General features: G+C 42.8%; 2 protein-coding genes and 1 non-coding gene across 5 annotated transcripts; 2 read left to right on the top strand and 1 right to left on the bottom strand.

The window, feature by feature from the left end:
- Nucleotides 1–23,588: 23,588 nt before the first annotated feature.
- On the bottom strand, nucleotides 23,589–219,915 carry PHTF2 (putative homeodomain transcription factor 2). 3 transcript variants are annotated; one of them, XM_077472015.1, is made up of 19 exons: nucleotides 219,757–219,915; nucleotides 207,583–207,688; nucleotides 167,907–167,977; nucleotides 147,167–147,223; nucleotides 121,227–121,296; nucleotides 119,065–119,223; nucleotides 97,698–97,863; nucleotides 91,583–91,747; nucleotides 85,987–86,197; nucleotides 77,449–77,607; nucleotides 65,376–65,594; nucleotides 58,780–58,908; nucleotides 58,257–58,529; nucleotides 56,412–56,543; nucleotides 48,918–49,004; nucleotides 45,013–45,168; nucleotides 41,202–41,297; nucleotides 35,038–35,163; nucleotides 23,589–31,059 (listed from the first exon to the last, which is right to left on the bottom strand). In XM_077472015.1, exons 3-19 carry the CDS (start codon nucleotides 167,949–167,951, stop codon nucleotides 31,039–31,041), a joined length of 2,271 nt encoding a protein of 756 aa, XP_077328141.1. In that variant the 5' UTR covers nucleotides 167,952–167,977; nucleotides 207,583–207,688; nucleotides 219,757–219,915; the 3' UTR covers nucleotides 23,589–31,038. The 3 variants fall into 3 exon arrangements, with proteins under 3 accessions (XP_077328141.1, XP_077328140.1, XP_077328142.1); XM_077472014.1 differs by lacking the exon at nucleotides 207,583–207,688; XM_077472016.1 differs by lacking the exons at nucleotides 91,583–91,747; nucleotides 207,583–207,688.
- Nucleotides 219,916–220,292: 377 nt separating this feature from the next.
- Nucleotides 220,293–234,190, top strand: TMEM60 (transmembrane protein 60). Its single transcript, XM_077473518.1, has 2 exons — nucleotides 220,293–220,445; nucleotides 233,488–234,190. Exon 2 carries the CDS (start codon nucleotides 233,536–233,538, stop codon nucleotides 233,941–233,943), a length of 408 nt encoding a protein of 135 aa, XP_077329644.1. The 5' UTR covers nucleotides 220,293–220,445; nucleotides 233,488–233,535; the 3' UTR covers nucleotides 233,944–234,190.
- A 25,021-nt stretch (nucleotides 234,191–259,211) lies between these two features.
- On the top strand, nucleotides 259,212–259,426 carry LOC143964700 (small nucleolar RNA U3). The gene has a single exon (XR_013271179.1). It is a non-coding gene; the product is annotated as a small nucleolar RNA U3 (small nucleolar RNA).
- Nucleotides 259,427–281,185: the final 21,759 nt, after the last annotated feature.

Here is a 281,185-nt window from a genome sequence, read left to right on the forward strand (position 1 = left end):
TCTACTGCCTCAACAGCCTTAATGCCACTAGAATTAGGAATAGAAATGTACAATGATTGAATGTCCACATTGGTCATTAGTCCCACATAAAACCTGTAAAAAAATAAAAATAAATTGTCACTGACAAAAGCAGGGGGATTTACAAACAAATGGCTGAAGATATGAATCTAGCAAGTTGGCCAATGGCTTACTAACAGAGTCTGTATGAGCCACAATGAGCTAATATTTAAGGTTTTTTTTTCCTTTTAAATTTTTTTGGCAATGTGTAATACATTGGATATTTCTGGATGTTTCTCAGTTTCTCTACATGGAATTTCCCAGAGATCCTTCCAGTGGCAAATCTGATATTAATATAAGTTTGAATATTCAAGGTCTTTCTTGTTGGATCAAAGTTCACTTCTTTGGAACATGGTTTATCTGATAACATGTCTAATGATGCATACACGGTCGGAATTTCCATCAAAAAAAGTATGAGGGAAGCTTTTGGTCGGATATTCCGACCGTGTGTATGCTCCATCCAACTTTTTCTGTCTGAATTTCCGCCAGCAAAAGATTGAGTGCTGGTTCTCTATTTTTCCAATGGAAAAAGTTCTTGATGGAAATTCCATTTGTCTGTATGCAATTCCGATGCACAAAAAAACATGCATGCTCGGAAACAATTTGACACACGCTCAGAAGCATTGAACCTCATTTTCTCGGCTCTTTGTAGTATTGTACTTCACCGCGTTCTTGGCGGTTGAAAGTTCCGAGAACTTTTGTGTGACCGTGTGTATGTAAGCCAAGCTTGAGCGGAATTCCGTCTAAAAAAACAATCCAAGATTTTTCCAGTGGAAATTCCGCTCATTTGTACAGGGCATAATATTCCTACTTCATGTTCAGCATAGTTCCACACCACTCCCACCTGATTTTATTGTCAGATTTTATAATGATATGTTTATCATCACAAAGAAAGTGCAGCACTCTAATTTCTCCCTACTTGAAGTTGGATCAATATTTCCTGCAATGTCCTGGTGAAAACCTTCTAACCAAGGACACAACCAAGTAAATGATTTACTCCCTTGTTATCTTTTGCCAAACTATTGCAACTCCCTCCTTGTTGGCCTACCCCAACACAGTCTATCATAAATGCTGCTGGCAGACTCATCCACCTTACCAACCACAGTGTCTGCCAGTCTTCTCTGCCAATCAGGCTGTCCTCAGCTTATCCAATGAATACAATTCTAAATGCTAACAACAACATACAAAGTCACCCTAAATTATGCCCCTAGCTACAGTTGTACATCACCAACTATGTCTCAAAATCATCACCCAAACTGTTGTTTTTGACCCTCCCAATACCTCCTGCTCTCTAGCAAACTCATAACCTTCTCCCATGTTTGCCTCTAGGACTTCAAACAGAGCCACTCCATTCCTCTAAACCCCCTACCACAGTCTAAAGGGCTACCCCCTACTCTGTCTGCCTTTAGGCAATCCCTGAAAACCCATCTCTTCAGTGAAATCTATCATGTCTCCTCCTAACAGCTGAACTTTTTACTCCCCACACAGTTAAGTAGCCAGATGCTGGGCTACAGCAATATGGAGGAGACGACTTTGCCTTTATATTCTTCTCTCCCTCAACTGAGATACTGATGTTATGCTGCACCATTTTCTTCCAGCCAGTAGGGGGAACTTCTAAAGCCAAGCAAGCCCATAGACCTCTAAGCAGAGCTCTGGAAATCCTGGGAGTTGTAGTTGTTGGAGTTGTACAAGATATATAACGGGGCCAATTATAATACAGATCCCAATAGGCATTGTGCAGTGGGAGAAGTGAGATGATTTTTATTAAACTGCCTGAGAAAGTTCTTCCTCTTGGTGTTGAGGGAGTTAATAAGAGAGCACCTCTGTCTGAATATTCACCTGTCAATGGGAGACCATATCAGCTGAGATCCCACCCTGAACCTGGTCATGAGGACACCCGGGGGGAGAGCACTGCTGCCACAGGGAGACCGGAGCATCCCATCACCCTCTGCTTCCCACTGCTAATCACCGGAGTCCTTCGGCAAGAGACCAAGGGGGCCCCCATTCTACTGGGGCTAGTGAGATGGCTATTCGCCCAATGCTGATACTACTAGCAAGGACTGACTTACTGAGAGGACACCAAACGTACCCAATCCATGCTGCATGCCATATAACACGTATTTTAAATCTAGACTGCACCTATACCAACTCTATATCGCATTATACCAAACCTTTACTGCATCTACTTTGCACCAAGGCTATACTGTACCTATATGATGTGCAGGTTAACTGAAACTGTCGCACTAATGCTCTTAATGGGCCCCAATGATAGCTGACAGAGGTCTGCCCCTCTCATAATAATAATTTCCCTTTGTTCCCATCTCCCCCCAACCACCCTCCTTTAATTTTGGACAGTGCATACCCAGTTGGACTAGGACTTATCGCTGCCATAAATGCACTCTGGCAGTATAGTTCCAGCATTTGATGGAGTAAATTTTCCTACTGCTCACTGCTGCACTTGAGGTGGCCTTGCTAATGTTTATGCTGATCTGGATACCAAATGTCATCTTATGCTTATTGTTAATCACTTTGTATACTAAATTGTGTTATGATCATTGTTAATCCATTTTATGCTTGCTAGTTACCAACAATATTGGAAGACAATATATTAAGTTTGCCTTTGCTCCCTGGTTTGCTGCTTGTTTTCTTTGATTTACCACTACTACTGAGTACTAAGCAGTGGTGACCCGTCCATAGGGGGTGCTCGGGCGCCACACCCCCAAAAAAGGCACTTTAAGAGTGACCAGGCGCTGGACATGCGGCGGTCTATGGGAAGCCTGGAGGATGGTGGGTGGTGCTTTTTGCGGCACCACTTCCAGTTTCCCAGCTCACTGCTGTGTACTCTGGGTAACGGAGGTCGGTGTCTGTACCGGGGAAGGGAAGGATGGTCAAGCTGAGGCTCGGTGCGGTGCTGTTCTGTCAGCGCTCTGCCCCCTTGCTGTACCCCGAGGGGTCAGGGCTCTGGGGGTAACATCGGGGGGATGGGCTGGCGGCGGATCAGGCAGAGAAGATACTGAGACCCCACAGCCGGAGCTCCATGTGACCAGGGAAGTGGCTGGCTGGCCGGGGAGGGAGCGATGCGGCCTCTCCTGCTCGGATGGTGTGAGCGGAGGATCTGCTGTGAGGCTGCAATGAGGAGGATCAGCAGGGATGGCCGAGATCCTGAAGGTAAGAGAAATCCATAAATACATTTGATGGGCACAGTGACAGCATTTGATAGAAACAGTGGCAGCACCTGATGGCACAGTGGCAGCATTTAATGAGCACAGTGGCTGCAATTGATGGACACAGTGAGGCTGCAATTGATGGGTTTTTTTTCAGTATTTTTCAGTTTATTTGCGCCCCCCAAACAAATTGAGCACCAGCCGCCACTGGTACTAAGCATTACTTTCAGTGACTTCTTGTGATATTGTGTCAGTGTGTACACTCATCCATAGATCCATCCTAATCAGTGGCCCCTACAGGGGTAGCGCTACAATTGTTTTATATCACTTGCCTTTCACTTTTGGATTGTAAGCAGGGTCCTTCTAACCCTCGTTTTGTACCATTTCCCTTTATAGTGTAAAGTGCTGTGCAAACTGTTGGCACTTTATAAATCTTGTAAAATATTATGTTAAAAGCAAAACTGTGGGCAAGCAGCTAAACTGAGAGAGTTGAAATACACATGTGAATTTGTTTACCTGCCAAAATATTTTTAAAAACGTTCAGCCACTGTTGAAATGTACTCAACCCTTCTAGACAGAAAAACAGGTTTCTGACCTCACTTTATTTTACTACAAAATGTAAAGTAATATAATATAGTCAAGGACCCACCACCACCAGTGACTGAATAACGAAGAAGCTGCAGCACAGTAGACACTGTTCTATATAAAGCAATAGAGGAGGTTCATATAAAGACAGATTGAGTATTATTCATACTACATTTTTTATGAATACATAACTAGATTAAATACAAGTCTTTTATACATGCCTATAGTTCTGCTTTAATTACGGTTATATAATTATGCTGATGAAACAGGTTTTATTGTTACTTACTGGCACAAGTTGTATGGATATGTTTTACATGTTAATGTGTTTTTGTTGCAAGTAAAGGAAATAAGCTACTTTTTCCCTGACAAAATAATTCACATTTTGGGTATGGTGTTTGCAGATAGAGGAATAATCTGAAAGTTAATACTGGCAAGCTGTGTGGCATTTCAAGCAAATGAATTGCTTTTTTAACAACTTGTGGCTGACCCTGTCAGAAAGGGCTGCTTGTTATCAGGTTGCTATGGGACACATCAATAACAATTATAGACTTTGTCTAGTCCTTGTTCTTTAGCTCACAGTTTCTGGGTAAGTACTATTCAAAAATGAGATAACGTGAAATAAAGGAGCCGCAAGCATTAATCGGGATTAATTAGTTCATCAGTAAAGTCATTACATTAACCAAATGACATTTAGCATACACAAGACATATGGGAAGTGATAGAGAAGCCCACTGCTATTAAGGAATGGCATGAAGCTTTAATGCACTGTGAATGGAAAACTGCAATTTTGTTCTATAATTAGAGTTTATTTTTTTTATTTTTTTACTGGCTTGTGGAAGTGTCTGTGAAATGATTAAACCTAGAGGTAATATGTACACTAGGCATTGCATAAACTCCAGGTTGCTTGCTGCCTGGAGCCCTGATTGGCAAAGTCTCAGCATGAGCAAAAGAACACAACATTACTTTCCTGTCCTGAAGGTGAAACATAATTCATCCTACAGGAAAGTGGACCCCTTATTTATTTGTTAAGCTTTAAACACAGCCATAGTCATTCTAGGCCATATTGTTATTTGTTGCAAGTTTTTAACTGTGCCGATTTCATTAGCAAAAGCTTTATAATATATTCTGTATGTTAAAACAAACAATTCAGGTAAAATTGTTTACATTTTTTAATATGATAAATGTTGTTTATATGGTCAGTTTTTTTTTTTTTTGTAATTATGGCATATTTAACCTCTTCTGCATCCTGTATACATTTGCAACAGCCAGGACAGGTGCTCTACTTGATAAAGTCCATAGTTGCTTACCTCCCTGACCCTATATTAGGGTAAACTCTGCACAGTTAAAAACCTCATATTGCAGACCTATCCAGTGATAACTGAATCTGCCCAAGTTCACATTACAATGTTTTGGCAAATCCGAATTTAAATTTGGAAAACGCAAACTTAAAGTGATACTAAAGTCTAGTTTTTCTAATTGGTTTTATTAAATTCCTTCAATTAAAGCCCTGTATACACGATATGAAAATGAGATGGGAAAATTGGTATGACGAGTGGTCTGTCGATTTTTGGATCATTAGTACGGTGTCTCCAACAGACAATTTCACTTTTTCATCAGACAAAAGCTAAATTTTTGATGAAGGACAGCTCAACGTTTGATTTTCAGATGGTCAGTACAGAAATTGTCACACAAAAGTCGAAAGTACAAACACGCATGATCAGAATCAAGGAACGACCCGGAAGACTTTGGTCTTGTAAACTACAGTTCATAATCTAGAATTAACATTCCTGATGCGGCAATTGAGGAGATGTCGAAAATGCAGCGCACATTCTCATCTTTAATGGGAAAATAATGAAGCTGCTTTGCTGGGGATACTGATGTAGTTATGTCAAACGTATTTTAAAAGGCATTTGTTTTGTAGTGATATAAATAATATTAATATTATGATTGTTGTTTGATTTTTTTGGGGAAGTTACCACAACACCATTATTCCTGAGTTTTTAAGATCAAAGATACAACTATGTTGGTGTCCCTTGTTAATTTTCCATTGTGTCATTTTTATTGCAACTGCCTACTCCCAAACTGTCATTAGAATGCTCTACATGCCCAATTTTCTTCTGCTAGGACATTCTTCCCCCATCTCTGTGTTTGATAAGATAGTACAAGAAAGGACAAGAAAGGGTCTCACCTCTGCTACATATAGGGTATTGTTATTGTTCTTAATGAACTTTCCCATTCATTCTTGAGCCGGATGGGAAAAAGACATTGGTCCTATCCCTGTGGAGGTCTGGGATGGTATTCTCAGGTCCTTGCCCCGGGTGTCTCTTTCTCTATCACACAGACTGGCCCAGATTTTTATCCTCCACGGTCTATAGCAGTGATGGCGAACCTTGGCACCCCAGATGTTTTGGAACTACATTTCCCATGATGCTCCACTACAATGCAAGGTACCAGAGCATCATGGGAAATGTAGTTCCAAAACATCTGGAGTGCCAAGGTTTGCCATCACTGGTCTATAGAATGCCTCAATTTTTGTATGCGATTGGACTAAGATCTGAACCAGTCTGTGTTAGATGTGGTAACACAGGTACGCTAATACACCTTTTGTGGTGGTTCCCGAAACTCCAAAGATACTGAGTGGAGGTGATTGGTACATTAAACAGGCTACTGGATATTAACATTTCAGATGACCCACTTATATGTCTACTGGGCTACTGTGACACGTCTATTTATACTTCTTCTATTGGTAACACTATAAGGCGCGCACTTTTTGTTGCCCGTAGACAGATTGCTCTTAAGTGGACCTTTTCTCATCCGCCAATTGTATCTGATAGGTCTTAATAGGACTATTGTGTTTAAAAAAACATACATACTCCCTATGAAATTACATGAGCAAGTGCGATGCTACTTGGTCAATGTGGCTTCAGTCCATGCCCATGGCATCAGTTTAAACCAATCTGTACTATGTATTTAGCAATACTAGATATTGTTTTTTCTTTTTTATACTCCAAGAACAGGATGGGTGGGGGAGTGGGTTGTGTTTGGTTTAATATGATTTTGTTTGAATAATTTGTTTGTATTGTTTTAATGCTGTTTGCATATAAAATAAAAAAAGATCTGATTAAAAAAAAAAAGTCTAGTTTTCTTTTTTTTTTAAATATAAAATAACAAACATGTGCAGTGGATTTGCATAGAGCAGCCTCAATCTTCTTCGTGCATCCCTTTCCGGCTCTCTTGGCTCCTCCCTCCTGTCGAGTGCCCCAACAGCAAGTGGCTTGCTATGGGGGAAACCGAGCCAAGCCCCAGCTCTGTGTGTCCACTCAGACATGGAGATGCGGTTCGGCCACACCCCTTTCTCTCCTGATTGACTGACTTTGACAGCAGTGGGAGCCAATGGCGCCGCTGCTGTGTCTCAGCCAACCAGCAACCAGGAGAGAGCCCCACACGTCCAAGGAACACGCTGGATAGAGACGGGGCTCAGGTTAGTGTTAACCACTTCAGCCCCGGACCATTAGGCTGGCCAAAGACCAGATCACTTTTTGCGATTCGGCACTGCATCGTTTTAACTGACAATTGTGCAGTCGTGGGACGTGGCTCCCAAACAAAATTGACATCCTTTTTACCCCACCACTAGAGCTTTCTTTTGGTAGTATTTGATCACCTCTACGGTTTTTATTTTTTGCACTCTAAACATAAAAAGAGCGACAATTTTGAAAAAAACTCAATATTTTTTTACTTGTTGCTATAATAAATATCCCCCAAAAATATATAAAAAAAACAGTTTTCCTCTGTTTAGGCCGATATGTATTCTTCTACACATTTTTGGTAAAAAAATAAAAATAAAATCGGAATAAGTGTTTATTGAGTGGTTTGGGCAAAAGTTATAGCATCTACAAAATAATGGATAGTTTTATGGCATTGCTATTAATTTTTTTTTTTTACTAGTAATAGCGGCGATCATCGATTTTTATCATGACTGCAACATTACGGTGGACAGATCTGGCACTTTTGGTGCTATTTTGGGACCATTCACATTTATACAGCGATCAGTGCGATTAAAAATGCATTGATTAATTTGTAAATGTGACTGGCAGTGAAGGGGTTAACCACTAGGGGATGCTGAAGGGGTTAAGTGTATTCCTAGGGTGTGATTATAACTGTAGGGGGGAAGGGCTACGTATGTCAGGACACTGATCACAGGGAGCCGTGAAGAATAATAAGAAGAATGGGGAAATGCTTGTTTACATTAGCATTTCCCCATTCCTCCTCTCCTCACAGAGCTTGCGGACCGCCGCGTGCTGATGTACATCCCTAATTTGGGGACGCATATCCTTGTTATGGCAGCAGCTAGCTGCCATAGCCCCGGTACCCCCGTGTTCGTCTGACGGTCTGATACAAGATAAAAGCGGTCTCTGTAGTGGATTCACCGATACATCACTTTTATTTATGGCGGGAGAGGGGCCCCCCCTCCTGCCGCGATCCGGTGCCCTCCGCCACTTACCGTAGCCATCGGCAGGCGATCGCATCTGTCCCCTGGGCTGCCATGGAGATGAGTGAGGGGAAGATGGCCCCCACCTGTCTCCATGACACTGCAGGACGGAAGCAACGTCATAACGTCACTGCCACCCATAGCTCTTAAAGGGGCATTTTATTAAAAAAAAAATATATATTTTTTTATCGCATTTTAGTGTAAATATGAGATCTGAGGTCTTTTTGACCCCAGATCTCATATTTAACCACTTCCCACCCGGCCAATGCACATATACGGCCGGGTGGGAGCCGTCTACTTCTGATAGGACGTTCAGGAACGTCCTTCAGAAGGAGCGGGATCACGCGCGTGCCCGCGCAGCGGCGCGATCCCGATGTGCTCGTGTCACCCGGACACGGCGCATCTCAGATCGGCAGGAGGGCTCTGTGATTGGCCCACCTGATCACATGACGACCATGTCCAATCACGACCGTCATGTGATGTAAACAAACAGCCGGTTGCTAGGCAATCGGCTCCTCCTCTCCTCACACAGAAGTCATTGCTGAGGAGAGGAGAGCAGATCGCTGCAGCCGGCTGATGATCAGTGAGTATGAGCTGTTTTTTACAGCTTTTTACTCACTGATCACCAGTCTAGTGTAAACACACAACACACCACACAGTATAAACACAGTCCCCACATATGTCCCCAAAACACACATGTCCCCAAAACATACATGTCCCCAAATAATGAAAACACATGTCCCTAATAATAAAAACACATGTCCCCCACATATGTCCCACTAAAATCACATGTCCCAATGATTATCTGCACACATATGTACGTGATCACCTGCACACATATGTACATGATCATTTGCGTACATATGTCCGTGATCACACAAACCAATTATTATACACTTAACGGAATTTTTTTTTACCAAAAACATGTAGCAGAATACATTTTGGCTTAAATGTATGACAAAATTTGATTTTATTGGATTTCTTTTAAAATAGAAAAAAGAAAATAGTTTTTTTTCCAAATTTCCGCTTTTTTTGCGCTTATATCGCAAAAAAAAAAAAACGGAGTCGTGAATAAATACCACCAAAATAAAGCTCTATTTGTGCGAACAAAATGATAAAAATTTCATTTGGGTACAGTGTAGCATGACCGCGCAATTGTCACTGAAAGCGCTAGAGCGATGAAAGCTGAAAATTGGGCTGGGAAGGAAGGGGGCGAAAGTGCCCTGTATTGAAGTGGTTAAGAGGTCCTGTCCTGCTTTTTTTCTATTACAAGGGATGTTTACATTCCTTGTAATAGGAATAAAAGTGACAGATTTTATTATTTTTTTTAAAACCGTGTAAAAATAAAAAGTAAATGGTAAAATAATAAAAAAAATGTTTAAATGCCCCGCCATGCCCACGTGCAGAAGACAACGCATACAAAAATGGTGTTCAAACCACACATGTGAGGTATCGCTGCGATCAGTAGAGCAAGAACAATAATTCTCGCCCGACTTCCTCTGTAGCCCAAAAAATTAAACCGGTAGAATTTTTAAAATGTCGCCTATGGAGATTTTTAAGAGTAAAAGTTTGTCGCCGTTCCATGAGAGGGCGCAATTTTGAAGCATGACATGTTGGGTATCAATTTACTTGGCGTAACATTATCTTTCACAACAAAGAAAATATTGGACTAACTTTACTGTTGTCTTATTTTTTAATTTAAAAAAGTGTATTTTTTCCAAAAAAGGTGCGCTTGTAAGATTGCTGCGCAAATACGGTGTGACAGAATGTATTGCAACAACCACCATTTTATTCTCTAAGATGTTAGAAAAAAAAATTATAATGTTTGGGGGTTCTAAGTAATTTTCTAGCAAAAAAAAATGTTTTTAACTTGTAAACACCACATCTAAAAAAGAGGCCCAGTCTTAAAGTGGTTAAAGGGTAATGTACAGGTACATTAATATGCCTGTACGTGCCATTCTGCCAACGTATATTGGTCGGTCGGCAAGGGGTTAAGGGGGCTGTTGCCCACTGAAGGTTTTTTTTTATCTTAATGCATAGAATGCATTAACCACCTGCTTACTGGGCACTTAAACACCCTTCCTGCCCAGACCAATTTTCAGCTTTCGGTGCTCTCACAATTTGAATGACAATTACTCAGTCATGCAACACTGTACCCAAATGAATTTTTTGTCCTTTTTTTCCCACAAATAGAGCTTTCTTTTGGTGGTATTTGATCACCTCTGGGGTTTTAATTTTTTGCGCTATAAATGAAAAAAGACCGAAAATGTTGAAAAAAAACGCATATTTCTTTGTTTCTGTGACAGAATTATGCAAATTATTAATTTTTCTTCATACATTTTGGCCACAATTTATACTGCTATATATCTTTGGTAAAAATAACCCAAATTAGTGGATATTATTTGGTCTTTGTGAAAGTTAGAGTGTCTACAAGCTGTGGTGCGAATCGCACAAAATTGATCACATCTGATGTACTGGTGGCCTATCTCACTTCTTGTGACCCGAACAAGTCAGGAAAGTACAAATACCCCCCCAAATGACCCCTTTTTGGAAAGTAGACATTCCAAGGTATTTAGTAAGAGGCATGGTGAGCTTTTTGATGTTGTCATTTTTTTCCCACAATTCTTTGCAAAATTAAGATTTTTCATTTTTTTTTTCTCCACAAAATTGTCATTGTAATAGGTTATTTCTCTCACATGGCATGTGTATACCACAAATGACACCCCCCAAAAAATTCTGCTACTCCTCCTGAGTATTACAATACCACATGTGTGGGACTTTTTCACAGCCTGGCCACAAAGAGAGGCCCAACATGCAGGTAGCGCCATCATGTGTTCTAGGAACATAAATTACACATCTAACTTGTTGACTATTTATTACACCTTTGAAGCACCAGGACAATGACACGTGACACTGATGACAGATGGCACTGATACGTGGCAATGATGACACTTATACGTTGCACTGATGACACGTGGCACTGATGACAGATGGCACTAATATGTGGCACTGATGACACGTGGCACTAATACGTGCCACCGATGACAGATGGCACTAATACATGGCACCGATGACGCGTGACACTGATGACAGAGGGCACTGATAGTGGCATTGATGACACGTGACACTGACAACAGATGGCACGTGACACTGACAGGTGGCACTGATGACAAATGGCACTGATGACAGATGGCACGTATACGTGGCACTGATGACAGATGGCACTGGGGACAAATTGCACTGGGGGCAGGTGGCACTGGGGTGGATGGCACTGGGGGCAGGTAGCACTGGGGTGGATGGCACTGGGGGCAGGTAGCACTGGGGTGGATGGCACTGCTGGGGGAGGATGGCACTTTTTTCTTACTTTTTCTTTTTTTTTTTTACCTCGAGGCAGAACAGCTGCCGCTGCAGCCGCAGCCGTTCATCTCTCCCCTCTCACACTGTCTGTGTGAGGAGGGAGAGCGGCGCTGAGAGATGATCTCATATGTTTACATATGAGATCATCTGCCATTGGACACGCCGATCACGCTGTAAACGGCCGCTGTGATTGGCCGTTTACAGCGATCTGTGTTTGCCTGTCCCGGGGGACACGGCGAACACAGAACTTCCGCGATGCGCGCATCGCGGAAGTAAACATCAGGACGTCCAGGGACGACCACCCGGACGAACGCGCCTGCTCTACGGCCGTCATTCGGCTATAGGGCAGGCGCGAGGTGGTTAAGATAAAAAAAAAAAAAAAACGTTTGCCTTTAAAGTATTACTAAACCCACAACAGTAAAATCAGTCTGTAAATGCAGCAAAGCAATGACTGCACTTCAGAATTAAACGGAAAGGTAATTTTTTAATAACCTTAAATTACAATACATCTTTATTATTTATTACTTATTTGCTATATATATATATATTTATTATTAGTATTTTCTTTCACAGTTTATTTTGTTTTCCTTCAGGATTGCAGTGCCTCTAATCTTACCTAATGATCCTGCCAGTTTTAGCCCACCAGCGTACCTCATAGATTGACATCACTCACTCAGATGGTCTCAACATGCATTGTCCTCCATACCATGGATGGACAGAGCACACTTGCCCACACAAGTGTAAAGTAAAAACATTTATTTACCCTTCTTTACCCAACTTATATATCTGTTATGTCATACTAAAATTCACATGGTATTCACTACCACCATAGACCCCCATTACATGGGCAAGCATGATGTAATATTGAAACACCATGTCAGGTTTGCTCCAGTACCAGAGGTAAGCAAACAAAGATGTCACCGCTCCAAATCAAAACCACTGACAGGCTGCTAGCTCTACAAATGGGGTTCCAGGTGCAGGCTGATTGCACAAGCCAAATGTGTAGAAACAGAACGAAACTCTGGATAGCCACACTCCGGATTATGTAAAAATTAGATGCCTTTATTTCTTCAAAATGCAAGTGCAAAACTTCATTGAACAAAACGTCACAGCAAAAAGGGAACAAAAAAGGATTTTTGAATAAAATAGCTAACGCGTTTCACGCTACAAACAGCGCTTACTCATAGCTCATGAGTAAGCGCTGTTTGTAGCGTGAAACGCGTTAGCTATTTTATTCAAAAATCCTTTTTTGTTCCCTTTTTGCTGTGACGTTTTGTTCAATGAAGTTTTGCACTTGCATTTTGAAGAAATAAAGGCATCTAATTTTTACATAATCCGGAGTGCGGCTATCCAGAGTTTCGTTCTGTTTCTACACATTTACCAGAGGTAAGCAATTACAGAAGTTGCCTTCAGCAACTGCTGTTCCCATCAGTCTACTGGTACTTGGATGCCACCAGGTCTTCAAACACAATGCTACAGTCGCTGAGCAAAGATTTGGTCTTCAGGCAGTCCAGCAATGACTGATGCTACAGTAGGCATATCTATAAATGAGAACTAAAGGACTGAGGTCTAAGCTGGCAAAAAACAGGAGGTCATTCAGAGTCAAGCATAGAGTAGATCTGGAAAAGGTGCTACCAGAAGGTGCTGGAAGGCTGAGACAGGCATAGGAGTGTATCTCATTCTTTCCCAACAAACCAACTTCCCGATAGCAGGAGAAAAGATATCGCAACCAGAAGGGTGATTAGATGATTGGCCTCCTGTCACCTTGCATTTATCTTGTGGGGAATGAGAGGGATTAGTGGGGCACAACCAAGAAACTACCTCAGTCTTAAGCCCCATACACACTATCAGATTTTCTGCTGATTTTTGTCTTCAGATTTACCAAAACCATGTAGCGCAAGGACTTGCCTGATTGCATACAAATTGAAACTCCTGAGGTTTGACCTCACATTATATGGTTTTGGTAAATCTAAAGACAAAAATCTGCAGAAAATCTGATGTGTGTATGAGGCTTTAGAGTCTTACAGTCACATTAAATGATATCAGTCATGCTATCAATACTGATAATCTTGAAAGGAGGACCTTGCAAACTGTAATAACCTAAAAAAATATCAAAATAAAATGTGGGGAAAAAATGACATTGACTTCAAAGGCCATGTGGAGCGAATGATTCTTGAAAGCAATTCTATAGTCCAGCACTTTAGGCATGTGTACTAACAAGAGATAAATGTTAGACAGAAGATAGAAAATGTTGATTCAATAAGCCCATCACAGCCAATGGTTAGACCCAGGCACATCGGATATATGCAATTATTGATCTGTGGGTCAAAGTCAGCAGTGTTCAGATCCCATTTATGGGATTTAGACCAGACCAGCCATGAATCTGACATAGAAATTCTGATTTCAGTTAAAATTCTTATAATGCCGCGTACACACGTATCAGACTATCCGGCGGACAAACCGCCGGACTGTCCAAATGAGCTACCTTCCCACACACGGTACTTTTGCGGTGGACTTAGTCCGCCGGACTATCTGCCGTACTTTTGAAATGAACGGACTTGCCCACACACACACACGGAGGAAAGTCCGTTCATTTTGAGCGCGGCTCCAGGTAGCCGGGACCAGCGAAGGCAGCGTCGCTGGCGCCGTCACCTGGTATGGAGTTAAAGGGGAAGGCCTACGTAAAAAAAAAAAAAAAAACGGCATGGGGTCCCCTCCCAGGTCCATATCAGACCCTTATCTGAGCACGCAACCTGGCCGGTCAGGAAAGGGGGTGGGGACAAGCGAGCGCCCCCCCCCCCCCGAGCCGTACCAGGCCGCGTGCCCTCAACATGGGGGGGTGCTTTGGGGGAAGGAGGGGCCGCGTACCCCCCCACCCCAAAGCACCTTGTCCACATGTTGATGAGGACAAGGGCCTCTTCCCGACAACCCTGGCCGTTGGGGTCTGCAGGCGGTGGGCTTATCGGAATCCGTGAGCCCCCTTTAATAAGTGGGAGCCAGTCTTCCCCTTCATCAACCCATTCCTGCTCCAAGTTAGGAGGAGGATCAGGGGAGGGGGATCTGTCATGCTTCATGTCACCAAACGCTGAGGACACATCATCCCTGGTGACGAAGGCTGAAGCAGCATCGTTGGCAGTAGGCACAATACCAGACAGGTGCAGCAGCTCAAACTGCCTTGAAGCCTCTGGTCTTTCAAGGGATACAACACTAGGGTTTCAACTAGGCTCCTCAGGAGCTACCGATGACACAGATTTGTCCTTCCCTGTAGTGTTAGCCTCGCTCCTCTTTTTTTGGAGATATTGCAAGCCACAAAAAGGGAGTATCTTTAGTATTACACCCCAGAAGGGAGACCCTTTAATAGGGCTCACCAAAATCCTATGCAACAATCCTGTACTTTAGCCTGCCAACCAACACCTGTAGACTCACGTGACCCAGGTAAGGAGGAATCAACTGAAGTGAACTGGTTCAGAGCATGCTCCTTTGTCCCACAGCTGGTTACGGTGGACCTGCCCAGCTGCGTGTCTCCGTGTATGCACAGTGTTCTGTGCGCATGCCAGCCAGCACAACTGCGAACCCACGTGTGCCATGGTAAACCAATATGTGCAATGGCGAATCCTCGTGTGTGGACCCATCCATGAGAATGGCAGCCAAAACTTCTTAAAAAACTACTTACAAAACACCAGCCCAAGCTCCCCCTGCGGTCATCGCCACACAGCGGTATCACTTACCCGTCCAGGCACAGGGTAACCTTAGAAACCATAAGCCCAATCTTCACCAATCACAGCAGGTTCTGACATTTGGGGACCTTCAAGGACTGGCTAGCCTTTTCAAGTTTTAGGGTTCACTTCCTTGGACCTGTACAGCACCCTCCAGGAATGCCTTGGTTCTGTAGTGTCTAGGATTCCACTATGCAGGATCCTTGTGTCTTCTTTACAAGGCTCAGGTACTATTTAAGCTTTTCTCAAATGGATCCGATCGGTCAATCCCTTGATTAAATTTAAGAACCAGCTTTGGGGCTCAAGACCTGGAGCTCGAGAGAGCTCAAACGTGCCCATTCCATCCACCTTGCAGACACTGGTAAAAAAAAAAAAATTAAGTACTTCCTGTATGGGAGGGGTTATATAGGGGCAGACTTCCTTTCTAAGACCTTTGGTCTAGCAGTGTCCATTCACCTAAAGATGGCATATAACCCGGTAAGTAAGGAATAATAGCCTAACTCTGTGTCCTGTGATGTACAATAAAGAAATGGGTATCAAAGAATTAGTGAAAGTAAAGAGAAGGGCAACCAAACTGTTAAGAGGCATGGAGGAGCTCAGCTGTAAGGAAAGATTAGCTGAACTGAATTTATTCTGTCTTGAGAAAAGGCAATTAAGGGAGGATATGATCACCATCTATAAATACATAAGTGGTTCATATAGTGAACTTGGTGTGGCGTTAATCTCTAAGTTCATCAGAAAGGACAGGGGGCACCCTTTACATCTCGAGGAAAAGAGAGCTAATCCCCAAATATTGAAAGGCTTCATCACAGTAAGAGCTGTGAAAATGTGGAATAGAAATCCCTCAAGAACTGGTTCTGACAAGCTCAGTAGACGATAAAAAAAAAAAAAAAAAAAAAATCTGGATGCATTTCTAAATACACAGAAAATAGCTGGTTATTAACATTTAGGTAATAACACTAGAGATTGCCCTCCCTTGGGGTATCGGGAAGGAATTTTTTTTCCCCTGCCAGAGCAAATTGGATCATGCTTTATATGTTTTTTTGTTTTTTTTTGGCTCCCTCTGAATCAGCTGTGGGCATATGTTTTTGTATATGGATGTTTTCTATTTAATTATTTTCAATCTGTTGAATTAGATGTACTTCTGTGTGTTTTTAAACTAATTATATAACTCATGGCTTTTACACACCTGTCGCATTGAATAGCAAGGAAGATCATTCTGTTTTCTTGTTCAGCTGTAAAGAGGAGATCTGAATTAATTATCCAATGTGCAGACTTCACACGAACGTTAGAAGCTACAAATTTGTACCAGGAAATATAGGCGTCACTTGCCTAGGTTCCCGTATCCTCTTTTCTCTATGACAGAGTTTATAAAATTAGACTCACCCAGGCCTGATTGAAACCTTCTAAGCCCTTGTACACGCGGTCGGAGAATCTGTCGGAATGAGTCTTATCGGACCGTGTCGTCAGATAATCCGACTTTGTGTGGTATGCATCGGACTGATTCCGTCTGAATCTCCGTCCGACCCAATTTTCCAACATGTTGGAAATATTTCCCGACCAACTGGGCCGGACGGACCTAATCCGATCATGTGTAGAGCATTTTCATCGGACCAAGTGCCACGCATGCTCAGATCAAATTCCTACATCAAAGCTATTGGCTACTAGCCTGAATGTAGTCCCATCGTAACGAAATTACGTCATCACGTTCTGAAAGATTGGATTTTTCGCCAACTTGGCCCGACCGTGTGTATGCAACAGTTTCGGACACAATCCATCGGACTAAATCCGGCGGGCAAAATCCGACGGATTTGGTTGGCAAAATCTCCGACCGTGTGTACAGGGGCTTATAGGGTATCATTTTTTGGAAAGGGAGCCTAAGCTATCTCTATGCAATAAATTATCCTTTTTTTTTTTTTTTAGCTAGTAGTAGTTAACCACTTTCAGACCGGACCAATTTGCTGGTCAAAGACCAGACCACTTTTTGCGATTCGGCACTGCGTCGCTTTAACTGACAATTGCGCGGTCGTGCGACGTGGCTCCCAAACAAAATTGACGTCCTTTTTTTCCCACAAATAGAGCTTTCTTTTGGTGGTATTTGATCACCCCTGCGGTTTTTATTTTTTGCGCTATAAACAAAAATAGAGCGACAATTTTGAAAAAAACGCATTATTTTTTACTTTGTTATAATAAATATCCCCCAAAAATATATAAAAAAACATTTTTTCCCTCAATTTAGGCCGATACGTATTCTTCTACATATTTTTGGTAAAAAAAATCGCAATAAGCGATTATTGATTGGTTTGCGCAAAAGTTATAGCGTTTACAAAATAGGGATAGTTTTATAGCATTTTTATTAATAATTTTTTACTAGTAATGGCAGCGATCTGCGATTTTTATTGTGACTGCGACATTGTCGGGGACCCATCGGACATTTTTGACAAATTTTTGGGACCATTGTCATTTATACAGTAATCACTGCTATATAAATGCAGTGATTCCTGTGTAAATGACACTGGCAGTGAAAGGGTTAACCTGTGGGTGGCAGTGTAGGGGTTAAGTGTTCCTAGGGGTGTGTTACTAACTGTGGGGGGGTTGGGCTTTCATTTAGTGTACACTGATCTCTGCTCCAATCACATGGAGCAGAGATCAGCGTCACTAGTTGCTAGGCAGAATGGGAAAATGTTGTTTATACAGCATTTCCTCCATTCGGCCGCTCCGTGAGACGATCGCGGGGATGCCCGCGGCGATCGAGTCCGCGGGTCCCGCGACCGGACTCACGGGGGTCCCGACCAGCGCGGGAGCGCGCCGCTGGCGGCGCGCTCCCAATGGCACGGCGGCAACGAATATTGGACGTACATGTACGCCAATATGCCTGCCCGTGCCATTCTGTCGACGTACATCGTCGTGCGCTGGTCGGGAAGTGGTTAAGTACATACTAGTGGACATGTTGTTTAAAGGAGTTTCATCAATCCAAGCAGCTACCTCAGTTCTCTTGAGTGTCAAAAACAAACCCTGTATTTACAGGCACACAGGCAACTCCCTCATCTTAATCCAATCATAACAAAATTTGTCAAGGAAGATGTTGATAGCTTTACAAATGATCACACCTCCCATTAAATTCTTGAACTAACATGTTCTAATTACACAATCCATGTATTTCATCACTATGCCCTGAAATCTGGGACATGTGCCAGTTGCTCATGTCATTGGCTTAACGATTCTAATTTTCACCTATGTTTGTCTTTTTTTTTTTTTTTAACCTATAAATAAAAAAAAAGATATCTGTGTGACTTAAATAAAGTTATCACTGTGTGCTAATGTTTTTACGCATATCATTTGTAAATACAACAGGTAGCCATGCTTGGTCATGGCATACGAGGCCATGTTATCTGCTCCATCTGATCGGACATACCAAGGGAGAGGAGGCTGGACAGCTCATCAACATGATCGTTGACAAGAATCTGGTCTACTGCCTAGAGGGGAAATCTGTCTTACTGCCTGTGGCAATTGTAGGGACTGTGGGGAAGCAAGTTTATTGGTGGAGGCCCATTGATAATCATCTAGTCCTGGTTAATGTCGTTGCCGGGAATGTCACTGACTACCGGGATAGAGTCCTGAGTTTTCAGAACGGATCCTTGTTGATTGAAGAGGCGCAGATAAGTGATGCAGGAGAGTGGAAATATTCTTTTGTTTCCTCTTTTATTGTCCAGCAACACACATGCATTCACTCTGCAGTACATCCCAGGAAAAGTTACCTTGCATGTGTCCCCAAAGACTAAGGCCGCGTACACACGCGCGAACTGTTCGCCCAACCTTGTCCGCTGAACAGTGTTTGGGCGGACAGTCCGCTCGTGTGTGGGGCTTCAGCGGACAGTTTCAGCGGACAGTTGGCCGAACAAGGTCTTACGGAAATTCCGAAAAACTGTCCGCTGAAACAAGGTTTCAGCGGACTGTTCGCTCGTGTGTAGGCTTGTTCGGCCAACTAAGTCTCGCGCATGCTCAGAAAGGATTTCCACGTCGGAAGGTTGCATTGCAGTGTATAGGACGTCGTATTTTTCATCCCGTCGTACGTGCCGTTCACGTCATCGCGCACGGTTTCAGCAAACTGTTCGTCCGTCGTGTGTGGCCATGTCCGTCCATGCTAAGTTTGAGCGGACTGTTCGCTCAAACTGTTGGACGGACAAAGTTGGGCCAACAGTCCGCGCGTGTGTACGCGGCCTTACACTCTTGCTCCTACAACTTTGGCCAATAATATAGCCGCAATCCCCTATTACAAACCAACTTCCTTGGAATGCCCATCACTGTAAGATGGACCCACCTAGTGGCCCAACGGCAACATCAATCCCTGGAATATTGTTTAAGAACGTTAAGTTCAATCGTGTACCTGTGGTACTTAAATTGTCCCAGTGAAACATGGCTGAATTCGGCTCATGTGCCCGGACAAATGTGTGTCTCTCTCTCTCTTTTACTCTTCTTTACTGGTACATCTGATTGCCCCCCATGCAAGCCAAACTCAGGATCCATTTGTAGAACCAAATCTCCTTCCCCACAGGAGCATTCTCAGATCCAGAAAGTTAAAGGGTTTGGACAACGTACTTGGATCCATCCCAGGACTTTTTGGATCTGGCCTGTCAATTTGGAACCAAGCCGACTTGTCAGCGATTCGCAGGCATATCAGACATTTTGGAATAGAAAGAGGGTCGGCAAGTTCTGAAACCAGTTCTGCAGGGTGTTGAGGGGCTTGTAGAGGAGGATAGGTTTACGGTCTATAACATGAAAGACATTGCCCAGTTGTTCGAAAAGACATAACAGAAAATTTAAAAAAGTTATAAATATAAATAATCAGAACGCTAGAGAGGATGGTATGGACAAAGAGTTAATATGCACTGTGTATGGAAATTTAGTTTTAACAAAAAGGTCAGCAGATAAAATCCCTGATATATTAAAAGATAAAGACCTTACCCAATGGTATTGTACTCACACTAATATTAGTGGTGGAATAAATGTACATTCTGGAGATAAGTGCAAACCTTTGCCAGTTTCCACAATTCAAAATATAGGGATAGTGACAGCACACCCAAATAGAGGGCCATTTGCTTGCAAGAGCCAGTCACTGTGTGCCTACCATGACCTAATGTATGTGTCCTTCACCATGTCACTGTCAGTGTTCCATCCACAAGGTGACTACTTTAACACAATGGTGTCCATACACTCCCTTGGGTACCTTGAAAACGATGTGTACAAGGAAAGGTTGTACCTCCCTGAAATGCTCATTCAAGTTCAAGGGCGATAGAAAGCACCACACACTGCCTACTGGACTGTCAAAGACAATAGGTACTTATGTCATTGTGATGTGTTTGAAATCGACACTCCAGTCTGTGGTCTAAGCAATGACCCAGATCCCCCAGCCAAAGTAGCAAGGGAACCCCAACTGGAAAGTCCACGCCAACCACATCAAGAAACCAGTCCAAGTGAGATGGAAGCTAACTGCCCTGTGAAGTTGACAAAATGGAGAACGCCAAGCACAAAGATTACCTACCACATGGATGGACTGTACTGTGTCGTTACCAATCGCCAGTCCAATACCCTATCCAAATTTTTGCTTCATTCCACATGAATACACTATTATTGGGCAAACTGTAGTAACCCCCATACCAGGGGTAACAGAAGAATATATCATTGAGAGTACTCCTGATGTCCCAGATCCTATACCATACATACCCCATTTTGATATCAAATTGATATCTCGTCAGTAAACCTTCACAATCTGCTTGCAAGGAAGGATACCCATATAATTCAAATTAGTAATGATATGGTAAAGACAGGAAAAAAAAAAAAATGAATGGACTTTTACATGATGGGGATTTCAGCTTAGTCACCACTAGCAACTGGGTGGAAATGGGAATAAGGACTTCTAATGCCGTGTACACACGAGCGGATTGTATGGCATACTTAGTCCGTCATACAATCCGACGGACAGTCCGTCATACTTTCCACTGAACGGACTTGACCACACACGGATAGCCAAACAGTCCGACGAAAGCTTGCGCGATGACGTGTACAGCACGTACGACGGGACTAGAAATAGGAAGTCCAATACACAGCAAAGCACCTTTCCGCCGTGTAAATCCTTTCTGAGCATGCGCCATTCTTAGTCCGTCTAACTAGCCTACTGACGAGCGGATTGTCCGCTGAAACCAAAGTACGACGGACAGAATTTCCAAAAATCCGAAATACTTAGTACGCCAGACTGCACGCTGAAAAAGTCCGCTGAAGCCCACACACGAGCGGACTGTCCGCTGAAATGTGTTTCGGCGGACTAAGTAGGCCATACAGTCCCCCCGTGTGTACGCGGCATAAGATGGCAGAGGGAGAAACTTAAATCACTAATGGAGATTAGACATAAACAGTAATGCCCTGTACACACGAGTGGATTTTCAGTCGGAAAAAACTTGGATGGTTTTTCCAACCGAATTCTGCTCAAGCTTGGCTTGCATACACACGGTCACACTAAGTTTGCTGAAAATTCGACCGTAAAGAACGCGGTGACATACAACACTACGATGAGCCAAGAAAATGAAGTTCAATGCTTCCGAGAATGCGTCGAATTGTTTCGGAGCATGCGTAGGAATTTGGAAAGTCAGAATTTGTACAGATCGGAATTTCCGATCGGAACGTTTTCCGACTGAAAAATTGACAACCTGCTCTCAATCTTTTGCTGGCAGATGGAGTCCGATGGAGCATACACACATTTTGCGACCAAAAGCTCTCATCGGACTTTTGCTGGCGGAGACCAGGGGGAGACCACCAGCCCCAGGCTTCGGGTCATTTTGGAAAAAAAAAAAAAAAAAAAAAAAAACAGTTTCGCTGTGTAGGGAGAAACACAATCAAAAACTGAGGATCAAGGGGAAGGGTGGGGACTTAAAACAGCTGTCAATTGATTGTGTTTCCTGTAGGGAGGAGCCTCTCATCTCTCAGGTGTGCCGTCCTGGAAGATGACTTGAGAAAAATTGAGGCTAGGTGGAAGTTGGAGGGGTTATTAAAGGGGGTGTCCCTGCAGCTTTCTTTCCCCAAATGTCCATTCATCTAAAAGTAGCTGTCTATAGCACATGGTTAGGACTAAAGATCTGTGCCCTGCACAATTAAAAAGTGTTTCCCTGGCTTCAGTTCTTTCTGTTGCAGACCTGAAACTATGTAGCTTAAAGCGGCGTTCTACCCATTTAAAAGTCAGCAGGTACAAAAAGCGCAACTGCTGACTTTTAATAATCAGACACTTACCTGTCCCACGGTCCAGCAATGCAGGCGCATGAAGCATCGCTCCTCTCTGCGGCAATAGCATTCTAACTGTGGGTCACCTGGCTGTGGCGTCACAACCGGGCAAGCAGAGCTGCGATTGGCCAGGGAATCTTCTGGGACCTGTGATGTGCCCCAGAAGATTGTAGGGAGGGGGGGGGGGGGGGGAGTGCTCTTCTTTCCGGCGCCAGGAGAGGAAGTGGGAGCTGGATGCCTGTAAATACAGGGTACCCACCCCCCCCCACCCCAAAAAAAATGACATGCCAAATGTGCCATGTCAGGGGGTCACCAACACTTAAAGCGGAAGTTCCATTTTTTGGTGGAACTCCGCTTTAATAGTTCTTTCTTAACTTGCAGCATACTAGTTCTGCCACCTTCAAACTGTTGTGGTTCTTGGATGTGCGAAGTATGCCGTACAAAATCAAAATACCCTTGGTACACTTCATAAATTTTTTGGTCTTTCTACCCCACCAAGTTCACTGTGCCCAAAATACTACGCCAAGCACCAGCTATCACTTTGACAACAAGGTCGTGGTCTTTGCAGGAGGATCACAGGTATTTATGACCTCTGTTTTGGAGTCATTTGTTACCTGATAGACTGAGCAGCTGTCATTTTATCCCTATGTGTACTTTAACAATGCCATACTTATCAGAAGGATCAAGGTAATGTGTGTGGAAAAATAAAACACGCATTAGTGGGGCTAGCAGCACTTTCTACTGGTTCCCAGACCCATTAATGGACACTGACAGATTCATTGGTCAGAGATAAACAACTGGACTGCCCTGTGTAATAACTAAACACAAACAGTTGCACAGCTATGGCATACATAAACTAAAAAAGAAAAAAAAAAGTGACCGATTCAGTAATGTAAAGAGTAATACAGCCTTTATAATATATGCAAAGAAACAATGACACAATGTGGGTAGATTTTTCATTTTTATTAAGGTCCAACATCAAATGTTTCAACTGGTAATTTATTCACGAATGAGTTTTTCTTTTTCAAAATATACACTTTGTGCAAAATGCAGATCTGTGAAGGTTTGTACCTTTTTTCATAAAATTGTTTTATAAAATGTTAATTGTCAAGAAAACTATTACTACAGATAGAAGTAAAGACTTCAGCATGTTGTCAAACCACTCATTCCAGATCTCACAATGTACTTTGGTCAATATCAAGATACAACAGAAAGAAAAGATACCATGTGGGTCTAAACAGACAAACCTGTTACAAATTGAACGCTACATTTATATTCTATGTGCAGAGATACACGTGTCATTCATGGTCAGTGGTACATAGCATTATTCACTTGGATTATTTTCTAAACAAGTATGCAGTTTAGGAAAGTCATAATTCCTAGGAGCAGCAAAACAGCAAGGCAACTCGCACTTCAGAAGGAGGTTAGGAACAGCAGCCACCATATTCCTCTTAGGGTCTGTTCACACAAGCCCCACTGCAGCAACATAATTGTTAATGGTACCCGAACGAATTTCCACAATGCAGCTGCATTACAGTGCACCACAACACACGTTTGCTGTGCAAAGAAATGCAGCAAGACCCATTTTTGTGCACGAACAGCCTGTTACGTTTGAATGTGCTGCTCAATGCATCACACCTCAACACATGACAACACGTGCCCTGTGCTAATGGTGTAAATACACCTTTAGGAAAGATTTAAAATAAAGCGGAACTCCAGGATGTGTGTGTGTGTGTGTGTGTGTGTGTGTGTGTGTGTGTGTGATTTTTTTTAAAATAAATTTGCAGTGTAAAAAAAGTTGTGTCTCACAAAGGTATATGGCACTTAAAAGGAACCTTGTACTTATCTTTAATATTTATACTTAAATTCATGGCAGCAAGTACAGATTTTGCTATACTTAAAACACAGTGATAGGAGAACTGCAGCACTCAAACACTGAAGCCACACTGTCATTTGTCTGCCCCAGCTCTCCCCTTGCCCATTTGCAGAACACTGTTATTCTGGGAACCATTCACAAAATAAAAAAGCATTCTGTGAATAGGCAAGTGGAGAGGAGCAGCAGACAAACACTGTGGCTTCTGTGTATGGGAGCTACAGTGGACCAGAGATATAGCAAGAGCTAGACTATCTGGTATAAATGAAAGTAAACATTAAGATAGTACAGCAGTCCTTACAGTGACATATACCTCACTGGATGTGTTTTTTCAATGCAAAATAAAAAATAAAAAAAATAATCCTGGCGTTTTGCTTTCGCAAGCAGGTGTCCAGGCTTTCACACAACCTGAAAATCTTGAATTTACTTCAGTACAGCTGGTATTGCTTTTAGAAATGTAAACCTTAAAAAGAAATCCATTACTCATAATGCTTATTCAATAAAGAATGATGAAGGTGTGCAAAATGCATTAAGTAACTGTATTTAAGTTTCAGCAAGTTACATCGAAGAGAGATCTGTTTTTATCTGCACTTCTCCTTACTAAGCAAACCTTATTGCAACAGACTTCTCTTAACAAGTACATATCCACAGGGATCAAACAAACATTTGCAAAATTTTATTGCTGCCTTTAAGAGTTTGTTCTCAGCACAAGACTTCCCATTGTTGGGGTCTAAAGGGGATTTGTCAACTTCTATAGTATACATTGACAAATTTGCTAAATTTTTGTTCCTAGAAACCAAACAGCTCCCACCCTTTCTTAAAGCAACATTTTTCAGAATTCAGCAATAATTTCAAATAGATCATTACTAAATTAGATTTTTCATAGTAGCAAATTTCAGTTTACAATTGCAAACTTTCTACAGATTAGTTTATAACGTATTTGGATATCAAACCATGAGATATAGAGTTGAATTCCTTGTGAACTGTTAAATACAAGAACGATGGGAGCAGTTTTTTCTGACAAAGGCTTTGTAATTTTGTCCAGCCGGTCCTGAGATTTGAGCAGCCCTGCTACATAACACAGCCAGACTAGCGATCTCAACATTCTCTACTGTGGTGAAATAGTACAGCTTGGTCATTTACCAGAGAGTCTGGGTAAAAGGAGAAGCAGAATGAGAGATGCAAGCCATAGATTATATTTTCTTTTCTGCAACCACAGGTGTCGGTGTTGATACGGAAATCCTCCCCATGGAGTCATTGTGTTCTCCCACTGGCGGGAGTCATGGGGAGCCGTCCCTACAAAAGGAGAACAAAGTTATTGCTAGCAGCTATAGCCGCTGGCAATACTCGCATGCTAGAAATCTGACATGCTGGTTGTATAAATTCTGTATAATAATTATACCCAAAGTCAATCAACGGATCAACTTGGATACAATCAGCCTGCCCATAGATAGATCAAATCTTGGCCGGTTCCTGCTGAACCAGCCGAGAATTGAGCCATCTATTGCTAGCTTAACTCTACCAATCAAAATTCTAGTGTACAGGAGATTATAGAAGGTTGATATCAGATACTAATATATTTAGAACGTATATATTCATATACTTAAACCAGTTTCATCTAAAAATGCATTTAATTTGTATTTTATGAACATGTAACTACAATAAAGTGGTTCTAGAGCATCAATTTTTTTTTTACCTCTCTGCATTTTATGCATGAAGGTAAAAAACCTTCTCTGTGCAGCACCGCCCTTCCCCCCACCCCCTTTACCTACCTGAGCCCCATCACGAGCCAGCGATCTGCACGAGAGCCTTGGCTCTCCAGGCACTCTCCCTCCTCATTGCCTGAACCAATGGCTCCCACTGCTGTCAAGCACAGCCAGTGAACCAATGAGGAGAGTGAAGGGGTGGGCCGAGCCATGGCTCTGTGTGTGAATGGCCAGTTGTTTGGGTGCCTCCATAGCAAGCTGCTTGCTCTGGGGGTACTCGGCAGGGGGAGGGGCCAGGAATGCCAGCAGGGGACCCGAGGAGTACTGGGGCTGGTCTATGCAAAACCACTGCACAGTTATTTAAAAGAAAAAATGCCTTTAAGATCACTTGTGTTTTTAGATCTGCTTTGAATTTAACTTTAAAAACAATTTTTTTTGTCCACTCTCAGAAATGAGCTGCAAAATGATATGCTAGTGGGATTTGCAAAAAAAAAGCTCCACTGAGAGGGCTTCCCTACCTATTGGTCAATAAGGACAGAGTACGTGAGGGGGAAACAGCCCTTAAAAAGGTCACAATTCGCAAGATGAATTAAATAGACAAAAGCTTTGACTGGAATTCATTGCAAATTCTTTTCAAAAGTACTACTTAGATCTAAAACATTTTTCTGCTCATCTATACATACTGTATGTAAAGTAGCAACTGAATCACAACCAAGCACAAAAGAAACTGCTGTGATGTATTTGCTCTAAATAGGTTGACATTTAGAAACATCAATAATAAGCACAAGTGGTCTACATAAAGGAAAGTACAATGGAGGAGGTAATGACTAACACATTTTAAATTCTTTCTTTACCAGATTTCACACATTTGCAGACAACCCATTCTCACAGAATCTACATAAAAACACAACTTGAAGAAATGTTACATTAAGCTTTGTAAGAATGTATGAATATTGAACTACCATTTAAAGAGAACTATCAGATTATTGGTAATACTTGTACAACTGTACACTCTCTGCTTCATACTACATCTTTTTTTGTTGGGTACATTTTGTATTGCATATTGAAGGCTGGCACAAAGCTAAAATAGAAATAAAGTAACTCAAGTTCACAGAGTCAACATTTAAAAGACAATACTGCAGAACACAAATGTAACAGCTTTACTAATATTCACTTTTACAAATTGAGTCACATAAGACACAACACTGTACAGGTCATCTTATATCAAAATACCGTTATTTTGGCACCCATTTTTTCTTAAGAACATCTGAAATAAAATACAGTTAATTATTCCTTAAATGGTGCAAATTGAAAGCAACACAGACACGGCATTTCACAAAATAATAATAATAAAAAAAAAAAGAAAAAAGAAAAAAAAAAAAAAAAAAGGTCTACAGATAGCAATTTGCTAAAATTCTTAGTTACGTTACTTTTGGGATTGGATTGTTATAGCAAGACAATACACGATATGCAAGGTAGGAGAAAGAATTGTGAAATGACTTTGAACATAACTGTTTTACCAACAAGCAAAGCTTTTAACATAACAAAAATGAGCAAAATAGTCATACACAGTTAACTGTAACAATAAGAGTTGCTCATCAGCATTGCTACAATATTGCAAACAAAGTGTTCCATAACTACTCTAGCACTTGTTTAACAAAATGCCTACGAATCAAAACCATGTACAGTTATTGCGCTCTCTTTTAGGGAATATTTCTTTATCAATACAAATAAAACCTTAAAGTCATCAACTTGTTTTAAAAGGGAATAACTGCACATTATATGTATTGATTGTTTAAACTCAGTAGCACCTATATGTGGATTTACGTCACATACTGTACAAGTGCAGACTATGGGAGGATTTTAGCAAAACTGGAGCAGTTGTGTGTGGCAACCAATTCTCTTCTCTCATGCATTTTCAAAGCTTAACTGAACAAGCTGAAGCTAGAAGCTGATTGATTGTCATTCACAACTGTTTCGAATTCTGGCTGCTACAGTTTTGATAAATTCCCCCCTATCAGTCCATGGCAGCTCAGTTTTCCTTTGAAGTGACCCCCGTCAAGTTCAAGAAAAAAAATCCAGCTTATAGTTCCCTGCACTAGAAGAGGCATTATACGGTACTCATTTCTCTGGTGGCCCACATCTCCCATCTTGACAGTTTCTGCACTGCAGCCTCCACCAAAAGGACAACATTTGACACTACCAGGAGTGTTGGAAACCTGTTTCTCCATCCTCAAACTGTTGTGTCCTCTGGTGATATAGGGGATCTGAGAACCACAGTGCACTGCAGAGGACCCAGGCATCTAACACTCCCAGAAGTGTTGAAGGCTGAAGAATTGGGTGGGAGCTGCACTGCTGGAATGGAGCAATCAGAAGATAAAGGCTGCTGGAGAGGCGAGTATAATACCTCTTCTATTATGGGGAGCATTCAGTTTGTGCCACAGCTGAGTGATGGCCAGCAACTGGTGCCATGCACACCTATAAGTCCTACCAGCAGACCCCGATATACAAAAAAAAAATATTTAAAATGTAACTAAAAGGCAAAACTTATTTTTGTCATTTTGGATAGAATAAAAAAAATGGGGATGTAAACTGTCAGTTGTTCTTGCCATCTGTTTCCTATACGGGAGATTTCCCTTCACTTCCTGCCCAATAAACAAAACAGGAAGTGAGAAGAAATCACCCAAAAGTGAGGAAATCCCAGGGTGTCACCAGAACTAGTGTCCTCATTGGAAGATTTCCCTTTCATTTCTGTTCTGGTGTCAACTAAAATTTGGGATTTTATTTTACTTTCATTTTCAGTGATAACGGTAAACAGGACAAACAGAGTGGGTGGATCTACCTAATGGAGGAACAGACAGTAATACAAACTCACAGGTGTTCTAATATTCCTCCACTCTATCCAAAACAGAAAAATAAAAAAAAGTGTTGCCTTTACTTACACTTCAACTGGCACATGTGTCTATAGGACTAAAAAAAATTAATGTCCTACCAAAAACTGCCAATTTGATTGTTGTGTAGATTTTCTAACACAAAACTGACCAATGAAAACAACAACAGTTCATGCTTCCTTTTCTTTTCATTATATACATCAGTATTATAGATCTCATTGCTGCCTTAACAAGCCGTAGGCTTACCCGACCACCTTTATTTACAGCTAAAGGATGCTAAAATATTGCTGGTATGTAACAGTGACCAATATTAGTGCAAATATTAATCTAGCTGATTCCCAGTAGTAATCTTACCAGCATCAATTAGACCATTATTAGACTTGTCAGTGCAAATATTCTAGGATGACCACTACTTGTGTTGTAATTATTCTTTCTGTAATACAAGACCCAGTAAAGCATAAAAATGTATATGATTTTAAGGTGCTGAAATATTAAAGTTAGAGTTAATGGCTTTGAGAAAACTATCTATTCTCGCACAAGGAATGTTACCTACTACCTAGTCTTAATATAGCTTCTATAAATGAAGTTTTGTGTTTTATAATCAAAAATCCCACGGGAGAACCAAATAAACATTTTCGATATACAGTATGCTTCATAAATTCCCAGTTACAATAATTTTATAAAAGCTCTGTCCTTTTTTCCACATACAAGATGATATTTGTGTGATTCACTACAAGAAGCTTGGGAACACAATCTCCTAACTACTATATTAGTGCAATAAAAGCTGTGTACCATCCGTTGGTATTTGCACCACACAGTGCCTGTCCTTTGGTAAAAAAAAAATTGCTTACTTTATAGTAATGTTACTGACAGTTATTACGACTTATGTAGCATACCATAACTTTGTAGCTGCATTCTTAAATGATGTGTGATCATCATTGATCATTTATAACCACACGTTAAAACATGAGTTTACACACATGGCAAAATCTCTATATTCCACAACAGCCTACAGATCCAAAGATAATTATTGTGATATGATTTACATTCATGTGCTTAATATGTTTAAATATATATCTACGAAAAATTGAATTTCTATATATTTCTTGGAGGGCACAGATGCATGGAGCTCTGCCTGTTACGTGTAATAGATAACTTCCTAAACCGCCGCTAATAAATTTTTGGCTCTGTGGCCAGATTACGGTGATTGATACAGCCAGTAACCCATTATTACCAAAACAGTAATTCTGATTGTATTGTTTTTCTTTAATTTGTGAGTGTACCCTTTAAATGAACTGTACCCCTATAAATATTAGATATAATTTTATTTCTTTCTACTTCCAATTAGAATGATCCAACAAGGCTGGTTCCATGATCACTAATGTCCTAATGAAATATTTCACATGTTGCTTTTTGACCAGATTATGAAATATTCTAAATACTGGAGTCTGGAGGCTTCATTACTCAGTAGTGTAGGCGTGGGTACATTTTCATCCTTTAACAAGATCGGACACCTGACAAACAAATGCCTTGACACAAAAAACAAAAAAAAAAAAACAATAAAAACAAAGTATGGTACATCAGGTAAATCTATGCCTGGTAGATGGAGGGTGTTCAGCGAATCACTGGATGAGGTCTTCTGATCTATAGAAGGGTGCTCACTCATACACCTTACATGGGTGAAAGATAAAATCATAGAATAAAACAAAAACATAAAACAAAAAACACTGACAAGGTAAATAAATAAAAAAAAAATTGCACAGACTGAAGTCAGTCAGACGTAAACACTTCAGTTTTGAAATTCATGTCTTGCCACAGGCGTTAGCTTCTGAACACAACCACAGTAACTGCTGTGCATCAGTTTATTTTGTCGCAGAAAGTCCATAATCTTGCTCCATGTAACTAGCAGGAAGAGCCTCTGTTTAGTGTCATGACTTGATCTTCCATAACTGGAATGGAAAGAAAAAAGTAAGCAAAACAAAAGAAATTTGAAATAAGAGGTCACAAAACATTTTAAAAGGCAAGTCCGCAAGTGGATCTGCTCTGCCCTAATGGCAACATGCTTTGCTCTGACACCATGTCATTTTTGGACATACGGAAAGGTTATGACATGGTGACAGCAAATATGCTGCCTTACCTCACATGGACAAAGATGTATTAAATGTGTGCTCAAGGAAAATGTATTGTCTATAGCAATAAATCAAATTCCAATTGTAATTTCTACAGTCCAGGGGAAAGATGGCCTACACCCGGCTCCATAACATTAGATGGCAGAAGCGACGTCAAATGTCACTTCCTCCCAACAGTCTTAAAGGGGATTATTTTTTATTGCATTCAAGTGTGTGAGATCTGAGGTCTATTTGAACCCAGATCTCACATTAAAAAAGGTCCTGTCATGTTTTCTTTCTATTACAATGTATGTTTACATTCCTTGTTATAGTAATAAAATTCACCCTTTTTTTAAAGAACAATTTAAAAATATAAACTAAAATATAAACTAAAATAAATAAAGTAGATAAGAAAAAAAAATTAAAGCGCTCGTCCCACCGAGCTCATGCGCAGAACGCAAGTCGCGGCCGCATATGAAAACAGTGTACAAAGCATACATGTGCGGTATCCCCGCGATCATTCGAGTGACAACAATAATTCTAGCAAAAGACCTCCTCCAACTCAAAACCTGTAGAAAATTTTAAGAGTCAAAGTTTGTTGCCATTCCATGAGCGGGTTTTGAAGCATGACATGTTGGGTATCAATTTACTCGGTGTCACATTATCTTTCACAATATAAAACAAATTGAGCTAACTTTACTGTTGTCTTATTTAAATGAAAAAAAGTAAGTTTTTTCCAAAATAATTGCGCTTGTAAGACTGCTGCGCAAATACGGTGTCACAAAGTATTGCAACAACCACCATTTTATTCTCTAGGGTGTCTGGAAAAAATAAATAAATTATATATACACACATATATGTTTGGGGGTTCCAAGTAATTTTCTAGCAAAAAAAATAATAATTTTTTATCTCGCAAACAAGAAGTGTCAAAGAGATTTGCCCTTAAGATGGTTAACTTAAACTTAACCTTTATTGTAAATCATAAAAGGTGTATATATACTTACTAGTATACTTTCTCTTTAAATCTAATTTTTAAATGTGTTCAATATATGGTAGGCGAGACAGATGAACCCTCCATCTCTATATACTGGTTGGTGTTGGCAAGAAGACCTTGAGGTTATATATCCTCTAAACAGCCTGGACCTTTTATATTGAATGTAAGGGGAGGTAAGAACCCTCAGTCTATATATGTATATCAAGAGAAGTTTCACCAATTAAACTTGGTAGATGTAAATATTACCACATAGAAATAGAACTTTGGTTCATATATAGAGGCATTAACCTCACCCTATAGGTATACCCGTTATGGTCATGTACATACCTTTTATGATTTACAATTAAGGTTACGCACCCTTGTCTAGTTCTAGCATATTCCAAATCTGCACAGCTTTGTAAAATAATCATTAAATTTTACTGGTCCCCAGCTACATCACTAACCTAGTCTCAAAATACCAACCTAAATCATTCTCTTTGTTCCTCCCAAGCCCTTCTGCTCTCCAGCTCCCTTGTCACCACTTCCCATGCCTCTTCCATCCTATGGTACTCGCTACCCCAATCCATCCAACCATTTCCTAATCTGTCCATTTTTAGACAATCCCTGAAAACCCTTCTCTTCAGAGAAGCCCATTCTGCCCCCATCTAACTGTAATTTTATTTTCTCCATCAGCTCATCCTCCACAGCTATTACCTTTTGTATCACTTAACCCTCCCTCCTAGATTGCAAGCTCTAACGAGCAGAGCCCTCCGATTCCTCTTGTATTGTAACTGTACTATCTGCCCTCAGGTTGTAAAGCGCTGCGCAAACTGTTAAAGCTATATAAATTCTGTATAATAATAATATAAATCCTGAATAATAATAATACGGTTTTACCTTTTGGATCTCCTCAGAAGCCTGGCTAAAAAAACTACTAGTTGGCAACCCCCATGTCTTGACATGTTAATTAGGAGGGTTTAGTTACAATTTAAAAGGAGCTATTGTTTACAGCTAAATGGCACTCCTAATAGGTGTGAAAACAAAAAACTAAAAATTAAGCATATAGTGATACAAATTTTTCCAAGAACATTAAAAGTGGCAGTATTTTAAGATGCATCTGTTTTAAAATTGACATACTTTTTTTTGACAAAGCATGTCCCTTCGCTGACCCACTGTGCAGTGCCCTACTGAATATTGAGAAGGCAATGCTGGGGTTGAAATCATGCCAAAGATTCAATGTTGGATACATTTCAAGGCCCCCAAATGCATAATGTGCAAGGGTCACGGAATCGGAAGCCCCACATAAAACTGACAGATGTACTGTGGTAACTAGCACACATATTGTGGAACCTGGGTGATGCTACAGGTTCTCTGCGAGACATCTCTGTGCCATTAAAACAGACAAGCTATGCAGTAGTTTAAACACTGACAAGAAGCAAGCAACAATTAGTTTGCAAATTTTAACATCCAAAATACTTCAAACTGTGCTAGTCTAAAGTCACTGTACACAGGAAAAAAGCCTCAAGCTGTTTGCTGTTCAGAATTTTTCTCCCCTCAATTGCATATTAAAGTATACAGCATGCGTACAATAAATAATCCTCCAGGATAACCATGGATCAACACTGTAAAATTCTAATTTTTTATGGTAAAGCAAAGCTTTGGAAAAGAAAAAACAAATATGTTTGATTTCCTGTGAAAAAATTTTTACCATTAAAAATTAAAGGGAATACATAGCTTTTTGTTCACATTCACGCAAGGGTTTAAATTAATTCAGGTAAATAAAAAATAGGGTTTATTAATATTTTATATTCATTGTTTTTAGCCAGCAGGTGGAGTTCTAAGTTCCTTTTCACATGTTTGCCTATGTAATCCTAAAATGGGCTTATAGTCTTAAAGTAAAAAAAAACACAGTCTATGAGTGGCTACAGCTTTCTGCGGATTTACTTGTAATAGCTAAAAACACTTTTGAATGCATTTTAGTATTGCAAACCGCAACCTTTCATCGGTTCAGTTCAATTTTTTTGCAGAGTTTTGTGAAAGACAGTCTTTTGTAAAGCTGAACTTCAAGTATGGTTTTTATTGTACAATTACATTGGTCCAGCTTAGACCAATACACATATAGATATTTTATACCTGTGGGAATGCCGTGAAAGCCTCGTCTTAGTCACCTCTACAACAGTGATTTCGGCAGTTCTCTGGGTTATGTGTGGGGCTGATACCCTTCTGCATAGTGAACCCAGGAGGTCACTTGTTGGGGACAGGTGTCATTCACAGAAGGTCTTATATTTTATTCAATGGATACAAGGCACTCTCTGATTGCATGAGGTAGAAAGGCAGACAGTGATGTCATGATCTCCACCTCGTCCAATCAGGCAAGCTGATGTCAGTGAGCAGCTGGCTTTTAGCATCTTCAGGGAAGACTGTGAGCCAAACTTTATAACAGAAAGGCATGTGAGCTGTCAATTACAGCTAATGGGGGTGGGTTCCAGAGCAAATGGCACTGCATGCCCACCTGGCCGTCTGTTAGGGGTTACCAATGCTTTTTTTAATTTACATTTTCTGAATCTAAAAATTTGCTGCACAATCTGTTGCATTTTTTACTAGACTAACTAACTATTACATTTACATTTTCAGGCTAATACAAGGGTTTTGCTGAGAAAAAAAAAAAAAAAAAAAAAAAAAACCCTTTTGCAGAGCAGTAGCCGAAGCTCAAAAAAGAAACAAAAAAAAAAAAAAAAAAAAAACACAAAGCTAAAAGTTGCTCTTTCAATGAAAAGAAAGCAAAATTGACCCAAAACTAATAAATGTAACGTCAAACAATTGTCAGTCACACTGTACGCTCCCACCTTGAGATTAAATCCCAGCAGATCACTAATGACACCAGACACTGCAGACAAGATGACCACCTGGGTGATGTTGTAAAGCAGAGGATTCATCGTCAGACCATATAACCTAAAGGGATTATCCAGCTCCTTAAGAAAAAACACACATAATATTACATTAGTAATTTAAAAGCATACAAATTTAATTGCATGAATATGAGTATAACAGTTTTTTCACAATAAAGTTTATTGAGCAAATAGAACAAGTGCAAACATAACATGGGGTGACATAAAATATAAGTAGGGTATTCAGTTTCAAATGACATTTGTAAGAGAATACAGTAGTGATTCAGAAGTGTAGATCTGACATATAGAGAGAAAGAGAAACACAAAACAAAAAAAAATTGAAAGAAAATAAGCATGTTATGACATTACGCTACCAATCTAGTTCAGCTAGTTTCACAGAATAGTTGCAGAACAATAGCAGAAAGTACTTAAAGAACGGTGTCCATGTATATGTTGGGGGGTCCGGAATCTATTTAGGCTCATAATCCATCTAGGGATCAAATTTACTCATAAGGGGTCGGGTGCTTGTTTTCATGAGTGGATGGCAGATTGTAGAATAGTAAAGGTAAGGCAGTAGGAAAGAGTTCAGGTGAGTATCTTAGGCAGATACATTTCTGTAGGTTTCTGAATTTAAAAAAGGTGAGCCAGGGTTTCCACCTCTGTTGAAAATGCGTGGCGTTTTCTCTTTTTATGACAATAATTTCTTACATATCATAGATAGAATTTATTTTTGTGAGCCAATGTTTGATGCCTCCCTTCTAGATTGTAAGCTCTAACGAGCAGGGCCCTCTGATCCCTCCTGTATTGATTTGTATTGTAAGTGTACTGTCTGCCCTCATATTGTAAAGCGCTGCGCAAACTGTTGGCACTATATAAATCCTGAATAATAATAATAATAGATGGGGTATTTTGGGATTTCCAGTGTAGTGGGATTAGAACTTTTGCCGCATTAAGCAAGTGTCTGATGAGGGATCTTTTGTATGCTCTGTATGATAGGTCGTTTATGTGTAGAAGACACCAAGCAGCGTTGAGGTCTTTGTTCTGTCCAGTGATGCGTTTTGTCCAGGTCCTCACTTGTGTCCAGAAAGGTTGTATTTTGGTACAGCCCCACCAGAGATGAAGGAAAGATCCCCTTTCCTCATTGCACCTCCAGCAGATGTCAGACTCCCCGGGAGACCATTGTTTCTTTTTCATTGGTGTGATGTACCATTGGGATCGAATCTTATAGGAGGTTTCCTGCATGCGTGTGCTCAGTGAGCATTTGTGTGTAAAGACACTTGCCTTTTCCCATTGCGTATCAGAAAATTGCATGTTAAGATAGTTTTCCCAATATTTTTTGCATTTATCCGGGAGGGCGGGCACCGGCTGCGTTACCCATCTGTACAGCAGGGATGTGTTTTTTTAATTGGATTACGTTGGAAGCAAATGAGTTCAAACTTAGTAAGTGGCCTGGAGAAATTGTCTTCGTTTTTGTTGTTCATAATATAGTCGTGCATTTGGGTATATGACCAGAAATTAAGGGAAGTTAGGGTTATTGGCTAGTGTAGACAGGGGGCTGGGTGAGGACGATATCCCTTGTTTAGTGGCAATTTTGTGAAAAATCTTCAGGGTGGTGTGTATGATTGGGTGTCTCTTAATGGTAAGTGGGAGGTGATCGTAACCCAACCAGGGTAGATGGTGTATGGCAACTTTTGAGCTGGATTTTTCCAGATTCACCCAATCTTTGCAGGCGTTCTTGGCAGTGCCAATCTATAATTCTGGATAGGTGTGTCGCATAATAGTATTTCCTAAAATCCAGGAGGCCTATTCCGCCTTTATGTTTAGGTCGTTGTAAGAGGTTTAGTCGTATGCGGGATCTCTTATTAGCCCATAGGAAATTTCCCTGAATTCGTGCGAGCTTCTTTAAAAAAAAAAAAAAAAAAAAAAAAAAAAAGGCTGGGATGTCAATGGGGAGAGTGTGGAAGAGGTACAAAAGTCTTGGCTGAACTGCCATTTTTAGTATAGCCGCCCTGCCAAACCACGAAAACCCACCCAGGTTCCATTTTTTAAGGTCCGACTATTTTTTTAAATAAGGGTTGGAAGTTTAGTTTGAGTAGGGATTTTAATTTAGGGGTCAGGTGGATACCAAGATAATTCATTGAGTAGTAGTCCCATTTAAATGGACAGTTATTCCTGGTTAGTAGTTCTGTATTTTTGGATAGAGTGAGTCCCATGGCTTCACATTGGTTGTGGTTAATTTTGAAGTTTGAAAGATAATTCAAATCTTGAAAGACCTTGATAAGATTAGAGATAGTAATATGGGGCTGAGTAATGTAAAAAACAAGTCATCTGCATACGCTGCTGTATTCTCTCCCATCAAATTCAAAGCCATGTATAGCTTGTTGGAGGTTGATGGTTCTAATCAGGGGTTCGATAGATAATATAAATAGGAGTGGTGATAGGGGGCAGCCCTGTCTAGTTCCATTGTGACTTTCTATAGGGTTGGATAGGGTCTCAGCGCATGGATTGGCATAGTGATTTTATCCAATCCATCAATTTTGAACCAAATCCTATGTGCTCGCAGACCTGGAACATATAGTCCCATGCGACCCGGTCGAAGGCCTTCTCTGCGTCAGTTGACAACAGGAGGCCCTCTATGTCGCTCTGTCGGATTCTGTGAATTAGGTTAAGAGTCTTAGTAGTAATTGTCTTTGGCTTCGCGATTTGGCATGAAGCCTACCTGCTCCAGGCCAATGAGTTTTTCTAAGAGGGGTTTAAGTCTGTTTGCAATAATTTTTGCCAGTATTTTTAGGTCCAAGTTTAAAAGTGAAATGGGTCTATAATTTGTGCATTCAGTGGGGTCTTTATTTGGGGATCACAGTTATGTATGCGAGTAAGAACTCATTAGAGGCTTTGTGACCTGTTGTGATAGCGTTTAGGGCATTGGTCAGGGGCTCTACCAGGGTGTTTATATATAATTTATAGTATTGGGAAGTAAACCCATCGGGTCCGGGACTTTTCCCTGAAGCCAAATCTTTAATGGCGGTCGTGACTTCTAATTTGGTAATTCGGTGGTCTAGTAGTTCCTGTGAAAGGGAAGGCATATTGCAGTTAGTCAGGTAGGAGGAGATTGTCTGTTTCCGATTACCTGCGTCTTGCGGTGTACGTTTTTGTGTGGTGATGTTATATAACGAAGAATAAAAAGAGTGAAAAGTTTCTGCTATTTTGGGGGAATCATGTATCAGTGCCATCTTTGGAACATATTCCATGCATATTGTTAGAAAGGATCGTTTCCCTCAAGGCTCTCGCCAGGATTTTACCTCCCTTATCTCCTTGTTCGTAATAGATAGATTTTTTAAGGAATAGAAGTCTCTTGTTAAAGACTGTAAAGACTTTCTGGCTTGTATTAGCTCAGTGTTGGACACCTGTGCAAGGGACTGTTTGTGGGTCAGTTCTAGCTGTGTGATTTTTAGGACTAATTCATTGATAAGTTTTTTTTTTCCTAGAGCCCCACCTGATTAATTCACCCCTGATCACACTTTTATGTGCTTCCCAAACTGTCAAGGTGGTAAAATAGTCTGTGAGGGCTTTCTGAATCTGGGCTTGGATAGTAGGATCCGCAAGTAAGGAGGCATTCAGTCTGCAACAAAATGCTCGGTTGTGTTGGTTATAAACAAATCCGGCTTAAGAAAAAAACCGGCAGTCCCTAACCCATTTGCAACTTGGGGACTGCCTGTATCTGTTAAATAATCTTCCACAGGACTGATTATTTAGCAGCTATATCATGCATGAATCTCTAACCATCATCTGAAATCTGTAGTCGCCTAGACACTTTTTTTTTTTTTTTTTAAAGACAATCCGCTCTCTGTAGAGAATACTGAACTTATACGTGCACACATGATGAAACCCTAATTTAAACAAAGTGCATGTACCACTAAGGTAGACTACTAAATCCCAAGTTGTCCCCTGATGAAGTCACGTGACTGACGAACACGCGTCGGGAAACGAGATACCGGAAGTGATGTACACGAGCTCGTTGCTCGTCTGTGTATTGCCTAGCTACCATTATTTAATGCGAGTACCTTTTCTGATTATGCTGTACCAATAAAATCAAACTACTACACTATCGAGCATGCCTCTTGCCCTGTTTATGAGGTCCACCTATCCCAGCGACAGGCAAAAAGACCGATTACACACTCGCTCCATTTATTGGCACCTGCACTTTATATGTGTTACTTTGGATCACTAATTTTGCATTTTATTTTTCCTGCAGTGGTTTACACAGATATTTATTTTGAATTTATGGATTGTTTTTAATGATTTACTATAATCAGATGTTTTGCAATAATATTTATCTATATTTATTTGAGTAGTTTTTTTATAAGGAGTTTTTTTAATATAGATAGATTATAATTTTTATTTTGCAAACTGCAGCCAAGTTATTTCATTTGCCTTGTACCAAATAGCCTCAATTTCTCATTTCTCCTCTCCCCCCTCCCTCCTCCTCATATAGCGCAGCACTACTCTATTCAATCATTCCTTTTCTCGTTTGGGTCTGAATAACCCCTTTCAGTGCATGCAGCGATATCCACCTTCCCCCATCTAATCGGTTAGCGCAGAGATACCTGACTTTACTAAATACCAAGCACTGCAGACCTGCCAGAACACAATGGCTGCGTATCACTACATTATGCACCTGTAGAGGTGTTAACGTCAACTAATGCTTCACTAAGAGGACTCAAGCCTGGGGAGCAAAAGCTCCTGCTTGAACTGGGCCAGTATAACTGTGTTGAAGATATAAAGTATGGAAAGATCACTAACAAAGGTATTAAATGCATTAAAATAAAGCACTAGGCAATAAGATCTCACAGCATCAATAAGGCTGCACAGAATAAGGTCTGTGATTGATAATAGGAAAAGTGAACATACCTGAGAGATATTAGGATATATCAAGCTGTGCCGCTTCACCACCACGAGCTCCTTCAGCATCAGGCTAATCACAATATTTATTGTGATAGCTGGCCACAGTGAAAGGCAGAGGAGCACAGAAAAAATTGCAGCCAAACTCCGCTTATGGTACCCCGGCGTGATGACGTGTGGCATAAGCCTGTCCAGAGGGGGCGGAGTCACTTCCTACACCACCACGCTGCCGATGCGCAAGTGGCTGCCATCTGCGTTCCAGATTGGATGGCAGAATGGAGGAAAACCCATAAACAGGTGTCCCAGGCTATCCCCCCCCCCACATAGTGGGGGGGCAGAACAAGGGACCCGCGAGCGTTCCGGGAGTGGAGAAAAGGGAGCCCCAGACCTGAGCATGAGTGCCGGAGAGGAATATCAGATGCTGAACCGTGAGTGGAATTGGTAAAGAAATGGGATACGTTGATAAAAAATGCATGATGGAAATAAGATGCAACAGACTAAATCAACCCTGGGAGATCTAGAGACAGATTTTTCTCAATTGATTACAACATTTAGTACCAAAATACAGAATCAAATTACAATATATACTGCATATACAGCATATACATTGATAAGCCAAAGTTGGAAGTGGAAAAACATGTTGGCCACACAGTTAACCCCTTGATCGCCCTAGATATTAACCCCTTCCCTGCTAGTGTCATTAGTACAGTGACAGTGCATATTTTTAGCACTGATCACCATATTGGTGTCACTGGTTACCAAAAAAAAGCATCAAAAGTGTCAGTTAGCTGTCCGATTTGTCTGCTAAAACGTTTGCGCAAACCAATCAATATACGCTTATTGGGATTTATTTTTTTAAACAAAATAATGTAGCAGACTACAATTTGGCCTAAATTGATGAAGATTTCATTTGCTAATTTCATTTATTTTTTTCAAAAATTGTTGGTTTGTTTATAGCACAACCCCCCGCCCCAAAAAAACGCACAGATGATTGAATATGACCAAAAGAAAGTGCTATTTGTGGGGGGGGGAAAAAAAAAAAAAAGGAGGACATAAATGTCATTTGGGTACAGTGTCACACAACTGTGCAATTGTCAGTTAAAGTAACACAGTGCCATATTGCATAAAATGGCATGGTCATGAAGGGGGGTAAAACCTTCAGGAGGTCAACTGCTTAAAATATCAAAATGTGTAAGGTAAATAATTGGAAGGGGATTACTTACCTTCAGCAACTTAGTAGCCAATTTTAACACATTGTTGACAAGCGTCAGCTCTTCCTTCTTGTTTGGCTTCTTCTCCATTTTCAAGTACAAATTGATCTGTGTGATAATGAAAAATATAATAGTTCCTTACTGATATGCAGTGTGTATAATTACTTCAGGGGAAAAAAAGGCTTACCAAAAGTTAGGATGGAACAAACATGTCTATAAAAGTTTTCCGTCACCTAGATCAGTGCTTTCCAACCTCAGTCTTTACAGAGGAGGTCCAGCCCCCTCAAGAAAAAAAAAAAAAAAGTTAGCAGCTACAACTACTGCAGCTGCTGGCTTTTAATATATAGACACCTATTCAGGGAGCCCACTATGTCGGCACCCCAGCCAATCTTCGGATTGGCTGTCGGGGTGCAATCACCGCCATTCCTGGTAAAGGAACGTGGCAGTGAAACCCTTCGGCTTCACAGCTGAATCCTTACTGCGCATGTGCAAAGTGCACTGTGCTTTCTAATTGGCCCGGCGCGGGAGGAAGGAGGCCGAACTTCCAAAAGACAGCGTTGCTGTGCCGTCTTCGGAAGTGGGGTACGATACCTGGCAAAAACAGATACCCGTTCCAGAGGATATGGATCTGTATTTAAGAGGAGGAAGGCAGAGAGGTGTGCCTGGTCCTTGAGGTCAGTGGAATGATCCTCTGAATGAGCCCAACCGCACTGACAGTGCAAGTCTCACAGAATATGGGGAGCTGAAATCAGTCAGGTTTGGGGCAGCGGGCAGTGCACCAGCCGGGAACAAGCACATCGACAGGAGCGCCAGAGGTCAGGTCAGTTCACTGGCAGCATAGGAGATTGCTAAACCTTCCATTGAGAGTGTGTGTGTGTGTGTGTGTGTCGCATATTCCAGAAGAAAGCCAGTCTTCATCTGCCCATACATAAAATGGTTGCCAACATAGCACAGGTGAGCGATGTGCTATTAAATTATTACATGAAAAATACAGCTCTTTTTAAAAATAAACTACCCGTCATCACCAATATTTGTGGTTGCTGCAGTTTTTTTTTTTTTTATCTTTCACTGAAGATCCTCCTTAAGTACCCTCAACAGGTCATGTTTTGGAAATGATGCTTGGATAAAGTAGTTGTCATAAATAAATACCAAACCAATGCTATTGATTTAAAGTATCTATACAAGGTGAAGCAAATCCTAAAATAATGACCTACTGAGGATACTTGAGGACTGAGGCTGGAAACCAGTGGCCTAGATCGTGGGATATCTAGTGGTAGGTAAAGGCAAAAAAAAAACTAAAATATATTTAAAATGTTTAATCACACATCTTATGCATTTAAAACCTTATGGGTAAATCAATCACCATTAGGTCATGCAGGTGTTAGCTAGTGTTTTGAGAGATATTATATATATATATATATATATATATAAAAATATATAATAGTGTGTGTGTGTAGACATGGAACAGCTGGACTAAAGAAGCCACTTGAGAGATCTGGGGAAATCTGAAAAGTGGCCTGAAAAAAAAAAAAAAAGGGAAGGATTTAGTGCTGTTAGGGCCACCCATCGGGCAAATTTCAGCTAGTTCTATCAAGAACCAGCCCAAATTCCTAGTGTATGGACAGCTTAAGAGATTAAATCCTCCAACCCAAACAAAAAAAAGGTAATAGTTACAGAGAGGAGCTGTGTCAGTTGGTGAATATAAGAGAAAAGGGTAATAGCGGAGGTTACTGGTAACTAGGAGAGATTACATCAAGCCAGCCAGCAATACTGCCAGTAACAGGCAGGAGCCGAGGCATTGAGTATTACAGTCATTGGCAAAACTTTGTTTCAGCAAAGATGAGCTGGACCAAGCCAAACGTTAAAGAAATCAAGTATACAAATCCATCTTGCAGAGAATGCACAAAATGTCTGCTATCAGACCACAGCCTAATTATGCCTCAAAGTAAATAATTTCCTCTACATCCCTTCCCCCTTAAAGGGGTTGTAAACCTTCATTTTTTTTTTTTTTTTTAATAACATGACATACTTACCTCCACTGTGCAGTTCGTTTTGCACAGAGTGGCACTAATCCTCATGTTCTGGGGTCCATAGACACATAATGCTGGACTCGGCCCCAACACCCACGTCATTGTATTTGATTGATAACAGCAGCGGGAGCCAGAGGGGATTCTGGGGGTCCAGTCAGCGTCAGAAGTTTTTTCAACTTAATGCATAGGATGCATTAAGATGAAAAAGCATGAGGGTTTACAATCCCTTTAACCACCTCTCACCCGGCCACTGCACATATACGGCTGGGTGGGTGCTTCATCTTTCTGAGTGGATATCCCTCAGAAGGAGGGGGATCGCGCGCACGTGTGCCCACGCAGCAGCACGATCCCGATGCACTCGTGTCACCTGGACATAGCACATCTCCGGTCGGCGGGAGGGCCCTGTGATTGGTCCTCCTGATCGCATGACGGCTGTGTCCAATCAGAGCCATCATGTGATGTAAATAGAGAGCTGGTTGCTAGGTGATTGGCTCTCCTCACACGGAAGTTGTCAGTGAGGAGAGCAGATTGCTGCAGTCAGCTGGTGATCAGTGAGTATGAGCTTTTTTTTTTTTTTTTTTTTTTACAGCTTTCTACACACTGATCACTGGCACAATGTCCCCACACAGTAAAAAAACCCTGTCCTCACATGTAACACTAAAATCATATGTCCCAGTGATCCTCTGCGCACATATGTCCCAGCCAGGGGTCAAGTTCTGGGGAAAAAAGTGTGGGAACTCCCACCCAAGAGCAATTCCCCCACCAAAAATAAATAAATTATATTATAATATAATATATATTTTATATATATATATATAAAATATGCTCATATGCTCGAAGACTTCAAAAGTGGTATTTTTCATCCAATTTTGTATTGTGTGTATGAAGCTTAACTGTTAAGTACATTAAAAAAAATCCTCAAACATAAATATGGTAATTCTCTGAATAAACAGCATTCATTCAATTGTGCTTCCATGCAAATGTGAACATCGTGTTCTGATCTTTATTGGGGAATGTTATTTTGTATATAGAGTGTTTATGTGGTGAGTATACACTTTTCATTGAACAGAGTTTGGATAACACAGGGTTAAATGGAAAGGTCATAAATGAACTGCACATTATCTGGACAGAATGCTTGGGGAGATAGTGATGTGTTCCTGCTTAGGAGATGTATGTTAGCTTGGGGGGCTGCAAATTCTGCAGGGCTCCAACACACACTCGCTGCTATTCCAACCCTTCACATATTTCCACATAAACTTCCCTCCTGGCATTAAACTTTGCCAGGTATTGTGCTCAGCTTATCACCCCAAACTGATGTTCCTCCCTCAGATCAACTCTCCCCCTGCATGTCCTGTGAGCAGAAGAGCTGTGCTCCTCCTCTGGGTTTTCTCACCATATGGCACTGAAGATAGATAAATAAAAATAAATGATTTGTGAATAAATACCACCAAAAGAAAGCTCTATTTGTGTGAACAAAATGATAAAAATGTAATTTGGGTTCAGTGTTGCGCAATTCTTACTGAAAGTGCGAGAGCACTGAAAGCCGTGAATTGGCCTGGGAAGGAAAGGTGTGAAAGTGCCCAGTATTGAATTGGTTAAGCACTTCCAACTAGAAAAGCAACACTTTCATGGGCATTTATCAAACTTTTTCAATGCTTCACAAACACAACAAAAACACATTATAAATGCTACAGGCGCATTCATGATCATTGCTTCGTTCTTCACAAACACACATGTAAACAAGCCCTTAGTGACAACCTTCTGTAACATATATACTCAAATTTGTAACTCACCTGTTCTGTCAACAATATTGAGGTATTGCTATATTTTTTGCTGGTTTCTGATCCAAGTGTAACAAATCTCAATAAAAAGAGTGTTAAAGAAATGCACCAGATAACTAGTTCCCAGTTGTAGTGACAATCCAGAAACGTTTCATGAATATGTAGAAGCTAAAAAAAAAAAAAAAAATTTACAAAAGTTTTATATTTGTAAAAAAACGAATAACATTTTTATTTTAAAAACATACAAATTATAGAATACATTTGATCTGTAAAATAACTAAAGACTAACAGATTTACTGTTCAGACAAATCTAGCAAATCTGCAAAGCTTCAGAAAAATTCAATGATCCAAAAAGGCAAGATTAATGAACCGTACAATTATCCATAGGTTGGAGAAACCATGTCGGAAAAACCTGCCAAATTTGCCAAAAAGATGCACCAAAAGTTGACAAGTTTGTAAATTGATTTAGTAATTTGTCAGCTTTAAAGTGGAACTTCACTCTCCCTAAAGTGGAACTTCACTCTCCCAATCAACAGTGAATATGTTTGATCCTTTATGCTGCTAGAATTAGTAAATAGATAGGGAAGTATATTATATTTACTTGTTTTAAACTCTTTCTTGTACATTTCTTCAGTTACTTTCTGGTTTCTTACCTAGCGAAATTATGTCCTTTTTCTCAGGTATGCACACTCACCTGCGTGCATGCTTGAGCTAAGGGCAGATGGATTTCAGGAAGTAAACGCTACATGAATCATCTGCCCTTACTCCAGATGGCCATGGCCAGAAATGGTAGTGGGTGTTTTTCAAAGAGATTTCTCAACAAAATAAAGCCTGGATACATGGATGGATAGAGGAGGTTGCCTTTATTGTTAAAAATAAATTAAACAAAGGGCGTTTGTGGTTTGTGCTGCTCAGATGCACTGAATATCTGCTTTAAGAATCTGTTCTAGAATGTTAGATTTTTTTATTTTTTTTCTATGGGGCAATCAGATGGAAATGGACCGCCTGTCTGTTTCCATTGAATGCCATTCAATCCGCCAGACGAATGGGGAATAGGACCACCATCCGTTTTTGGTGGACAGGATAGGATAGGATGGACATGTGACTGCTGACGTCTGCCACAACATAGCAAATACTGGAGGATCGGATCAGGTCTGCCGGACCTGATCAAACAACCTGTGTGAAAGGGGCCTAAAAGTAGCACTCTCCAATTAAAAACTAGTCAAAAACAGAAGTTCTCATTCATCGGGCTGCAATGAGTCAGTGCTGTGAGAAATTAAAGCTTAAAGCAGAACTTCAGTAATTTTTTATCTGTCCATCTATTAAATCTTCTGCCCTTATTTTTAACTTTGGATAATAAAAATTTTTTTTTTCCAGTAAATACAGCCCACTTCCTGTTTGACTGGAAAAGAGCCTAGGCTTATGACATCATGCACAGCTCTCTCTAACTCTTGTGAGAGTTTGCCAGGAAGGGAGGGGAGATGAGTCATAAGAGGGCCAATGAAATCTGCAGAGCTGGAGGTGTGCCTCTTTGTGTCTGTGTAAATAAAGTAAGGGAACAGGCAGCAGTTTCAGCTGCCCACAGTTAAAATTATTGCAGCCACAGTGGAGGGAGATTTATGCAGCATATTTGGCAAGTACAGAATCATAGTGTATAATTTATATATATATATATATATATATATATATATATATATATATATATAAAATAATATGCAAAGTAGTTGGAGGGAAGCTTCAGAATGGCAAAGATTTTTTTATTACAAATTATGTGAGCAGACTGCAATCCTCTTTAAAGTATGACTAAAGGGATTTTTATTTTATTTTTAATTTTGGATAAGGTGTCAGTTTTTATTGCCGTCTGTCCCCACGTTAAGGAGATTTGCCTTCTCTATTTGTCCTGTTTATTATGACCATTGAACGTGAAAGTAAAAGAAAACCCCTGGCTTTCTGGTTGTCCTCAGAAAAGTAATATTGGGGAAGTCTTCTAATGGGGATACTAGTTCTGGTGACCTTGGGGTCCCAAAGGAATTCCCTTTAAGTGTTTGTAAGCCTGAAAAAAAATAAAAAACGAAGGTCATGTTCCTTTAAGGCAATGGTTCTCAACCTAGGGGTCGGGACCCCCTCGGGGGTCAAATGATGATTTGCCAGGGGTCACCGAATCCTGGGCTGTGCCTGAAGCCCGCACAGCTCTCCCAGCCTTTTTGCAGCTGTCCAGCAATTCAGTTCACAGCATGGCTGGGGGCAGAGACTAGAGGTCAGCTGACTGGTGAGGAATGTGAAGTGGGAGGGGCTGGAGGAGACCCCATCTACTGATTCCAGCATAGGTGTCACTGCTGCAAGACACCACAGAGCTGGAGACACAGTAACACTACCTGAGATTAGAGTTGCCTATAAATTCTTCTTTAACATGTAAAGAAGGGAAAAACGTTTTTTTTTTTAATTACATTTTGGATAGCAAGGAGAGGGATTAGAACATCTGTCAGTTTTTTTTTGTTTTTTGCAGTCCATCTGTTATAAGTAAATATACCTATCCTACTCACTAGATGGCAGACTTCAACTTTAGCATATACAGATTAAAACATAGTAAATTTAAAATACTTGGTTTATCAATAGTGTCAGTTTCTCTATCTGTGCACCTAAAAAACAAAAAGATATTGTGTGCACAAAAAAATTCTAGAATAGATCCAGAAAGAAATAATTGGTGTTATAGCTGGCCTTGATTCTAATCCTTTAAATGCTAGAGCCTTTCTTTATTGTACGCAATAAAATGCACATTTTAGGCCTGACGTTACTCAAAACCTCTAAAATATAAATTTTTTGTAATCAACGACCCTGTAAAATAAAATTGTAGCAGCTGCAATTTTTTGTGTTGTGAAAACTGCGTTATTGTTTATCAAATCTACAATTTCAGTAAAAAAAAAGAAAAAAAAAAAAATACAGATAGCAGGTAAAAGGCCAGGGAAATACTGTGAGTCACAGGGGGTTTTCACCCTTGTTACCCTTACAGCATGCCTGCCGTTAAATTAATATAGCAACCTTTATTGTAAACCTCTGTAAATGAAAACAAACAAGGCATATCCTTCTGTAGTGTGTACTTACATTAATCCAAAAGGGACAAACATAATGTCTTCTCTCTGCTGTCGCCTTCCTTTGATATCTTCATAAGTAAGTTCTAACTGGTTATGTCCAACAGACAGACAATCTCAGAAGACAGCACTCGCCACCCCCTTATCCCCAGTACACAGCAGGCGAGTAATTTTTCCCTATGAGTTTTTGCATAGAGAGGCGTGTCTTCTCCCTTTACTCAGGTCTCAGATTACACCATTATGTGCAGCCTTCAATGTCAGATCCCCACCCCCTGGAGCTGACAAAAAGCCTTTGATATGCGAGTTTTAGGGCAGAGGGTTGCAGATATTTAGGTACAGCTTATGTCATAGATTTTCTTTATCCCTGTATATCACCTGGGATAGTCACTTTAGTTGGTATACATTAGGGCTTACAACCAGGAAAGCCCTCTTTAAAGAGCTAGGGCAGGACATCCGTAAAGAGGGTAAAATGGCACACGGTGGAAAAATATAGACTTATTTCATAAAGGGTGCCAATTAAGTGTGGTTACCAAGTGGAATCAAAGTCCATCATGCACTGGCATTACAGAGTAAGTTCAGATTGGCTGACCTGAGGGTTGCCACTTTATTTATTTTTAAATAACGTAGAGGCAAGCAGAGTTTACAGGCCATAACAATGATGTAACAGCAAGTCAACTGATGTCTCCTAAATGGATCTTTCATTTTCTAACCTGCAATAGGCAATTTAAGGAGCATGCTGATTGTTTTTATCCTAGACTTCCTTAAAGATGTTCTTGTAACAGAATAAAACAATTGTCAGATGGGGACATGTATAAAAATAGATCTCACCTGTGCACAGCATATGAATATTACGGATATAGTCAGTAAGAAAGCTGATGAAACAATTACATCAACAGAACGCTGAGGACCTCGACGCTGTAAGGAAAGGATGAAGTTATTTTCATCTGGCTTTGAAAAAGTGTTTTGCAATTAACCTGAAGTCTTTCCAAAAATAAAAGCCAGCAGTGGAAAATTCATCATAATTAATGTAATGAGAATTACTAATTTTGTATATTACACTCATTGCATACCACATTTACAACTTAACATTGCAAAAAAACATTATTATTTTAATTTACACTAACAACATTAACAAGACTCAATTTTAACCAGACCTCAAATATTACCAGCTAAACAGCTGTTGTATCTTCTAAATTCACTACCTAAAAAAAAAGTCAGACAACCTGAGAAGAAAAAACAAACATTCTATAAAAATTCAACCTACTACCAACTTATTATAAGTGTATGTCAACCCTAACAACGAACGTCTCTTATTTTCTCCCTGTCTGTTAAATACTTCATTGAAAGTGTTTTGTTTCTATCCGTTTGATAAGCGCAGGAAAAAAAAAAAAAAAAAAAAAAAAAAAAACTATCTTGTCAGATTCTGACACGTCCTGTGTCCATATCTGACTTCATGTGTTAGCGTGATTTAGCACTCAGCCCCCACACTTGTTTTTTCTGCTCACTTCTTTATGCCTATGCCTTATGTCTATGCCTTACTATTCAGGATCCTATTCCTTTCTAAATCTCCCTGTTCACACTTGTATGCTCAGTCCCCCTATGCTCTACACCAAAAAGTACATCAACTTTTTGAGCTTATTCAGGTGTTTTTATTTGCACATTTTTACGCCCGAAGAATTGACAATGGGGATCGACAATGAAGGGTACCAGGTACCACTAATGAACTTACATGCCCCAAGAGAAAATAATTTATCTGAGGGACAAGGTCGTGGCCATGACAGGACATTACTCCAACAGGTTAACGTGGTAGTAAACTCCCCCACAACTTTATTAGATTTTAAATCAGCATAAAAAAAAAAACAAATGATTGCTGCTTGTAGTGGTCTCCTTACTTGCTGTGTTTTCTTGCAATCTGTCCCGTTCTGTCTAATGACATCACCGGTGCATGCGTATCTCTCACAATTCACAGCATGCTCGGTGTGCAGTCTGTCCATTGACAGTATGCAGTGTCTGATTTTCGCTCCCTGCGGCCCTGCGATCAAAACCCGCAGAACTGGAGATTCAGTCATAACTTCCTGGTACACACCATGTGACCACGTGATGTCACATGCGGAATAAACCTAGGCATTGTACTGCAGCACACAGCGAACTGACAGGCACACATTACAAGAAAGGCAAAGTAAACGCTTGCCACAGGAACGAGGCTTGGCTAAGACACGATCACACATACGCAAGATTACAAGGGAAATGCTCTGCATTGTGAACTTGGAAAAGCATAATTACGATCGTGTCGCCTTATCCCGAGAGACAAGATTATTAAGAAGTTTACTAAAAAAGTAGGTAATATGCGATTGCCCAACAATGATATCTTTGATTATGGTAGGGGAAGGTCCAAAGAGATGCCATTCCTCAAAGACAAAACAAATCAGGTGCTCCTTGGATACAGCAACTGAATCAAATCTGAGTGGACAAGGTTTAGATGTTTCTAACAAGTCATCACAAATGAAATAGGGGCCTGTAAACATCTGTTCTATTCCTACTAGGAAGGGGTCTAGGGCAGTGGTGGAGACATTTAACGCATTATGTCAAAGTTTGACAAATTAAGGTAACAGTCAGAATAGGCCCTTCCAGAGAAAACTGGCTGTCAAGGAAGGATTCCAACTGCTGGTCAGTAGAATCCTCAAAGGTAAGCAGGCCCCTTATTGGGCTGGTGGTCTTCCTGTTAAAGGAGTTATAAAGGCAGAAGATTCTTTATCTGAATGCTGTGAGGGGTTAGCTCGGCAGCGGGTGTGTGTGACCCCCTGGATGGGTTCACAACACAAAATCAGGCACAGCAGATAGCGTTGTAGGTGCAAAAAAAAAACAAAAGATGCGGTTTATTTATGCTACATGCAGTGAAACATATAACAGCCAAACAAAAATAAAACATGAAAATAAATCCTGGTCAGCTTGACCTCTAATTACACACTTAGATTCCCTATCTAACAACTGAGTGCAGCCTTGTGCTGCACCAGTCCCTGTCTCTGTTGTAGAGGTTTGCCACACAGGGTTAACTCACCGCACAGAACAGGTGTCACACTCCCCAGTCTATACAACACAAAACTGGTTCCAGGATGGAGCATCTCCCTAAGCATGCTAGGGTTTTTTGTAGAGGTCTTAATGAGCCCACTTACTTCAGCTGGGCTCATTAACTCTTCCCCTCTAATTGTAAAAGTCTGCATAAAGCCTGAATCTAGGGCACACATATTTCCCATCCTGGATACAACCAGGTGACTTTACCTGCGTGCTGCCACAATGCATAAAGCCGCGTACACACGTAGCCATTTGTCCGACGTACTTAGTCTGGCGGACTTCCCGCCAGACTGTCCGTCGGACTTTCTGAACGGGCTACTTGCCCACACACAGCACTTTTTCAGCGGACTAATACGGCGTACTAAGTCCACCGTACTATCCGCCCTACTTTTAAAATGAACGGACTCGCCCACACACGCGGAGGAAAGTCCGCTCATTTCGAGCGCATCTCCAGGTAGGCGGGGCCCGCAAGGGATACGTCACTGGCCCCGCCGCCTGGTATAGACTTAAAGGGGAACCCCAACGCCGAAAAAAAAAAAATCGGCGTGGGGGTCCCCCCCCCCCCCCAAGTCCACAACAGACCCTTGTCCGAGCACGCTACCCGGCCGGCCAGGAAAGTAGGGGCGAGCGCCCCCCCTCCTGAGCTGTACCAGGCCGCGTGCCCTCAACATGGGGGGTGCCTTGGGGAAGGGGGGCCCGCGCGGCCCCCCCCCACCCCAAAGCACCTTGTCCCCATGTTGATGAGGACAAGGGCCTCTTCCCGACAACCCTGGCCGTTGGTTGTCGGGGTCTGCGGGCGGGGGGCTTATCGGAATCCGGGAGCCCCCTTTGAGCCCCCCACCCTATGTGAATGAGTATGGGGTACCCCATACCCCCATACCCCTACCCATTCACCTGTAAAATAAAGTACAAAAAAAAACAACACACAAGATAAAATAATTTATTGCACAGCTCCGGGGGGTCTTCCGTCTTCGGGGGTCTTCTCGCCGGACTCCTCCGCTATCTTCTTGTAGCTCTTTTACTAGCGGAGGAGCCCGGCTTTCTTCTTCGTCGCCGCGGCCTCTTCTTCCAACTTCGGGGGTCTTGTCCCCCCTCTTCGGTTCTTCTGCAGGGCCACCGCGCCTTCTTATAGCTTTTTTACAGGCGGTGGCCCGGTCTTCTGTCGCTACACATGTCGACCCATGTGACACCGCCCCTTGTCCCTATATAAGTCACCACGCAGCGCGTCCCTGGCATTGCGGCCGCAGAGAACGTCGAGTCAACATCTCCAGGAGAAGAAGAAGCAGAAGAAGAAGAACGGAAGGCGGCGGCAACAGAAGACCGGGCCACCGCCTGTAAAGAGCTATAAGAAGGCGCGGTGGCCCGGCAGAAGAACCGAAGAGGGGGACAAGACCCCCGAAGTCGGAAGAAGAGGCCGCGGCGACGAAGAAGAATGCCGGGCTCCTCCGCTAGTAAAAGAGCTACAAGAAGATAGCGGAGGAGTCCGGCGAGAAGACCCCCGAAGACGGAAGACCCCCGGAGCTGTGTAATAAATTATTTTATCTTGTGTGTTGTGTTTTTTTTGTACTTTATTTTACAGGTGAATGGGTAGGGGTACATTGTACCCCATACTCATTCACATAGGGTGGGGGGCCGGTATCCGGGGGCCCCCTTATTAAAGGGGGCTCCCGGATTCCGATAAGCCCCCCGCAGACCCCGACAACCAACGGCCAGGGTTGTCGGGAAGAGGCCCTTGTCCTCATCAACATGGGGACAAGGTGCTTTGGGGTGGGGGGGGGGAGCCGCGCGGCCCCCCCTTCCCTAAGGCACCCCCCATGTTGAGGGCATGCGGCCTGGTACGGCTCAGGAGGGGGGGGGGTGCTCGCTCGCCCCTCCTTTTCTGGCCGGCCGGGTAGCGTGCTCGGACAAGGGTCTGTTGTGGACTTGGGGGGGGGGACCCCCACGCCGATTTTTTCGGCGTTGGGGTTCCCCTTTAAGTCCATACCAGGTGACGGTGCCAGCGGAGTCTCCTTCGCGGGCCCCGCCTACCTGCAGACCCGCTTGAAATGAGCAGACTTTTCTCTGCGCAGGAAAAGTCCGCTCATTTCAAAAGTATGGCCGGAATGTCCGCCGAAATGCGAGTCCGGCGGGAAGATTGGAGTGCAACACTGCCTTCTAAGTCCGCCGTACTTTCGGGTCAAAAAAGTATGCCGGAGGCTACACACGGGGGGATTGTCTGGCGGACTTGAGTTTGCCGGACTTTTCCACCCGCTTGTTTGATCGTGTGTACGCGGCATTATATGCATTCAGATTAAAACAAACTCTTGTGTAGCAGCCACCCCAGCAACCCCCCAAATTACTTATCTGAATCCAATCTCTCTCCAGGGATGTCCATGAATGTCTAAGGCCTCATGCACACGAGACGCAGGTGAAAACTCTGCTCAAAAAAAGCTGAAGCTGGTTTTGCCGCGTTTGCATGCCGCGTTTGCGTTTATAAAAATAACATCATGTAGACCCTCCCCAAGCTCTCAAAGCATGTTTTTTTAACCATTTCTACTATTTTGATCAGAGTGAGCAGCAGCAGCATAGAGAGAAGTTGTACACTTGCATTTGCCTCTCTTTCTGTGGTATATATTTTGAAATGGATCCCATATTGAATATATGTCAGGAAATGCTCCTGATGTTGCTCTCGATGAGACAGCAACGTCGTCGCAAATTTCGTGAGAGGTCCAGAGTCAGAGCTCGTCGATATTGGACCCATCCGTTGATGGGACAGCGAATGTCCGTTGGATATTTCAAAAACATGTATGTGCAGCTGCGTACCTACCCCGACAAGTTTTTTAATTTTAGCCGGATGTCCATTGTCACATTTGATCTGCTCTTAGAAAAAGTATGACCCGGTTTGACATTCATGGACACCAATATGAGAAACAGTGTGTCACCAGAGGAACGTCTGTTGGTAACGATCAGGTATGTGTATATATTTATAAAATATATTTATCTATAGATGTACAGATAAAAAAAATTCTCTGTCCTTTATTTTAAAAAAAAATGTCTATTTATAGCAAATTATCAAATTTTTTAAAATATCTAAAATTTTCTTGTGGCAATTTTTAAAATGTTATCATTATTTCTAATATAAAACAATATTAAAATAGTCTTTTTTTTTTAAATCTTAATATATTTTTTTATTAATTATTTTCTAGTTTCAAATTGTTTTATTTAAAAGCAAATGTTAGATTTTTTTATATTCTTCTAAATTTATTTGGCCAATTTTTTAATATATTTTTTATCTATATTTATTTATTATTTATGAAATATGTATTAATATATTTTAATTCTTTGCTGCTGTATATGGTAGTATAATATTTTTTAATGCCTTATTACAATATCCAGAATCCTAACCACGCTTCTCTGTGCAAAACCCAACTGCACAGAGGAGGCAAGCATGACATATTTGTTATTTTTATTTCTTTTTTTAAATGAGACTTTACAATCAATCACTTTAAGGTGGATCACTGTCAGATTACCAGTAGGTATATCATTTAACATTCCTTCTCAAAAGGGAACAGATCCTGTTCAGGTGGAGTCCATGGCCATTCAATGTGCTTCTTCTCCAGATATAACTCTAAGAGTAGGTATAGTGGAAAGACCCAAGCCTAGAGACAGCAGACTGATCGCCCAGATGCAGAGAGGTACATACATCAACAGGGGCCAAAAAGGTCTGTTTAATGCCTGCAGTAATGGAAAGCTATTGTGGTTTCTCAGAAACAATTTCTTTAGAGAAACTTTGAGAACCTGGACTCAGATGGTCACTGCGCCTGGTGGTATAGCCCATTCTAAATCTGCAAGGAGACCAGGCGTTGATGCTGTAGAGGAAGGAGCAGCACCTTTGAGGAATTGGGCAAATTTGTTCATAAAGTCTTGAAATGGCAGTAGAGACCCTTGATGACGAGGCAGCAGGGCTCTAATAACAGACCCTAAAAATATAGGGTGCCAGGATTCCAGACATCGATACATCGATACACTCAGAGGAAACAGATTAAACCTCTCTGGAACCATCTGGAGAGTGTGAGCTGGGTTTACCCATTGCAGCAGGACCTTTCAGTCTGTGTCTAGATACAGATATATTGTGGCGGTAGTGCAACTAAGCTCAGAGGACAAGGAAAGGCCTCAGGTACTCAAAAAACAAAATAACTGGTGGTCGCTAATGGTCTGATGGCCAAAGATAATGAAGGTCATTGTAGACCAGCAGTAGGAATGAACCAGAAAGAGTGCCATGCGGGTCCTTTACCAACCAGGAGCAGCAACAGGGTGATGTTCTCTTGTCGTTAAATGGTGGGAAAGAGTGCAGAGCCTATATATGTCAGTGTTAACCCTTTCTGCAGTAAAATAAAAAGGCACCCAAAAACAACAAGGTAGCATAGTACCATCATTCAACCTATTTTTGATATTCCGCGACTTTGTTTTGTATACTGTATCTTGGAGTGCTATATCTTTAAGATATATTTTTGTCCTCTATTACCAAGCAAATTACGAGTATAGTATAACAGCACTAACATCTTTTGGTATGAATTCCTGTTTATGAATGTCTTTAAATTTATTGTTTTGTCATCTATGTAAATAACAACATTTTTTTTTTTTCCCATAGCACCTCTTTCTTTCTATTTGGTCTACTCCCAAAGTGACTCTTTAGAGCAGGGGTCTCAAAAACTGGGAGCCCCCCAGCTGTTGCGGAACTACAAGTCCCATCACACTTCTGCCTGTGGGAGCCATGCTTGCAATGGTCAGCCTTGCAATGCCTCATGGGACTTGTAGTTCTGCAACAGCTGGAGGGCCACCAGTTTCAGACGCCTGCTTTAGAGACAGGGCAAGTGCTGAGGTAACGCCAACAGTTCTAACCCAGAAACTGCTCTGTGGCTAACTTACCAGAACCCAATTCCCAAAGGTCACTTACAGATTGGCCTTGCAACATTGAACGTGGCATGGTCCGGGTAGTGCAAATCAAAGCTTAAAAGCGTAAAATCTGTCAGCATTGGATTTCCTGTCCCTCAATAGATGAAAAGAAAAAAAAAAATTTCTCTGTCACACTAAAGCATGTGAGCTGTAACGTTTCACAGCTCAGGCAGGCTCCCACTAGACTGTACATTATAATTAATAAATATAAAAAACATGATGTTTAGAAATAGAATTGTGACAAATGGGTTCTACTTATGAAAGTCACATCAGTGTTTTGTGCTGTGATATAAGTTGGGAAAAACCTTCACTTACCTTCAAGAATGACCGAAGAGAAAGCCACATCTTAATATTCTGCACTTTTTTCAGGCGAAAGTGTGGTACTTCAGACTTGCGCGCTCGCCGGGCAGAAGTCAAATGGCCAAATAATTTTGCAAATAGTAATCTCTGAAGAGATATATTTAAAAAAAAAAAAAATTCTGTCACAGAACAAAGATGGTAAAATGTGTAAAACAGCATGCTACTGATCTATGGGTGGGTTTCTGCTATCTACACTCCGCTACTAATGCTAATTCAGTGCACACAGCCACCAGCAATCAGTAGAATCCTGCTGCTGGGATTTGAAGCATGGCAAAACGCCTTTGCAAGTACTGCCTAAAATAGATCATCACTGGTGCAGCCAATTCTTTCCAAAAGTCACACAATTAAAGTGGTATTAAACACAAACATTTATTATATTGCAGCTTACCAAATCATAGATGTGATAGCTGCATTCATTGGCTTTTATAGCCTTGGTTTCCTTTATTTTCACCTGGTGATCTGGCGAGTAAGTTTGTTACTGGCCAGATCACCAGGTGAAAACAGAGGGAAAAATCTAATGATTGGTAAGCTGCAATAGATTACATTCTTGGTTTTAAAACTGCTTTAAATAGGAGGTCACCCTTGTGTAGTCAAGGGTTTCAAGTAAAAGCCCATTTACACCAATGCGCTGTTATAATGATGGTGCATCCAGATCGAAGTCCAATAAAGAAGTTGTGGTTTCAGCTGAAAAAAGGGTAGGCCATGCATGATTCCCATGAAACTCAGTGAGAGCTCAAGAAATTTTGCAAAGGAAAGAATGGGGCATACAGATAAGCAAAGTTGTTGGGGACCTACCCGTACAGACTCAAGGCTGTAGATTTTGGTAAAGGTTCATCTACAAAAAATATAAACTTGTATATTTATGTGGGGGGGTTGTATACTTATGGAGTTTGTTTTTCATTACAATTTGATTAAAATCACTGTAGAGAGATCTGTTTTTATTTTGACCTGAAAATACATTTCTTTTAAAGTGGTTGTAAACCCTTACAAACCACTTTGACCTACAGGTAAGCCTAGATTAAGGCTTACCTGTAGGTCCAAGCAATATCTCCCAAACCTATATGGTTTAGGAGATATTTGCCAGAAAACCGGCACCGCTGTCTACGGTGCATGCGCCGTAGACAGCGGGGCGCGCAGGCGCACTGAACGCGGCAGTTCCAAGAATGGAGCTGCCGCATTTGTCGACTCCCGTGCGCATGCGCAGGAGTGACGTCATCGCGGCTTCGCCGAATGACAGCGGCGGAGCTGCAAGACGCCACCAGCAAGATGGATGCGGCGGACTACAGGGGACAGCGCGACTTCGCTGGCTCCTGTGTCAGGTAAGTGACACATAATGGGCTACTATGCGATGCATAGTAGTCCATTATGCTTTACCTTTGCAGGGAAAAAAAGAGGAAGTAAACTCATCAGGGTTTACTTCCTCTTTAAACACTATATGATACCATATACAATTTTTAAGTAAAAGGAACATCACAGCAGCAACGTTATCCCGTAGAAAGGTCCAAAATAATGAAAGAAAAAAAATGGGTGTTATGCTACATGTTTTGGATATTCTTGGGAAATCTGTATCATCAGGATTTCCTCTTATACAGTGCTGTAGGGGAAATATGGGATTGCAGTTTTTGTTTAGACAGTGTTTGTACTGAAGGTAGGGACCCCAATTGTGATCCTATTAGCACTCCACTTTTAGTCAATGAGAAAGACTTTCATTTTAGCTTAAAGCAACCAAAGCCCAGTCTCCACAAAGGAGTATAAGGTTTACAAGTGCGTAAGAACTTGGATATATTTGTTTCTACTCACCTGCTTATATGTCCGCTCTGCTACACATAATAAGAAAAAGAAAATCCAGACCAGGGAAACCCGAACAATAAAACTAATCACTACCATGGATATGACCATGATGTCACTGCTGGAGCCAAATGCAATGCTGTACAGTTCTGAAGCAGAGAGTGTTGCAAGCTGCTCCAAGTCCCTTGATTCAGACAGTCTAAACACAAATGGAGTCAGACCAAGAATTAGAGAGATAAAGTTCCCAAATATCTGATATCCAATTCCTGGGGTAAAGCTGTTCACCTGAAATGCAAAGAATTAGAACTTTAGCCATTCCAGTACACTGTATAACTGCTTGTTACATCGAGCAAGCAAAACAAACAATTCTTAAAAAAGACTTGGCCTCAATAGTGAAATTATTTAAAAAAGAACTGTGCTGTTCATAGCAAGCAATTGTGAAGTGTTTCTTTCACCAATGTCTTCTGAACTTGTTTGTAAAAAACATGTTATGGAGTTATGCTACAAGTTCGTGTCATAGGATAAGAATACTCACTCTGTTCATTATCATTCCACTGATCTCCAAAACAGACATATCTGCTTTCTTGCAGTCATTTCCTTCCCACACAATAGCACTGACTTTCTCAAGCCCAGGATTAGAACTATGCAGCCAAGGCAGATGACTCTGTGAATCAGTAAAACATTATTAGGAGATGCATTTTTGTACATCACAAAGGAATTTCTTATTATTCTAACCAAGGAACTCCAATACAATGCTAACCCAGTGACAGACAAAATTCTATTAAAATTGCTACAGTGATAATCTATAATGATGAGGTTTTGTATGTGTGTGGGACTAACGTCATGATACAAGCTTGTAAAGTGGCCAATTAAGCCAAACTGTTATAGTTGTAAAAATGCAAAACATAAAAAAGAGTGCTTAGTGCAAAACAAACAATGTAATTAAACAAAACCATAACTCTGCAGTTATGTGTAAAACTACTAGAAGTCGACCGATATAGCGGCCGATATTTTGTCATTTTGGAGAAATCGGCACTGCCCGATTATGATCCAAATTAGGCCGATATTGAACACTGGTTGTACCTTTGCCAGCAGAAAGTGGAGAAGGGAGGAGGAATATGGGGGTTTCTCCTCCCTTCTCCACACTCTGTTGGCAGAGCAGCGCCACGGTGTGTGAAACTGTATGGAGAGATAGAGGAGCTGTCAAAATTGAGGTTGGCTGTTGGGGGTGGGCGGGACAGAGCTATCCAACACCAGCCAATGGGATGGGATCTGGGCAGGCCACTAGGTGTGTTGCCCTGCCCCTTTCTTAAACAGCCCAATCATTGGCTGGATAGCTGCTGTGCCCCACCCACCCCACGCTGAATTTGCCAGTTCCTCTCTCTCTCTCCACATTTTCACACACCGTGGCGCTGCAAAGAGAATTCAGTTTCACAGTTACACTATCGGCTGCGACAACCAGCACCTTTTCATGCACCACTGCAGTTGTGATGGAATCATCCTCACTCCCCGGCAGGACAGGGAGCGTGGCCACCAACGCGGAAGGTGAGCCACGTCCGTTAAGGCAGAGCCAGATATAGGATCATTCGAGACAGAGGCGGTAAGGGAGGGTTGGGGTGCCACCACAAAAAAAAAAAAAAAAAAACTCAGGAGGGGGGCCAACAACTGAGACCCCCGTCGCCCAAGGCCCAGCACAGGGGGCACCACCGAGACTCCCCACAGGGGTGCAGACCGAGGCCCCTCACAGGGGGAGCCGACTAAGCCCCCTCATGGGGGGGCAACTGAGGGCCCACATAGGGGATGCTGACTGATGTGCCACACAGGGGCACCGACAGATGCCGCCCACACAAGGCACCACTGAGGCCCCTCACAGGGGGCCCAAGCCAAGGCCCTATGCCGGGCCCACCTAATGGACCCCCAAAAGGAGACTGCCTTCAGAGCCCCCACAGCGCCGCTCCTCCTGGTAGGAGGTGGCCATGAGGCCTACATTTTCGGCCGCCAGCCGTGAGTGTGTGGCCTGCGGGGGGGACCAGACCGATTCAAGCTGCTGAACGAAGAGTGGACACCTGAAAATGGAAAGAGGCGGCCTCAGCCACCCGCCCTGGGGCAGCCCACCCAGCACCTGGCTGCTAGTCCGCAAGGTCACGGCCCAAATTTTGGGAGGGCCGCCACAGGCAGTCCCCCGATCACGGATGTCCAATCACCTGCCTTCTAGGCCCAACTACTGCAGAAGGTGGGCCCAAGGGATACCCCCCCCCCGTAGCAACCCTGAGGGTGGAAGGATGGGAGGGAGTGTGTCCAAAAGCACCCAGGACAGAAGCCTGCGCCTCACCCGGGGGAAAGAAGGGGGAAGGAAGGGTGGAGGAGAACCCCGGAGGGAGCGACCACCCCAGGAGTACCTGCGCCCCATGCCACGTCCAGGGAAGGAGAGGAGGGGGTCTCGTACTTGCCGATCCAGCTAAGTGTGCGGGTAACACTCCCAGAGAGATTCCATCGCCACCGATGTGGGGGACTGTCGGTCATGAGGAACACTGCGCCTCAGGACCCAGTCATACGTGACCTCGCGAGATGTTCAACTCACAAGGCCAGCCCCTGTCCAGGGGGGTATGTCGCGGCTGACCTAGCACGTAGCTGCGGTCTCCATGCGCTTGCTGGCCAGACTGGGGAGACCACTGGATCTGAGTGTCCAGCCTGGCAAATGATTGTAGATCTCACCAGAGAAAAATCCAGGAAAAAATGAAATAACAAAAAAATTCCTAGGGCTAGAGATACCAGCAGGGAACTAGACCCTTACTCCTGACTAGGCAGAAAAACAACTGAAGGCCTATCGCAGAGAGGGGGGTGTATACCACCTAGGACTGCCCATAGGCATAGCCAAGTCTTTTTTTTATGCCTAGTGTCCTACTCCTGTTGGGGGCGGTATGACCCTATGGTTCTGAATAATGGAGCGCTGTGTCCATCAATGAACGAACGTTTGTAGCCAAACTTGTGGTGGGACACCAACTTATGCAATTAGACATCTGAAATAGAAGCTTTGCAAGTGTCTATATGCATATCTACACATGTTCCCGGACAATAGGCACATGCAAGAGATGGGACTAGAATCTTCCGGCAAACGTTCAGTTACAATTTACTGCTATAGTCATGTGCTCCACATGCTAAGCAAGGGAGATTAACCGCAACAGTACCTGAAAAAGATTTTGACCAGAAGTGGTTTGCAAAGGAAAGTAACAAAGGACTGTGTGAAGAGCAGGACCTAGCGAGAACAGAGTGCTGGAAAAGGCATCCTGCCAAGCTGTTAGCAGAAAGTGAGCCAAGTGCACTTGGTACAGCTACCCTCCACAGGTCCTAAATCTGACATGTTGCAACTTGCGGTAAGGCAATGTAAGAGCTCAGAGTAAGAGGCAAGGTCTCAAGTACTCACAAAAAACTCACACAGACATTCTAATGCACCAAATGGGTTTTTTGGTGCCGAAACCGATAACGAAAATGAAAAATACACTAGGCCAAAAACCGAAACAGCACCAATACTGAAAATTACTGTTTTTAAAAATATTTTTATACAGGAGATGGCCAGAGACTGGGGGCGTGGCACAGGAGATGGCCAGAGACTGGGGGCGTGGCACAGGAGATGGCCAGAGACTGGGGGCGTGGCACAGGAGACGGCCAGAGACTGGGGGCGTGGCACAGGAGACGGCCAGAGACTGGGGGCGTGGCACAGGAGACGGCCAGAGACTGGGGGCGTGGCACAGGAGACGGCCAGAGACTGGGGGCGTGGCACAGGAGACGGCCAGAGACTGGGGGCGTGGCACAGGAGACGGCCAGAGACTGGGGGCGTGGCACAGGAGACGGCCAGAGACTGGGGGCGTGGCACAGGAGACGGCCAGAGACTGGGGGCGTGGCACAGGAGACGGCCAGAGACTGGGGGCGTGGCACAGGAGACGGCCAGAGACTGGGGGCGTGGCACAGGAGACGGCCAGAGACTGGGGGCGTGGCACAGGAGACGGCCAGAGACTGGGGGCGTGGCACAGGAGACGGCCAGAGACTGGGGGCGTGGCACAGGAGACGGCCAGAGACTGGGGGCGTGGCACAGGAGACGGCCAGAGACTGGGGGCGTGGCACAGGAGACGGCCAGAGACTGGGGGCGTGGCACAGGAGACGGCCAGAGACTGGGGGCGTGGCACAGGAGACGGCCAGAGACTGGGGGCGTGGCACAGGAGACGGCCAGAGACTGGGGGCGTGGCACAGGAGACGGCCAGAGACTGGGGGCGTGGCACAGGAGACGGCCAGAGACTGGGGGCGTGGCACAGGAGACGGCCAGAGACTGGGGGCGTGGCACAGGAGACGGCCAGAGACTGGGGGCGTGGCACAGGAGACGGCCAGAGACTGGGGGCGTGGCACAGGAGACGGCCAGAGACTGGGGGCGTGGCACAGGAGACGGCCAGAGACTGGGGGCGTGGCACAGGAGACGGCCAGAGACTGGGGGCGTGGCACAGGAGACGGCCAGAGACTGGGGGCGTGGCACAGGAGACGGCCAGAGACTGGGGGCGTGGCACAGGAGACGGCCAGAGACTGGGGGCGTGGCACAGGAGACGGCCAGAGACTGGGGGCGTGGCACAGGAGACGGCCAGAGACTGGGGGCGTGGCACAGGAGACGGCCAGAGACTGGGGGCGTGGCACAGGAGATGGCCAGAGACTGGGGGCGTGGCACAGGAGATGGCCAGAGACTGGGGACGTGGCACAGGAGATGGCCAGAGACTGGGGACGTGGCACAGGAGATGGTCAGAGACTGGGGACGTGGCACAGGAGATGGTCAGAGACTGGGGACGTGGCACAGGAGATGGTCAGAGACTGGGGACGTGGCACAGGAGATGGTCAGAGACTGGGGACGTGGCACAGGAGATGGTCAGAGACTGGGGACGTGGCACAGGAGATGGTCAGAGACTGGGGACGTGGCACAGGAGATGGTCAGAGACTGGGGACGTGGCACAGGAGATGGTCAGAGACTGGGGACGTGGCACAGGAGATGGTCAGAGACTGGGGACGTGGCACAGGAGATGGTCAGAGACTGGGGACACGGTACAGGAGATGGTCAGAGACTGGGGACACGGTACAGGAGATGGTCAGAGACTGGGGACACGGTACAGGAGATGGTCAGAGACTGGGGACACGGTACAGGAGATGGTCAGAGACTGGGGACACGGTACAGGAGATGGTCAGAGACTGGGGACACGGTACAGGAGATGGTCAGAGACTGGGGACATGGTACAGGAGATCAATGCAGCCTGCCAGTGTCCATCAAATGCAGTTTCACCAGTGCCTGTCAGATGCAGCCTACCAGTAAGTTGTAGCAGCCCGTCTGTGCCTGTGTCCATATGTAGCAGCCCGCCAGTGCTAATGCCATGCAGCCTCACCAATGCCCATGCCCATCAGATGTAGCAGCCCGCCAGTGCCCATGCCCATCAGATGTAGCAGCCCGCCAGTGCCCATGTCATGCAGCCTCACCAATGCCCGTGCCCATCAGATGTAGCACCCGCCAGTAATACATGTCATGCTGTGGGTCAGAGCTGGATCTGACTTGCTGTGCAGCCGATGTAACGATGTCCCACCTCCTATGACAAAAGGCACAATGATTCCTAGCATTGGATCACTAGAGGTGGGACATCGGCTGCACGGCAATTCAGATCCAGCTCTGACACACAGTGGGACATGCATTACCAGGCACTGGGGAAGCTGTGTATGACAGGAGTGACAAGATGAGGAGGGAGGGGAGACTGAGGGGCACGTTGGGATGAAACGCGTGCCGCACCCAGAGTGATGGCCCGGCCCTTTTTTCTGCAACATTTCTCTTTCGTCAAATTGCCGAAAGTGCAATTTTTCGGCCGATATGTTTCGCGGCCAAAATTTCAGTGCATCCCTACTGATAACAGGATCCACTAACCAATGAAAATTAGGTAGAAGGGTAGCTTCTAGTGCTCAGCCAAAGCAGCATACTCACTAAATGACTGTTGAAAGTCAGAATAAGCACTTGGGCAATGACAGTGACTCTAGACATGGAATACATTAGGCAGCTAACTTTTACAACAACAGAGTTCACAAAGTGCCCCGTGTGAACCCCAGTGTCCAAACGTCACTTCCAGGCTATCTCTATAAAGTCCAGTCCAGCAGTACTTAAAAAGCAAGACTGAGGAAAACATTGTCAGATAGTGGAAAATTAAAGGCAAACCTCCAGCAGCAGTGCAAAGAAAAAAAAGTCTTTGTGGAAGACAAATTGAAGGAGAAAATAAAGTGTTAGCCAAACAATACGTCAGTCATTAAAGCAGCAAAACTAAAGGACAGCCAAGACACTACCAAAAAAACCACGAGGCATCCTGGTTGTAGGAAGGGGTTAATCTGGACTGGCTTAAATTTGCCAATTTCTATTGCTCCTATAGGTAGCAGAATAACAGGAAGATTACAGACTTTGTTTTTTTATATTTACATTTTATATGTACTATTGATTTTATTTTTTACATGCAGGCATTGTATAGCATTTTATACATGTGCAATATAATGTATTCTAATCAAACAAGTATTAAAAGGACATTTTTCTAAATATTTACTTAAAGAATGTATACATTACATTTACAAAATATTAGATGTACACTATCTATAAGTACTCTATAGGCAAGATATTAACAAATGGCTTACTGCATGTCTGTTACAAAAGGGATAGTGAGAGATAGGACATGCTGTGCTGGAGGCTGGGGGGAGAGCACTGATCATTTGTTTACGATTCTTCTAGTAGTGCTAGAGAACGGTTTGGGGCAGTGTATACTGAACTGTCAATGCCTTTTTCCTCTGGTCTTGCTTTGGGTTAGTTACTAGAAGGAAGAACCTCTAGTATTCACAGCAGACAGACATGCAACCTGGAGTCTAAATCTGCTCTAAAACCTTAGGAAAAAATTGTGCATATCTTGTAAACGTCAGATGAATATTTCACTTATAAAAGATTTCCAAAATCATGAATACTTTGTAACAGATACATGTTTAGTACTGGATACAGAACTTGTGATCTTATACCAAATACAAAACTGAAACTGCACAAATAAACAGCACCCAAAATTGAAAAAGGCAGGAAAAAATGAGTACCTGATGAAAAGGATCATCTCTATATTCCCTCTTCATGCATAAGTTGCCATGATTAGTGTCGGCTTCCGTCTCACTGCTGCAGGAGGAACGGCATTCTGCACAGTGCAACAAATCTTCCCACAGAACATCCTCAGTTTCCGACTCTGGTCTGGTGCTTTCAGAATCTTGTCGGGAACTCGAACACCGGGAACTACAGCTGGTGCCAGATTTCTGCATTTCCTGGAAGGTGATATAAATAATAATTAGTCAGAACATGAGATTGTTGACAGTCTCCTTCAGCTGCATTAGAAAAATGAAAAGGCTGTAAAAGCTAAAATATTTTACTTTTAGTCCCATTTTAGTCTTCTGCAATTGTTTTCGTTTTAGTCGTATTTAGTCAACTAAATCTCCCGTACATTTTAGTCGACTAAAACTCATTTTAGTCATCTAAAATCTAATGGGTGTAATTAAATTGTAATTGAAAAATCTCATATTATTTAAGGTATTGAGGTATGAACATGCACTACAGACAAGTGTTAATTTTGAAGTAAAATTTCAATGTAGTTTTAGTCTTTTGACTAAAATGCCATTTTAGTTTTAGTTGTATTTTAGTCATCTCAATTGTTTTAGTCATATTTTAGTAGACTTAAAAAAGTATTAATTTAGTCGACTAAAACGTTTTAATCGACAAAATTAACACTGGTTCACAGACAGTGATTTTTGGAAGTATTCCTAAGCCCATGCAGTGATGTCCATCACAGAATCATACCCGTTTTTAAAAGCAGTGCCATCTGAGGATCCAAAGATCCCAAGCATCCAATATTGCATTTCAGCCTTGTCCCTTGCCAGATTCTCAGAATCTTTTGATATTATGTACTGTAGATGATTATATATCTAAAGTACTTGCACTTTTATGTTGAGAAACATTTTTCTGAAATGTTCCCGCCAATTTCTAGACACAGCATTGTGAACCTGCACTCATCTTTACTTCTGAGACACTCTGACTTTCTCAGGTGCTCTTTTTTTACCTAATCGCGTTACTAACCTGTTACCAATCAACCTAAATATTTGCAAATGTTATGGCATGGTATGTTTTACCAGCTCTTTCTTGTTTGTACTTTGCCAGCTTTTTGTTTCCCTAACTCAACTTTTTTGAAATGTGTTGCTGCCATCAATTTCTAAATTAACCCCCCCCCCCAAAAAAAAAAACGGTTCAATGCTGCGTTCACACGATCAGACTATCCGGCGGACTTAGTCTGGCGGAACAAACCGCCGGACTTTCCGAACGTGCCGACCTGCCCACACACGACCAGACTTGTCCGCTCGGGAGTCCGCCGAACTTTTGAAATGAACTGACTTGCCCACACACGAAGGAAAGTCCGTTAATTTTGAACGCGTCTAGCCGGGACTAGCGAAGGAAGTCAATGTCGCCGCCTTCGGCAGCGACATTGACACGTCGCTGGCCCAGTCACCTGGTATGGACTCAAAGGGGAAGCCCTACGCCGAAAAAACGGCATGGAGGTCCCCCCAAGGTCCATATCAGACCCTTATCTGAGCACTTTCTAAGTCCACCGGACTTTTGGGGGAAAAAAAAAGTCAGCCGGAACCCACACACGGGTGGATTGTCCGCCGGATAGTTTGATCGTGTGTACGTGGCATTAGAGCAACCTAGAAGATGTGCCCTGTAGCAGGAAGTCCCAGGATTGATCGATTCAGGTTCTGGGATTAGTGCAGAACCACAGCTGTGAATGACAGCAGGTGGTTCAAGGATTACATTTCATTGGGACTTGCGGGAGCCATTGAGTTTGGTGTTATTTGAAAATGTTGTCAGGGCAAAAAACACTAAAACTTCCATTGACACTGTCAATTTAAAATTGCACCTGGCAAATAAGTGATTTAGCAAAAACAAGACTTTTTAACATACAAATAATCCAAAAATCGGACCACAAGAAATAATGCACTTTGAATGAAACCAGAATCTGCTGTAGGGTTAAAAAGTTTGCGTTTTGCAACACTTGTTATAAGATGGGAAAGGAATAAACCCACATATACAATCAAGTCATGTGCACAACACTGGCAAACTTGAAACACAACATTTCTGTATTCAGGGTTTTTTACCCTTTTGTAATAAGATAATTTGTCAATGTGTTCCCCCAGGATGCCTCCACACTGCTGTTTGGTCCAATATGTCTCCACAATCATGCTGAATTATTAATGTAGAAACCACAGCAAAGAAACCCTGCTTAAAGGCAGAACTGTCACATTACAAATTTGTGTACAGATGCATTTGATCATGCCAGAATAAAAGTGAATACGAATCCGAAAGCAGTTTGATGCATCTTGTTCCAAGAGCTGTGGTAGCAGAAATAAAGCATGTAACAAAGTGCCCTAAGGTCCACCCAACAAGTTCCAACCACAAAGCAGACGCATGTAACTGACAGCACTTGCACCATCCTTCTTGTGTTCTCCTAACACCAGGCTTCTAACTCTGAATGCAGGGTAGTGGGCATGTCAGTCTAAAACTGAAAAAGCCAGGCACACCCTACAGCAGCACTGTTCCTGTGCTGCCCATACAGCTGGGAGTGGCAGCGGTGTCAGAACAAGGCCCAAGTTTCAATTGTACACAGGTAAAGACATAGGGCTTCCATAACACACATTCATGAAAGCATCTGTTTGATGCTGCTGCTTCCAGCTTGCAAACACAGCTTGTGCGAGTAGCACAGAAATAGTGCTGTGGGGAGTGTTCATTTGTTGTTCAGTGTTAAACGGACATTCCCCTTTTTTGGTAGGATATCAGTGGGCAAGCTTGGGGATCGTTGGCACATACTGGGCCTCAGTTTCTACAGGTTGTAGAAAGATGGGACAAAGTTGTATGTACTTTGTACCCCAGGGGACTGGAACATCAAATATATGAAGTGATCGTGCTTTAAAAGCACCTCTGGATGAAGTTAGAAGGCACTTAAAAGCTTAATTTGTTCATCTACACAAGCCCCAAAGCGCATATAAAAAAACTCCACATGCACTGCTTAATAGGGGGAAAAAGGGAAGCATACATTCGCTGTCATGCAATGCCTTGCTTCTGCCCCTTACATTATATGCTAATCTCCAGCAGCAATATTTATTGATATTTGGACTATCTCCAGCTGTGAGCTATGTTAATTCATGCTACTCTTTTGGCCAACACAAGCTTAATAGGGAGCATTGCATGTTTCACAAAGTTAGCAGGTATGGTGGCACTGTCACCAATGGGGATTATTAGATGTGCATTGGGAATAGCAATGTATGTGTGGTGGGTGAACATAAAATTTGCAGGAACTTATCAAATATATACACAACACATGGGCATTGAGCTGTGCTGTCTACATTCATAAATGGGAGCTCCAGGTAAGAAAACACTGCCAAGAACCACAGGGAATGCAGGCATGCATTGGCACTGTACGGATTACACTGGAAAATAGGAGAATGAAGACTGGCCAGTGGAACGAAAAATTTGTAACACTTAGGGGACAAAAACTCAGCACTGCACTGAATATATATCAATATGGTGTCACACAAAGCGTGTTTTATGAAGAACGGTTGCAGTATTCTCTATCAGATTTCCTGTGTTCATTTGCCTCGTACAAATTCTCAAACAATACAGCCGCAGAGAAGAAAAGGAGACAGGAGACCGCGACTTGACATACTTTAAAGTGCAGCAAGGTGTCAACTATATATACACTTTTTTAAATTAAATTGTCAAAAAATCTATAAAAACATACGATAAACTTCGTAAAAAAGTTTATAGCCGCAACAGAATTAGGTTATTAACAGATACAGATTTGCAACTAGACAACCCACCACAGGTGATGAATTAATAGAAATTAAAGATACTTAATAGTATTAAAATTACATTAGACTTAAATTTTAATTAGATTCATGTAATGGAGTACCAAATTATTTTGCTTCGGCAATTAATGCCAAAAAGCACAAACCTCATGAAGTCAACCCTCTTCACTGAATGTAATTTATCGACCTGAGTAAACAAAACAAAAATATATCTAACCTTGGTATATATTAGTTAGCTAACAATACGATAACAAGAAATGCCTGCAGATTTCACAAAGTCTACTGAAAAATTCTGTTTTACTTGTAGGTGGAAAGTGATGGGATGAATCAACCACTGGTTCGAATATCTCTGCTGGTAACAAACAATAAGATCTCCAGGAAACCTTAGGTAGTATCCCTGTTAAAGCCCCCAGGGGAGTGTGCGTAGCACTTGGTTCCATCCCAATCTGTGCTGTGGTTTGCGCTAAACTATAACCGGTATGTCGGTTTGAGCCAGCAGTCAGTTTCAACCATTGCTAAAGACCAATTATGGGGGAAATATAGAAGTTGAAGTCACCTTGCCTTCTCTCAGATTTTCACTTTGCTTTGTACATCGTGGTTAGGCTCTTGCCATGTATTTCTTAAAGTGGAAGTAAACCCATCGATTAAAACAGTTTAAAAAAAAAAAGGCATGCCGGGAATGTGAAAGTGCACATTGGCTGTTCTCTCAGCCAAACTATGAAACCATCCACTGGCTGGTGTCATAACGAATCACATGTGCAGCACCATAGCAGTTGAAGATTAAAACAGAGGCAAAGATGGCAACTTCCTTGGCTGAAAACGATAGGGGAGTTTACTTCCACTTTAATGACATCAGATGTTTGCCAAGTGCCCCTGGCACTTTCATCAGAATAATTAAAGCGATATTAAAGCCTATTTTTTTTTAAATATAAAAATAGATTATTCTTAACTGCTCTGAGCAATGGTATATTGCACAGAAGCATCCCCTTACATTTCGTTCTTGAATCCCCCACTGGCGTGTTCTGCTCCTTTTTCCTACAGATGTCTCCATAGCAAGCCGTGTGTATTTTCGAGCCGGGCTGTGTGTGTGTGTGTCCATAGACTCACACAGTACAGCTCGTCCAGGCCCCCCACTTTCTATGGCTCCCGCTGCTTCTTGTGCCTCCTGTGAGATCAGCAAGTTAAGGGAGAAGAGCTACAGCTGGGACACTGCTGGATTGCTGACAGGACTCTGGTAATGTCTGGAGACTTTAGAACCATTTTAAGGATCAATCAGCACTGGGGGACTGTGTGATGTATCTGTTGGCTGTAAACATTCTCCTACACTGACAATAGTAAATGATCAGTCAGCACTGGCTAGGCTGTACAATCTATCAGCTGGTAAGCATTCACCTGCACTGACAATAGTAAGGGATCAGTAAGCGCCGGTGGGGGTCTGTGATCAATATTCTGGCTGTTAATAAACATCCACAGCACTATATACGGGATGTTTACACTAGCAGTCCTGCAACCTGCTGTGCCTAATCAGCACTGTGAATAGGAAATGACTTCACAAGGCCCATAGTTGCAGCTGTGCAACTTATAGCAATTTAACAATGTCAATTGTATGCATGCTCTCTCTAGCGTATACACCAAAAATCTCTGTCCTTAATAAATTGTCCTAGTTGCCATTCCTGTAAGGTTTTGTTACTTCTTCCATAAACATGGCATTGGGTTTTGAACCTGATGATTGTGCATGGAGGCATGTAATGCGACTGAATTGTTTGGATCAGGTTCCTTTCATTGTCTATGGTCAGTTTTATATCTATCACCATGATGCTTTTTAAATCTTTTTTTGAATGGGTTACTGTAAACATTTGAGGTTGTACGCCCAATGATCAATGTTATTATATATTTTTTTGCCAGCATGTGGACATTGAAAGAATTCTTTAACAGTCAGCATTATAAATATATTGCAGTTAGGACATCTATGGCAACCCATCTTTTCTGGGAAGGTAATGCCAGGTATCATGCGCTCCCCGGGGATCTGCTTGTACAAGGAAAGAGAGCTTTATTCTCAGATTATCAGGATTTTTGACTTACCAGTAAAATTCATATCTTGCAGTACAGTACAGGACCTTTAGTCACTGCCATGGTATATGAAGCTACCGTCAGATGATTGGCTATTGTAAAAAAAGAGGGCTGCAAAGATATCCCTATATACAAGTCCTCCCACTGCCAGCGTGCATCAATTTTATAGCAAGCAAAAAAGAGATCACAAGAAAAGGAGGCAAAGGACTTGAGTCCCATACTGTACTCAAAAATGGATTTCACCGATAAGTCAAAAAAAAAAACAACAGACACCCCCATCCCAACAAGTGGTGGCAACCAGTCACCGGGAAGAGGACTTAGCCAGCCTTGTCCGGTTTAAAAGGCCTTGGTAACACAAGAATTGTCAGGATTTACAACAGGAACCTTGCACATTTGCAGGAAACTTTCTTCAGTAGGATACTACTGTGCAAGGCTTTTTAGAGGTGAAGTGAGTCAAGTGAGTGAACTGAGAAGGTCTTAGTTGCTTGTAGAAGCTTATTTTTCCCAGCCTGGACAAGCTCCAGGCTGGGAAAAATAAAATAAAGTCAGCATCTACACATACTGTAGCTGTTGACTTTTAATAGAAGGACACTTACCTGTCCAAGGATACAGCGATGTAGGCACCCGAGCCGATTCTTCAATCAATTTCAGGTACAGGAAACAGGCAGTGAAGCTCCTTGGCTTTTAAAGTTGTGTTTTAGTGGTTTTCTACTCCTAACCCTCGAGGTGCCTATATTTGTCATAAGTGCAACATATACTCTGAGTCTTAGGCTGCTTTCACACTGGGGCGGTATTCAGGCCTTACAGCGCTAAAAATAGCGCCTGTGTAGCACCTGAAAAAAACCGGCCCCTTTCACTCCAGTGTGAAAGCCGGAGGGCTTTCACACTGGAGCGATGCGCTGGCAAGACGGTGAAAAAAGTCCTGCTAGCCGCATCTTTGGAGCAGTGAAGGAGCGGTGTATTCACCGCTCCTACCCATTGAAATCAATGGGACACCGCGGCAATACCGCCGGCAAAGCGCCACTGCAGCGGCGCTTTGCGGGCGGGTTTAACCCTTTTTCGGCCGCTAGCGGGGGTTAAAACCACCCCGCTAGCGCCCGCAGACCGCCGCTAAAACGACGGTAAAGCGCCGCTAAAAATAGCAGCACTTTACCGCCGGCGCCGCTCCCGCCCCAGTGTGAAAGCAGCCTTAGAGAAGATGTCCATAACGCACATACCGGCAAAAAAAATACTGCATCACAGAGTACTACAATCGCAATATCAATAAGTGCATATACAACCACAAATGCCTATGTTGATAAGCATATATAGGCAATAACCCGTTCTACACAAGATTTAAAAAACATCAGGGTGATATAAAACTGGTCATAGAAAACAAAAAAGACAACAAGCGAATAAAATAAACCAGTTGCAAAACATCACAATAAGGTTCACAAACTTCGGGTCATGTTTATAGAACAAGTCCCAAAACCTTTCATCGGTGGCAACTTGGACAATTTATTATTGAGAAAGACATTTTGAATTTATGCACTAGACATTATCTAAAAGTTTGAAGAAAGCATTTACATGCACATTTTGGGACAACAGATGACCAATGCCCCTGGTAACTTACATTTTAATCCTCACGATTAAAACTCATCTGTTCAGGGAAGAGTAGGGTTTTGTCGTATGTGTTTTTCTGTAATTTCTGACTTGTGGGACACTGCTTTCCCAATAAGCACATGAACACATATCATTTTAAAGACTTCACAATGGCCATTAGTAGGAATTAAAATGTGCTGCCCATATCTCACCTTCGGCTTGCTGAACTGATGCGATTTGCTTGTTTGCAAGCTTCAAAATTACCAGCCTTCACGCACATTTGAAATTTTAATTTGGGTGGATTTGGCTTTTAACGATTACAGATAAAGTATGTAGTAATTGCGTTAATTGTACGGAACTCCTGAGCACATAACCATTAAAGTAAACTTGGGTTGCAAACACACAAATCTTATCAAACGGTGTATTATATATATATATATACACACACATACATATATACACATACACACACACACACACAGTGGGGACGGAAAGTATTCAGACCCCCTTACATTTTTCACTCTGTTATATTGCAGCCATTTGCTAAAATCATTTAAGTTCATTTTTTCCCTCAATGTACACACAGCACCCCATATTGACAGAAAAAACTGAATTGAAATTTTTTGCAGATTTATTAAAAGAAAAAAAATGAAATATCACATGGTCCTAAGTATTCAGACCCTTTGCTGTGACACTCATATTTAAGTCAAGTGCTGTCCATTTCTTCTGATCATCCTTGAGATGGTTCTACACCTTCATTTGAGTCCAGCTGTGTTTGATTATACTGATTGGACTTGATTAGGAAATCCACACACCTGTCTATACAAGACCTTACAGCTCACATTACATGTCAGAGCAAATGAGAATCATTAGGTCAAAAGGAACGGCCTGAAGAGCTCAGAGACAGACTTGTGGCAAGGCACAGATCTGGCCAAGGTTACAAAAAAATTCTGCTGCACTTAAGGTTCCTAAGAGCACAGTGACCTCCATAATCCTTAAATGGAAGACGTTTGGGATGACCAGAACCTTTCCTAGAGCTGGCTGTCTGGCCAAACTGAGCTATTGGGAGAGAAGAGCCTTGGTGAGAGAGGTAAAGAAGAACCCAAAAGATCACTGTGGCTGAGCTCCAGAGATGCAGTCGGGAGATGGGAGAAAGTTGTAGAAAGTCAACCATCACTGCAGCCCTCCACCAGTCGGGGCTTTATGATAGAGTGGCCCGACTGAAGCCTCTCATCAGTGCAAGACACATGAAAGCCTGCATGGAGTTTGCTTAAAAAAAAAAAAAAAAACACCTGAAGGACTTCAAGATGGTGAGAAATAAGATTCTCTGATCTGATGAGACCAAGATAGAACTTTTTGGCCTTAATTCTAAGCGGTATGTGTGGAGAAAACCAGGCACTGCTGATCACCTGTCCAATACAGTCCCAACAGTGAAGAATGGTGGTGGCATCATGCTGTGGGGTATTTTTCAGCTGCAGGAACAGGACGACTGGTTGCAATCGAGGGAAAGATGAATGTGGCCAAGTACAGGGATATCCTGGAGAGAAACCTTCTCCAGAGTGCTTAGGACCTCAGACTGGCCGAAGGTTTACCTTCCAACAAGACAATGACCCTAAGCACACAGCTAAAATAATGAAGGAGTGGCTTCATAACAACTCCATGACTGTTCTTGAATGGCCCCAGCCAGAGCCCTGACTTAAACCCAATTGAGCATCTCTGGAGACACCTAAAAATGGCTGTCCACCAATGTTTACCATCCAACCTGACAGAACTGGAGAGGATCTGCAAGGAGGAATGGCAGAGGATCCCCAAATCCAGGTGTGAAAAACTTGTTGCATCTTTCCCAAAAAGACTCATGGCTGTATTAGATAAAAAGGGGCGCTTCCATTAAATACTGAGCAAAGGGTCTGAATACTTAGGACCATGTGATATTTCAGTTTTTCTTTTTTTTTTAAATCTGCAAAAATGTCAACAATTCTGTGTTTTTCTGTCAATATGGGGTGCTGTGTGTACATTAATGAGGGGAAAAAAGAACTTAAATGATTTTAGAAAAATATAAATATAACAAAGTGAAAAATTTAAGGGGGATCTGAATACTTTCCGTCGTGTGTGTGTGTGTGTGTGTGTGTGGTTTGTTTTATCTAGCTGTATTTACTAGTACAACTTATAACATCCAAGTGAAAGATAGAACACCATGTCAGAATTATTTTTTTTTTTTTTTTAAAGACAGAAGCCCTGAGTTGGAAAAAGGATCACCCCCTTTTAGGTCAGTAGTTTGTAGGACCACATTTTGCTTTAATTAGAGCCTTTAGTCTGTTGGGCTGTGTCTCTACTAACTTTTCACATTTAGAATTTGCACTATTTGCCCACTCTTCTCTGTAGAACTGCTTAAATTAAATTCAGTTAAATTTAATGGTGACCGTTTGTGGACTGCAGTCTTCAAGTCTTTCCACAGATTTTCAATGGGGTTTCAATGATGGTATTTTGCCCCATGCATTTTCCTTCTATCCTGACAAGTGCACCAGTGCCTGCTGCAGAGATACACCCCCATATAACAGGAGATTACCAACTCTGTGCTTTATTGCAGGAATGGTATTATTTGGATGGTGAGCTATATTAGATTTCCGGTAGACATATAGTTTGGTGTTGAGGCCAAATAATGCAATTTTAGTCTCATCTGGCCACCCTAAATGCACCTTGAAGATTCTGGGGCCACATGGAAAAAAGGTGTTAAGGTCAGATGAGACAAAAATTGAATTATTTGTCCTCAACACCAAATGATATGTCTGGCAGAAATCCAGTACAGCTCACCATCTGAATAAAACCATTCCTACAGTAAAGCACAGAGGTGGTAATATACAGTGGTTGGAGAAAAAAAGGTGAGTGTCCTTGCTTGGCTTAGTCAGAGCCCAGACTTAAACCCCATTGAAAATCTGTGGAATGACTTGAAGACTACAGTCCACAAACTGTCACCATCACATTTAACTGAACTTGAACAGTTCTGCAAAGAAGAATGGGCAAATATTGCAAAGTCTAGATGTGCATAGTAGAGACATATCCCAACAGACTAAAGGCTGTAATTAAAGCAAAAGGTGGTTGAACAAAATATGGACACAAGGGGGGGGGGGGGGGGGGTGATCTTTTTTTTTTAAATCAGCAATTCTGTTTTTACATTTTTAAAAAAAAAAAATTCCTGACATGTTGGTGTTCTATATTTCACTTGGATGTTAGAAGTTGCACTAATAAAGGCTGGATAAAACAAAAACGGTCTTTACTTCAGGCTGCAAAGAAACAAAACGTGATTTAAAAAAAGAGGGGGGGGGGATTATTTTCTATACCCACTGTATTTATTGCTGTGCAGTCAGCATGTACTGTATTTATAAAAGTTCCCACAAAGGCATTCATGTAAGCCATATAATAAAACATACTAACAAATTCAAGAGTGAATAAAAAACGTTCAAGCTTAATTAATCAGATGTCTTTGATGTTAAATGCAAACAAAACAGTGCCAGACCGTGCAGCACAAGTTTAAAGGGCTTTGCACTTTTTTGCCATAAACCACCCATAACCGATTAGAAACGTAAAAATCTTAGAAGGTAATCAAAGGCATTACAATACCTATTAAATATTTGCAACTGATAACGAAAGTTACATTTCCTAATACATGCAAACGGTAGCTCTCACTTTTATAAAGGAACAAGAGAGATTAGCCAAAACAACTCTAAACTAGACGAGATGTGAACACTGAAATATTTTGTTTCAGAATTTCATTTTCGTACAAAAAATAAATTTAGTTACTCCCGAAATTAGTTTTTATTATTTTGTTTCGTTAAAAATGTATATGTCTGAAAATCCGAAATAATTAAAGTCGAATCTGTCATTGAAGGCTTATGGTGTCTGTCGAATGTTCTAAGAAGATTCGACAAAGCAGCTAAACTGTACTCGCCGCAATCGTACATTTCCGGTCGAATGCTCCACCTTCAAGCTATAGTAGAATTGTAATGTTGTAGGACACGAGAAATAATTTATTAATTATTATTACTAGTCAACCAACATCAGAATTCTTCTATAGCCTATGGGGGAGCATTTGACCAGAAATGTCCGCTCGCGGCGATTGCTTCGTCGAATCTTTTCTCTCTATGTCGAATAATGTTGGACTATTAGAATTAGGTTAGGCACATTGAACCCCTTTTGCTATTGTCTCTATGGTCAAATCTTCTCTCTATGTAGAATAATCTTGGACTAATAAAGCCAAGGTAAGGCACATTGGACCACAGGTTCGATGGACACAGATCGATATTGTCAGCGTCATGTCAAATCTATCTATATCGAACTGTTGTTACAACAAAAACGGAAATAAAGCATTTATATCGGATCTTTCGGTTTTCGGATTCTGCAAGTTAGTTATTTGTTAAAGCGATAAGGGGAATAGCCAAAATTCGAACGAAAATGAATGCACATGTCTACGTTAAACCACTAATAAACAATCTGAGGTCTTGTTCAAAAGAAAATTCCTAGGTCACAATGAAGAAATTAGAAGGTTACTTAACACATGCCTAAAAATACCCAAATACCTCAAACTTTTTTGAAAAAGGAGTAACTATTACTAAGGCCATACCTCAGTTGTATAGTGCTTTTTGTAATGATGAGACTTTCTGTTTCTGAGCGTACTGTCATTATGAGACCGATCCATGTTACGCCGTGCAATGTATCCTGTGCTGGGATCATCTTCACTGGAAACCTCATCAGAAACATTAGCCAAGGATCTCTGCACATCCTGAACAAGATTCACATTTCATTAGAAAGGTTTTCATTGTTACACACACAAACTAGCGAAAGTTAGGTTTGTAAAAATGGGCTACAGTGGCAGACAACTTTCACATCTAAGGGTACCCTCACAGACTGCACTAAGGCCAAATGAACAAGGGTGCAATAGGATTTTTGGCAGCATCAAGTCCCAGCATTGCCATTCTTCCCCTCCCTTCAGCATTGAAATAGACAAACACTTAGACAACCCAAATGCGTACATGCGACATATGTAAAAAAAAAAAAAAAAAAAAAAAATAGGATTTTTGTACTCACCGTAAAATCCTTTTCTCTGAAGTTCACCGACGGACACAGCATCTTCACCTTAGGGTTATATCGCCCCTTTAGGAGAGGACTAGGCAGAAAGTGTTAAAAACAGCAACACTTGTACAGTACCGCCCAGGGGGCGGTCCTACTGGCTATAACCCCTCACACGGCATCCAGCAGCTCGGTTCGTCAAAAGCAGTACAAACATACATAGGAGGGGTGGGTGCTGTGTCAGTCAATGAACTTCAGAGAAAAGTATTTTACGGTGAGCACAAAAATCCCATTTTCTCTTTCGTTCACTGATGGACACGGCATCTTCATCTTGACCTTAGGGATGTCCCCAAGCAGTATCAAAGAAGCAAGGGGTGGGAACAGCAAGAAAATAACTCCACCCATAACAATCAGAGCTCCTCAACGGAGGAGTTGCAACCTTAAACAGCCATCTGCAAAACCTTGCAGCCGAAGCAAGCATCCGAAGATGCACTCACATCAACCTTGTAAAATTTAGAGAAAGTGTGAACGGATGACCAGTTCGCCGCCTTACACACCTGGGAAAACGGACACTTGATGTCGGAAAGTCCAAGAGGCACCAATAGCCCTGGTAGAATGTGCCGTGGGGTGTGCCCGTCCCCTTATGGCATAAGCCTGAACCACAATCTGTCTGATCCACAGAGAAATGGTCCCTTCTTCGGACCAGCCACCGATACAAGCAGCGAGTCTGAACTCCGAAAAAGGAGTCGTGGCAGACAGATACACCCGCAGAGCCCAGACCACGTCCAAGGAATGCAAAGCCATCTCTTTGTGGTGTGACGGCCAAGAACATAAGGACGGAAGCACAATGTCCTCATTTAGATGAAAGGCCGAAACAACCTTTGGCAGAAACTAAGGCAGAAGACGCAGCACTGTTTTATCCTTATGGAGGATCAAGTAGGGAAGTAGGGGGATTGAAAGACAGAAACCCTCCTGGCAGACGTAATAGACACTAAGAAGACTACTTTCTGAGAGAGTGTCAAAAAAGCCCCATACACACTATCAGATTATTTGCTGACTTTCCTTCAGATTTACCAAAACCATGTAGGACAAGGGCCGGCCTGATTACATACCAATTGAAACTCCTAAGGTTTGACCTCATATTATATGGTTTTGGTAAATCTGAAGGAAAAACTCAGCAGAAAAACTGATAGTGTGTATGGGGCTTAAGGGCATCTCTCTAATGTTTTCAAATGGTGGTTTCTTAAGCACCGAGAGCACCAGATTCAAATCCTACGGAGGTAGCGGTGGTCAAACCCCCAGAACAAACATACTCACCAATGAATAACTCATTCATTGGTGAGTATGTTTGTTCTGGGGGTTCGACCACCGCTACCTCCGTGGGAAGGGTCGCTGAAAAAAAAAAAAATAATAAAAAATAAAAATAAAAAAAAAAAGACAGCCAAAGCTGCTATCTGCCCCTTGATATTGCTTAAGGCAAGTTTCTGATCCACTCCTCGCTGCAAGAAAAAAAAAGCAGGATTCGGGAAATAGAGTATGTGCGCGGACCCCACCCCATCTCCTCACACATGGAGATGAAGGCCTTCCACGTACGATGATAAATCTTTCAAGAAATGACTTCCATGACCTCAGTATAGTGGATATTAACAAATCTGACAGACCTCGGTCCCTTAGCACCTGGCTTTCAACAGCCATGCCGTTAAAGCCAGTGACGGTAAAGCAGGATGAAGTATTGGGCCTTGCGACAGAAGGTCCTCTCGCATCGGCAGTCGCCAAGGAACATTTGCCACCATTCGTACTATGTTGGTGTACCACGGACGCTGAGGCCAATCTGGGGCAATCAGAATTACCAGAATCCCCTTGACCTCCACTCTACGAAGCACACGTGGTAGAAGTTTGAGTGGGGGAAAGCATATTCAGCCGATAATGCCCCCATGGAGCCAAAGCATTTGCCGCGTTCGCCCAGGGATCCTTTGACCTGGCCACAAACCTCCGTACCTTCTGATTGAGTCGAGAAGCCAAGAAATCCAAATCTTACATGCCCCACCTTAGGCAAAGGAGCCAAAATACATCCAGATGTAGCGACCATTCGCCTTGGTCCAGCATCTGCCAACTTAGGTAGTTCGCCTGCCAGTTTTCTATGCCCCGAATGTACACGGCTGACAGAGGCGGCACGCGCCACTCTACCCCCCGCAGGATGTGAGAGACCTCCAGTGCTGCAGCCAAGCTCCTTGTTCTTCCTTGATGGTTGACATACGCCACCGCTGTGGCGTTGTGCGACTGGATCCTGACTGGACGCCCCTGCAGCCTCTGTGACCATGTGGAGAGACACCGCCTGACTGCCCGAAGTTCCAACACGTTGATCGGCAGGCAGGATTCTTCCTGGGTCCATCGACCCTGGGCTGACTGTACACCCCAAACTCCCCCCAACTGTCAGGCTTGCGTCCATTGTGATTACCATCCAATGAAGAGGAAGGAACAACTTCCCCCAATGAAGGGCTGGCGTCCTCAGCCACCAGAACAGGGAATGCCTGACTAGCTGGCTCACCCTAATTTGGCAATCCAAGGACAACAGAGATGTTGAAGAGTCTGCAGCTTGTCCGAAGGGAGAAAGAGTCAGCACCAAAACTGACTTCTGTAGGTTCAGTCCCCAACCAAACTCCTGAAGAGTTTGCATGGTGATTGCCACATCCTTCCTTAATTCTGAGCCGGAAGCTGCTCTCAGAAGGAGGTCGTCCAGGTAACCCATGATTGTGATCCCTCACTGCTTTAGCAAAGCCAAAATTGGAGCTAGCACCTTGGTGAAGACCCTCGGTGCCGACGCCAGGCCAAACGGGAGAGCTACAAATTGGTAGTGCTCATCCCCGACCGCAAATCGCAGAAACCTCTGATGCTTGATAAATATGGGGATATGCAAGTATGCGTCCTTGATGTCCAGGGATGCCAGAAAATCCTCCTGATGGAGTGCAGTGACCACTGAGCGAGTGGATTCCATCCTGAACCTTTGTAACTTCACAAAGCTGTTGAGGGCTTTGATGTCCAGGACTGGAGGGACCCCTTGCTTCTTTGGGACTACAAATAGATTGTAGTAGAAACCCTGAAACCTTTCCGGCGTTGGTACAGGTACTAACACCCCGCGCAGCAGTAGGTCCTGTACTGCACCAAACCGGGCCTTCTGACGAGCCTGTGGAAGATGAAGGTTGGAGGGGGAAAAAAATCTGTTTGGCGAACAAGAAAGAAACTATCTTGTATCCTGATGAAACCAGTACGCAGACCCACTGGTCGGAAAGTAAGGAGGTCCACCGGGCTGCAAACTCCCGAAGGCGACCCCACCACCCGAGAGTCTGGCAGGGGCAAACCTTCATACGGTAAAAGATTTTGCTCTGCTTGTCCCTCAGCAGGCCCCTTGTCGCACTGGGAACACTTACCTGCCAACCCGTGCGGATGAAAAATCCGCTTCTGACTGGAAAAGGAGGGCCCATGCCTACGGCGTGGCTCCTTCCCTTTCTGGACTGTGGGAGCAATGTACTCTTACCCCCAGTAACATTCTTAATAATGTCATCCAGCGAGGCACCAAATAGCCTCTCCCTGGAAGGGCAAGTCCTGCAGGGACTGCTGCATGTATTCCACAGACAGACCCATCACCCGAGCAGTACAGAGTGGCTGCCGGCCATGGCACCCTGTGACACAGCAGTAGCCCAGTCATATGTGTGCCCCGGCGCATATAGCTCACCGGCCGCCCCTGGATCAGACGGGGCATGTCGTGGCTGACCCAGCGCATAGCTAGGGCTCTCGATGGCCAGGCTGGGGAGACTACAAGGATCTATATTATCCAGCCTGTCACCAAGCCCGGCTGTTGATTGTAGATCCCAGGAATCAAAAATGCTGAAAAAAAGATAAGAATTTCCAGGACCAATGGTCCCACCGGGAGCCAGGTCCTTCTACTACATTGGGCAGAAAAAAAACTGAGCTGCTGGATGCAGTGTGAGGGGTTATAGCCAGTAAGACCATCCCCTGGGTGGTACTGTGCAAGTGTTGCTGTTTTTAACACTTTCTGCCTTGTCCTCTCCTAACGGGGCGATGTAACCCTAAGGTCAAGATGAAGATGCTAAGTCAATGAATGAAAGAGAAAAAAAAACACATTGACTGGCTGACATCTACACATACAAATGTTCTCTGCCCATGCTTTGGTTTATTAGTATCCGTTTCCCAGACACCGACTGGGCAACAAATCAGGTTACAGTAAAAGGAACTAACAAACACAAAAAGCTTCTTAAAAAATCCTTTGTACAAGTGACACATACTTTAGTACAGTGGTCCTCAACCCTGTCCGCAGGGCCCACTAACAGGCCAGGCTTTATGTATTACCTTGGGGAGATGCAGACTACAATACTGCAATCACTGAGCAGCAAATTATATCATCTGTGATGTATTTCAGTTATCTTGCAAACCTGGCCTGTTGGTGGGCCCTGAGGACAGGGTTGATGACCACTGCTTTAGCAGCTCTCCTTAAATATGCACATAGACTAGAAACATAGCACCAGGGTCAACTGTGTTTTAACTGGTTATAATTTTTCTTTTAAATAATAAACATGTTCTACTTACCCATTGTGTGGTATCGTTTTGCACAGCGTGGGCCCCAAAAATACACTTCTGGAGTCCACTGCCATTGACCTTGACTTCTCTTCTCTGAGTGCCTCCACTGCAAGCCACTTGCTATGGGGGCAGTTGTACAGGCTTAATTCCAAGCTAAACTTTGTTTGTCTATAGACACACAAAGAGTTGCTCGGCCCTACCCTGTCTTCATAAGATTTGACTGACAGCAACAGAAACCAATGGCTCCCGCTGCTGCAGAGTCTCCTGTGAGAAGAGAGAGGGGAGAAGAGCTGCTGCAGATGGGCACAGCTCTGGATTGAGATCAGGCTCAGGTAAGTGTCTAAGGGGGGACTGGGAGAGGATTTTTTTTTTTCATATTATATCGCAGAAATAAAAAAAAAAAAAATAACCAAAATGCCATAAAACTATCCCCTATTTTGTAAACGCTATAAATTTTGCGCAAACCAATCAATATTCGCTTATTGCAATTTTTTTTACCAAAAATATGTAGAATACGTATCGGCGTAAACTAAGGAAAAAAAATGTTTTTTTATATATATTTTTGGGGGATATTAAGAGCAAAAAGTAAAAAAAAAAATTTTTTTCCCCAAAATTGTGTCTATATTTTTGTTTATAGCGCAAAAAATAAAAACCGCAGGGGTGATCAAATACCACCAATAGAAAGCTCTATTTGTGTGAAAAAAAATGACGTCAATTTTGTTTGGGTGCAAAGTCGCACGACCGAACAATTGTCAGTTAAAGTGGCTCAGTGCCGAATCGCAAAAAGTGCTCTGGTAAGGAAGGGGGTAAAATCGTCTGGGGCTGCAGTGGTTAAATATATATATATATATATATATATATATATATATATATATATATATATATATATATATATATATATATATATATATATATATATATAAAAAAAAAAAGTCAATGACAAACTTCCCCCTGGTTTAAACATATGCCTAGGATAGTCTATTTGCTACAACATTTCGTTTAATGTATTTGTCAAAAAACAATGCATTAGAGGAAACAGCTCGGCTATAGCCATCTTCATAGTATGAAAAAGAACAAGCTAAAAAACACAAAGATCCCGCTTCTATGTACATTAAAAATTTACTATTCGTGTCCATAAAGAGTAACTAAAAATCAAATTTAATTATTAACCCAGACAATTCTAAAAATACTGAATTCCAAAATTACATCTTTTAGGTTAAAGCATGCTTTAAAGTGGTTCTAAAGGCTCCATGTTTCTACCCTCATGAACTCTATGCATAAAGGTAAAAAACCTGAGTGCAGCAGCTCCCCCAGCCCCCTAATACTTGCCTAAACCCGATATTCCTACAGCATTGTGCACAAGAGCCTTGGCTCTCCATGGACTCTCCCTCCTCATTGGCTGAGCCATTGGCTCCCGCTACCATCAATCACAGCCAATAAGTGGGTAGGCACAAGTTGCAGGTTGTGTGTGAATGGACACAAACAGTCATTGTCGAAAGCCCCCCAATGCAAGCTGCTTGCTCTAGGGGCACTTGGCAGGAGGTAGGGTCCAGAAGAGGGGGATTGTGGCTGCTCTGTATGCTTAATATTTAATCACTTGCCAACCAGCCACAGTACATATACTGTGGCAGGTCGACCCTATTGCGCAAAACAACGTAGCTGTACGTAGTTTCATGCAATACTGTGGGCGTGCTCTATGTCCGCTGGCCACCAGCAATTGCGCCACAGAGAGGCTGACGGGGAATCTGCCTATATAAACAAGGCGGATTTCCATTCTGACAGGGGACAACATCGAGATCTGCTGTTCCTCATGATCAGGAACAGCGATCTCTGTGTTGTCCTAGTGAGCCCATCCCTCACACAGTTAGAACACACCCAGGGAACACTGTTAACCCCTTGATCGCCCCCTAGTGTTAACCCCTTCCCTGTCATTTATACATTGATCAGTGCATTTTTTTTTTTTTTTTAGCACTGATCACTGTAATAATGTCACTGGTCCCCAAAAAGTGTCACTTGGGGTCAGACTTGTCCGCCACAATGTCGCAGTCCTGCTAAAAATCAGAGATTACCAAAAAAGACAAAAAAATAAATGTCCATGAATCTATTTCCTATTTTGTAGACGCTACAACTTTTGTGCAAACCAATCAATATATGCTTACTGCGATTTAATTTACCAAAAATATGTGGAAGAATACATATTAACCTAAACTGATGAATAAATTATTTTTTTTATATTGTTTGGATATTTATTATAGCAGAATGTAAAAAATAGTTTGTTTGTTTTTTCAAAATTGTCAGCCTTTTTTGTTTATAGCGCAAAAAATAAAAAAACCAGAGGTGATCAAATACAATCAAAAGAAAGCTATTTGTGGTGGGGGGGAAAAAGGACATCAATTTTGTTTAAAAACACCAACGCATGACATGGCCTGGTCATTAAGGATGAAGTGGTAAACAAAAAATAAAAATAAAAAATTTACTTTATCACTTTAACCACTTCCCGACCGGCGCACAACGATGTACATCGGCAGAATAGCACAGACAGGCATATGGGCGTACAGGTACTTCCCTTTAAGAATGCCGCCGCCGGTCGGGACCCCTGCGAGTCTGGTCGATTGTCTCACGGGGAGGCTGAACAGGGAGATGCGGAAGTAAACAACCTCTCCCCGTTCTGCCTAGCAATAAGTGACACTGATCTCTGCTCCCAGTGACTGGAGCAGAGATCAGTGTTCACTAACACAGCCCAGCCCCACACAGTTAGTAACACGCCCCTAGGACACACTTAACCCCTACACTGCCACCCCCTGGTTAACCCCTTCACTGCCAATCCGTGCATTTATATAGCACCAATTTCTGTATAAATGACAATGGTCCCAAAAATGTGTAAAAAATAATCGATGTGTCCACCATAATGTCGCAGTCACAAGAAAAAAAAAATAATAATAATCGCTGATCGCCGTCATTACTAGTAAGAAAAAAAATTTTTTTTTGATAAAAATGCCATAAAACTATCCCCTATTTTGTAAACGCTATCACTCGCTTATTGTGATTTTTTAACCAAAAATATGTAGAAGAATACGTATCAGCCTAAACTGAGGGAAAAAAAATAATTTTTATATATATTTTTGGGGGATATTCTAGCAAAATGTAAAAGATATTGCTTTTTTTTCAAAATTGTTGCTCTTTTTTGTTTATAGCGCAAAAAATAAAAACCGCAGGGGTGATCAAATACCACCAAAAGAAAGCTCTATTTGTGGGGGGAAAAAAAGAAGTCAATTTTGTTTAGGAGCCACGTCGTACGACCGCGCAATTGTCAGTTAAATTGACGCAGTGCCAGATCGCAAAACGTGGCCTGGTCTTAAGCCAGCAAAATGGTCCGGTCTGAAAGCGGTTAAACAGCTGTTGAAAATAAGAACCAAAACATCCTGCCAATACCTGTTATTTAGTCTAAATCAAAACCTACTAACATACATTAAGAACATAATCAATGTTGACTTACGATTTTGGTTTTGTTGTACACTGGCTTGGCTTGATGAGTCCTGGTAGTTCCTGCTACCCATGTGGTCTCTTCAGAATGGACGGTTTCACTAGGAGGCTCATGAATGTGTACACCATCTTCACTGCTTTTACCTGTCAACCTCCCTTCTAATGATACGTAACCATTGTCAGTTTCTGTAGATTTGTCGATAGAATTTTTTGACTTCTTTGAACTGAAGTGAAAAAGTGGTCAATGTTAAACATTCTGAAAGGCTTGGCTTCTCAGAGAATAAAATGCACAAGAAATTAATTTTATGAAAAAAGTTTGTTTATACAGTGGATATAAAAGTCTACACACCCGTTAAAATTTCAGGTTTCTGTGATGTAAAAAAAATGAGACAAAGATAAATCATTTCAAAACATTTTCCACCTTGAGCCTGGGTTCACACTAGTTCGATCTCAGAGATCACATGTGATTTGCACCCCTTTATGATATGCACCCGCAACGCAGTTGCTGATCACATGCGATCTCTGGGCACAGTTTTATGGCTGAACTCGCATTGGAGTCGCACGGATTTTTCCCCCACACTAGAATCGGATTGCATGGGTGTTCTCACCTATGCAATCCGATTCCTGTACGAGTTCACAGTTTGCACAGCGATCTGTGAACTAAACTGTGGGTGTCATTAACTTTGTCACTTTGTTAATGACACCCACAGCGGTTTGCAGAAAGCAGTGGGAATTGCCTGCGAGAGGGATGCGATGCGGGAACCAGCAAAGTAATTGCGTTGGTTCCTGCATCGCACATATGTGAACCTTGGGTTAACATGACCTATAAACTGTACAACTAACTTTTAGGTGGATGGAAGTAAAAATAAAATATGGTTGCATGTGTGTGTACACCCTTACACTAATACTTTGTTGAAGCACCTTTTGATTTTATTACAGCACTCAGTCTTTTTGGTTAGGAGTCTATCAGCATGGCAAAATTTGCCCACTCTTCATTGCAAAAGCATTCCAAATCTGTCAGATTGATCTGTCTCCTGTACACAGCCCTCTTCAGATTACCCCATAGATTTTCAAATCGGATTCGGGTCTGGGCTCTGGCTGGGCCATTCCAAAAGTTTAATCTTCTGGTGAAGCCATGCCTTTGTTGATTTGGATGTATGTTTTGGGTCGTTCTAATGCAGAAAGGTTAAGTTCCCCTTCATGTTCAGCTTTCTAGCAGAAGCCTGAAGGTTTTGTGCCAATACTGACTGGTATTTGGAACTGGTCATACACAATTCCCTCTACCTTGACTAAGGCAGGGAACAGGGGTTCCAGCTGAAGAAAAACAGCCCCAAAGCACGACGCTGCCATCACGTTTCACTGTGGTTATAGTGTTCTTGCGCCAAACCTCTTTTGGAATTATAGCCAAAAAAGTTCAACCTTGGTTTTATCAGACCAAAAAAATAATAATAATTTTCCCACATGCTTTTGGGAGACTTCAGATGTTTTTTTTTTCAAAATTTAGCGAGGCTTGGATTTTTTTTCTTCGTAAGAAAAAGCTTCCATCTTGCCACTCTACCCCCATAGCCCAGACATATGAAGAATATGGAAAATTGTTGTTGCATGTACCACACAACCAGTACTTGCCAGATATTACTGTAGCTCCTTTAATATTGCTGTAGGCCTCTTGGCAGCCTCCCTGACCAGTTTTCTTCTCGTCTTTTCATCAATTTTGGAGGGACGGCCAGTTCTTTGTAATGTCACTGTTGTGTCATATTTTCTCCACTTGATGATGACTGTCTTCTATGTGTTCTATGGCATATCTAACGCCTTGGAAATTCTTTTCTACCCTTCTCCTGACTGATATCCTATAACAATAAGAGCCCTCTGATTCTTTGGGTGGTCTCTGCGGACCATGGCTTTTGCTGTAGGATGCGTCTAAGAAAAAGTCAGGAAAGACCTACTAGAACAGCTGAACTTTATTTGGGGTTAAACAGAGGCACTTTAAATGATGGCAGGTGTGTACAGACTCCTATTTAAACATGAGTTTGTGATTGCTTAATTCTGGACACAGTTGCATATCCAGTTATAAGAAGGTGTGCACACCTATGCAACCACATTTTTTAAAGTTTTTTTTATTTTTAAATTCCCCTCCCTAAAAGATTTCAGTTGTTAAATTGAGTTGTACAGTTTATAGGTCACATTAAAAAGGTGGAAAAAAGTTCTGAAATTATTTATCTTTGTCTCATTTTTTTACATCACAGAAACCTGACATTTTACCAGGGGTGTGTAGACTTTCCATCCACTGTACAATACAATTGATATCCACTGATGTATTAATGTAACCGAATTGCAAATGAAAAAAAAAAAAAAAAAACAATATAAAATCCGGTTTACGGAAACATGTGACCATCAAGCTCAAACCAGCCTGTGTGTTTTACTTTGTATAAATATGTGTCCAATATTGGGTCGGCTTACTATTAAGATATGAGTAAAAGAAAAAAAGCCAAGTTATTGTATGAAAAGCATGATTTGTTCTTTAATTAGTTCATAAAGGTATTGCTATTTATGATCTGGTTGATTTTTTTTTTTACCATGTCAGCCACCATTACAATTTAAAACAGGTTTTTTGTTTAATAACAAATGAGGTAAAGTGTTTACATTGTTTGTGCGTGTCACTATAGAGCATTTTTCTCCAAATACTACTATCTACATTGTATTAAATGCTGTCATTTTTATATAAAAAAGATAAACTAGCATTCAATATATGTTATGTTAATGTAAAGTTCTTAAATGTCATTTTATAAAACTTGTATGTTATAGAGCATGGCTTGGGTAAATGTGAATAGTCCGTATAATAAAATGATAGTCACATTATTTAACATGTTGAAACTATGACGCAACATTAATGAAAGCCAGGAAAAAAATTAAAATAAGACGCACATAAAAATATAGGTGCTCAAAAACTCTGATAGTTACATTTCTCCATATTTTGCTGTAAATTAAGTGTAGTAACCATAGTCCTAATTTGCCACGTGACCAAATCCTTTTTAGCTTTGCGCATACATGCTCAAAGGGCCACCAACTTAAAAACACTAAACATTATTAAGTCAAGCCTCATAATCATTTACTGTGCCTTGAAAAAGTATTTAAACCCCTCGAAATTTTCCACATTTTGTCATATTGCAACCAAAAACTGAAATGTATTATGGGATTTTATGTGATAGACCAACACAAAATTGGTTCATAATTGTGAAGTAAAATGATTTTAATGGTTTAAATGTTTTTTTTTTTTCAAGATTTTTTACAAATAAATCTCTGAAAAATAAATCTCTGACCCCCCCGAGTCAATACTTAGAACTGTAGAACCACCTTTAGTTGCGATTATAGCTGCAAGTCTTTTTGGGTTTGTCTCTACAAGGTTTGCACATCTGGGACTTTGACATTTTTCCTTGCAAAATTGCTCAAGTTCTGTTAGATTGGATGGAGGACATCTGTGAACAGCAATTTTCAAATCTTGCCAATTGGATTTAGGTCTGGACTTTGACTGGGCCATTCGAACACATGAATATGCTTTGATACAAACCATTCCATTGCAGAGCTGGTTGTATGTTTAGGGTCGTTGCCCTGCTGGAAGATAAACCTCTGCCCCAGTCTCAAGTCTTTTGCAGACTATCAGGTTTTCTTCTAAGATTGCCCTGTATTTGGCTCCATCTTCCCATCAATCTGACCAGCTTGTCCTATCCCTACTGAAGAAAAGCTTCCCCACAACATGATGCGGCCACCATGTTTCAGGGCGAGGATGGTGTGTTCAGGGTGATGTGCAGTGTTTATTTTCAGCCACATATAGTGTTTTACCTTTAGGCCAAAAAGTAAAATTTTTGTCTCATCTGACCAGAACACCTTCTTGCACATGTTTGCTTTGTCCCCCACATGGCTTCTTCCAAACAAGACTGCTTATGGTTTTCTTACAACAATGCCTTTCCTTTTGCCACTCTTCCATAAAGGCCAGATTTGTGGAGTGCATGACTAATAGTTGTCCTGTGGACAGTCTCCCACCTGAGCCGTGGATCTCTGCAGCTCTTTCATATTTACCATGGTCCGCTTGGCTGCTTCTCTGATTAATGCTCTCCATGCCCGCCTTGTCAGTTTAGGTGGACGGCCATGTCTTGGTAGGTTTGCAGTTGTGTCATACGCTTTCCATTTTCGGATGATGGATTGAACAGTGCTCCGTGAGATGTTCAAAGCTTGGGGATTTTTATTTTTATTTTATTTTTAATAACCTAACCCTGCTTTAAACTTTTCCACATCTTTATCCATAACCTGTCTAGGGTGTTCCTTGGCCTTCATGATGATGTTTGTTCACCAAGGTTCTCTAACAAACCTTTGAGGGCTTCACAGAACAGCTGCATTTATACAGAGATTAAATCACACACAGGTGGACTATTTACTATTTAGGTGACTTCTGAAGGCATTTTTTCCACTAGATTTTAGACAGGGGTATCAGAGTAAAGGGGGCTGAATACAAATGCACACCACACTTTTCAGATATTTGTTAATAAAATTGAAAAACATTTATCATTTTCCTTCCACTTTACAATTATGTGCCACTTTGTGTTGGTCTATCACATAAAATCCCAATAAAATAGATTTACGTTTTTGGTTGTAACATGACAAAATGTGGAAAATTTCAAGGGGTATGAACACTTTCAAGGCACTGTAATGTAAAAATAATATTAAATTGGGAAAACCACAAATTACCATTGGCGTAGGACAGAATTTGTTTTGCCAAGGACATGTTGTGGCATATCAATAGCAAAATACAATTGTGTCTTATGAAAACGTATCAAGGGAGAGCAACTAATACTCAACAGCTGTCAGCCGTTGCAAGTAGTAACAGATTTCAGATCAACTCCTAAATAAACAAATTCCTCCTAATATCTCAAAACTGTATGTGTTAATCATTTAAGCATTTATTTTTGTCACAAAACTACAATATATTTGGAAAAAAGTTATTACCATGTGGAGTTATGGAGCTAAAGTATAAATCACAAAAACATCAGAATTTTTTGAGCACTTATGTTAGCAGAACACAGGCATAAACAAGCTACATGATTATATAACGAAGACGCATGACAACATTAATGAGGCACGCAATATCCCTTCTTCTGGTCAGGAGTCTTCCCCTACTCACAGAAATTACATCTAAACCTGTCACCCATAAACTATGTATGAGATGCTTTGCCAATGGTTTTCCTGTTTCCGAGACACTTAAATTTTTAAACAGATACAATTTCAAGATCAAATACCTAAATAATCCAACTAATGTCTTCCGCTCATTCTTGAATATCATCTTCTTAATCAATGGTCACATGTATTTCTTCTGCAAATTTGTTTTTAGGTTTGAAAAAGAATTACCAATTTATAATGAAGAAAATATTTTAGAAGATTAATTGGCAGAGTCCAATCAATTATGACTTTGCAATGTATTGCCCAAGTTATCCACCTCACTTTGCAATGAATGTTTGTTCCTCTATAATTCAAATTTCTGTGGAGGACCCAGAAACTAGATCAGTGATTTCCAGAAGGAATATTGCATCTCTCCTGAAATACTTGAAAAAAATACAAACCCTGATAAAAAGAAAGCAGCATGCCAGATATCTCTGAAGACTGTGCCAATACTGTAAGAGGAGCTTGTACCGTAGTTCTGCAAAGTTCCCTCCTGTGTATTATCTGTAGTACTAGAGCCATCGCCTTCCCTATGTACTTCCAAATGTGCTGCTTTTCTTAATTTCCTTCAGCAGAAGAGATCAAAAAGTCGAAGGACCTTCATCATTGACTTGCATTGCGGCAGTGAAACAATGATTTACGGCCTAGATTTATTGATGTTTTTAAAGTACATGAATAAGCCTTGAAGCCTTTTTGTTGCCACTGTGTAACCTTATACCCAGTTAATACACAATCTACAGAGGAACAAATCAGCTAACATCACTAGCAGTATAATGGCCTGTCAGTGACACTAAAGGGATAGATATATATATATATAAAAAATAATTTAAATAAAAAGGTGTGGCTCAACAACACTGATGATGCACGAATAAAGTTAAAAGATTTTGGTTGTCACATCCAAACTACTCGAATAAAACATTGTTGCTTCTGTGGCTCCCGCAGCAAGTCTACAATGGAGAAAAGCAGTGTACTGTTTGATGGAGTTGGGGAATACTCAATATAAATAGACAATTGATCTGAACACTTGTGCCAAAGCCACAGTAGTACAGTTAAAAAGCCAAACTTCAGCCAAAAATGCAATTAAATAGTGTAGTGCATTGTACATCAATTACCTTAGTCTTCCTTAAAACACCTTTCCCCCAGCCATCTTACAGTGCAATAGATCAAAGTCACGGTTTCTTTTAGAAACCAAGCTAATTTCTTGCCCTGGGGAACAGGTATTGTTTCTTGCTCATGATCATACTGGGCATTGGTTCCCTCACTACACCTGTGAATTCTCCTGCCTCTGGTGCCTATTACAGCAGACTCAGCTCCTAGAAGTGTTAGGCTCCATGCACACTGGCTTAAAAAATGTTGCTTCTACATGAGTTTTGTGTTCTGCCTGTAGAAGCTACTCAATGTTTTCCTAGGTGTCCATGCACATTAGGACAATTACAGGCATATTTTCAGCTCAACGTTTAGAGGCAGGAAAAAAAAAAAAAAACTTTTGGTTCCAGTTTCAGATTGGAGCTTACTGGCAGACAAAAGCTAAAACTCTCCTAAACTCGTCTAAACTTTGTACAAAAAATGCTCTATATGAGTGTTTTTTTTTTTTCTAAGCCCAGTGTGCATGGATCCTTACTTCCACAAACTTCACGTGTCCATGGCACGTAGGTAGTGGTGTGGACACGTGAAGGACCCCAGGAAGTAAACAGAAGAAGAAAGGATCGTTACATGTTTGTGGATTCATAGAACAATGGACATGGTTCCTTTTTTATTATCAGCAGTTAATGAGGGGGTTGCTAGCATCCTGGAGTTGGGCTTTAAACTGATAAGAGTGCAACATCACATATTCCCTTTTCAATGAGATAAAAGGAATATCCTGTCATTGTGTGCATGATACATATAAAAAAAAAAAAATACCTGGAGACCCCAATTATTTGGATCCTTTAAATGCCCACATACACAATTGCAATCTGGGAATTTAAAAATCTATAATGAATAATAATAATCCTCCACTGCGTAGTTTGAAAAAAATCTGTCTATTTCAAGGTGGGTATAGTGAGGGGTATGTTAACATTATTTATCTTTGACTGCATCAGGAAAAAAAAATTGTATTGTCATTCATAACATAACTCAAGTACAGGCAGTCCCCGAGTTACAAGCATTCAACTTGCATATGATTTGTACTTAAAGCAAAGTTCCACCCAAAAGTGGAACTTCCACTTATCTGGATTCCTCCTCCTCCCTTTGGTGCCACATTTGGCACCTTTTGGGGGAGAGTATGTACCTTTTTTTTTTTTTTGACAGGTACCCTGTCCCCACCTCCGTTAGACTTTGCTGAAGGGAGGTACATCAGAAGTTTATCCCCCTCCTCCATGCACAGTAGGGACCCGGTTGTGAAGGCGCAAGGCTTCACTGTCGAGTTCACTTGCTGGCAATGGCAGCACATGACAGCCGATGGAAACATCGTCTGGGGAGCCGACACCGCTGGATTCCAGGACATGCAAGCGTCCTAATATTAAAAGCCAGCAGCTAAAGTATGTGTAGCTGCTGATTTTTTATTTTTGGAGGGGGAGGCTGAAACACAGCTTTAAGAATGAAGGCACTGTAAAGTCACGCTAGTGCAGGAAACTGCCGGGTGGCCATCTTGCTGCTCATCGTATGCAGCCACCTATTGTCTGGTGGACCTGTCAGCAATCCCACAACACTGCATGGCCAGTTAACACTTCCCTATGCTAACTTAAAAATATTTTTTTTTGTCTGGGAGTTGCACCTAAAAAAAAAGTATTTAAGAAAATGTGCCTGTTCCAACTTGCATACAAATTCAACTGAAGAACATATCTACAGTACCAATCATGTTTGCAACCTGGGGACTGCCTGTATGTGAAGTAGAACAAAAAGAACATACTTCCAAATACAAATAAATACTACAGCTGAAGTTGTAGATGCATAAAAACGGAGGTGTAAGTGAGGAGAGCATTAACAATTTATAAAAACACATACAGAAAAAGGGGAAGATTTGTGTGTGAAGTGAGTTGAAGTATTTAAATTAAATATCTGAAACAATTGGATCAAAAGTCACTATACCTAGATTTACACTTCATATCCATTGACTAAATTGCCTCAGTTCTTTCCTAGACTCATTTCTGTTTTATTACATAAGCTTTAGTAAACTTGTTCTGGAGTAAAACAGAGTGCCATTGCTGATCTCCTGAAAAATCTACTCACCTGGCTATTATGCTGAAACCATGGGGTCAGTGCTTTCTAAACCACTGACCTTGAACAAGTATGCAGAACAAATTAGAGAATTTACAGACCTCCAAATCTACTTGTTTGGGGTTAGTGACTCAGTATTGAAGCCAAGCAGTCAGGATACTGGCTTTTTGCGAAGTGGGCTATGGAACCTCTACATTTTTCTGTGGGGTACTGCTGCCCAACAAGTTATTCTGGCACCCCTAGGACACCATTCCCAGGGGCACATCACGAGAGAGCCTTACACCTACCAACTCCAGGCCAGATAAATGCAGTGCCATTTTTACCAGGAAGGCATTATACTAGTAGAGAGATTCCTGAATTCAACTGTGGTAAAAGCCAGGTAAACCAGGCCAAAATTAACCTGAGATCAAATGGGATCCCTCTCACTATAACCAGCTTATTACATTGCACCTTCTGAAGAGACACCAGTGTTCACTTTCAAAAAAGTGATATCAGGGAAAGGAATGTGATGGAATCAGGCAACATCAGGGTGAGAAACATCAGAGAGAAGAGTGTGGTGACAGTTGAAGGAACATCAGGGAGTGTTGACAGCTCGGAATATCAGGGAGAGGACTGTAATGACAGTAGGACACATCGAGGAAAGGAATGACTACAGCAAGGATCAGGTGAAAAGTATTCTGGAAAAGGGGGCGGGAAGCAATTTGACTGGAAAAGGGGGAGGGGGGGAAAAATCAGGGAATCCATCTGCCCAAATTGGTCAAAAGGTATACCCAGACAGTCCTCACTACATCTGGAAAGAAATTAATAACATTCTCATTAAGGTGGAAAGCAAAGTCCGCTTTGAGTAAAAAGGAAATCCTTGGTCTCAAGTCAATCTCACTCTTTATGCAAGATCAAATTAGGATCTCTACAGGACAATGCTGACCACGCAAAACTCTTGTCCGAAGTAGCGGCTCAAGAAAAATAACAGACAGGGCCAACCCCAACCCAAGGAAACAACCAGCGCGCCGAGAAGGCACAGTGAAGAAAACCTCCATAGGCTCACACCAGTAAAAATAAGCATTTTCAATGAAAACCTTACAGAAATTAGTTTTAAGGCCAACTATATATGGATCAATTTTCTTTCCTATAACCACAATGATATCTCTAGATTTCCCCATAAACACAGTCAGTGTTAATGGGAGAATCCCTCCCATGGAGCCATTGTGTTCAGCTACCTATTGCTAACAATAGCATGAAAAACCTGACATGCTGGTTGTACCAAAGTTGATCAATTGACCAATCAACTTCGGTGCAATCGGCCTGCCAACACATGGTTCAAATATCGGCCTGTCCCCAATGAACCTGTCAAGATAAACCATATATGGATGACTTATGAGCTTTCAGGTTGGTTGGGATTAAAGCAAGCAAACAATTAGTAGGATGAATTATCAGCCCATGAGATAACAGACCTGATCACATCTGGTAAAGATAATGGAATGCTGGCTAACAGATGAACGATGTCAACATACCCCACTCTCCATGACTAGAATGGCATAGGTATCAATCCTTTGATGAAGTGACGGCTTTAGGGAAGAAAACATAGATCATGGTATACAGATCCCACGGCTACACTAGTTCCTCTGCAGTGTCCCCTGCAGGATCACATCTCCTAGAGACAAGGCTGTCCAGCTTTTTGATGAATTGTGACGCTATCCAGTTTACATCCAGTAATCCCCAACCCAGACCCAGAACACACTCCCGTTTAAGAGATCATTCCCCCAGGACCAGACTTTATCTGCTAAAGAACTGCCCATCAGATTCCCAAGCCGAAGAAATGCACCACAGAAATAATGGAACATGAAAACCCAGGATATGATAGACTAATTCAACTGATGCTGCAACACTGCTGGTGCCCCTCGATGGTTGATGAAGGCCACAGTTGTGGTGTTGTCCAATGTATTCAGACCAGATGATAGGTCTGAAGGGGGTTCCCAGTGAAGTAATGACATACAAAATGACTCTAGTATGTTGATTGGAAGCATTGATTCCTTTTGAGAGCAACAACCCTGCAAATTAAGAGGGCTGCAAATTCTACCCCAATCCAGAAGAATGGCATTCAACGTGATAAACTTACAACATAAGGGAAGAAAAAATATGCCTGCTGGCAATGCTGGGAACAGAAGCCACCGACATAGAACTAGGTTTGAGGGTGTAACCAAATCACTTTGTCCAGATTTGTCCCATGGTCTGAGAACATTCTATTGCTAAACTCTTGAGTGAAAATGATCAAATGGAACCACTACTTAAGTAAATTCCCAAAGCAGAAGATCTTGATTTTAAGGGTATCCAGGAGAAGGCCCACGTACTCCAAGAGATGTAATGGATTGGAGATGACTACTCAGTTTGCAGGAGCTCAAGGCCAGGGAGGTTGGTTGTCACAGCAACGGATCTTTCAAGTATCAGATGATTGTAATATCTCTGAGATGATGGACAAGATTTGAACCATCTTTCTCTAACTGCTCCATGTGCAACTACATGTGGATGGATGAAGCCTCTGTCAGCCGGTCAGTCATTTGTACAGGCTTCCAGACTGCAGCTGTGCATATACACCTGTGATTCCTGCTGTAGGAATCCACTGTCCTTACTTAATCACATGTGTACATGTAGTCTAAATGTAGTTTGTTTTAATTCATAACCATAACAAAGAGGAAGTTGCTAGTTTGTAGACTCCATCCATATTCCCATTCCATAGGATGTTTTGTAACCAGGGCAATATTGTATGCTACGCAGTGTTAATAAAACACACAACTCCTATTGTTTAGGACATTTTAAACACCTGTTTGTGTTTAAGATGTTTCAAGTAATTAGTCAAAGGGCAGATACATCTGATGCACTAAACACACCTAGTTACTTAACTGCATATTACAAGCTCAGAACTAGTTTTAAAGAAAATACATTCAATTTAAAACACCTGAATATCAAGTATCCATATTCATCTACAAAATGTGTCAAATATATTTGGCTGGTTTATGACTGCATCCATAAAAAAAAAAAAACACACATTTTTTAAAAGCAGCAAAAGATAAATGAAGGAACCTTTTGAATGGCCTATGATGCCATATAAATTTGGATAAAAAAAAAAAAACACTACCTTAAAAAATACAGTTCAGATGCAGAGCCAAAGAAGCATATTGTATGTAAAAGACTAGGCTATCGCAATTAGCTGATGCTCTTATCTATAGATCACCCAAAAGGCCATTTGTCACACTAAAGTGCATTAGTTTAAATCCGAAAAAAATCATGCATGATTAAAATGCTTTACATGACTTCTGTTACCTTCTCCTTTTTCCACCTATAACCGGAGGCGATTTAACAGTCCTTGTTGATACAATCTGGCAATGCACTGTTCCAAGGAGAAGCATCAGCCATACTGGTCCAATAACTTCAGTAAAGGGTACACAGTGAGGCCCGGGTGAAATGGTATATAGAACTACTGAGGCAACTACAGAACAAACAAAGATTTGAGAGGTTTTAAAAGAGGTTTTGTTTGATAAACGTTGAATGCATAATAAAACATATGTGCACAAACATACACAGAAAAAAAAATATCACATAATTTTGTCCAACAACCATTTGTAAATACTTAATTTCCAGTGTATTTCACAGACACAAAAGAGCAAAATTGCAGATAGTGGTTTTAAGCAATACAGCCCACACTTCAGACTCTACTTGTATGGTAAATGAGCTGTCTGGAAATTAGAAATTACACAGTTTGATAACCCAAACATCTAGCAGCACTGCACGAGACATCTAAAAAGGTAACAAGCTAATTAAGTACAGCTACAGATGAATGGTATCTTAATATAACATTATTATTCTGTAATAAACTAAACATTTTTACACATTCTGTACCAATCCTTTAAATATCCCATTCTAAATCTAGAAGAAAATTCTTAAATTAAATTAAAGCAGCAAGTCTCTTCAGAGAAGCAAATTTCCTCAAAAGCATATTTTTTTTTTTAGGTCCCCTTGATATTTTTAACATCTGCTTTAATGCCAAATCAATTATTCACAGACATAAATAAAAATGGAAACCATTAAAAAAAAAAGCCAACTGATTCAGAGGATGCAACAACCTGATCTTTGATCAGCCCAGGGACACGGTTCCAGAAGGCCTGCGCTTTGCATATACTATATATTTTCAATAGTAAACTGTAATCCTGCTTGAATATTCTTTTGGACAGCAAACACTTCTTGCTGCAGGTTCAATTGATGCAATCTCTTACGATTGTACAAACATGCACTTTGACCCCAACTGATTCAGGAATTAACTGCAGATCACGTGATTAAGATGTGGGCTACTCTTATGCCACGTACACATGACCGGACTTTGAGGGACTAGGTCCGACAGACTTTCGATGGAGTTCTGATGGACTTTCCGAATGAACGGACTTGGCCACACACAATCACACCAAAGTCCGACGGATTTGAACGGGATGACGTACGACTGGACTAGAATAAGGAAGTTCATAGCCAGTAGCCAATAGCTGCCCTAGCGTCGATTTTTGTCCGTCGGACTAGCATACACACGAGCAGATTTCTCAGTAGGAACTGGGTCCGGCGGAGTTCTGGCAGTAAAATTTGAAACATGTTCCATTTCTAAAGTCTGTCAGACTTTTGCAAATCAAAAGTCCGCTGCAGCCCACACACAATCGAATGGTCTGCCGGAATCATTCCGTCTGACTTGTGATGTTGAAAAGTCCGGTCGTGTGTACGCGGCATTACAATCAAGTAGTCAGCTGTCTGAAGTCGCGACGCACACTAGTTCTGGACAAATTAGGAGTGGTTTGAAATTTAAGGCTGGCCATAGATGGTTCATTTTTTTTGTTTTTAGAGGTAAATATATTTTTATTGTTTGTTTCCATCAAAAGGAGCAATACAACAAAGGGTTATACCCAAACAGTACACATTTTGTGAAAACAATGATATTGGGGGTCCACATAAGTAGATAAGAAAAATCACCTCTAGCATTGTGAAAAGAATGCAAAGCCATTTAACAGACTTTATATCATAGTGCAAAAACAGAAAACATGTGGGGCCAAAAAATACCAAAGAACAGGATGAAGGAAGGAAGAGAGAAAGTAAGAGGAAAAAAAAGACCTAGGGAGGCCCAAAAAAGAAAGGAAGAGCTCGAGTACCCCTATAGATGGTTTTAAATTTGGCCAGTCCCTGCTAAACTGGCAAAATAATGATCCATTTATAAGCAGCTTAAGCCAACTGCACAAAAATGTTTTCTTACAGAGGAATGATGGATTTCAAATAATCTGATAACCCTTTTTATATCTCTTTCCAAGTTCAGATGCATCCTCAGGCTTTAGGGCCTAAGGCCGCGTACACACGCGGGGACTGTTCGCCCAACTTTGTCCGTCAAACAGTTTCGGCAAACAGTCCGCTCAAAATTAGCATGGACATGGCCACACACGACGGACGAACAGTTTGCTGAAACCGTGCGCGATGACGTGAACGGCACGTACGACGGGACGAAAAATACGACGTCCTATACACTGCATTATAACTTTCGGCGTGTAAATCCTTTCTGAGCATGCGCGGAACTTAGTTTGACGAACAAGCCTACACACGAGGGGACTGTTCGCTGAAACAAGGTTTCAGCGGACAGTTTTTCGGAATTTCCGAAAAACCTTGTTCAGCAGACTGTTCGCTGAAACTGTCCGCTGAAAGCCCACACACGAGCGGACTGTTTGCCGAAACACTGTTCAGCGGACAAAGTTGGGCGAACAGTCCCCGTGTGTGTACGCGGCCTAAGAGTTCTTCTGATCAACTTGATGACACCACACATGTCAATAGCAAAGAGAACACTAAACCCTAAAAATCCAAAGTTTAAATCAGACAGGTTAAACATGCATACTCCCTAATAGTGATGGGCTCAGGTATGCTATCTGTAGTGTACAGGGAGCCATCTGTACTGGGCTAGTCATCTGTGGCCAGGGCATTCATCGCCCCGCACATATACAATGAGCTGCACATATATAAATGCAGCTGCTGGGTGAGGAACGTCTAATCCATTAACAACTTGCTCAGTACAGGTTAGAGCTTTCTGGCAGAGTTGCTCAGGTGGATTCAGGACACCATCATTGCTTATGGGAATGAATATAAAATGTCAATTTTCTATGTAATTTCTTCAAGTATAGATCAACTTTATCTGTAGGAATTTTTTGTATTAAGGCTCAACATTTAGAAGTTCAATTATGTTGAAAAAGCCAACAATTTCCATGGGTGTACTCAGCTTACCTCCTGCAATTGTAGGGGTGCACTTCTTGGCTTGTTACTGTACCTACAGTCTTATAAATGAAGGTCAGCAATGTGAGATCATCTAAGGCACTGCTGTTCCCAACTGTGAATCTCATGAGATCTGGAGTGGCATTCGGCGATATAACTACTACACAGCTCATTGTTCTCAAGGGAGGCTGCACCTGAGGATGAGCAGGCAAGCACCTTCCTGCGTCTGCTGAATTCTGTATATTGTGTCACACTTGACCCTAACGTGGGTGGTCAGGCACTATAACTGGCTTCTCTATTCTCTGCCTATAGAAGCCCCCTCTCTCTATGGCAAGCAGGCCCAATGGTACTCGATAGCGCATGCCCCCCCCCCAGGACTTATACAAAATGCTATAGTACCTGGCTACCATACCAGGGCAGGCGCGAACTGAGCACAGCAAACAGGTACTTGCGGTTGGATGACAGAGTGGTTTAATGACAGTCCAGGTATAAGGCAGGCAAAGTTCAGAATAGTCAGGGTCAAATAACGTAGTCAAAAGGCAGGCAGAGTTCTTAGCATCTTTGCTATCCAATCCGAAGTAGTCAACAAGATACAAACTAGTAGACAGTGTAGACAAACAGGGAGCTTGGAGCATGTGTTACAAATGCCTTCACAAGCATGAGGCTGCAGGCTTGGCTGGCTTAAATCAGGTTTGTTGTGAACCCAAGACTGGCTACATTAATCCCCTTGCAGGTGGACAGGTAGACAGGGAGAATCCATCTAAAGTAGAGAACACTGGTTTACCCATGTTCAGAACCAATCTTAGGAACAAAGCCCTAAGGCTTCATTTGCACGAGCACTGAAGCCTTTACAGTGCAAATGAGCCGTTTATGTGGCTGAAACCACCTAGAGTCACGTGCAGGCAGCTGGTTACTAAAACGAGGATGCAGCGAATGAACAAGCACACATCTAATCTAATAGGTATGCAGGGCAGGTACGTGACCCTGAATGCAAACAATAAGGCAAATGTATTCAAGCCCAACCCCATGTTTAACCACCCCTTTTCCAGCCATATAAGGAAATGATGGCTGTGGGGTGGTTCGATTGTCTCAGGACGATGTCATGAAATCGCCCCATTCACGTGCCCATGGGAGCATGGTGGATCCCCAATTTTGGGAATCAGAATCATGTGATCAGCTGTGTCCAATCACAGCTGATCACATGTAAACAAGGAAATGCTAGCTATTGGCTTTCCTCTCCTCACCCTGACACCATGTGAGGGGAAGAGAAACGATCAGCGGCATTTACTTACAGGGGAGACCTACACAGATAATCAGGGCACCGATTATAAGTGCAGCCCCAACGGTGCCCATAAGTGTTGCCTGTCAGTGCTGCCGGTGTCTGCCCATCGGTGCCACCTCGTCAGCACACATCAGTGAAGGAGAAAATTGCCCATTTACAAAGAGTTCTACCAAAAAGGAAGAAAAACATTTTTTCAAAATGTTAGGTCTTTTTTCGTCTTTTTTTAGCAAAAGATAAAAAAAACCAGTGGCGATTGAATACCACCAAAACAAAGCTCTATATTATTTCATTATAAAAATTTTGTTTGGGTACAGCATTGCATGTCCATGCAATTGTCATTGAAAGTGCAACAGCGTTGAAAAGCTTTGCCTCTCTGAAGACTCAGACAGGGGACAAGGAACAAATGCTAACAGAAGTGTGTGAAAGGCCTGGAGAGTTCAAGTAGGGACAGGGAATGTGAAACCCTGTAACTTGACTATATACATTAGAAAACATTACAGTCTGAGACCTGTTCCCAGCTAAGGGCACTAGTGAGGATCCCTGAAAACTGCCCTTAGGGCATACTTCCAATTTACCAAAAATCTACCTTTGCAAATGTAGTGCTACCCTCGTAGGTACCGCTGGTGAATATGGGCATCTCCCACCCTACACAGCCAGGCACACAAATTTTACACACACACACACACACACACACACACACACACACACACACACACACACGTCAGGAATTTAGTCCTTGCAGCTTTGTTTTTGTATTTTATTAGGGGGATTGAACTTGGATGGGAATAGGGTTATTATGGGATGCCCACTTTAGCAACAAGGAATTCTTCAGGGACACAACTATATTATATCCAGTATATATACACCTCTCTTCTACCAGCACAATCTTGCTTGTAGAACTACATCTCCCAGGACCAGCTAGCACTGACAAGTTGATCCAACACAGACTCAGTCAGATCCAGAGCAAATGCCCTTTGCAGGCAGGGACTGCGAGCCCCTTTGGTAGTGTAGCAGAAAAAAGGTCTTTGTGCTTAGCTGTCCTATTATTGTGGCTACTGATCTTAGCAACTCCTTCGGCTACTGCCAGCCCGCCTGACTGCAGCTGTCCCCTTCACTAGCCCTCCCGGCTACTTCTCCACAGTCCTCCCAGAATGACTCTGCATCCATCCCAGATTGCTCGCACCCAGTCCCTTCAGGCATGCCCCTCAATCTTCTAAGACTCCCCAGCCCTCCAAGGCATCTTTCTCCCTGGAGATTTGCCCAGCAGTGTTCTCCCACTGTCCTCTCAATGTTGCTCTTGTGGCTCCTGGTCAGGATCCCCCTGTGTGTCATGAAGATGGTCCCTTCTGCACCCAAGCACAGGCGCAAGTTCACCCCCCCCCCCCCCCCCGACTAAGGGAGATACTCTCAAAGGCCTCCGACAGCCTAGCATTCAATCTGCATCTTCCACTCCACACTACCCCAGCTGGGCTGACCCTGAGTATTTGAGCGGGCCTGCCAACCCATCTGTTGGGGATTGGTTGGGGCCAACAGAATACTCCGGGCAGCTCCTCCTTGCATCCATCTAGAACCTTCTTCAGGTTCATAGCAGTAGGGTGAGGTCTAAGAGATGCTGCCTGTGAGTCATACCAGCCCTCCCCGAGTCACTCACCCAACCCAACTTAAACACAGGCTTGGCTGCCAGCCAAGCCTGAAATTACCTACACTAACTAAACATCACTAGCACTTTAGCAGCACAGCTAGGGGGTGCTACACAGATAAGGGGCATCTGTAGATAAAAACAAACGGTGCAGATTTGATCAAAGCTAGATATAGCCCTTGCTTTATGGGTAGGCCATTTACGTCCCTCCCAAACCCAGACTGAAAAAAACTCCAAGAGTTGGTATCATCCCCTCCTGCCTTGTTACTGGGATGTTGCTATGAGAGTCCCACACCAGGACTATCACTCATCCATCCATTCTTGGTGTCGCCCCATCATATATACACGCTTGAGACGCATATCCAAGCTGTAAATGAGGCATCTGGATACATATGAATCTGCTCATTAGTGCTATGTTAAACTAGGGGGGCAATTTAAATTTCTGCCCCACGTGGTGCCCCGCAGGGGGTCAGATTGGTACCACTGTTGCCACTACCTGTCATGTGGGCTCATTTGGACCGGTCGCCTTCTCTTTTGCTCCTATTTTCACCCCCCAAGACCTTTATTTGCAAGCGGTTCACGCTATGACATTGTTCCATTGCAATTTACAACCCAACTTGTCCTGAGGGAGCAATATCTATAGCAAAACACTTGACAACCTGGATTTGGAACTACCATTGGGGAAATACTTTCCAGCAATGTTCTGTGTGTATTGTCAGTAGAATATATAAAATGTCACAGTGCCCCCCCAGTCCTCTCCAGAGTTTGGTATTGTCGTGCAATGAGTCACCCTTTTGGGGTTAATGTTTTTCGATCCAAACTAACATTTTATTGTCCCAAATAAAAACTCTTGATTTTTCTGCTTCCTGTTGTGCCTAAAAGGCCCACCAATTTTTGAACATTTAGTTTTTGTTTTCCTTATAAGTTCTGGATGTGGCATGGCGACAGTCTTTCATTTTTGGATACATGTCTCTTGAATGGTTTAGATATTTAAAGCATTGTTTGAATTATATCTGACTAACCTTCGCTGTAAGCAAAAGCAAAGTTTTAAGAATTTTTCTGAGCACAGTGAATAGTTCTATGGAGACTGCTGTTTTAATTGTAACCTCAATAAATATAAAGCATATGTGCAAGCTAAAAATAAGTTACCATGGCAACAGACACTGACAAGGGAATGCAAATAAAAGCTACCAGGGCTTTCATAAAAGGTCAGATATGCCTGTCACTTGATTGCACCAGAAATTATTTCATGTGTTTTCATTTAATACAGCAAACAAACACTACCATTTGTCTGCAAATGATCTAGGCCACCCACCTCAGGTGTGTGTTTGAAAATAATTTTAAAACTTTGAGCAACCCTTGACTTTTCTAATGAAAATTTAAATATTTATTAACTACTTCCCTACCAGGCAAATTCTGGCATTTCTCTCCTTTTACTAGAAAATTACTCAGAACCCCCAAACATAATCTATATTTTTAAGCAGAGACCCTAGAGAATAAAATGGAGGGTGTTGCATTTTTTTTTGCGGCATGTGCACAGGGATTAAAAAAAAAAAAAAAAAAAAGTTTAATAAAATGTTAAAGATGATATTACGCCAAGCAAATAGATACTGAACAGGTCATGCTAAAATTGCGCGTGTTCGTGGAATGGTGCCAAACTTAAAATTCTCCATAGGCAATGCTTTAAAAAAAAAAGTTAACAAGTTACCAGTCTAGAGTTAGTGGCCTAGTGCTAGAGATACTGCTCTTGCTAGAACGTTCGTAGTGACCCTTCACATATGTGGTGCAAACACCATTTACATATCCAGGCAGGACAGGGGCACTTTAATTTTTTTTTTTTTTTTTTTAACTGTCCCTTTAATTATTTTTTTGATCACTTTTATTCCTAATCACAAGAATTGTAAACTTCCATTGTGATAGAAATAAGACATGACAGGTCCTCTTTATGGAAACATCTAGGCTCTATAAAACCCGAGAGCTCCCTTCTACCCTGGAAAGCATGAGATATAAAAAAAATAAAGAAGTCTGCATTCCAGAGAAAAACAAAACACAACAAAAAACAAACACACAGTGTTTACATCTGCCAAAACCAAAAGTGACATGACCTCGCTTCAGGCCTCTCAGAACCAGAGAGGTCCACAGCCGCCCCTGTGTTAACATAGTAGAAGCGGCAGAATGCATACTGGGCTCCCCGATCACACACGAGAGCCCGGAGAGGTGGCGGAGGGTGCCGGAGGAGGGGGATGTCCCCTCCAGCTACCTGTAAAAACAATCCAGCGGCGAATTGGCCACTAGGATGGCTTTTTTATTTAATTTTTTGTAAAGATACAGGGATGATGCCTGTAGCTGAATATGGTCAGGATGTGGTTAAAGCTTAATTATATCCAAAAATAATGTAAAATATTGCAGCTTACCAGTCCTTAGATGTGATATCTACATCAGATTTTTTTTTCACCTGGTGATCAGGCCAGTAACACACTTCCTGTCTTAGGCCCCTTTCACACTTGTACGCCTTGTCCTGCGATTTGGTACTGCAAAGTCGCATGATAAGTCGTTACCCATAATTTCCAATGACAACCATTCATATTAGTACGACTTCAAGTCGTGTCAACTTCAAAGTAGTTCTTGCACTACTTTGGTCCAACTATTATGCACGTTCAGGTTCAGAGACCTCAAGTCTCCCTGAAATCATGGCAAAATCGAGGCCGCAAACTCGCCGTAAAATCATGCGAATTTTAAGATAGTGTGAAAGGGGCCTTAGGATCAGTGTTGCCAACCTACCAGTCTAAAATTTACTGGACGTGACACTCTAAATTTACTGGCACTGTCAAGTTTTTACTGCCATTTTCTAAGTTACGGTTTTCAGTGCAAATTTCAGTACTTACGCTACAAACAAGTACAATATGCAGTTAGTAATGTGGTTTAAGATAGAGATAGTGGGAAAAAATAAAAAAATAAACACAACATATTTTGTTATGTTATTTTTGATATAGTAAGGGCGAGTTATTATAACCCATCAGATTTTGTCACACATGTCCAACTGGAGAGATTTCTCCTTAATTTCTGTTCCATAACCACCCCAGAGAGTGAACAGAAATCCCAGGTAGCCACCAGGATCACAAGAGTTTATGTCCCCAATTCTAAAGACCTCCTGTCTCCACCCCTCCGTCACCTCCTCTACAGTCTCCATCCCTCCCTCTGTTGTAGGTCCCTTCAAACTCTTCACCCTCCATAACTTCCATAACTTCTTTCATCTTTGCATAACTCGTTTTAGCTCTTGCTCCATCCCTCCCTCCATCATACTCTGTCCATCCAACAATCCTTACGAGTTATATCCCGCCACCTTTTCTATCCTCCATCACTTTCATTCCTATATTATTCCGTCTCTCCCTATTTCTTTCCATAACTCCATCCCTCCAGCCTTTGTACCATGCACCTTCATCCTTTAGGGCTCTTTCACAAAGTAATGTCCATTTTCACAGACTCCACTTCCTCAGCAGGGATCGTTCTGTTGATCCCCGCTGAGCCGGCGGATGATAGGTCCATCTCTGCTCACTGTGCAGGGACAAACCTGTCAGATCTCTGCTCTTCTCTATGGGGAGATCAGATGAAAATGGACAGCCTGTCAGTTTTCATCTGATCCACCATAAGGATGGTAAATAGGGTCACCACCCGTCTGGATTTGGCAGATTGGAAGGGAATCGAATGTCAGCTGACATGTCACCGATGACATCCAGTACTCAATAGAGATGCATGGAGCGTCTGATCAGGTCTGCCTGAAAAATTGACAGATGGACCTGATCGGTCCACATGTGTGAAAGGACCCCAACTCACTCCTCACTGTTCTCTCTGACCATCCACTTCCCAACACTCCACTACTCTGTCTTTCCATTTTAAATAAATAAAAATACTCCAGTGCACTTCCACAACAAATTTTCTCACTACTTACAATTTTTTTTAATATAATATAATATAATATAATATAATATATATATATATATATATATATATATATATATATATATATATATATATATGAGAGAACACCTTAAGACCATCAAGCACGATAAATAAATCAAAATATATGATAAATGCACACTATACTAGATAAGCACTTTTCATCTATAAAATCAGCCTGATCTGTGATATTGCTGCTGCCTCCCCTCTCCTGGCATGCTGGGATTTGTAGTGCCACACAGCCTGACACACAAGGTGGTCAGGCAGGAGAGGAGGCTGTGCCTGGTGAGCAGGTAATGAGTAGGAATAGAGAGGTGTAATAGAGATTGTGAGGAGATCTCCTTTAGAAGCAGAGCAGTTCACAATCACACACAAAACCGATCTAGTGTAACAGCATGAGACAGGAGCCTGCTACACAGAGCCCATCCTGTCCCCTCTCCCCCCTCCTCCTTCCCTCTAAGGTAAGCCACCAACAGAACTGCATGTTGCTCAGCCAGCTTACCTTAGGCTAGGCTGAACTCCATCCTCCACTGCAGATTGTCTCCACTCCTCCCCCTCCCAGCATCTCCTGTGAGGAACTTGAATAAGGAGCGTTGGGGAAGGTACAAGTAAGTTCACTCAGTCAGATCATCAGAGACACTCGGTCTTGGCCGGCTCTGGCCGGGAACAGCACATGTGCAGTCAAGCCGAGAGCGTCAATGGCTGAAAGCGGATGTTTTTACTGGCAGGCATTTCACTGTACGTACTTTTACGGGCACCGAAAATATACCTGTTTTTTACGGGCTGCCCGTAAAAACACGGGCGGTTGGCAACACCGCTTAGGATGTCTGCATTCTGGATGAAGAAGTAAAGCAGACACATTTGGACAGCACCATTGTCAGACTGGGGAGAGGATAGTGTTCGATGTCCCAGCAGTTTTACATGGACGTGACACACAACCGGACTTTTTCCACCGTACCCAGTTTCTATTGAGAAATCAGTTCATGTGTATGCTAGTCCGACGGAAAAAAAACAACGCTAGGGCAGCTATTGGCTACTAGCTATGAACTTCCTTATTCTAATCTGGTTGTACGTCATCACTTTGAATCCGTTGGACTTTGGTGTGATTGTGTGGCCAAGTCCGTTCATTTGGAAAGTCCGTCGGAACCCCACCGAACCTAGTCCGACGAAAAGTGTGTGTACGTGGCATTACAAATTAAAGTGGTAGTAAACCACATTTAACATAAAACAAACACACTAGTCCCCCTGCAAACTCATGCATTATGACAGGCTTGCCTAAAAAAACAAAAAAACAAAAAAAAAAAACAACTGCACGCTGTCACAGGATGGCATGCCGTTCATTGAGAGCACAGTGTGCATTCGCACATAATTTGCTTTCAGGATCGACAAGTAAAAATAAAGGAACAAAGCCTAAAAAGGACAAAACTATTGCAGTCACCACATCCATCTACCAGAATGGGTAAACCTCAATATATCTAATATCACGTTAAATGTGTGTATTTATGTTAGCAACAGAAGGATAGATAATAAAGATCGCAATTCTTGCAGCATAACATCTTTTACATTATACAAAAAAATTGGGCTAACCTTACTGTTTTGTTTTTTATTGATTCATTAAAGTGTGTTTTTTCCCCCAAAAAACTGTGTGAAAGACCGCCGAGCAAATACAGTGCGAAATAAAATATTGCAAAAAATGCCATTTTATTCTCTGTATGTATATATGTGTATGTTTGGGGGTTCCAAGTAATTTCGAGCAAACAATACTGATTTTAACTTGTAAGCAACAAGTGTAAGAAAAAGGCTTAGTCTTTAAGTGGTTAAACTTCCCTCATTAACAAAGGTAATCCCTGTTATCTAAAAAGTGTTTCTCCTCATCTCCAGCTAAGCAATGTTGTCAAACTTGGCAGGCTGCCTGTTTTTTTTTTTTTTAGAGAGCTGTCAGTAGTGAGCAGAGAACCCTGCATAGAAGCGGGAAAATGCTTTGTTAAGATCGTGAGGGGGAGGTTTGCAATCTGATTCTTTACCAAGTCAGCTTTGGCTGCTCAATGACCAGGTCGTTTTTTTTTTTTTTGCGATGCTGTACCCAAACAAAATTGATGTATTTTTTCCCACAAATAGAGCTTTCTTCTGGTGGTATTTGATCACCTCTGTGGTTTTTATTTTTTGTGCTTTAAACAAAAGAAGACCAACAATTTTGAAAAAAAAACAAAAAAAAAAACAATATCTTTTACTTATTGCTAGATAGATTAATTCAATTTTTTTTTTATTACTAGTAATGGCGGTGATCAGCGATTTTTATTGGGGCTGCAATATTGCAGCGGACACTTTTGACACATTTTTGAGACCAGTGCTATAAAAATAGGATTTTTAAAACAGCTTACCTGTAAAATCCTTTTCTTGGAGTACATCATAGGACAGAGTCTCAAGTATTTACTTAGTGGGTTATGGGCCTACCTTCAGGTGTTGACACTGGTATAACCAATACAGGAAGTTGACTGCCCTATATAACCTCTCCTCCTTCCAGGAGCACTCAGTTTTTGTAGCCAATATAAGCAATATACTCTCACCCCATAAAACAGAGGGGTGAGAGCTCTGTGTCCTATGATGTACTCCAAGAAAAGGATTTTTACAAGTAAGCCATTTTAAAAATCCTATTTTGTTTATCGTACATCATAGGACAGAGCCTCAAGTATTTACTTAGTAGGATGTTGCATAGCAATGCTACTTGAGGGGAGGGAGAAACAACCCATAGGGTAACCCCCAGACCTGAGGACTTATACTGCTGCCTGCAGAACACTGCGCCCAAAGGCAATATCCTCATTTCACCTTACATCCACTTGATAACATTTTGCAAATGTATGTACTGAAGACCAAGTTGCGGTCCTGCAGATCTGAGACATGGAGGCCTGGTGAAACACTGCCCAAGAAGCACTAACTGCTCTGGTAGAGTGCGCCTTAACTTGAAAAAGGGAGAATCTTTCCCTTTAAATCATAAGTTTGAATTATAACTTGCCAAATCCACTTAGCGACAGTGGATCTCAACGCTGCCTGTCCTTTTTTAGGACCCTCTGGCAGAAGAATAAGACATCATTCTTACGAATCTGAGCAGTTTTCTTTAAATAGATTTTCACTGCTTTCGCTAGATCAAGACAATGTAGTGACTTCTTCCCTGGAACATGGTCTTGGGAAAAACGATGGTAGGACAATATCTTCATTCAGATGAAAGCCTGAAACCACCTTTGGCAAAAAGCCTGGACGAGGGCATAACACCACTCTGTCCTCTTGAATAATCAAATATGGTTCTTTACAAGAAAGAGCAGCCAATTCTGAAACCATCCTTGCTGAGGATATAGCAACCAAAAATATCAGCTTCCTAGTCAGAAGGACTAAAGGAACATGCTGTAAAGGTTCGAATGGCTGTTTTTGTAACACCAACAAAACTAAATTTAACTCCCAAGGGCTTAAGGGTGATTTAACTGGTGGATTAATCTGTAGCACTCCTTGCATGAAACCCTGGACTAAAGAATGCATAGCAAGCAGTCTTTGAAATAAAAATTGATAAGGCTGAGACTTGGCCCTTAATAGTACTCAGGGCCAAGTTCATCTCTACACTTAGTTGTAGAAAGAATTCTGCCTATGATATATCTCCAAGGGTGCCAACCCTTTTATTCACATCAGGAAACATAAGCTTTCCAGACTCATAGCTCTAGAAGCTGGCTTCCTAGCATTAATCAAAGTAGAGATAACGGACCTGGAATGCCAACGTTTCTTCAGAACGTGGGTCTCAATAGCCAAGCCGTTAAATTTAGCGTTCGTAAAGTAGGAAGGAATATCGGCCCCTGAGATAGCAGGTCTGGCCTTAGTGGGAAGAGCCCTGGACCCTCCACTGCCATCCTTACGATCTCTGCGTACCATGACCTTCTGGGCCATGCTGGTGCTACCAGTATTACAGACTTTCCTTCTAGCTTGATCTCGCAAAGAACTCGAGGTAGCAACTGAATCGGGGGAAAATGCATAGATCAGCGAGAACTGACCAACGCATCTGTTCCGTATGTGAGTGTGTCCCTTGTCCTGGACACAAAGTTGACTAGCTTTGTGTTGACTCTGGACGCTAGAAGGTCTACGTCCAGAGTCCCCCATGTTTGGCAAACAGCCCAAAAACACTTTGGGGTGAAGAGACCATTCCCCCGGGAATAACTGCTGGCGACTTAGATAGTCCGCCTGCCAATTCTCTACTCTCGGAATGACAACTGACGATGGGCATGGGACATTCTCTTCTGCCCAAGTTAGAATCTGGTTCACCTCTCTCTGAGCTGAGAGACTTTTGGTGCCCCCTTGGTGACTGATATATGCCACAGCCGTGGTATTGTCAGATTGGATCCTGACAGAACAATTCTTTAACCTGGGAGGTCCAGGTTTCTAGAGCCAGATACACTTCCGCAATCTCTAGGATGTTGATGGGCAAGGCTCCTGCTCCCCAGCCTAAAAGGCTGGCATCTGTCGTTACTACCTTCCTTATAATTTGCCTGAAGGACTTTCCCTTCAGCAGGTTCCAAGATAGTAACCAACTGAGGCTTTGGGACACCCATGGGGACAGCCACATTGGCAAGTTCAAAGCTTGAATCGTTTTGTTCCAAGCAGACAGGATACTGTTTTGAAACAGTCTCAAATGGAATTGGGCATAGGGAACTGCTTCGAACTAAGCTACCACCTTCCCTAACAACCTCATGCAAAGGCGAATTGAAGGATTTCTCTTCGACCCGACCATCCTCACCAGCTCTTGTATGGAGCTGATCCTTGCGGGAGGCAAGAACACACTTTTCTGGGCTGTGTCTATGTATAGGCCCAGATACTCCAGCCTTCTTAGTGGCTTTAAGGAGGATTTCTTTAGGTTGAGAATCCAAGATAAACCTTCCAGGTAACTGCTTTTAATGGCTACACCTTGCTTCAAGCGAGCCACTGACTGGTCTATTAGCAATAGATCGTCTAAGTAAGCCAAAACAGTTATGCCCTGTGCCCTTAACCTGGCTAGAGGTGGGGCTAATACCTTAGTGAATACCCGAGGGGCTGTAGCAAGCCTGAAGGGCAAGGCTATAAACTGAAATGCTTCTGTTCTACTTCAAACTGCAGAAACCTCTGGTGAGGTGGAAATATAGGGACATGCAAATATGCATCTCTGATGTCGATGGATGCCAGAAGTTCTCCTCCTTGCAGGATGGAAACGACTGACCTGATTGACTCCATGCAAAAGGAGCAGATCCTCAGGAACGGATTTAGTTTCCATAGATCTAGAATTGGTCTGGTATCTCCCTTTGGTTTTGGCACCATAATAGGTTTGAGTAAAACCCCAAACCTTGCTCTTGTTTGGGCCAATTGAGCCAATAATCGGTCTAATGCTTGCAAACAGGGATTGCCTTTTCCCTGGATCCTTGGGAACGTTTGATCTCAGAAAACGAGAAGGTGGAAACTCTCGAAGCTCTAGCTTGTATCCTAGAGACACTGTGGAGAGAGTCCATTCGTCCTGAAACTCCCTTTGCCAGACTTCTGAGTACATCAGAAGTCTTCCCCCCCACCTTGGTGAGGGGAGATGCCTCTTCATAACGAGGTCTTGTATTCTGCTTTGCAGACTTGTGGCCCCAGGTCTTCCTTTATGCCTGGTCTGACGGCAGAGGCCGAACAGTTTAAACGAAAAATGATTAGATTTTCTTTTGACTGGCAAGAGTACTCTTTCCGCTGGAAATTGTTTGAATGTATTTATCCAAACTATCACCAAATAATCGTTGTCCCTTAAAGGGGAAACTACTTAAAAGGTTTTTACAAGGCGTTTCAGCTGACCAACCCTTTAACCAAAGGGTCATTTGTATATGTGCAAGTATAAGCACAAGGCGTGAGGCCTGGTGGATAGAATCCTTCATAGCATCTATAGCAAAGCATAATGCTTTAGGCAGCTCGTCAATTTCCTGTGCAGGGAGCTCATTTGAGAGCATCTGTGAACTGGTCCTTTAAGGACTGACAGATGCCTATAGCTGCACATGATCTGTCTCCTCTCCCAAGAGAATTGGGATCTGTGTGTTTATACACACAGATCCCGGTTCTCTCTCTGTCACGAGCGATCGCTGGTGCCCTGTAGTCATCGCGCCTCGCATCGGCTCTGGCAGCATGTGTATGCCCCTAGTGGCCAAAAGGCAAAGCAATGTAAGGTAACGTTTTGTTTTGCCCAGGGGAGCTAACCTGCCCCAATACAACTATGGCGGCTGGTCAGGAAAGGGTTAACGATTAATTGTGCAGCTCTAATAGATAGAGCTACACTAAACTGCCTCCTCACTCAACTTGAATAAAGGCCTGTACACATGATACAAAAATCAGATGTAAAAAGTTGTACGACAAGCTGTCTGCCATTTTTCGGATTGTTAATAAGGAGCTTTCAACAGCCAATTTCGCTTTTTCGTTAGACAAGAGCTGCCTGTGTCCTCAACGTATATTTAAAATTTGATGGCTGTGAACTCAACATCCGATTTGTTTCATTATTACAATCTCATTAGCCACTGGATCCCTTTCTGAAGCGGGGGGGGGGGGGGGGCACTGGTGTTACTCGGGCTTACCGTTTTCCCCAGCATGCCCAAACAATCCGACAGTACGCCTGGCTGGTCACAAAGGCACTGAGAGAGATAGTTCCGATTATCTCTATGGCCTTGGAAGACTGGAGCAACATCATGACATCACGTCCGACGTAAACTTTTTTTTTTACAGCTCTCTTGCTTTTAAAGGTAAAGGAGAGATTTGGGGTCTTTTTGACTCCAGATCGCTCCATAAAGTGGATCTGTCATCCTTATTTCTATTACAAGGGATGATTAAATTCTTTGAAATAGGAATAAAAGTGATAACATTTTTTTTTAAAAGTACCTTCATCCCTCCGTGCTCAAACGTATATGCAAGTCATGCACGCATATGTAAACGGTGTTCGTACCACACATGCAAGGCATCGCCACGAATATTAGAGTAACCTATAAAAATAATTTAAAGCGCTGCCTATGGAGGTTTTCAAAGAGGAAGTCCCCACAAAAATGGAACTTCCGCTTTTCGGAACCAGTCCCCCCCCCCCCCCCCCTGGTGTCACCATTGGCAGATACCCAATACAGGTATTTGCACCCACTTCTGGGCGTCACACACACACACCCCTCCCCCCTACCTGCTTCAGGTCCCAGAGATAGCAGGAACCATTCGAATTGCACAGTGGGTTATACGTAATTTTCTAGCAAAAAAATACGGATATAAAAACTTGTAAACAAAGTGCCAGAAAGGACTGGGGGCTCTTTCACACGGGGCGGATCCGCTCTGATCCGACCTGTGGACATTCGCTTGGACATCAATCCCCACTGAGCAGGAAGATGACAGGTCCGTCTCTGCACACTGTGCAGGATGGACCTGTCAGAGTGCTGCTCTCCCCTATGGGAGATCGGATGACGACGGACCGCAGAGTCCATTGTCACTCGATCCGATGATGGATGGAAAAGTAGGTTTTTCCTCCGTCACACAGTGGGTCGGATGTCAGCCAGTGAGGAGGGGGGCCAAGCCATGTTCTGCATCTCTTATGGACCAGGAGTGCCTGCAGATGACCAGAGGAGGAGGATCAGGGTTCCTCTGTACACAGCAGGTAACTGTAACATGTTTGTTATTTAAAAACAAAGAACTGTGCATTTACAATCACAAAAAAGGGAATAATGGGTTACAGAAGTAAAACTATTATAGGTATTTATATAGTGCCGACAGTTTACGCAACGCTTTATATATAGTGCATTCACATGAGCCCCTGCTTCAAGGAGCTTACAATTTGCGGATCTCTATCTAACATGCAACAATAAATACGAAAGCCAATTTGGACAGAAGCCAATTACCTAACAGCATGTCTTTAGCATATGGGAGGCAAGCGAAGCACAGTGAGAACATGAAAAACGCATGCAGATAGTTTACTGACCAGGGACACCGACTATGCAAGGTAGAAGTGCTAATCACCAAGCCACTAAATGAAACAATGCTCACAAAACAAAGTGTATTCAGAAGAAAAGAAGTACTATCAATACTCTGGGCTTCATTAAAGAGAAGTATGGCCCAAAGTTTTTTGACCATACTTTTCTTGTGGGTGACAGGAGTACACTTAAGCAAGCCCTATATTATACAGTTCCTGCTAACCTGGCAAAATTTCAATCCATCTATGGAGGCCTTACTTTTGTTGTCCTGTGACCCAGAGTCAGCTGATAGCGAGCTATTGCCTGTTATCAGCTGACAGGATAAAGCCACTGCAGGAACTTGAAGGATCCTGACAAAATTGTCAGGATCAACCAGTCTGCCTAACAGCTGACTTCGTCTCTCAGCTAAGAACCAGAGACAGCTGCGCCTGCACCGTTCCCTGCCCAGAGCTGCAGGGAGTGCTGGAGGTGAGTGGCAGCTGACATTCACTACTCTCAGCTCCAAAGCAGATTTCATTTAACTCCAGCGGGCTGAATGAAAAAACAAAAACAAACTGAGGAGCTTGCTGTACTATGCGATGTTAGTACAGCGATCTCTCCACTGTGGTACTATGTTCTGACAGGGGGACATGGCGGTCAGCGTTTACAGTCATTGGCTGCAAGCCCGTTTTTCCAGCATGCCTGCTCGACAAAAGCCAGAAGTTAGCTTCTGTTGGATAGGCTGATGGGTCCGTGTGTATTAGCCTTTAAAGGAAGCAGTAACAAGAAGCTGCTTTGAAGATTTGAATGTAGCACCAGTTTACTTTAAGATACGCTGCAGTTAGGCATTTACGTTAAATGGCCCAAACTGTGTTCAGGTTTGCTGTTATAGCCATACAATAGGTGGTTTCTTATTCTAAATCTGTTTGCTTGCAGCAAATGTAAGGAGTTAAACTGCATTCTTTTTATTTTAATTAGCTTGCCAACAAGTGGTGATGGGTTTAGATTGTTATCGCATGATGCCATTGAAAGTATGCCATTTGATTTATATTCTTGTCTAGCATGTATAGAGTGTATTCTGTACTTTTTTTTACTACGTGCCAGTGGTTTTTAGTAAAGGAAATGTCTTTTACATGGGGATATTCGGTTCCTATGGTAACCAGATTAACTTAATTCTGGCGAGTCACCAAGCCTCCAAACCTTGAGAAAGCCATGTGTCAGTGATGCAACGTGTTGGGAGGAGCTGGTAACACCCCTTCAGAGATCGGAAATTCGGATTCGTTTACGTTCTGTTAGTATGACCCCCACAGTTGCTGGATGCATAGCAGATATTTTAACTTTAAGTCTCTAAATGGTTTTACATAAACCCATTATTACTACACCATGAGCATTATCATTCTTATTCCATGTGCGGGTGAACTGAGTACCATCAACTGAATGGCATTCACCCCATGGAGACTTGTGATGCAATTGAAGCGTGTTACTTTATAATTTAAGGTGAGCGGCCATTGCAAATAGTGGTGGACTTTTTAGATCGAGCACTGAACTGCACGATTGTCTAATCATCATTGGATTTTGAAGCAAATATTTCAGCACCTCACTAAGAACTTTATTATTTTGGTGTTCACGTTTTGCACTGGACTTTGGCAACACTGCGCATTGTGGTCATTTTGAATGATAACCAGTTTGTTTTTATTTTCTGTTAATCAACTGCACTTTTTATTTATGATATAGTGATTATTTGTTTTTTCCCTTTTTTTTTTGATTATTAAAGCATTATTAGGATGCTTCACTTAGAAAATATTCTATAGATTTAGCGCTGCTCCATTTATATATTTTAAATTTACTGTGTGGTGACACTACAGGTGTTGGCAGCTTTATCTACTTAGTACTTGTTACACATCTTGGTATACTTTTGCTTTTTGACATCACTCTATACAAATATTTATTTATTTAGAAACGTACTTATTTTACACACTGTGTAGTGCACAAGCTACTCACTTTATTTTACAACAGGACTTGCTTTATATAAAAAAGAAGCACATGTTAGATAAGTACTTTAAAGCAGAACTAAAAACTGTATCCAAGCACCACAAACCTAAAAGGGCAATTCATTTTTAATATTAACCACTTCAATACAGGGCACTTTCGCCCCCTTCCTTCCCAGCCCAATTTGCAGCTTTCATCGCTCTAGCGCTTTCAGTGACAATTGCGCGGTCATGCTACACTGTACACAAATGAAATTTTTATCATTTTGATCGCACAAATAGAGCTTTATTTTGGTGGTATTTATTCACGACTCAGTTTATTTTTTGCGATATAATCGCAAAAAAAGCGGAGATTTGGAAAAAAATAACAATATTTTCCTTTTTCTATTTTAAAAGAAATCCAATAAAATCAAATTTTGTCATAAATATAAGCCAAAATGTATTCTGCTACATGTTTTTGGTAAAAAAAATTCCGTAAGGGTATAATAATTGGTTTGTGTGATCACGGACATATGTACGCAAATGATCATGTACACATATGTGCAGGGGATCACGTACATATGTGTGCAGATAATCATTGGGACATGTGATTTTAGTGGGACATATGTGGGGGACAGGTTTTTATTATTAGGGACATGTGTTTTTATTATTTGGGGACATGTATGTTTTGGGGACATGTGTGGGGACTGTGTTTATACTGTGTGGTGTGTTGTGTGTTTACACTAGACTGGTGATCAGTGAGTAAAAAGCTGTAAAAAACAGCTTATACTCACTGATCATCAGCCGGCTGCAGCGATCTGCTCTCCTCACCCCAGCGATGACTTCTGTGTGAGGAGAGGAGGAGCCGATTGCCTAGCAACCGGCTGTTTGTTTACATCACATGACGGCCGTGATTGGACACAGCCGTCATGTGATCAGGAGGGCCAATCACAGAGCCCCCCTGCCGATCTGAGATGCGCCATGTCCGGGTGACACGAGCACATCGGGATCGCGCCGCTGCGCGGGCACGCACGCACGCGATCCCGCTCCTTCTGAAGGACGTTCCTGAACGTCCTATCAGAAGTAGACGGCTCCCACCCGGCCGCATATGTGCAAAATAAATTAAAAAAAAAACACTAATCGATCCATGTCCTTATGCTTTATTTTGTTGAGAAATCACTTTGAAAAACATCCCCCTAGCCTTTCTAGCTGTGGCCACCTTGAGTAAGGGCAGAGGATTTGTGTAGCAATTACTTCCTGCAATCTATTAGCTCAGGCACGCAGGTGGGAGAGTGTGCCTAGCTAAGAAAGCCCTTTCTTCCCTTCTCCAGATGAAAGAAGACAGAAAAATGTCCCTAAAGACTTCTGAGATGTATGACAGCATTTTGGCCTAGCCAACTGAAGAAATGTAAAAAAAAAAAGTAAATTATACCTTCCTATCTATATATGAATGCTAGCAGCAAGAGGATCAAAAAATTGTTAATGTTGATTGAGAGAGTTTCGCTTTAAAATAACTCGCAAAAAAAAATAAAAATTTAAGAAAATACATTTTCTTTTCTTAAAAACACATCTTAGAAAACAGAACAAGCATTTGTTGAGAGCATGTTTCATTTACCTTGAAGAAGATATAGTAAAAGCAACCAAAGGAAGATGACCTTTGAAGTAACTTGAAGCCACCATCTAAAGAAAAAAGGAAAAAATACAACACGAACAATTCCTTTCCTCGTCAGAGATGTCCATGGGCTTTCAGGTTTTGCTTTTGCAAATGCAGACCCTTTATTGATATAAAAAAAAAAAAGTAAGATAATATATGAGCATAAAAATGGCTAGAAAATTAGCATTAAAAAGCTGTGCAATATATTACCAAAATATTGTGGTCTTTTTACACCAAAAAAAAAAAGAAAAGAAAAAATTGGCCAATTAGATTTCAGCTTTTAACATCTGGATAGACAAGGAATCAAACTGGCCACTATAGGAATATTTTTCTAAAGCTGGACATTATTCAACCCTGCCACTTGTGCTGCAAAGCTGTGTCTGTTACAGGAAGTGGCTGGATCAATAATAAAATGTTGTACTAACTGTAAGGCTGGGTTCACATTGCAGCGATGCGGGAACGCCGTGAATCCGCGGCGGGTTCCCGCATCGCATGCCTCCCAGCGGCAGTTCACACTGCCCTATGCGAACTGCTGGGAGTGTCTGTGAAACGTTAATGACACCCCCAGATCAGTTCGCATATCGCAGAGCGATCTGCAAACTCGGACAGGAATCTGATCGCATGGTGTGAACACCCATGCGATCCGATTCTGCTGCGTACCAAAAAAAGGGTCCTGTGCGAGTTTGGGGCGGGTGCGATGCGAATTCAGCCATACTATCTGTATGGCTGAACTCGCATCGCACAGAGATCGGATGTGATTTGCACTGCAGTGCGGTGCGAATCACATCCGGTTCTCGTAGCCGCAGCAGTGTGAACCCAGCCTAAAATCTACTTCTCGGAGTCCACTGAGGAACACAAGAGTTCAAAAATAGTTGGATTATACTTGCCGAATGCAGGAAGATGGGATTCGGGAAAAACAGAAAAGCTGTAAGCCATCACCTGTACAACTCCCCCTCTACCCAACATACCTCAAATTTTGTGAAAAAGCAGTGCCTGGGGTGCAGGGAAAAAAAAAGCTCCTCATAGGAGTAGGACCTGTGTCCCCTTTATGGCTTTCACAAAATTGATTTGAGGGAGCAGCCAGGGTGACAGAGGTGGGAAGCTGGGAATAAACTTGCCACAGAATTGAGTGGGAAATGGTCTGTAACTGACAACTACCTGAAGGACCAGTGCCCAAATCTGAGCCAGATGAGAAGAAAAACAAAAACTTCTGTTTAACATGCCTAAAGGCTAGAATGTCCAGAACAACCCTCTCATCTAACCAAAAACAAGAATGTGGTTGCTGTGGGCAAGTCAGTCTCTTGTTAAAACTTCATAAACTTTCAAACCAGAGACTCATTTGAATTCTAGGACCGAGTTCTCCAATTTTGTTGCAGATACTTCTTAAGAACATAAGGAATTACCAATGGCACTGTTAGGCTAGAGACAAGGATGCAGTAATCCACAGCAACAGATTTGAGTATTAAAATCACTATATGATTCTGTTTTAGATTGCCACATTTGCTTATTGGTCCTGCTTTGCCTGACAGACTTGTTCCTGTTTCTGACCGACTGAAAGTTCAACCTGAAGCTGCCAATTACTTCATCTGGTGTGCCTGACAATGTGAAATACATTCAGATGCTTTTTTTCCTTAGAATAAGTGTTTAGTTGCACTGAACATTTAAAAGGCAACAGTCATGTTCTAGCTACTAATATTGTCAAAGGTTAAATAAGCTGGGAACTTTCTAGTTGTCCAGTTTCCCATTACTTATTTTTGTAACTTGGGCAACAGGAAAAAGGCGAGTTTAGAGAGGTTTAAATCTGTACAGGCACACAGAAGTAAGGTGTGTTTATTGTTAATGTTGACATTCTCCTAACCTAGAGACTAGGAGAGCCCTCGGGCAAGTGTGTCACTGTGAATGTCCTGGGTCAAGGCACATCATAAAACTCTAACTATAAACCACAGAAAAAACAAAAAACACGGAAGTCTGTCACACATCATCTATTTTAACAAAACATTGTTTGAAATTGTTTGACTATATCTTTGTTGCTATGATGTTAGTACAAACTAGCAATTTAGAAGAAAGACAACAGTCACTTTGTAGTATGTAAAAATGTGTAATTATGTTATTACATACTGTACCTCTGACAAGATCCACATCAATTAGGTCTGGTTTTACATGTCCGGTTTTCTTTGGCTTGTTCCGTAAACCCTGCACCGATAATAATCCCATTAAAATAATAAAACAAACACATAATATTTATTAAAATCAAATTAAATATTAAAAGTAAAAATTGTATATGTATATATTAAAATGAATATATAAACTCTATTTATCAAATAACTCACCAGTTAATAATCAAATACTATATAAAAAAAAAAAAAAAAAAAAAACACCATTTTTAATACAGCTTACCTGTAAAATCCTTTTCTTTGATGTACATCAGGGGACACAGAGCCATAGTAGTTACTATGTGGGTTATAGGGCCACTGATAGGTGATGGACACTGGCACGCCCTAAGGCAAGAAGTGCACTCGCTATATAACCCCTCCCACTACTGGGAGGATTTTACAGGTAAGCTGTATTAAAAATCCTGTTTTCTTTTCATACATCAGGGGATACAGAGCCATAGTAGTTACTACGTGGGATGTCCCATAGCAATGGCAACTGAAGGGAGGGAGACAACAAAAAAGTAGGGCAAAAAAGAGGCCAGAGGACTCATACTGCAGCCTGCAGTACACCATGCCCAAAGGCAATATCCTCATAACCTTTAACATCAAATTGATCAAATCTGGTAAATGTATGAACTGAAGACCAAGTTGCGGCCTTACAGATCTACGCCAGAGGCATGATGATGCACCTCCCAAGAGGCACTAATCGCCCTGGTGAGTGTGCTTTAACATGAAAAGGAGGAATTTTCTTCTTTAAGCTGTAAGCTTGAACAATCACTTGACAAATCCATTTGGAAATAGTAGATTTTTATGCTGCCTGTCCCCTTTTTGGACCTTCTGGCAGTAGAAACAAAACATCTGTTTTGTGAACCTGAGCGTTCGCCTTTAAATAGACTCTGATCGCTCTTACTACATCAAGGGAATGTAGTGCCTTCTCTTCCCTAGATTGAAGCTCTGGGAAGAAAGAAGGAAGAATAATATTGGTTTAAATGAAAACCCTTCACCACTTTTGGTAGGAATTCAGGATGAGGACGCAAAACCACCTTATCCGTATGCATGAACAAATATGGCTCTTAACAAGACAGAGCCGCTAGTTCCCATACTCTTCTAGCAGAAGAAATGGCAACCAAAAGGATTATCTTTCTTGTCAAAAGAACCAAGGGAATTTCCCCAATAAAGGCTCAAAAGGCCAATTCTGCAATGCCAATAAGACCAAATCTAAAGCTTAAAGGATTTAGGAGGTGCCTTGATAGGGGGATTAATCCGTGTTACCCCCTGAATAAGCTACACACCAAGAGTGGGATGCAAGAGGTTGTTGGGGGGAAAAAAAAAAAAAAAAAAAAACAGTGACAAGGCTGAGATCTGGACCTTAATAGTATTCAAGGCCAGCTTCATTTCTAATCCCATTTGCAGGAAATCAAGGATCGGACCTATGACATACTTCCTGGGGTGCCAACCCCTGGATCCACACCAAGAAACATATAGTGCCTTCCAGACACTATAGTAAATGATTCTGGAAGCCGGCTTCCTGGCATTAATCAACGTAGACACTACCGAAGGAGATAACATACGATCATTTAGAATGTGGGTTTCAGTAGCCAAACTGTTAAATTTAGCATCCGTAAAGGTAGGATGGAATACTGGACCTTGTGCGAGAAGGTCTGGTCATAATGGCAGAGTCCAAGGGAAGACTAATGCATCTGTTCCGCATGCTAGCGGATCCCTCATTCTCGACACAAAGTTGTCTACTTTGTTGTTGAATCTGAACGCGAACAGATCCACATCCGGAATACCCCACCTCTGACATAGCGCTAGGAAGATGTCGGGGTGAAGAGACCATTCCCCCTGGAATAATAGTTTTTGGCGACTCAAGTAGTCCGCCTGCCAATTTTCTATTCCTGTAATGAAAATTGCGATAGGCAAGGAATATTGTGGTCTGCCCAAGCTAGAACACGATTCACCTCTTTTTGGGCCGCGCGGCTTCTCGTGCCCCCCCGGTGATTGATGTAAGCCACAGCCGTGGCATTTTTCGGACTGAATTTTGACAGGACAATCCCATAATCTGACTGTCCAAGATTCTAGGGCCAGACATACTGCCCGAAGCTCCAAAATGTTGATAGGTAAGGTCTAGGGCTGCAACTAACGATTATTTTTATAATCGATTAGTTGGCCGATTATTGTTTCGATTAATCGTTTAATAACCTTAAAAAAAAAAAAAAAAAAAGTGTGTCAAATTGACGTTCATTTTCAACCACAGTGACAGGAAAATTTGGAAATCATAGAAAACTTCTCAGTCAAAAGGAATTCTCAGACGGTGTTTGTGGTTTTCGTTCAGAAATTACATTCATTTTAAAAACAGAATGTAAAAAACAAGTGAAAATTTCAAACAAAATTCTTTCATTCAGCGAATGTACAAAGATTTTTCGTCTGAATATTCTCATCTGAAAATTGATCGGTGTGGCCAGCATAAGGCTCGGTATACACCTATGCAGTTTGCTTTTGATCTGTCTCTGCCGTGCTTTTTGCAGTACGTTTTGATTTTTGCGCATGTGATTTTAATGCAATTTGCATTTTTGCATTTTTTTGGGCAGATTAAAAAACACAAATTGCTGCAAAAACGCATTACATGCTTTTGCTGCAGCTTCTCCATTGAAGTATATTGAACCAATAAAGCACCATTTTGCATTGAAAGTCCCTGACCCTTTCAGATGTGAACGTGTCTCATAGGAAACCATGTAAATGAACTGTAGTGCATTTCTGCAAAAAGCACCAATAAACACATAGCTGTGAACCAGGTCTAAGACGTTTAGTAACATAATGGGGTTAAAAAAATGAAAATGAGCCCTTTATAGTAGAAAAAAAGCAGATAATCACTACTGTAGGGGTTTATTTTTTTACTGTAGAACAGTGAAAGTAATAGTTTTACAGTAGCCATTATTTGCTCTTTTTGTACTATCAAGAGCTAATTTTAGTTTTTTTTAACACCATTATTTTACTGGCCGATTAATCGATTATGAAAATAGTAATCGATTAATTTCATAATCGATTAGTTGTCGATTAATCGATTAGTTGTTTCAGTCCTAGTAAGGTCCTTTCTGACTTGGACCATCTCCCCTAGACCGAATCTTCTTCCAGGACTGCTCCCCAGCCTAGAAGGCTGGCATCTATTGTCACCACTTTCCGGGATACTGGCAGAAAGGATTTCCCCTCTTGGAGGTTGCTGGATATCAACCACCAAATTAGGCTCTGACGTACATCGGGGGACAAGCATATTGGAAAATCCAAAGCCTGAATCTTTTTGTTCCAGACAGGATGGTGTTTTGTAGCAGTCTTAAGTAAAACTGCGTGCAAGACCCCTTTCACACCACACCACCCATAGCGTGGGCGGTAAAACGCTGCTATTTTTTAGTGTTACCGCTGGATTTGCGGCGCATTTCGGCCGCTAGCGGGGCGCTTTTACCCCCCGCTAGCGGCCGAGAAAGGGTTAAAACTGCCGGCAATACGCCGCAATAGCGGCGTTTTGCCGGCGATATTACAGCGCTGCCACATTGATTTCAATGGGGAGCAGCAGTGGAGGAGCGGTAAACACACCGCTCCTTCACCGCTCCAAAGAAGCTGCTGGCAGGACTTTTCCCTGACGTCCTGCCAGTGCACCTGGGGTAAGAATACCTTCTTCTGTACGGTATCTATGACCAGCCCCAAGTACTGTAATCTCCTTGATGGTTTTATGGAGGATTTTTCTAGGTTGATTATCCAACCCAGAGATTCCAGGTAGTTTACAGCTATGATCAGACTCTGGTTTAGACCCGAGACTGAATGATCTATTAAAAGTAGATAGTCTAAACAGGCTAGGACCATTATGCCTTGAGCCTTTAATCTGGCTAAAGGAGGTGCCAGAAACTTTGAGAACACCTGTGGTGCTGTGGCTAGACCGAATGGCAGGGCCACAAACTGAAAATGTTAATTTTCTATTTTGAAGCACAGAAATTTCTGGTGAGCGGGAAATATTGGCACGTGGAGATATGCATCTTTGATATCGATTGAAGCCCAAAACTCCTGCTTGCAGGAAGGAAACAACCGATCGGATTGACTCCCTGCGTAAGGATCGGATATTTAAGTGCTGATTCAGATCTTTGAAATCTAGAATGGGTCTTACCTCTCCATTTGGTTTTGGACCCGTGAAAAGGTTTGACTAAAAACCTGTGCCCTGTTCCTCTAAGGGAACTTCTGATATCACCAGCTGGGATAATAGATGATCCAGAGCTAGAAAGACCTTTTCTCTAGATCCCAGGGAACATTTGATCTTAGAAAAAAATGAGGAGACAGAAACTCTCAGAACTCTAGTGTGTAACCTAGAGAAACCAAAGAAGCCACCCATCTGTCTCGACATTGTTGCTGCCAGATCTTTGAAAATTGCAGGAGCCTTCCCCCCCCACCCGAGCAAGCGGGGGCGCCCCTTCATAAGGAGGCTTTAGCATTCTGCTTTGTGGACTTTCTGCTTCAAGATCTCGTTTAACCTTGGTGCTGCCCTTGGGGTCTTCCCCCTTGAACCTGATGGTTGAGGCCGTCGAGACTGCCTAGAGGCCAATGCCCTTGGAGAAATGTTTGACCTTCTTTACTGGTAAAAGAGCTGTTCCCATTAGAGATCCTTTGGATGTATTTTATCCAGATCATCTCCAAAAAGCCGTTCACCATGAAGGGGGAACTGGCCAAGAGATTTTTTTTATTTTTTATTACACAGTGCTTCGGCTGACCAATTTTTCAGCCACAGAACAGAATGCACTAGTCCAAGCATAAGCCATGAGGCTTGAATGATAGAATCTTCATATAATCTACTGTGAAAACAGTGCATCCGATACACTAGTCCAGGGCTATACAATTAACAGACCTCCAGCTATTGCAAAACTACAAGTCCCATCATACCTCTGCCTCTGGGTGTCATGCTTGTGGCTGTCGGAGTCTTGCCATGCCTCATGGGACTTGTAGTTCTGCAACAGCTGGAGGTCCGCCAATTGCAGATCCCGTCACTAGCCCATTGCTGGGCCTGCTGATCAGGTAGAAACTTAAGTATTTCCACAAACTGTTCCTTTATGGACTGAGATACACCAATTGCCACAAGAACCGGCTGCGCTACTGAACTTGCTAAAGACACATTGCTTTAACATTAGCGCATTATCCACCGGACGCGTGAGACTTTTTTTCACTGAGGCAATTGCAGCATCCGTTGCTGGAACTCCCATTTCTTGGGAAGATAATATTGTTTATCCAGATGTTCCCATTCAGAATACATAGCTTTTTTTAGCCATAAATTAATGGGAAAAGCATCCCCAGATGGGGGAGGTTTTAATGATCCCAGACCAGAGGTGGGTTCATCAAGAGCCTGTGCTGCAGGCATCAGAAAAAAGGTTTAAAACGAACCAAACTAGTAAGAGTGCACAAGCAACCTGTCTTGTAATGCTATTCCCTCTATAATAGGATCCTCAGAAGAGGATATATTAGTATCTTCCAAACTACAAATGGTAGAAGAGAAAACCTCCTGTGTGACATATACAGGGACTGAATTGTCTAGTGCAGCTGCAAAAGTCTCCCCTGATGGCTCAATGTGACCAGCCGCATCACTCTCAGAGGAGGATGACATTCTTTTGGAAATGGACTTAGTTTATTGTGAAACCATTGACCCTTTAGAAGAGTTCCTGGTCCCTTTTCCACTCATAGCCTGAAGCACAAAAGCAGAGACACTACCAAAAAGAATGTACACTGCTAGGTTATAGTCCAGCGCTATAAGCTGCTATTAATACCCAGCCTGGTAAAGTAATAATGTGTCAAAGGGAAATGCCTGTGTCACCAACCTAAAGTAAACCACCTCCTGCGTCCCTCCATGGCCAGCAGCAAAACCACCTCCTGCTCACGTGTCCCTCCATGGCCAGCAGCAGCTATACACACAGTGCTTTAAAAACTTCCTCCACGTGTGGGCAGCGTCTGACGCCATTAGCCCCCCCACACTAATTAAGTCCCCCCATCTTTCAAAAGAAAGTGTTTTCCCGCGCAAGCGGCGGACTTCAGGCGCCTTATATGGTGGCGGGGGCTTGTGGTGGTGTTAAAAACCACCGCTGATCAGCCGTGTTTTTTTTTTTAAAGGAATGCTTTCAGCATATAGGTCCCCCGAAGGGGTTAATTTCAACATTGGGGGTGCAGGAGGGGAACTAGTTTCCCCTTTTCTTACCGGAGGACTGCTTGTTGTGGCCGGAGGAGGGGAGGAAATGAAGGCTTCTGACACAACTGTTTCCAGCATTCAGGTGGTGAGTGCTCAATACAGCCACCAGTGGTGCACAAATAGTGCTGATGAGGCAAACAGATAGAAGTGTGTAGTTGCTAGATGCCCAATAAGGCCAGAACATCCCCCAAAAAGGAGTGAGGCAATTAACAACCTGCCAGTTTCCATGCAGAACTTTAGAATCCTAAGGAAAAAGTTAATACTGTACTTTTTAAGGAAATGGGAGGCAGAGCTAGGCTTCCTGTTAGAATTGCTCGCAATAAAGTTATTTTATGCATCTCTGGTGGTCCTGCCCCAAGATACAGAAGCTGTGGTAGATTAAAAAAAAAAAAAAACTACCCTCAGACATATACAATCCTACACTACCTATTTCACGACACTCCCTCCTCTCTTAAGGGCTACACAAGGTTAACCCGCATCTTTTAAATGCCACAAATCGTCTAATACTCCAATTTTGGAAGCAAGAATGCTATCCTACCATCTGAGACTAGAAGAGGGAAGTAGATAAAATAATGGAGGAAGAGATGCAGGATTAGAGATGAACAGGATAAAAATTCTGAGATATCTGGTCTGACTGGATGTATTCCCCTCTGGAAATTAGCAATACCACATGAGATGGCTCAATCTCCCAGCTGCCACGTGATTGTTGAGTTCTGGATCCCATGTTGCATTTTCTTGTGTCAGTGATGCATTTATACATTTTCAATGTGTTATACTCTGGATAGGAGCATTTTTACATAGTTTGTCATACACACAAATAAACCTCCACATACGCTATCCTACAACCATTGATTCAGAGGAAGACCAAAAAGCGCCAATTCCCCCAAGTTGAGCAAAAAAATAAAAATAAAAAATAAATAAAAAAACACCTTTCTTCACAATCCCCCAGGGGGAAAATCAGATATTGGATAAAACCAAAAAGGTAAACGCTGCGCTAAAGAGATCAGATAGTAAAAAGCTGCCAGCACCATAAAGCCTGATACCAAACTCCAAATAGATAGTAAAAAAATATAAGTGCAGTGCTAAATAATGATAAATAAAAAAAGATTTTAGAGAAAAATCCCTGACAATTCGCATAAAGCTGAAATGATTCCCACTTAAGCACTCAAAATAATGTTGTATACAATATTGTAAAAATATTTAAAAAATGAAATTTTTTTTGTGAAACTAAGAGTAATGGTGGAAAAACTGTTAGAAAGAAAACTAAAGCAGTCACAAAAAAAAAAAAGAAATTGGTGAAAATCAGTATAAATTAAGCAACGTGATCACTAAATAAATACAAAACCGTGCATTAATAAAATCCCATGCTATTATGCGAACAAAATCCATAAAGTGCAAATTAATGCTCCACACAAATGATAATATAAAACAGTGTATTAATCAGTTCCCAAACGAATACATGAAACAAAGTCCATAAAGTGCAAATGCTGCTCCAAACAAGTTGGCAGTGAAAAGATCCCAAATCCAAGGTGAATCGCACCAAAGTGAGTATCAAAGCCTCTTACCTAGGGTTGCCACCTCATCCCTTTAAAACCGAACACATATTAATTACACAGTTTCTGTGGCTGATTAAGGTGATAACTAAACTCACTTGGTGCCTTATCTGCATGAAATTAGCCTCAGAACCTGTGTAATTCATATGTGTTCGGGTTTAAAGGGATGAGGTGGCAACTCTACTCTTACCAGCTGCAGATGACTACCATAAAGATAGTCCCACCAAGCATTAGGGAAAAGATTCAGGTCTCCACGCAACCTATACCGGCTTCCACAGCTGAGGCAATAACTGTTTCGCTCATGAGACCAAAACAGAGATGGCTTCCACAGCACAGTATTTTTTTGCAAATTTTAATAAGGTAAATAGGGCCAATCCCCAGACGATGTCCTATCGTGACAAAACGTGTCAGCAGGAGTCTGTGGCAGTGACGTCATTACGCTTGATATCTGTTGAGACATTTCTTTAAGCGCATTTACATTTATATTTGTTTAGTATGTGTCTCAACTTTAAATTTTTGTATAGCTAGTGTTGTGAATAATATATTATATATATATATATACACATATATACATATACACACACACACACACATAATTGGTTTAACACTAGGGTGGCGTTTTAACCCAGTGGTCATTAACCCTGTCCACTAACGGGCCAGGTTTGCAAGATAACTGAAACACGTGACAGGTGCCATCATTTGCTGGTCAGAGATTGCAGTATTCTAGTCTGCATCTCCCCAAGGTAATACATAAAATCTGGCCTGTTAGTGGGCCTTGAGGACAGGGTTGATGACCACTCTTAACCACTTAAGCTCCGGAAGGTTTTATCCCCTTCATGGCCATCTTTCCTATTTGGCACTGTTACTTTAACTGGCAATTGTGTGGTCACGCAACACTAAGCAAATTAAATTTATATTGTTTTTCACACATATAGAGTGAAATATTTTTTACTTTCTGTTGTAAATAACCCATTTTTGGAAAGTTCACACAGTCTGAGCCATGGCGAGTTTTTTGTAATGTTTTTTCAGATTTTTAGAAAATGAATTAAACTTTTTTTATTTTTATTTTTTTTACTGTCTCCAGTGCAGTACAGTGTCATCATATGACTGGTGTGGCAGTGATCAGAGACATTGGCTGGTAGCAGTATGTTAAAAAAAAAAAAAAAAAAGTTACACATTTTTCTTTATGCACTACTTTTTTCTTCATTCTTTCATCAGAGTATAGTGTCACTATAGTAAAACTGTACTGGCATGCAGCCCACTCCTAAACTGGAGCAGGCATAATGAGGTACATGTGCACAATATTGTCTGCATGTGCCGCCCTGCCACAGTACTGTATATGTACTGTAGCGGCTCATCAAGTGATTGCGATACAGCAGCTGAATCACTTAAAGGATCAGATTACCTTTGGGAACAAGTCACATGTCACCACTCCTGCTGCTGCCTCTAGTAACAAAAAGCTGGGGATCCTTACACTGACAGTCTGCAGGCATCCTGCATGGCACCCGTGATCTGCTGATCGAGGGTCCAATGCTTCCCAGGTTCAAAGTGTAAATAAATAAGAAAAAAAAAAAAAAAAAAAAAAGATAAAATGCACATTTTTTACCTGCAAATAGATGTGCATTTATGTATTTCTTTAGCATAGGTAAACATATCCTTTAATGTGTATTCCGGCATGGGTGCATTTACACTATATTTAAAAAAATAAAAATAGAAAAAAAAAAGTTGACAGCCTTTAGATCCAGAATGAAAGTTTGGGAACTGTAAAAGGTTTGAGGGAAAAAAACAAAACACTTTGAATGCATTCTTCTGTTAGTACAAGCTAGAGACTCCTTGCTTCTGAATAGTATTAAGCAAATCTGCCCATCACAATGGGGAAGCTTGAAAGCATGAAGTGGGTAAGAGGAACTCAGATTTGGACCCCCAGGAAAGGACAGTCTGGATCCAGGAGCCCCAGACTTTTTGGGATCAGAAGGCTGAGAAGGCTTGAAGAGTAGCTCCACTTGAGAAAAAAAAAAAACCTCTAGGTGATTATGTACAGTCGTGGCCAAAAGTTTTGAGAATGACACAAATATTAATTTTCAAAAAGTCTGCTGCTTTAGTGTTTTTAGATCTTTTTGTCAGATGTTGTTATGGTATTAAGTATAAATACAAGCATTTCATATGTGCCAAAGTCTTTTATTGACAATTACATTTAGTTTATGCAAACAGTCAATATTTGTAGTGTTGACCATTCTTATTCAAGACCTCTGCAATTCGCCCTGGCATGCTGTCAATCAACTTCTGGGCCACATCACGACTGATAGCAGCCCATTCTTGCATAATTAATGCTTGGAGTTTGTCAGAATTTGTGAGGGGGTTTTGTACACCTGCCTCTTGAGAATTGACCACAAGTTCTAAATTGGATTAAAAGGTCTGTGGAGTTTCCTGGCCAAGGACCCTAAAATGTCCATGTTTTGTTCCCCAAGCCACTTCCTTACCACTTTTGCCTTATGGCAAGCTGCTCCATCATGCTGGAAAAAGCATTGTTTGTCACCAAGCTGTTCTTGGATGGTTAGAAGTTGCTCTCAGAGGATGTTTTTGTACCATTCTTTATTCGTAGCTGCATTCTTAGGCAATATTGTGAGTGAGCCTACTCTCTTGGCTAAAAAGCAACCCCACACATGAATGGCCTCAGGATGATTTACTGTTGGCATGACACAGGACTAATGGTAGCACTCACCTTTTCTTCTCCGGACAAAGTTTTTTTCCAGATACCCCAAACAATCAGAAAGGATTCAGAGAAAAATGACTTTACCCCAGTCCCCAGCAGTCCAATCCCTGTAGCAGAATGTTTTTCCTGGAGAGAAGTGGCTTCTTTGCCGCCTTTGACACCAGGCCACCCGCTTTACCTTGCTGCGAATGCAGATGCACCCACACCTGCCTGCTGCCATTCCTGAGCAAACTCTGCACTGGTGGTGCCCCGATTCCACAGCTGAATCCACTGTTTGAGACAGTCCTGGCGCTTGCTGGACTTTTTTTTTAGGTGCTCTGAAGTCTCCTTCACTATGTGGGTTATAGGTCACCTTCAGGTGATGAACACTGGCACACCCTAAACAGGAAGTTGCCTCCCTATATAACCCCTCCCATTACTGGGAGTACCTCAGTTTTTTTTAGCAAAGCAATACATGTATACCAGAAAGGGGGGGGGGGACCTGTGTTCCATGATTTAATCCTATTTTCTTAATCGTACATCACGGGACACAGCCATAGTAATTACTATGTGGGATGTCCCAGAGCAATGCAAACTGAGGGGAGGGAGACACAACCAAAGTAGGACAACATGAGATCAGAGGACTGATACTGCTGCCTGCAGCACATTGCGCCCAAAGAAGACAACCTCATATCTTTTTACATCCTTCTGATAGAACCTGGTAAATGTATAGACTGAAGAAGACCAAGTTGCAGCCTTGCAGATTTGAACCATGGAGGCTTGGTGATGCACTGCCCACGAAGCACAACAGTGCACTTGATTTGCTCTTTGATTTGAGAGGGTGCAATCTACCTCTTTAAACCATAAGCTAGAATGATTACTTGTCGAATCTATTTAGAAATAGTATATTTCGATGATGCCTGTCCTCATTTAGGACCTTCAGGCAACACAAACAAAACATCAGTTTTTCGATTCTGAGCAGTCTCTTTTAAAGCGGGACTGCACTGCTGAAAAAAATATTAAAAGCCAGCAGCTATAAATACTGCAGCTGCTGACTTTTAATAAATGGACACTCACCTGTCCCGGGGTCCAGCGATTCCGGCAGCCGAGGCCGATCGATTGCTCGGCTCTCGGCTGCTGCCACCACCATTCTAGGTGAGGGAATCAGGAAGTGAAGCGAAGCGCCTTCACTTCCCAGTTCCCTACTGCGCATGCGCGAGTCGCGCAGCGCAATAGGAATTGTCCACGCTGTCTCTGGGACCCGTGTGTGTCCCAGCAGACAGCGCGCAGGGACAGGAAGAGGCCTAGACTCCCGTGGGAGTCTATGTCCGGAAGTGGGTGTAAATACCTGTCTTTGACAGGTATCTGCACCCCCCTCCCCCCTGAAAGGTGCCAATTGTGACACCGGAGGGGGGGGGGGGTTCCGATCAGCAGAAGTTCCACTTTAGGGTGGAACCCCGCTTTAAGTAGACCTAGACTGCTTTCACATCAAGAGAATGTTGTGATTTTTCTTCCATAGAAAAGGAAAATGAAGGTAGAATAATATTCTGCTTTAGATTAAAAAAAAAAATGACACTACCTTCGGTAGATAGTATCGCATCCTCATCCTACCACATCCTTGTGAATAATATGTCTCTTTACAAGAAAGAGCAGCCAAATCTGATACCCTTCTTGCAGAAGATATGGTTACCAGAAGAACTAGTTTCCTTGTCAAAAGGACCAAGAAAATATGTTGCATTAATGTTAATGCCGACAGAACTGAATTCAAGTCCCAAGGCTTCAGGGGTGACCTAACTGGGGGATTAAGCCGTGTTACCCCCCCCCCCCCCAAAAAAAAAAACTACGAACCAAAGAATGTGAAGCAAGTGCTCGTTGAAACAATACCAATAAGGCCAAGACCTGGCCTTGAAAGTACTCAAGATCAGCTTCATTTCTAACCCCATCTGCAGAAAGTCAAGGTTTCTACCCGAAATACTTCCTGGGGTGCCAACCCCTGGATTACTCCCAGGAGACATATGCCTTCCAGACTCTATAATATGTGATTCTGGAGGCCGGCTTCCTTACATTAACCAAGGTAGATACCACTGAACTTGACAGCCCACGTTTCTTCAGAATGTGGGTCTCAATAGCCAACCTGTTAAATGTAGCATTTGTAAGGTAGGATGGGAATATCGGACCTTGCGAGAGACAGTCTGGACGTGGTGGTAGGGTCCATGAAACCCCTACCACCATCCTTATGATCTCTGCAGACCAAGATCTCCTGGACCACAAGAATCACTGACTTCCCTTCCTGCTTGATCCTGCGGAGAAGTTGTGAACACAGGCAGAACAGGAGGGCATGCATAAATCGGTGAAAACTGATTCCAAGGGAACACCAAGGCATCTGTCCCACATGCTAGCGGATTCTTTGTTCTTGACAGAAAGTTGTCGATTTCTTTGTTGAACCTGGACGCAAACAGATCTACATCTGGGATCCCCCATCTTTGACATATTGACAGTGTGGTGAAGGAACCATTCTCCCGGGAACAACTGCTGGTGACTCAAGTAGCCCGCTTGCCAATTTTCTATTCCTAGAATGAAGACTGCTGATGGGCAAAGTACATTGTTTTCTGCCCAAGACAGGATACGATTCACCTCTTCTCTGGGGCGCACAACTTCTTGTGCCCCCTCGGTGATTGATATAGGCCATTACTGTGGCATTGTTGGATTGGATCCTGACAGAACGTTCAGGCCCTCAGGGCCAAGTGCTCTGCCCGAATCTCTAGAATGTTAATAGGCAATGTAATTTCTGATGTGGACCACTTCTCTTGGACAGTTGCCTCTTCCAGGACTACTCCCCAACCTACAAAAGGTTGGCATATGTTGTTACCACTTTCCAGGTAAGTGTAGGAATGATTTTCCCCTTTGCAGATTTTTGGCTATTAACCATAAACTGAGGCTCTGGCACACCTCTGGAATCAGACACATTGGGAAATCTAAAGCTTGGACCTTCTTGTTCCAAGCAGATAGGATACGGTTTTACAGCAGCCTCTAACAAAACTGAGCATAAGGGACGGCATAAGGGATGGCCTTGAATGAAGCCACTATCCTCCCCAACAACCTCATGCAAAGTTGAATAGAAGGATTCTTTGCTTTGTCCACCTGAATCAGTTCCTTAATTCCTGATCTTTGCCATGGGAAAGAATACCCTTTTCTGGGTGTATCTATGATCAGACCCAAGTATTCTAGCCCCCTTCATTGTTTTAAGAAAGATTTCTCTAGGGTGAGAATCCAACCTTGGTATTTCAGGTAGTTGAATGTGGCGACCATATTTTGGTCTAAGCGGGCTACCGACTGGTCTATCAAGAGCAGATCGTCTAGGTAAATTATAATCCTTAAACCTTGGGCCCTTAATCTGGCTAGAGGGGCCAGAAGCTTTGTAAACACTCAAGGTGCAGTATATGGACTGAAAAGCAGAGCTACAAACTGAAAATGAAGATTTTTCTACCTTGAAAAGTAGATATTACTGGTGAGCGGGGAACTAGGCACATGGAGGTAGGCATTATTGATGTCGATTGACGCCAGAAGTTCTCCTCCTTGTAGGATGGTGACACCTGATTGGATTGACTCCATGCAAAAAAAAAAAAAAAGAGCAGATATTCAGGAACCGGTTTAGATCTTTGAGATACAGAATGGTTTTGGCACCGTGAAAAAAGGTTTGAACAAAACCCCTAACCCCTGCTCTTTTATGGGGACCATTACGATCAACTTTTTTTGCCAAAAGATGGTCCAAAGCTTGAAAGAAAGAAAGACTTCTTTTTCTCCAGATCCTTAGGATCTGAGAAAACGAGGAGAAGGGAACTCTTGGAACTCCAGCTGTACCCAGGAGGTATTGAGAAAGTCCTCCATCTGTCTTGACTCTTCCTGCCAGACCCTTGAGAACGGCAGGAGGCGCCTTTAGTATTTATTTTATAAGTTTCTTCCCCCAAGACTTCTGTCCCTGGAGTTGAACCTGAGGATTAACCCTTGAATTTGACGGCGGAGGCCGTCGTGACTGCCTGAAGGCTGATGCCCCTGGCACTAGAGAAGGAGCTTGTAAAAATGAAATACGTTTACACCTTTTCTTAAATGGCAAAAGGGGTACTTTTTCCGCTAGACATTCTTTGGATACATTACCCAAATCATCCCCAAACAGCCGTTTTACTGCTAAAAGGAAGACAAGCCAGGGGCTTCTTGCATGGTGCTTAGTGAAGGCACGAGGCCCCAAGGATAGAATCTCTCATAGAGACTATTGCAAACATAAAGCTGCTAGTAGCTTGCTAGATCCTGGGCCTGCTGAACAGGATAACCTTGAGCACCTGTTTACCTGGTCTCTTAAGGATCGACCAATCACCGTCAGCGCAGGCTGAAACACTCAGCCTGGTAGTGTTTTTTTAAATAGGAATTCCAACTTGCCATCTATTGGATGTCTAAGAATTTGAGCATTGTCTGCCGGACAAGTCAAACTTTTATTCACAGAGGATATAGCAGAGTCAATTACTGGTATCCCCACCTTTAGTGAATTTTTCCCCCATAGGATAAAGTGTGAAAACTTTTTAAGAGGGAAAAAATGCTAATCTCGGTGATCCCACTCAGATAAAAAAAAAAGCTTTTCCAGCAATGAATGGACAGGAGCCGCTTGGGAGTGACGCCCTAGGGGTGCTAAAAATAAACAAAAAAACGTTGGAAGTGGTAAACCATTGATTGTTTCGCTGGCACTTGGACAGGTCACCTTGTTTTTTTGTTTTTGCACACACCTCCTGAGCAGACCTTTTGGCTAGCCTGGAGAAATTCTTATAAACCAAAAAGCCACTGTGCCTACTCCACATAGCACTGTTTTCACATTTTTTTCATGAGCATTTCACTGCATACGTTTTTTTTTTTTTTTTTTATATTTATGCATAAAGGCTGAGGGCGCAGGTTATCGAGGCCTGCCCCAATGTCAGGTGGGAGGATCTGTGGCCTTCAGTTCTATTGTGCCTCTCCAACCAGAGGGGTAGGTTTTTGGGGAAGCCTCTCACTAAGCACTTGGTGGAGATGCTTCTGCTGATCTTTAAGAAGCAGGGTCACCTGGCTTTGGCCTAGGTGGACCACAGGAGTACTTTGCTCCAGTCAGAGAAACAGGGTTTCACAGTTTCCTCTGAGCTAGGCCTTCTGGTGTCTCACTGCACCTTTATGAAAAAATGCACTACCTTCGGGCATACCTCACCTCAATTTATTACACTTAAAATGAATGGTTCTCTGGCTTTTATGTACCCAGTCTCAAAAAAGCCAGATACTGGGAGGGAATCTGAAAGTTTAGACCCTGGTGACTAAACCCTTTAGGACATAAGAGAATTGTACGTTTTGAATGGGCTGGCATACCTGCTTTCCATGCAAGAAAAAGGTTCCTGCGCCATTTTTGAAACAGCAGCAGAGAAATCAGATAATCCTGGCGATTTCTGCGCCTGCAAACATGCTGTGTTTTTAGTTGCGTAGGGGTGCCATTAGGCATAAATGGCAGCCCATGCATTTTGGCTGAGCAATACCTGCACAGGTGCGATACCTGCAATAGCGTGAACCATGACTTATCTGGAGAATGTTTATCCCATTTTGCTTTAAAAATAAATAAGAATAAACTTAAAAAAAAAAAAAAAACACTTTGGTTTAATACTACTTTAAAGTGGACCGTCACTACAGAAGGACAAGCCTGGATTCACTTGGCTTTAGTATATTAATTGAGAATAGGGGCCAAAAAAAAAAAAAACACACACACACACACACACACACACAAACACCAGGGGGACACAGTTGGATGAAGTTCTACTTTATGAGAAATACTATTATATACCATGTTAAATTAAAAGGTGAAAAAAATCCAGATGGTGCGAAATTTAAACAAGCTTCCTAACTTTGTGGTAAAGTCACTTTTAAAGGGAAAGGATCCTTAGAACTTCTTTTTATATCTAACCATTTGTTTTTAGAATGGAAGCGGAATGGTTTGGCTAATAAATTGTTCTCTTTCTTAAATAGTGCTGAATTGCATGTTTATATGTTCAGCAATTCTTAAATCTCACAAACAAAAGGAAGACCATGGATTGTGGGCTTGATTTAGTGATCAGAATAGTTCCCTACTTTAGACAGTTTTACAATTTTGTTGTATGCTCTGTAAATGTGGGGTTACATTGTGAAATTGTTACACGTTTTGCCAATTTTCCTGTTTGTCTTTAACCACTTTCAGACCGGACCATTTTGCTGGTAAATGACCAGAGGTCTTTTTACACTTTGGCACTGCGCTGCTTTAACTGGTAATTGCGCGGTCATGCAATGTTGTACCCAAACAAAATTTGCGTCCTTTTCTTCCCACAAATAGAGCTTTCTTTTGATGGTATTTGATTGCCTCTGCGATTTTTATTTTTTGCGATATAAATGTAAAAAGACCACAAATTTTGAAAAAAAATGATATTTTCTACTTTTTGTTATTAGAAAAATCCAATAAACTCAATTTTAGTCATACATTTAGGCCAAAATGTATTCAGCCACATGTCTTTGGTAAAAAAAAAGTCAATAATTGTATATTTATTGGTTTGCGCAAAAGTTGTCACATCTACAAACTAAGGTACGTTTTCTGGAATTTACGCAGCTTTTAGTTTACGACTGCCTATCTCATTTCTTGAGGTGCTAAATTGGCAGGGCAGTACAAAACCCCCCAAATGACCCCATTTTGGAAAGTAGACCCCCTAAGGAAATTGATAAGAGGCATGTTGAGCCCATTAAATATTTTATTTTTTTGCCTCAAGCGATTGAATAATGACAAAAAAAAAATATATTTTTTTTTTTTTTACACAAAGTTGTCACTAAATGATATATTGCTCACACATGCTATGGGCGTATGTGAAATGACACCCCAAAATAAATTCTGCTGCTTCTCCTGAGTATACTCCTGGGGATACCACATATGTGGGACTTTTTGGGAGCCTAGCCGCGTACGGGGCCCCGAAAACCAAGCACCGCCTTCAGGCTTTCTAAGGGCGTAAATTTTTGAGTTCACTTCTCACTACCTATTACAGTTTTGAAGGCCATAAAATGCCAAGATGGCACAAAACCCCCACAAATGACCCCATTTTAGAAAGTAGACACCCCAAGCTATTTGCTGAGAGGCATGTTGAGTCCATGGAATATTTTATATTTTGCCACAAGTTGCGGGAAAATTACAAACTTTTTTTTTTTTTTTTCACAAAGTTGTCACTAAATGATATATTGCTTACGCATGCCATGGGCATATGTGAAATAACACCCCAAAATAAATTCTGCTGCTTCTCCTGAGTACGGGGATACCACATATGTGGGACTTTTTGGGAGCCTAGCCGCGTACGGGGCCCCGAAAATCAAGCACCGCCTTCAGGCTTTCTAAGGGCGTTACAGTTTTGAAGGCCATAAAATGCCAAGATGGCACAAACCCCCCCCCCAAATGACCCCATTTTGGAAAGTAGACACCCCTAAATTTAGGGGTACACTAGTGAGACTAGGTAATAAATGGCGGGTGCCCTGAAACTATAAAAAAATAACTAACTAACCAACCAGCGTCACCTGTAACAGTTATATGGTGATCACTGGTGAAAGGGTTAACTAGGGGGCAATCAGGGGGCTTTATGCGGTAGTATATGGGGGTCCCTGGCGCTATAAAAAGCTGCGGCGAACCTAAATACCTACCTGCCTAACTAGCGTCACCTGTGACACTAATACGGCGATCAGAAAAATGATCGCTTATTAGGCTGAGTTCACACTGGAGCGATGCGGAAACGCCACGAATCCGCGGCGGGTTCCCACATCGCATGCCTCCCGGCGGCAGTTCACACTGCCCTATGCGAACTGCTGGGAGTGTCAGTGAAATGTTACTGACACCCCCAGATCAGTTCGCATATCGCAGTGCGATCTGCAAACTCGGATCGCATGGTGTGAACACCCATGCGATCCGATTCTGCTGCGGGCCAAAAAAAGGGTCCCGTGCGAATTTGCGGCGGGTGCGGCGAATGGCTGAACTCGAATCGCACAGAGATCGGATGTGATTTGCACTGCAGTGCGGTGCGAATCACATTCGTTCTCATAAACCGCTGCAATGTGAACCCAGCCTTAGTGACACTGGCAACGGGGGGTGATCACGGGGTTAAACCTTTATTGGGGGGGTTAGGGGGGTACATTAGAACTAAAGGGGGCTAACCCTAACTGCCCTAACAGTTATTACAGTCACAAATGACACCAATGCAAAAAAAAAAAAAAAAAAAAAAAAAAAAAATGACATTGGTGTCACTGTGACTGGGGGGCAGGGGTAATTGGGGGGGTGATCGGGGGGGTGTGAGTGTGCCTGGCATGTTCTACTGTGTGTGTAGAGTGTTGGTGCAACTCACCGATCCGCTCTCCTCCGTGTCGGAACGAAAAATACCGACACGGAGGAGAGAATACATCACTTCCTCTCCTGTGTTTACATTACAGGAGAGGAAGTGATGTCACGGGGGATTTCTATTCGTCGGGAGCGATCGCGAGGGGGTGGCCATGAATGAATGGCCGCCCCCTCGTCCCGGATCGCTCCCAGACGAAAACCGACCGCCGCAGGCACCGGCCCGATCGGGCCCCCGACCCGCGGGAAGGCAGGGACGTACAGGTACGCCCATATGCCTGCCCGTGCCATGCTGTCGATGTACATCATCGTGCGGCGGTCGGCAACTGGTTAATGTATCAATTTGTGGGATGTCTGTCTCTTAAAGTAGAATCAGGACACAATTTTTTTCCTTATTGCTGATCAACCAACTATGTCAGCCATGTTCTTCCGCTCTGTAGTTCCTCTGTAACAGGCTGCTGAACTTGCTGAAAAAACATTGCCTTCTGACTTCCCATTTGTAAGACCATTGGCTTCAATCCCTCCAAGCTCATGCCCTGTTGTAGTCCTCTGAAAATGAGCAGGGAGGAAGCAGACATGTTGTGGGCGGAAGGGGGTCTCAAAGCTCCCGGTCTGTGCTGCCCATGCAGGATGTGTCCCTCTCTGCCCCTGCCAGTCACACCCCCCCCACTATCTCTGTGCAGATCAGGGATTGTCATCATTAATTACTTGTATCACACAGCGGGAATCTCCCATTGTGTCAGGTATTGTTATATGAGAACACTGATGTCTCGCCTGTATTATAGGAACAGTGTGCTGCCAATCATAAGTGTTCTCACAAACCAATACCTTTAATTTATTAATGTAATTCAAATGTATTATTGCATTAAATTAATGTTATATTAATATGCATTTATATTAAAATGCTTTGTAGTTATAAGGCTGTAACCTATCATACCGTGTGTTATGTATGGCTTGCTGGCTGCAGAATGAGGGGTGTGATTTATGTTGAAGTTGGCGAGTTCACATTTACATGTACAAGCCCAGTGTACCTCCCACATTTACTCCCATCCCAAGGATTCATGGGAAATGTAGTCTGATTGCAGTTAAAGCGGAGGTCCACCCTAAAATGGACCTTCCGCTCATCGGAATCCTCCCCCCCCCTCCGGCGCCACAATTGGCACCTTTCAGGGGGGAGGGGGGTGCAGTTACCTGGATAATCCAGGTAACTGCACCCACTTCCGGGATAGCTCTCTGGGGAAAGGGGCGTAGATTACGCCCCTTTCCCCAAGTGCCCGTCCCCTTCCGCAAGTGCCCCGCTGCCTGCTGGGAAACACACAGATTCCAGAGGCAGCGAGGACCGTCCTTATTGCGCAGCGCGACTCGCGCATGCGCAGTAGGGAACCAGGAAATGAAGCCGAAAGGCTCCATTTCCTGATTCCCATACCCAAGATGGCGGCGGCAGCACCAGAGTACCGATCTAGAGATCGGCTTCGGGTGCCGACATCGCGGGCGCGCTGGACAGGTAAGTGTCACTATTTTAAAAGTCAGCAGCTGCAGTATTTGTAGCTGCTGGCTTTAAAAAAAAAAAAAAAAAACGCAGAGTCCCGGCGGACTCCCGCTTTAATGAGAGAGAAGAGGATATGATGCAATCACTGTTCCAAGAGATCCTCCCTGCCAGAAAAGATAGCGCATTTTTTGAAACACAAAGCGGACTTTCTGAAAATTCAGACATCTCTTAAACGGTAAGAAATTTCACAAATGTAAAAATAACTCTTTAGATTTTGTGTGGGAGGTGTACCAATAGGGGATTTTTTGAAAATCCCAGAGTTCTGCTTTAAAGAGGAACTGTAGTCTGTTCACATAATTTGAAATAAAAAAAATCTTTGCCATTGTCTCCACTGGCTCCCGCTCACCCAACAAATTAAATTCAATACTTACAAACAACTACTTACAAAGCCATCCACAACTCTGCCCTCAGCTACATCACTGACCTAGTCTCTAAATACAAACCTAATCGTTCTCTTCGTTCTCCTCAAGACCTCCTACTCTCTAGCTCCCACATCACATCCTCCCATGCTCTCCTCCAGGACTTTTTCAGAGCCTCTCCAATCCTATGGAACGCCTTACCCCAATGTGTCCGATCATTTCCAACTCTATAAGCTTTTAGACGTTCCCTGAAAACCCTCCTCCTCAGAGAAGCCTATCCGTCCCCCACTCAACAACTGTATTTTAATTTTCTCCATCAAATCATCCTCCCACCACTTATCTTTTGTTCCACTTGACCCTTCCTTCTAGATTGTAAGCTCTAGTGAGCAGGGCCCTCTGATCCCTCTTGTATTGAATTGTATTGTAACTGTACCATTTGTTGTGAATCACTGCGCAAACTGTTGGTGCTATATAAATCCTGAATAATAATAAGTAATATTTTATATATACTGCAAGTCTGTACTTTTTTGCCAAATTTGCCGCAGAAATCTTCCTCCACCGAGTCTGGCTGCATTTTAACTGTGGGCAGCTGAAGCTGTCGCCTGTTCACTTCCTGGATTTATACAGAAACACAGAGGCACACCTCCAGCTCTGTATGTTTTACTATCCAAAGTTAAAACAACAAGAGCAGAAGGATTTAATAGATGGAAAGATAAAAAAAATGACTGATGGTCCGCTTTAAAACTAGTTGAGTATTCCTCCACCCCCTCCCTTTTCTTCATGATGTAAACACAACAGGCTTTAACCTTGAACCTCAGCTATTAAAAAAAAAAAAGAAAGAAAGAAATTGATAAGGAAAAATGTTTGTTCTAATAGTGATGCTATATATTATGTTAATGTTGGACACTGGTTTGAAGTCATAATTATACAAGTTAGATTATGGTTCTTTCTAGAGATGGCATCAACAGTACTTTTTTACTTGTGTATTTCTGTAGCGAGAGAGAAGAAAAGTATCTTCTGTTAATTAAGGTTATGTTTAAAGTGGTTGTAAAGCCAGAAGGTTTTTTACCTTCATGCATTCTGTCTATGTTTACATTGCTGCAGGTTAGAAATTGTGCAAGTTCAGCTGAACTCGCACGATTTTAACCCAGAAATGCAGTCCAAATTCAGTGGCGATTTGACAGACATCTGTGCGGGTTGCTGCAAAGATGTCTATACAAATTGCCTTCTGTAGTCGCCAAAAGTAGTACAGGAACTACTTTTGGGAATCATTGCCATGCCTATTCAGACTGTGCCATTGCTGGCAATAGCCACCGATTTGGCATTCAATTCGACATGTCAAATTGCATGCCAAATCTGACCAATGTAAACCTAAGGTTGAAAGCTGTAAAGTGAAAATCCTTCTACATGCAGGCCTCCCTCCCAAATACATACCTGAACCCCATCTCGCCCCAATGATGTGCACGAGAGCCAAGGCGCTCTCTCTTGCTTCCCACTGACACAGATACAATAGCCAGTGAGAAGGGAGAAGGGAGGCAGGGCTGAGTGTCTTGTGGACACACAGAGTGAGGCCCGAGAGCGAGCGCACACACACACACACACACACACACACACACACACACACACACACACACACACGCCTCCATTGTAATCGGCTTTCTATGGGTGTACTCAGCGTGGGGGTGTAGACCAGATCACTGGTGGGAGATCCCAGAGAAGGAAAACTGGGGGTGCTCTGTGCAAAACCATTATTAATATCATTCATTCACATATGGAGAATGCCAGCTGCCATAGGAGTCCTCCTTAATATTTATATTTTAAGTTAGGAGCCAGTTTTTTTTAAATCGTATCGTGGGTTGTCAGCGACTGGGGCAAGGCAAGTAATTTGGGACCCTTAACTCCCTAAACCCTAACTTACTTACAGCAGAGCAGCCAGCCAATAACCCCGATGTAATTAGGGTTATAGGCTGGCAACAAAACTATTATAGGGGGTAACTCATTACTATGCCGATTGCCAGAAAGAAAGAAAGAAAGAAAGAAAGAAAGAAAGAAAGAAAGAAAGAAAGAAAGAAAGAAAGAAAGAAAGAAAGAAAGAAAGAAAGAAAGAAAGAAAGAAAGAAAGAAAGAAAGAAAGAAAGAAAGAAAGAAAGAAAGAAAGAAAGAAAGAAAGAAAGAAAGAAAGAAAACAAAAAACACACAAACACTCCTAACAGCCTTCTCACTGCTGCCATCCCCTGTGCAGTTATCTGTCATGTGTAACATCATCCTTCGCTGTACACAAAATCAATACACAACTCTGGAAGCTGTGTAGAAGAATCATCTTTGCAAGGGCTCCTGGCCATTGGTTAGCGAGGTCGTGTGACAATGCTGACCAATGAGAGTCTCTTGTCATGAAAGAAAGAACAGACTCTCATTGGTCAATGTTGTCACAGGACCATTCTAACCAAGGGCCCAAAGCCCTTGCAAAGATTAATCATCTACACAGCTTCTAGGGCTGTATATGGAAAAACCCAGTAAAATGCATTTTCCATTTAATTATATATAATGGTAAAAAATTATTGGATTAAGTTGTTATAGATTGTTGAACTTTGCATATATTTTTGGACTGAATATTTAAACAAACTCAAAAAATTCTATGGTTTAAGTTTATTAAAAGTTTATTACTCAATCTCCTTCACCCTTTCTTTATAAGTTAAATAGTACATCAGACTTTTTAAGTTGGAATTATTATATTATGGTTGAATAGAACTTTTCTTTGAACTCAGAAAGTCAAAGCATTTAACCTCGGGTGGGGAGAAACTATGAAAGATTACCTCCCTAGGGATGGTCAAACAGGGCAGTGTATGAATTTATAGGCTTTTTTTGGAGTTTTGGATAAAGCAGTGAGGGATTAGAAATTCGGTTTTACCACTGTGTGTGCCCCCATTAGGGAGACCCAGCTTTACTTGTTGTGTTTACCGTTACCATTGAAAGTAACAGAAAATCCCAAATTTGCATTGACATCAGAAAAATAGAGGGCACATCTTCCAAAAGGGGCATTAGTTCTGGTCACGCTTGCTTCCTTTTTGGCTAGGGGACAGGAAGTTAAATTTCACCAAGGGGACACGTAATGGGGGGGGAAGGGTGGGTTATAACCCTCCCTTACACAATACAAATTTGGAAAAAATTCATTTAGTTACACTTTAAAAAATATATATGCCAACTGGGTATAAGCCTTACTACCTACAAATCGCAAACATTGAGGTCCTATTGAACATTTCATGCTTGGAGGAACAAGTGTGAATTTACAACATGCAGTCAGTCTATACAATATTGCAATGCCAAACTATAGGTTAAGGACATGGCAATCAGTTAGTAACTTAAGGCTTTTACTGAGCGCTCAGTTTATCGTCATGTGAATATCCATCCATTTTAATGTAATTCAGTGCTATAACAAACTTTACCAAAACTGGCATGCGATCGGAGTTGTGATTTAGCAATTTAGTTTACTAAGACAGTCAGGCAACTTAAACTGCAAAAAGACTAATTGTTAAAATAACACATCAAAATCTGCAAATCATGGACAAAACTGTGGTTGTTTTATCAGCATACTACTTTAGAAAGTACTAGAATTGCTCAGGTCATTCGCAGTTAGGCACCACAAACTGCAGACTATGCAGGGTTTTCTACTCACCAATTTAATGAACTGTATACAAATCATAAAAGAACACCATCAATAAAATGAATTATGCTGGCTCATATAATACTAAACAAAATGTAAAATCATTACATACTTTTTTTGAGAGCTACATATAAAATTGGCATGTCTGGTTACTACAAACCCATTTGAAATTTGACGGGAATGCACAATCCATTGCTTTTTTTTGCCATGGTAATAATGTTTGAAGGCCAGAGTAGCATTCTATAAAATTTAAAATAATGCAACCTTGTATTTTAAGTGATTTTAAAGTCAGTTTGTGCAAGTTAAAAATAACAAACATGTTATATCTACCTGGTCTGTGCAGTGGATTTGCACAGTGCAGCCTGTATCCTCCTCTTCTGTGCTCCTGGCCCCTCCCTCCTGTCGAGTGGCCCCCAAAACAGGAAGCTTGATATTGCACACACCCGAGCTGAGCCACGACTCCCTGTTGTGTCCATTAAGACCCAGAGCCGACACAGAACTGTCTTCTGATTGGCTGACTAACTGCGCCATTGGCGCCGTGCTGCTTGGGGGGGGGGGGGGCGCAGCCGAGACACTCTTACAACATCACTGGATTTGAGATGGGGGCTCAGGTAAATATTAGGGGGCTGCTGCACACAGAAGGCTTTTCATCTTCATGCATGAAGATAAAAAAAAAAATAATACTTCTGCCTTTGCAATCAATTTAAGCATAATGGAATTAGCTAGATCCATACCATAGAATAAGCGTGTGCTACTTTTATCTGGTTATATTGAAAGCAGACTACTATCAGGTAATTAGAAATAAGTGGACTAAACTTCTGTATGCTCATCATATACAAGCCAGAAAAAAATAACTATTTTAAAATATTGTATCCCTGGCACGACAACTTCACCAACCAAACATTACCAATCTGTAAATAATATATATTCATAAAATCTTCTCATCAGGAAACAGCTGTATTCTGTAGACACAGTTAAAGTGGTTCTAAAAGTTTAGCCTTTAGCCTAAAGGTTAAAAGGGGGACAGGAGTGCCGGTGAGGACCCGAGAAGAGGAGGATCGGGGCTACTCAGAGCAAGCATGACATGTTTGTTTGATTTTTTTTTTTTTGCCTTTAATATTTTTAGGCTGAACTGCAGCATCCTAGATCAAAGCAATTTTAGGAACCACATTTGGAAGTTTTTCCGCTCTTCAAAAGAGCCTCTCGTTAAAAAAAAAAAAAAAAAAAAAAAACCAACAACAACAGATACGGACTAATATCCTTGCTTCTGGTCAAGGAGAAAATACCAGGATATGGATTCAGATTATATGCAAAACATGTGGTCACCAAAACTGATCTAAATAACTTATGCTTTTATTGAGGTACAAGCACATCTAAAAGCTTTACAGCTTCCAGATGATCACGAACATGCGCTCTATGAAGTTTTGGACATTAGCTTTTTCTTAGCTTTCCTTTCAGTAAACAGAATAAGTGCCCGGTAACCTTACCTTTATTTCTCTTTGTTCGACAGATTTTTCCCATATTTGCTGGTCGTATGCTCCAATCTAAAAATAAATATTTTTGGTCATTACAAAAAAGAAAATGGCAAATGAAAAATTAAATATATACATACATTTTTTTTTATAATCGAGTATATGCATATTAATACAAACTATTAATAACAAAATTTCTCTTCAAAATGAAAAAAACACATTTACAAGAAAATAAAAATTTAAAAAGGAAAACGAACAAAACAATGCAAAACTATTCTTGCCATGCATATGTGATTGTTCAGAACTGATTAGGACATCTATACAGCCCCTATTTAGTAAACAAGCACATTGCTATTCAGTGTGTAAGCTGACCCCCTTACCAGCTACTGTGCAAGTTAAAGAGGCTTCTTTAACAGTAACAATTTATGTATTGTCATAAATATACTATAGTATCAAAAAAAATGAGAAGGAACAAGGAGAACGCTGGTGAGGGACTGAGGGGAGAATTGGGGTCGCTCTGTGAAATACTATTGCACAGAGCAGGCAAGTATAACATGCTTATTATTTTAATACAAAAAAAAAAAAAAAGCTTCTCACAGGAGTATCAAGCAACACCTGAAGCTATTGGCTCCTGCTGCTTTCAATAAAATCCTGTGAGGAGAGAGCAGGGAGTGGGGTCCAGTAGAATGGTGTCTATGGATGCATACAGGCTGGCTCGCACGTGTGCCCCTAAAAGCTTCCAGTAGGGGCACACACTCCTATGGGGTATACACAGAAGAGAAGGAGCCAAGAGCTTCAGCAAGGAAGCCCAGAAGAGAAGGTTCTGGGCCACTCTGTACAATATACCTTTGCACACAGCAGGCAAGTATAAAAATTTTTTATTTTAAATACAGTTTTGCCTTTACAACCACTTTAAATTACAATATCTGAGGGGGTCAGAAATGGACAACACTTCCCGGTCAGTGACAGGAAGTCTGAAAAGGCGCCCAGCTGTGGTAATAAGGTAGCTCCTGATTCTTCAGCCTAACCAGCCCCTATCACTAAGCGAGTCTTCAGAGGTCACAGGGCCACACCTGGGGCTGTGCCATGGCTCTGGACCAGGAAAGCAGTGCAAAGCTAATAGTTAGGTCTTGTCCAAAGGACTGAAATCCATCACAATGCAGAGACCACTGCTGATTGTCACGTTAAAGGATAGCCTAGGGCTTGCTGGGTTGAGAGGGGGTTATATGGAGGCTAGACTACAAAATTTCACCAATGTTCCAACCTCCTAAAGGCAGCAGTATAACCAAACTTTTTTTTTATTTTTATTTTTTTTTACAGCTGCCGCTACTGTAAAGAATGACACTTCATTCTGCGGACTATATAGCTTAGTCACTGGAATAACAGAAAAGAGGGCAATTTCCAAGAGCATCAGGAAATCTGATCCTGCTTCACATGTGTCCATCAAGCAGATGGATGGAATGTGGTTTCTGTCACGGTTATCACCCCCTGTGACCCAGGGGCCTGTGAAGCTTATCCACAAGGTGTTTTGACCTTTTACTGTTGGTCTAACTTATCCAGGGTTTTAATGGGCTGGTGGGTGATGATGTACTACTACTTGGCTGTGCGATTAAACAGCTGAGAGACAACCAATATAACTTGGGTCACCTAAAGATCATTGTTTAAAAGACTACAGCAGGTTCTGGCAATGGTCAATAAAGCTATAATAACCCATGTACTACAGCTAATATTTTTTTGGGAAGGAAGAAATCTATGAGCAGTTACATTTTGCTGTCAAATACGATTCTTATAAGATAATGCTGGTACTGGGAGAGTTTGCTAAACTGCAAAACTAATGCATGCAGGAAAACATGAGCAATGAAGTCCAATAAACTCAGACAGTCATGCTTGAGAATCAACCTTCTAAAGAAAGCATTAGACTAATAAAAAAATAAAATAAAATCATCAATATATTTAAGCAATTTCTTTCTTTTTATTTGGTTTTTAGAACGGTAATAAAACCTATACTTATCAGAAAACAAACATGAACTTAAGATAACAAAGTTCAAATGTCAATGAATATTCCTAAACCTTGGCAACAGCAGTGGAAACAATCAATCTTTCATGAAGCATGTCTTTCCCATCTTAGCTAGCTTTGTAATTAAGCCTTTTATGTTCTGATATTTTCACTTTCAGTAGCTGAAAAAAAAGAGTTCTTGCTGGAAAAAAAATACATTTACGCAACAGACAGCATGGAATCATGAAAGACAGAAGTTGCTAAACAAACCTGATTCCTATTTATGAGGCAAGTAAAACCTTGGACAGAGGGGCGGCGGTGGACGTAGTATACTTGGATTTTGCAAAAGCGTTTGACACCGTTCCCCACGCGCAACTAATGTGTAAGGTAAAGTCTAGAGGTCGACCGATATATCGGCCGGCCGATATAGCGGCCGATATTTGCAGTTTTTTAATTAATCGGCATCGGCCGATTGTGCTGATAAAAAGCCGATTTAGAACTACAGCGGGACTTTGAAATGACTTCTGTAATAGAAGTCAGTGTAAGTTGCCTGAGTCGTCATAGAAACGTCTTTCCTCCTCTCTGGGCAGCCTGCCAAGAAAAGAACAGAAAGATACAATGTTTACATGAAATCATCTCCTGTGTAGAAGTTCTCAGTTTAACCATTTAAAGGCTAAATCTTTTCTGACACTTGTTGCTTACAAGTAAAAATCCTGTATTTTCTGCCAGAAAATCACTTAGACCCCCCAAAAATTATATATATTTTTTTTAGCAGAGATCCTAGGGAATAAAATAGCGGTTGTTGCAATATTTTATGTCACACGGCATTTGCACAGAGGTCTTTCAAATGCATTTTTTTGGGAAAAAAATACACTATTTAAAAAATAAAAATAAAATAAAAACAGTAAAGTTAGCCCATTTTTTTTTTCGTCCGAAAGTTTTGACTACCTGTTCTTATTTAATATATCGTTTTTTTTTTTTTTTTATCTAAATCATACATACAAGTAAACTGATTGGAGGTTTGTTTTGTTTAATGTTTAAATGTAAGAAATTTTCTGTATCACTTATGAAGGCTGCTTTCACACTGGAGCGAGCAGGCGTTGATGGTAAAACGCAAGTTTTAGCGGCACTTTACCATCATTTTAGTGGTGCTATTTGGCTGCTAGTGGGGCACATATAACCCAGCTAGCGGCCAAGGAAGAGGTTAAATGCGCCCATGAAGCACTGCTGCCAAATCGCATTGCATGCGCTTCGGCAGTGGTGCCCATTCATATCAATGGGCAGGAGTGGTGGAGGAGCGGTATACACCACTCCAAACGTGCTGCTTGCAGGACTTTTTTTTTTTTAAGATCCTGCCAATGCATCGCCTCCGTGTGAAAGCACTCTGTCTTTCACACAGACTGCAGGGGAGCCATTTTGCAGGCACTTTACAGGCACTATTTTTAGCCCAAAAGCGCATGAAAAACGCTCCAGTGGGAAAGGTGTGTTAGATCAAGGGGGATTTATAAAAAAAATAATAATAAATAAAAAAGGAAAAAAATAAAATAAAATAAAATCGGCCTAACATATCGGCCCAAAAAAAAACAGCATCATATATCGGCCGCCATGATTTCTAAATATCGGCATCGGCCAGAGAAAAACCCATATCGGTCGATCTCTAGTAAAGTCTACAGGCTTGGAAAGATCAATTTGTAAATGGATAGAAAACTGCCTAAAAAAAGGAATTCAGAAAGAAGTGGTTAACGAATCTTACTCTGAATGGTCCAAGGTTATATCAGTTGTGTACCCCAAGGTACAGTGTTAGGACCCTTACTTTTTAATATATTTATAAATGATACTGGGATTAAAAGTACAATTTCTGTCTTTGCAGATGACACCAAGCTATGCAGTGGAATAAACATCTTTACAGGAGGTCTCTAATTTACAAGCCAACCTCAATGAACTGTCTAATTGGGCCACTAAGTGGAAAACGAGGTTCAATGTTGATGAATTTAAAAGTTATACACTTGGGGGCCAAGAATATGCATTCATCATACATACTAGGGGGGGTGGAGTACAACGGTGGCAATCCAGTGGAGAAGGATCTGGGGGTTTTGGTAGATCATAAGCTCAATAATAAACATGCAATGCCAAGCTGCAGTTTCCAAAGCAAGCAAAGTCCTTTCTTGTATTAAGAGAGGTATGGACTCCAGAGAGTGAGATATCATTATACCCCCCCCCCCACAAACCATTAGTAAAGCCACATTTGGAATATGCAGTTCAGTTTTGGGCACCAGTTCTCAAAAAGGATATCGGGGGAACTGGAGAAAGTGCAGAGAAGGGAAACCAACCTGATCAGAGCTCAACTATGAGGAATGATTAACCAACTTGGCATCCACAGGCCGTCATATGACGTCCTCGGCTTTGTGGGGTTCTATCTGAATGATGCCCGAGGCTACAGACATCGCCCAGATATTGGCATTGTCAGCTGGCAATTCTCTACACCATAAGAATGATCATAGCGGCTGTTCCGCCACTTGATCGTTCTTACGGGCGGTTAAAGGGGACACCCCCCTCCCGCCGGTGCTTCTACCGACTCACCGCAGCGATTGGCGAGTCGGACAGAGGATCCGTCCCGGATGTTGATCACAGAGATTTCTGGTGGACCAGATGGTCGCCGGAGTCTCTATGACCGGACGTGATGTTATGACGTCGCACCCGTCCCCTGCGTTCAAAAAACCAGCGCCGCCTCGGCTGGGAAGCCAGGATTTATTTATTTTTATTTTTTTTTACTTTTTTGGGGGGGGATTTCAGGCTTCCCAGCCTAGTGGTGAGATGTGAGGTCTTAGTGACCCCACATCTCACTGTAAAGAGGTCCTGTCATGTCATATTCCTATTACAAGGGATGTTTACATTCCTTGTAATAGGAATAAAAGTGATCAATTTTTTTTCTTAAAGTGTAAAAATAAAAATGATGTAAAACAAAAAAAAAAAAAAATTTTTTCAAGCGCCCTTGTCCCCGTGTGTGATCGTACGCAGACACATACGCAAGTCCCACCCACATATGAAAACGGTGTTCAAAGCACACGTGAGGTGTCGCCGTGATCAGAAGAGCGAGAGCAATAATTCTAACCCTCGACCTCCTCTAACTCAAAACACTTAACCAGTAAAAAAATTTAAAGCGTCGCCTATGGGGATTTTTAAGTACCGAAGTTTGGCGCCATTCCACAAGTGTGTGCAATTTTGAAGCGTGACATGTTAAGTATCTATTTACTCGGTGCAACTTCATCTTTCACATTATGCAAAAATATTGGGCTAACTTTACGTTTTAGTTTTTTTTTAAAGCATGAAACTTTTTTTTTTAAATGCATTTGAAAAATTACTGCGCAAATACCGTGCAATGACCGCCATTGCGTTTTCTAGGGTGTCTGCTAAAAAAACATATATAATGTTTGGGGGTTCTAAGTAATTTTAGATGCACAAAAATTATGATTTTTACATGTAGGAGCAAAGTGTCAGAATTGGCCTGGATACAAAGTGGTTAAGAAACCAAAATGTATTCTCTTGAGAACGTGTAATAGACTCCCTCCAGGAGGTGGTTCTGGCCAAGCTGGTAGATTGCTTTAAAAAAAAAAAAAAAGCCATGGATTCTTTCCTAAACTTACATAATATAACTGGGTAATGACATTTATAGGTAAAGTTTATCCAGGAAAAATCCTATTGCCTCTCACGGGATCAGGCAGGAATTTTTTTTCCTCTGCTGTAGCAAATTGGATCAGGCTTTGCTGGGGTTTTTCGTCTTCTTCTGGATCAACTGTGGGTGAAGGATTGTGTATATGGAAGTCTATGATTTTTTTTTTGGTTGAAATGAGATGGAAGATGGATGTAAATATTTGTGGTCATTATCAACAAAAAAAAAATTAAAAATCAACAAATGAATCTGCATAGCCACATGTCTCATCAGTATTTGTGTACATCTTTCTATGTTTAAGAAGCATCAATGCCAAGTTGTACTACAAATCCTTTAGTATTAATTTAAGTAGAAAAAGTAGATAAAAAAAAAAAACGTGTCAGTCAGGTACAAGCAAGAAAAAAAAAAACCTAATTTCAACATTCCACTTTAAAAAGGGACCTCTTTGCAGGCATAAAAAGTATCAAAAAAGAGGAACAGTTTAAAGTGGAATTCCACCCAAAAATGGAACTTCCGCTTTAAGTGCAGGTGACCCCCTGACATGCCACATTTGGCATGTCATTTTTTGTGGGGTGGGGGGGAGCGGATACCCTCTTTTTAGAGGCATCCAGCTCCCACTTCCTCCCGGGGCTCCATGGCACTGGAAGGAAGACACCTCTCCCCCCTCCTTCCCATCTTCTGGGACATGTCACAGGTCCCAGAAGATTGCCTGAAAATTCACAGCGCAGCTCACATACGCACAGTGCACGACCAGCTGTGAAGCCACAGCCAGACACCCACAGTAAGAATGCCAGTACCTTGGAGCGTAGCGAGGCTTCATACGGCCACATCTCTGAACCGTGGGACAGGCAAGTGTCCGATTATTAAAAGTTAACAGCTACACTTTTTGTACCTGCTGACTTTTTCTTTTCAGCGCAACTTTAACATAATAACCTAAGTCCATCCCCTGTCAAAGATAACTAACAGGTGTATGGAGGGGCATGTCTATATCTTATATAGAACGGAATTTACACAGAGGAGGGGGCAAACTGTACAGGAAGGATCAGTTGAATGCGAAACCGCTACCAATGTTCCATTTTTAGTAGATTAGTAGCATAGGTTAGGGAGAGCCTAAGGCATGGCTTGACAAATTTGCTTTGAATCTAGGAGCCAGTTTTTTTTTGTTTTTGTTTTTTTTAGAGTGGTATAGATTGTCAGCTCCCGGGGTAAGGCCAGTCATTTTCACCCCCTAACTCACAACGGAGCACCCAGTCAATAACTCCAAGGTAACACTGTTACATCAGGGTTATGGGCTGACCAGAAAGAGTAAGGCTGGCAACAGATGGCACTGGCAGATGGCACTGGGTTGAAACTGGCAGGTGGCACTGGTTTGAAACTGGCAGGTGGCACTGGCAGGTGGCACTGGTTTGAAACTGGCAGATGGCACTGGCAGGCATTGGCAGTTGGCACTGGTTTGGAACTGGCTGGTGGCACTATTGGCACTGGTTTGGAACTGGCTGGTGGCACTATTGGCACTGGCAGGTGGCGCTAGTTCGGAACTGGCAGGTGGCGCTGGTTTGGCGATGGCAGGTGGCGCTGGTTTGGAGATGGCAGGTGGCGCTGGTTTGGAGATGGCAGGTGGCGCTGGTTTGGAGATGGCAGGTGGCGCTGGTTTGGAGATGGCAGGTGGCGCTGGTTTGGAGATGGCAGGTGGCGCTGGTTTGGAGATGGCAGGTGGCGCTGGTTTGGCGATGGCAGGTGGCGCTGGTTTGGCGATGGCAGGTGGCGCTGGTTTGGCGATGGCAGGTGGCGCTGGTTTGGCGATGGCAGGTGGCGCTGGTTTGGCGATGGCAGGTGGCGCTGGTTTGGCGATGGCAGGTGGCGCTGGTTTGGCGATGGCACTGGTAGATGACATTGGTAGGTTTCACACTGAGCACTCAGTGTGAAACTGACAAATAACAGAGAGGAGCTGTCAGAATTGAGCTTAATGTCGGGGGTGGGCGGGACCCAGCCAGGTGGGTGGGACCCAGCCGCTATCAAACACCAGCCAATGATTGGGCTGCTTAAGAAAAGGGGTGGGCCACATACACATAGCAGCCCACCCAGATCCCATTGGCTGGTGTTTGATAGCTGCCGGCTCCTGCCCACCCCCGACATTAAGCTCAAATCTCACAGATCCTCCTCTCTCTCAGTTGTTTGTCAGTTTCACACACTAAGGGACTCTGGCAAGCATCAAGCGCCACACTGAGTGTGGAGAAGGGAGGACGGCGGGTAGTGTTAATGCACTGCATGTCTGGGGCCATCGCGAGTTATAGCGAGTGGGCTGCTGGCAGCCTAGGCACCAGGATACGATTTCTGGTCGCCATGGCGACCTGGCGTCTGGGATTTTTCGAGCCATGGCCTAAGATATAAAGTGGGTAATGGTTTACCCAACACACTTAAGGTGAGCAGCTACTTGATATGGTCAGACTCCAAAATAGTAGGAGCTTGGAATTGCACCTGGACTGCATATCTCAACTGCAAAGTACATAATGAACATACTATTAGGCCTCTTTCACACGGGGCGGATAAGCATCTCCGCTGAGCAGAAAGATGACAGGTCCGTCTCCGCACATTGTGAGGGGACGGACCTGTCGGAGCGCTGCTCTCCCCCATGGGAGATCGGGTGACGACTGACTGCAGAGTACGTTGTCACCCGATCCGATGACGGATGGAAAAAATAGGTTTTTCCTCCGTCACACTTTTTCGGATCGGATCGGATGTCAGCGGACATGTCACCGCTGACATCCTATGGAGCATCCGTTCAGGTCCGCCTAAAAAAAACTGACAGGCGGACCTGGACGGATCGGCTGTGTGAAAAAAAGGACTTAGGAAGATTATATTTGTATCTGAGGTCAGAGAATCCCATCAGTCTTCCATCTGGTATTGTATGCTTCAGACTGACTGCTCTGCAGACCACCCACAGCCTGGTCTGGGATACTAGGTAGATTGAACAGAGTGGGATTACCCCACAGGGGTATGTGTGGTGAGACGGTCAGAGGAGAATATATTGCCCTTGCATTATGCCAGACTACAAGTGTAGTCCCCATAGACCTAGTGGCCGCCAAATTCGATTTAGGGTCTCCAAAGTTTAGGTTACTTAGAGTAGCATATGACCCTAAGAGTGCTGCCTCCAGGGTAACTGCAGGGTTGTTTCTATTACCATTGCCAGTACTGCTGCCAAAAGCACAAACAAATATTTGGAAGAGACAGTCCAGTCTCCCTTGTGCAAAAAAAATTAAAGAAGAAGCTTTAATATGACTTATTTATAAGCTCTATATAAAAGTTGCCTTGGAGCAGCCAACAAGGTATTTAAACCCATTCACTTAGCATAGTGCGGTGTTCATAGCTAGTTTGAGATTAGAAGGACTTCGCAGGAAGATAAAAGCTTTTTCCTGATTACAAAAAAAATGTACAAGTTTAGCACCTTCTCTGGAATTTGAGCTAAAGTGGCCTGTAATAAGGAGAATGAGTAAGATTTATGTGAGAACACTGTCAGCTTACAGGAACAATCTTTCCTCAATTCTGCCCAACTGTATCTCTTTCATAATGTCTGCAATGAGTAGCTAAACAGCTGGTGGCTACAAAGCAAGAGCAAACAGGCCCAGGAAAAAAAAGACAGCCCTGCCTCGTCCTAAATAGAGAAAAGGGAGCCGAAAATAAATTGTTAGTGGCTTGGCCGTGGGGGGGGCCAAGTAAAGCATACAAAGCCAGGCAATATAAAACAGAGGCCAACGCCAAATACATGAAGGATAGCCTATCCATTGAAAAAAAAAAAAGCTTTTGTTGAAGTGTCCAAAGGAGACCACTAGCCCCAGGTTGTTTGTAGTCACCAGTCTTATGAGTGCATAACCTACAGATATTAATGTCTTTTCCTCTCCCAGCATAAACCCAGACTGACCCAGATGTAGCAAGGCTGGGGGCCAGCTCGTCAGAGAAAGTTTTGCAAAATTCTGTCAGAAGACGGTCATGTCCATGTGTCTTTCCAGATTGGAGAGCAGAGATAGCTACTTGCACCTCCTTGAGTGTAATAGGGGCATCCAGTACCTCCCTATAGGTTTCATTCAGTCGTGGGAGATGGCTAGGTGCAGGGCAGGCAGACCAGTCACTGGAGGGACATAAAGGCCTTTATAGTAGAAGGCAAAAATGGACATTGAGCAAATGAGGATCTGTGAGGACTTGACTAAACAGACAAAATCCTGGGGATTGTGACAGGGGCAGAGTGTTCCCCTAGCCAGCAGCCTCCTATTTTCCACCCCCCCCGTTCAAAAATCATTTGGCACCGATAAAGCATTTCAGTTTTAGTTGTAGAGGTAGAGGTATGAAGGAGCCAGGAGTTTAACAGGGAAATTCAAGGACATAACAGACTCAGCCTTTAACTAAAAAGCATGGAAGTCCAATGACACTTAAAGTGAATGTAAAGGTTCGGTCTTTTTTTGATTTTGTTTTTAAAATAACAAAACAGGTTATTGCTCTGTGCAAGGGTTTTGCACAGAGTGGCCCAATCTTCCTTTTTTGGGGTCCCCCCGGCGGGGCTCCTCCTCTTCGAGTGCCCCCACGGAGAGCCGCTTTCCATGAGGGCACTCTCCCGGGCCATGCATAGAATGCACCAAGATGAAAAACCATGAGACTTTACAATTTCTTTAAAGACAATGTAGAACCCAGAATAGCTGGATGAAAGTACAGTGCAACCATCCAGCAGCAGTTGGGGTATACACTTGGTGTTCGTTAACAAAACATAGGAAATGCTGTAATAGAATACTGTAGCCACCTCATGATTCACAACAAACACAGCAAAATAGAGAACAGGAAGTCTTGCAATAATTCCATCAAGAAGGTCTACCTGTGCCAAAATCACAAAAAGGCCAGGATACCAAAGACATCAAGGATCAATTGTAGCATGTGAATAGTCAATGGTTTAGCTAGGCAGCTAGCATCCAGCAAGAATCTTGCAGGCCTCCATAGAGGCCATCAACTACACCAAAAGGCTATAGCCAAGGTAAAGGAAAACCAAAACAGCATTACTTGTGTAAAGTGTCTATCAAGGTTGCTGCATCCCCAGCAAGGTGAATAAGCAAAGCATCTTGCTATCATGAACTCTGTTTTGCCAGAAAGAACATTTTGTAATTGAGCCCCTTTCTCCTTCAATTTGGCTCAGATGTTATCGCACCAATCTTTGGAATTTCACAGAGTAGTCCGGGAAAATGAGTAGTTTCCGGTTACCATATACGAGGCCCTTCTGGAAGCGGGCTTCACTAAGGATAAAATCAGTGTTTAAACAAAGGAATTTAAATGTGGTTTGTGGGGTGATGCCCCAAGAGGACCCTTTGTCATTAAGATACGATGGGTCCGCAGTAAAGTATGGAGAGAATGTGGCATTGGGAAGCAGTTGCTTCAACAAATTTTCAGTGAAGGAAGATCTGAACCCTTCACAACCTCTGGAAGGCTAAGTATAAGCAGATATCTGCGATTGCAGTTTTATGCATCCTCGGCTAGCGACTTTGGTTTTGAGAGTATGGAGGTCAGCAGTATGGTTTTACGGTTTGTCTTCCATTAAAGAGGCCTACTGATCGATCTCGGTAATGCGTTCACGGTAAGAGTCCAAGTCCCGTCTCATCAGACCCATGTCATACTGGAGGTGATTTGACTGTTAGAGTGGTTTGGCATCGGGAGATGCCAGCCATAATTGTTGCAAAGTTAGCATAGTCCAGGTGTTGGTGATCAGGCACAACCATCTGCATAGCCATTTGCACTGTAGTAATGGAGCTACTGACGGTCTTCCCCTGAAATCTCAAAGGCCCTATATCCGCTCCCGTGCAAGAAGTTGGCAGCACACTTTTCCCTCTGGGCATATCCCCAGAGAGGAAGATGGACACAGGAAGATGTCAGGTTACAGTTATAAGCAATAAGGTGCCCTCTGCTGGAGTGTGTGAGGTTTCCCCAGCTATACAGGGTCAGTCCCCTAACAAATCAGGATGTGTGTCTTTTTATCCCTAAGGTAGCAGGGACTATATTAAAAAAAAAAAAAAAAGGAAGAGGGATTAAGAGTCTGCGTGAAGCCGCTTGTGTGTCCCGCCAGAGCTCTGAGTAAGCTGCTGTTACACAGCACGGCTGCACTGTCTCCAGTATCCGCACTATGCTCCCTGGGATAGAGCAGGCAGTGGAAGAAAACCAGCCGCTGGGGATTCACTGCACCACTAGTGTCAGGAGCAAGCGATGCAGTTTCCCAGAGCCTCCTGAAAAGTAATCTTCTTACAGCACGATTTTGCTCTTGCCCCAGCTAAATTTAGCTCAAGTCTCTCAAGGAACAGTTTGAAAAATGGGAAATACGTGTGCATAACTCACGATGGGTGCATCAATATAGATGGCAGTCCAGAAAAGATTCAAAATTCAGAACTCAGAACTCATAGCTGAGAGACAGAAACAGCCACATTGCCACCTCATAATAATGCAAAAAAAACACCAATTGTCAGCCAATCAATCCATTTTGGCTATTAAGTGCCAGGATAGAAAATTTAGGCATGTGCGTTAATACATTCAGTAATACAAATCGCATTGATTGAGCAATGTAAATCTTCTCCACTAGTTTTTTAGCCATAACTTGGTTTCACTTGGCAAATTCTTTGATTTGGCTTCCATATAAAAGGTACATGTAATAAGTGGCTCCATAGGTCTATAAATGGTTTACTACGTATAGTGTGCACCACAGAGCACCCACCACCTTTCTCATATAAAGGCCTCATTTTCACTGGCACATCTGCATTTAACATTTCTTTATATGTGGAGTATAAACTATTTTTTTGCCTCACAAATCACTTTTTTTTTTTACGTTTAGAGGTTCCTCATGAAGCAAGTTTAAATGCACTTAGTGTGTAACCAGATCCTGGATGCACAGAACTCTATTTTTATAAAAGCAGCTAAACTGACCACACTTAAACGCATAGTGTGATTGGCACCATTAAAAGATCATTGCATGCATTTATGTGCATTTAGAAATGCCCCCAAAAAGCATACGATATAAAAACACAGGTTTGCCAAGTGCCAGTATGAATGAGACCTAAGAAGCCAGTGCACAAAGATTACAAAAAGTATATCTCATCCAGAGGAACACTGGTCCAAAGCGGGTCTTGCTTTTTAACGTCACAAATAGATATGGGAAAGAATTCCCACCCACTCTGACGTGACTAGGCATTTTTAAAAAGTAGCATGCATCTGTAGTGCTGTCCTAATAAGTGTTCTACTTCCTAAACCTGGTAGAGATCTCGCAAGGCCGATGTACAATCTTCCTGTTTTGAGACCTGCTGCTATCTCCGTTTTGCCAGCAGAGAACCAGGCTGCTCATCTGTAAATAAAGTCACTTTTATACACTTCCAAAAGAAGTCACACAAAAAGCAAAGTGCTTTAATTTGTTGTCTGTTCCCTTACTTTAGAGATTATGCTTACTTACAGCCCTGGTGACCACACACAAAAAAACAGGGAAAACTCTCAAAGAGGGCAAGACCCCCAAAAACTCAAAGATCTAACCACTGCCTAAAATAGTCAAAATGAGTAATAATAATAACAAAAAATAAAAAATAAATAAAAAAAGTTGTGTATAGCGCTACGCTAACCTGATGAAGTCACATGTCGTGAGGCAACGCATAGGGCATTCTGGGCCGGAAGTGATGCAAGAGATTGGCAAGCCACTGTATCTAAAATGAATAGTGTTTTTAACTGTACAAGTTGCTATTTTAATAAATTATTGATATTTTTAACTACTACACTATAGAGGAATACTTCTACCCTTAACACATGGATTGAGCATGGAGGAATGAACCGTAAAGGGACCATTACTTAGGATTGTCTGGAGATCCCTGGAGATCTTGGAGCCAAGCCAAAACAGATCAAACATCATCCCGGATACTACAATTATAAGGCTTTACGATTGCCTTTTTAAAAAAGATGAGGGTTCTGGGAGCATTCAATAGTAAAAAAAAGGAAGCAAGTTTAGATTTCAATGCAGAATAATTTTTTGGTTTCCTGTGCAGAGGCTACCTGCACAGGACAAGTTAAGCATGCAACACAGTAGGGATTACTAGTGGTGGTAGTGTTGGAGGTTCAAGTGTTGACTTTAGAGGTTACATTAAGGCTCCATGCACACTGGAGCTCATAAACTGCAGTTTATTGGAGTTTGGGCGTTTTTTTTAAAAAGCCCACAAACTCAACTCTATGTTAGCCTATGTGTCCATGCACACACGGATGTTTTTCAGCTTTAATGAGCAGTGGAGTTTATGGGCTTTTTTCTGAACGCCAGAAATTCGCGTTCAAAGTGCAGTTTTTCACCGCCAAAAAACGGCAAACGCTCATAAACGCTTATAAACGCTTATAAACGCTCATAAACGCGCGTTTATTAGTGTTCGGCATTCTATTTTTTCAATGCATTGTGGGAGTTTGGAATGTACTGTGGGATTTCTGGAGTGTCCTCTGTGTATTTTTATTGAAAACGCCCATAAACGCTAATAAACGCTCAAACGCTCATAAACACTAGTACAAAACGCTGTTAAAAGCAAGTTTTTCAACCAGCGTTTTCTGCCAGCAATCTGGCGTCCAGAAAAAGCTTTTTTGAGCTTCAGTGTGCTTGGAGCCTTAGTGTGAAGGTGTGGGTTAAGTAGTAAAGAAGTTTGTTCTCCTGGCTATCCAAAATAAAGTCCAGCAGTTACAAGTACTGTAGATCCCGACCTTTACATAAAAAATTAAAAAACTTTAAAAAAAGAAAAAATTAAGGAAAGGTGAAGACATACCAACCTATGAAGTCCAGACCGTAACACAAAATGCTAATATAGCAGGACTTGTAAGCTTTTACTTTTTTATATTTTTTTTATTAATATTATTTCAAATTTTCACCGCTAGCACCTCTTTGCACCTTATACTCTCCTGCAGCTGCTCTACCCGAGTATGTGAATGCACCTCATGCCTATTGGGACCTCTGCTTTGTGCACACTCCTCATTTTAAACTATAGAGCTCCAGAAAGAGGAGTGTTGCGCTGCCTGTAAAGCTTGTAGTTCAAAAAACGGGAGGTTGCACAAAGTAGACAAACCCGTTCATAGATCACGGGGAGCAATCACATACCTGAAGTCAGGGAGCAGCTGAAGAACAGTATTAGGGGCAAATAAAGTTTTTTGTTTTTTATTTAAAAAACACACAGCAAGAGCATGCAAATCCTGCCATCAGCATTTCAAGTTACAAAAAAAAATAAAATGTAGATAAACCTTTAAGTGAAGGTCCTCTTTCAGAACAGGTTTAGTTAATTATTGCGGGGGGGGGGGGGGGGGGTATTAAGTAATCAGGTGTGGAAGGATTAAGTTTTACGGTTATGGATAAGTGTAGGGTCCCCACCCCCACTTTAAGCATATCTAAACCCAAGGGCAAAAAGGTCTTATATTGCAGCTTACCACTCCTTAGATGTGCTGTCATCTTTCATTTTTATTTTTCAGGCCAAGAACTTTTTCATCAATTGCAGGAAATACTTGTTGATCTTTCCAGAAAAGCAGGGTCATATTTTCTTTTGGTATGAACAGAAAGCAAAACAACCATGCTCACGGTTTCTGCCAAGATACTCCAACTCCTGCAAACTACACAACTGCTCCCCCGCCCCCCATAATGGGGATTGAACGAAAGACGTGTTTGTAGCCCAAATCAGGACAGCAGCCCATGTAACTCCCTCCATTGATACAGTGGAGTGAGTGTTGCTACCCTAGTACAGGAAAAGTTATTTGCAAAATTACCAGGTAAAATAAAGAAAAAAAAAAACCCCAAAAAAGTAATGCAGCCACCAAATCTAAAGATTGGAACGCTACCATATAAGACATTTTTTGGGTTATATGAACTTTGGGAGAACTGCATATTTTTCACGAGAACCACTGATGCTGTACCCCAGGTGATGAAAAACTTTAAACAGTTGAGCTTAAAATATAAGCGATTTGTGGTATATAGTTGCTGGGCAGCTCCACACCAAGAAATGCTGCCTGCAGAATGTTTTAACGTCAGAAGTGGATACAAAAGCTGTTGTATATCCTTGCTGTGTCTTAACTCATGAATACCCTAAAGCTTAAATGAATTTAGGGACAACTGGCATAACTGATTTACAAGCTGAACAACTTTCATCTTGTCCATGTGAGTACATCAAAGATCTACATTGTTCTTGTGCATCTATTACAGGTTTGCAGTAAATTCCACATGAGCAATTACTGCCTTCACATAAGCCAATCATTCATCTGGATTACATATATCTGACTCACGGTGTTTGTGACACATTATGACATCAAGATGACACGAGACATGCAATGTGCAACAAATAATGACAAATCGTGCACGTAACAGCATTGTGAGTCGTGGTAAAAAATATCTGTAAATAGCCAATTCTACACCTACCAAATTTCAGGTCTGTCTATATACATTAATCCTGCTGTGACAGTTTATCAGAGCATTGAGTATTATTCCCAAATATGACAATTTACTCTTATGGCAATGTTACAGGACAGACTGCAGGATATACCAGTACTTTAGTAGCAAAAAGCTAGAATACTTAAAAGTGGTTATATTTTTTTGACCTTGTCTAAGGCTCCTTTCACACTGGGGCGGTGCGGGCGTCGGCGGTAAAGCGCCGCTATTTTTAGCAGCGCTTTACCGTCGTTTTAGCGGCGGTTTGCGGGCGCTAGCGGGGTGGTTTTAACCCCCGCTAGCAGCCGAAAAAGGGTTAAAACCGCCCGCAAAGCGTCGCTGCAGCGGCGCTTTGCCGGCGGTATTGCCGCGCTGTCCCATTGATTTCAATGGGTAGGAGCGGTTTAGGAGCGGTGAATACACCGCTCCTTCACCGCTCCAAAAATGCGGCTAGCAGGACTTTTTTCACTGTCCTGCCAGCGCACCACTCCAGTGTGAAAGCCCTCCGGCTTTCACACTGGAGTGAAAGGGGCCGGTTTTATTCAGGCGCTACACAGGCGCTATTTTTAGCGCTGTAACGCCTGAAAACCGCCCCAGTGTGAAAGGGGCCTAAATGAAAGGTCTGGCCAGATTAATGGCAGCACATAGCCATCCGGTTCGGTTTTTAACAAAACATTCAAGTTTGTATCTGGCAAACAGTATATTTGTACTTAAAGAAGAAACCGTTGCCAACTAGGAAAATACATTCCACCTAAGTATCTGCTAGGGTCATGGTGGGGCATACAAATATCAATATTCACCAATCTGAAAGTAAAGGAATGTAATCTCTTCCCCTCCACTGATGCATACTATCCTAGATCTATATTTACGTCATCTTTCCTGTGTCTCAAGTCTTGGGCCATTCAGACTTTTCTTCTCCTCCTCCTCTCCCCCCCCCCTTCCTTAGTCCACACTTTAATGGGACCATCACCAATCACCAATCATACCCAGCCCCGTAAAAACCTGTCTGTGAAGGGGAAGGCGGGTTAGGTTACTTTGGGGGTAAGAAGGGCAAAAAGGAATAAATGCAATTTGTTTTAAATGTAGGTTGACAACTGTTGAAATTGCCTCAAACTTCTGTCTACGGTCAGCACTAGTTTGTTTTACTTTAACCCTTTTATTCTGGTTTTCTTTTGTCATCTTTCTGAAAAAGCAGGGCAAGGTATAAGGAGTCACAAGTCTGACAGTCCTTTCAAGTCCTGGAGCCTCTTGGTCTTTGAGAGGCTTCTGTTTGTCCTGTTTTGATGTACTACTATTAGGATGTGGAAGCGGATAGCTGTCCCTGGAACTGGTAAGATTTAGATTATAGATAAGAGTCACTCTCTAACTTAAAGCGGAGTTCCACCCAAAAGTGGAACTCTCGCTTTTACAATTCCAATCCCCTCCCCCCTCTGGAGCCAAATATGGAACCTTTCAGGGGGGAGAGGGAACGGGGGACCTGTCTTTGCCAGGTCCCCTTCCCCACTTCTGGAGATGGGCCACAGCCTGATCTCCCTGAAGTCCCCCCCCCCGCCCCACTTCAACCTCCACCGGGCCAATTAGAAAGTGTAGCACATGCGCAGTAGGGAACCCACTGTGAAGCTAAAAGGCTTGACTACAAGGTTCCCTTACCAGGAATGGTGGTGGCAGCACCCGGGAGTCGATCCGAAGATTGGCTGGGTTGCCAACATTGCGGGCTCCCTGGACAGGCAAGTTCCCCATTATTAAAAGTACAGCATTTGTAGCTGCTCACTTTAAAAAAATTTCACCCAGGCTGGACCTCCTCTTTAAAGTGATTGTAAACGATCACCTTTTAAAAACAACCTGTTCAGTTTGAAATATAAATTAACATTTGTGAATATATTAAAAAATATATATATATATAAAAAGTGTTTTCCCTTTTTTGTGATCACATTCCCTCTGTTTTCTGCTACATAAGAGTTGGGGGGAGGAGAAGCAGCAGGACACAGAGCTTCCCAGTGAATGGCTGTTCAGGGGAGGAGTGTCAGGACAAGTCTGATCATTGGAGAGCATGCAGCACTGATCACTCTGTGTTCTCCTGCTTAGTGTGGTCAGTTTTTAATAGGAAAGCAGAGGGACTAGCAGGAACACCAGTGATTTCACAAAAAGGAAGTAATGCAAAGAGAACAGGATACGTTATCATACAAATACAAGGTACAGTAGGCACAGATCAGGAATATGAAATGTTGGGGTAACAAACGCTTTTAACATGCTGCCACATCTTCCTTCCCTCTAGGCTCTTTACTAGCAAGTTGCAGTTCAGAACACAGCACAGAAGATGCTGCTTTCATTCTAGGTTCAATTCTTAGTGCAGTATTAAATGCAAAATTTATTATGTTGCAGCTTATCAATTCTTAGATGCGATTTTTAGGCTCTTTATTCTACGTTAATCTGGTGATCCAGCCAGTAAGTCCGTTGTTTTTTCAACAGAAAAACTTGCAATTACACAGATGAGAGACCATGTAACACTGGTCTCTCATCTAAAACCTTTACCTCAACACTAAAACCTTTATCCCAAAAAAAAAAAAAAAACACTATAAATCAGTAAACAAAGTATTAGTTGAGTCCAGCTTCAATTTGTTACTATATTTAAATATGCTAGTAATATATTCCCTCCCCCCGACTGATAATGCTGCTGTCCAAATGTGACCCCTGTGCTCATTCATTCAGAGCGGTGCCTGTATAATACAGAACGGGTGTTACTGACCAGATCACTAGAGTAAAAAACACCTACAAAAAATAAAATAAAAAAAAATAAAAATTATACAGCTACCACATCCAATGATTGGCACACTGCAACGTATTACATTTTTGGTTTTGGATTTAATACTGCTTTATGAAGAAGAGAAAAACATTACATGTCTAGTAGTAATTCAGAAGAATCCTGTATAAATGTATGTCTGGGGAAGCACAATCTCCAAATTTCACCATTTAACCACATCATATGAAGAGAAGAAACCATTTAAAATCCAGTAGTTGCCAGTTGGTTACTTCAGGGTGGTTAGCTGCAAAGTAGCTATAATTAAACCTGAGCCCATGTTATGCAACTTATGAAGAGCACATTATCATGATGATAAGGCATTCCGCTATTGTTTGTTTTAAGCTAGTCTGACGGAATAATAACACCGTCAGCATTACCAAAGCCAGAAAACCATCTTCTCCTGCCTATGGTATAATCTTATGTTGCTTATAACTTTTAAAAAAGACAAGATCCAAAACATCCCAGTCACTAAAGACACACAATCTAATAGTAAACCACTGGTTGTACAGTTTCTCACAAAAGTGAGTACACCCCTCACATTTTTGTAAAGATTTTATTTTATCTTTTCATGTGACAACACTGAAGAAATGTCACTTTGCTACAATGTAAAGTAGTGAGTGTACAGCAGTGTACATTTGCTGTTCCCTCAAAATAACTCGACACACAGCAAATTAATGTCTAAACTGCTGGCAACAAAAGTGAGTACACCCGTAAGTGAAAATGTCTAAATTGGGACCAAAGTGTCAATATTTTGTGTGGCCACCATTATTTTCCACCACTGCCTTAACCCTCTTGGGCATGGAGTTCACCAGAGCTTCACAAGTTGCCACTGCAGTCCTTTTCCACTCCTCCATGACAACATCACGGAGCTGGTGGATGTTAGAGATCTTGATCTCCCCCACCTTCTGTTTGAGGAAGCCCCACAGATGTTCAATAGGGTTTAGGTCTGGAGACATGCTTGGCCAGTCCATCACCTTTACCCTCATCTTCTTTAGAAAGGCAGTGGTCATCTTGGAGGTGTGTTTGGGGTTGTTGGAAAGCTGCCCTGCGGCCCAGACTCCGAAGGGGGGGGGGGATCATGCTCTGCTTCAGTATGTCACAGTACATGTTGGCATTCAAGGATCGCTCAATGAACTGTAGCTCCCCAGTGCCGGCAGCACTCATGCAGCCCAAGAACATGACACTCCCACCAACATGTTTGACTGTGGGTGCCGGAGTTCTTTGCCATGAGGTGCCATGTTGAACTTCCAGTGACCAGTGTAGTGAGAGAGATCAATCATCAAATCGAACACACCTGCTCCCCATTCACACCTGAGACCTTGTAACACATGACACCGGGGAGGGAAAATAGCTAATTTGGGCCAAATTTGGACATTTTCACTTAGGGGTGTACTCACTTTTGTTGCCAGCAGTTTAGACATCAATGGCTGTGTGTCGAGTTATTTTGAGGGTACTGCATATTTACATGGTTATACAAGCTGTACACTAACTACATTATAATGTAGCAAAGTGTAATTTCTTCATTGTTGTCACATGAAAAGATATAAAATATTTACAAAAATGTGAGGGGTGTACTCACTTTTGTGAGATACTGTATGTGCTTTACTAAAGGGCAACACTGTATAGACACCATATTTATATGATCTTAAGAACAAGAAAAATATAAAAGAAAAATCTAAAGATAATATATACATGCATCAATTTATCTGTGCAACTTGATATTTTAGGTAAAAGAAAGGAAAGAAAAACAAATACTGATGCCAAACAGAAAAACAAAAATAAATAAATAACTATATATATTTAAAAAAAAAAAAAAAAAAAAAAGCTCAGAAACTTTGATCAAAGTCTTACCTTTTTCTGGTACCAAACTATTGCATCTGTTACTTTGGACGCCATTTATTCTAGACATTTGACATCTTAGGCTGCGAAGAAATAAAAAGGAGACACGCTTACTTGCTTGTGATCCAGTGCTCTGATGATGTATGTATAAATAGCTCAGTTACCTGCACACTGAAGGGTGTGAGCGAGTACTTATATTACACTCTCCCTCATTACTATTTTACAAATGTGTTTCCAAGCGTGTTGCAACTTGAAAATTATAGGTTCAACGTCAAAGAATATATAAAAATAAGCTTAAGGAGAAAAAATATGGACAACTGTGTGCATAAATATCAATTTATGCTTCAAAATACAAGACTGCATTTGTCACATATACAGTAATTCTCTACTGTATAGTTTTAAAAATGTTTTTTTAAAAACACACCAATTTTATGCAAACAAAAAAGGGCTAAAAAATGTAAAGTGTCTATTAACGCTGCTCTTTGTGTGGTGAAGTTCAATTTATTGTACAGTACCTTGAAAAAGTAATCATACCCCTTGAAATTTTCCATATTTGGTAATATTACAACCAAAAACGTAAATGTATTTATTGGGATTTTATGTGATAGACCAACACAAAGTGACACATAATTGTGAAGTGGAAGAAAAATTATAAAATGGTTTTCCCAAAAAAAAAAAAAAAAAAAAAAAAATGTAAGTGAAAAGTGTGTTGTGCATTTGTATTGAGGCCCCCCACCCCCCGAGTCAATACTTTGTAGAACCACCTTTCACTGCAATTATACCTGCAAGTCCTTTTGGGTATGTCTCTACCAAAAGCTCTAGCAGATTGGATGGAGAGCGTCTGAACAGCAGTATTCAAAAGCCTTGCCACAGATTCTCAGTTGGATCTAGGTCTGGACATTGGCTGGGCCATTCTAACATATGAATATGCTTTGATCTAAACCACAGGTCTTTAAAAACTATGGCCCTCCATAATCTTTTCTTCTAAGATTGCCTTATATTTGGCTCCATCCATCTTCCCATCAGCTCGGACCAGCTTCTCTATCCCCATGCAGTGTTTGTTTTCTGCCACACATAGCATTTTGCTTTTAGAACAAAAAGTTAAATTATGGTCCCATCTGCCCAGAGCCCTTTCTTCCATATGTTTGCTGTGTCCCCCACATGACTTCTTGCAAACAGGACGTCTTTTGGCTTTCTTGTTACTCTTTCATAAAAGCTAGATTTGTGGAGTGCACGACTTATAGCAGTCCTGTGGACAGATTCTCCCACCTAAACTGTGGGTCTCTGTAGCTTCTCCAGTGTTACAATGGGTCTCTTGGCTGCTTCTCTGATTAATGCTCTCCTTGCCCGGCCTGTCAGTTTAGGTGGACGGCCTTGTCTTAGTGGATTTGCAGTTATGCCATACTCTTTCCATTTTCTGATGGATTCAACAGTGCTCCGTGAGACGTTCAAAGCTTGGGATATTTTTTTATAACCTAACTCTGCTTTAAACTTCTGCACAACTGTATCCCTGATCTGTCTAGTGTGTTCAGGAGAGGACTAGGCAGAACATGCAATACATGTAAAAACAGCAAGACTGCACAGCACCGCCCAAGGGGCGGTCCCTCTGGCTATAACCCCTCACCCCGCTTCCTGCAGCTCAGTTTCTTTTTCTGCCTAGTGTAAAAGGACCTGGCTCCCTGAGGGGACCATTGGTCCTGGGATTTTTCCCTTGGTGATTTTCGTGCTAAGAAAGGCAGGAGGCCATTTTCTTGTAGCCTCAGCGCATTTTTACCTTTAGTGCTGGGTCTGTGTACCTCAAAACAGTGTGGTTTTCAGCGGCAGCACAGCGCAGCACTCGGTCAGGGTGGTGAGTCGGGCCCCTCAGTCTGTTAGCAGCTAGAATGGTGGGATTTGTATACCTTTCCTTAAGTCCCTAAGTTGTGGCAGGCGAGTGAGGGTCAGCATGGCATCAGAAGCTGGGGCTTCTTCCCCAGACTTCCCTGCTATTGCAACTGGCTCACCTGCAAAAAATGCAGTGTCTATGGATGCTTTGTCGGCGGTCCTGGAGACCTTTGTTGCCAGGGTGGAAGTGGCCTGCAGGCGAAAAGGGGGTAAAAACGCAGAGAAGCAACAGTCTCCCCTGGTCTGCGTATAACTGGCAGACCAGTTAGTGCATGGCCTTAAGTAGGTCTTTGATGCGGTCCTGGATACAGTCCCCCTGCTCTCTAGAGCATCGGTATCAGCAGTGGTGCAACGGCGCCTGATTTGGCTGAAATGCTGGTCTGCGGACCAGGCATCTAAAAAAGCACTGGCGGATTTGCCCTCCTAAGGTGAGAGGCTTAAAAAAAATTTTACCGCATGAAGGTTTGCCCCCGCCTAACTCTCGGGTGGGAGGTCGCCTTCGGGCACTTGCAGCTCGGTGGACCTCTACTGCTCGACCAATGGGTCTGCGAACTGGTTTCATTGGGATACAAGATAGAGTTTTTGTCCAAACAGATTTTTTTTTCCCCTCCAACCTACCTCTACTTCTGGCTCATCGGGAAGCCCTGTTTGGGGCAGTACAGGACCTGCTACTGCACGGGGTGATAGTGCCTGTACCGACGCTGGAAAGGTTTCAGGGATTCTACTCCAATCTGTTTGTAGTCCTCAAAATGGAAGGGGTACGTCCAATCCTGGCCTTGAAGGCCCTCAATAGCTCTGTGAAAGTGCAAAGGCTCAGTATGGAATCAGTTCGGTCCGTGGTCGCTGCACTCCATCAGGGGGACTTCCTGGCATCCCTGGATATCCAGGACACGTACTTACATGTACCCATAGGCCTCAGGCATCAGAGGTTTCTGCAATTTACAGTCGGGGAAGAGCACTACCAGTTTTTACCAGTCTTTACCAAAGTGTTAGTTCCAATTCTGGCACTGTTAAGGCAAAGTGGGATCGCAATTGTGGGTTACCTAGACAACCTCCTTCTGAGTGCAGCTTCCGGATGTTGCGATCACCATGCAGACTCTCCAGAAGTTTGGTTGGATGCTGAACCTAAAGAAGTCGGTGTTAGTGCCGCAGGTGGTCGTAGCTGCGCTTCTGCATGCAAATTCTGGGCCTCATGGTAGCTACTTTCGAGGCGGTACCGCATGCTCAATTTCACACTCGAGTCTTGCAGAAGGAGATTTTGTCAGAATGATACAAATCTCCATTATCCCTGGATTGTCAAATTCAGGTGAGCCAGTTAGTCAGGGATTCCCTTCTCTGGTGGCAGAGGTCTCTGGCCCTTTAGTCTGGGTGATCGTTCCTTCCTCTCCATTGGACGGTGATCACGACGGACGCCAGTCTGACCGGTTGTGCTTGAGCTTCAGGCGATCAGATGGTGCCTCTCCACTTGGTAAAGGCAGCTACAGGGGCGTCCGGTCAAGATCCAGTCAGACAACGCCACGGCAGTGGCATAGGTCAACCATCAAGGAGAAACGAGGAGCTTTGCCACAGCACAGGAGGTCGCTCACATCCTCCAGTGGGCAGAGCGGCATGTGCCGGCCCTATACATTCGGGCGTAGAAAACTGGCAGGCAGACTACCGAAGTCTTCAGATGCTGGACCCAGGGGAATGATCGTTGCATCCAGAGGTATTCTGGCTCCTCTCCCTAAGGTGGGGCACAACAGATGTGGACCTCTTGGCTTAATCGGAAGGTGCAGAGGTTTGTGTCCAGGACAAGAGACCCCTGGGCGGACGCATCAGACGCGTTGGTGGCTCCATGTGGGCATTACTAGCCGAATTATGCCTTCCCCCCACTCAAACTTCTACCACGTCTACCGCACAGAGTGGAGGCCGAGGGGATTCTGGTGATTCTGATTGCACCAGATTGGCCTTGACGTCCTTTGTACACCGAACTAGCATGACTGGTGGCGGATGTTCCATGGCGGCTGCCGATGCGAGAAGACCTTCTATCGCAAGGTCCGATACTTCATCCTGCTTTACCGTTGCTGGTTTTAATGGCCTGGCTGTTGAAAAACAGGTACTAAGGAACCGAGGTTTGTTTCCAGGATCCTGGTGTTTTTGCAGTGAGGAGTGGATCATAAACTTGCCTTAAGCACCATCAAGGGACAGATATCATGTCTTTTTCCAACATCCCTTGGCGACTCACTCATTGGTGAGTTCTTTTGTGCAGCGGTTCAACCACCGCTGCCTCCGTGGGATCTGAATCTGGTGCTATCAGCGCTTCAGAAACCACCGTTTGAGAACATTAGGGAGATTCCCTTGTTAACTCTCCCTCAGAAAGTAGTCTTTCTAGTGGCTATTACATCTGCCAGGAGGGTTTCTGAGTTGGCGGCCTTGTCGTGCAAGTCTCCCTACCTGGTCATCCACAAGGATAAGGCGGTGCTACGTCCGCAGCCCTCTTTCCTTCCAAAGGTGGTTTTGGCATTCCATCTAAATGAGGACATCGTGTTAGCATCCTTATGTCCTAAGCCGACACACCCAAAAGAGGTTTCCTTACATTCCCTGGATGTAGTCCGGGCTCTATGGGTGTATCTGTCTGCTATGACTCCCTTCTGGAAGTCAGACTCTGTCTCGGTGAATGGTCAGAAAAAAGGTCTGGCGGTTTTGTCATCCACCATTTCTTGGTGGATCAAACAGATCGTGGTTCAGGCCTATGCCTTAAAGGGGAAGGTTCCCCCTTTTCCTGTCAAGGCTCATTCCACCAGAGCAATTGGAACCTCCTGGGCTTTCCGACATCAGGCATCTGTCTCCCAGGTGTGTAAGGTGGCAACTTGGTCATCTGTTCACACTTTCACTAAACTCTACAAAGTTAACATAAGCACATCTTCGGATGCTTGCTTTGGCTGCAAGGTTTTGCAGGCAGCTGCGTAAGGTTGCAATTTCCACTTTTGTTACAAAATTGTTGTAAACGCATCTTTTGATGCATAAGTTGGCCGCTGGTTTTTATGGCGGCCATTTAAAATGGCAACTCCTCTGTTGAGGTGTTCCTTTTGTTGTGGGTAAAGTTATGTTTTGCCATTTCCACCCCTCGTTTTTTGACACTGCTTGGGGATGTCCCTAAGGTCAAGAATTAAAGGAGCTGTGTGCATCAATGAGCTTCAGAGAAAAGGATTTTACAGGGAGTACAAAAAATGTCTGTTCACATATGAGCGCTCAGGAGTCTTTAGCACTACACCTGATGCTCCAAAAGCTACTTTTGGATGGAGATTTAACCATTTTTGGCCCTTAAATTTTCAAATGGAAATACACTTGAATCAAGCAGGTTTTTTTCAGCCAGTAAGAATTGGTTTCTACTGTAGGGGTTCTCTATTGGCTTTTGTTTGGCTAAAACAAAAATACCTCAAGCTTGACTACATATAGTTCTGATTTTTCTCTCCTACATGTAAAAAAAATAAAAAAAAATAAAAATCTGTATTTTTCTGGCTAGAAAATTACTTAGAACCCCCAAACGTTATATACATTTACACAGTAATACCTCGGATTGTGAGTAATGGGGTATATGAGCATTTCTCAATACAAGCTTTTTTTCCACCCCCTACTTTAATTCTGACTCTATTTGCAAGCGTTGTCTCGCAAGACTAGTAGGATTCAAGCCACTGGTGTATGTATTGGCGTAGGTGGCCAGAGGAGTGGGGGCGCTGATGACACTCGGAGACACTCCCAGCTGGGAGCAGTTCCGAGCGTCACCAGCACCCCTGGCCACATACAGTACTGCATACAACAGCAGTGCTTGTGGAATGAATCATTTGAGTTTCCATTATTCCTTATGGGGAAACTCACTGATATACAATTGCTTTGGGCAAACATACTTCTGGGACGAATTATGCTCGGAATCCAAGAGAGATATAGATATAGATAATTTATTTTCACTTAAAATAATGGAGGACTACAATTATCATAGGTATACCTCAACTATGAGAGACAAAATGTGGAAATAAATCCAGACAATCACATTGTCCGATTTGGAAAGAATTTGCAAATTATAGTGGAAAATACTTTTGATATGTCAATATCAAAAGTTCATCTCAATACTTTGTTATATATCTTTGTTGGCAATGACAGAGGTCAAACGTTTTCTGTAAGTCTTCACAAGGTTGTCACACACTGTTGCTGGTATGTTGGCCCATTCCTCCATGCACATCTCCTCTAGAACTCCCTCCAAAGGTTTTCTATGGGGTTGAGATGTGGAGACTGGCTAGCCCACTCCAGAACCTTGAAATGCTTCTTACGAAGCCACTTCTTCATTGCCCGGGCAGTGTGTTTGGGATCATTGCCATACTGAAAGACCCAGCCACGTTTCATCTTCAATGCCCTTGCCAATGGGAGGAGGTTTGCACTCAAAATCTCACGATACATGGCCCCATTCATTCTTTCTTTCACGTACATGGATCAGTCGTCCTGTTCCCTTTGCAGAGAAAGGGCCCCAAAGCATGATGTTGCCACCCCCATGCGTCACAGTAGGTATGGTGTTCTTAGGTTGACACTCAGCATTCTCTCTCCTCCAAACACGACGAGTTGTGTTTCTACCAAACAGTTATACTTTGGTTTCATCCGACCATAGGCCATTCTCCCTGTTCTCTTCTGGATCATCCAAATGCTCTCTAGCAAACCTCAGACCGGCCCGGACATGTACTGGATTAAGCAGGGGGACACGTCTGGCACTGCAGGATCTGAGTCCCTGGCAGCGTAGTGTGTTACTGATGGTAGCCTTTGTTGCATTGGTCCCAGCTCTCTGCAGGTCATTCACCAGGTCCCCCCGTATGGTTCTGGGATTTATGCTTACCGTTCTTGTGATCATTTTGATCCTACGGGGTGAGATCTTGCGTGGAGCCCCAGATAAAAAAGGAGATTATCAGTGGTTGTGTATGTCTTCCATTATCTAATTATTGCTCCCACAGTTGATTTCTCCACACCAAGCCGCTTGCCTATTGCAGAGTCAGACTTCCCAGCCTGGTACATGTCTACGATTTTGTTTCTGGTGTCCGACAGATCTTTGGTATTCACCATAGTGGAGTTTGGAGTGTGACTGTTTGAGGTTGTAGACAGGTGTCTTTTATACTGATAAGTTCAAACAGGTGCCATTAATACAGGTAATGAGTGGAGGACAGAGGGGCCTCTTAACCACCTTCAGACCGGACCATTTTGCTGGTAAATGACCAGAGGTCTTTTTACAATTTGGCACTGCGCTGCTTTAACTGGTAATTGCGCGGTCATGCAATGTTGTACCCAAACAAAATTTGCGTCCTTTTCTTCCCACAAATAGAGCTTTCTTTTGATGGTATTTGATTGCCTCTGCAATTTTTATTTTTTGCGATATAAACGTAAAATAACCGCAAATTTTGAAAAAAAAATGATATTTTCTACTTTTTGTTATTAGAAAAATCCAATAAACTCAATTTTAGTCATACATTTAGGCCAAAATGTATTCAGCCACATGTCTTTGGTAAAAAAAAAGTCAATAATTGTATATTTATTGGTTTGCGCAAAAGTTGTCACATCTACAAACTAAGGTACGTTTTCTGGAATTTACGCAGCTTTTAGTTTACGACTGCCTATCTCATTTCTTGAGGTGCTAAAATGGCAGGGCAGTACAAAACCCCCCCAAATGACCCCATTTTGGAAAGTAGACCCCCTGAGGAAATTGATAAGTGGCATGTTGAGCCCATTGAATATTTTATTTTTTTGCCTCAAGCGATTTTTTTTTTTACACAAAGTTGTCACTAAATGATATATTGCTCACACATGCTATGGGCATATGTGAAATGACACCCCAAAATAAATTCTGCTGCTTCTCCTGAGTATGGGGATACCACATATGTGGGACTTTTTGGGAGCCTAGCCGCGTACGGGGCCCCGAAAACCAAGCACCGCCTTCAGGCTTTCTAAGGGCGTAAATTTTTGATTTCACGCCTCACTACCTATTACAGGTTTTGAAGGCCATAAAATGCCAAGATGGCACAAAACCCCCACAAATGACCCCATTTTAGAAAGTAGACACCCCAAGCTATTTGCTGAGAGGCATTTTGAGTCCATGGAATATTTTATATTTTGCCACAAGTTGCGGGAAAATTACAAACTTTTTTTTTTTTTTTTCACAAAGTTGTCACTAAATGATATATTGCTCACGCATGCCATGGGCATATGTGAAATGACACCCCAAAATAAATTCTGCTGCTTCTCCTGAGTACGGGGATACCACATATGTGGGACTTTTTGGGAGCCTAGCCGCGTACGGGGCCCCGAAAACCAAGCACCGCCTTCAGGCTTTCTAAGGGCGTTACAGTTTTGAAGGCCATAAAATGCCAAGATGGCACAAACCCCCCCCCAAATGACCCCATTTTGGAAAGTAGACACCCCTAAATTTAGGGGTACACTAGTGAGACTAGGTAATAAATGGCGGGTGCCCTGAAACTATAAAAAAAATAACTAACCAATCAGCGTCACCTGTAACAGTTATATGGTGATCACTGGTGAAAGGGTTAACTAGGGGGCAATCAGGGGGCTTTATGCGGTAGTATATGGGGGTCCCTGGCGCTATAAAAAGCTGCGGCGAACCTAAATACCTACCTGCCTAACTAGCGTCACCTGTGACACTAATACAGCGATCAGAAAAACGATCGCTTATTAGGCTGGGTTCACACTGGAGCGATGCAGGAACGCCACGAATCCGCGGCGGGTTCCCGCATCGCATGCCTCCCGGCGGCAGTTCACACTGCCCTATGCGAACTGCTGGGAGTGTCAGTGAAATGTTAATGACACCCCCAGATCAGTTCGCATATCGCAGTGCGATCTGCAAACTCGGATCGCATGGTGTGAACACCCATGCGATCCGATTCTGCTGCGGACAAAAAAAAGGGTCCCGTGCGAGTTTGCGGCGGGTGCGGCGGGTGCGACACGAATTCAGCCATACTATCTGTATGGCTGAACTCGAATCGCACAGAGATCGGATGTGATTTGCACTGCAGTGCGGTGCGAATCACATCCGTTCTCATAAACCGCTGCAATGTGAACCCAGCCTTAGTGACACTGGCGACGGGGGGTGATCACGGGGTTAAACCTTTATTGGGGGGGTTAGGGGGGTACCTTAGAACTAAAGGGGGCTAACCCTAACTGCCCTAACAGTTATTACAGTCACAAATGACACCCGCCGGGTGATCAGGGGGTTAAACCTTTATTAGGTAATAAATGGCGGGTGCCCTGAAACTATAAAAAAATAACTAACCAACCAGCGTCACCTGTAACAGTTATATGGTGATCACTGGTGAAAGGGTTAACTAGGGGGCAATCAGGGGGCTTTATGCGGTAGTATATGGGGGTCCCTGGCGCTATAAAAAGCTGCGGCGAACCTAAATACCTACCTGCCTAACTAGCGTCACCTGTGACACTAATACGGCGATCAGAAAAATGATCGCTTATTAGGCTGGGTTCACACTGGAGCGATGCGGAAACGCCACGAATCCGCGGCGGGTTCCCGCATCGCATGCCTCCCGGCGGCAGTTCACACTGCCCTATGCGAACTGCTGGGAGTGTCAGTGAAATGTTAATGACACCCCCAGATCAGTTCGCATATCGCAGTGCGATCTGCAAACTCGGATCGCATGGTGTGAACACCCATGCGATCCGATTCTGCTGCGGGCCAAAAAAAGGGTCCCGTGCGAATTTGCGGCGGGTGCGGCGGGTGTGGCGGGTGCGGCGAATGGCTGAACTCGAATCGCACAGAGATCGGATGTGATTTGCACTGCAGTGCGGTGCGAATCACATTCGTTCTCATAAACCGCTGCAATGTGAACCCTGCCTTAGTGACACTGGCGACGGGGGGTGATCACGGGGTTAAACCTTTATTGGGGGGGTTAGGGGGGCACATTAGAACTAAAGGGGGCTAACCCTAACTGCCCTAACAGTTATTACAGTCACAAATGACACCAATGCAAAAAAAAAAAAAAATAAAAAAAAAAAGCAATTGGTGTCACTGTGACTGGGGGGGCAGGGGTAATTGGGGGGTGATCGGGGGGTAAAGGGGGGGTGTGAGTGTGCCTGGCATGTTCTACTGTGTAGTGTAGTGCTTGTGCAACTCACTGATGCTCTCTCCTCGGTGCCGGAACGAAAACTACCGACACGGAGGAGAGAATACATCACTTCCTCTCCTGTGTTTACATTACAGGAGAGGAAGTGATGTCACCGGACAATTTCATTCGCCGGGAGTGATCGCGAGGGGGTGGCCATGAATGAATGGCCGTCCCCTCGTCCGGGATCGCTCCCGAACAAATACCGACCGCCGCAGGCACCGGGCGGGGGCCCGATCGGGCCCCCGACCCGCGGGAGGCAAGGGACGTACATGTAAGCCCTTATGCCTGCCCGTGCCATTCTGCCGACGTACATCGGCGTGCGGCGGTCGGCAAGTGGTTAAAGAAGAAGATACAGGTCTGCTAGAGCCAGAAATCTTGCTTGTTTGTAGGTGACCAAATACTTATTTTCCACCATTATTTTCAAATAAATTCTTTCAAAAATCAGACAATGTGATTGTCTGGATTTGTTTACAAATTTTGTCTCTCATAGTTGACGTATACCTATGGATGACAAAGGCCTCTCATCTTTATAAGTGAGAGAACTTGCACAGTTGGCTGACTAAATACAGTGCGAGCAAGAGAGAGCAAGCGCGCTAATATTTATTATGCAGAGGGCTTAAAGAATAAATTGGTGTGTGTTGCAATTTTTTGTGTCAGTTTTTTTGCAGCAGTTTTTCCAAAAAAATAAATAAATACACTTTAATGAATTTTTGTTAATACAAACACAATACAGTTCCCAACTTTGGTCAACTATAAAAGATGTCACACCAAGTAAACAGATAGCCAACATGTCATTCTTTAAAACTGTGTATGCCCCTGTAATAGCAAAACTACAGTACCTAGAAATCTCTATAGGCAACACTTTAAAAGCCTTAACAGACTATCAGTTTTGAGTTACATAGAAGGTCTGGTGTTAGAATTGTTGCTCTCACTCGGGAGTTCACGGTCATCAGATGCTGTGCAAAGCCTTGTCAACAAATCATAACCATAAGGGATGAAATTCCCCTTGTTTTTGACATCACAGAAGAATGGCAGGTACTTTTCTGTTCCTTACTCCCTTCCTAGCGAATGGGACTGGGACTGGGACGGTGCTTGTGACTCCACTTTAAATTCATTATTTTCCTATTTTCCTCAAAATTCTACAAAAAAATAACCCTAAATGACAAAGTGAAGTTTGTTTGAAATCTTTGCAAATTTATTAAAAATCTAAATAAAAAATAAAATAAAAATAAAAACTGTGCACCTGTTAGTTTTGCCCAAAATCCATTTATCCATCTATAGCTAGCGGATGGCAGAAAACAAGTGGTTCATCCCAGACTACCCTTGCTATACATCATATGACCATGTGACGCACACCCGCAATTGAATTTGGAGGGAGAAGCCCTTTCTTTTGGATTCAGCACACTGAAAGATCTAATTTGAGGTGCAATCACCTAGGATTACCACAATGCAAGAACACTGTAAGACAGCAAGCACTGCCACAATCGTGCACAGAGATAATGATAGGGTCATTTTAAAATAGTGGGTGGCTAGCTTGTTGTGGGTTCTGTGCAGCAACCTACCTGCCCACACTATGATCAACCACTGATCACGTTGCAGAGCCCTATACCGACAGTACGTAAACATTTTAACCCTTTTTGTGGGTGATCAATGGCACACAATAGCATGCAGTCCCTGTGCTGTAATGTAATATATGCAGGAAGTGCAAAAAAAGCGCTTATGACATGAATACTTTGCCCTTTATACACAATTTATCTGCGTAACAACGTATCTGACCCTTTAGACATACAATGTATTCTGAAATACGGGTTCTGTAACAGGCAGAATTAGGGAAAAAATAAGCACAATGCAAAAAAAAAAAAAAAAAAAGCCAACATTTTGGAAATACATTTCAGTATAAAATCTCCTGGACATCTTGTAAAAAAAAAAAAATAATAAGCTAACAATTATAATTATGGCATGAACTCATAACTAATAATATAGTCAAAGTATTTACAAAACATCAGCCGTGTACCATAGCTACAATTTACTTCATAAGTAGTGATGACTTGCTGTACAGAAATGTGTCCAGCCTGGAGAGTAATGACAGAACTAGGAACGGTCTGCAAAAATCAGGAGGGACCAACACCCAAAAATGAACCAAAAGAGGAAAAGTTCCCTACAGGACAGGGGAACTGCTAATGACCTAGTGGAGGTCACAGAACTTTACCCTATTGCTCAGACCAGGACAACAACAAGGGGAATGACTACTTAGAACACAACAATAGAAGCGGAGTCAAGAAATCACCAATAAGTGGAGTATGTAACTGTTCAAATGAGGAAAACAAAAACAAAAAACATCCACAAAAAGAAACTTGGGGGGGGGGGGGGGGGGGGCTGTGGAGATTCCAAAAGTAAAAACTGGACAACATGTCCAAAACATAAGACCAGCTGGTCTAAGATTGGCAAAGGCCCAAGCCTTAAACTTCTGACTAGACATTGAGGAGAAAAAAAAAAAAAAAAAAAGTTACAAAAAAAAGAAGAAAAAAAAAAAAAAAAAAAAAAGGGAATAGGAGATGTCTGAAGTAAGCAAGATAAGCAACCATCACATAAATCTCCAAGGGGATTTATGTGATAGCTACTTATCTTGCATAATTTGTTCCAGAAGAATGCTTGTAATCCAAAGCACTCCCCATAGGAGTCAATGGAAACTTGGATAATTTTATTCCACAGTGACTGCTATTGTATGTAGTACCGCATGGGGCCAGAGGTGGGGGTCCCAGAGACACTTGTAAACACTCTGAGACTGCTTGGATGCACTCAGACACTCAGGAACAGAGTGTTTCAGAGTGTCGCCAGTGTCCCCGTACCCCTGGCAAAATGTGACAAGTCTAAGACAATGCCCAAGGTACCGCCTTAGCTCAGAGAGGTATCCACCACCAAAACTGATAGGAGTGGAACTACTGACTATTGGTGCAATACAAAAAAAGTACCAAAAGTGGACCTAGTGACTAGCGGTGTCACTAGAATCTGGCAGGGAAAAACCCCTGCTGGTCCAGCCTACCTGCTCCTGGATATGGGACATACAATGACCTAGTAAAGTGTCCACAGCCAGCAGGGAGGGGAGGAACCTTAGACAAAGAGCTAAGAACAATCTCCCGATTGTTGAGGAACTTCTCCTAGAGGCTGCAAATCAGCCTTAGTAGGAGGGCCTGACTCCAAAAATAGGAACTCACAAGAACCCAAATATATTTTGGAAGACACGGTTTCTTGGATTCAATACAAACATGCCACTGATTATACTTCAGCTCCCTGTTTTGTACCATGGGCCCCTTCTGAGGGAAACTTAATCTTGGCCCCCATCGAACTCTAAACTGAAATACATATATATGGACTACAAATAGCCATTTGTAGTCCATATATAGATCAGAATGATTAGAACCTGCAAGCTCGATATCAAAAAGGCATGAGCAAAAGGCACCTCTTCCAAACTTGGCCAGTCACCCAAGCGTTAAGCCATAAAATTCTGCACATATGCATAAAAGTAAAGACATTCTGGAGATCTGTCAGAACACATTCACCATGGCATCTACACAAAATAGAAGGGCCGAGGGCAAGAGCTATAATCTTGGAAGAAAGATTGGGATTATCTATAGCAGAACAAAGCTATTATTTCTCAAGCTCAGTTTGCCATAGTCTGGGCAACCGAGAAGGTGGATATGGCAATTTGAAGGAGAGCAAAGGAGAGTCTCCAAACGCCTATCCACTGAAACCATAAATGGGTGGGTACTCAATAGACAAAGCAGAATGGTCCTTCAGTTGAACAATGTAAGGGCTCATAGCGGGGACAGGCCATTTCTAGCCAAATCCTACATACATGGGATTAAAGGAGTCAGTTGTGAGGAGGAGCGTATAACTTCTGTGAGTTGGCCCACTCTGCCTAAGCCAGGTAGGAAAATTGTTTCTACATAAGAGCACAAAAACAGACCTTAGGAACATGTTTGGAGGAAGAGGGTAGTATCTATTCAGAGACAAGTACACACATATTAATAAGACCACAATAGGGCCGAAACAACCGACAAAGAATCACTAAAGTAATCCAACTGGGTCTAACCAAGACCCTACAGTAGTGAAAATTATTGTGTAGGAAAAAACTAATAGACACTACCAGCAATAATCATAAAGTGTCTAGTGCCCAACACTCATCAAAATAAAGTGCTGTGGTGCTATTATAGAAGAAAAAAAAACCTCAAATAATCTAACTGGGTCTGACCAAGACCCTAACGTAGTGCAAAATATTGTGCAAGAAACAACTAGTAAGCACTACCAATAATAATTATAAAATATATAGTGCATAACACTCATCAAAATAAAGTGCTAATAAACTATGTTGAAATAGAAGAAAAAAAACCTCACACTATTGATAGATAGAAAACAATAAGTATACGTAAGTGTACAATGCTGACAATAAGCAAATGGGTGTAGTACAACTCATAAATTGATAATCGTGTAGCAATAATTAGATACAAAATGTGCAAACACCAAAAAGGACCTGATAGTCCTAAATCAGGTCATTGGTACAAGATCCCAATATTCAGGGGTCAATTAAAAGTTCAGGTACTAATAAAATCATATACAGCCGGCTCCCGGGTAATTAAGAAGCATAATTGAGCATCCAGTCAACTCCTGAACGCTTTGGAGTATCTGTCTATTATAGATATAGACAGATACTCTAAAGCGTTCAGGAGTATCTAGCTCTATCATTCATTTTTATATCATTTTTGGCTATTGACCACATTTAAGTGCTGCAGCTGTTTTCATCTAATTGTTTCACGTAGATTCAATTTTTTGCGCTTTTTGTTGTTATATACAAGATGAACCGACACAAAGTCCAAAACAAATCACTGAAGGTGCTCCAATCCAAAGTGAATGAATACAAACTTCAGGTGCACAACACCCCCTTAAGAATCCCCACTCACCAGATCCACATGACCCCCAGCTTTTCAGTCTGGAGGGTCAGTTAAGGCTTGGTATGGATATCTTTAGGATGGTGTGTGAAAAGCCAGGTCAGCAGATCCAGGGTTCCTCAGTGAAGAGTTTGAGCCATATAGACATGTACCCAGAAGTAAAAAAAAAAGGGGGAACTAATAAGTACCATCAAAAAATTGATTTGTGTTTATGGCCTTTTGTGAGTACTCTTTATACAAAAGCTTCTTATTATTAAATTATCTCTGGTAATGCACTAGGTGTGCGTACCTTCCATTTTGGTTTTTCTTATTGACACTTGTGTGGACCGACTACTACAGTTCAAGTATTGTAGGGCCTCTATGCAAATGTTAATCAAAAGGTCAAGTGGCTAAATTTAGGCAGCTCAAATTATGAAGGAGCACAGAACTGCCGATTCTAGTAACAACTGCTGAGGCCCATGGGCAGTACTTACAAATCTTTGAAAACTTCAGTTGTCAAATTGTACAAAAATGCTTTGAACCACAAGATCTGACTCATGTGACAAGTTTTCTTTGGGTTTGTTTTCTTTTTATTTGAACATTCCATATTAACAAGTATTTAAAAATCTCTCAACACTTGTGAAAAACATGTCTGCAAGACCAGCAATGGAAGATCCCTTTGCCCCAATATAAATTTATAATGAGATGGTTAAAATTCTGGATTGAGAATTCAGTCTTGATGAGCGGCCATAAACAGCACAAATAACCATTTGTACAGTAAATAAAGAAAATGCAGTTAAAATTTTGCAACAGTGGTACTATACTCCCAAACCCATGCAATCCAAAATAGTCCTTAACTATGCTAGTGCTGTTAAAGGCTGGCAGCTTGATTCATATTTATAGGCAGTGCCATGGGATTTCCTTTTTCCGAAATTTGATAGAGGACCCTTTAAAAACAAAACAAAAATAAATAAATCCTAGACTGCTCTAGAACTCTCAAACCAAGCATATGGGTATTAAGCCTTTCATTTACCAATCTATTCAAAAACAGTCACTCTTGCCCGCACACTAATCCAAAATAGTTTAGCATGTGGGCAGCATTTGTTATGGGCTGCAATTACGTACTGCGTTTGCTCTGCGGTGAAATGAAAGGCCATTCACGGGTGCCAAGTTATGCAAAATGTTGCATAATATTGCACAGCTCTGGAACGCAGAGAAACACCATGCTTTAACGTTTAAACAAGGACAAATGCCCAAAGTGTTAATGGGCCCCCTAATGAAAAAACAAACAAACACTGCTCATGCATTCCCAAAGGCAACAAAGTGTCCAATAGCATTTATGTGGAAACAATATAGTTGTACCAAAAGAAAAAGTACATGGAATACCCTCACAAAGTATTGTACATGGATTATTCTTGGAGAAATATGAAAAATACTGGAACGGATCTGCCTTGAGGCACAGAACAGACTGTTCAATATTATCTCTAATGGGAACCAGGCAAGTAACCCTCCATTATGTTATGCTTTCCTTTTCTCTTCTCGCTGCTTTCTTTCCTCCTCAAAACCTACATTCTCCTTTCACCACTTGTAGGCCTCATGCGCATTAGACGTTTTCTAAACTCTCATAGAAGCCTTCCTCGTAGTAGCAGCTCTGTGGCAAAAAATTAAAAAATAAAACATACCTGACGCTTGTAAAAGTTGGCAACACGTTTAGTCATGTTTACCTGCGTCAAGCGCTTGGGCATGAATTCATTTCATTGGCCAAAATAATAAAACGCTCAAGGGCTAAATGCGCATTAGGCACGTTTACGAGCGTACCACTTTTTTGGCCGAAACTCTGCGGCTACTGGATGCACTGGCAGTAGGTTTTTTCCTGTCTCTAAATGCTGCTAAATCATTATGGGTGCATGGGCACACAGGCTAACATGCAGAAGAGTTGTGGTTCCACTCACCAGGCTGCTACTTCGGCATGTGAAATGCAGCTGACACACTCAGCGGCAGTGATGATAACCATTAGATATGTAGTTTAATAACTTAAGTACCAACCAGCCTGTAATACTGCTTCATTACCAGACAACTTTTCAGTACAGTGATAGTCTGACATTTAGTCATGCAATACTTCCCAAATTTTACATAACTTAAGACAGGCTGAATATTCTGTCTAGTATTTCTTGGTATCCACTTTGTTATTTGCTACAGAAACTTAAATTTAAAAAAGAAACAAACAAGAAAAAGAAAAAAAAAAAAAAAAGAAAAAAAAAAAGGTGGTGGGGGGGGGGGGGGGGGCATTACTCCAAAAATGTACAGTTTCCCTTAATTTCTGTTGAAATAAAAATTCCAAAACAGCACAAAAAGCCCCATTTGGAAAGTACCCATAATAATCACATTTTTCTCACATTTTCTAACATAATGGTATTTAGGGGGTTAAAACATGGAGTTTGTAATGGTGCACTAGAAACAATGTAGACAGGTCATTTACAAAAGGGGGGGGCGGAAGTGAAAGGGTTGGTGTACAGGTCACTTACAGTGGGAGGATATGGATGAAGAGGATAATGCGCAGGATAAGGGAGGTGAATGAATATACGGTACAGATCCAAAGACAGATTGGTGACCAAATGAATGGGACATGTGGGGGCGTAGAAGGGTTAAAAAAAATAAAAAAAATAAATGCATGTGTAAACTCACCACTTCTGCTCCACTCAGCTTTGGGCCACCGTGCCCGGACACCTGTTGCCATTTCCGGCACCAGATGTTTCTGCACTATTGCTATATTTAAGCCCCCCCCCCCCCCAAAAAGTGTGCTTTTTCTATGTTTACATGATCTTCTACCGGTTTTAATCCTGTGCTTGGGACATATGTGCTCAGCTTGTACTTTGTTATGAGGTCATTGGTTGTTAGGATGCGGGTGGCTGGAAGGTTGTAATGGTGCACAATGAAAGCCTATGCCTTTGTAGCTAACTACACTCGCTGGCTTGTATACAATTTTTGAGCAATTTTGGAATATTTTTGCCACGGCACCGTGGCTTTCCTAAGTATATACCACAAGAGAGACTCTCAGACAACAGTTAGGCCAGCTGCTTCTACAAAAAGTAAAGACCTAAAAACTGATAGTGTTGCAATGCCAGAGATTCACGCAGCAATGAAGAAAACCCGACCAAGGTTGTAAACATACCAAGGCTAGAAGGAAACTAGGAAAAAAAAAAAAACGGATTTTGTTACTCTAGCACTGTAGACCCTGCAATATAAGGAGTTACTATCTGTATAAGTGGGATTTCTATGTGGCACTGTAGAGGAGAGGATAGAACGGGAAAGACAAGGCATATGCTCACAGTGCTTGTTGCTTGCTATACACGGTGGTGTTTCTTTTACAGAACACACAGTTTGGTTTTAGACGCTTTTCTACTCTCTCAAAAAGTGCAACACTTCAGTTTGTCTCTTTGTAATGATCACTGGGGATAACCTTGATGTAATGTCTTACAGTTAAGTGTACCCCATACTTTATAAAAGTAGCTCTCAGAATGATTGAAAGTTTGACTTGACCTTTATTCGCACATTCAATGAGCTTTGAAACCTATACCCACTTTGCACAGAAAAAAGGCCATGTAGCTTTCAAACTGCATTTTAAGACATGGAGAACAAAATGGGAATGGTGTCAAATGTTTTCCTGTTAAATATGTGGAAAATACAAAAATATATATTATTAAAAGTACACTAATTCACTGCTTTGCACAGGATTCTCTGTACAGTCAGCAGTACTGAAAACGCAGCAGTAAATGGCATAGGAGATACTATTTTCTGTAGAAGATGCTTAAAAAACATGCCAAGGCACCCTTTAAAATTCTGCACAATCTTGGAGGCATGCTACTCTAAATTGCAAAAAACGAAATCGTTTTATGTAACGCAGCAGTATCCACAACTGTAGTGTGCCCAACAATAGAGGTGATTTCGTCTTACGAAGAAATATACCTTTGCACACTGTTACTGACTAGTATTTCACGGTTCTCCCCTCCTTTCGTTTCTCCCTCTTATTCACTTAACGTGAGTGAGCCCAGTGTTGGAGGGGCAAACTAGGATGATGTGAAGGCGCCTGATGTCTTTGTTATCAACCTATAACATCATTGGTTGTTGGGATGCCAGCAGCTGCCCAGCAAAGTGCACAAATTTGTAATGCTACAAACTTTGGCTGTGTGTAACAAAAAAAATAAATAATAATAATAAAAAAAAAAAAAAAGGCAGGCTTGAGCCACCTGCCAGCTTGTTGATAATTTTTGGGCAATTTTTAGGAATTTTGCTCAGGCACCCCTGAAGAATCCAGAAGGCACCCCATGGTGCCACAGCATCCTGGTTGAAAAAGGCTCCTGTAAATATTGGCTTAACTTATTGTTTCATATTCTAGAAAATGCTGGTTGCTCCCCTACCTCATTTCAAAAGCACAATTTTACCTTCAGCTTCCAAAATAACAGATATTAAAAACCAGACCTTGCCACTAGCTAGGTATAGTGCATATCTAGGTTGCCATCTGTGGTGCATTTCCCAGTTATTGTCAGTTTAGTGCTCAATTAGCACCTACTAGCATATTCTGAAAGCCACATATTCAACACAGCAGGTAGGAAAAATATTTATGACCCCATTGGTCATAAATTGGTCCCGATGCACTTCCTGTTCCTGGACAACAGGAAATTATGAAAATGGAACCAACCACAAGAGAAAAGCAGGCCACAACAAAAACCTGACATAAGTTCTATTTCTTTTCCGTCGCGCTAAAAGTGCAATTTCTTATTCTCAATATTTCCTATTAGTTAAAGTGGAACTCCACCCAAAAGTTCCACTTTAAGTCCTCCTCCCCTGCCCCATTTAGAATGTCATTTTGTGGGGGGAGGGGGGGGGGTGTAGTAGCAGCGGGTACCTAGTTTTGACAGGTACTGCTCCCACTCCCCCTTCCCATATCTTCTGGGACACGTCACAGAAGCCTGTGGGACCATTCACAAAGCACAGCTCACAAATGTGCGGTGGAGCTGGATCCCTGGACAGGTAAATGTATTTTTACTAAAAAGTCAGTAGCTACAGGATCTGTAGCTGCTGAATTTTTTCCCCCCCAGAGTGGACAGAAAGAAGGGGAAAGGGCTCCATCAGTAACACAAACAGCAAGAAAGACTTGAGAATGGTTCTAACCTTTCCAGAAACAAAACACACAATTAGGCTTTAAATTAACCACCTCAAGTCTGGACACTTTCACCCACTTCCAGCCAAAAATTAAACTGAATACATTTTTTTTTTTAAGTTATTTCTCACACACAGAATAGGCATACTTACAATTAGACCCCAAAACACATTCAGCTATGTCTTCTGAGTATGGGAATACCACGTGTGAGACTGTTTTCACATTCTTGGTTTGTTTGATTCTGAACTCAACATGTTAGTTGAGAGAGCTGATCACATTGGCCTCTAGAACTGGGTAGGAGCCAGACAGTCTACTCCTACTATAGTTTGTTGCCTACTAGGCTGAGGGGGTGGGGGGCTCCTGCTATTGTGAGAAGGTGTCCTGTGTTTATAACAACGTGTGAAGCTCGGTGACAAGTCTGACCTGTAGTGAAATCCTGATTCATCATACAATGCCCAGGAGGGCACAGAGTCACATCGGCTGTTTTAAGGGCTTAGTTAAATTATTTGATTCTGTTTGATTCATGTTAATTCTGTTTCTGGTTACAGTTGTATTGTTAGAGTAATATGAGCAGGATGGGCACCTCTTCTTCTGTATACAAGACTGTATTCTGATTCTAATAAAGAAGAGTCAGATTCCCATTTGGCCCTCCGTACAGAGCCTCGTCTCATACGTGGGTGGAAGAATTAATTGTATGGGTTTCTTGTTCAGCTGACTGGAGTGTTCGGTAGCTGCCTTTGTGTTCGGAAATGGAATGTCCTAAAACGGCTTGAACCCCTTTCATACTAGGGGTGTCGTTACAACCCCTAGAATACACAAGCAGGTAATCCCTGCAGTGCAGGTGCAACCCCACTGCAAGGGATCATTTTCAAGTTTCTCAGAGTTGGGCTTTAACCTTTAAAAGCCTAACCCAAAAGCTCCACTCTGTGGAAAATTTAATTATTATACAAGATGTATATATCACCACCACTTTGTTTGTTTTTTTGTTCTTTTGATTCAGCCCCACTGCATGCAGGCTCTCAAAGTCGATGGCAGGCTGTGGCTGGACAAGGCTGAAAACTGTACTTTCATTGAGGATCCTGTGAGTTCAGGGACGAATGTCCAGAACAAAAGGTCTTAGTGGGGTGAGGGAGAGAAATTAACTTTATCCTGGAGAGGGGCTTTAAACATTATATTTAAATATCATCACTTGCCCTAACCTAAATCTAACCCCTAAAATGGCACTCATATCTTATTATGAAGTTTCAGGCATAGCAGCATGTGTCAAGGGACTTATAAGGTCTAATAACAATCGTTTCAGCCCCATCGAGTCTGTGGCGAGTGCCATTATCATGCTGGAAGATAAATTAAATCATGCCATATATACATACAAGTTATACAAGAAGACTATAATCGAATCTACTCATATGTGTTGAATAACACATTGCAGACTAGGGGTTATCCAACAGTCAGCTGTAAAGACATTGTTAAAGAATCAAGAAAGAAATGGTTGTAAAACTCACAACCCAGACAGAAAATAACATGCTGCCTGTTATGTGTGACATTCAGTCTGTGTGACAGGACACTTGCCAGGGCTAAAAAGAAGTGTTCGGGGAGAATGCCAAGTTTATATTCGGACAGAAACAAATGCTCCTCTCCATATCACATAGTTCCCAGGCAACATAACACTAAGCAGCAATTGTGGTTTATTTACTTACAACTACTTTGCAGCAGCGATTTAAATGTAAAAAAAATATTTTGTTCTCTTTCTATTATCCTATGAAGAATACATGAAAATGTAAACTCTCAAAGCATTTAAGACAATAAATCTTTGTAAACATTTGTAAAAGAAACAATCTCAATTATGAAAAAAAACAGTCCAAACTATCTGTATCCTTCCATGTTTTTCATTATACTCAGAGCCCAAGTGATTTCTCTACACCATATGCCCGTGCTAGGGGCATAGTCATAAAAAGATTGTTAAATCTGGGCATAAGAATGTCCCCGAGTTCAGTTTCTTATCTTATAAACAAGCCCCTAATAAACATACAGTGGGTATAGAAAAGAATAAAACCCCTTTCAAAATAATCACATGTTGTTGCTTAACCAATATGACGTCGGCAAAGTGGTTGTGTTATCCTGATCAAATGTCGTAGGACGTAATCAGGATAACCCAGAATCACATACAGCGCGGTGATCGTTGATGTGGTGTGTCAGTGACACACCGCATCTCCAATCTGGGTAAAGAGCCTCTGATGGAGGCTCTTTACCATGTGATCACCTGTGCCCAATCACAGCTGATCACGGTGTAAACGGGAAAAGCCGTGTATCTGCTTTTCCTCACTTGTGTCTGACAGACATGAGGAGAGCCGATCAGCGATTACCAGCACAGCCCCCCCCTAAGGATGCCCACATAGGAGCACCAGGGATGCTGATCATGGATACCCACCCAGTGCCACCAGGGATGCCATGCAGAACCACCCGGTATGAACACCCATGACACCAGGGTTGCCAAATCAGTAAAAATCTCACTCCTAAAGAAAGACCACAGCAAGTCATAACTAAGCTTTGCCAAAAGATTCTGAGGCCACATGGAAAAAAAAAGTGTTAGTCAGATGAGACTAAAAATTAATTATTTGGCCTCAACACCAAATTATATGTCTGGCAGAAATCCTATACAGCTCACCAGTCAAATAACACCATTCCTACAGTAAAGCATGGTTTAGTAATATCCTGTTATGGATGTGTTTCTCTGCAGCAGAGACTGGAGCACGTGTCAGGATAGAAGGAATAAATGAATGGAGCAAAAAAGCATCAAATTCTTAAAGTGGCAAGTTTGTAAGTTTTACCTATAGGTAAGCCTATAATAAGGCTTACTGATTAGGTAGTGGAAAGACTCAGTTAGACTTACCGGTGACGGTATTTCTAAGAGCCTTTCAGGACAACCCCGGAGAGAGTAGCTCCACCTTGCAATCAGGAAACACATGCCCACTTTAAAAACACCTCCTCCTCCTCCATGGCTTCAGTTATTGTGGCCTTCCGACGCTGGAAAACAAAGCACAGAAAGCACAACACCATGGTAGAACTTAATACATTTACTAAGCATAACCTAGGGAGGGAAGTAACGGTTGTCCTGAAAGGCTCTTAGAAATACCGTCACCGGTAAGTCTAACTGAGTCTTTCTCAAATCGCCTTTCAGGACAACCCCGGAGAGGATAACCGAGAAACTTACCCTAGGGCGGGACTACTGCCTGCAGTACCTTCCTGCCGAAGGCCTGATCTGCTGCAGACAGTAGATCTAACCGGTAATGCCGGAGAAATGTCGAATAACTGGACCAAGTGGCAGCCTTGCAGATTTGTTCAGGCGTGGCACCGGCCCTTTCAGCCCAGGAAACTGCCGTGGATCTAGTAGAGTGGGCAGCAATACCTGAGGGAGGTATTTCTCCTTTTGCTTTATAGGCTTCTGTTATAGCCAACTTAAGCCACCTACCCAGCGTACTTTTAGAAGCTTTCTCCCCCTTGTGTGATCCAGAAAATATCACAAAGAGGGCGTTTGATTTTCTAAATTCTTTAGTAACTTCCAGAAACTGTAAAAGACACCTTCTCACATCCAATGTGTGAAAAACTTCCTCTCCTGCATTTGCTGGGCTTGCAGAGAATGTAGGTAACACTATTTCCTGTGATCGATGGAAAGTTGAGGATACTTTCGGTAGGAATGCTGGATCCGTCCTCAGTACCACCCTGTCCTGATAAATTCTAAGGAAGGGTTCTGTAATAGCTAGAGCTTGGAGCTCGCTGACTCTCCTGGCCGAGGTGATGGCCACCAAAAAGATTGTTTTTAAAACCACCTTCTGTAAAGAAGCTTCTTGTAAGGGTTCAAACGGTGCTCCCGAGAGACCCTGTAAAACTGTAGACAAATCCCAACTGGGAAAGTCTTTAAGGGCTACTGGTCTATTTCGAGCAAGAGCCCTAAAAAATCTAGAAATTAAAGTTTCTTTAGATAAAGTCTTTTCAAAGAAAACTGATAAGGCAGCCACCTGAGTCTTCAGGGTACTGGCTGCGAGACCCTTCTCCATTCCTTCATGGAGAAACTCCAAGACGGACACCGTGCTCTTGACCTTGAGTTCTCTAGAACTGCACCAGGAGTTGAACTTTTTCCAGACCTTCATGTAAATTGCCTGTGTAACTGCCTTCCTACTGGACAGCAGGGTCTTTACTACTTTATCTGAGAGACCTTTAGCCTTTAACAGGTCCTCCTCAGAAACCAGGCGGTTAGCTGCAGGAGTTCCACTTCTGGATGACTTACTGTCCCCTGGGATAACAGATCTTTTCTGAGTGGTAACCTCCATGGGGGCTTCGAGGCTAGGTTTCGAAGACCCGCGAACCAGGGTCTTTTTGGCCAAAAAGGAGTGACTAGTATTAAGTCTGTCCTTTCTTCCCTGAATTTCCTCAGTACTAGTGGAATTAGAGGAAAGGGGGGAAAGGCATAGCACAGCTGGTAATGCCAGGGGTGAGCGAATGCATCCAACCCTATTGCTGCATCTCCTCGGTGAAGAGAAAAGAATCTGTCCACCTTTGAGTTCTGCTGGCTGGCAAAAAGGTCTACCTGAGGAACCCCCCAGGCCTCGGAGATCATCAGGAACACTTCCTGATTCAGACTCCATTCTGCCTCTAGCAATTTGCGCCTGCTTAGGAGGTCCGCAAACAAATTCTGAGAGCCCTTCAGATGCACTGCCGATAGTGAGGCTGTGTTCTGTTCTGCCCAGGCTAACAACAGATTGGCCAGCTCCATCAAGCTCCTGCTTCTGGTTCCCCCTTGCTTCATAATGTAGGTAACCGCTGTTGTGTTGTCTGACAACACCTGAACATGGTGGCCTCTCAAACTCTGCTGAAATGCCACTAAACCCAGAAAGATCGCCTTCAACTCCCTCCAGTTGGATGATCTTTGAGCTTCCTGTTTGGACCAGACCCCCTGAGATGTCTGACCATCCAGATGGGCTCCCCAGCCCCAGGCACTTGCGTCTGTAGTAAGGCGCTTGTCCACAGGAAAGGTCCACACCAGGCCCCTTGAGAGGTTTGCCTGGTCTCTCCACCACCAAAGAGCCCTTTTCGTCTTTGACGAAATTTTTAGCTGTTTTTCCAAAGGATCCTGATGGGACCAGCTTGACAGAACCTCCCTCTGAAGGGGTCTGGAATGGAACCTGGCCCACTGAACAGCCGGGATTGCTGCCGTAAGCAGGCCCAGAACTGCCATAGCCATCCTGACTGAGACTGTCTGGTTGCTCTGTATCCGCTGTACAGCTAGCTGTAACTTTTCCTGTTTTTCCAACGGCAGGAAAACTTTCTGGAGAATCGAATTTAATGTATACCCCAGAAATTTCATTTCCTGTGAGGGGGTCAGGATTGACTTCTCTAGGTTTAGAAGCCATCCCAGGCCCTCGAGGTGAGACTGGGCCCTCTGGAGATTGACTAGGACCTGCTCCCTGGAGTCTGCAAAAAACAAAAGGTCGTCCAGATAAGGAACAACTGGAATCCCCTTCAATTTCAGGGGTTCCAAAGCCTCTGCCATAATCTTCGTAAAGACCCTGGGAGAGGACGAGAGTCCGAACGGCAGAGCCCTGAATTGGAGGTGCCATACCGAACTCCCTACCTTCAATGCCAGGCGCAGGAACTGCTGCGATGCCTGATGAATTGGTATATGAAGGTAGGCATCCCTTAGGTCCAGGGATGCCATGAAGCATTCTGGGGTCAACAGCTTTGTGATGGAGAAAATTGTATCCATCCTGAAATGTTTGTACCGAATGAACCTGTTCAGGAATTTCAGATTCAGGATTAGACGGTACTTCCCTGAGGGTTTTTTCACCAGAAAAATATGTGAATAAAAACCCCCGCCCTGCTGGCTTACTGGGACTTGAATCAGAACCTCTTGCTGTATCAGCTCCTGTAACAACAGCTTCATTGCAGAGGCCTTCTCCTGATCCCTTGGCAATGTTGTCACATAAAACCTGCTCGGGGGTGGTTCTGAAAACTCCAACCTGTACCCCTGATCGACAACGCTCTTCACGAACAGATTTGGAGACAGCCTGTCCCATTGTTCGCGAAAAGCTGACAGTCTCCCCCCCACTGGGGAGATATTGTCACTTGTTCTTAGGGGACTGCTCTGGGGGAGATCTAAAGAGGACTCCACCCCTGCCTTTGCCCTTCTGTGAACCCCATCTGCTCTTGTGCTCCTGGTCTTTTTTATGGGACTGCTGAAAAGCACGAAAATTCTTTTTAGCCATCTGCTTTTTCTTAACTGGAAAAGCCTTCTTTTTATCGGCTGTTCTATCCAGCACAGACTCTAAATCAGGACCAAAGAGCAAGTCACCCGAGAAGGGAAGACCACACAGCTTGACCTTAGAGGCAGTGTCCCCAGACCATGTTTTCAGCCAAACTGCTCTCCTGGCTGAATTTACAAGAGCCGAAGACCTAGCGGCCAGTTTAACTGATTCTGCTGATGCATCCGCCATGTATTTGACTGCATTCAGGATCAGTGGAAAGGACTCTAAGAGATCCTTGCGGGGTGTCCCCGCCTCAATATGGCTCTTCAGCTTCTCTACCCAACATTCCAGATTCCTGGCCACCACCGTAGCTGCCATTGCTGGTTTTAGACTGACTGACGCGGCATCCCAAGCTTTTTTAAGGATGGAGTCAGCTTTTTTGTCCATTGGGTCTTTAAGGATCCCCATATCTTCAAAGGCTAGATCCGTTCGTCTGGATACCTGCGAGAAAGCTGCATCGACTCTAGGTTTCTTATTCCAAACCTCTGAGTCCTTATCTTCGAAGGGAAACCTTCTTTTGAGAGCTTTAGAGAAGAAAGGGGCTTTTTCTGGGTCCTTCCACTCCTTTCTCACTGAGTCTGAGAGGACCCTGTGGACAGGAAAAACTCGCCGTTTTGTTTCGTCCAACCCCTGGTACATTTTGTCATGAACTGACAGTTGTACTCTTTCTTCCTGAATTTCTAGAGTAGTGTAGATTGCTTTTAAAATATCATCTACTTCCTCTAGTGATAGCTTGAATTTGGAGCCCCTGCTATCTTCTTCCTCTTCCTCCTCCTCAGAATCCCTGAAGGAGATGAGAGTACTACCCCCTTCGTCTCCAGACTCTTCAGTTTCCACCTGTCTGGATGACGACGCCCTGGGGCTGGGCGGTAAGTTCTGAGGCTCGGTCTGTGCGGGAGGGTTTTGTATCAGGATGGACTTGACTGAACTCAAAGAGTTTGTCAGCTCTTTAACCGAAGAAAACAAATCCTTATATTGTTGAGATGTTTCCTCTTCCACCAATTCTCTGATACAATTTCTGCACATTGCCTTCTGCCATGAATCTCTGAGGGGGGTTTTGCAGGAAGGACATTTTCTCTGACCTGGTCTAGCTTTTCCTAGTGATTTTTCCTGAAACGACATACAGGTTTAATTCACTAAAAGCTCTCAACAACCAGTTGCTTAACACCAAGCCAGTGCAGAGACCCACCACCAAACAGACCTACTAGTGAGACCCCAGAACTAGGCTGCAAAAGGTCAGAGCGAAGTCCACCTCTGACCTGCAGCGACAGGCCCCCAAGAGGGGGGAACAAACAAAGACATACCCACAGTAAAGCAGAGGGTGCCAGTGCACCTTACGTACCTGGGCTGGACCGGTGCTGGGGGCGCCTGTCTCCGCCATAGCTGGCTTGCACTCTTCCATCGTTTGAGTGAGGCAGCTATTTTACAAACAGCTCTCATTTTAAATTTTCCCGGCCGCCGCGTCATCAAGGCCGGCCGGAAGCGGAAGCACACGGTCACCTGACCCGCCCCATGACCCCTGCGTTCCAGGCGCTGAACCACGGCGCCACGCCCCCTCAGAGCGCCCGCGCGTCACCGTGAACGACGCCGTCGCCGCCCGGGACCCGGCGCCGAAAACGGAGCCATGCCGCTGACCTGCAGCGGCCTCCGCCAGCAACAGAGCCCTCCCTGCGCTAACAAGCGGACACCGGGCACCCGACGCCGGCACTCCGAGGGTCCTTACTCCCGTGAGATGGCGGGACCAGGAGCTCCAGGAGTCCTCTCCCCGTGGAGATGCTGCTGGGGGTCAAAGAGAAACAACCTGCAACAAAAGGTAAGCCTTACTCCCCTGCAGAGAGTATAGCTCTCCCTGGTTCAGGCACATGCTTCCTCCAAGGAGGAAACACAATAACTGAAGCCATGGAGGAGGAGGAGGTGTTTTTAAAGTGGGCATGTGTTTCCTGATTGCAAGGTGGAGCTACTCTCTCCGGGGTTGTCCTGAAAGGCGATTTGAGAAATATCTCCTAAACTTGCGCAGTTTAGAAGATATTTCCTGTACATTGCACCGTTGATGTCATCTGCACATGCACTGTGAAGAAACAGACCTCCATGTTGTTTCTTCACTAGTATGTGCCGTGACTGACAGCTCCCATTCGCATGCGCAGGAGTGACATCAATCGGCTACAGCCAGTCACAGAGCCGAAGTCCGAGGCCCTGGAAAGAAGAGGGCAAAAGATGGATGCGGTCACCAGCGGGGCTCCCACGGAATTCGTTTGCAGGCAAGTGGCACATAATGGGCTAGTATGCGATGTACAGTGCCTTGCGAAAGTATTCGGCCCCCTTGAACTTTTCAACCTTTTGCCACATTTCAGGCTTCAAACAAAGATATAAAATTTTAATTTTTTGTGAAGAATCACCAACAAGCGAGACAATTGTGAAGTGGAACGAAATCTATTGGATATGTTAAATTCTTTAGCAAATAAAAAAAACTGAAAAGTGGTGCGTGCAAAATTATTCGGCCCCTTTACGTTCAGTGCAGCAAACTCACTCCAGAAGTTCAGCGAGGATCTCTGAATGATCCAATGTTGTCCTAAATGACTGATGGTGATAAATAGAATCCACCTGTGTGTAATCAAGTCTCTGTATAAATGCACCTGCTCTGTGATAGTCTCAGGGTTCTGTTGAAAGCGCAGAGAGCATCATGAAGACCAACGAACACACCAGGCAGGTCCGTAATACTGTTGTGGAGAAGTTTAAAGCCGGATTTGGATACAAAAAGATTTCCCAAGCTTTAAACATCCCAAGGAGCACTGTGCAAGCGATCATTTTGAAATGGAAGGAGTATCAGACCACTGCAAATCTACCAAGACCTGGCCGTCCCTCTAAACTTTCAGCTCAGACAAGGAGAAGACTGATCAGAGATGCAGCCAAGAGGCCCATGATCACTCTGGATGAACTGCAGAGAACTGCAGCTGAGGTGGGAGAGTCTGTCCATAGGACAACAATCAGTCGTACACTGCACAAATCTGGCCTTTATGGAAGAGTGGCAAGAAGAAAGCCATATCTCAAAGAAATCCATAAAAAGTCTCGTCTAAAGTTTGCCACAAGCCACCTGGGAGACACACCAAACATGTGGAAGAAGGTGCTCTGGTCAGATGAAACCAAAAATCGAACTTTTTGCCCACAATGCAAAACGATATGTTTGGCGTAAAAGCAACACAGCTCATCACCCTCAACACACCATCCCCACTGTCAAACATGGTGGTGGCAGCATCATGGTTTGGGCCTGCTTTTCTTCAGCAGGGACAGGGAAGATGGTTAAAATTGAGGGGAAGATGGATGCAGCCAAATACAGGACCATTCTGGATGAAAACCTGTTGGAGTCTGCAAAAGACCTGAAACTGGGACGGAGATTTATCTTCCAACAAGACAATGATCCCAAACATACAGCAAAATCTACAAAGGAATGGTTCACAAATAAACGTATCCAGGTGTTAGAATGGCCAAGTCAAAGTCCAGACCTGAATCCAATCGAGAATCTGTGGAAAGAGCTGAAAACTGCTGTTCACAAACGCTCTCCATCCAACCTCACTGAGCTCAAGCTGTTTTGCAAGGAAGAATGGGCAAGAATTTCAATCTCTCGATGTGCAAAACTGATAGAGACATACCCCAAGCGACTTGCAGCTGTAATCGCAGCAAAAGGTGGCTCTACAAAGTATTAACGCAAGGGGGCCGAATAATTTTGCATTTTTTTTATTAGTTAAAAAAAGTTTCAAAAATCCAATAGATTTCGTTCCACTTCACAATTGTGTCCCACTTGTTGGTGATTCTTCACAAAAAATAAAAATTTTATATCTTTATGTTTGAAGCCTGAAATGTGGCAAAAGGTTGAAAAGTTCAAGCGGGCCCGAATACTTTCGCAAGGCACTGTATACTAGCCTATTATGCTTTTACTTTGCAGGGGAACAAAGAGAAAAGTAAAATCCATCATGGTTTACTTTCTCTTTAAGGAAAATCTGCTGCCCTGTCTGAAATTTGTCAATGGGAAGGTAGTTTACCTTGCAACATGACAATGGCCCAAAGCACACAGCAAAAATAACCACACAGTGGTTGAAGGAGAAAAAGGTAACACCCCATCGAAAATCTGTGAAATTACTTGAAGACTACAGTCTACAAACAGTCACCAAATTTAACTGAAATTGATTAGTTCTGCAAAGAGTGGCCAAATATTGCAAAGTTTAGATGTGCAAAGTTAGTAGAGACATCCCAACAGACAAAAAGTTAGTCCAACAAAACACTTGACACAAGGGGAGAGGGTGAGATCCTTTTTTCCAACTCAGTGAATCTGTTTTTTAAAGCGTTTGTTAAAACAATGAAACTTTATTTTGGTCACTTAAAGCAGATTACAGATTTAATATTGCACTTCCTGTATGCCCTCTCTAAATAGATCACGATGACCAGGGTAGCGCCGCCCTGATCACCGTGGTCTAAGTGCGTCGCTATTGCTTGTAAATTAAATTCGTAAATTTTTCACTGGCAGCCTCTCTATTAGAGGCTGGCATAGCACACTAGGTCATTCGTTTTACAAAACGAGCGCTGTAAATACCCAATATCAGCTGTCTTCAGGCCAGTCACATGACTCACAGCCACTTTACAGCTCCGAGACAGGGCTTCTGTGGAGGAGACGAGTGGTCACGTGATCTCCCCCGCTGACGTCAGAGGGAGATCACAGCCCCTCCTTCAGAAGTCATTCATCAGAGCTGGAAAGTGGCCATGAGTCATGTCACTGGCCAGAAGACAGCTGATATTAGGCATTTACAGCGCTCGTTCTGTAAAACTAGTGAGACACATTGTGCTATGCCAGCCTCTAATAGAGGGGCTGGCATAGTTTTATAAATATATGGGTTAAATTCTTTAATCCTTTTTTGTTGACAGGTTGGCATTAAATCATTTGTTATAACATTATGAGGATTTTAGGCTCACCTGAAGGGCAATAAATGTGCACCAAATTGTAAAAATATAAAAAAAAAAAATGGGGGAGTGGGTACCTGTTTTTTTTTTACAGGGGCTCTGTCCTCACTTCCAGGAGGCTGCGGCAAAGTATGTCAACAGCTCGACCCCCCTCCTCCTCTGTCGAGCCAACTAGAGAGCGCAGTAGGGACCTGGGTGCAGAAGCCAAAAGGCTACACTGCCAGGTTCCCTTACCAGCAATGCCAGCGGCAGCACCCGACCAGCCGATTTAAACATCGTCTGCGGTGCCAACATTGCTGGGCTTCAGGACAGGTAAGTGTCCTAATGTTAAAACTCAACAGTGACAATATGTGTAGCTGCTGACTTTTAATTTTTAAAAGGGGCGGGCCGGAACTGCTCTTCAATGAACGATTTCTGCACCAGCTGAAGAAAGGGAGATGCACATCAGCCAAACATTCTAAATACCGCACGTGTGTAGGTAAGCCTCTCTCAAACTCAATACAGAGGAGCCCTTAATAACTTTTAAGGTTCACGGAAACCCTGCTAATAATCAATGTACCTACAGGTCACTGTACATTGGTATGATGGTCAGTGGGGAAAGGAGTGTGGAGGATATGACAAGGGGGCAGTACATTTGGGACCCACTCACACCAGATGCAATAGGGCTGCATTGGCAGCTCATTTCAGCACAGTCCCAAAACATACAAGGTAAAATGGCTTGTTTCATATGATGTCAGTTCACACCATAGCATTGCTTTCTTATGTTCTGAAAAAAGTTCTGCATGCAGAACTTTTCAGCACAGTGGGCTGAAACATGAAACACTGCATCTCATCTCCATCAGGGTGAATAGAACTCAATGGAAAAGTCTATGTCCTGTGGGAAAAAAGTAAACCATGCAATGTGTCAGGATCAGCACACTGGCACTGTGCCTCACCGATGTGAACAGGCTCCTAAAATACAATTAGAGGGGTGAATCTTTCCTGTCCCTGGGGACACAGACAGTAAAAAAAATAAAAAAAAAAAAAAATTTGACAGATCGTCTAAAACGAAAAAAAAAACCATCTAAGATCTGTCCCAGTCTGTCTGCAGGAAAATATAAGTAGGAGGGGCTTCTAGTCTAGTCACATGTTCCAACAAATAAATACAAGTAAATAAATACTATCAATAAACTGCTTTACAAATTGTCATACAAATATCTGAAATAAAATCTTTATTATTTTTGGCAATAACATGGTGTGGGTGGATTTCTGCCAGTCACAGGCGGTGTCACGCCCATCCAGCCTGTGTGTTATAATAATAGGGAGGTGAAGCCTCCATTAATCTATGTGCAATATACCACCCCCGTTGTGCTTAACTGGTTAGTGGGCATAGAAGAGGAGGGAGTGGGCTTTCATTTACAACTGTGTATATGCCCACATGTGGCTATAGTCACATGGGCTGCTCAGATGTGATGGGGAGGAAATGCTCAGCATAGAAACTCACTAAAAACTAAGCCTGTGCATAGCTGCCAACACTGCTCTGCAAAATCCCCAACTGCATTGGGTTTTTTGCAGAATTCAGAAAACGAACCTCAGTGACCAGGTATGAACAATATGTAACACACCATTTATTGAGTTTTTTTTTTTTAATGATGTGGGTTTAGTGACAGTTGAGAGTGTCAGCAAATCCTAAAAACTATAATTTTTAACCAAGAATGTAATATTACAACATCAAAATGATGTATTAGTCATTACTGGAAATGATCCCTTGTATGGCTCTCTCTGCAGCAGCTAAAATCTGGCAAAAGTGAGAAGAGAAGAAGCCAGCTTTCAGCTGCTGCAAAGAGCCACACAAGGGATTTCCAGTAATTGCCCCCCCCCCCCCCAACCTTCTTGCCCACATCCAATTCACTCTGCTGCCTGGGCACTATACAGGAGGACCAGTGGTACTCCCTTATTCACAGCCCTGACTATATATACTGTATATCAAAGCATGTGCACAGGAGTTTGACACTTTAAAGCAAAGTGTCTTGCTCCCCGAGTAACTTTTTTTTTTGCTAAAACAAAAAATGCCATTGCAGGGGGCAGAGTTACACTTATGCACATATTGCCACAAAAAAACAACACAAAATTAGTATTTCCTTAATTTGCTGGGACTCCCCGGACACCATTAAAAGATTGAGATGACACCTAGCAGTATCCCTGAGATGTTTTATTGGGCCCATATCTACAGCTTTGTTTTCAACATTATTATACACTCACTGGCCACTTCATTAGGCACACCTGTTCAATTGCTTGGTAACAAAAATTGCTAATCAGCCAAATCATATGGCAGCAGCTCCATGTATTTAGGCAGCTAGGCATGGCGAAGAGGACTTGCTGAAGTTCAAACCGAGCATCAGAATGGGGATTTAAGAGACTCTGAACATGGCATGGTTGTTGGTGCCAGATGGCTGGTCTGAGTGTATAAAAAAAAAAAAAAAAAATGCTGATCTACTGGGATTTTCACGCACAGCCATAGGGTTTACAGAGAATGGTCTAAAAAAAAAAAACAAACAAAAAAAAAATATCCACCTGAGCGGGAGTTGTGTGGAGGAAAGTGCCTTGTAGATGTCAGAGGTTAGAGTAGAATGGGCAGACAGGCGGGTTTGCGATGACAGATGGCAAAAGTAACTCAAATAACCACTTCTACAAACAAGGTATGCAGAATACCATCTCTGAACACACAACACATTGAACCTTGAAGCAGATGGGCGACAGCAGCAGCAGATCACACTGGGTGCCACTGCTATTAGCCAAGAACAGGAAACTGAGGGTACAGGTCGCACAGGCTCACCCAAATTGGACAATAGAAGATTGGAAAAATGTAGTCTGGTCTCGATCTCAGTTGCGACATTCAGATGTTAGGGTCAGAATTTGGTGTAAACCTGAAAGCATGGATACATACTGCCTTGTATCAACACTTCAGGCTGGTGGTGATGGAGTAAAAGTGTGGCGGATATTTTCTTGGCACACTTTGGGCCCCTTAGCACCAATACAGCATTGTTTAAATGCCACGGCCCACCTGAGTATTGTTACTGACCATGTCCATCCCTTTACGACTACCATGCACCCATCTTCTGATGGCTACTTCCAGCAGGATGATGCCACAAAGCTAAAATCTTCTCACCATTGGTTTCTTGAACATGACAAGGAGTTCATTGTACTCAAATGGCCTCCACAGTCACAGATCTTAATCCAATAGAGCACCTTTGGGATGTGGTGGAACAGGAGATTCGCATCATGAATGTGCAGCCAACAAATCTGCAGCAACTGTGTGATGCCATCATGTCAATATGGACCAAAATCTCTGAGGAAGGCAAACGAGGTACACCTTGCTAGTACTGGGCTGGACCCAATTATGCAGCTGGTGAGTGTAGCTCTACGTGATGTGATTATATACTGTATACTCAGAAGCTAAGAGACAGCATGTGAGAACGCAATTGACAGGATAGAAAATTGCGATACCTCAGATGACCCGAATTTCTCAAGCTAAAGAAACAGGTAATGTAGGCGCAGCTAAATAAGCAAGAAAACACTGATCATTCATAAGCAAGTATGCACATGATCGGCCTGACTAGCAGGTGTATGTGCGTGCATCACAAGATTGGCCGGCTAAGAATATAAACTTTGATAAAATAGTAAGAGTAAATGTATTTCAAACTATATTTAGCATTTTACCAGGAGTTTATTTTTTGGTGAACGATTGCACTATACACGAAATGCAAGCGTTAAAGCGGAGGTCCACCCTAAAATGGACCTTCCGCTCATCGGATTCCTCCCCCCCTCCGGCGCCACAATTGGCACCTTTCAGGGGGGAGGGGGGTGCAGTTACCTGGATAATCCAGGTAACTGCACCCACTTCCGGGCTAGCTCTCTGCGGAAAGGGGCGTACATTACGCCCCTTTCCGCAAGTGCCCGCCCCCTTCCGCAAGTGCCCCGCTGCCTGCTGGGAAACACACAGATCCCAGAGGCAGCGGGGACCGTCCTCATTGCGCAGCGCGGCTCGCGCATGCGCAGTAGGGAACCAGGAAATGAAGCAGAAAGGCTCCATTTCCTGATTCCCATACCCAAGATGGCGGCGGCAGCACTCGAGTGTCGATCTAGAGATCGGCTTCGGGTGCCGACATCGCGGGCGCGCTGGACAGGTAAGTGGCATTATTTTAAAAGTCAGCAGCTGCAGTATTTGTAGCTGCTGACTTAAAAAAAAAAAAAAAAAAAACGCGGAGTCCCGGCGGACTCCCACTTTAACTACTCATTTAGTCTAGGGCACAGGTCTCCAAAAATTCTAAACAAAAAAAGGGACAGATTACTGCGCTTCACAGACTTTAGGGGTCAGACTGTGGCCAGTGGGAGGAATAGCGCCCCCATCGTTGGAGCCAGTGGGAGGAACAGCGCCCCCATCGTTGGAGCCACAGCGCCTCGTATCAGTGGGAAGAATAGTCAAGGGCTTGGTAATGATATGCAGAGGGCTACATTCAGCCCCCAGGCTGCAGTTTGGAGCCCACTGATCTAGGGGGATGGTAAGAGTAGTTAAAGTGGTTAAAGCAGGATCTAAATGCAGTAAAAAGTGATCTGGGTAACATAAAAGTTATTTATGCTTGCTAGATTATTTCTCCTGCACTTAGAAAAGTTAAACACAGGAGTGTGCCAGTGTGAATGGGGACTGTGCCATCAAAACCATGAATATGGGGCTTGATGTTGGGTGGAACAGCAAAATTAAATATTGCCCAAAGCAAATTATTTCTACAAAAGGCGACAATAAGCCGGTAATTCCAAAGCACATGGTTCCTGTTAGAGCTACACAATTCTGGCTAAAATGAGAATCACAATTATTTTCCTCAGAATAAAGATGACAATTCTCACGATTCTCTGCGCAACATCATCTTTCACATTATACAAAAAAATTCGGCTAACTTTACCCTTTCTATTTTTTTTTTTGGTTTTTATTAATTCAAATGATTTTTTTCCCAAAAAATTGCGTTTGAAAGACCGCTACGCAAATACTGTGCGACATAAAATATTGCAACAATTGCCATTTTAGTCCATAGGGTCTCTGAGAGATAGATAGATAGATAGATAGATAGATAGATAGAGAGAGAGAGAGATAGAGATATATATATATATATATATATATATACACACACACACACATACACACACACACACACACACACACACGTCCAAAAATATTGGGACATTGACACAAGTCTAATTTTTTTGGCAGATAAAAAGGTCCACAGTTCATTTCAAGTGTGCTATTTGCATTTGGAATCTGTTGCCATCAACTCTCAACAGGAGATCCAAAAAGCTGTCACTATCAGTGAAGCAAGCCATCATTAGGCTGAAAAAACAAAAAACAAAACCATCAGAGAGATAGAAAAAACATTAGGTGTGGCCAAATCAACTGTTTGGAACATCCTTAAAATGAAAAACGCACCGATGAGCTCAACACCAAAAGACCCGGAAGACCACGGAGAAAAAACTGTGGTGGATGACCGAAGAATTATTTCCCTAGTGAAGAAAACTTCCTTCACAACAGTTGGCCAGATTAAGAACACTCTTCAGGAGGTAGGTGTATGTGTGTCAAAGTCAACAATCAAGAGAAGACTTCACCACAAGATGTAAACCATTGGTGAGCCTCAAAATCAGGAAGGCCAGATTAGAGTTTGCCAAATAACATCTAAAAAAGCCTTCACAGTTCTGGAACAACATCTTATGGACAGATGAGACCAAGATCAACTTGTACCAGAGTGATGGGAAGAGAAGGGTATGCAGAAGGAAAGGAACTGTTCATGATCCAAAGCATACCACCTCAACAGTGAAGCCTGGTGGTGGTAGTGTCATGGCGTGGGCATGTATGGCTGCCAATGGAACTGGTTCTCTTGTATTTATTGATGATGCGACTGCTGACAAAAGCAGCAGGATGAATTCTGAAGTTTTCTGGGCAATATTATCTGCTCATATTCAGCAAAATGCTTCAGAACTCATTGGACGGCACTTCAAAGTGCAGATGGACAATGACCCGAAGCATACTGCAAAAGCAACCAAAGAGTTTAAAGCGGGAGTCCACCGGGACTCCGCGTTTTTTTTTTTTTTTTAAAAGCCAGCAGCTACAAATACTGCAGCTGCTGACTTTTAAATAGTGACACTTACCTGTCCAGCGCGCCCGCGATGTCGGCACCCGAAGCCGATCGCTCGCTCGTCTATCGGGTCCTGCCGCCGCCATCTTGGGTATGGGAATCAGGAAATGGAGCCTTTCGGGTTCATTTCCCGGTTCCCTACTGCGCATGCGCGAGCCGCGCGGCGCAATCCGGACGGTCCCCGCTGCCTCTGGGAGCTGTGTGTTTCCCAGCAGGCAGCGGGGCACTTGCTGAAGGGGGCGGGCGCTTGTGGAAAGGGGCGTAACGTACGCCCCTTTCCGCAGAGAGCTAGCCCGGAAGTGGGTGCAGTTACCTGGATTATCCAGGTAACTGCACCCCCCTCCCCCCTGAAAGGTGCCGATTGTGGCGCCGGAGGGGGGGGGGATTCCGATGAGCGGAGGTCCATTTTAGGGTGGACCTCCGCTTTAAGGGAAAGAAGTGGAATGTTATGCAATGGCCAAGCCAATCACCTGACCTGAATCCGCTTGAGCATGCATTTCACTTGCTGAAGACAATCAATATTTTTTATATATATATATATATATATATATATATATATATATATATATATATATATATATATATATATATATATATATATATATATATATATATATATATATATACACACACACACACACACACACACACACACACACACACAGCCTGAAGTTTGCTAAAGATCACCTTGACAGACCACAATGCTACTGGGAAAATATTTTGTGGACTGATAAAACAAAAGTGGAATTGTTCAGAAAGAATACTCTGAGCTATGTATGGTGTGCACAGCTTACAACATTAAAACAAACCAAAATTGGTGAAGTATTGTGGGGGAACATCAGGATTTGTGCTTTCTTTGCTGCCTTAGAGTCCATTCACACAGACAACTTTGGATCCGACTTGAAAACGCCCTTAGTCGCCTCAAGTGGCACAACATGCTAAAATCAATGTAAGGGAATGGGAGCAGTCTTAAAGCGGTAGTAAACCCGCATTTTTTTTTTTTTTTTTTTTTAAACCTGCAAAGCAAAAGGCATAATGAGCTAGTATGCACCGCATACTAGCTCATTATGAAATACTTACCTTAGAACGAGGCCCCGACATCTCGCCCGATCCACGCCGAGGAAGCCGACATGCTCCCTCGGCGTCTCTTCCGGGTATCGCGGCTCCGGCGCTGTGAGTGGCCGGAGCCGCGATATCGTCACTCCCGCGCATGCGCGCGGGAGATTTAAATCCGGCCGGACGAGCGCTGCCGGATTTTCGCGGAGAGAACCCCCTTGTGCGCATGCGCCGCTGCAGTCAGCGGCGCATACCGAGGGGAATATCTCCTAAACCGTACAGGTTTAGGAGATATTTTTTTTACCTACAGGTAAGCCTTATTATAGGCTTTCCTGTAGGTAAAAGTTAAAAAAGTGGGTTTACTTCCACTTTAATGCACACTACTGAAGTCACGCGGACTTCAGAAAAGGTTCCTGTACTACTTCAATCCGACTTCTAGGCGACTTGTACCCATTGATTTCAATGGAAGTCGCCTCCAAGTCAGATCACCGTTCATAGCGAGGCAACTTTACAGGAAGAGAAAATTGTTTTCTCAGGCAAACCCATCCCTCCCACAGAGCCGATTGGTGTTTGATTGGCCACTGGAAAGTAGCCTGTCCTGGAGGCGACTAAGTCACCCCAGGTAACGCTGTGGTGTGCACTTAGGTCGCCTCGCAAAGTCAAGGTCAGAGTCGTGTTGCCCCTGTGTGAATGGACTCTCAGGGTGTGAATTACTTGCCATCAAGGGAAAAAAATATTCCTCAATTTAGCAAAATATCCTACACGATAATGTCCGAGTGGCAGTCTGCCAGCTGAAGCTTAGTACAAGTTGGGTGATGCAGCAGGACAATGATCTTAAGCATCAAAGTAAATCCAACACAGACTGACTTCAGAAAAAGAAAATACACATTTTGGAGTGACCCAGTCACAACCCAGACCTTAACTCCATAGAGATGCTGTGTAATGACCTCAAGAGAGAGCTATCCACAAATCTTACAAAATGTCTGAAGCAACTATGGAAAGAGGAATAGTCAAAATTCCTCCTGTGCAGGTCTACCAAAAGCACTTGCTTGAAGTCATTGCTGCCAAAAGAGGTTTGATCAGCTTTTAACTCCAATGGTTCACTTACTTTTTCTCCAGTACTTTGAATGTTTAATGGGTGTGTTCGATAAATATTGTTTGTGTGCTATCGACTTAAGCACATTGCGTTTCATTATTGTGACTTAGATGAGGATCTGAAAAACATTATGGCAAATTATTGCAGATACCTAGTTAATGCCAAGGGATTCACATACTTTTTCTTGCCACTCTATATTATGCTCTTCAGTCACAAGTTCTTCTCGCAACCTGGTAGCGTTTAAGAGCATCCTGACACCCAACAGAGCAATTATGCAAATTAAAGCAAAAATACAACATGCAAGTGTAGGAACACCACCATAAAACATGCTATATTTAATATGTAAATTTGTTCATGCTGTGAATATTTTCCTGGGACAACAATGCATAATCATAGGGCGACTTAGGAGGGTGCATTTTTAAGATGCGTTAGAGTAGAATTCCAGGATAAACCTAATACCTATACTGACTAACCTGTGTAAGAAAGTTGCATACACTTACCTATTTTCAGACCGCTCTGAGCCGGCTCCCCTGTGTCTATCAGCAGCGGCTGCAGGGGAGAGGAGAAGGGAGCACCCACAACGGATGGGCCATGGGCGACATGACCACTTCAGGCTTTACTAGCTCTCTTCCCTTCCCTGGCAGATACGGGGGGAGGGGGTGTGACCATATGACCAGGCGACAGAGATCGGAAAATAGGGAAGTACTCTATATACTGTACATTTTTCTCACACAGGTTATTCAGCATAGCTGTTAGAATGGGGGAATTTTTAAAATGAGAGTTTACCACTTACAGAATATAATTTAGAAAGTACACAAAAACTGTACACAAACTGCACAATAGACGTAGTATGAACGTGCACAATACACTCTGTAGTGCTGGGTGGGTTTTCTATGTTTAGAAACAGTCAGATGACATGTCTGCCACTGTAAACTGTATATCTGAACATGCAACAGGAAACCAACAGGGCTTTAGCCGCACTCCTTAACCCAGAAGTTCCAACATAACACTAAACAAAGTAACCTGCTGCTTCTACCTAGTCGTTCATCACGACACAATACAGGTCCTAACTTAATCTTCATCTACACAAAGCCTTTTACCCTTGGCAGTGCAGCTCTATTATTCAGCAAAGAAATGCTATTTAACCAAAAGACAAATTCTTTTGGTTCAACGGTGTATTCATTTTTTTTTATTTTTTTCTCATTTCAATATATTTTTGTCTTAATTTACACCTGTATGCTTCATGCACATCGAGTTTAACCACTTGCAGACCGGACCATTTTGCTGGTCAAAGACCAGACCACTTTTTGCGATTTGGCACTGCGTCGCTTTAACTGACAATTGCGCAGTCGTGCGACGTGGCTCCCAAACAAAATTGACGTCCTTTTTTTCCCACAAATAGAGCTTTCTTTTGGTGGCATTTGATCACCCCTGCGGTTTTTATTTTTTGCGCTATAAACAAAAATAGAGCGACAATTTTGAAAAAAAACGCATTATTTTTTACTTTTTGTTATAATAAATATCCCCCAAAAATATATAAAAAAACATTTTTTTCCCTCAGTTTAGGCCGATACGTATTCTTCTACATATTTTTGGTAAAAAAAAAAAAAAAAAAAAAAAAAAAATCGCAATAAGCGATTATTGATTGGTTTGCGCGAAAGTTATAGCGTTTACAAAATAGGGATTGTTTTATAGCATTTTTATTAATAATTTTTTATTATTTTTTTTTACTAGTAATGGCAGCGATCAGCGATTTTTATTGTGACTGCGACATTGTGGGGGACCCATCAGACATTTTGACACATTTTTGGGACCATTGTCATTTATACAGTAATCACTGCTATATAAATGCAGTGATTCCTGTGTAAATGACACTGGCAGTGAAGGGGTTAACCAGTGGGTGGCAGTGTAGGGGTTAAGTGTTCCTAGGGGTGTGTTACTAACTGTGGCGGGGTTGGGCTTTCATTTAGTGAACACTGATCTCTGCTCCAATCACATGGAGCAGAGATCAGCGTCACTAGTTGCTAGGCAGAATGGAGAAATGCTGTTTACGCGGCATTTCCTCCATTCGGCCGCTCCGTGAGAGGATCGCGGGTCCCGCAACCGGACTCATGGGGGTCCCGACCAGCGCGGGAGCGCGCCGCCGGCAGCACGCTCCCGATGGCAGGGCGGCATTGAATATTGGACGTACCTGTACGCCAATATGCCTGCCCGTGCCATTCTGTCGATGTACATCGTCGTGCGCTGGTCGGGAAGTGGTTAAAAAACACTGCTGTTAGTTTTTTTCAGCCAATAAAAACACAGCTCTATGTTAGGCTATGTGTCCATAGGAGAGTTAAAAGCTTAAAAAGGAGTGGAAAAAATAAAATAGAATAAAAAACAAAAAAAAAAACAAACACACACACACACGTTTAGGAGAGGAGTCGAAGAGCTGAAAAAACTCTGAAAGCGTTTGAGCATTAATTCATTCCAATGGCCTGAATAAATGTAATACTCTGGCCAAGTGAAAGCATTAATGCTCAAATACTTGACATGTCTAAACGCATCTAAACACGTGTGCATTACATGGCTTTAGGTGCCTTTTTAACCACTTAAAGCGGGGTGCCCCCTAAAAAAAAAAAATGTTAAAGTCAGCAGCTGTCCCAGGGTCCAGCAATGCAGGGGAACGAAGCCCCCCCCCTCGTTCCGCGCTCTGCTCGCGGTGTCGGCATTCTTACTGTGAGCACCCGGCTGTGGCTTCACAGCCGGGCACCCACAGTGCATGCGCGAGCGGTGGCGCGCGCCTTCATATGCCGCATGGTCATCTGGGATGTGATGTCACCAGCCCAGGCAATGAAGGAGGCAGACTACGAGGGACCCCCTAGCAACAGGCATTTAGAGGTGAGTAAAAAAATAATAATTATTTTTTGGTGGCAACACCACTTTAAGGACCGGGCCTCTTTTTTTGGATGTGTTGTTTACAAGTTAAAAACTACCTTTTGCTAGAAAATTACTTAAAACCCCCAAACATTATACTTTTTTTTTTCTAACACTCTAGAGAATAAAATTAGGGCGGGGTGGAGGAGTGATTTGCTCCTATCAGGGGGGGGGTTGCCCCCATGCTTCAGCATATATATTTTTTAGGCACAGACTGTGCTAAAAAAAATAAATAAAAAAAAATCAAGTTGTTTTATTGGGTTAATGTTTTATCGTTACCATTATTTGCTTTTCAGGTACACCATTCAGCTGCAGCACCAATTTATTTATCTTGACAGCAACAGCATTTGCCCTCAAGACAAAAATCTGTGACTCCAGCACTGTTGGGGGTAAATTCACCACCAGTTAAAAAAAAAAAAATGCTGCATGTATTCTAATGGTGGGCATACCCACCGGTCAATCTCTTTTTTCGTTCAGCCCACAGGCTGCATGAAAAAAAAAAATAAAAGAACATTACAATATATGCCCAACAAGGACTAGCAATGTACTGGTATGTTGCTGGACTTTGAGTGGTTATACCAGGATGATGCCTGCAGGTTTAGGTATCCTCTTAGTATCATTCTTTTCAGTCAACAGTCAGCTTTCATGTCCCACATAGCTGCTGCACGTAAAACCTCCACACAGTCATTCACTGAGCTTGAGAGGGAGGTTGACCAAAAAGAGAGAGCTTATGTGATTAACCCGAACCCAACAGCATACGGGGCATGGCAATTTGCACTGCAGCGACTATCACTGCTAAGGATAGACGCAACGCACAAATCCCGCCTACAATTAGCCCAGAGGATTTTTGCGTTTTGAAACAAAAATGTCAGAATGTTGGCTTGGCTGGCAAGGGCTCAATTTTCAGTGAATAGTATTAGTGGTATTAGGAACCAGACAGGCCCCATTCTGCGCACACCCTCGGAAATCAATGACTGCTTTCTCCTCTACTATAAACAACTTTACTCCACCAAGGTTTCTTATATTACCTCTGACTTGCATACTTAGCTGGATAGGATTAACCTCCCTAAGCTTGACAATGAGACATCGGCAGACCTTGACCAGGAAATAACCCTCGAAGAGGTCCAGAAGGTCTTGTCCCAACTTAAACCGGGGAAGACACCTGGGGTAGATGGGATACCTAGAATTCTATACACAATATTTAGACCTGTTAGCTCCCAGGCTCACCTCCCTTTTCCAACAATTTTTCTTGCAGGGAGAACTGCCGGACTCCATGTCTGAGGCGGCGGTGGTGCTGGTTCCCAAGCCTGGTAGGAATCCTGAGGAATGTTCCTCGTACAAACCGATATCCCTTCTTAACATTGATGCAAAGATCTTGGCCAAGGTACTTGCAAATCGACTTTCTACGGTTTTGGAAGACATAATCCATGTCGACCAGACTGGCTTCATGCCGGGTAAGGGCACAGACATTAACCTCTGATGCCTCTTTCTGAACCTCTCGGTCACCCACACCAACAGTGGAAGCAGAGTCATAGCCTCCCTTGATGCCGAGAAGGCTTTCGATTCGGTTGAATGGAAATTTCTGTGGGGGGTGATGGATAGATTTGGGTTTTGCCCTCACTTTATTCACTGGCTTAAATTGATCTACAGATCCCCTAGAGCCCGAATCCGTACCAACGATAGCCTTTCCTAATCCTTCGTATTGCAGAGAGGTACAAGGCAGGGATGTCCACTCCCTCTCTCCCTCTTCACCCTGGCCCTGGAACCACTAGTGGTACTCATTAGGGAGTCTGCCCTGGTTAAAGGACTCAGGGTGGGCCCGCTGGAGGAGAAGGTCTCTCTATACGTGGATGACGCGCTGCTCTATCTACAGGATGCAGATGGCTCTCTTGCAGCGGCTCTAGAACTGTTCAATGAATTTGGACATTTCCCGGGAGTGCGCATCAATTGGGATAAATCAGTTATTTTCACTCTTGATCCTCTAGCACACTCTAATGCCCCGGACTGTCAGCTGATGTGGGTGGAACAGTTCAAATATTTGGGCATCCGGGTTGGAAGAGATCCAATCACATACTCTGAGCTTAACATTTCTCCTATACTTGTCCAATTCAAGAAGTACACAGCATGGTCATCGCTACCTCTCAATCTCATGGGAAGAATTAATCTCCTAAAGATGATCTTTCTTCCCAAGTTTCTTTAGGTCTTCCGTCACTATCTGACCTGGATGCCCAACTATTTTTTAGGGAGGTGGAGAAATGCATGAGTAACTTTATATGGTGAGAATCCCTTCCAAGGATAGTGAAACATACCCTGACCCTTACAGTAAGATGTGGAGGTCTGGCCCTCCCAGATATGAGAGTGCATTTTTGGTCGGCCATGCTAGTCACCATCAGATGGTGGTTTGTGCAGTCACGAGCAAATGCGGCGGTCTGTTTGGAGGTGGAGATTGTAGGGTCCCTCCAAGAACTGGGTAATTTGGTCTATAGAGGGCCCCGAGCATACGCTGCATTGCCCCAATCCACTAAAACTACACTCAGGGCGTAAGTTGCTGCAAGGACTAGGTTCGCTTCTCCCAACAGATGGTCCCCCTTCACGCCGCTGTGGGGTAATCCCAATCTCCCTCATCTTCGCAAATATCCCTGACTCTCAAATTTGGGCTAGATACAGAATTAAGACCCTGGGAGACATTTTAACGGCTGACAGATTATTTTCATTTACAGAACTCAGGGCCAAATTCTACCTGGCTGGATGACATTTAGGTAGTTCCCACTATGTCACGCCATAAGAGCCCAATTCCCTGCTATCCTGAAGTTGGATATGGACCCGATAGAGGGGAGACTGGCTCTGGAGCAAGTAGCGAAACCCCTTTCCACACTGTATTTTGACCTCTTGGACTGCTACTCACTTAGGATGGAACGCCTTTGGGAAAAAAGGAAGACCGACATTCCAAACTTAGAAAGGGAGGACTGGGACGACTGCCTTGGTGAAAGTGCCCAAATACAAATTTCATCTAGGAACAGACTGATTCAAGTCAAGTTCTTACACCGAGTCTACTTTACTCCCCAACGGTTACATAACATATATCCAGACAGGTCTGCCAACTGTACCAAATGTGGTAGAGTAGAGGGTACATATATGCATATGTTCTGGAGTTGCCCTAAAGTGGCCCAGTTCTGGTTGCGGGTGGTTGAACTCAACAAACTTTCGTCTGCAGCTGGCCCTGCCGGTCACACCTGGAGTGCTGCTCTTAAGCATTCCTGATGACAATCAGAGACCCAGATACACCAAAACACTCTTTTTTTTTTACTGTATTACGCTACAAGAGAAATTGTACTGAAGTGGAATTCCCAATCCCCTCCCCCCTTTCCGTGGGTTCTTGGGAATAAGCTATTGCCTCAGCTCTTCCCATGTACAAACTAACATACATAAGCAGGAACTTCCCCGGAAAGTACAAGAGGGTTTGGCAATCCTGGACAGCATAAGGGGCACAGACTCACACTGGTAGAGGGTTTACTCTGAGTTTAACTGTGCCCCCCCCCCCCCCAGGTCAGTGTCACCCCCTCTTGCAGGAAGTTTGCACTGGGGCGGTGCGGGCGTCGGCGGTAAAGCGCCGATATTTTTAGCGGCGCTTTACCGTCGTTTTAACAGCGGTCTGCGGCCGCCAGCGGAGTGCTTTTTAACCCCCGCTAGCGGCCAAAAAAGGGTTAAAACCACCTGAAAAGCACCGCTTTGCCAGCGAAATAGCCGCACTGTCCCATTGATTTCAATGGGTAGGAGCGGTGAATACACACTTTTTTCACTATCCTGCTAGCGCACCGCTCTAGTGTGAAACGGGCCGTTTTTTTCAGGCGCTACACAGGCGCTATTTTTAGCGCTGTAGCGCCTGAAAACTGCCCCAGTGTGAAAGGGGTCTAATTGTATGATGCTCCATCTATTTACGATACCCTACATGTAACTTTAATTGTTTACATATTGTACTTCATAAAATGTATCGCATTTACTCTCTCAATAAAAGAACAGTCTGTTCATGTTAAAAATAAAGTTCATTGAAACCTGGAGCTTGGCTTTAAATTTGCATTGCAGTCCAGGAGAGAAAATTTGTTTTCTTTTATTTTTTTTTTATTTTTCTTTTAAACTACATATTTGTAGGCCAAACACTGCTTCTGTAAATGCACCACTCATTCTCCCTTAACCTGTCACAGCAGCACTGAGCTCAATCCTGCTGACAGGGAGAGAGCACCATGTGTGTGGATTTTCAGACTAGGAGCAGCACCCTGTCAATGCGCAGATTTGAGACTGAGGGTGAGCACACCGCGTATTTGTGGATTTATGGACACAGAAGTGCTCACTGCACAGGTGCAGATTAATGGATGAGGGAGAGCACACTGCGCATGTGAGGATTTGTGAACGAGAGAGACCTTTTTTTTTTTATCTCCAAATACAAGGGGTTTTCTGGTTGGACGAGATAGCAAGGAGGAGCAGTGAGGTCAAATCACCACCTCATCCAATCAGATCATGCCTTATATTCACTAAAAAGAAAAGGTGTTCTATCAATGGTGGCAGTGCTGAACGGGTGACCCCTTGTGGTCAGTGTGCAGAAGGGCAAAGCTTAGCACAAAATCCAGAAGATCAATCACTGTAGTAACTTCCCCATCAGGTATGAAGTATAACTGCAAGTCAGCTCTAAAGTGATAATAAACCCTCAGTTTTAAGCACTTTTATCAGCCGATTTAATCACTTACTGAGATGCAGCTTTTTTCCTTTTATTTTTTTTTGCCTATGCTCCTGTTTTTGTGTGCCATGACTGCGGTTCCATACTAACTTTTCATGGTGGCTCCTTTCCCTAATCGCATTGTATGAAGCCACCCTTGCATGCAGGGACTTCACTACAGTTTTGTCTCCCTACACTGTGTGCATAAATAGAAACACACAGCACCATATCGTAGGATTGCAGGGCACTACCCTGCTCTTCCCTTCTCCAAACAGAATGGCTGGAGATTGCACTGTCCACTGCTGAAGCTGAATTCCAGGTATGGAGATTACATTAAAATTACTTAGAACCCTTTCACACCGGGGCGCTTTACAGGCGCTACAACACTAAAAATAGTGCCTGCAAAGCGCCCCGAGGGCTTTCACACTTGAGCAGTGCCACTGGCAGGACGGTTAAAAAAAAAAAAAAAAAAAAAAAAAAAAAAAAAAAGTGTGCTAGCAGCATCTTTGGAGTGGTGAAGGAGCGGTGTGTATACCGCTCCTTCACTGCTCTTGCCCATTGAAAATAATGGGGCAGCGTGGCTATACCACTGGCAAAGCACCGCTGCAGCTCTTTGCGGTGGTTTTAACCCTTTCTCGGCCGCTAGCAGGGGGTAAGACCGCACAGCTAGCGGCAGAATACCACCGCTAAAACAACGATAAAGTGGCACTAAAAATAGCACCGTTTAACAGCCGGCGCCCGCACCGACCCAGTGTGAAAGGGGTCTTAGTTATATTTAGTGTGGACCCATGAAAGTACTCATTCCATACCAGTTCCAGCAGGGCAGACACTTGGCACAGGGTTCAGAAGAACGCTTGGATAACTGGAGTAATGGTGCCTAATACAGCAATTTCCAGCTTCCACAGAGCTCACCGGGTACATAATCATATGTACTTACGTTGGTCCAAGGTACACCAATGCAATTATGCATATTTGGAGTGCAAATTTTAACTTACATTCACACAGCCACATGGATGTGGATAGTTTGCGAGTTCAGAATCGGCTGAATGCCTATGGATGCTGCATTACTGTGTGCTATGGCTGCATATGAACTGCCCGATTAGCTGTGGATGGTATGTATGGGGGTCAAAATTCTTCAGAAATGCCGACTCAGGATGCACCATTGTCTGTTTGGGCAAAAGTGGGCAAAAGCCAGAAGAATTGTAACAGTTTACTGGAGGATGTTTATGCTATTGTGCTCAATGTGCCAAGAGGATTTATTACTACTGTAATGTTCTAAGAGCTATTCTAGAGGGAACTGCCACTTCACCTGCAGCCCATACAGCTCAATTTGTAGTAGTAAACGCAATTTTTTTTAATGGGCTGCTCTGCAGGTTTGTGTCATAATCTGCACCACATACTAGAATAGGGCACACTTATCTCTGGGGCTGAGCGGGCCTTCCGGTGCTGAGCGGTCACCGCTCCTAGAGCTTGCATCTTCACCAGTCTTCCTTCCAGGTTCACACTCTCCAGCCATTTGAATGGTCAGGCCATGATGCACATGGGAGTCCTCATCACAGTGCTCTCCGTGCGAGAGCATGCTGTGCATGCACTGGGGATGTCACTGGCGGGAGCTGATGTGAATATTCCCTGTACCTAGGAGGTACAACTTCACAACGTCATTTAGACATGCGGTTGGGGGGGGGGGGGAGCAGAACTGTGTGACTGAGCTGCATTTTTGCCACCCACCTTCTCTAAAAGAAGAGTTCCAGCCTGGGTGAAAAAAAAAATGTAAGTGCTTATATTAAAAGTCAGCAGCTACAGTATTTGTAGCTGCTGACTTTTAATATAAGGACACTTACCTGGTAAGGGAGCCCACGATGTCGGCACTGGGTGCAAGCATCCTCACTAAGGGAAACAGGAAGTGAAGCTTTGCGGCTTCACAGCCGTTTCCTACTGCGCATGCATGAGCAGGGGTCAAGTCCTGGGGAAAAAGCGTGGGAACTCCCACCCAAGATCCACTCGCCCACCAAAAAATAAAAAATAATGATACGCTCTAATGCACAAACGCTTCAAAAGTGGCATTTTTCATCCAATTTTTGTATATGAAGCTCAACTCTTAGTACATAAAAAAAACAAAAAAACAATCCTCAAACAAATACGGTAATTCTCTGAATAATCAGCATTCATTCAGTTGTGATTCCATGCAAATGTGAACATCATGCTTTGATCTTTATTGGGGAATGTTATTTTGTATATAGAGTGTTTATGTGGTGAGTTTACACTTTTCATTGAACAGAGTTTGGAAAACACAGGGTTAAACGTAAAAGGTCAGAAATTAACTGCACATTATCTGGACAGAATGCTTGGGGAGATAGTGATGTGCTCCTGCTTAGAAGATGTATGTTAGTTTGGGGGGCTGCAAACTCTGCAGGGCTCCAACACACTCTCGCTGCTATTCCAACCCTTCACATATTTCCACATAAACTTCCCTCTTGGCATTAAACTTTGCCAGGTATTGTGCTCAGCTTACCACCCCAAACTGATGTTCCTCCCTCAGCTCACCTCTCTCCCTGCATGTCCTGTGAGCAGAATAGCTGTGCTCCTCCTCTGGGTTCTCTCATCATATGGCACTGAAGATAGAGGAGGGGGGGATTCAGCGGGACACACAGAGCAAGTATGCAGGAGACTGGGGGGGGGATGAGGAGACAGAAAATCGGGAGGGACCGGCAGGGAGGAGCAAATCACAAGAGGTCTGACTAAATACAATCTCTTAGCAGCAGGGACCTGATCTACCGTCAGCTAGCTGTGATTGACAGGTAGATCGAAGCGGAAGACGTCATGGGGCCCCCTACTGGCAATGCCTGAATGGTCAGCTGTGCGGCACTTACTATTGTGAGCTGTGTCGGCAGCTGCTGGTGTAGCACCTGCCACACAGCTCACATACTTCAAAGTCTTGCAGGACATGGCTGCTAAAGGGAACTGAATTCCTGTTGTGAAAAAAGTACGGAAACTCCGTTCCCATGCGTTCCCGCAGGACTTGAGCCCTGTGCACGAGTCACACTGCGCTTTCTGAATGGTTCCGCTGTCTTCTGGGACCTGTGCGTCTTCCAGAAAGGGGGGGGGGGGCGTTTTGTAGATCTGTGTGATCTTAGGCTGGATTCACACCTATGGATTTTTAGTGCTTTTTGTATATTTGCACTACAGAGTGTGTTCCATAGGAAACCATGGTAAATGGACTGTAGTGCAAATCCGCAAAACGCACTAAATATGCATATGTGAATCCAGCCTTACACAGAAGTGGGAGCGGATACCTGGTTTTGACAAGTATCCGCTTACCCCCCGAAAAGTGCCAAATATGTTGGGGGCGGGGGTGTTGTGAACAAGCGGAGCTTCCACTTTGGGTGGAACTCTGCTTTAAGTGCAATAGGCAGTAGATGGAGGTGTTTATATGCTGCAGTTGCGATCCTGCAGCAAAGTGCACCCCACATGTAGTGATCGGAAGACGGCAAGCTTGCTGAATGCTACTCACTATGCCAAATGAGAAAGTACCGTTAACACCCTGCAACTGCAATGCCCATGGTTGCGGTGTGATTGTCACCACAAATGAGGCCATCACATTGTTATTTAAGGTACTGATATAGCGCCGTAAATTTTATGCAGCTCTTTGCACATACATTGTACGTTCACATCGGTCCCTACCCTCAAGGAGCTTACACTCTAAGGTCCCTGACTCACATTCATATACCAGGGCCAATTTAGACAGAAGCAAATTAACCTGCCAGCATGTCTTTGGAGCGTGGGAGGAAACTGGAGTATCCGGAGGAAACCCACGCAGGCACAGGGAGAACAGGCAAAACTTGCTTCCTCACTGCTTGTCAGTAGCCTCTGAAGTGCAATCCAAATGCAGATCAGGCTTCAGAAAGAAAGATTTAGATGCATGTCTACATTAGATTTGTTATAAACTTCCCTGCAAAGCACTGAAGGGGTTGATTTGCTAAAACTGGAGCGTGAAAAATCTGCTGCAGCTGTGCATGCTAACCAATCAGCTTCCAGGTTTTATTGTCAAAGTTTAATTGAACAAGCTGAAGTTAGAAGCTGATTGGCTACCATGCACATCTGCAGCAGATTTTGCTCTCTCCAGTTTTAGTAAATAAACCCGAGTGTGTGACCTCAGAGTTTACTCACTTCTGGGCTCCATCCAGTTCTAGGTGACACCGATGAGCCGGGATGTCCATGAATAGACAGATCGGTGTCACGATGGAAGTGTCATTGTACAGAGAGGTCGTAGTCAGGCTCCCCCCACTCCGAGTAGACCGGTCCTTTGTTGTACAGATGCTCACCCGGCAGAGGTGTCTGGCAGCTTGGCATGTACCACATAGGTACCACGGATGGGGGGGGGTGACCTGTCATAACATAACACGGACACAGCTGGAGCCAGCGTTCTATATTCCATATGAGGTTACCCCCCCCCCCCCCCCCCCCCCCCCCGATATAATACACCGTTACAGACCAGTCTGCCTGTGTCCCCACTACATACACATGGACAGCGAGTCACTACCCCGTCCTCCTCTACTCACCCGCTGTCCCGGAGTCTCCTCCGCCTCCCGCCGCAAGCACAGAACGGAACCGTTTGAATTTCACCGGAACATGAGTGCCGCGTCTGCGCGCCCCCGATGCGCGCACCTCACAGCTCATGGGACACGAGCCAGGCCACCAGCGCCACAGGCACAGGCTTAGACCCCGCCCCCTAGCAACGGAAACCGCGTCACAGGGGGCGGACCCATCTGACGGTTGTCAGGGGAACTGCAGCTGGAAGGCAGAATGCTTTATTTTTGTTGCCCAAAACAAGCATGGCAGCCGTTTACGTCTCTATAGAACGAAATCACCCGGCGCCATCTTGGGTGAAGGCAACGAACGCTACATGAAAATAGACACAACTTTCTTTATAGAGATGTTGTCACATCACACAGCTTTAAGAGACTAGTAAATGCCAAAGCTGTTCATTTTTTTTCTTGACCTAACTAATGTCGAGCATTTTCCGGAACACAAACTCGTTTCCCTTACTTAACATGACGGTGGAAATACGTCAAGTGCGCCGAGAGTTTACGTCATTAATGTGCGTTAGCTCAGTCGTCAGTCTCCCGGCCGGTGATTGGCTGGTGATTGAGCAGAGAGCAGGAAGTGATGGTCTGCGATCGCTTGGGATGCACAGTAGGGTGATCTGGGTTCCTGATCTATAGGGAATGACACGCTGTGATGTTTACCGGTGAGGAGACACTCTCTGTGTGATTGGATGGTTGTATGACATCACTGTGTATATGATATATGACTGATTGCTGTACAAGAGAGACCAGAGCAAAACAGTACAGAGCATATCTGAGGAGTGTATACAGTCCCAGCAAAGATCCTGCTGGAAGTGTTCACCAACCTCTGTGCACCTCTCATACCACCTTATCTTCACACTGCTGTCATTGAGGTATACAGACTCGCTGTCATTGAGGTATACAGACTCCCTGTCATATCTGGATGGACACCACTCATGTATTTTCTATGTGTGCCATTAAGACTGCAATGCAGCCTGGAGCTACAGTGATCTGCGCTAAGATACAGACATGTACTGTATAACTGCAGTACACGGGTAGGCACAGCTTGTCTATAGTTGCCACCTCATCCCTTTAAACCCAAACACATTTTAAGCACTTGCCAACCATCCGCTGCAGTTGTACTGCGGCAGAATGGCACGGCTGGGCATAACGACATTATGTAACTTTGCTTTGCCCTGTGGTCACTAGGGGGCACGTGCTCGTCCATGGGGCCGATGCGAGTGCCTGGCGGTCACGATCACCGCTGGGCTCCCACGATCGCTTGGGGCACAAGGAGAACTGGGATCTGTGTGTGTAAACACTATTTCCGGTTCTCTGAGGGGAGAACAGACTGATCGTCTGTTCATACAGAGTATGAAAAGGACAAACGTCTGTGGCGTTCTAATAAAAGCTTAGAGTCACTTCAGTGACTACAACTGTACAGCAAAACTGTTCAGCAGACTCTGCTGAACAAAAGTAAAGGTGTGATCAGGGGCTGATCGTAGCTATTCGCCTAAACTGTGACCCCCACCAGTCTTCGCTCTACATCCCCCACCACGCTACTGTCCTCTAAAATGCCCCCCCCCCCCACCTTTTTGTCTGATCCGATTTTGGCCCCCTTCTGCTGGCTTCAGCTGCTGCTGGGATACATGGCAAGAGATCCGTGTCGGGATGGAGAGCACAGGGGCTGATAACACATTATAGTTGGTCAGGTTGAAAAAAGATACCAAGTCCATCTAGTTCAACCAATAAAAGGCACTATATCCCCCCACAATATGATACAATCCTATACTCAGTTGATCCAGAGGAAGGTGAAAAACCCCAGCAAAGCATGATCCAATTTTGCTCCAGCAGGGGAAAAAAAAAAAAATTCTTCCTGATCCACCAGAGGCAATTGGATATTCCTTGGATCAGCTTTACCTATAAATGTTAGTATCCAGCCCCTTTCTTTCCTGAATGCACACAGTGAGCAATCAGTACCGATTGCACCTCTGTTCATTCATCACTGAAACATAGTAAACATTGTTTGTTATGCTTCAGTATGTGAAGGAATAGGAAGCCTCTATACAGAACACTTTCTATTTATTCATCTGAAGTCTGTCTAGACTCCTGATGCTTCACTAAAGCCCCCCAACAGGGCTGTAAAAAAAGATAAAAAAATAAATTAAAATATAATGATTAAAAAAATAAAAATAGGCCTCATTCGCACGGGGCATACTACAGTGTATGCCCATACAGGCAATCACACTGTTGTCAGTTGGGATACAGCAGCTGCGCAGACACAGACGCTGCTACCAATTTGACATCACAGATATCAGAATGGGAGCAGCAGCTGTTTCCATGCATCTGCTGTGTCCAAATTGACATCAGTAGGATTGCCCACATGGGAACACATGTGACACCTGTGCATCCCTGCGTGGGTAAACACAGCCTCACATGGGCACAGACTTTAGTACACCCCTTGTGAAGGAGGTCATAGTAAAAATTGATCAGGAATTTTGTAAAGTATGTTCTTGACCACTAATAAGGATTTTAGTGTAATTTTGGCAAAAATAGGGATTTGATAAACATTTGTGCAATTATTTTTCATTTTGCAAAAAGGCACAATTTAAAATGTACAAAAATGTGTTATTTATTAATTCAAAACAGTTTTGGCTTTTAGATTTAGTAGGCATTTTGTAATTTTTGCTGTGTTTGTGTCCACTAATAACGATTTTAGTGTAGTTTTAGCTAAAATATTGTTTTGATAAATATTAGCACAATTATAATGGGGACCAAAATATCAGTACAGCAGTGTGTTGTGTGTGTGTTTGTTTTTTTTTTTTTTTCCCTACATACAGATCCAACTACGTTTAGCTGGTCTCCTTGCATTGCAGCTCTGCATTAGTCAGTGGTAAATGTGGTATACGCTATATACAATAACCCTACACTAGTTAGTTTCCACAATCCATGGCTTAACTTCACAGGTTACTAAAGAGAACCGTTGTTGAAGGTGATGGACTTTATAGGTATAAACACAAGTTTCTTTAACCACTTCTCGCCCGCTCTGTAGCCAAAAGACTGCTACAGAGTGGACGCTAACTGCCGGGAGGGCGTCCCTAGACATCCTCCTGTTTACTTCCCCAATGCGCGCCGCCGTGGGCATGCATCGGGGAAGTTCTGTGTTGGCCGTGTCCCTCGCACACAGCCAATCACAGATCGTGCTAAATGACCAATCACAACGGCCATTTAGCACTCGATTGGCTAGTCCACTGGGAGGTGACCTCATATGTAAACATATGAGATCATCTCTCATCGCCGGCTCCTCTCCTCACACAGAGACAGTGTGAGGAGGGCGAGATGAACGGCTGCAGCTGCAGCGTCAGTGTCAGTGAGTACACACACACAGTGAAACCCACAGACATGCCCATCTCTCCCCAGTGCCACCTGTCCCCTGTGCCACCTATCAGTGCCACCTGTCCCCTGTGCCACCTATCAGTGCCACCTGTCCCCTGTGCCACCTATCAGTGCCACCTGTCCCCTGTGCCACCTATCCGTGCCACCTGTCCCCTGTGCCACCTATCCGTGCCACCTGTCCCCTGTGCCACCTATCCGTGCCACCTGTCCCCAGTGTCATGTGTCATCCGTGCCACGTATTAGTGCCATTGTCGTCAGTGTCACATCAGTGCCATCTGCCATCAGTGCCACGTCAGTGTCACATGTCATTGTCCTGGTGCTCCAGGGCCTTCAAAAGTGTAATAGGTAGTCAACAAGTTAGATGTGTAATTTATGCTCCTAGAACACGTGACTGTGCTCCCAGCATGTTGGGCCTCTCTATGTGGTCAGACTGTGAAAAAGTCCCACACATGTGGTATCGTAATACTCAGGAGGAGTAGCAGAATTTATTTTGGGGCGTCATTTGTGGTATACACGTGCCATGTAAGAGAAATAACCTATTACAATGACAATTTTGTGGGAAAAAAATAAAAAACAAAAAAAATCTTCATATTGCAAAGAATTGTGGGAAAAAATGACAGCACTAAAAACCTCACTATGCCTCTTACTAAATACCTTGGAATGTCTACTTTCCAAAAATAGGTCATTTGGGGGGTATTTGTACTTTCCTGGCTTGTTCGGGTCACAAGAAGTGAGATAGGCCACCAGTACATCAGATGTGATACATTTTTTATGATTCGCACCACAGTTTGTAGACTCTCTAACTTTCACAAAGACCAAATAATATCCACTAATTTGGGTTATTTTTACCAAAGATATGTAGCAGCATAAATTGTGGCCAAAATTTATGAAGAAAAAATAATAATTTGCATAATTTTATCACAGAAACAAAGAAAAATGCATTTTTCTCCAATCATCTTCCAGGACGGCACACCTGAGAGATGACTGGTCCACCTGACAGGAAACTCAATGAACAACAAGTTTAAAAGTTCCCACCCCTCCCTCAGACCCTCAGTTCTTGATTGTGTTTCCCACAGGATGGCAGCGAAACCAAGTTTCTCCTTTTTTTGTTTTTTTCTGAGGGGTCTGGGACCCCGTTTTTCTCTAAACAGGATTATTTTTCCTGGGACTCAGACAGACAGGGTCTGTGATGGTCTCGTGTAACCCCCAGGGGCACCTGGGGGGATAGGGTAATCCTCACTCAAGGTCTTTCCTCAGGAAAGCCTTGTTTTCAGCCGCAGGGGACAGGGGAGTTGTCCTAATCGTGCTGCTCCCCATTTGTGTTTGTGCCTTACCTAGAACTGTGTTCGTTTGGTGGAGGTGGTGAGCTGCATCTTTCCAAGCAGTGCTGAACGCGGATGGCGTGCGTTCCAGCACTACTGTGCATGTCCGGAGGTTCGTCGAAAGACGCGTCACTTCCGGGCATCGAGTTTCCGGATAGAGGAGATCTCGCTGGGTCTGGACGCCGGCGTGCGTTCCAGCATCACTGCGCAAGACCGGAAGTCCGGCGGGAGGGCCCGACGTCATTTCCGGGAAACGGACCTCCAAAAAATGGCGCCCGGTCATTTAAACGGCAGAGGGTGCAGTGGAAAGCACCCAGGCAGCATTTCTGGTGAAGCGCTTCATGCATTGCAGCATCTCCAAGACAAACAAGGGGAACGCTCAAGACAGCACCTGATCCAGCGATCCTGCAGGGCAGCTAAATCGCTATGGAAGTGGAAGGTCCGTCTGAGCAAACAGCCATTGAGGTCGCCACAGGGGGTGAGTGATCCAGCTGTGTTTTGTAGGGGCAGGGTACTCTGAGGCAGAACCCCTTGCCCCTTTAGGACATGAGTAGCTAATTGTTTATTTTCTACTGTTTCCAGGGACTGAAGGCTCTACCCAGGGGTCAGCCTGTAGGTCTAAAGGAAAGGCTACTTCGAAGTCCAGGCGTCGTGGTTATTGTAATTCTAAATTAGCACAAGACCACAGCAAGCCTTTCTGCGATAGATGTATCTTTAAGCTTGCAGGCAAGGAGACCGCCCAGGTTGTGAAAGAATGTAAGGCCTTACAGTCAGAGATGTTAGCCACCCTCCAGTCTTTCCAAACTACTCTATTAAAGAGTCAGGGGGTCCTTCTGGGAGAGAGACCCCTCATTCACAGGAAAACGTTTTCACATCTTATACGCAAAGTTCCCAGGGCCAGGTCTCCCTGTTGTCTGAGGTGGAGGAAGGTCAGGTCCCAGATTTTAGTACTGGGGAGGAAGATTCAAACCAGGATAGCCAGGGGGAGGCTAAGCCTAGGGGACTTTTGTTCTCGACTGAGGACATGGAAGGCCTATTAAAGGCCATTTACACCTCAGAAGATATCCAGGTCCCCTCTGCACAGGATAGGGTGTATAGGGGCCTAGGAAGGTTACAGGCCAGAACCTTTCCCATCCACCAGTCTCTGAAGGATATAGTCCTCAGAGAATGGAAGGAACCTGAACGTAAGCTCCTCAAACAGAAAGCTTGGAAGAGAAGGTGTCCCTTTAAGGATGAGGAGGAGGAGAAATTTTTTAAAACTCCTCGTTTGGATGCAGCCCTAGCACAGGTGTCTAAGAGGTCTGATTTATCCTTCGAAGACTCTGGAAACATCCAGGATCAGATGGATAAAAAGTCTGAGACATTACTCAAAAGGGCCTGGGAGGTGAATGGCGCCGGCACTAGCCTCCGCCTGTGTAACCAGAAATGCAGACGCCTGGCTTGGCAGATTGATGGATCACGTCTCCCGGGGTAAGGAGACTAAAGAAATTGTAGACTCGCTGGAGGTAATCAGTCGAGCGGTAGCGTATGTGGCAGATGCAGCGGTGGAGACTGTTAGGACCACAGCTAAGTCAGCAGCACTTCTAAACTCCACCAGGAGGGCCCTATGGGTAAAGACCTGGGATGGAGATTTCACTTCCAAGTCTCGCTTATGCGGCATTCCGTTTGAGGGTTCCCTGTTGTTTGGGTCAGGGCTAGATCATATCCTGTCCCGGTCTACTGAAAAGGGAAAGAAGTTCCCTGTGAGGCCCAAGAGGGAAAGGGGTAAGAGATTTTTTTCGAGGCCCCCACTCAGACTCATCATAAGGGGAAAGTTGAACAGAGGAAGTGGAACCTTGGAAAGGGGAAAGAAAAAAGTGCAATTCTTTTCTCCAGTTCCGGAGCCTCTCAGAAAGAAGGCAAATTACGCCACCGTAAGGGTAGGCGCAAGACTCAGCGACTTCCTTCCCCAGTGGGAAAGGATTACACAGTCCATATATTTTAAATCTTTTAAAGGAGGGGTACAGACTGGAATTTCAGAGTCTTCCCCCACAGAATTTTCTTATTACCTTTCTTCCCAGGGACCCAGCCAGGGCAGAGGGGTTACTGGGAAATTTAAAGGAGCTGGCAGAGCAAGGGGTTATTGCTCCAGTACCAGCCAGTCAGTTGTCAGGGTTTTTACTCACACGTGTTTGTGGTTCCAAAACCCTCAGGCAGATTTCGGTTAATAATAAATTTGAGAGGACTCAACCGTTACTTACTTCCCAAGAGGTTCAGAATGGAGAGTATTTATTCAGTAAGAAAACATCTTCAGGCAGGAGTCTTTATGGTCACTCTGGACCTGAAGGACGCATATCTACACGTACCCATTGCTCCCAAACACCAGAAGTACCTACGCTTCGCAGTATGCATACAGCAGAAGGTACAACACTGGCAGTTCAGAGCTCTTCCCTTTGGGCTGGCGGCAAGCCCAAGGGTATTCACAAAGGTGATGGCCGAAGTCGTAGCATACCTACACCTGCAGGGGATAGGGTTAATACCCTACCTGGACGACTTGCTGATCTACAGTGTGGATGAGAGGCAAGCGGTGATAGACAGAGACATCATGTTAGAGACTCTGGAGACCTTGGGCTGGATGGTCAGTCGGGAGAAGTCCTCACTGACGCCATCTCAATCCAAACTATACCTAGGCTACCTGTTAGACTCGCAGGCACAGAGGGTATTCCTACCAATAGAAAAGGTAGTGAAGGTCCAGAATGCGGTTGTCACCCTTCTCGAAAGAGGAGAAGCCTCTCTGAGATTTGAGTCTGCTGGGTCTCATGACCGCCTGCATACCGGCAGTAACCTGGGCACAACTACTTTCTCAGCAGCTTCAGGCCTTCCTACTTGCCTCATGGGGAGGAAAAAGAGAAACATTGGAGAGGAGAGTGTCCCTCACAGAGGAGGTCTCTCTCTCTGCAGTGGTGGCTCGACCCACACAATCTGTTGAAAGGTCGCCCCTGGTCCCAGGTAGACCCATTGGTCTTGACCACGGACGCCAGCGCTTGGGGGGCTCATCTGGGAGACCGATATACCCAGGGGTCCTGGAACCGCAGCCAAGCCAGGGAATCCTCCAATTTCAGGGAGCTTCTGGCAGTAGGCAAAGCCCTAGACTATTTCCAAGAGCAGCTGCAGGACAGAGAGGTTCAGGTCCTCTCAGACAACCTGGTCACGGTTGCATACCTAAACCACCAAGGAGGGACAAGGTCGGGCAAACTGAGGGAGTTAGCACAACAGATCCTTGGGGAAGCAGAAAGGAAGGTCCTTTCACTGTCAGCGATTCATATAAAAGGCTCACTCAATCTGCAGGCAGATTTCCTAAGCAGACAGCCCATCCTTCAGGGAGAATGGGAATTGAGGAAAGGAATCTTCTTCCTGGTGTGCAGACATTTTGGCAAGCCAGAAATAGATTTGTTCGCTTCCCGGAGGAATGCGAAGGTCCGCAGGTTTTTCTCCCTTTACAAGGATCAAGAAGCAGAAGGGATAGACGCTCTTGTACAGGGGTGGGATTTCAGGCTGGCTTATGCCTTTCCCCCACTGGTACTCCTTCCCAGAGTTCTACAGAAGTTAACCTACTCAAGGACAGACCTGGTGCTGATAGCACCCTGGTGGCCCAAGAGGGTTTGGTTTCCCACCATTCAGAGTCTCTCAGTAGCTCCCTCGCTGCATCTGCCGGTGCAACGAGGTCTGATCAGTCAGGGTCCAGTCTTTCACCCCGAACCGGGACGTCTCTCTCTGACAGCATGGCTATTGAGAGGGAAATACTCCGTGACAGGGGCTGTTCGGAGAGGGGGATAGACACTCTTCTCCTCAGTAGGAAAGGCGTCACCAGAAAAATGTATGCAGTCTAAGGAGGGGGCTCTCCAGATGATACCTACCATCCTAGACTTTCTTCAAGAGGGGGTGGACCAGGGTTTGGCAGTCAGCACCCTCAAAGTCCAGAGTGGCAGCCCTGTCCGTGTTTTTTGACAGGGAGCTAGGACAAGAACCACTGATAAAAAGATTTTTATTGGCCAGGGAAAGGGAAGTCCCAGTCAGGTCGCTCAGTTGCCCTCCATGGGACCTGTCCCTGGTATTAGATGCCCTAACAAAGGGGCCTTTTGAGCCGGTGACTCAAATTTCTGTTAGACTTTTATCGTTTAAGTTGGCCTTCCTTCTGGCTATCACTACGGCCAGAAGGGTGGGTGATATACAGGCCCTTTCAATTAAAGAGCCGTTTTTGCGTATCCTAGAGGATAGGGTAATCCTCACTCAGGATCCAATTTATTTACCAAAAGTGGCTTCGTTATTTCACAGGAGATTATTCTCCCGTCCTTTTGCCAGAATCCCAAGAATAAGGAAGAGGAAAGGTTCCACTTCTTAGATGTCAGGCGCTGTCTCCTAGTCTATTTAGAAAGGGTGAGAGACTTTAGGAGGTCCAGTCACTTATTGATCACCTTCTCAGGGAAGAGAAAGGGTCTACAAGCCTCTAAGGCAACGATGGCTAGATGGGTCAGACAAACCATATCTATTGCTTATAGGCAGGCAGGTAAACCAGTGCCAGCCTGCCTTAAGGCGCATTCAACCAGATCCCTGGGGACCTCCTGGGCAGAAAGGGCAGGCGCTTCAATCGACCAGATCTGCAGAGCAGCAACATGGACGAGCCATAGGACATTTCTGAGGCACTACAGAGTGGAGCTGTTGTCCCCTCAGGATTTGGCATTTGGCAGGAAGGTCCTACAAGCAGTTGTCCCGCCCTAAAGGTAGGCCTGAACTTCTTGCTTATCGTCTCAGGTGTGCCGTCCTGGAAGATGATTGGAGAAAATGACCAGTTACACTTACCGGTAACGGCTTTTCTAGGAAATCTTCCAGGACGGCAGGCCTACTTCCAGGCCTACTTCCCTACCCTTGTTTTATTGGTGTGGTATATTCATTCCTCACAGAATGTTCCCTCTAACACCGGTGTGGGCTTTTCTTTACCATAACTGAGGGTCTGAGGGAGGGGTGGGAACTTTTAAACTTGTTGTTGATTGTGTTTCCTGTCAGGTGGACCAGTCATCTCTCAGGTGTGCCGTCCTGTCAGATTTCCTAGAAAAGCCGTTACCGGTAAGTGTAACTGGTCATTTTTTTCAAAATTTTCGGTCTTTTTTCATTTATAGCGCAAAAAATAAAAAACCATTTGGGTACAGTGTTACATGACTGAGTAATTGTCATTCAAAGTGTGAGAGCACCGAAAGCTGAAAATTGGTCTGGGCAGGAAGGGTGTTTAAGTGTCCAGTAGGCAAGTGGTTAAAATAATTTATAACAAAATTTATTTATAAAAAATAGTGCAAAACATACATAAAATTGCATGAAACACTAATTGCCTCAGAGCATAACGATTACACTGTCGATGTGCTCTATTTAAATCACAATTAGGAAAAAAGACTCATACATTTCCATGTTGCTATGACACATATATAACATAGGCAAAAATAATAGAAAACCAATGATATGGACAGTGTATCATAGATGACTCAGCTCGGAATTGCCCTACATGTTACGCATTTATACAAATGCTTCATCAGGAGCTTTTGGCGTTTTTCTAAAAACAAACAAACAAAAAATTAAAACAATCAAAAATCATAAAAATTACATATAATATATCACAAAAAAACAATAATCACTCTAAAGCCCCATACACACTATCAGATTATCTGCTGAGTTTTTCCTTCAGATTTACCAAAACCATGTAGTAGAAGGGCCTGCCTGATTGCATACACATTGAAACTCCTAAGGTTTGTCCTCATATTATATGGTTTTGGTAAATCTGAAGGAAAAACTCAGCAAATAATCTGATAGTGTGTATGGGGCTTTAGAATGTGCTCCCTTTTATCCCAGGACCATAATTTTTCCAAACGGAAAAAAAAACACAAACCAAAATAGTGTAGGGTAATTTGTGTGCACCATGGGAACGGGTGTGACAAATTAAAAAAAAAAAATAAATAAAAAAAAAAAGAAAAATCTATACATACAATCATTACTTACATTCCCTATAGATAGAAGGATTGTGTATATGTGAGCGGGGAGTAGCAGTATAGGCTTAGGCATACAGCTAAGGTGCAGGATACTTCATCCAGAAAATAAAGGGGTAATCTATGCAGTAGACCAAAAGCTTTATTTAGTTAGTTGATAAAAATAGAATATCCAGGAATTAATGTATATTGGAATATTCAACAATAATTTTTATAATTTAATTTCTTTTTGAAATATTAAGGGATGTTTCATTTTTTTATTTTTAATATATTTATTATTAATTTATTTTTACATGTATTTATTGAATAATATATAAAAGAAATTAGTGCCATCTATTTAAAGCAATTAACTTCACAGGTTACACAAATACATTTTAAATTCAAACTGTAGCACTGACATAAGTAATTGTTTTCCCCACAGTAGTGTGACAATCCCTCCACCTCTCTAACTAATCACTCTCACCTTATGGCATGAACCCCTGTGCAAACAGGTGGTCATGCAAGCGGGTATCAAAAGGGTTAACACGGGCCATAAACTTCTCTCACGTCTCCTTAGACTGGATTCACACCTATACATTTTTAGCACATTTTGTAGATTTGTACTACAGTCCATTCACCATGGTTTCCTATGGAACACGTTCTGTAGTGCAAAATGCAAAAAGCGCTAAAAATGCATAGGTGTGAATCCAGCCTTAGATCTCAGCAAGGACGCCAGGTCATGGGGAGAAAGAAAAGATCTAAGTGCTCACTGCTTAAGTATAAGATTTAATTTATGTGTTCAAACACAAACTACTCACATAAAGATGATAAAAACACAGCATGTAAAGCCGACAATCGTGTTAGTTCCGTAGAGCAGCAGCAGGTGACATTATGCGTAGCTCCTCCCCCGTACACGTTACATCCAATCAGCACTTCAACATCACTGGACTCCTCCCTCTTCTCTTCGTTAGCAGACTGAGGCACTTGGGGAAGCGGGGAGTAGTCCAGTGACATCGATGTCCGAGACATCACCGGATCTCCGACAGAACTCCCTGAAGACCTGGAAGCCGGCGGAGAGGTGAGTACCAATCAAAAGATTGATTTGATTTGATCAATCAAAAAAAATGTATCTATTAATCGAGGAATTAATCTTTAATTTCCACAGCCCTAAAAAATAGTCTTAATTATACTAAGTAGCTGCTATATTGGTACATAACATTATAAATGGTAAGCAGAAAAGATCAAATGAATAGTCCTACAAGCTTAAGCCACTCTAAACATTTAAAATACAATAAATCTAATGATAGTATGTGAATCCAGGTGAGGAAAAGTTCAGAATATCTGTGTGACAGTTCATAAAAAGGAAATCAGCTGTATGGACGTTCGACCATCACCACACCAAGTGATTCCGTTCCCTTTAGGAGTTGCACTCCCACTTATTCCCAATAAACAATCGCCTTTGCACCAATACTGGTAGGCTATAAATTTGCAAGTCCGTGCGGGCCATGCCTATTGACAAAGACGGAATGACGAAACGCATCTAGGCGTAACCACGCGGCTTGCTACATCTTTCACTTGGCTCCAATTTCCTCCTCCCAGGAACCACCACAGACAATCATATCTCCACTAGAGGTGTTAGAATATCTGAACTGAATACACAGTGCAATATTTATACTGAACGTCTTTTTTTGACATTGTTTGTGAGGTGCATTGGCATAAAGGAAGGGGTTTTCTTTTGAATAAAATTTTTACTTTGTGTTTTTGCTTACCCTTTATGTTTTACCACATATGCATCAGTAGGGGGCATCTACTAAGCTGCTGAAAGAAAAATCGTAATATTTAGGCTGGGTTCATACTATTGTGAATTGGATGCGGACTTCTGCGCATCCAATTCGCATGTCAGGAGATTGCGACCGGCTCTCTATGGAGCTGGTTCACACATCTCCAGTGCGAATTGCATAGTAGCCCTGTGTGTCCACTGGTCTGTTTTCAGGTCCTATTTCAGCCTAAAATTTAGACTGAAATCGGACCTGAAATTGTGAACAGAGATGCACCGGACTCCTGCTGTGAGCCTCTCCGTGCTGCAGTGTGAACCCAGCTTAATGTTGGTAATATGTATAATAGCATTACAGCCAATGGAGTTTTTATAGTTTTTTTTTTTTTTTTATTGCCCCTTTGTTTGTCAAAAAGCAATATTTTTGTTTCTTTATGAAGCTTGGTTTTATTTATAAAGATGTTATATATCACAACCGTTAAATCTGTGTCTACAGTGCATGTTCAAACTAGGAATGAAGCCATATATCGACCACCGAAAGCGTGCACAATTTTGCCACAATTTTAACTGATTTTGCTGTGATTTTCATAGGTCATCTGACTCAAACGCAACACAAGTGTTTTTTTTTTTTTTTACACATTTTCAGTGGGGAGGTGCATGACGGAGCGCAATGGAGCAGTGTGAAGATATACATAGAATTTAAAGGGATGCATTTTTCTTGAGCCTTTCTTGCAATTTTTTTTTTTCTTTTTTTTTATGCAAAAGTTCAAAAAGAATAATTAAAAAGTCTAATGTAATACAATTGATATGTTATATATTAAAAACTGTCCACTTCGGTTCAGAATTTTCATTTTGTTGCACCACTAGTTTAAACCTTATTACCAGAAATAAGATGTTATTAGATTTTTACTCCAAGAATATATAATTAATTTGGAAATTCTACAAAAATGCTTTAATAATGCATCACAATTTAACTAAACCCATTCGATTTTAGTCTACTAAAATGTACTGGAGATTTTAATTGACTAAAATAAGACTAAAACAATTCAGATGACTAAATACAACTAAATCAAAATTTGACCTCAAAATTAACACTGGTCTGCAACATTGAAATTAACATGTTTACATGTCCTTTTCTTTGAGGCCAGTGAAGCCTTTTGATCGTTACATGTATTTTTGGAAATATTGGCTAATGTATTTGGTAATAATGATGTCATTATGCTGTGTCTCTGCTCTATTCCAGGGATATAGCTCTTCATCTTGGCTTGGAAACCCCCTAAAATCAGTTTAAATGAGAATGTCCTTGGCGCAGAGAGTGCTCCTCACCTGGCTGTTTAGTTTGCTTTTCCTCATCATGGTGGTGCTGAAACTGGATGAAAAGGCCCCATGGAACTGGTTTATTATCTTCATCCCCATCTGGATATTTGACACCATTCTACTTGTGATGCTGATTGTAAAAATGGCTGGACGATGTAAATCGGGATACGATCCCAGGAACGGGGCTCAAAACATGAAGAAAAAGTCCTGGTATCTCGCAGCCATGCTACTGAAGTTGGCATTTTGCCTTGCTCTCTGTGCCATGCTGGAGCAATTCACCAGCATGTATTTATGCTTTGTGTTTATTCCATTATGGATCCTACTGATTGGAGGACTGATTGAACTAGGAATAAATGTATTTTGTGTCAGACGAGATCAGTAACACCCAGGATGGGCAGTGCTGGGTACTGCAGAGATGAGGAGATGTCATGCATATATTCCTTGGTTATTATCTTTGATATCCTAGAGTTATTGGATACAAAACCAAGTACCCCTTCATCCCATGGACTGCTATGTAGGCACCTCAGTGCTGTCTACAAACATTGGTCTTCTGCTTTGGTTTATTAGAAGGCTGCATGGTTTTACTAGAGCTGTATTATATGTAAATAAATGGAAATATATGGTGTAAAGCATTGTATTTTTTTTCTCATGCTCAGTAATATGTAAGTGTAATACCTACAAACTATAGACAAAACTTTTTTTATTTTACTTAGGATAGAGTAAGGGAGGGTTATAACCCCTGTCATATATATTTTTATTTTTTTGCCATCTGTGTCATATTGGGGAGATTTCCCTTCACTTCCTGTCCCATAGCCAAACAGGAAGTGAGAGGAAATCACTGCATATTAAGGGAATTTCTTGGGGGCCCCCAGGTCACCAGAACTAGTGTCTCCATTGGAAGATTTCCTCTCTATTGCTTTTCTGGGGACAATCCAAGTTTGGGGATTTTCTTTTACTTTCGATGATAATGGTGAACAGGACGACTAGAGAGGGGGCACAGGCAGCAATAAAAACCGACAGGTGTCCTAACCCCTCCACCACTCCACGCCAACACTGAAAAACACATTTTGCCTTTAGTTATACTTTAAAGTCTAATTGAATGTTTTAGTGAACTTTACATTTTTTTTGTATTTTTTTCTGTATGAAATGTATGCAGCCTCAGAGTATACAGTGCTGTGTTCTTGCAGCGGGTTGGAGATTTCCTGTCCAGCTTCCAGAACAAAGTTGAGTTGGGCTAAGCTCCGCTCAGTCCGACTTGATTGTGTTCCAGGAGCAGGACAGGAAGTCCTCCTCTAGCTGCCGGAACACAGCGCTGTGTACTGTATGTAGCTGAGGTTACATACAGTCCATACAAGCGTTGACAGCCGCTGCATGTAGTGGTGAAGGAAATTGTTTGGACCACTTTGGTCCAAACTAATGTTCAATAAAACATGAAGTTAGGTTTTAATATCCATAAAGGAGGCTACAGTATTCCCTTCATAATGCCCATATCCTCTTCAGAAGGATGGACCCATGTTTAATCAGGATTCATCCAGGGCCAGCATCTGTTATCTGGTCTTAAGGCCGCTGTAGACATCTCAAATTTCAACTGACTCCTGCTGAAAATCGACTAAGCCAGGTGGAAGATTATTGTGTCCGAAAAAAGACTATATCTCTTCATCAGCACTAATGTATCCAGGCAGCCGCAGGTGCTGCAGCTGCCTGAATACAATAGCTGGCAATAAAGATTCCTCTATCACTGCTGTTGGTGTGGATGGGGAAATAATTTTTTATCAAAAAAGAATATCAAAAAAATTATAAAAAAAAAAAAAAAACTAACAATTCTCGTATTCTGTATTATTTTAAAAATTATTATAATTGCATGTAGTGTGTAATACATTATATAGTGTATTATTTCAATATGTACACACTTTATAAATGCACGTAGATGCTTCCACTACAAAATCCATGGATATTTGGGTTCTGACACCGGTCACTTCAATGGATTGCGTAGGGATGTTCATGCTGGGCGGAAAGGTGTGGCTACAAGGTCGTACGCACGCTACATCGCTTCCACTTGTGCGTGATACGTCAACACTGTATTAAATTGCTCTTTTAACGATTTTTTTCGATGGGTTAATTTTGGCAATGTTTTTGTCCAATGAACGCTGTTTCGTTGGTCAGCTGTCGAGCGAATTGGTCGATTTTTCTAACCATGTATTCCGGCTATAACTCTGGCTAACTTTTTTAAAGGCAGCTCAGGCTTCAATATTCACCTTTATTAATGCAGGGAACACATATTGCAGAGGACAGCCCTGGATCAGCCCTCTGCACTTACTGTGTAATGTCTTTTGTGAGAACCACTCTCTGCAACAATGTGGACCGCCCAGCTTGAAAAGAAGCTTAGCAGAACACCCCGTGGCATCACGTGAGCAGTCTGAAGACTTCAGGTACTATTAAGCTAGCTACTAATTTATAGAATTTTCTTGTTCAATTTCCTTTTAGATTTACATTCAAGCGCAAGGTCCTGCCTTGGCTGCATACAAAATTTAAAAGTGTTTAGGTTAGGCTTTGGTAAATCCAAAGGAAAGTTGTACAAGAAAACTGCATAATGTGTAGGTGTAGCTGTGAAATCAGACCGAGACAGAAGTATAGTTAAATCACACTTGTTTAATAATAAAAGTAAATAGAACAAACATAGTCAAAACATAGCCACAGTTCAGGAACTGGAAGGGGTAGTCGGCCAAGCCAAACATCAGTGAGCCGGAGATGAGCGTAGTAAAACAGCAAGCAGGATCTGCAGCCAGAAGGGATGTCAGCCAAGCAAGTCTTTACATAGGAATGTAGGAGAGCGTCTCTGTGATGTTGACTAAGGTGAAGGCAGAGATCCTCTGGGCTGGACGGCTTAAGTAGGCAGGACTGACAAGCAGGATATCACCAACAGCTGAGTACCTGTGGAGAGATTGGAGCTGGCAATTAGCCGACAGCTGAGTAGCCAGCTCAGAGAAGGAAACTCTGACAGTAGCCAGCTTTAGTCATGTTTGAGTTCTTGATTTTTCAAGGCAAGCTGAGTAATTGGCCTAGGCCAAACATGAATTTCTAGTCTTCCGCAACATCTATTAACCAGTTGCCGACCGCCGCACGACGATGTACGTCGACAGAATCGCACGGGCAGGCATATGGGCGTACCTGTACGTCCCTGCCTTCCCGTGGGTGGGGGGCCCGATCGAGCCCCCCCCCCCCCCCCCGGTGCCAGCGGCGGTCGAAATCCGTTCAGGAGCGATCCGAGGTGAGGGGGCGGCCATTCATTCATGGCCACCCCCTCGCGATCGCTCCTGACGAATGGAAGTGCAGCGTGACATCACTTCCTCTCCTGTAATGTAAACACAGGCAGAGGAAGTGATGTAATCTCTCCTCGTGTCTGTCTTTTTCGTTCCGGCACCGAGGAGAGAGGATCGGTGAGTTGCACCAACACACCACACGTACAGTAGAACACGCCAGGCACACATTCACCCCCCCCCCCCCCCCGATCACCCCTGCACCCCCAGTCACAGTGACACCAATTGCATTTTTTTTTTTGCATTGGTGTCATTTGTGACTGTAATAACTGTTAGGGCAGTTAGGGTTAGCCCCCTTTAGCTCTAGGCTACCCCCTAACCCCCCCCCCCAATAAAGGTTTAACCCCGTTATCACCCCCCGTCGCCAGTGTCACTAATAAGCGATCGTTTTTCTGATCGCTGTATTAGTGTCACAGGTGACGCTAGTTAGGCAGGTAAGTATTTAGGTTCGCCGCAGCTTTTTATAGTGTCAGGGACCCCCATATACTACCGCATAAAGCCCCCTGATTGCCCCCTAGTTAACCCTTTCACCAGTGATCACCATATAACTGTTACAGGTGACGCTGGTTGGTTAGTTATTTTTTTATAGTTTCAGGGCACCCGCCATTTATTACCTAATAAAGGTTTAACCCCCTGATCACCCGGCGGGTGATATAAGTTTGAGGGTCAGATAAGGTCTGCGTCGCCCCAGGCAGCGTCAGGTTAGTGCCAGTACCGCTAACACCCACGCGCAAAGCATACACCTCCCTTAGTAATATAGTATCTGATCAGATCTATATTAGCGTTGCCAGCATTTTAGGTTTCCCAAAACGCATTGTTAGCGGGATCAGCCCAGATACCTGCTAGCACCTGCGTTTAGCCCCTCCGCCAAGCCCAGCCCACCCAAGTGCAGTATCGATCGATCACTGTCACTTACAAAACACAACACATATAACTGCAGCGTTCGCAGAGTCAGGCCTGATCCCTGCGATCGCTAACAGTTTTTTTTGTAGCGTTTTGATACAGTAGCTGACAGCCTAGGTGCTTTTTTACCTGTGAGTCTCACTAGTGTACCCCTAAATTTAGAGCCCAAAATGGCAAAGCGAAGGTACACTAGTGAAGAGGCCTACACGTTTCTGAGCATGACAGATAGTGAAGAGGACGTCACTCATCTGTCAGATTCAGGCTCAGAATACGATCCTGTAGAGGACAGCGGCTCCATGACAGATAGCTCTGGCGACGGAGATGAGGTCCCTGTTAAGGGCAGGTGTACCCGATCCCGAATGTATTCTGTTGTTCAGGTGGAGGAACCGCAGGTCACTCGTATGGAGCAGAGACGTACTAGAGCCGCTCATCCTTCTGGTGAACTGGCAAGCACCAGCGGCCTAGTACACCCTGGACGTACATCCAGCACTGCAGTAGCACGTGGTGACGTGGCCAGTCCCATAAGTGCAGTTCAAGCTGGCGAGGTGGCAAGCACAAGTGTTGTCCCGCTGCCACCAAGACAAAGACAGGCCCGTCGTACCCATAGTGCCCTTCCTGCAGAATTCGCCAATCCTGATTGGGTGCCCACCACTTCTGCAGAACCTGTACTTCCCCCATTCACTGGCCAACCTGGCATTAACGTGGAAACAGTTGATTTTACGACACTTGACTTTTACTCACTGTTTTTCACCGAAGATCTCTATAGATCTATTGTGGACCAAACCAATTTGTACGCTGGTCAACACATCGCCACTGTTCCCCAGTCTGTCCTTGCCAGACAATGGAAACCAGTTACGGTTTCCGAATTTAAAATCTTTCTGGGCCTCTCCCTCAACATGGGCATAACCAAAAAGAGTGAGTTGCGGTCATATTGGTCCACTGACCCAATTCACCATATGCGCGTGTTCTCTGCTTCCATGTCCAGGGCACGATACGAGCAGGTTTTGCGGTTCATGCACTTCAGCGACAATGAACTCTGTCGTCCTCGTGGAGATCCTGAATACGATCGGCTCTACAAAATTCGGCCGCTCATAAACCACTTCAACCAACGTTTTGCAGACTTGTTTACTCCCCATCAAGTTGTCTGCGTTGATGAGTCCCTGATTAAGTTTTCTGGTTGCTTGTCATTCAAACAATACGTTCCTAACAAGCGTTCCAGATACGGGGTCAAGATGTATAAGCTCTGTGACAGGGCCACAGGCTATACACGTAGTTTTATGGTTTATGAGGGTAAATATAGTCACGTAGAGCCGAAGAACTGCCCTGACTACATAGGAAGCGCTGGCAAGATAGTGTGGGACATGGTGTCACCCTTATTCGGAAAGGGGTACCACTTGTACGTGGACAATTATTACACAAGCGTGCCACTGTTTAGTCACTTGTTTGATCAGCAGATTGGAGCATGTGGCACTGTGCGACCTAATCGCCGGGGCTTTCCCCAGCGGCTTGTAGAGTCCCGTCTTAGGCTGGGGGAGAGAGCCTGCTTGCGCAGTAATAATTTGCTCGCTATGAAGTGGAGGGATAATAAGAATGTTTTCGTTCTTACCTCCCTTCATGCAGACACGACGGTCCAAATTCCTACGGCGACTGGTATTGTGGAAAAACCCCTCTGTGTCCACAAATATAACCTTAACATGGGAGGGGTAGACCTCAATGACCAGTTGTTGGCGCCGTATCTAGTTGCCCGTAAGGCCAGACGCTGGTACAAAAAAGTGTCTGTTTATTTATTCCAATTGGCTATGCTGAATGCTTATGTGCTACACAAAGCTTCAGGACGGACTGGATCCTTCCTTAAATTCCAGGAGGATATCGTCAGAGCCCTTCTGTATCCAGGCGGTGCTCCACCTCACCTTCCCCAACCAGATGCAGTAAGCCGGCTGCATGAGAGGCATTATCCTTATGTCCTCCCGAGTACCCCTACCCAAAGAAAATGTCGTGTCTGCAGAAAGCGCGGATATAGGCGTGACACCCGTCATTATTGTCCCCGCTGTCCTGACAATCCTGGTCTTTGCATTGGTGAATGTTTTGAACGCTACCATGAACTAGTTGAGTTTTAGAGTAGGGTACAGCATTGCACAGGCTAGGCACACGTTCACAGGGTCTCCCAAGATGCCATCGCATTTTGAGAGACCCAAACCGCTGGAACCGTTACAACAGAACTGTTAAAGTTACATAAAAAAGTGTTTAAAAAAAAAATATATATATATAAAATAAAAAAAACAAAAATAGTTGTCCTTTTATTGTTCTCTCTCTCTCTATTCTCTCTCTATTGTTCTGCTCCTTTGTACTGTATTCTATTCTGCAATGTTTTATTGTTAACCATTTTTTGTTTTCAGGTACGCCATTCAGCTGTATCGTGGATTTATTTATCTTGACAGCAACAGCGTTTGCTCCCACGATACGTAAAGCCGCGACTCCAGCACTGTCGGAGGTGATTTCACCACCACAGTTAAAAAAGAGCATATATGCCGAAGCATGGGGGCATAAGGGGTGGAGGAGCGATCTGCTCCTACCCTTTGCGGGAGGATGCCCCCATGCTTCGGCATATATATATTTTAGGCACAGATTGTGTTAAATGTGTTATTTTTTGCTATTTTTTTTTTGTATTTGCTTTGCAGGTATGGTAAGTCCTACTGTTATACTGTAATGTTACTTTGTTTTATTGTTAACCATCATTTGCTTAGCAGGTACGCCATTCTGCTGCAGAGCGGATTTATTTATCTTGACAGCAACAGCGTTTTGCTCCCACGATACATAAAGCCGCGACTCCAGCACTGTCGGGGGTGATTTCACCACCACAGTTAAAAAAGAGCATATATGCCGAAGCATGGGGGCATAAGGGGTGGAGGAGCGATCTGCTCCTACCTTTTGCGGGAGGATGCCCCCATGCTTCGGCATATATAAATGGTGCATGTATGCCCACCATTAGAAGTGGGTGGATGAAGGGAGGTATTCTAATGGTGGGCATACCCACCGATCAATATTTTTTTTTCGTTCAGCCCACAGGCTGCATGAAAAAAAAATTACAATATATGCCCAACCAGTATGTTGCTGGACTTTGAGTGCTTATACCAGAATGATACCTGCAGGTTTAGGTATCATCTTGGTATCATTCTTTTCAGCCAGCGGTCGGCTTTTATGTAAAAGCAATCCTAGCGGCTAATTAGCCTCTAGACTACTTTTACAAGCAGTGGGAGGGAATGTCCCCCCCCCCCGCACCATCTTCCATGGTTTTCTCAGGCTCTCCTGTCCCAACAGGGAACCTGAGAATGCAGCCGGTGGTTCCGCCAGCTGACCATAGAGCTGATCAGAGACCAGAATGGCTCCAATCATCTCTATGGCCTAAGACACCGGAAGCTACAAGCATTTCATGACTTAGATTTTGCGGGATGTAAACAGCGCCATTGGGAAATTGGGAAAGCATTTTATCACACCGATCTTGGTGTGGTCAGATGCTTTGAGGACAGAGGAGAGATCTAGGGTCTGATAGACCCTAATTTTTTCAAAAAAGAGTACCTGTCACTACCTATTGCAATCATAGGGGATATTTACATTCCCTGAGATAACAATAAAAATCATTAAAAAAAATATATAAATGAAAGGAACAGTTTAAAAATAAAATAAAAAAGCAAAATAAATAATAAAAAAAAACAAACAAAAAAAACACCCCTGTCCCCCCCCTGCTAAGGCGCAACGTCAAACGCAAGCGTTGGTCTGGTGTCATATGTAAACCGCAATTGCACCATGCATGTGAGGTATCACCACGAAGGTCAGATCGAGGGTACTAATTTTAGCAGTAGACCTCCTCCGTAAATCTAAAGTGGTCACCTGTAAAGGCATTTAAAGGCTTTTAAAAATGTACGTAGTTTGTCGCCGCTGCACGTTTCTGCGCAATTTTAAAGCATGTCGTGTTTGGTATCCATGTACTCGGCCTAAGATCATATTTTTTATTTCATCAAACATTTGGGCAATATAGTGATTTTTAGTGCATTAAAATGAAAAAAGTGTGTTTTTTCCCCAAAAAATGCGTTTGAAAAATCGCTGCGCAAATACCGTGTGAAAAAAAAAATGAAACACCCACCATTTTAATCGGTAGGGCTTTTGCTTTAAAAAAAACACTTCATGTTTGGGGGTTCAAAGTAATTTTCTTGCAAAAAAAAATATTTTTTCATTTAAACAAAAAGTGTCAGAAAGGGCTTTTTCTTCAAGTGGTTAGAAGAGTGGGTGATGTGTGACATAAGCTTCTAAATGTTGTGCATAAAATGCCAGGACAGTTCAAAACCTCCCCAAATGACCCAATTTTAGAAAGTAAACACCCCAAGCTATTTGCTGAGAGGCATGTCGAGTCCATGGAATATTTTATATTTTGACAAAAGTTGTGGAAAAAAGACATTATTATTATTTTTTTTTTTTTTGCACAAAGTTGTAATTAAATGATATATTGCTCAAACATGCCATGGTTATATGTGAAATTAAACCCCAAAATACATTCTGTTGCTTCTCCTGAGTACGGGGATACCACAAGTGTGAGACCTTTTGGGAGCCTAACCGCGTACGGTACCCCAAAATCCAAGCACCACCTTCAGGCTTTCTAAGGGTGTAAATTTTTGATTTCATTCCTCACTGCCTATCACAGTTTCGGAGGCCATGGAATGCCAAGATAGCACAAAATCCCCCCAAGTGACCCCATTTTGGAAAGGAGACACCCCAAGCTATTTGCCGAGAGGTATGGTGAGTATTTTGCAGACCTTCATTTTTGTCACAAAGTTTTGAAAATTGAAAAAAAAAATATATATATACATTATTTTTTTTTTTCTTCATTTTCAAAAACAAATGAGAGCTGCAAAATACTCACCATGCCTCTCGGCAAATAGCTTGGGGTGTCTACTTACCAAAATGGGGTCATTTTGGGGGGTTTTGTGCTATTTTGGCATTTTATGGCCTTCGAAACTGTGATAGGTAGTGAGGAGTGAAATCTACATTAAATTTACACCCTTAGAAATCCTGAAGGCGGTGCTTGGTTTTCGGGGCCCCGTACGCGACTAGGCTCCCAAAAAGTCCCACACATGTGGTATCCCCGTACTCAGGAGAAGCAGCAGAATTTATTTTGGGGTGTCATTTCACATATGCCCCTGGCATGTGTGAGCAATATATCATTTAGTGACAACTTTGTGAAAAAAATAAAAAAATAAATAAAAGTTTGTAATTTTCCCACAACTTGTGGCAAAATATAAAATATTCCATGGACTCAACATGCCTCTCAGCAAATAGCTTGGGGTGTCTACTTTCTAAAATGGGGTCATTTGTGGGGGTTTTGTGCCATCTTGGCATTTTATGGCCTTCAAAACTGTAACAGGTAGTGAGGAGTGAACTCAAAAATGTATGCCCTTAGAAAGCCTGAAGGCGGTTCTTGGCTTTCGGGGCCCCGTACGCAGCTAGGCTCCCAAAAAATCCCACACATGTGGTATCCCCGTACTCAGGAGAAGCAGCAGAATTTATTTTGGGGTGTCATTTCACATATGCCCATGGCATGCGTGAGCAATATATCATTTAGTGACAACTTTGTGAAAAAAATAAATAAATAAATAAAAGTTTGTAATTTTCCCGCAACTTGTGGCAAAATATAAAATATTCCATGGACTCAACATGCCTCTCAGCAAATAGCTTGGGGTGTCTACTTTCTAAAATGGGGTCATTTGGGGGGTTTTGTGCCATCTTGGCATTTTATGGCCTTCAAAACTGTAATAGGTAGTGAGGAGTGAAATCAAAAATTTACGCCCTTAGAAAGCCTGAAGGCGGTGCTTGGTTTTCGGGGCCCCGTACGCGGCTAGGCTCCCAAAAAGTCCCACACATGTGGTATCCCCGTACTCAGGAGAAGCAGCAGAATTTATTTTGAGGTGTAATTTCACATATGCCCATAGCATGTGTGAGCAATATATCATTTAGTGACAACTTTGTGAAAAATTAATAAAGTTTGTAATTTTCCTGCAACTTGTGGCAAAATATAAAATATTCCATGGACTCAACATGCCTCTCAGCAAATAGCTTGGGGTGTCTACTTTCTAAAATGGGGTCATTTGTGGGGGTTTTGTGCCATCTTGGCATTTTATGGCCTTCAAAACTGTGATAGGTAGTGAGGAGTGAAATTACAAATGTATGCCCTTAGAAATCCTGAAGGCGGTGCTTGGCTTTCGGGGCCCCGTACGCGGCTAGGCTTCCAAAAAGTCGACCACATGTGGTATCCCCGTACACAGGAGAAGCAGCAGAATGTATTTTGGGGTACAATTCCACATATAACCATGGCATGTGTGAGCAATATATCATTTAGTGACAACTTTGTGTAAATTTTTTTTGTCATTATTCAATCGCTTGGGGCAAAAAAATAAAATATTCAATGGGCTCAACATGCCTCTTATCAATTTCCTTAGGGTGTCTACTTTTCAAAATGGGGTCATTTGGGGGGGGGTTTGTACTGCCCTGCCATTTTAGCACCTCAAGAAATGAGATAGGCAGTCATAAACTAAAAGCTGTGTAAATTCCAGAAAATGTACCTTAGTTTGTAGATGTGACAACTTTTGCGCAAACCAATAAATATACAGTTATTGACTTTTTTTTTACCAAAGACGTGGCTGAATACATTTTGGCCTAAATGTATGACTAAAATTGAGTTTATTGGATTTTTCTAATAACAAAAAGTAGAAAATATCATTTTTTTTCAAAATTTGCGGTCTTTTTACGTTTATATCGCAAAAAATAAAAATCGCAGAGTCAGTCAAATACCTTTAAAAGAAAGCTCTATTTGTGGGAAAAAAAGGACGCAAATTTCGTTTGGGTACAACATTGCATGACCGCGCAATTACCAGTTAAAGCAGCGCAGTGCCAAATTGTAAAAAGACCTCTGGTCATTGACCAGCAAAATGGTCCGGTCTGAAAGTGGTTAAATAAAGCTGAACTCCATGTACGATCTGCATTGAAAACATACGTTGGTCCAGCCTGGCACAATTTAATATGTACAATACTGTCTCTCTCATACTTGAGGGACTACTGGGAAAAATGACAATCATTCTGTTGTCGGTGCTACTACAGTGATAGCTGATATCTTCCGGGTACTGTGTTGAGCAGCTTCCCCTCTACACAATGGCCACAGGGGGTCGTTTGCTCAGCACTGCCGCCATTTACAGAATGCCTTGTATTTTTTCCAATGAATACAGTGCAATCTCTGATTGGACAAGGAGGTGTGGTGAGGGTGGTCAGGATGTGAGCGGAATATGAGGACAGTAGTTTTTGTCCTGCTCCCGAAAATCATAGGTGCTTGGCTGTCTCTAATCTTGGTACTTAGTAATAATTCTTGCAAATAATCTGTTGCCGCCCATGTAACACACATGTGGCAGCAGAAGGGTGGGCTTTAATGACCACATGGCACACATTTGCACCCCTGGCTTGTTGATATTACTGTGATGACAGCATGCTCACTGCACACTCCCAGCATAGAGGCCGAGCTGTCAAAGCCAGCCACCATTAACGATCAGGAGCTGGAGGAAACGGCTCCCTATCATGATATCACTGTGACAGTGAATCAGGTTGGATGGGGAGCGTCGGTGCCCAAGAGATATTTTCAGATCTCTCCAGAGAGGTTCAAGTCTGGCCTGTGGCTGGGCAACTCAAGGGCATTCACAGAGTTGTCCCGTAGCCACTCTTTTGTTATCTTAGCTGTGTGCTTAGGGTCGTTGTCATTTTGGAAGATGAACCTTCCTCCTGGTCTGAGGTCCAGAGCACTCTGGAGCAGGTTATTATCAAGGATGTCTTTGTACAATGATGCATTCATCTTTCCCTCAATTCTGACTAGTCATAGAGTTCTTGCCACTGAAAAACATCCCCACAGCATGTTGCTGCCACCACCATGCTTCATGGTATGGATGGTATTGGCCAGGTGATGAATGGTGCCTGATTTCCTCCAGACATGACGCTTGCTATTCAGGCCAAAGAGTTCAATCTTTGTTTCATCAGACCAGAGAATTTTGATTCTCATGGCCTGCGAGTCCTTTGGGGTCCCTTTTGGCAAACTCCAGGCGGGCTGTCATGTGCCTTTTACTGAGGAGTGGCTTCCATCTGGCCACTGGAAGCCAGGTTCTCCTCTCTCCACAGAGAAATGCTGCAACTCTGTCAGAGTGACCATCGAGTTCTTGGTCACCCCCCTTCTACCCCAATCGCTCAGTTTGGCTGGGCGACCCGCTCTAGGAAGAGTCCTGATGGTTCCAAACTTCTTCCATTTACGGATGATGAAGCCCGCTGTTCTCCTTGGAACCTTCAATCCCGCAGAAATTTTTCTGTATCCAAATCATGTCAAATCAACTGAATTTACCACTAGATGAACTCCAATCATGTTGTAGAAACATCTCAAGGATGATCAATGGAAACAGGATGCACCTGAGCTCTATTTTGAGTATTGTGGCAAAGGCTGTGAATACTTATGTACGTGTGGATTTTTTAAATTAATTTTTTAATAAATTTGCAAAGATTTCTAACTGTCAGAAACCATGAAATCAGGCTGAGACAGAAGTACAGTTAGATCACACTTGTTTAATAATAAAATTAAAAAGATAAAACGTAGTCAAAACATAGCCAGAGTTCAGTAACCAGAACAGATAGTCAGCCAAGCCAGAAGTCAGGGGTCAAAGTAGTGGAACAGCAGGCAGGATCTGGAGCCAGAAGGGATGTCAAAGCCAGTCTTTAAATGGGACCGCAGGAGATGTTTCTTGTGATGTTAACCAAGGTGAAGGCAGAGACCCTCTGGACTGGACGGCTTTAGTAGGCAGAACTGAAGAGCAGGATATGAACAATAGCTGAGTCTGTGGAGAGACATGGGAGCTGGCAATTAGCCAAACAGCTGAGCGGCCAGCTCGGAGAAGGAAGGGCTGAGCCCAGCCCTGACGCAAAACAAATTTCTTTCACGTTGCCATTATGCCATTATGTTTGTAGAATTTTGAGGAAAATAATGAATTTAATCCATTTTGGAATAAGGCTGTAACATAACAAAATGTGGAAAAAGTGAAGCACTGTGAATAATTTCAGGATCCACTGTAAATTGAGTTGCAGTTCAGTTAGTAAAATAAGTATTTACTTGATCCCTTACCAACCAACAATAATTCTGCCTCTGACAGACTGGCTACAGACTATGTAGGGGGGAAAAAACTGGCACATTAGAACTGTGTTTTGACATAGTCCACTGAAAAAACAAATGTCTCTTTAACCACTTACCCACTGGGCACTTAAACCCCTTTCCTAACTAGACCAATTTTCAGTTTTCGGTGCTCACATTTTGAATGACAATTACTGAGTCATGCAACACTGTACCTATATGACATTTTTTGTCCAAATAGAGCTTTCTTTTGGTGGCATTTAATAACTGTTGGGTTTTTTATTTTTTGCGCTATAAAAGAAAAAGACCGAAAATTCTGTAAAATAAAAATGCATTTTTCTTTGTTTCTGTTATAAAATTTGTAATTTCTCTTCATATATTGTGGCCAAAATTTATACTGCTACATATCTTTGGTAAAAAATAATCCAAATTGATGTATATTATTTGGTCTTTGTGAAAGTTATAGAGTCCAAAAGCCATGGTGCCAATCGCTGAAATCTGATCACACCTTATGCTCATTTCTTGAGACCCTAAAAAGCCAGGAAAGTACAAATACACCCCCCCCCCCCATGACCCCTTTTTGGAAAGTAGACATTACAAGTTATTTAGTTAGAGGCATGGTGAGTTTTTTGAAGTTGTAATTTCTTTCTCACAGTTCTTTGAAATATCAAAATTATTTGTTCTTTTTTTTTCACAAAATTGTTATATTGTCAGGTTATTTCTCACATACAGCATATGCATAGCACAAATTACACCCCAAAACGCATTTTACTATTCCTCCTGAGTATGGTGATACCACATATGTGAGACTTTTACACAGTGTGGCCACATTCAGAGGCCCAATATGCAGAGAGCGCCATCAGGCGTTCTTGGAGCATAAATTACACATATAGTTTCTTGACTACCTCTTGCACTTTTGAAGGCCCTGGAGAACCAGGACAATGGAAACGCCCCAAAAATGACCCCATTTAGGAAAAAAACACCCCAATGTATAATCTATGAGGCATAACAAGTCTTTTGAACATGTCATTTTTTTCTACAAGTCTCTTTCCTTCACTGACTGACACAGCTCCATTAATCTTGACCATACGGTTGTTATGCCACCTTCAGGAGAGGACTAGGCAGAACATGTTATACATGTGAAAAAACAGAACTTTACAGTTTCGCCCAGAGGGCAGTCCCTCCAGTAATAACCCCTCAGCCTGCTTCCTGCAGCTCAGTTTTTTTCTGCCTAGTGAAGGAAATGGACCTAGGATCCCTGTGGGACCATTGGTCCTGGGATTTTTTTTTGCTGAAGTTTGCCTTTTGCGCAAGATTTTAAGATCCTGTGATCTGCTATCAACAGCCGGCTGGGTGACGGGGTGGATAATCTAGATCCTTGTAGTCTCCCCAGCCTGGCCATCGAGAGTGTGCAGACCTTAGCTACACGCTGGGTAGGCCCCCGACATGCCCCTCAGGCTCCAGGGCGGTCGGTGAGTGCAACGCTCCGGGGCACACATATGACCGGACTACCGTGGCCAGCAGCCACCCCGTACTGATCGGAGAGTGGGTCTGTGATGGGATGTCCCTAGCTCGTCCGGATGGTAAGTACAACTCTCCTTGCCTCGGCGGGATTGAGCAGCTGGGCATTCCCTGGGAGGTCGATTCGGGGGTCCCTCTCCTCCCTCTCTTCTCTCCAGGTCCCTATTCCCCCCCACCCCGTGGGGGATGCTGCATGATGGGCTGCTGAGCAGTGTGTCTACCTGTAGCCAGGGGTCCCCTGGGGGCTCTCACCTTGGATGGGGAGCTGTGTCCCTGGGTGTCTGTGGTCTCCCTGCTGGGTGTCTGGAGGTCTGCATGTGCTGCATTTTTCTGTAGCTTGGTGGCCATTTTCTTTGTGATTATGTCCTTTATACAGGGCAGCCAGTGACCATTTTGTTGTAGTCCAGCGCGTTTTTTATGCTCAGTGTTGGTCTCTGCTGCTCAGAACAGCACGGTTTTTCACTCTGGACACCTGGGAGCTGACACAGGACACAGGCACCTGTATCTGAATGAGGCAGAACTCGGTCAGGGTGGTGAGTCCTGCGGTGGGGCCCCCTCAGTCTGCAGCAGCTAGGAGGGTGGGACTGTGCACCTGTCCTAAGTCCCCAAGGGTGGCAGACAGGGTGGGTCAGCATGGCTTCAGAAACGTATGTTTCTTCCCCAGAACTCCCTGCAATTGTAACCGGCTTGTCTGCAAACAGTGCAGTGCCTTTGGGCGCTTTGTCGGCGGTCCCTGAAATATTTGTTGCCAGGGTGGAAGCGGTGTGCAGGCGCAACGGTGGTAAAAAGTGGCCCCTGCCCCCCCCCGTCCTCCGGGGAGAGCTCTGACGCAGACTCGGGTACCACTGAGGCAGGCGGCCTCTGCTCTGTTGCTTCAGATGACGCTGACCAGGACAGTGAGGATGAGTCCCCGTCCGGGTCCGCGCAAGACAGATCGCTAGTTGGTGCACTTATCACAGCTGTGTGTGATACCCTGAAAATTCAGGATACAGCAGGTCCCTCTGCTGAAGTAGCGGTCTCTTTTGGGTCCCTAAAGCCAGCCCGTACACCTAAGGTGTTTCCGAATATGACTTATTTAGATAAGTTCATATACAAGGAATGGGGAAGACCGCAACGGACCTTTTCGGTCCCAAAAAGAATGACGGTTCGTTACCCCTTTGAGGAGAGCCTTCTTAAAAAATGGTCGGCTCCTCCGGTCGTGGACCCGCTAGTATACAGGTTAAATAAAGTAAACACTGGTCCAGTACTGGCCACAGCACTTGTGTCACAGACATTTACTGAATGGGCAAAACTTTTACACCGCGAATGGAGAAGCAGCAGGCTACTCCCATCTGTGTGGAACTAGCAGACCAGTTAGTGCACGGCCTTAAGTACGTTTGTGACGTGGCCCTGGATATGCTTCCCCTGCTATCCAAGGCTTCAGTGTCAGCAGTGGTGCTGAGGCACCTGATTTGGCTAAAATGCTGGTCTGCGGGCCAAGCATCTAAAAAAGCCATGACAGATCTACCTTTCCTTGCTGAGCTGCTCTTTGGAGCCTTGTTGGTTGACATTACTAAGAATGTCACAGGTGGGAAGAGTACCTTGCTCCCACAGGCCAGGAAGACTAAGGAGCCATGCCGCAGGCAAGGGCCCTCATTTTCCGCTCAAAATAAGTTTTTTTGTCTGTCCGGGAATTCAACCAAATGCTCCCAGTCCGACAGGACGACCTCTGAGGGACAAAAGCGCCCCTGGAACTGCAAGCCTAACAAGCCTGCGAACAAAAGTGCTACTGCATGAAGGTTTGCCCCCCGCTCGTCACACAGGTGGGGGGTCGCCTTCTGGAGTTTGCAGCCCGATGGGCCTCTCGGCTATCCAACCAATGGGTCTGCGAACTGATTTCCTCTGGCTACAAGATAGAGTTCCTCTCTTGGCCACCAAACAGATTCTTCCCCTCCAGTGTACCCTTACTCCTGGCTCGCCGGGAGGCCCTAATTGGGTCGGTAAGGGACCTGCTAAGCCATGGGGTGATAGAGCCTGTTCCAGAGGCGGAAATGTTCCAGGGGTTCTACTCCAATCTGTAGTTTGTTGAGTAATATACATGACATGGGGGGCAGACAGAGCATTGGCCACATGGGAACGTGCCAAAAGGTTGACGGGAGTCGCCACAATCTGATTTATAATGGCTACTAGTTAAACGATCTCTCAGGGATTTAGCCCTCCGGAACGGCACTTCAGATGTATGACGTACGTGATGTCTAAGAATGCGGTGATCGGTAAGGAGATGCCAGTGCAAGCAGTTAAAGACACAATGGTATGAGATGGGAGGCAGTCTTTAAAAATCATTGGGCTGTGATATGGGGTATACTGAATAAAGGATCAACTGCGGCTGCTGTCCTCAGAGTTGTGACGGCTCTGTGTAAATCAAAGAAAGAGAGAGAGAGAGGTTGTGCCAAACTAAGTGCAGTATCTGAAAGATTTCATGCAATGGCAGGATAATACTGCCTATGCATGCACTTAGTTTGGCATGTCCTTCTTTCTTTCTAGCTACAGTATGTTCTTATGTGGTACACAGATTATGAACAAATTTAATACGCCTCATAACAAGTTAATAATAATGTGCAAACAATTATATATGTACCATCATCCGAATCAATTGAGAAAGAATGTTTGGGAGTCCGGACCCCACCCAAGACTCACCAAGTGAGAGAGGCAAGCAGACTATCTCGGTACAAGTAAAGAAAATATATATCAAAAATACAAAGCAAATTAAAAGCAAGTTAACAAAGTTTATTCATACAAAATATAAAAAGTATACACATAGGAGCTAAAAAGCTACACAGATGACATGGTGTTTCAACTAGTTTTGCGGGTTTACCGCTTCTTCAGGAAATACATATGTGAACAGAAAGTACAGTTACCCATGCCTCAGTGCATGCAAGGCACATGACACACCCAGCAAAGCCTCCCACGGCAATTGGGAAGGATATATAGAGGGAGTCACCAGGCAGCTGGTGTCTAGATAAGGTAAAAAATGCATAATGGTATAGTGTGAGCTATGAGCTAGATCGCAGTTCTCTGCCAGAGGAATGCGGTCAGAACAACCAGCACTTAATAGGCAGAATAGATGTAATAACAAACAACAAGGCTTCTCCGGGTCCCAAGCTGCCTGTGTGATCATCGCAGCCTGCTCACTGTATATATATATATATATATATATATATATATATATCCTCCAACCCTGTGATGCAATCATGGCGCCAAAATTGGTGCCCAATAGCATCACAGGGTCAAGGGTCCCGCAATGTGCATGCGCACAAACAGGCTGTGCGTGTATGCGCGCAAGCAGTTTACTCATCCATGCCTGCATACGCACACAGTGTGCATGCTGGCGAATTTGCGTGTGTGCATGCCTCTAAGCCACTGGGAGAAGCCTAGACAAAGCGCATGCACATGGATAAAGAATCAAACGTGCAGTTGCGCATTGGCCACAGGGTTCAAAAGGGTCCCAACTGAGGCATGTGCAAGTGGCCAAATGGGTCACCCAAAAGGGAGGAACCATTTTGGCCACCGGGGAACCTACCAATTGCCACAGAGGATAATACCCGGGGGGCCAAAAGCAATTTTCAGCTCACAGGGGCACAAAAGGAAACAGCCCCTATACATCGGAACAGCGAATATATAAGTGTCAATACAGATACAATGTGAATAACACATATAAAATAAACAATCCAGAAAAATAAAGAAAAAAAATAATAATACAATTTTTACACATATAGATATATATAGAGAGAGAGAGAGAGGCGTTCGAACTCCTCTATCTCACTGGTCCATGAGCAAAACACACATAAAGTTAAGTAGGTACAGTGCCTGGCAAGATCGTAATAGGTGGGGCCCTATAAGACAATGAATGGTTAATCATAAAAATCAGAGTAATGATATGAGGCAACCATTGTCAAAATAATTCACACGTAAACTAAAGAAAAGGCTTGAAGGAATTTGTTTCGTTCAAGCCAGGGGGAGCAGTGGCATTAAGTCTCTCTATCCAGAGAGCTTCCCTTTGTAGTAGTATTTTATATCGATCTCTTCCCCTGACATGAGGGGGACATGAATCCAACGGCTTTAAGATCATATTTATGGTATAAGCCAATGTGACGTCTAACAGTAGTAAATTTGCCGTTTGTTGAGTAATATACATGATCACCAACTCTCTGTCTGAACTCCCTGATTGTCTTACCGACGTAAAATGCTTTACAACTGCAGAACATGAGATATATGATCCCAGTGGTGCCACAATGGGCAGATGTATGTGGAGTGTAAGTCTCTATGTTGGGGAGCTCACAGGAGGTGCATGTAAGTATCCAGGGGCAGACAGAGCATTGGCCACACAGGAACGTGCCAAAAGGTTGATGGGAGCCGCCACAATCTGATTTATAATGGCTACTAGTTAATCGATCTCTCAGGGATTTAGCCTTCCGGAACACCATTTCAGGTGTATCACGTACGTGATGTTTAAGAATGTGGTGATCGGTAAGGAGATGCCAGTGCTTTGAAATAATCTTTTTAAATTGCTCATGATGTGCTGAATACTGAGTAATGATTTTGACTGTACTGGTGTTAGAGTTTCGTGGAGAGTTTCGTTGACCCTGAGAAGGCTTGTTGTTTGTTATTACAAGTAAGTTCATCTATTCTGCCTATTAAGTGCTGGTTGTTCTGACCACATTCCTCTGACAGAAGACTGTGATCTAGCTCATAATTTTTTGAAAATTTTTTAAGTCTGTTATTTTTTTATTTTTCCAGACATTGGATTTCATCAAACTTTGGATCTTCAAACATTGCAATAGTCCCTATGGCTTAGAGCGTGTGCAGCCAGCACTCCATCCATTTTTCCCCCTTGTCTTGATCCACACACGTGTGTTGATTTAAACAGGCTCCTAGCTCTGGGTCCCTCATATTATCTTTATATAGTTTAGATAAACTCCAATCCTGTTCACATTACATTTCTATTTGTGTTTCACATTCACCTTTATGCACTTTTTTTGCATTCTTTTTTTCCCCCAATTTTTGTTTGGAAGAGTCTGCACCTCTTTATTAATTTTGCTTTTATTTTATTATTTTTCATGCACATTTTGGGCACTATTTTCCTTTTTATCTCAGTACACACATGCTGGATTCTACAGTCACTATACTTCACTATATTTAAAAAAAAAAATTGTCATCTCAATTCCTTGTCCTTTCACTTTTCTTCACCCTTTGTGAGCATCTTTGTTTGCCTAACACTATACCATTATGCATTTTTTACCTTATCTAGACACCAGCTGCCTGGTGACTCCCTCTATATATCCTTCCCAATTGCTGCGGGAGGCTTTGCTGGGTGTGTCATGTGCCTTGCATGCACCGAGGCATGGGTAAGCTGCCCTATATATATGGTATAAAATTATTTTATTGTTTCCCTTATCTATTATTTAGTAAAAGTATTCACTATATACATATATGTTATATTTCTATATATTACTGTACTTTCTGTTCACAGATGCATTTCCTGAAGAAACGGTAAACCCGCAAAACTATTCGAAACACCATGTCATCTGTGTAGCTTTTTAGTTCCTATGTGTATACTTTTTATAGTTTGTATGAATTAATTTTGTTATCTTGCTTTTAACCACTTGCTTACTGGGCACTTAAATCCCCCTCAGTCCCAGACCAATTTTCAGCTTTCAGCGCTGATGCACTGTACCCAAATGAAATTTTTATAATTTTTTTCCCACAAATAGAGCTTTCTTTTGGTGGTATTTAATCACAGCTGGGAGTTTTATTTTTTGCTAAACAAACAAAAAAAGATGCAAAAAAAAAAAAATCATGTTTAATAGTTTGTTATAAAATTTTGCAAACAGGTCATTTTTCTCCTTCATTGAAGTGCGCTGATGAGGCGGCACTGATAGGCTGCACTGGTGGGCACTGATAGGCATAGTTAAGGCGGCACTAATAGGCACAGATAAGGCGGCACCAATGGGCACAGATAAGGCAGCACTGATGGGCAAAGACGGGCACAGATAAGATGGCACAGATGGGTGGCAAGGATGGGTGGTACTAAGGGGCACTGATAGGTTCCACTGATAGATGGGACTGATGGGCACTGATAGGTGGCACTGATAGGTGGCTCTGATAGGTGGCACTGCTGGGCACTGATGGGCGGCACTGCTGGGCACGGATATGTGGCACTGGGGTGCAGCACCTTTGTTGAGGCAGATTGTGGGCACTGCTGGGTGGCACTGTGGGCACTGCTGGGTGGCACTGACAGGGGGGACACATTTTTTATTCATGTAGCAAAGCAGGGGGCAGGTGGGCACTGGCAGGGGGCAGGTGGGCACTGGCAGGGCTGGCCGTGATCGGGACTGATGTCCCGATCACGGCCGCCGGTGATCGGCTTTTTTTTTAAATAATAGCCGATTACCGGCTCCGTTATATCACATGATCAGCTGTCATTGGCTGACAGCTGATCACGTGATAAGGGGTCGGGATCGACCCCTTGCACGGATCGGTGATTAGGCGAGTCTCGTAGACTCGCCGATCACAGAGCGTGCCGCGCGCCCCTCAGGGCAAAGGAGATCCGCGCTGTAGCCGTCATTCGGCTATAGCGCAGGTCTCAAGTGGTTAATTTGCTTTGTATTTTTGATATATATTTTCTTTACTTGTACCAACATAGTCCGCTTGCCTCTCTCCCTTGGTGAGTCTTGGGTGGGGTCCTGACTCCCAAACATTCTTTCTGGTACACAGATTAGTCCTGTCAATATAAGACGGTGCTTCCAAAGACAACTCGTTATGTGTATAAAAGACACCTGTCAAAAACTCACAATTATGGGCTAGACCAAAGAGCTATTAAAGGACATCAGGGACAAGATTGTAGACCTGCAAAAGGCTGGAATAGGCTACAAAACTATCAGTAAGAAGCTTGGTGAGAAGGAGGCAACTGTTGGAGCGATTATTTGCAAATGGAAGATATACAAAATAGCCATCAATCGCCCTCGGTCTGGAGCTCCATGTGTAGTGGTCTCCGTGACCTCCAGAGGCCTAATGGTGACCCCCAGAGTCAGGGAGAGCTGACATTTCTTCATTGCTTCAGCTTGGGTTAACACTGGTACGACAAACGCTCCGACATTTGGAGCTCATGAAAATCAATGTTTCCCTATGGAAGCCATTTTAACTGGTCAGACAAAACTTTGAAAATGCTCCCTGCACTACTTTGGTCCGACTTTGATCCTACTTTGATCCAACTTCAGTGATATTCAATTGGCTGGATCAAAGTCGGATCGCCGTCCTTACTGATCCGACTTTGTGCTCTGTTGATCTTGAAGGGGAATTCGAAATTTTTAAAAGAATAACCCTTTTCCGAGCACACCGCCTGGCAGGTCAGGAAAGGGGGTGGGGACTTTTGTTGCATGATTCGAGTGTTGTGCCTTTTTCAAGAACTTCCAGGAATGAAGGTTTGCTCATATTCAGGAAAATAAAGCTGGTCATACACACAAACTTCTTTCATACAGTGAGCGTGCAGATTCCTTAGTAAAGAACATGAACGGACGAATCCTCCCTGCTGGGTTATTTTCGAACACCGGGCTCCTGTGGCTGTCAGAATACCTGAACTGTGCCTGTATTGGATTCGATTTATGCACTGTTTGGCTGACAATTTTCAACCCAGCTGCTTCAACAAAAGTTGAACAGCTGACTTTTTGTCTAGCCAGGTGGTTTCAACATGCCTGAATTTCGGACAATTAGATATGCATCAGTCAAAATTTGATCCATTTATGGCAGTCTTAGACAGAGGCAGACACAGAGATTAATAAACGAAAAGATGAAAAGAAGACTTTGTTCCTTAAAGAATGCTAGTCCTTGTATATAAAATGTTGATATCTGAAAAAAGATTTTTTCTAGAGGTAGTTTGAAAATGAATTTGATTGGATGATATTGGCAACACATTTATCCATTATTTTTGCTATTAGTCTAAATGTTTGTGTACAGATAAAATGTATATTCTGTGTATGGGGAAACCAAATATACATATGCAGGCTTTTTTTCTTCTTCTACCTACAAATAAATAATTTCCCTGTAGGTTTCACAGAAACAGTGACATTCTAGTTCAGTTGTGAAAGATCAGCTTGAAATGTAATTTCCTGTACGACAAGTAATACATAAGTATGATTACCTTGAAAATACACAACGCCTAGAGAAAAAACAAAAGGCAATTGGACTTGGTTCACCAAGCTACGTCATGTCACATGTTAGAAATGTTCAGTTAAGCTATGTAACCTGATGTGATAACATTGCTAGATTAATCACACAGGAAAGCCTCGGGCAATAAGGCCTGAATTTTTCTCTTGTGGTTTTACCATCAGAACCGCAAAGATAATATAATAATATCAGGTGTTAAAACAACTTTGTATCCATGCAAGAAAGTGTAAAACTAGTTATCACTGTCCAATAGTGCTACTCTCATAATTCTTCATGATTAAAATTATCGAAGCATTTGTTTTTTTGTTTTTGTTTTTTTTTAGTTTAAATATCAACTACATCAATCACGTGATTTCTTATTCCATCTAACATGGCAGTACAGCCAGTAATTTTTAAGTGAATTATGTGCAAAATCAAAAATGACGTGTTTTCGTGCATAGGCCATGGAAACTAGGCTAAGCGACTCAACTATGCCCAAAAACATAGGAACTTGGGTGCAGAAAAACTTCAGCAGATGTGCTGGACTGATGAGTCAAAATTTGAAATAAATGGCTGTAGCAAAAGGCAATTTATTGGCAAAGGGCTGAAGAGCAGTACGAGTGCTTGCAGGCAACAGTGAAACATGGTGGATGTTCCTTGTAAGTCTAGGGCTGCATCTCTGCAAATCATTATGCTATACCATCAGGGAGGAGTGTGATTGGCCTCAATTTTATTCTGCACCAGGACAACGACCCCAAAAATACAGCCAATGTCATTAAGAACTACACTATATTACCAAAAGTATTGGGTTGCCTGCCTTTACACACACACGACCTTTAATGGCATCCCAGTCTTAGTCTGTAGGGTTCATTATTGAGTTGGCACACCCTTTGCAGCTTTAACAGCTTCAACTCTTCTGGGAAGGCTGTCCACAAGGTTTAGGAGTGTGTCTATGGGAATGTTTGACCATTCTTCCAGAAGCGCATTTGTAAGGTCAGGCACTGATGTGGATGGGAAGGCCTGGCTCACGGTCTCCACTTTCTCTTAATCCTGTTTTATTCTCTTTGCTGTATGAGGAAAGTAGAGGATTTGGTGTGCTGAGCATGATCAGAGATTAAAATTGATTTGGTGACAAGAGGAATGGGAGCCATTAAGATGCCAGGTCCACCTGCGGGGACGGGAGTACATCAAGGATGAGAATATTAAAGATCTGATGTTGATTGAGTGGTTCTTTATTTGATGGCTGGTAAGATTTGTGTGTACCAAATATTGACCAGTTGGGTTTAAATTTTTTTTCAAGGGAGATCAATTTACAATATATGTTGGCTTTTTTTTTCTTGTGAAAGTGTCCAAATGAAATTCAAGAGCTGAACTGAAATAGTAATATGGTGCCTTCTAAAAATTAGCAGAGAAGTTGGAGGTATTGTATAGCCACCGTAGTGTGGTGGTGCTTCACCAAGTAAAGATTGGTAACAGTGTAGGTTCTTTCCATAGTCTTCATTTACAGAACATCAGATAACTCCCATCTGGGTCAGTTTTTTTTTTAGTATAAGATTTTTTTTTTAACCTTTTGGATTTGGAGGACAGGTGGGAGGTAGGGGCAGTTGAGCGTTTGTTTGGTTTCAGGAGAGAGGGGTGTTTTGGAGAACAGGGTGAGAAGTGAAAGGAGTGGGTAGGTGGTGGTGGAAATATAGGGGAAGGAGTGGGTGAAGGAAAGAGCGGGGGGAGGGGACAAGAAAAGATAAATGAGGTGATTCGCTGAACCAAGGTCTAAACTCGTTCAAATTAAGTAGTTATTATTGCACTTAAAGATCCCAAACAGGTGACTTAAAGGATAGCTGAGTAAATACCTGATGGTTGTGATTTTGCTGGACAAGCGCTCTGTGGGGATTCTGCCATCTTGAGAAATTTGTGTTGCTGGTGGGTTTGTTCTTCCCTGTTGAAAAATAATGAAATGTGTCTCTGCAAGGCACAGTTGATGGCAGGAGGCACCTTTACCTCAGCAACCCATGGGGAGCAAAAAGGTGCTGATGGCATGGTGATTTTTTTTCTTGCCCCAGTCTAAGGCAGGAACTCATCATGTACAGGCCATGCCCCTATTGTACACAGATCATTATTTTTTTTTTTACTTCATTTATAGGAAATGTCTATATTGAAAAACATCTGATAAGGGATCCCTTATTGCTTGTAATTGTTTGTTGCAAAACATGCAGTAACACTGCCAAGTTCTATGTTATCTCACCGTTTTGGAAGCCATAGCTAAGGGCAAGATAGAGAAGAAGAATCACAACAGTTACTGTATATTGATACAGGAGACCCATCAGAGAACACCCATGCCAGCAGCACGGTTTTTGTCATGGAAACCAATTAAGGGCGGTTGATAATAAAAGTTGTGTCCCTTAGGGTAATTCCTTTTTCAGGTGTGTTACCAGAAACATATGGGAAAATTTAACTGCATTTTCCTTATCAACGACTTTGGTTTCGAAGTAGCATTTTCTGCAAATGGCAGTCAGCTTATAAATCAAATCAAGGACTATATTTTCAGGGATCATTTCTGTAGAATGCAAAGGGAGAAATGTGCTCGAAAGTGTCCATACTCACCTTCCACGTTGATGAATTTTAGGGTTCTTGTCTCATTAGGACTGCTGTTGGCAGTGCTGCTCTCTGCAGATGCTGCCACCATTTGATGACTTGGTCATCTTTCCTGATGGGAAGATGGCTGGCGGGAACTCATTCAGAGTGGTTGTTTGAATGCTAAATGTCTATTTTTGTTTTAAAAACAGCTGAGTTTGCAAGTTTGTGTTTTTGTCTATTTTGAAAACGATGCTTTTTTTTTTTTTTTGTATTTGTCAGATGGAAAGGAAAAAAATGACATTATACTTCTATGTGGGAAGATTATTAAATAAAAAAAAAAAAAAAAAAAAAAAAAAATAAATAAATAAATAAATAAATCAAATCAAAATCTCATTTGTGGCAATGAAACTGTTTTGCATTCCAAGCCAGACAATGAGTTTATAATTGACATGAGTAGTAGAGATGAATGGCAGCTCTACTACAGAGACTTTTATTTTAATATTAAAACCATAACAAATATATATATTTATGTAAATTATTTATACAAATCAGGTAACATAATAAGACCATTATACACATTTCTGTGGATATTTTCCCTTTAACATTTAAGTAAAGATTCTAGGAAACCCAACATTGCAAAATGGAGTAAATCCTGCTAACCAATGGTCCATATGCTTCTGTGAAATGCATTCAATCTTGGGTGCTCTACTATAGACCTTTTCAACCTAGGTGCTTTCTGAGTTCTTCAGGGGTGCTGTGAAAATTGTCTAAAAGTTGCCCAAAAATTGTGTAAAGTCAGCAGGTGGATAGGTTCTCATTGTGCAACATTACAACCTTGGGCACCATGTAGGCCAGCCACCAGCATTCTAACCACTGCTGAAGTAATCAGTTGAGAAGGACCGTGTGGCACCTGCACAGCATCTTCGGTTGACCCCTGCTCTTCTCAGCACTGGGCTCACGTTAAAGGATAAGTTCACCTTTGGAAAGATGTAGCATGTTGCCACTTCTGCAGCCACTCCCTGATTCCCCCTCCCTTCCCGTGACAGCGTGCTGAATGATCTTCTTCCAGCACTTGCTGTCACTATTTGAAAAGAGTGTGACTGTGTGGGGCTCTGCCCACACGGCCATGTTATTCATGTGAATAAATGAACTACAAGCACAGACAGCCTTGGCGAGGAATGGCTTGTAGTTCTCAATGAACTACCACCCTGGTAGTTCATATCTGTTGAGCACTCTAGGTAGTTCATTGATTCTTCCGGTCATTTTGTAACTCTGCCTTCCCATACTAGTTAAGAGCAGACACCTTACACCGATTGTGGGTGCAATGCTTTCCAGGCTCATACAAAAAAAATAAAAAAATAGTAAATGCACATTGTCAGTCTGGGGAGAAGGTAGTGTTAGATAGACTTAAAGTTGAACAAAAGGCACAATTACTTTAGTTCCAACAGTTCAGCGTCTGTGCCCCTCCGGCATCTTCTCCCCGTGTTCTTCTGGGTGCCAATCTTCATCTGTTGGGATTGGCCTGCAAGGGGTGACATCAATCCTGCTCATGTAGGAATGCAGTCAACCCAGCACAATAACCTTATGTTGCAATGTAAATTGAGCTGTGCATGCACAGCTTAGTGTACATTTCAGAGAGGATTGCAAACAGGCAGGTGGGTGTACTTTAGAGTGGAAGAGACATGGTGTGTCTGTTCTACAATAAAAAAAAACTGTCTGTTTGCATTTTTTTTCCACATTTACCATTTCCTTTCGATTAAAATTAAAGCCAAACTCCAGCTAATACTTTTAAGCAGTTACTTCAACATTTTTTTTCCCCTTTAGGGATAAAGGTTATACATAAATGATTAGAAGCTGACTTTTTCAAGTCCCCTAGTCAGTATTTAATGGTTTGTCTCATTCCTCTTACTGCCCCTTTTGCTAAATAGCATGGTTTGCTGAAAAATAACAGACTTAATGGCTGGATCTCTAGGCAAAAATAATAAAAATAATAATATGGGCCCTTTCACACTGGGGCGGGAGGTTAGTCGGCAGTACAGTGCCGCTATTTTTACAGAGGTGCTTTGCTGGCGGTATAGCCGCACTGCCCCATTGATTTCAATGGGCAGGAGTGGTACGGCTCCAAAGATGCTGCTAGCAGGGCTTTTTTTTACTGTCCTGCTAGCGCACCACTGCAGTGTGAAAGCCCTCGGGGCTTTCACATTGGAAAAACAGCAGTGGCTGTTTCAGGTCAGTTTTCAGGCACTATTTTTAGCGCAATAGCGCCTGGAAAACGAACCAGTGTGAAAGGGGTCTAAGAGACAACAAATGCAGCTGCCATATCGATGGATTGGGAAGCTTTAATATACCACTTTTTTTGGGTTTAAGCACAGCTGCCTAAACCCTTGTATATGTGTTTGTTTTGCAATTAAGGACCAAATCCTCAGGTGGTGCCATTCTTGCCCGCATGCATAAAAGTGGGATTATCTCCCCAACACTGTATTTGCGAAGTAGCACCAGCTTTTCACCTCAGTATCAGCACTGACCATACAATATAGGGGCAAAAAAAGGGGAACTAAACATAGAACATAGCAAACAAGAACTGTGCTGCATGTGAATATTAAAAACGCTATTTAATTCATTTTTAATATTCAAAGCAGACTCCCCCATCCATCCATGTCTTCATGCTTTATTTTGCTGAGAAATCACTTTGAAAAACACCTCACTAGCATGTCTGGCCGTAGCCATCTTGAGTAAGGGCAGATGATTACTAGTGTCTACTAGGCTTTAGGTCAACCATAAAAGACTCAAAAACTGAGCATTCTGTTGATCATTTTTTTTTTTTTTTTTCTAAACAAAATCTAGCATGTTGGATCAGGCACTTTCGATTGGAGCATGAAAATTGCAAGTTGAAATAGGCACACTATTGAAGCAAAAAACGACCAAGAATTTTCCTTTGGTTTTTGACTCGTTTGGTTTTTGGCCTGCACATCATAGTCAAATGCTACAAACAGAGTGAATGTTCAGCATCCCTCAAATTAAAAAAAAGATTCATAAGACTAGGCACCAATGCATTACAATTTACAGGCCAAGCATAAGGCTGTACATGCATTGTTCTAACCTTGTATGGTTTGCAAAATGGTTTAGTGCCAAAGCTATGTCATCTCAGCGCTTACATTTCTCTGACCAGAAATGGGTAGCAAAATACAGTGACTGTTCAGATACAGTATGGCCATTGACTTTTCTTTCTCACATATACACTCATACTAGTAGCAAGGCACAGATAGAACAGCACCCTACTTATTTTGGTTCTGTCGCTAGAGAACAATGGAGAGATTGTATACTTTTATTTGATACAGTCCTGCTGCAGTCTCATGCATCAAACAACAGTACCATAAACCAGAGTTAAGATGAAGTCACCCTAATGGGAATTTAAGGTGCATTTTCAAGTGAACACATACACCAGGATAGCCTTTCATACCTCTTAACATGGAAGAGCACTTAAAGTGTAAGTAAACCCCCCCCCTATCGTTTTCAGCAAAGGAAGCTGCCATCTTTGCCTCTGTTTAATATAAAACTACCATGATGCTGCACATGTTATCAGTCATCACACCAGCCACTGGATGGTTTAACAGTTTGATTGAGAACACAACCAATGGGAGTGTTACATTTTCGGCATGCCCCGGAAATGAAACTGTTTTATGGATGGGTTTACTTCCGCTTTAAAATAACTTTCCAGTCTTAAGGAACCCTGCTAATAATTATTGTGTCTGCAGTTAATGGTACATTCATGTTATGATTGGGAAAAATCCCCCTATACAGAGCCATCCCCACCACAGAACATAGATATTACTGCTAGGGGCTATAATAGTCACTAGCAATGATAGAATGTAAAATCCGACAGACTGGTTGTACACAAGTTGATCGATCAATCAACTTGGGTACATTCAGCCTGCCCACACATGGTTGGAATCTTGGCCGTTACCTGCTGAACCTGCTGAGATTTGAACCGACTATGGCCAGCTTTACTTTCCCTTTTGGACATGCCAGTTGCCTGGCTGAATTCACTCCACTCTAACATACTCTAATGCTGCGTACACACGACCGGACTTTCCGGCAGACTAGGGCCGACGTTCTTCCCGACATACTTTCGGTGGAGTTCCGACGTAAGACAGGACTAAAAAAGGAAGTTCAATAACCAGTAGCCAATAGCTTCCCTGGTCCGTCGGACCAGCATACAGACGAGCGGTTTTCCTGATAGGAATTGAGTCCATCGGAAAGATTTGAAACATTTTCTAGGTCCGTCTCATTTTTTTAAATGAAAAACGATCGGATTAGCCCACACGCAATCGGAATGTCCGACGGACGGATTCCGTCAGACCTAGTCTGCCAGAAAGTCCGGTCTCGTGTATGTGGCATAACTCTAAGCCCTTGTACACACAATCGGAGATTCCGACGGAATGTGTCCGATCGGAGCGTTTTGTCGGATATTCCGACTGTGTGTGGTCTGCATCGGACTGTTTCCGTCGGAATATCCGTCGGACCAAATTTTCCAACTTGCCAGAAATATTTTCCGACAAAATGCTCCGATCATGTGTAGAGAATTCCGATCGGACAAAGTGCCACGCAGGCTCATATCAAATTCCTACATCATAGCTATTGGCTACTAGCCTGAACATAGTCCCGTCGTAACGAAATAACGTCATCACGTTCTGAACGATCGGATTTTCCGACAACTTCGTCCGACCGTGTGTATACAACAGTTTCGGACAAAATCCGACGGATTTGGTTGTTGGAATCTCCGATTGTGTGTACAAGGGCTTACACTCTAACATACTGTATAGTGGTTGCAGGTTAAAATTAAAATTAGACAGCTAATAAGCATTTTCTAAAAAGCCTACAGGTTTACCAATTGCGGAAATATCACTTACATAGGGAATGCATTGATCATATTGATAAATTAAAAGGTATATAGGTGAATTGGCGCTGCTAAATGGTAACAATGTGTCAACGTGTGTTCTTTAGAAAAATTAAATAATGTAATGTGCTGTCTGTTTAAAACATCAACATATAAAATGCAAACTGCGTTCTGTGTGCATACACAATAAATAAAATGCTCAAATGCTGATCACTGAATATATCCAATGTGTGTCCAATTCTTCAAAGTTTCAAAAGTGCATAAATCAGCAAAAAATCAACTCCAAAATCAAAAAAAAAAAAAAAATATATATATATATATATATATATATATATACACACAAAAATCATTAAAAATTTTAAAGTTCATACAAAGTGTGATGGTGAAGTTAAAAAAGTTATAATACTTCAGTGGATATGGTGACTCTTCACACATGCTTCCCCCTCAGGTCCACACTCAAAGGGACGTACCCTTGCAGGGGTGAAAGGCCTCACAATAGATACAGCTCTTCGTCCTGCATTACCTCCTTGACATACACGATCGTTCCATACACTCACATATAGGTGGATAAGAAAAAAAAGGGATCCCATCATGTAAATCCTTCATTAAATTTTAAGTAAAAAGTATTTTAAAAAAGCGCTACCACTAGTACTACAGAGTAATACACGGCTGTAAACAGAATCATCTGGAACTCCTTGCGTTCCACAGACCGGAAACTCCAAGACTGGAAGTGATGTAGTGACGCTGAAATCTCTGGCCTATGCATTTCGTCATACAGACATCATCAGAAGCGGCCAGGGTAGGCCTGCTTGCCCTAGAGCAGTGTTTCTCAACCTTTTTAGCATGGAAGAACCCTTGGAAAAAAGCCTAAGATCTTGGGAACCCCTGAAAAAAAATTCAGATCTACAGCCCACGGAACATTGGATCTGATCAGCGAGCTGTAGATATAACCACAATTATTGTAGAAATAGCTTTAAATAATAGAATAAATATTAGAACTCACCAGACACCAACATTATAGTGTGAACAGGGCACATGGAAATTAAGTTTTTTCATGCCCTTGCAGAGACCTACATTAGAACAAGCCCAAAATATTCAAAGCAAGTCAAATTTGCACATATTTTCCATCCTTTTTTTTGTGCATATGCTGTGAACGAGGCCTTACTGAACTTGAACAAAAATTCCAAATATTGTGATTCATTAACAGGACAGCAGACTATGGGAACAGTTGGGCCTTGTTCACAACATACATGCATAAGAATTGATGGAAATGGTGCAGATTTGACCGGCATAGAATATTTTAGTGTTGTTCACATCATGCACAGAGACATGCATTTCCCAACGTAGGCCTCTGCAAAAAAATGAATACATGTTGCATATTTCTGTGCAGAAAACATACGCACGATATCAAAGATTTCAATGTGCACTGACGGAGTACTGTCAATGTGCATTAATACCCGGTGCCTCCTCTATAGTTCCAGCTCCTCTGAGGGTGGCGCCTTGAGGAGTGCTGACAGTGGGAGCACATGGCTGCATGTTGCAGGAGGCGAGATCCTGTGTATGGTAGTGACTTAATGCAGACTGCAGGGGGGGGGGGGAGCAGATTGCAGGGGCCTGTGGCTGGATGAGACTGAATGTGACAGAAGAGGAGATCATGATAGCATTATGCACAATTATGGCATAACATAAAGCTATTATAATCTCACCTCCTGCTACTTTCAGCCTGATCCAACTGTTTGCCCCCACTCTCTGCTACCCCCTCTGCATTCAGTGCCGTTATACACAGGATGTCACCTCCAGTTCTCTGCTCCCCACCTGCAGTCTGCATTAACCCCTTCTATACACACAATTTCACCTCCCAATCCAGCCATGTGCTCCTTTTCTCTGCTATCCAGTGTGCATTACTGCTACGATTCAGACAGGATCTCACCTTCTGATCTGGCGTTTCCTGCCTCCAGTCTTCATTCTCTACTTCCACGGCTCCCTGCTTCCATTGTTTCCATTCTGGACTCCCTCAGCTCCATTACGCCATCCTTGGTTCCCCATCTCCATGCTCTGAATTCGTATCTCCCGCTCTCTGCATTGCTCCTGACTCGGCTCTCTGAGTTCTCAGAGCCAGAAGTACAGAGCAGGCATCGGGTATAAATGCGTGCTGACAGTACTCACTGAACATATAAATCCGCCACAATGTTGAATTGCGGCGGAACCCATGGGCACTTCTCGTGGAACCCTAGAAACACTGTCCTAGAGGAATAGGGGCTGCAATAAGTGAAGCTACCCTAGCCAGCTATAGTCTCTGACTTTTCGTGACCATCACAACAAGCAAATAAAAATGTTTTTGTCAGAAGAAACTTTTAAAGCCTTTATTCCCACAAGAGCCTACCTACTGACAACTTAACCATCTCTAAACAGCTTTCTTGAAGGGACAATACAAATCGGCACTGATTGTAGCTTTAAACATGGTTCCACACTGCTTAAAAGTTGCTAATCTTCTGAAGTCTTCTCAAAGCTTGTTAATAGAGATGTATGGACTTTAAAAAAATGAGCAGAGAGCCATGACTGTCCCCCCCACTGGGCTGTGGAGGGGATGGGAGGGGCTGGCTCAGGCCCAGCCTCTTTTCAGAGCCTGCACTGTCTCTGTGACGTCAGCTGACAATGGGTCACAGGAATGCAGAACGAACTGCACTCCTGTGACCTACAGGAGAAGTATAGCCAAAATACCTTTGCTATACTTCGCCTTTAAGATAATTGGAGAGGTTTAACGTAAAGTGCATTTACAAGCCAAGATTACATCAAAATACCACTTTTGGTAAATAGTTGCTATAACACACATAATTGCAGCACAAATGTTATTAAAAATTACAAAATCTTGTATTTAGAGGTTAATCACACTAATCACTTGTTTGGCAATGGCATATTTGATTAAAATCAATGCATTGCATGCCGACATGCTTTCGGCTCCTTTCACACATGCGGACTGTTTGCCCCTTTTTTTTATCAATCCGTTGACGGATGAAAAAACGAACATCAATGCATCTCAATAGAAAAACGGTTGTAAATAGTTGATTATCCATTTACATCCGTTTCCGTCAACATCAGTTTTTTGGAACGAATCAAAGCCTTTTTTTCTTCTGTTAAAAAAACAGATCGGACGAAAAACGGATGTAAATGGACAAATGGTAAATTTTTGCATTTAAAAAATAACTTCGGAACTCAAGTGTTTTGCCCTCCTATATTGAACTGTACTGTAATTGTGCTGTCCCCCCCTCTACGTAAAGCGCTGTGTAAACTGTTGGCACTATATGAATCGTGTATAATAATAATATTAAATACATAGTTCCTTGCAAAAGTATTCACCCTCCTTGGCTTTTTCCTTATTTTGTTACATTACAGCCTTTAGTTCAATGTTTTTTTTAATCTGAATTATATGTGATGAATCAGAACACAATAGTCTAAGTTGGTGAAGTAAAATTAGAAATATATATACATAAAACAATTTTTCAGAAATAAACTAATAATTGGCATGTGTGTATGTATTCCCCCCCTTTGTTATGAAGCCCATAAAAAGCACTGGTGCAACCAATTACCTTCAGAAGTCACATAACTAGTGAAATGATGTCCACTTGTGTGCAATCTAAGTGTCACATGATCTGTTATTACATATACACACCTTTTTGAAAGACCCCAGAGGCTGCAACTCCTAAGCAAGAGGCACCACTAACCAAACACTGCCATGAAGACCAAGAAACTCTCCAAACAAGTAAGGGACAATGTTGTTGAGAAGTACAATTCAGGGTTAGGTTATAAAAAACATCCAAATCTTTGATGATCCCTAGGAGCACCATCAAATCTATCATAACCAAATGGAAAGAACATGGCACAACAACAAACCTGCCAAGAGACGGCCGCACACCAAAACTCACGGACCGGGCAAGGAGTGCATTAATCAGAGAGTCAGCACAGAAATCTAAGGTAACCCTGGAGAAGCTGCAGAGTTCCACAGCAGAGACTGGAGTATCTGTACATAGGACAACAATAAGCCGTACGCACCAAAGTGTTGGCCTTTATGGCAGAGTGGCCATTACTTTCAGCAAAAAACAAAATGGCGCGTTTTGAGTTTGCGTAAAGGCATCTGGGAGACTCCCAAAATCTATGGAGGAAGGTGCAAATAAAAAAAATAGCATTTTAGCTTGTACATGATTGGATGATAAAAATCAGCAGAGCTTCCGCTCAGATCTACAGCGACTGCACTTCCAAGTGTACTTTCGGTGCAATTGTTTTGCAAAGTGTATTTGCCTTTAGTAAATAACCCCCATTGCTCTAATTTACAACTGACACTTTTACAAAGCACCAGGAATACGGCTATCAACGGGCACTCTGACAGCAGCGATATTACATTCTCACACACAGAAGCTCTGCCCTCTGCTGTCTATTCAAAGAAAGCTTTGTATTCAGTGAATGGGTTCACATAATACAAAATGCTATGCGATTGGGCAGGAGGAGGAGAGGGGTGGACAGAATGGCGGTGGAGCACTCTACAGTTGCAGGTGGTGAGACCAAAAGTTCCAGCATAAGAGCGCCAGAAGTATAGTGATAGCTATGCCCCCTATGCTCAATAAAAAAGTAAATGATAAGTTAAAGCGATAAGCCAGAGGTGGGATGCACATACCCAACGTAATCCAGCATATTTTACAAATTTGCAGAATACCAGAAGTTCAGCTTTAATTAGGGGCAGTTACCCACAATATTTTTCAGTAAAAGGATCTGTTAAGTGTTCAGTTGCAAGTCATGAAATCTGAACAAAGCACATATGTCTGAAGTGTTTACTTGTCTATCTCCAAAGCTCAAAGTAAAATTTTTCTCTGGTACTTCATTCCTCAGTTATCAGCATGTCTCACTTCTGAGAAGTTTTCCCGACACACAAGATATATTTGTGATGGGGAGAGAACTCAGCACACAGCTTGTTTATTCACAGCACAGCTTCTTTGTCCCTGTGCAGTGTGTGAAGGGGGTGTTTTCCTTCCCTCCCATAAGCTCTCACACTAACTGCAGCTATCCATCCCCTCCCCTGTGATACTGACAGATCCAGAAGGATTTCATTAAAAAAAATCTGCACTTTTGAATGATTTGTAGAGAAGAGAAAACTGCTGATATACATGTAAAACGTATGTAGGAGGATTCTCTGTGTATCACCTGAGACTATTCACTTCACTGTTGTTCCTCATCACTAGGAACAGACGATCTGTCTCTCCTCCCCTGACAGAACGGGGATCTGTTCATTTACATATAAGTCAATCATTCATTACACTGAAAGATCCCTGTTCTGCCTGTTTCTGAAGCGATCGCAGGTAGCCAGTGGACATTGAGTGCCGGACCCTCTGGTTGGCCCCCTTGTTCATGAATGGGCACGTGCATGCCCACAAATCGACGTTTACACGCCCAAAGTACAATGACGGCGATTCGCACAGGGAAGCCAACTTGCCGCAGTACAACTAATCAGGCTTTGCATATCCTCATCACTGCATTACTTAGGCACAACAGAATCAAAAATATAGTCTAAAGTGGTTGTAAACTCTATTTGTGGATAATGGCTCTCCCCATGGTTCACTGGAGTTCCAAAGCCTTAGAAATGACGTTAAAACCCTTTATTTCTAATCTGTTCTTGAATTTTTTTTTTTTTTTTTTTTTTTTTTTTTAAGATTGTGGTATGATATGTGCCTTTTTGTGATTTGTGCTTCAGTTTGTCAGACAGCTTCTATTTATGCGATTTCTTTTTTTTTCAAATTCTTTATTTGTATAGAAGAATAATATAACTATCATAACACGCCACCAAAAGCCCTGAGGGTGCCATTACAAAACATACATAGGTATAAGTTATCATAACACAGTCTAAGGTTGAGTTGCTCAATAGTAGGTTAGTGTGACAGTACTAGCAGTCAGGCAAGTTTCTCCCTTCAACAGATTAGGTGGTTACCATGTACATTTTGCTTGTGGTGTGCGAGCAGACAGTTCAGTTTTGTGAAGGAGAGAACTGTATTGTGGAGGCATAGAGTCCCCCATAGGGGTATCAAGGCAGGAGGTAGTGGAATAGGGGAGAAGAGGAGAGGAAAAAAGAAGAAGGGGGGGCCAGGGTGATGGAACGCATGTTCAAGCCTCTTCATGGCTTTGAATATTGTTCTTTTATTTTGGGCAGTTAGTACCAGATCTTCCAGGGTATTGACACTCCTAACCCTACTGAGCCACATGGCAATGGAAGGGGGATTGGGGTCTTTCAAACGCAAAGTGACACAGGCTTTGGCAGCATTAGTCAAGTGACGGAGGAATGATTTTTTTGTATGCCTGAATTGGCATTTGTGAGCAGTGAAGCAGGAAGAAGACAGGATCCCTTGGAATGAGGAAGTTTGTAAATTGTTGGGAAATCTTCTGTACCCTGACCAGTACTGTTGGAGCTTTGAACAGAATCATAAGATATGAAGGAAGGTTCCCTTCTTGTCTCCACATCTCCAACAGTGCTCCGAAGTCTCTAGAAAACATCTACTCAAAGTCAACAGGGTAAGGTACCAGCGCATCAGTATTTTATAGTTGGATTCCTGTGTGCGCATGCAGATGGATGACTTCAGGGAAAGGTGGATGATATTTTGGCGTTGGGTAGCTGTGAAGGTCCTATCAAGGTCCCTTTCCCACTTGCTAAGGCTCGGCAAGATAAATTCATCTAGAGGGGAGACGAGCATCTTCGATAGTGTATGCGGGAGAGGGTCTTTGTCTTCACAGTATGATTCAAACAGAATTCGCTGGTTGCGGCATTGAGTCAGGGGACCCAGGGTTGCAGAAGAAGTGATGAAGCTGATGAAGTACTTGCCAGAAAGGTAGTTTATACTGACCATCCCACAGCATCAACATGGAGAATGTGGGCCAGGCATTAGTTATCAAAAAATGGGAAACTTGAAAGCAGTCCCATTCCCGTAGGTCCAGGAATGGGCCATGTTCCACGCCTGGTGGAACTCCGGGGTTTCCCAATATGGGAAATAGTGAGGAATGGGTGGAGGAAAGCTCCGGTTTTCGTAGAAGCCATGTATCAGACACGGAGAGTAGAACCTATAGTAGCATGGTGCCCTGTTCAGAGGGATAGGGCTAAACTGCGGTTCTACATGTGTCCATAGTTTAAGATCCCTGTGTCTGCACCAATCTATTACTCTGCCCAGATGGGCCGCTTGGTAGTATTTGAAAGCATTTGAGGCAGCTACCCCCCATAGATATTAGGTAGTGTCAGGAGGTGTCTGCCGATCCTAGGCCGTTTGTGTGCCCAGATGAACTTGGTAAAGAGGGAATTGATTTGGCAAAAGAAGGATGAAAGGATGGAGATGGGTAAAGTCTGAAAGAGGAGCAGGAATCTTTGCAGGATGCTCATTTTGATGATATTACAGCATCCAAACCATGAATGCAATCCTCGATTCCATTTGTCTAGAAGGGAGTGGACTTCACTGAGCAGGGGTGAAAAGTTCACTTTAAACGTGTCCGCCAAGTTTCGAGGGATGTGGGTGCCCAGATACTTCAACGCTGAGGAGGTCCATTTGAAGTTAAAGTCGTTTGACGGTGTTATTTGCTAGTGCTCCGTAATGATCAAATTATTTCAGTAGATTTGGTAAAGAGACGTGAGGATTGGTTAGAGAAAATAGTAGGTTGTCCGCATAGGTGGAGCCTTTATGAGAAAGGTCGCCCACCTAAATACCAGAGACATCTGGATTCAATCTATTCCTGTTTAGGAAGGGCTCTAATGAGAGGGCAAATAGGAGGGATGAGAGTGGGCATCACTGACGGGTGCCGTTAAAGATTGGAAATGGCATATTACTTACTTTTTGTTAAATCTTTTATAAATTATGTCTCCAGGGATCAGACTGTGTCATTTTAGGTATTGTTTCCCGAGTCTGCACTGCCTATTACTTCCGCCCTTTTCATGTGTCTTTCTGTATTCTTGCACATGCGTGATAGCGTCTTAACCAAGCCTCGGTTTTGATCCAATGTTCCTATGGCGACCATGTTCTGCCGCTCATAGCTGACCGGACAGGGCAGAATTGCATAATAGTTTTGCCGTTCTCGTATTGTGTGCCTGTCAGGCTGCTGTGGCTAATCACTGCTATGGTATGCAGTCCGATAACAAAGTTTACAGTTCATGTGATGTCACGTGATCACATGGGGTGGTCGGTCTTACAGGTTCGGAGTGCTGCTGGGAGAGGAAATCACATCCACAGCATCCTGTCAATGGACAGATGGCATTCAGAGCGTGCTGTGAAAAACGGGAGAGATGCATATGCGACGGTGACGGCACTACACAGAACGGGACAGATTACAAGAAAACAAGCAAGTAAGGAGAAATCTACAAGCAGCAATCATTGTAAAGCGCTGTGTAAACTGTCGGCGCTATATAAATCCTGTATAATAATAATCATTAGGGTTTTTTATGCAGATTGAAATGTGATAAAGTTATGGGGGAGAGTTTACTTTAATGACAGAAGTCAGATCAGTTAATCAGTTTCAGATGAGTTCCTATATACCTTCGCACCCTGATTTTGGAATAATTCAGGTTCACTTTACTCACGTTTGCTTATGCGAAATGTTCAGTGGACGTATTTGTATTTATAAGACATCATGGGGAACTTGCATTTTACTAAGAAAGAAAGTTCTTACGATTAACATCACTATGACCAATACAATACATGTAATGCAGCACTGAAAGATGCACAATTATTACAGCCTGAGGTGAAACACATAATTAGGACACATACCTTTCATGAAAAGAGCACTATAATGCTAACACAGGAATGTATCCTGTCCACTGCCTTTATCACTAATGCTAAAGGTATAAGGCTGGTAGACAAATTTAAATAATCAAAACATAAAAAACACACAAATATGGTATGCTGACGTAATCTTTTACCCCAATTTCTACATTTGGGGAAAGACATTTTCCTGCAAGTATGGCTATAGGTGTGACAGTTTATGGTGTCAAGCTGGTTCATACACTGAGCGAATTCTGTCTAGATTCTAATGAACTAAAATTGCTAAAGTTTGGTTTGTGGGTGGATGTCAGCAACCCCCACCCAACATCCGTTTGAAATAAAATTCCATTAAGAGAGAATCGAAGGAGCCGGCAAGAAAATTTTTAATAGATATAGCCGATACAAAGGCCAACACGGCAGATTTGTCTAATCTGGGCTGTATAGCATAGACGGAGGAAGTCGGTTAGGCAGGCTGGCTATACATAAATCAGGTTTTTATTAATCAGCCAGTAGTTGGATTGAAAAACAAAAACAAACCAATTCCCCCATCCACATACACTAAGCGAGGTGGGTGGAGGAACCTCTCCGCTGTGTTATTGTATTCTAACAGTGGGGACTCCTCTGCTGTGTGAATATACTGATCAGCGCTAATCAACTAAAACATTTCTAACAAACCCATTTGTGAGAAGTCGACCATCAGATAGACTTCTCATGAATGGGACCAGGCATAAAGGGTTGAAATTTGGCCAGTCCTATGGTACTGGCTACATTTTGATCCATCTATGGCTAGCTTTAGATTTTTTTCATTCAGCCTGAGAGTTAAGCCTCTTTCACAAGATTGGCCCCACTCGAATCTGGCTCTGTTTTTCAGGTGGATCCGAGCGGGCCACCTACTGACTTCTATGGTCAGGCGGATGTCAGCGGAGACGTGTCCGCTTACACCAACCTGCCATCCGATAAGATCTGCTCAAAACAGCCGAATGGCAATATGCTCGCCATCCATCCAGCAGATCGGATGAAAATGGACAGGCTATCAGTTTTCATCTGATCTCACCATAAAGAACAGCAGGGCTCTGACAGGTCCATCTCTGCACAGTGAGCAGAGACGGATCGGGCACTCTCCTGCTCAGTGGGCATCAACAAAGCGATCCCCCGCTGAGCTAGCAGAGTCCATCCAATGGAACCGCTCCATGTGAACCCAGCCTAAAACAAAAAAAAAAGTATTTGTTTTTGTCCAGCTTCAATCTTGCATACCTGACAAATATTCTTTATTGAAATGACCTAAAGCAGCCTTTTTCAACCAGGGTGCCCAGGCACTTGATCAACTCGGGGAGAAAAATAAATAAATATGGATGTGCCCCATTCACACAAGACTGCCTTGAAGTGGGTTGAAGAGCGTTGTGTAAAAATGCATGCATGCTGAAATTTTACGCAACTGCATCTCTGTTGCAGTGCATAAAAATAAACGCTGCATTTTGACATTCCTAAAAGTTAACCACTTAAGCCTCAGACCAATTTGCAGCCAAAGGACCAAACCCCTTTTTGCGATTAGGCACTGCGTCGCTGTAACTGACAATTGCATGGTCGTGCGACATGGCTCCCAAACAAAATTGGCGTCCTTTTTTCCCCACAAATAGAGCTTTCTTTTGGTGGTATTTGACTGCAACATTATGGCGGACACATCGGACATTTTTGGGACCATTGTCATTTATACAGCAATCAGTGCTATTTAAATGCACTGATTCCTGTGTAAATGACACTGGCAGTGAATGAGTTAACCACTAGGGGGCGAGGAGGGGTTATGTGTGACATTATGTGTTTTTTATTATTGTAGGGGGGCGTGGCCTGGCATGTGACGTCACTGATCGTCTTTCCCTATAACAGGGAACAGGCGATCGGTGGCAGCCACTGTAGGAAGTACGTTTGTTTACACAGACCTCTCCTCGTTCTTCAGCTCTGTGACCCGATCGTGGGACACCAGCGGCGATCGGATCCGTGGGTCCTGCGGCCACGGAGCCCAGGACCGCTCGCAACCCACGGCTGGGCACTTAAAGAGCTATGTACAGGTACGTGATTGTGCCCAGCCGTGCCATTCTGCCGACGTATATTTGCAGGAGGCGGTCCTTAACCAGTTCCCGACCAGCGCACACCGATGTACGTCGGCAGAATGGCACGGGCAAGCATATGGCGTACAGGTACGTCCAATCTTTAATGCCGCCCTGCCATCATGAGTGCGCCGCCGGCGGCGCGCTCGCATGCTGGTCGAGACCCCCATGAGTCCGGTCGTGGGTTCCGTGGACTCTATCGCCGCAGGCATACCCGCGATCGTCTCACGGGGCGGCTGAACGGAGAGGTGTCGTTGTAAACAGCATCTCCCCGTTCTGCCTAGCAACTAGTGATGCTGATCTCTGCTCCATGTGATTGGAGCAGAGATCAGTGTTCACTAAATGAAAGCCCAGCCCCCAACAGTTAGTAACACACCCTTAGGAACACTTAACCCCTACACTGCCACCCACTGGTTAACCCCTTCACTGCCAGTGTCATTTACAGAGGAATCACTGCATTTATATAGCAGTGATTGCTGTATAAATGACAATGGTCCCAAAAATGTGTCAAAAATGTCCGATGTGTTCGCAATAATGTTGCAGTCACAATAAAAATCACTGATTGCCACCATTACTAGTAAAAACCCTATTTTGTAAATGTTATAACTTTTGTGCAAACCAATCAATAATCGCTTATTGTGATTTTTTTTACCAAATATATGTAGAAGAATACGTATCGGCCTAAACTGAGGGAAATTTTTTTTTTATATATATATTTGAGGGATATTTATTATAACAAAAAGTAAAAAATAATGCGTTTTTTCAAAATTGTCACTCTATTTATAGCACAAAAAATAAAAACTGCAGGGGTGATCAAATACCACCAAAAGAAAGCTCTATTTGTGGGAAAAAAAGGATGTCAATTTTGTTTGGGAGCCACGTTGCATGACTGTGCAATTGTCAGTTAAAGCGACACAGTGCCGAATCGCAAAAAGTGGTCTGGTCTTTGGCCAGCAAAATGGTCCGGGGCTGAAGTGGTTAAGCAGTTAAAAATAAAAATGAAAAATGATGTCTCTTTGTAACATCAGACACCAAACGGACGCAAATATAATTCCTTTTAGCGAGTGGGCTGGTGTGAATGAGCCCCATTGCTGTAGGTAGGCAACAAAAGTAGAACTACAGGTAAAACTTTTTCCCATTTTGGTTAGAATAAGGGAGGGTTATAACCCCTGTAAGGTTTGTTTTTCCATCTTTGTCCCATTGGGGAGACTTATCTTCACTTCCTGTCCCAAAGAAAAACAGAAAATAAGAGGAAATCCCTACTAATTAAGGGAATCTCTTGGGGACCCCCAGGTAACTCGAACTAGTGTCTCCATTGGAATATTTATCTTCTATTACTTTTCCGGGGACAACCCAAATTGTGGGATTTTCTTTTACTTTCACTCTCAATAATAATGGTCAAAAGGGACAAATATAAAAGGGTGAATCTTCCTAATGGGGCCACAGATACAGCAATACAAACTGACCTGTTCTAATCTCTCCCCCTTCTATCCAAAACTAAAATAAAATAAAAAAGTTTTGCCTTTAGTTATACTTTAAGGAGATCCTTCGGTATCAGTTATATGATTGTACAGAAATATGAGAATTTACAGGACCAGGTGCACTATACAGTCTCATAATAAACCCATAACCACCATAATAGCAAGCCTATGAACAGGCATGTACTGACCATCAGGACTCCCGGTGAACCGATGGCTCAGTGGGCCAGTATCAGTGACAGGGGAGGAGAGAGAGATGCACAGCGCCAACTAAGTGTAGCATCAAAACAACTTTTATTCCACTAAAAGAATGTTACTGACAAAGGGAGTAGGGTAAAAGGCATTAAGACACTGTGCAAGAGTCCAGGATTGTCATCAATCTGAATTAGTAGATGCTGAGTACCGGTGTTTACTTCTACTTCCTGTTGACGATGGAAATCACGATGGGGCGGACGTGATGTCATCAGCCGGAATGATGGCCGCATCGCCTCCCACGTCTTGCATAATTTCTGGCTGATGACATCACGTCCATCCCCTTGTGCATGACAAGCTGCATCTGGTGGCAGGCGACAGTGGCAAGGGACATGCTCAAGGCTCCCAATGATTCTGCATTATGGCAAGTTTAACTATTTCATTTTATATTACAATGTAATAATGCAAACAAAGGTTTCTGTACCAAATATTAAGTTATGCTCTTCTGATGTGTCAAATACTTATGTCATGCAATAAAATGCTAATTACTTAAAAATCATACAATGTGGTTTTTTGCATTTTTAGATTCCGTCTCTCACAGTTGAAGAGTACCCATGATAAAAATTACAGACCTCTACATGCTTTGTAAGTAGGAAAACCTGCTAAAATCGGCAGTGCATCAAATATTTGTTCTCCCCACTGTAACTTTATGTGTACAAAACCTCTCAAAAGGAAAACATAGGCTGCAATTGACTACCTCTACTTTAAAAAGATTATAGCTTCCTAATTGTCATTGTGATACAGTGGCTTCAATACATAGGAGTCACTGACCCATAATACGTTAGCAAATAAGGACTTTTGCATTTCCTGATCTGTAAATAAGAAAAGATTGAATTCAACAAGTCAGTACAAACGGCTTAAACAGTGAAAGGAATATATTCTAAATATATTTACATATATACATACACACATACTCCCGCTAGAAGTAAAAAAATATGAATATGTTAAACCAAATAAGAATAAAGTTGCAGCTGCTGTACACAAAGTGCTATACACTCGACAAATAAAATGAAATTAATAAATTACAGCTCTCGCAGTAGTGCAAATGATATATCAAAAATAAAGTGAAAACAATTCACAGGTAAGTGTCCATAAAGGAAGGGGACTATAGTGAAGTACTGCTTGGTAAAGGTATTTATTGGGCAGATAAAAAGGTACTTACAAAATGTAGGTTAAAACAGGCTCCCTGTGGGAGGGCAAAACGCATTGACGCAATTTCTGGTTTTAAATCCACACAACGTCACTTTTTCGGTGGACCGCACGCCAGCAGCACTGTTTCTCATTTCAATCCTTAGCTAAACCTATGCCTGTTTTAACCTACATTTTATAAGTACCTTTTTATCTGCGCAATAAATACCTTTACCAGGCAGTACTTCACTATTGTCCCCTTCATTTATGTCGTTTTGGGTACTATGAGCCACACTTGATTGTAATGAGCATTGGAGATCTCCCTGGTATCCTGATGTGAATAGCCATCCCTGGCCAACACTCTGAGCCTAAAAGGACCCATAGACTGAAAAGCTGGGGGTCCATTCCATCCGGTGAGTGGTGACATGGGAGGGAGTGTAGCGCACTTGGAGTTTGGAGCACGATCACATCTTATGAATTGGAGCACATCATTCACCAATATATGGACACTTACCTATGAATTGTTTTCACTTTATTTTTTGATACATTATTTGCACTACCGCGAGCGATGCAATTTATTCATTTCAGTAAAAACCGCTTGTTCAGAACATTTTCAGAAAGAGGTCAGTAATGGCAATCCCCATTTCTCTCTCATAACTAATTTACTTTTTTGCCATTCTGGGGTGATCCAGTATACTGGGTACAATGTGTGTTTCAATGCTTCTGAGCCCTTGTACACACGGTCGGAGAATCTGTCGGAATGAGTCTTATCGGACCGTGTCGTCAGATAATCCGACTGTGTGTGGTATGCATCGGACTGATTCCGTCCGAATCTCCGTCCGACCCAATTTTCCAACATGTTGGAAATATTTCCCGACCAACTGGGCCGGACGGACCTAATCCGATCATGTGTAGAGCATTTTCATCGGACCAAGTGCCACGCATGCTCAGATCAAATTCCTACATCAAAGCTATTGGCTACTAGCCTGAATGTAGTCCCATCGTAACGAAATTACGTCATCACGTTCTGAAAGATCGGATTTTTCGCCAACTTGGCCCGACCGTGTGTATGCAACAGTTTCGGACACAATCCGACGGGCAAAATCCGACGGATTTGGTTGGCAAAATCTCCAAACGTGTGTACGTGGGCTAAGTTTCTGTGGATTTCCTGTAGATGGCTCACAAAATCTAAAAGCTTAGTCTTCAAGAAATCACTGAATGATTTTTTTGGCCCTAGTACTGTGAAGCGCTGAACTACACCCAGACACCTAAAGGTGTAGCTGAAAAAACATAAGGCAAATGGTTTTAACATAGCAAAATACCTATAATTCCATTCAGCTAGTCCTGCAATTCATGCACCCCCAACCATACTATACAAGCCAAATGTGTAATGGCACTACTGCAGTTCTGTAGCTCCCTGTCGCTCCTCCACCCTCAGCCTTATCGCTGGACAATGAGTCAACGTAATTCTGATGAAGTTCTCTCATTTTTACCCATTCCTTTGAGTACTCTTAAAAACCTTTTCCTCCAGCTACCAGTACCTAACCATGTTGGGATCTATTCACATCAATGTATTACAGCTAATGCACATTACACAAAATTGCATCACGTTGCCATTTCCTATTCAATGGCAATACACTTGCATTGTAGCACACCACAATACCCTATTAAGGTAAAAAAAGGTGGAATGTCCAATTTTTGGTCAGTTGGCAGCCTCCTCAAGTGAATAGGCTGCCTTAATGGGCCCTTAAGATGCAAAGCAGTGTGAGTGATTGGTGGAAGGAATGGAAGGTTATACACTGTAACCTTTTTGTCTTGTTTGAAACGGGGGTTATTGGAATATCATATAAACATTTTTTTCAGGTGGTTGCTTTAGGAATATTGGAACATCAGTTTAAAGTGGCTCTAAAGGCTCAAAGTATTTTACCTTCTAGCCAAAAGCTTCTGTATGCAGCAGCCCCCTAATACCTATATAAGCCCTATTGCGATTCAGCAATGTGCACAAAAGTCTCGGCATTCTGGGGACTCTCCCTCCTCATTGATTGTTGTCAATCACAGCCAGTGAGCCAATGAAAAGAGAGAGGGAGCAGTGGCAAAGCAGCAGCTCGGGAGCAAGGCTTCTTGGGTGCCCCCACAACTAGGAGCGCCGGCAGGGGATATACATGTTTATTATTTTTAAGAGAAAAAAAACTTGACTTTTATATTACTTTAAAAAACTTTGAATTAATACATAACACAAATAAAGGGTGTCATTATAGTTTCCTGAAGTTTCACTTTTATTTAAAGTGGCTTCTGCTCTCTAAGTTTTTTGTACATTATAAAAGGACCTTATATTTTTAGATGGCATTTCCACTTTTTTGGGGAAAAAAATATTAGCAAATAAAAAAATAGCATATACAATTGCAACACATGTCATATTGTAATTGAATATTATTACAAATTACCAATTTCTTCCAATCTGCAGCTCTGTAAAGTAAATTTTCTGTAAAATGCAAATCACAGCTGGGGTACAGAACACCCCCCCCCCCCCCCAGAAATGTTATTTCCTGCTTGTGTGATTGGCTCACTGATTTTCCCAGACGTTTGTACTAAGATACAAATTAAAATTCAGCATCCCCTGGAACAAAAATGTACATTTTGGTGAGATACTCAAAATGAAAACACGTAAAGGGCTGCAGACCTTGCAATTTTCCTCATTAGAACCCTGCAGGCGCAGCAGCTGATTAACTACTCCCATACAGATTCACATGGAAACAGACAAACCACTATTTCTTCAGAATAACAAGATAGGAGTCTGCTACAAAAAGTTTGTTAAAATCCTTGCAATGTACATAGATCACCCAGAGGGAATTTTTTTTTACCCTTTAATAGAAAAACATTGTCGTGTTTTTTTTTTTTTTTTTCAGATGCAGAAATCAAAATTATTCTGGTGTTTATTGACAAAGGCTAAACAAGTGTAAAGTCCATCATTTGGGACGTTTTTACAGGTTAATGTGCAAACTTCTAATCAATGCACACCTGTCTGTTTTGTTATACTGACCACATGCACGAATAAATGTAGCAAAAAAATATTTCTGCTGCACAATCAAAGCTTTCATTGTAGGAAGCCGAGGTGGGAACCATCCGATTACAAATGACTGCACAAACCCATCATCTTTGAAAATGGAAGAACTGCTAAGAGGGAAGCATTAAAAATAGAGCCATTTACAACAAACTCTTATAAAATAATAGCCAGGTTTGCCAAGAGATTGTTTTTGGGTAGGGGTCAGGAAAAGCATCTTGATTGTTGATT

Source organism: Lithobates pipiens, unplaced genomic scaffold, assembly GCF_037356315.1.
Source record: "Lithobates pipiens isolate NorthernLeopardFrog02 unplaced genomic scaffold, aLitPip1_a1.2 Scaffold_8, whole genome shotgun sequence".
In the NCBI taxonomy this organism is placed as follows: Eukaryota; Metazoa; Chordata; class Amphibia; order Anura; family Ranidae; genus Lithobates; species Lithobates pipiens.

Excerpts from the sequence above, each read along its gene's own strand:
- PHTF2 (XM_077472014.1), bottom strand. The coding sequence starts at position 167,951 with ATGGCGTCCAAAGTAACAGATGCAATAGTTTGGTACCAGAAAAAG. Across the intron at positions 97,864-119,064 it reads TTTACTATATCTTCTTCAAG|TTGCCTCAGTAGTTCTATAT; the intron begins GTAAATGAAACA and ends TTTGTTCTGTAG. Across the intron at positions 58,909-65,375 it reads GAGATGATCCTTTTCATCAG|AGTCATCTGCCTTGGCTGCA; the intron begins GTACTCATTTTT and ends ACTGATTCACAG.
- TMEM60 (XM_077473518.1), top strand. The coding sequence starts at position 233,536 with ATGAGAATGTCCTTGGCGCAGAGAGTGCTCCTCACCTGGCTGTTTAGT.